The following is a 288,358-nucleotide window of genomic DNA, read 5'->3' on the forward strand; positions in this document are numbered from 1 at the left end:
ACACAGCTCCAGACTTTTATTAAGGTCTTCAGTGCTAATAATTTTGGAGCAAAGGAAAATGTAGAAGAAAACAATTCTCATAAATCTTATTCAAGCATTTCCATGTGCCATTACTACACATGACAGTAATCATATTAAAATAGCAAATGTAAACAGCATGCTTAAGAAAAGTACCAGGTGACTGCTGTCCTCACCTTGCTTATGGCTAATGCAGTTCTTCTAATATTTGATTTTTCTATCAATGTTTTTTAAAGACTAGATTCCCGCCCCCTCAGTTATTAAGTAATACATATCTTACTGAATTACAGTTTATATGACTTAGAATGTACAAGTCTTTGTAATTGCCTTTGGTGCAAAATAATCACTCTCAACAGTTTGGTGTTATGTATCTCTGTAGTTTTTTTGGGAGTATGTACAATCAAATAAACAAGGATGGAATCATACTATAATGCTACCCTCAACCTTTTTTTTAAACTCAATGATGTATATCCTAAGGCATCTTTACATGACAGAACAGATAAGAGCCCCTTATTGTTTTTAATGGCTGCATATTTCATTTTATAGGTGCATCATGACTACTTATGTATCCAATACTCTATTGAAAATGTCTGAATTATTTCCAGGTGTGTGTGTATGTGTTCCAATATTCAACAATACTTCAAGCTGAGGTGCTGAATCAAAAAGAATGAACACTTAACAATATAATACATTTTTAAAAAGACAAAACAACCTCAATAACTACTAAACTGCCTTCTCTAAAAAGTCGTACCTTGTAATCATCTTCTTTTAATGTCAACATTGCATTTTGATTAAAGCTCTATTTTTGAACCCATTATGTTATACTTCATGTATAATTTACTTCTAAATCCTTTGGAAAGTGTTCTCTCTGGTATGTTAAAAAACAAAACCCTTAACCATCATACAGCACTAAAGGGAAATGATTTAGAAGCCAGGGTTTTAACTGATTGTCTGTGCTCCCCCTGCTGGTACTGATGAAATAGGCACCACAGTGAATTGGTTTCTATCACAATGTTTCCACAATTAAAAAAAAAATAGAACATATTTGTTAGAAACAAACCTTTGATCTTGATATGAATCACTGTGGCTTGCTTTATTTTTGACACGTCTCTGAGTCTATAACAGAAGTTCCAACCCAAACACCTAGAATCTGATTTAAGAGTTTCAATTAAAAAACAAAACCCCAAAACACTCTTTTGACTTCAGGGCTATTCTTTTATCTATCTATGGAGTACGTTTTCTTGGGTATGTGAAATACGGTACTTAACTTTGTCCATAAGTTAGATTTCCAGTGAACAGATGCTCAAGAGTTATAATTTAACTCAAACATTTTAATTACCTTTTAACCCATAAAAGCCAAAATGAAAATTCTCTAGTCAATCAAGTTTCACTGCAAAGCTCCAGTTTTAATACCATTTGAAATTTAGTTCTGCTCCTATATGCATTCCCTTTGCCCTTGGCAGCACAATACAAACAATCTGGGTGGCAAGATACTCAGTTAAAACTTGCCTCTTGGGCTTCCCTGGTGGTCCAGTGGCTAAGAATCTGGCTGTCAATGCAGGGGACACCAGTTTGATCCCTGGTCCAGAAGATGCCACATACCACAGGGCAACTAAACCTGTGCTCTGTAACAAGAAAAGCCACTGCAATGAGAAGCCCATGCAGCGCGAGAGTAGCCCCCACTTGCTGCAACTAGGGAAAGCCCATGCAGCAATGAAGACCCAGTGCAGGCAAAAACAAATCAAAAAAACAAAACAATCTTTCCAGGCTTCCTTGTCGCTGGAGACCAAGACACAAGTGCAAGTCTGGGCAGGATTTCTGGGACGGTAAGTAAGGTGGCACTCAGCTGCTACGCTCCTTCAGCCCTCATGCTCTCCTCTCTTCCTTCAGCCAAGCTGAGATGCAGGAGCATCGAGAGACTATGAGGATGAGAGCCACGTGCAAAGAAGAGTGGAGCAGGACAGGAAGAGCCTGGGCCCTCCACAACATCTTTAAATGGCTACCCCATCTGGGACTACTTCCAGATTTTAAAAAACAGGGACTTCCCAGTGTTTTAGCAGCTAAGACTCCGAGCTCCCAATGCAGGGGCCCTGGGTTCAATCCCTGGTCAGGGAACTAGATCCTACATGCTACAACTAAGAGTTCGCATTCCACAACCAAGAGGTTCCACATGTTGCAACTATCCCACATGCAACTAAGACCCTGTGCTGCCAAACTATTGGCAATTGGCAATAACTAAGAACAAAACCAACAGAACCCCCAAGGCACTGTAAATTGGGTTTTCTGAGCTTGTGGCCAAATACAATTCCAACATAATACCAAAACAACTGCCTCTTAGAGTAAAAATCTAACACATAAAGGTACAACAAAGGTGAGTGAAAGTCACTCAGTCGTGTAAAACTCTGTGACCCCATGAACTATACAGTCCATGGAACTCTATAGGCCAGAATACTGGAATGGGCAGCCTTTCCCTTCTCCAGGGGATCTTCCCAACCTAGTGGCAGTGCAGTAACTTTATGGCCAAAAGTCTTGAGGCACTTTCTAAAATACCTAATTTATAACCTTAACATACCTGGAAAACACATGGTCCCGTAAGTTTTTGGAAGGACTCATGTTTACTGTCAGCCTAACAATGAAAACCTCTTAAATGCTAAAGACTGGCCAAATGTAAAAAATGAATGCCACGTAAGGACAGAAAATAGCATGTAAAAATAAATCTATACATTTATGTTCTGTTGATCTTTGATGAGGGAGCCAATACAATTCAAAGAAGAAAGGATAGTCTTTTCCAATAAATGGCACTGGAACCAATGGATAGTCATATGCAAAAGAAAAAAAGTTAGACCCCTACCTCACTTCATATACAAAAGTTAATTTAAAAAATGGATCAAAGACCTAAAATTTCTTGTTACTCTAAATTTGTTACAATGTGGGGAAAAAAAGTCCTAAATATAAGAACTAAAAGTACAAAATGCTTAGGAAACACAGGTGAAAACTGATACTGTGGGACAGGTAATGGTTTTTAAGTATGAACCAAAAACATAAGTGACCAAAGGAAAAATTGACAAATGAGCTTTAACTAAAATTAAATATATCTGTGCTTCAAAAGACACAACCAAGAAAGTAAAAAAAACAAGGACCTACTATTATAGCACAGTGAACTTAACTCTATATCTTATAATAACCTATAATGGAAAAGAATCTGAAAAAGAATATAACAGAATATTGTAAATTAACTATGAAAGTGAAAGTCACTCAGTTGTGTCCGACTGTGACCCCATGGACTATACAGTCCATGGAATTCTCCGGGCCAGGATACTGGAGTGGGTAGCCTTTCTTTACCTTCTCCAGGGGATCTTCCCAACCCAGGGATTGAACCCAGGCCTTCCACATTGCAGGCGGATTCTTTACCAGCTGAGCTACAAGGGAAGCCCAAGAACACTAGAGTGGGTAGCCTATCCCTTCTTCAGCCGATCTTCCTGACCCAGGAATTGAACCGGGGTCTTCTGCATTGCAGGGAGATTCTTTACCAACTGAGCTATTAACTATACTTCAATTAAAAAGGAACAGTTCTTCATAGAAAATAAACATTTCCTTCAAGGTAAAAAAAGAAAAAAAAACACTATAGAATGGGAGAAATTATCTGCAAATCATGTATCTGATAAGGGCCTAGTATTTAGTATATATATTAAAAAAAAAAACCCTACAACAAAAACATAAATCAAACAAAAAACGAGCAACGGATTTGAACAAACATTTTTCAAAAAAAGATAGACAAATGGTCAATATCCACATGAAAAGATGTTCAGTATCATTAGCATAAGGGAAATATAAATCAAAATCACCAAATGAGATACTTCACACCCACCAGGGTATCTATAAACAAATAACAACTGTTGGTGAGGATGTGGGGAAATCAGAACCTTCATGCTTTGCTGGTAGGAATGTAAGACAGTACAGCTGGTGCAGCCTCTGGGGAAAAAAGTCCCGAAGTTCTTCAGAAAGCTACATATAGCTATCATATGACTCAGTAATTCCACTTCTAGGTATGTAACTGAGAGAAATGGAAACCTATGTCCACACAAAAATTTGTACATGAATGTTCTCAGCAGCACTGCTTATTAACAGCCAAAGAAAAAAAATAGAAGCAACTCAGATGTCCATACGCTGATGAATGGACAAATAAAATGAGGTCTATCCACATAATCGAATATTACAGAGCCATTAAAGGGAATGAAGTACTGACACAGGCTACAACATACATGAACCTTAACAACTATGCTAAGAGAGGCCAGACACAAAAGGATACACATTATTTGATTTCGTATCTATGAGGTGCTAGGAAAAGGTAAATTCTGACACTGAAAGTAGATTAGAGGTGACCAGGAACTGGGAGTTACACGTACCTGGGGTTTAATGGTTAGTGTTTCTGTTTAGGGTAACAAAAAAGTTTTGGAAGCAGACAGTGGTGATGGTGGCACAACACTGTATGTACTTAATACCAGTGAATTATACACTTAAAAGTGGTTAAAACATAGTAAATATTATACATTCAGTTCAGTCACTCAATTATGTTCAACTCTTTGCAACCCCAGACTGCAGCACGCCAGGCTTCCCCCTCCATCACCAACTCCCGGAGCTTGCTCAAACTCATATCTGTTGAGTCAGTGATGCCATTAAACCATCTCATCCTCTGTCGTCCCCTTCTCCTCTCGCCTTCAATCTTTCCCAGCATCAGGGTCTTTTCCAACGAGTCAGTTCTTCACATCAGGTGGCCAAAGGATTGGAGTTTCAGCTTCAGCATCAGTCCTTCCAATGAATATTTAGGACTGATTTCCTTCAGGATTGACTGGTTTGATCTCCCTGCAGTCCAAGGGACTCTCAAGAGTCTTCTCCAACACCACAGTTCAAAAGCATCAATTCTTCAGCTTTCTTTATAGTCCAACTCTCACATCCATACATGACTACTGGAAAAACCATAGCTTTGACTAGACGGACCTTTGTTGGCAAAGCAATGTCTCTGGCTTTTTAATATGCTGTCTAGTTTGGTCGTAGCTTTTCTTCCTAGGAGCAAGCATCTTTTAATTTCATGGCTGCAGTCACCTTTCTGCAGTGTTTTACCATAATTTTTTTTTAAAAAAAGGAATGAGGTACTGATACACATTATAACATGGATGAACCTTGAAAACATTGTCCTAGGTCAAAGAAACAAGACAGGAAAGACCCCTGTTTTACAATTCCATTTATGTGAAATGTCCAGAAAAGGCAAATCCATAGAGACCGTGGGAGGAAGGGGTTGGAAAGTAATTTGGGGAGAATGATTGCTAAAGAGTACATCTTTTTAGGGTGGTGAAAATCTTCTGGAATTAGTGGTGATGAGAAAAACTCAGTGTATAAAAGGAAATCAACCATGAATATTCATTGGAAGGACTGATGCTGAAGCTCCAAAACTTTGGCCACCTGATTCAAAGAGCCGACTCATTGGAAAAGACCCTGAGGCTGGGAAAGATTGAGGGCAGGAGGAGAAGGGGGCGACAGAGGATGAGAAAGTTGGCTGGCATCACTGACTCAATGGATATGAATCTGAGCAAGCTTCGGGAGACAGTGAAGCCTGGCGTGCTGCAGTCCATGGGGTTGCAAAGAGATGGACATAACTTAGTGACTGAACAGCAACAACAATGTATTATCAACTGCTGAAGTGTACACTTGAAAAAGGTGAATACGGGCCCCCCAATTTTTATGTAAATGTAAAAGATAAACAATGGATTTCTTCTGACATGAAATGTTAGAAATTTCTTTATTATTATTTATTAAGCACCAGCTTAATACCGCAGACATTTCAAATCACCAGGCAACAACTCATTCTTCCCCACCCATCCCACCCCAAATTCTTGATAAAGAGCTCTTCAAGTACAGACACACGCTCTTCTCTCCTCTGTATAAAACTTTACGAAATAAAGGCAAAGAACTGTGTACATCTTGCTGCGAATGCTGCCCACGGCTGTGGAGCCAGGGTCCAGCCGAGGCTGCCTTTATTGTCCAGGTCCTGAAAGACTCTTGTTCATGAACTGTCTCTTCACAAAGCAAGTCCACCACTAACAAGGGGGGACAAAACAAGGAACAGTGGTGGTCAGATCACAGTGCAGGGTCAAGGTAAGGGTAGAATATGAATTTACTTAACAAGAAAACTAAATAGTGGTCTGGCAGCCCTTACATTATATAAGCTCTTTGAAGGTACATGTAAAATTTTCTTTTTTTCTTTCTTCCTTTCTTTCTCTTTCTTTTTTTTCCTGCAGTGACTCATAAGTCACTCAAAATTACAACAACAAAATAAATACATTAAAGCTGTCTCACACAACACCTGTTCTACGGGTTTATAACACCCCAATCTAAGAACATACAACCAAAATTTCTTATTACAGGTAATTCATTATTCTGTGTGACTCAGGGAACTCCTACCATGTATAAGGTACCAAAGTTAAGCAACACTGCAATGTGAAAACTAAATATCTTAGTGTGTTTAACAGTGGCTACAGGGTAAAAGGTGATTTATCAACTATATAGGCAATGAAAAGAGTTTTTACCTTGCTGGGTTTATCATTCTGAGGGTCAAAAACTTTTTCACAAAGTCTCAGTCCAGTCTCTTGCCTGAGTTGTTGTAAGTAGGCCCTCATCACCTCTAAAATCAAGAGCAGGTAAAATAAAAAATTATATTTGAGAAAGCATCCCAAATGTGCTAGCTGTTGATTTAGACACAGACCTTGGCAATATTCTTCAACATCTGAACAGGATAAGAAATAGAAACAGCAGTTCAAATGGTTTTAAGATTATACTCATTTTGGTCGAAAAGGTTCTCTACGTTTCATGCTTGTTGCCAAGGATCTTTTGTGACAGTGACTCTCACAAAGTAGGATAGTGCATGAGCTAACGATTCCACTCTCAATCTGTACAACAATCAAGTCAGAAAAGGAGGCAGGTAAACAGTCCAGTGGAGAAAACCACGTGCCACGCAGGAAGGGGGAGGAGACATTCTTACCATCTTCCTGTTTGTTCGCAGGTTTGGCGTAAATGGCATTAAGTGGAAAACCAGGCTCTCCAGGAATGGGAAAATTAGTGATTCCCAGTGTATACATTTCTTTCTCGCCTTGGCTTTTAGAATTGCACTTAAAAAAAAAAAAATTATATACACAAACGTAGGGGAAAGGGATATAACAGTTCAATTTGCAGTTTTTTAGTCTAAGTGGCTAGGTCTGGGGTTCTGTTTTTGTGCCCTTTTGTAATCTGGTGAAGCCTGTAGGCTTCTCCTCAAACTAACCTTTTAAATGAGTAAGATAAAACAGGACTACACAAGAACCCAATTATAATGAGATACAATAATTACAATATTTAAAAAAGCAAATGTATGATATAGCCACACATGTGCTCTTTAATGCACTAAATAACAAGACTCAGCAGTGGACCTAACACCTGAATTTTGAAGCAGTAATGAATGTAAATAAAATTTCAAAATATCTTCAATTATAAACGTAGTATGAAAATGCCGCAGAAAGTCACAGGTATTGCTAATGCTATTGTGGGCTGCTGCCTACGTTAATAATTAAAGTAAATGCTAGATTTCAGTTGGAGGTTAGTGAAAAGATGTAATCTTTTCTTCACTCAAGTTCATGCACCCCTGAATTCTATCCCCAGACCCTAGGTTAAGAACCCTTGAGCCGTGGGCTTAAAAAAGAATATTTTGGTCAAGATTTCTGTCTTGGAAAAATATATGGAAAGCATTAAAACACCATCATCCTTATCTTCTCATTAGTCAACTACTGTAAGTTTAGACATCTACATTGAGATTTTCTTCTCAGAGGAAATATTTTCTATTTCTCCTTAAAGTCTCAACAAGTCTAAACACCTATTGTGCTCCTGACAAATGATCATCCAGGCTTAGTTACCTTTTGGAGTTTCTTTAGACACTCAGAAATGTAGAGAGTTATATATATCAAGGTCCTATCGGCTTCATTCTATGGGAAGAAAACAAAACTTAAAAACAGTCCTGAGCAAAATGCAATAATTAATTATAATAAAAAATTCAATCTTTGTCTTTTGATTTATTAACTGAAAACTGAGAGCACAGTTATCACACCATCAAAAATTCCCATTCTCCAAATGCAATCTTCTCAAGCCCTCTGTCTGCTCCTGGGGAGGCAGCCACCAGCTTCCTCCCTGAGCTGTGCAGCTGCCCCTGTTTTCCTCAGCTCCCCTTGCCCTGGGTTCCTGAGAAGTTGTACCAGTAACTTCTCCTTCTAGGAAGGAGAGCTAACAAAGCCGCCTGGAAAACCTGAGGTGAACCATATGGCTGGTTAATCTTTAAAAGCCCTTTCACTTCAGGATCTGTGCCGAGGATAGAAATATTTATGACTCTAAAGGAGGAAGCAATTATTTCACAACTGACCTATTCCTGAAGAGCTCCAAAAGTCCAACTCTTGACCTGACCCAAAGGAAAATGTGGAGAAGACAAATGGATGCAAATCAAATGTGGCACGTACTTCAGGTCAAATTTTACATAGATTTATAATTTTAAGTAAACAAACTACACTTTTCCCTATTTTTAAGAGTCTATGATATTCGAGAGAGAATGAAATGTGGTGGAATTTTAATACTAACACCACACTTAAGACCATGCATTAGATTAGAAACATCCATAACATCACAGACTGTTTAGATCACAGTTTATTGTCCAAGAGTCTACAAATAAAGATTTCACACTCTGTTGGATTCCAAGAGAGGAGAAAAGGAAAGATATACCCATTTGAATGCAGAGTTCCAAAGAATAGCAAGGAGAGATAAGAAAGTTTTCCTCAGTGATCAGTGCAAAGAAATAGAGGAAAACAACAGAATGAGAAAGACTAGAGATCTCTTCAAGAAAATTAGAGATACTAAGGGGATATTTCCTACAAAGATGGGCTCAATAAAGGACAGAAATGGCATGGACCTAACAGAACCAGAAGATATTAAAAAGAGGTGTCAAGAATACACAGAAGAACTGTACAAAAAAGAACTTCACGACCCAGATAATCACAATGGTGTGATCACTCACCTAAAGCCAGACGTCCTGGAATGTGAAGTCAAGAGGGCCTTAGGAAGCATCACTATGAACAAAGCTAGTGGAGGTGATGGAATTCCAGTTGAGCTATTTCAAATCCTAAAAGATGATACTATGAAAGTGCTACACTCGATATGCCAGCAAATTTGGAAAAGTCAGCAGTGACCACAGGACTAGAAAAGGTCAGTTTTCATTCCAATCCCAAAGAAAGGCAATGCCAAAGAATGCTCAAACTACTGCACAATTGCACTCATCTCACACTAGTAAAGTAATGTTCAAAACTCCCCAAGCTAGGCTTCAGCAATATATGAACTGTGAACTTCCAGATGTTCAAGCTGGTTTTAGAAAAGGCAGAGGAACCAGAGACCAAATTGCCAACATCTGCTGGATCATCAAAAAAGCAAGAGAGTTCCAGAAAAACATCTATTTCTGCTTTATTGACTATGCCAAAGCCTTTGACTGTGTGGATCACAATAAACTGTGGAAAATTCTGAAAGAGATGGGCATACCAGACCACCTGACCTGCCTCTTGAGAAATCTGCATGCAGGTCAGGAAGCAACAGTTAGAACTGGATATGGAACAACAGGTTCCAAATAGGAAGAGGAGTACATCAAGGCTGTATACTGTCACCCTGCTTATTTAACTTATATGCAGAGGATATCATGAGAAACGCTGGGCCGGATGAAGCACAAGCTAGAATCAAGATTGCAGGGAGAAATATCAATAACCTCAGATATACAGATGACACCACCCTTACGGCAGAAAGTGAAGAACTAAAGACCCTCTTGATGAAAGTGAAAGAGGAGAGTGAAAAAGTTGGCTTAAAGCTCAACATTGAGAAAACTAACATCATGGCATCCGTTCCCATCATTTCATGGCAAACAGATGGGGAAACAGCGGAAACAGTGGCAGACTTTATTTTCTCCGGCTCCAAAATCACTGCAGATGGTGACTGCAGCCATGAAATTAAAAAACGCTTACTCCTTGGAAGAAAAGTTATGACCAACCTAGACAGCATATTAAAAAGCAGAGACATTACTTTACCAACAAAAGTCCGTCTAGTCAAGGCTATGGTTTTTCCAGTAATCATATATGGATGTGAGAGTTGGACTATAAAGAAAGCTGAGCACCAAAGAATTGATGCTTTCGAACTGTGGTGTTGGAGAAGACTCCTGAGAGTCCCTTGGACTGCAGGGATATCAAACCAGTCAATCCTAAAGGAAATCAGTCCTAAATATTCATTGGAAGGACTGATGATGAAGCTGAAACGCCAATCCTTTGGCCACCTGATGCGAAGAACTGACTCATTTGAAAAGACCTTGATGCTGGCAAAGATTGAAGGCTTAAGGAGAAGATGACGACAGAGGATGAGATGGTTGAGCTGGCACCACCGACTCAATGGACATGAGTTTGGGTAAACTCCGGGAGTTGGTGATGGAGGGGGAAGCCTGGTGTGCTGCAGTCCATGGGGTCACAAAGAGTCGGACACGACTGGGCGACTGAACTGAACTGAAATTCCATAATCTAGAACATTATTAAGAAGATTTATTGACATTCTTTGTAACTTGCTCACAGAAGCATCTCAGAGAACTTCTTTCCATTTCTCCCTTTCCTTTTCTACCCACTTCCACTTCTCCCTTCCTCCTGAGATCACAAGAACTATGAGGTTGAGGGAAGGGTCCAGGACACAGATGTATGTAAAAAACCACATGCAAATTTTGGTTTTGGACTCGTACAAAATAGGTGCTTAATACTGCTAAGTAAATAAATACAAAAAAGTGTCTATACAAGGGTAAATCTCCTCAGTACAGGACCAAAGAATATTTTAAACTCTGTGAGCCACAGCCTGTCACAACAACTCAACTCAGCTGTTGTGGCATGAAAGCACCCATAGGTGATGTGTAAACAAATGCAAATGGCTATGTTCCAGTAAAATTTACAAAAAGATGTGGTAGGCCAGGTTTGGCCCTCAGACAGTGTCTGCAAAACCATGGTGAACTAAGAGTAACACAGAATTAGGCACTGTTCTGGATTTCGAAAATCACACAATCTAATTTCATTGTACTTATTCCTCACATTAACTCTGACTGCCAAGTACATACTATCCCCATCAGAAAACTAAAGAGCAAAAGTTTTGTACTTTACCTTAATTTCATAGTTTTTGAAGAAGACATTGGCCTTAAAGTAATAGATAGCTTCATCCACAATATCTGTATCTTTTGCTAAGCAGGGCAGGATGGGAGAAAGGCAGAGGATGTTAGCCCAATGTAAAACATAACATTTAAAAAGCCATAAAGAAAAAAAAAAAATTAAAGCTCAACAGTCAATGGCTTTGGAATTGAATAACATAGAATCAGGCTACTGAAACAAAGTCTTAAAAAAAATTTCTAGAAAAATAAGCACATGGTTTATTCAGACAGCTTTATTGTCTTTATAAAAATTATACATGCTCATTAGAGAAACAAATGAATCAACACAGGAAAAAAAAAGTAATTGTCACCCTAATCTCACTACCCAGAAATAACCACTCTCAGCATTTGGTGAACATCACTCCAGACGTTTCTCAATGCATTTACAAAAACAGACTGAGACACAGACTAAATTTCATAAATTGCTTTCTTAAAAATATTTGGATGGCCAAAAAGTTCATTCGGGCTTTTCCAAAAGATGTTACAGAAAACCCCAACGAACTTTTTGGCCAACCCAATACAAAGAATTCCATACAATTTTATTTGAACTTACATACTATAGCTTTAGGGGAAAAAACTCTCAGCTGTTCATTTAGGAATGTACTGGGATTCACATATACATCTTTCTTTTTACAAAAACTGTGAGTTCAAATATGTACAATCTGTTCAAGGTGGCTAGAGACTGAGAAAAACCAGAAGTATTGCTGTAACAAAGACAGATCTCATTACAAAATTTCTTTGGCTTTTTTTGGGTTTTCCTTTTTTTATTTTAAAAAGGTCACAATCCCAGGGTCTCGATATCCGGCAGCTGGTTTTAGCAATGCAGAAACGGTTATTTTCATTCTGCAACCCTGACTGCTATCCCTCTCACACAGCAGAAATGCAGAAGCTTTCGTACTCTAATCCAGTTGTCTTTATCTTTGCCCATTCCCCTGCTGGAGAATTTTAACAGAACTCTTTTCTTTCCCCTCCTTTAAAAAAATTTTTTTGGACATGTGGGATCTTAGTTCCCCATCCAAGAGTCGAACTGACACCCCCTGTAGTAGAAGTGTGCAGTCTTAACCACTGGACCACCACAGAAGTCCCCAAAAGAATTCTAACTCTAGGCTTATGTTCCCTGTGATCTAGTCTCTTATTTGCAAAAAAGAAACTTCCTTCTATGATCCCACAGTGCTTACAAAAACCAGCTAGCTCTAGTGTCATGCTGCAGAGGAAGGGAAAGAGGCTAGCTGATAGGATTCAGGCCAGTTGATAGGATTCAGAACAGAGAAGAGCATTTGGTATATACAAGGTGTTCAAAAGATATCTGTTGAATGTAAATAACTAGATTAATGCTAACAGTTACTTAGTCCATAGCACAGGCTTATATTTCTCCATAATTCCAAGTCAGTCCTATTCCAGCCCTCTAGGGAAGAGTAACAGGTCACTTTTAACTATAGAAATCATGAAGTTCCAGTTTCCTGCAGTCCCATTCTTTCTCAAGGGCCCAAGAATTGCAAAGGTGGTAATTAAATTTACTTCATCCTTGGTCAATTATGTCTTCTGATATACTATATGGTATTTTGTCACAATCTGGGAAGTAATCTGGTCAAACACTGATCCTTATTCTTCCTCTGCAAAAGAATAATGTCATTCTTTTACATTATTTTTCCTGTTTTTGGTGGCTTTTTTTTTCCCATCTCAGAACAAGAGTGTGGTGACTCACCAAATTTATTAAGTTTACTGAGCGTTAAACTGGTATTGAAAACAAAACCAAATTAAGAGGAAGTCAAGTCAAATAAACTGGCCAGAAGAATGGAGACAGGGTCAGTACAAAATTAGTAATCTAAACTATGGTCTTGGAAACCACAAATGGAGCTCAGCGCAGACCCTTCCTGGCTGCAGGGAAACCATGTCTAATATAACACAAATTGCACTGTTGGCAGAACATCTCAGAATGTCGTCAGAAGAGTCTCAGATAGTATCTGAAAAGAATGAGGCGTTCTGAACAGAGGGAAAAAAAAAAAAAAGCTCCAAAAAAAAAAAGTGAGTGCCAAGAAAGAAAGCAAAAGATACAAAATTCAGAAAAGCAAGAGAAGAAATGAATAATGTTATACAGGACACTTAAGACTGAGATACTGGTAAAAACTGGGATCCTGAAGAATGGACAAAGGAAGTAGATTTAGATAAAGAAAGAGGTTAAAACATGCTTTGTTTTTTCCAGCTTGATGACACAGAAAGGATGGGGACACGATGTTCTATAGAAGCAGCAGCATTAGATTAGTAAGAACTGACTGATGATAGGAAGAGTGTTGAGAATTAAGCACATTTCCTCTTCCCTCTCAACAAAATATCCCAGAAAAACTGGCAGCAGTAATACAGTTTCCTATTAAATGCAACATCTACCCAAGATCTGAGAAGGTGGAAAGCACAATATCCATCAAGCAAATAGAAAATACAAGAGCAATCTGAGAAAGTATTTCCCTGATGTGCTAACATCAGAGGGTTTCATACCAAAATGTGAAAGTAATGGAAAGGGGTTTTGACTTACTCTCTCTAGGGGCAGGTCCTTTGAACTGACTTCTGATTGGCAATAGTGCCATGTTTCCAATGAGTTTGGTGTCAGGGTCCATGAGGGAAGAGTGGTAAGCCTGTAGGGACAAGCCAGGTAGAACACAGAAGCAGAAAGAGAGCAAATGTCACTGGGGCAAACAAGTACCTTTCCTTAAGGAAAAAAAAGAATAACTCATCCAAGATAAACTGGCTCATGAAAACTACCAAAGTTTGAGTAATTCTGAGAAAATTTGAGGCAAGCTGGTTGTTGAACACAACCATTATTAAAAATAAAATTATATAAATTTTCTATTAAATAAATTATATTAAAAACAAAGGTAATAAATATTTAACACTTTCATTATTTCCTATTTTAAAATTATTTTACCAATGTCTGTGATCTTAAGGTTATTATGTCTTTTGCACCTACGGTGGAAACACTTAATGATAAGGTGCTACTGTGCTTCCCTTCCAATTTCACATTTGGTGACAGAACATTGGTAACTGGTGGGGTACTCACACTATAGAAATAGGCAAACACTATATAAATCAAAGGTACCCAGCAACCTAGCTGTTGGTCCAAGCACTGGCTCTTCAGCTCTGCCACTTCCTGGCTTTATGCCTCTTGACTAAGACATCACTTTTCTTCTCTTAACCTATTTCCACATTTGTAAAATAAAAACATATATACTTGTTTTCAATGGGTGGATGTGAGTTAGAGGAGGGAGGAAAAAAATCACATTTATGAGAACAATTTATAGGCCAATTTCTAGTTCGGCATTTTACAAGATGTCTGGCTTTTTCTAAGACAACATGGGCCCCAGTCATTTATTCATTCATTCATCAAAAGATTACTAAGTACCTTCTGTGTGCAAGGCATGTGGAAATATTGGCATGCAAGACCAGCCCTGGCTCTGTCGGGTGAATAGAGGAGACAGATAATAAGTAAGTGATCACAGGGGAAGTCAAGGGTGCTCTTTGTGCACCTGGAATGATGAGTACAAGGCATCAGGGTTCTGGCTTAAAATCTGGCTTTATCAAGATTTACTAGTGTGAAAAAAAAAAAAAAGATTTACTAGTGTGCTTACGTATTTAAGGGCTTCCCTGGTGGCCCAAATGGTAAAGAATCTGCCTGCAATGCAGGAGACCTGGGTTCAATCCCTGGGTTGGGAAGATCCTCTGGAGGAGGAAATGGCAACCCACTTCAGTATTCTTGCCTAGAGGAGGAGCCCAGGATTCTTGCCTAGGACAGAGGAGCCTAGTAGGACCCATGGGATCCCAAAGAGTCAGACTCAACTGAGTGACTTTCACTTTATGTGAAAATGGATTTAAAATGGATAACCAACTACGACCTACTGTACAGCACATGGAAATCTGCCCATTGTAATGTGGCAGCCTGAATGGGAGGGGAGTGTGGGGAAGAATAGATAGTGCATAGGTATGGCTGAGTCCCTTTGCTGTTCACCTTAAACTATCACAACATTATTAATCTACTACACCCCAACACACACACAACACACACACACATACTGGTGTGTTGCACACACTAGTGTGCACCTTTAGGCAAGTTACTTAACTTCTCTGAGCCTCAACTTCCTCCTCTGCAACATGAAAAACCACTAACATATCTACTTCATAATCACTGAGGACTAATTAGGGAATAATTTATACAAACTCCTGACATGCATCAGGAGTCAAACGGTAGCTATGGGATTTACGAAACATATAACTATGATTTGCTCCTTTTTATTACAGATACGCTTCATCTAACGCAGCCCTATCCTCCCCTGCACTAGCTATACTGTCTTGTTACCCACTTATTACCTTCAAGGCATTTGTCACTATCTGAAACAATCCCCCTTATTTTATTTACATTTACAGATTTATTATGTCTCCTCATTAGAATGTAAACTTCTTAAGAATAGGGATTTGTTGGCCTTATTCACTGCTATAGTAGTGCTTTGGCATGCAGCAGATGCTAAACATCACGTTACTCAACATGCTTTTTCCTCATCTGCAAAATGGAGACCAAGATGGTGCTAAATCTACCCCTGCGGCTGTCAGAAATTAACAACAACCAAACCACCATCAATTTTAACTCCTACTCTGATGCACATGAAAACAAACATTTGGAAACTAGGCGCGGACCTTGCACCTGCTCGGAGAGCCCTAAACCCAGCGGCTCAGGGGTGGCAGCCACTGGCGGGGCGACAGAAGAGGAGGAGTCAGGGAAGTGGGGTCGGACAGGCGACAGGCAGCATAAGGGACCCGCCTCCAGAGGGGAAGGAGGAAGTGGGTCTACAGGGGAAAAAAAAAGAAGCCGGGCCCTAGCTGTGATATGAGAAATTAAAAGGGCACCCCTTGCCTTCGCGGCTCTAGTGAGGCTTTGGGAACCCCGCTGGAATCGGGGGGATGGGGAAAGGCACAAAAAGCGATAAAAAGGATCAAGCTTGGACAGGAGAGAGCAGACTTGCGGCGGTCTCCTGAGCACGCCCCGGGTCTCTGGCCCACTCTGCCATCCCCTGTTCCTCCACGGCCGGCCGACATCCCCGAGCCGCCCTAATTCCACAGAGGCCGGCCCCTCTCCTCTTGCCTTTCCCCTTCTCAGGCCCCTGCTTTCTCTCTGCCCTCCTCGGCCCACTTTTCTCAGCGCACGCAAGACTTCTCGCGACTCTCTCAAATCCCCGCCGTCTCCCGACACCCCCACTCTGGCCCATTTACCGGCATCTTGGAGGCGCCCGGGTCTCCACCCCAACGAAGAGAATCTGGTTAGAGCTCGGCGGTTCCGGTCTGGCAGCCGGGGCGGGGTAGGCGGAAGTGAGCCGGAAGGGGAGGGCGAGGGCAGGACGCCGCACTTCCGGCCTCGCAGTACGTAGCTAGCCGCTGCAGCTGCGCGGATCCGACAGGGCACCAGGGGGCGCTCGAGCCCTAGGCAGGGGCTCTGAGAATCGCGCCTGCGTGAAGTGTGCGCGGGAATGAGGTTGATTTCGGGGTTACAGAATCCTAGATATATCATCTCTTTTGTTTTTTCTCAAAGATCACCTTTTCAGTAGCATTCCCTGGGTCATCCTAAATTCAGTCCCACTTCATTCCCCTTTCCCTCAGTTCTTATGATTCTTTTATGTTTTACTTTTGGGTTTTGTCTCCGTCCCTTCGTATGAACCTCAAAAATGCAAGGATTGTCTGTTGTGTTCACTGCTTATATCCCTATACCTGTAATAGGACGGTACAAGATAAGCATCAATAATATGTGTTGAGTGAAAGAATGAACTCAATCCACTGATTTTAAAAAGGAAAAAACAATCACAGAAGGGATTTGTGTATTTGTGTATTACTCTTGTGTGATTACGTACTGCGATTCTTTGTGTAATGGTTGAGAAAAACTGGGTTTGAATTCAGCTCCAACATTTATTGGCTGTGTCACCTTGGTCAAGTTAACCTCCATGCCTCACTTTCCTCATCTGAAAATGGAGATAACAGTGATTACATCAGTTTTGTGAGGATGAAATGAATTGCATGGAATGTGCTTAGAACTTACATGCCTGGAACATACTAAAAGCTAAGGAATTCTTAACCTTTACTGGAAAGCACCTCAGGTTAAAAGCCAAGTTCTGGCCAAAGTGCACCTTTTAGGAGGAGACTTCCTTGGTGGTCCCAGATGGTAAAGATAGTCTTCTCTGGTGGCTCAGATGGTAAAGAATCTGCCTGCAATGCAGGAGACCGGGGTTCAAGGTTCTCCAGGAAGAACCCCTGGAGAAGGGCATGACAACCCACTCCAGTATTCTTGCCTGGAGAATTCCATGGACAGCGGAGCCAGGTGGGCTACAGTCCATGGAGTCGCAGAGAGTTGGACACGACTGAGTGACTAATACACAAGAGGAGGCTTCTTTGATGGGAGCAAAGTAGCCCCACAATCACGCTCCTTTTCATTATTTCTTTTCTTCACATTCCTTATTAGAGGTTTCCTTGTTAATAATTAGTCTTAAGGGCCCAGCAGATCAGACTAAGGTCCTTTTTGGCCTCAGCGTTCCTATTCTTTCCTGTACCTGGCACCTACTCATAAATTTGTCTAAAGAATCATGTCAGGCTCTCCTATAAGGCACTGAAATCTTTCAGGACTAGAATTGTCATATTCATCTTTTAAACCCCCGTGTCCAGAGGGGAAGGAAATGGAATCTGGCCCTTCACTTTTTCCCCACAGGCACACACCAAACTCCCCATAAGGCTAAATGAGGGAGGTATAGCTCAAGCAGGATGAGGAGGGCAAATGAAAAGGTGTCTTATCTTCCTTCCTCTCTCACGTGACAGTAACATTTCTAAAATCTAGCAACACTGAGATCAGGGTGTTTTTGCCCTTTGCATACTCGAGGGCCACAGAAAAAAGAAAAAGCAAGAGAGTTCCAAAAAAACATCTACTTCTGCTTTATTGACTATCCCAAAGCCTTTGACTGTTTGAATCACAACAAACTGTGGAAAATTCTTAAGGAGATGGGAACACCAGACCACCTGATCTGCCTCCTGAGAAATCTGTATGCAGATTACCATAACTGTAAGCAACAGTTAGAACTGGGAATGAAACAACAGACTGGTTCCAAATAGGGAAAGGAGTATGTCAAGGCTGCTTATTTATTGTCACTCTGCTTATTTAATGTATATGCAGAGTACACCATGAGAAACGCTGGGCTGGATGAAGCACAAGCTGGAATCAAGATTGCAGGGAGAAATATCAATAACCTCAGATATGCAGATGACACCACCCTTACAGCAGAAAGCAAAGAACTAAAGAACCTCTTGATGAAAGTGAAAGAGGAGAGTGAAAAAGTTGGCTTAAAGCTCAACATTCAGAAAACTAACATCATGGCATCTGGTCCTATCACTTCATGGCAAATGAAAACAGTGGAAACAGTGACAGACTTTATTTTTGGGGGGTTTCAAAATCACTGGAGGTGGTGATTGCAGCCATGAAATTAAAAGATGCTTGCTCCTTGGAAGAAAAGTTATGATCAACCTAGACAGCGTATTAAAAAGCAGAGACATTACTTTGCCAACAAAGGTCCATCTAGTCAAGGCTATGGTTTTTCCAGTAGTCACATATAGATGTGAGAGTTGGACTCTAAAGAAAGCTGAGCACCGAAGAATTGATGCTTTTGAACTGTGGTGTTGGAGAAGACTCTTGAGAGTCCCTTGGACTGCAGGGAGATCCAACCAGTCCATCCTAAAGGACATCAGTCCTGAGTGTTCACTGGAAGGACTGATGGCTGAAGTTGAAACTCCAATACTTTGGCCACCTGATGCGAAAAGCTGGAAAAGACCCTGATGGTGGGAAAGACTGAAGGCAGGAGGAGCAGGGAATGACAGAGGATGAGATGGTTGGATGGCATCACCGACTCAGGGGACATGAGTTTGAGTAAACTCCAGGAGGCCTGGTGTGCTGCAGTCCACGGGGTTGCAAAGAGTCGGAGACGACTGAGCGACTGAACTGAACTGGGCCACAGAAGAAGTCCCTAAGAAGCCCAGTCTGTCCTCACGTTGTCTACTACTCATGTTCTCCTAAGTGCCCCTGTGAGAGTTAGCTCACACCAGCAGATTATGGTGCAAATACCCAACTCTTGCCCCTAGCCTGGGCCCCCAGGCACATTGCTATCAGTTACCCCTGATAGCTATGGCCCCTCACACTTTACATCTTTAATGAAAATGGATCAAATTTGACACTGTAGGTGTACTTCTGCTATCTAGGCCCAAGAATGATTAAAAATTTAACCTGAGTTGCAGGTTTTCTACAGGGACTTGATCTGCATCAGTAGGAAGATCCAACACCAATGGAACTTGGACCTGCTGTGAGGATTAAATGAAAGAGATTCTGCTTTCTGTTAGCAGGGTCTGGGTTATTAGCGGGTGCTGGAGAAGTATCTGTTGACTGATTAGCCATTCCCCAGTACCTATCACAAATGAACTTAGAAATACTGAAAATAAACCACTCAATATGGCAAGAAGGTAAAAAGAAAAAATTATGTCTTTTGCATTTTTGTGTGCATTTGTTATTAAAGCAAAGTATCCATTTTTCAAGTGCTCAGAGACTATAAACCACATTTTAAAAAACAAAGTCACTGCCTACATTTTGACACTTGGGGAAATTTACTCATTCAAAAATTTGCCTTAGTTGAGTATTTCAAACTCTGATTGGAAAACAAAAGTGTGATGAAAAGTTAGTGCTATATTTCTTTTATTTATATATATCTTAAGACACAGTTACTTTTTTCATTTTTTAATTACACAAATAATAAATACATTTTCAGTGTAGGAAAACTAGAAGCTACTAATAAGCAATGGTCTTATCTCTATCCTTCCAGATTTTATTTCTCTGAACATATAATGTATATTTTGTTACAATAATTCCTGTCCCTCCAACAAAACTTCAAAAATAACAAAGATCAACAGTGAAACTAAAAGTAGACTGGTCTTAACTGTACCCCAGGTCCTAATTTATATTATATATACAAATCTATGTACATTCAACTTTAACTTTTAAAATCTAAATTGATGCTGTTAAAATAATACCAAACGATGCCACGTTTAACAGAAGCACTTTCAGAATACCTAAGAACTTGATTCAGGCATGTTGATGATTGCTGATAAAGAGTCAAGTATTATTTTTTTAATTAAATAAGTAGCTTTCTCTAGCATTCCATCTTCCTAAGAGAAGAAGGTTCTGCCAGTTCAGCCATAAGCTCCTCACACATATAGTTACTTTATAAATAAACTCTTCATTCATTCTGGTGTTCTTGAAAATATTCGTCAAACATAGAAGAAGACTCATCTTCATGTTCCTGACACCAAGGAAACACAAGATACAAAATACATTTAATTCAGAACTTCCCTGATGGTCCAGTGGCTAAGAATCTGCACTCCAAATGCAGGGGGCCCAGGTTCAACCCTTGGTCAAGGAACTAGATACCACATGCTGCAATTAAGAGTTCACATGCCACAACTAAAAACGATCCTGCATGCAGCACAGCCAAATAAATAAAATTTTAAAAAAAAGAAGAAAATACATTCATTTCTCCTCAGTTAGACCTAATATGTGCTTACTATTTTTAGGCAATGCTCTATAAAGAGCTAAGGCCCAGCACCAGCTCTGGGTGTTGTTCACAGTAATCAATAATAACAAAAGGAATGATGGATAGATGTTTCCAGATATGTGATAAATTAAAAGGCTTATGGGGAGTCCCTGGTGGCTCAGACGGTAAAGAATCCTCCTGGAATGCGCGAGACCTGGGTTCAATCCCTGGGATGGGAAGATTCCTTGGAGGAGGGCATGGCAACCCACTCTACTATTCTTGCCTGGAGACTCCCATGGACAGAGGAGCCTGGCAGGCTACAGTCCACAGGGTCGCAGAGAGTTGGACCTGACTGAGCAATTAAGCACAGCACAGCAAAAGGTTTATGTCCCATTAAAAGTAAACTCTTACTTGAGTTTACATTCATGTCAATTCTCAGCTAATGTGCTGGGAGAGGGCCCCACTGACATTTGTGAGGGCAGCCCAAGGCCAGTTGAACTTCACCTCCTCTTTGCGTATATGCCCATGCTCTGAGTACAAAGAATTCAACTCAGTAATATGTATTAACTCAATGAAAGGCAGAGTAAAACTGGTATTGCTTGTTTAGCACAGGTGTCAATTTCAAAGATTACCTAGAACAGCCTAGCCTACTGCCACCATGAAGACAAAATTTAGACTTGCTGGGATTATGCAGGAGGCCAGAGTGCTGGTAAACACTCTTAGATATAGGCAGTAACACCCCAAACCAGAAATTACCTTTGGTTCTTTAAATTCCAAGTCTTCTCCATACTGGATGGCAAAATCAATATGCTGTAATACAATGTTCATGCTTTCTTCATCTGACTGATCATAAGGCAAAAATCGAACCATGCTGTAGTCATCAATCTACAAATTGAGGATTTCAGAAAAGGTCATTCTGAGGTATACAATACTTAATTTTCAAATTATATTTGAGTTTTATAACCATTTACAACTTCTGATTAAAATCAGCTGTGTGTGTGCTGTGGGGAGGAGAGACAGAGACATAACAACAGCAAATCTATACTGATTTTTCTGACCTCTGACCAGCTACAACACTTAACTAGACATTGTTTCATTGGCATTTACCTGAATTCAAAAACCACTGGAAATTTCATAAGGGCAAAGACAGTTCTGAACTCCCAAAACAGCTTGGAATAATAGGTATGTCATTTTATTTATTGGCTATTGCCAGTGATTGCTTCTAAATTCACCTGCTGACCAGCCAGTCCACAGACTCCCACCCTCCCACCTTTGCAAGGGAATAGGGTTGGCCTGTGCTTTCCAAAACAGTGGCCACTGAATGGATGCTGATAAACACCTGACAAGGCCATTAAAAACAAAACTCAACAACTTCAAAAGCTTACCAGTCCACATATAGCGTTAGTCAATTTTTTGAATTTTTTGCTTCTTAAGTCACTTGTAGAGTCATCTAATAAAGAATACATGTCTGGATCTAGAAACCTTTAAAAGTGAGAAAGAAGACAGATAAATAAAATAAGAATAAATCAGGAAACTAGTTTTATAGCTTCACATTTAAATGAAGCTTAGAGGGTTCATCTCAGCAACAGAGATGTGATGATAACGGAAATGAACTCACTTCTCAATTTCCTTTTTAGCTTTCTTACTCAGCAGATCCATTTTCGTCATGATGTTAACTTGAGGAATTTCTAGAGAGATCATAGCACTCAGGGCTGCCAAAATGCCAGAAATAAACTGAAGGAGGAAACAGAAAAGGGAAGATGAATTAACTTTGTATGAAGAAAGTTCCCTGGTCTCTTTGCACAAAAGAGAGGTTTCTGCTCCTCTCTGAGCAAAACTGGCCTAAGTAAAAGAAGGGCTAATTCTAAAGACAGGACATTTCACTAATCAGATGGTTGACTCCTGGTTTCCCAGGGTGAGGAAGAGATGGGAAAAGGTAGACATAAACAACAGTGATCACAATTCTCAATTTAGATGATATCTTTAATCATTCCCATCAAATATTCCTTCAGTTCATTTCAGTCGCTCAGTTGTGTTCGACTCTTTGCGACCCCATGAATCACAGCATGCCAGGCCTCCCTGTCCATCACCAACTCCCAGAGTTCACCCAAACTCATGTGCATCGACTCGGTGACGCCATCCAGCCATCTCATCCTCTGTCGTCCCCTTCTCCCCAGCCCCCAATCCCTCCCAGCATCAGGGTCTTTTCCAATGTGTCAGCTCTTCGCATGAGGTGGCCAAAGTATTGGAGTTTCAGCCTCAGCATCAGTCCTTCCAATGAACACCCAGGACTGGTCTCCTTTAGGATGGACTGGTTGGATCTCCTTGCAGTCCAAGGGACTCTCAACAGTCTTCTCCAACACCACAGTTCAAAAGCATCAATTCCTTGACACTCAGCTTTCTTCACAGTCCAACTCTCACATCCATACATGACCACTGGAAAAACCATAGCCTTGACTAGATGGACCTTTGTTGGCAAAGTAATGTCTCTGCTTTTTAATATGCTATCTAGGTTGGTCATAACTTTCCTTCCAAGGAGTAAGTGTCTTTTAATTTCATGGCTGCAATCACCATCTGCAGTGATTTGGGAGCCCCCAAAAATACAGTCTGACACTGTTTCCACTGTTTCCCCATCTATTTCCCATTAAACGATGGGACCAGAAGCCATGATCTTAGTTTTCTGAATGTTGAGCTTTAAGCCAATTTTTTCACTCTCCTCTTTCAAAAGGCTTTTTAGTTCCTCTTCACTTTCTGCCATAAGGGTGGTATCATCTGCATATCTGAGGTTATTGATATTTCTCCCTTGTTTCCAGCCTGTGCTTCTTCCAGCCCAGCATTTCTCATGATGTACTCTGCATATATGTTAAATAAGCAGGGTGACAATATACAGCCTTGATGTACTCCTTTTCCTATTTGGAACCAGTCTGTTGTTCCATGTCCAGTTCTAACTGTTGCTTCCTGACCTGTATATAGGTTTCTCAAGAGGCAGGTCAGGTGGTCTGGGATTCCTTAGGGGCTACTAATGAGAAGTAAAGTTTGTTTTAGATAGTTCATAAACTAGACAAACCATTATCAGAAAAACAGACGTATATATGCACACATCTGCCTAATTTTTCTTCATAGTAGTACTCTCAAATCTGTATAGTATAATTTACCATATAAATTTTAAAAATACATTATTATAGCAACTTCCTTGGCGGTCCAGTGGTTAAGACTCAGTGCTTCCACTTCAGGAGGCACAGTTCAAAAGATCCTGCATGCCACAAAGCATGGCCAAAAAAAATTATTATAATAATTTAATAATAAGGGATATTAAATAACTCTGGAGTATAGTTTGGGAAATATTCAGAATCAAAAAACAATTAAAGGAGATTGTCATCTGCCTGTACCCATGACTAAAGAATTGACAACAGATATATTCTCAAACCTTGAATGACTCCACCATGAACTGAGAATCAACAAGAAAAACTCCACAGACTCGAAACTCCCACTGTTCCAGCTGCTGGACCAGCTGTTTCATCACAGGCAGGTGAGTGTACAACTCAATCTGACCTACAGGGAGAACATTACAAGACTGTTACAATCAGGACACAAGGTAAATTATCAAAGTACAGAAAAAAATTTTGCCATAAGACAGCTGAGAAAATGAAAAAAAAGGAAGTCAACCTCTGGTGGTAATTTGTTCAACTTTTAAGGGATCTTACAGGCTCTTAAAGCAATCACAATACCAAGAGAATCCCAAGGAAACTATTCAGTTTTATGTAGAAAGTGAGGTTCTTCACACTTCTGTTTTAGCTAATCAAAAGCAAGTACTATGAAGGTGTGTTAGGTTTGGGAATATTCATCAAGTTGTACACTTATGATATCTGCACTTTTCTGTGGATGTGTGTGTTCAATTAAAAACAAAGGGGAAACCAACACAATATTGTAAAGCAATTTCCCAATTAAAATAAAGAAAAAAAAGGGAAAAATATAAGAGTCACAAATGATCAAAACTAGGTTAGGCTCAAGTCTAAAATTCATGATTTGGCTTGAAAAGTCGGTGTGATCATTTGTCCCCTACCAGTCTCACCTCAGGACACTTCCCTTTGTTTACTGGGCACCTCAAACCCACCTGGCTCCTGCCTCAAGGTCTTCAGCCCATGCTTTCTGCCTGGAGAACAGTCTCCTTCGTCTCACCCTATGGCCTGGCTCACACACTACTTGGTCAGAAACCCCCCACCTCCCTGCTGCGTGCTGGTCTGTGCTGAAGCCTGTCACGAATATTAAATAATCATTAAATAATCATTTGGGTGATTTCTGATTTATACTGCCTAACATTCCCACTTTCCTATGAGCTCCATGAGGGCAGACACCATGGCTACTTTGATCTTTAGGTATTTCCAGTGAACAAGATAAGCACTCAGCAAACTCAGTGAATGAATAAGAGACGATGAATGAGCAAATGGCACCTTACTGCGGCAGGGTTTAGAGCTACAAATGCTAACTCCACTGTCTCCACTGAGGACTGAAAGAGCGTGATCTTAAGTAAAATGACACATTCAAATTGCTGACTTACCTGGACAATCAAAAAGGATGTAGTCATCCTCTACATGGCCAAGACAGTTCTCCAGCCAGTCAAAATTATTGGCAAAGTACTCCATGCAAAATACCAATCCTCCATTGGGACCAAACTGCAGAGTACTGTCTTCCATCACGTCATCCACCTCAATCAGTTCTCGGATGTCTGAAAACAACAGACAGGCCCAGAACACAAGAGCATCATCCTCACTGGTGATAATTAACAATTATATAGCAACTCACATGTATGAAATTATTTCTGTCCATGGCTATTCACTGTAGTAGTATCCATGGAAACAAATTAAATGCATTTTTGTATAGCCAGACAATGGAATCCTGTGCAGCCCCAAAAAAAGTTCTTTAAGTACTGATGTGATATGATCTCCCAGGTATACTGTTAAGTGAAAAGTGCAAAACTCTGTGTTAGAATGCCATCATTTGTGTTAAAAAAAAAAAAAAAAAAGACAAAAATTGACTATGTATACATATATACATATACATTTTCTTTTACATGCATAGACTATGGAAAGATACCCTAGAAATTAGCAACACTGGCTGCCTCGAAAGAGGGAAGCCACCTTCCAGGACCCAGAGATAGGAGGAAGACATTTTCCTGCATACTTACTCTTTGTGCCTTTTGCAGTTTGAACAATGTGAATATACATTCAGTTCAGTTCAGTAGCTCAGTCCTGTCTGACTCTTTGCAACCCCATGAATCACAGCACCAGACCTCCCTGTCCATCACCAACTCCCGGAGTTCACTCAGACTCACGTCCATCGAGTCAGTGATGCCATCCAGCCATCTCATCTTCTGTTGTCCCCTTCTCCTCGTGTCCCCAATCCCTCCCAGCATCAGAGTCTTTTCCAATGAGTCAACTCTTCGCATGAGGTGGCGAAAGTATTGGAGTTTCAGCTTTAGCATCATTCCTTCCAAAGAAATCCCAGGGCTGATCTCCTTCAGAAAGGACTGGTTGGATCTCCTTGCAGTCCAAGGGACTCTCAAGAGTCTTCTCCAACACCACAGTTCAAAAGCATCAATTCTTCAGCGCTCAGCTTTCTTCACAGTCCAACTCTCACATCCATACATGACCACTGGAAAAACCATAGCCTTGACTAGATGGACTTTTGTTGGCAAAGTAATGTCTCTGCTTTTAAATATGCTATCTAGGTTGGTCATAACTTTTCTTCCAAGGAGTAAGCGTCTTTTAATTTCATGGCTGCAGTCACCATCTGCAGTGATTTTGAAGCCCCCCAAAATAAAGTCTGACACTGTTCCCACTGTTTCCCCATCTATTTGCCATGAAGTGATGGGACCAGAAGCCATGATCTTAGTTTTCTGAATGTTGAGCTTTAAGCCAATTTTTTCACTCTCCTCTTTCAAAAGGCTTTTTAGTTCCTCTTCACTTTTTGCCATAAGGGTGGTGTCATCTGCATATCTGAGGTTAGATATTTCTCCTGGCAATCTTGATTCCAGCTTGTGCTTCTTCCAGCCCAGCATTTCTATTCTTAAACTTATGGACAGAGGTTTGTGACATTGTATAGGAGGCAGTAATCAAGACCATCCCCAAGAAAAAGAAATGCAAAAAGGCAAAATGGTAGTCTGAGGAGGCCTTACAAATAGTTGAGAAAAGAAGAGAAGCAAAAGGCAACGAAGAAAAGGAAAGATATAAGCATCTGAATGCAGAGTTCCAAAGAATAGCAAGGAGAAATAAGAAAGGATTCCTCAGTAAACAATGCAAAGAAATACAGGAAAAAAACAGAATAGGAAAGACTAGAGATCTCTGCAAGAAAATTAGAGACATCAAGGAAACATTTCATGCAAAGATGGGCACAATAAAGGACAGCAATGGTATGGACCTAACAGAAGCAGAAGATATTAAGAAGACGTGGCAAGAATACACAGAACTATACAGAAAAGATCTTAATGACCCAGATAACCACAATGGTGCAATCACTCACCTAGAGCCAGATATCCTGGAGTGCGAAATCAAGTGGGCCTTAGGAAGCATCACTACGAACAAAGCTAGTGGAGGTGATGGAATGTGAGTTGAGCTATTTCAAATCCTGAAAGATGACGCTGTGAAAGTGCTGCACTCAGTATGCCAGCAAATTTGGAAAACTCAGCAGTGGCCACAGGACTGGAAAAGGTCAGTTGTCATTCCAATCCCAAAGAAAGGCAATGCCAAAAAATGCTCAAACTACCACACAATTGCACTCATCTCACACGCTAGTAAAGTAATGCTCAAAATTCTCCAAGCCAGGCTTCAGCAATACATGATCCATGAACTTCCAGATGTTCAAGCTGGTTTTAGAAAAGGCAGAGGAACCAGAGATCGAATTGCCAACATCCTCTGGATCATCAAAAAAGCAAGAGAGTTCCAGAAAAACATCTATCTCTGCTTTATTGACTATGCCAAAGCCTTTGTGTGAATCACAACAAACTGTGGAAAAATTCTTAAAGAGATGGGAATACCAGACCACCTTACTCGCCTCCTGAGAAATCTGTATGCAGGTCAGGAAGCAACAGTTTTAACTGATTATGGAACAAGGGACTGGTTCCAAATCGGGGAAGAAGTACGCCAAGGCTGTATATTGTCACCCCGCTTATTTAACGTATATGCAGAGTACATCATGCAAAATGCCAGGCTGGATGAAGCAAAAGCTGGAATCAAGAGTGCCTGGAGAAATATTGATAACACCTCAGATATGCAGATGACACCATCCTTATGGCAGAAAGTGAAGAGGAACTAAAAACCCTCTTGATGAAAGTTAAAGAGGAGAGTGAAAAAGTTGGCTTAAAGCTCAACATTCAGAAAACTAAGATCATGGCATCTGGTCCCATCACTTCATGGCAAATAGATGGGGAAACAATGGAAACAGTGTCAGACTTTATTTTCTTGGGCTCCAAAATCACTGCAGATGGCGACTGCAGCCATGAAATTAAAAAACACTTGCTCCTTGGAAGAAAAGCTATGACAAACCTCAGTCAGTTCAGTTTGTCACTCAGTCGTGTCCAACTCTTTGCAACCCCATGAATCGCAGCATGCCAGGCCTCCCTGTCCATCACCAACTCCCAGAGTTTACTCAAACTCATGTCCATACAGTCAGTGATGTCATCCAGCTATCTCATCCTCTGTCGTCCCCTTCTCCTCCTGCCCTCAATCCCTCCCAGCATCAGGGTCTTTTCCAATAAGTCAACTCTTCGCGTGAGGTGGCCAAAGTGATTGGAGCTTCAGCATCAGTCCTTCCAATGAACACCCAGGACTGGTCTCCTTTAGGATGGACTGGCTGGATCTCCTTGCAGTCCAAGGGACTCTCAGGAGTCTTCTCCAACACCACAGTTCGAAAGTATCAATTCTTCAGCGCTCAGCTTTCTTTAAGTCCAACTCTCACATCCATACATGACCACAGGAAAAACCATAGCCTTGACTAGACAGACCTTTGTTGGCAAAGTTGTATCTCTGCTTTTCAATATGCTATCTGGGTTGGTCATAACTTTCCTTCTAAGGAGTAAACATCTTTTAATTTCATGGCTGCAATCACCATCTACTGTGATTTTGCAGCCCCAAAAAACAAAATCTGACACTGTTTCCACTCTTTCCCCATCTATTTCCCATGAAGTGATGGGACCGGATGCCATCATCTTAGTTTTCTGAATGTTGAGCTGTAAGCCAACTTTTTCACTCTCCTCTTTCACTTTCATCAAGAGGCTTCTTAGTTCCTCTTCACTTTCTGCCATAATGGTGGTGTCATCTGCATATCTGAGGTTATTGATATTTCTCCTGGCAATCTTGATTCCAGCTTATGCCTTTTCCAGCCCAGCGTTTCTCATGATGTACTCTGCATAGAAGTTAAAGAAGCAGAGTGACAATATATAGCCTTGACGTACTCCTTTTCCTATTTGGAACCAGTTTGTTGTTCCATGTCCAGTTCTAACTGTTGCTTCCTGACCTGCGTATAAGCTTCTCAAGAGGCAAGTCAGGTGGCCTGGTATGCCCCTCTCTTTCAGAATTTTCCACAGTTTATTGTGATCCACACAGTCAAAGGCTTTGGCATAGTCAATAAAGCAGAAGTAGATATTTTTCTGGAACTCTCTTGCTTTTTCGATGATCCAGCAGATGTTGGCAATTTGATTTCTGGTTCCTCTATCTTTTCTAAAACCAGCTTGAACACCTGGAAGTTCATGGTTCACATATTGCTGAAGTCTGGCTTGGAGAATGTTGAGCATCACTTCACTAGCATGTGAGATGAGTGCAATTGTGCGGTAGGGCTTCCGTGGTGGCTCAGAGGTTAAAGCGTCTGCCTGGAATGCAGGAGACCCAGGTTCGATCCCTGGGTCGGGAAGATCCCCTGGAGAAGGAAATGGCAACCCACTCCAGTACTCTTGCCTGGAGAATCCCATGGAGGGAAGAGCCTGGTAGGCTACAGTCCATGGGCTCGCAAAGAGTCGGACACGACTGAGCAACTTTCCTTCCTTTCCTTTGAGCATTTTTTGGCATGGCCTTTCTTTGGGATTGGAATGAAAACTGACCTTTTCCAGTCCTGTGGCCACTGCTGAGTTTTCCAAATTTGCTGGCATATTGAGTGCAGCACTTACACAGCATCATCTTTCAGGATTTCAAATAGCTCAACTCGAATTCCATCACCTCCACTAGCTTTGTTCGTAGTGATGCTTTCTAAGGCCCACTTGACTTCACATTCCAGGATGTCTGGCTCTAGGTGAGTGATCACACCATCGTGATTATCTGGGTCGTGAAGCTCTTTTTTGTACAGTTCTTCTGTGTATTCTTGCTACCTCTTCTTAATATCTTCTGCTTCTGTTAGGTCTATACCATCCCAAGTCCAAGGTAAGAGAAACCCAAGTAAGACTGTAGGTGTTACAAGAGAGCATCAGAGGGCAGACACACTGAAACCATAATCACAGAAAACTAGCCAATCTGATCACACGGACCACAGCCTTGTCTAACTCAATGAAACTAAGCCATGCCGTTTGGGGCCACGCAAGACGGACGGGTCATGGTGGAGAGGTCTGACAGAATGTGGTCCACTGGAGAAGGGAATGGCAAACCACTTCAGTATTCTTGCCTTGAGAACCCCATGAACAGTATGAAAAGGCAAAATGATAGGACACTGAAAGGGAAACTCCCCGGGTAGGTAGGTGCCCAATATGCTACTGGAGATCAGTGGAGAAGTAACTCCAGAAAGAATGAAGGGATGGAGCCAAAGCAAAAAAAATACCCAGTTGTGGATGTGACTGGTGATAGAAGCAAGGTGCGATGCTGTACAGAGCAATATTGCACAGGAACCTGGAATGTCAGGTCCATGAATCAAGGCAAATGGGAAGTGTCAAACAGGAGATGGCAAGAGTGAATGTCGACATTCTAGGGAATCAGCGAACTAAAATGGACTGGAATGGGTCAATTTAACTCAGATGACCATTATATCTACTACTGCAGGCAGGAATCCCTTAGAAGAAATGGAGTAGCCATCATGGTGAACAAGAGAGTCCGAAATACAGTACTTGGATGCAATCTCAAAAATGACAGAATGATCTCTGTTCATTTCCAAGGCAAACCATTCAATATCACAGTAATCCAAGCCTATGTATGCCCCAACCAGTAACATTGAAGAAGCTGAAGTTGAACGGTTCTATGAAGACCTACAAGACGTTTTAGAACTAACACCCAAAAAAGATGTCCTTTTCATTATAGGGGACTGGAATGCAAAAGTAGGAAGTCAAGAAACACCTGGGGTAACAGGCAAATTTGGCCTTGGAGCACAGAATAAAGCAGGGCAAAGGCTAATAGAGTTTTGCGAAGAGAACGCACTGGTCATAGCAAACACCCTCTTCCAATAACACAAGAGAAGACTCTACACGTGGACATCACCAGATGGTCAACACCGAAATCAGATTGATTATATTCTTTGCAGCCAAAGATGAAGAAGCTCTATACAGTCAGCAAAAACAAGACCGGGAGCTGACTGTGGCTCAGATCATGAACTCCTTATTGCTAAATTCAGACTTAAATTGAAGAAAGTGGGGAAAACCACTAGACCATTCAGGTATGACCTAAATTAAATCCCTTATTATACAATGGAAGTGAGAAATAGATTTAAGGGACTAGATCTGATAGACAGAGTGCCTGATGAACTATGGATGGAGGTTCATGACATTGTACAGGAGACAGGGATCAAGACCATCCCCATGGAAAAGAAATACAAAAAAGCAAAATGGCTGTCTGGGGAGGTCTTACAAATAGCTGTGAAAAGAAGAGAAGCGAAAAGCTAAGGAGAAAAGGAAAGATACAAGCATCCGAATGCAGAGTTCCAAAGAATGGCAAGGAGAGATAAGAAAGCCTTCCTCACGGATCAATGCAAAGAAATAGAGGAAAACAACAGAATGGGAAAGACTAGAGATCTCTTCAAGAAAATTAGAGATACCAAGGGTACATTTCATGCAAAGATGGGCTCGATGACAAACCTAGACAGCATATTAAAAAGCAGAGACATCACTTTGCCAACAAAGGTCCATCTAGTCAGAGCTATGGTTTTTCCAGTAGTCATGTATGGATGTGAGAGCTGGACTATAAAGTAAGCTGAGTGCCAAACAATTGATGCTTTTGAACTCTGGTGTTGGAGAAGATTCTTGAGAGAGTCCCTTGGGCTGCAAGGAGATCAAACCAGTCAATCCTAAAGGAAATCAGTCCTGAATATTCATTGAAAGAACTGATGCTGAAGCAGAAACTCCAATAGTTTGGCCACCTGATGGGAAGAACTGATTCATTGGAAAAGATCCTGATGCTGGGAAAGACTGAAGGCAGGAAGAGAAGGGGATGACAGAGGATGAGATGATTGGATGGCATCACCAACTCAATGGACATGAATTTGAGCAAGCTCCAGGAGCTGGTGATGGACAGGGAAACCTGGCGTGCTGCAGTCCATGAGGCTGCAAAGAGTCAGACATGACTGAGCAACAGAATTGAACTGAACTGATAAACAAGTAAAACAAAATCAAACAAAGAAAACCAATTCCATTTCTTAATTTGATGGCCCGGGGTTTCCCTGGTGAAGCAATAGCTAAGAATCCACCTGCCAATGTAGGGGACACGAGTTCGATCCCTGTTCCAAGATCCCACATGGAGCAACTACTGAGTCCAGACGGCCAAAGCCTGTGCTCCACAACAAAGAAATCACCACAATGAGAAGCCCAAGCACCACAATGAAGAGTAGCCCCTACTTGCTGCAACTAGAGAAAGCTCTCACAAAGCAACAAAGATCCAATGCAACCAAAATAAACATCTTTAAATATATATATATATATATATAAAATGATCCTACACTGACTTGTCTTCCTCCCCAGTAAACAGGATCATGCAGTCAACAGCTCAAGTCAGAAACCTAACAGTGACTCTTGATCCCTCCCTTTCTTCCAACCTTTTTAGTTCAATCTCCCACAAAATGTGCTAATTCTATTTGCAAAATATATACCTGTCTGCAGCCATGAAATTAAAAGATGCTTACTCCTTGGAAGGAAAGTTATGACCAACCTAGACAGCATATTCAAAAGAAGAGACATTACTTTGCCAACAAAGGTCCATCTAGCCAAGGCTATGGTTTTTCCAGTAGTCATGTATGGATGTGAGAGTTGGACTGTGAAGCTGAGCACCAAAGAATAGATGCTTTTGAACTGTGGTGTTGGAGAAGACTCTTGAGAGTCCCTTGGACTGCAAGGAGATCCAACCAGTCCATTCTAAAGGAGATCAGTCCTGGGTGTTCATTGGAAGGACTGATGCTGAGGCTGAAACTCCAATACTTTGGCCACCTCATGCGAAGAGTTGACTCATTGGAAAAGACCCTGATGCTGGGAGGGATTGGGGGCAGGAGAAGGGGACGACAGAGGATGAGATGGCTGGATGGCATCACTGACTGGATGGACATGAGTTTGAGTAAACTCTGGGAGTTGGTGATGGACAGGGAGGCCTGGCGTGCTGCGATTCATGGGATCGCAAAGAGTCGGAACGACTGAGCGACTGAATTGAACTGATACCTGTCTGCACCTTTGTATCTCCACCACGACCACCCCAGTCCCCCTTCTAGTCTTGACTCTCTCGAGTCCATTTTTCATCTGAGAGCCAGAGATATTTTTAAAAACATAAATCAGATGTCAGTTCTCTCCCCTGCTGGAAACCCTCAAATGGCATTTCACAGTTGAAAGGTGCTATGAATTGAGGGGTTTTTTTTGATTTGCTTTTTTTTTTTTTGCTCTGCTGCACGCAGCCTGCAGGGGGTCTAATCCATGGCCCTGCAATGGCAATATGGAGTCCTACTGGACTGCCATGGAATTCCTTTATGAGTATTTGTGTCCCTCTAAAACTCATGCTGAAAACCTAATGCCCAGCGTGATGATATTAATTAGTGGGACTTTGGGAAGATGAATGAGATCAGTGCTCTCATAAAAGAGGTCCCAAGAGATCCCTCGCCCACTTCCATCATATGAGGACACAGTGAGAAGTTGTCAGTCTAGAAGTGGAAAAGGGCCTTCACCAGAACCTGACCATGCTGGCAGCACCCTAATCTTGAGCTTCCAGCCCCCAAAACTGTGAGAAATCCATTTCTTTTGTTTAGAAGCCACCCAGTCTGTAGTGTTTTGTTACAGCATCCCAAACAGACTAACAGGGTGAAAAAAAACAGGATAAAAGCCATACTTCTCTTGTCCTACTAGCTGCTACCCATCTCCTTCCTTCACTTCTTATGCCCCAGCTCATCAACACCTTTGCTTTGTCTGGAACACACCAAACCCTTTCCCATCTTTCGGCTATATAGTGACCTTGATGTTTCTTCATCTTGGAAAGCCTTTTGCCAGCTTGGTGAGCATGTTACCATCTTCAGGTCTAGGCCCTAATAGCCCCTCCTCAGAGATGTCATCCCTGACTATGCTACCTAAAGCATTCTTCCCTAGTTATTTCTTCACATCAGCCTATAGCAGCACTTATCACAATCTGCAACCCATTTTATCATTTTGCTTATGTCCCTTGCTAAAAGGCCCACAAAGGCAGGGAGAATATCTGTGTTCTTCTCTGTTACGACTCTGGTGTCCAGCATAAAGCAAGTGCTCAGTAGACATCTGAATAAATTAAAAGATTAAAAAACATAACAAAATATTTAAAGGTTGCTCACTTATAGTATAGTACGATCAGCAGTAAAACAGATTTACCAAACAGGATCAAACACGAAAAAAACAGAAGGGAAGGGTGGTGAGGGAGCGTGTACTCACTTTTCATTCCTACATCAGAAACTAAGAAAGGATACTGTCACACACATCAACATGAGCTGATGTCACCACATGACATTCAGCCTCATGATGTTCACCATGAAAGCAGGGGACCAGGCTGCATTAATTTTCAGCTTTTGTGTGCAGCAGCCAGCACTCACTGCCTCCCCACTCTCCTATTTTTCCTGAAGGAGGGGGAAGGCTCTGCTCAGGACTTACCAGCCATCACGGAATAGTTGAAATGTTCTGCTGCAGGATCTAGGTTCACAACTTGGACAGATCGATTGAGGGCTTCACAGTGCTGCACCATGGTGGCACAGTAAGTGCTCTGTAATGTCACAAGCACGAGGGGTTAGAACAAAGCTCGGTATAGTGCTTACCCCTCCACCTCCAGAAGGACTCTCCACCCACCTTGGGCGAGTCTACTAAGGCCAAAGCTATTCCTTCATTGACCAAGAAGCTAAAAGGCATTAGGCTGGGGGTTAGGACACCTGACTGGGCTGTGGATCCAGACCTGGCTCAGACTCATGGGGAGGTGCTTTTGCATTCTCTCCCTAAATTTTCTTGTCTCTAAATGTGATGTCTTCCATGATCACTAAGGCTCCTTACTGCTCTCATCTGCAACAAGCAGAATTTAAAGGGAAAATTTCTGATTACACTGTGCAGCATCTAACACATGATGTATCCACTAGGATTGGTACAGTCCAAACAAAGCTTTAGGTAGGCTGGTTAGGGATGATGTATCTGAGAAGAGAGTATCTGAGCTGAGGGACAGCAATGAGCTTGCCAGGCCAGCAGAATAACAATCCAAGATGAGAGAACATTAGGCCAATAAAACAGCCTGGCAATACGCTTTCAGTTTACACCTTCTGGTTTACAGAATTCTTCATCCCTCATATACTACATTAAGGCTACTTGTCTGTCTCTCCCTCCCTCTATTTAAAGGCAGGGATGTGTTAGGAATTCCCTGGCAATCTAGTGGTTAGGACTTGGTGCTTTCACCGCTGGGGCAGGGTTTGATCCCTGGTCTGGGAACTAAGATCCTACAAGCTGCCTGACACAACCAATAAATAAAGAAAGGCAGGGATGTGTCTTATTCAGTTTTATAAGCCTAGGGGCCATAACATACTTCCCAGGTGGCTCTGTGGTAAAGAATCTGCCTGCCAGTGCAGGAGACGTGGGTTTGATCAATGGGTCTGGAAGATCCAATGGAAGAGGAAATGGCAACCCACTCCAGTATTCTTGCCTGAAAAATCCCAGGAAGAGAGGAGTCTGGTGGGCTACAATCCATGGAGTTTCAAAGAACTGGCCATGACTGAGCAACTGAGATGCACGCAGGAGCTATAACAGTACCTGGTACATAATAAGTACTTGATAATTATTTCTAATTGATTAGTATGTTTGAATAAACTCCATCAGGGCAGAGGATTTTTGTGTGTGTATTTTAGTCACAACACAATCCCCCAGAGTATTTCTGATAGTAGGCATCAAAAGTTTATAGAAAGATACTTATTTAACACAGTGTGAAAGTTAATCTAGAATATAAAAATAACCTCTATCATGCTTTTATCTTTCTCCTCAGTGACTTGACACACACTGTTCTCTCTGCCTAGGAGCCCTCTCTAAATATCACATTACATTTTAATCGACTAGTCACCTATAAGTGTGATAGCAGTCTACTATTCACTCCAGTATTCTTGCCTGGAGAATCCCATGGACAGAGGAGCCTGGTGGGCTACCATCCATGGGGTCGCAAAGAGTCGGACATGACTGAGCAACCAACACACACATACACATCCCAAATAGACTACTGGCTCCAGGAAAGCAAGGATCACACCATTGTCACGTGTGTATCTCCTGCATACAGAATAAGCCAAGAATCAGAGGAATGAGTTTGTCAACTGAAAAACTGAAGCCACAAAACACTTTCACAGACTCGTGTTTCCCACACTCCTGTTATTTGATCAATATACTCACAATTTCTACCATATTTAAGAGCCTCTAATAGGATTTCCTTAATAGTTGCTTACAAGAAAAAATTGTATCTCTAACCAGAAAAGCAGCTATGCTTATCATAACGTGAAGATAACCATAAAAGATAACACAACTTTAAAACTCTTTTAGTTCTAGGTAAATATAATTGCCCGTCAAAAGCTCTGAGTCTAAGATCTGCTCTTGAAAAAGAGGAGAATTAAAGACGTGTTGAAGACACAAAGAAAGGTAATCCCAAAGAATGCTCAAACTACCGCACGATTGCACTCATCTCACACGCTGCTGCTGCTGCTGCTAAATCGCTTTAGTTGTGTCTGACTCTGTACGACCCCATAGATGGGCAGCCCACCAGGCTCCCCCGTCCCTGGGATTCTCCAGCCAAGAACACTGGAGTGGGTTGCCATTTCCTTCTCCAATGCATGAAAGTGAAAAGTGAAAGTGAAATTGCTCAGTTGTGTCCGACTCCTAGCGACCCATGGACTGCAGCCCACCAGGCCCCTCCATCCATGGGATTTTCCAGGCAAGAGTACTGGAGTGGGTTGCCATTGCCTTCTCTGTCTCACACGCTAGTAATGCTCAAAATTCTCCAAGCCAGGCTTCAGCAATATGTGAACCGTGAACTTCCTGATGTTCAAGCTGGTTTTAGAAAAGGCAGAGGAACCAGAGATCAAATTGCCAACATCCGCTGGATCATTGAAAAAGCAAGAGAGTTCCAGAAAAACATCTACTTCTGCTTTATTGACTATGCCAAAGCCTTTAACTGTGTGGATCACAATAAACTGTGGAAAATTCTGAAAGAGATGAGAATACCAGACCACCTGACCTGCTTCTTGAGAAACCTGTATACAGGTCAGGAAGCAACAGTTAGAACTGGACATGGAACAACAGACTGGTTCCAAATAGGAAAAGGAGTATGTCAAGGCTGTATATTGTCACCCTGCTTATTTAACGTATATGCAGAGTACCTCATGCAAAATTCCGGGCTGGATGAAGCACAAGCTGGAATCAAGATTGCCGGGAGAAATATCAATAACCTCAGATATGCAGATGACACCACCCTTATGGCAGAAAGTGAGGAAGAACTAAAGAGTTTCTTGATGAAAGTGAAAGAGGAGAGTGAAAAAGTTGGCTTAAAGCTCAACATTCAGAAAACTAAGATCATGGCATCCAGTCCCATCACTTCATGGCAAATAGATGGGAAAACTGGAAACAGTGGCTGACTTTATTTTTCTGGGCTCCAAAATCACTGTGGATGGTGATTGCAGCCATGAAATTAAAAGATGCTTGCTCCTTGGAAGCAAAGTTATGACCAACCTAGACAGCATATTAAAAAGCAGAGACATTACTTTGCCAACAAAGGTCTGTCTAGTCAAGGCTATGGTTTTTCCAGTAGTCATGTATGGATGTGAAGAGTTGGACTTAAAGAAAGCTGAGCACAGAAGAATTGATGCTTTTGAACTGTGGTGTTGGAGAAGACTCTTGAGAGTCCCTTGGACTGCAAGGAGATCCAACCAGTCCATCCTAAAGGAGACCAGTCCTGGGTGTTCATTGGAGGGACTGATGTTGAAGCTGCTGCTGCTGCTGCTAAGTCGCTTCAGTCCTGTCCGACTCTGTGCGACCCCATAGACGGCAGCCCACCAGGCTCCCCCGTCCCTGGGATTCTCCAGCCAAGAACACTGGAGTGGGTTGCCATTTCCTTCTCCAATGCATGCAAGTGAAAAGTGAAAGTGAAGTCGCTCAGTCGTGTCCGACTCTTAGTGACCCCATGGACTGCAGCCCACCAGGCTCCTCCGTCCATGGGATTTTCCAGGCAAGAGTACTGGAGTGGGGTGCCATTGCCTTCTCCGGATGTTGCAGCTGAAACTCCAATAATTTGGCCACCTGATGAGGAGAGCTAACTCATTTGAAAAGACCCTGATGCTGGGAAAGATTGAGGGCCGGAGGAGAAAGGGACGACAGAGGATGAGATGGCTGGATGGCATCACCGACTCGACGGACATGGGTTTGGGCGGACTCCGGGAGTTGGTGATGGACAGGAAGGCCTGGCGTGCTGCGGTTCATGGGATCGCGAAGAGTCGGACATGACTGAGCAACTGAACTGAACTGAAGACACACTAGCACCAAACTGATGATTTCATCTCAATGCAAACTGAAAGAAAACTGAAAAGGGAGCGGCTTTCTCAATATACGATTCAATGTTCATTAATGTCAGGCCCATGTATTTCCTAAGTACACCGCAAGTCCACACCTCAAGTTCTGAGAAACAGTGATTAACGAGACCCCACCTTAAATTAACCTCCCGGGTTCAAGACACGGGCAGATTCTGGAGTTACACAAAACTGGATTCAAATTCCAGCCGTCACTTACTAGCTGTGCGATCTTGAGCAAAAACTTAAGTCTCATTTTCCTTACCGGCAAAGTAGGATAACAGGACTTAACTCACGGGGTTGTTGTGGAAATAAGTTTAAGCGCAGTATCTTGGGCTTAATTATGCAATAAAAACTAGCAACTATCACTAATTTCCTTTCAAAAGAACAACAAAAAGGACAGTGAAGCCCAGGCTGCAGAAGCGAGCTGCCCAGGTCTCAGGGTCCCCAATACAACCGCCAGCCCTTCCCTCAGGACCCGAACCTCCCTACCTCCCACAAACTCCGACATTTCCCTCCTTCGCCTGCCAAATCCTCACCTTCCCGCTGCCGGCGGGGCCCATAACCAGCTGAGCGTACCGAGGCATGGTAGCTCCCCCAGTTCCTGACGCCTCCAGTCGCACAGACTTAGAATCTGATCACCACTCTCCCTTCAGCCTTCGCGCTACGCCCACTAAGTTCCGGGAACACGAAGTAGAAACCAATCGCAACCCAACTTCCTTGGCGTCTTCTGTTCTGCCACGCCTCCGACTACGGAGCGTCCTGAAGGCCAAATCCCAAGAGAAACGCGTTTTGCCAAAAGGCCCGGGATATTTTGCGCGTGCGCAGAAGTAGTTGGCGGAAATCAACCGTTGGGATTCTGGCAAGGTCTGGTTGCCTTGGTAATAACGGACAACCGACAACGCTCCTCATCCCTCAGCGAGGTGCTTCCGTCCCTGGTTTGTGTACTGCTGTTTGACTTATATGGTGACCCTCAAGATTTGCAAATTTGCAGAGGGTCTGGATACTGAGGTGAAAGGCACCTTTCGTTTTAGAGGGAAAGTATACTTCCTTTCTGCGACGCATCCCTTTTACAAAAAGACGCAAATGAACAAACGCGCAATCAACTAATGAACTCCCACCCCTCCCCCAACTTAATTCCAGGATCTTGGGTCTGCCCTCCCCGCTTCTCCGAAGCTATTCGGGCAGTGTCCGGACTTCATCGGAGGGGGCTAGAATCCGGCGTCTGCCTCTTCACCCCCAATATCTCCCGGCCTGACGCACGCGTGCTGACAGGGGAGGGGAGAGGGGAAAGCGTCTCTCGCAGAGAGCTCGCGGTCAGGGCACCCGAGAGGAGATGCCCAACCAGGGTCCAGTGTCCGACTGGACGGAATGCAGTTCTTCCGCAGAGCCGCCTGCAGTGGCCAGGGCCGAGGGTGGCGGCGGCGGGTGAGGCTGCGGGGCCCTGAGGGTTTTGGGAGGATGGCCGTCAGCCCTTGGTCGTGATCCCGGGGTAGACGAGGGGGTGGGAGCTGGCTGCTCCTGTGGACTGGTCCCTAGTGTACTGAAGTGAGAGGAAGGGAGAACCTTTGTTGTGGCCGACTCAGTTTAGGGGACGGGCTTCTGAGGAAAGCTGAGGACAAGGGTTGGTGCAATGACTGACTAAACGCAGTGACTGCGACGGTCGTCTGGGTGCTTCTTGTGCCCCAGGGGGCGCTGCGAAATCTGCTTGAACGTTTGCCGTCTGGCCACTGTATTTCTACAAAAAGGGGTTGGCAGGCTGGGCGTGGGGGGTTAGGGAGGCACCAAGGGAATAGACGCTCAAAGGAGCGCTTCCAAGTCAACAAATCATTTCCCTGTGTGACATTAGTCATCTTTATGTCAAATTGAGATTCAAAATCTGTAATGAGACAAGTTTTAGAGGCACCTTGAATTTGGCATTTTCTTCACTCAATAGTTCCTTTTTCATAAACCCTTTTGAGCAGGTTTTTACTTTTTTTTTTTTTAACTGCTTAGTGGAAACTTTTGTATTTTAATTTTTAATTGAAGAACAATTACTTTACAATATTGTAATGGTTTCTGCCATTGGGTTTTTACTATTATTTCCTGGACGCTGAAGATAGTTGGTGAAATTGCTGTTGGAGGCAGTACCTCATCCCTTGCATCAGTTATTTCCTAAAAGTGAGAACTGCCGGATGTTCCTCTCAAGCCCATAGTCATGGCTCCTGCTGCACCCATGGCCATCTTTAAAAATATATTTATGTGTTTGGTGCATTGATGACTTCTAAAGATGGGATGGTGCTATGTTCCTCTTTTCTGCTCTTCAGAGTGTTTAGCAAAGTTCTGGATCCTAGTATATCAGAGCATCAGTGAATTCTTGGACATTGAAAAAATTGTAGGAAGAGGAAAAGGGGAGTGTTTTGTCTTAATTTGAGAACCGAAAAAATGAACTGTACAAACATTCTAGACCAACTTAGTTCCAGTTCACCTTAAATTACATATAATAATTTTATTAAGAATAAAGGAAGAAGATACCATGGATAGCACAGAAGCCCAATTACTTCATTGAGCTCAGTGTAGGAATTAGATTCTGAGGCTGTAAAATTAAGGCCAAATCTGGCTTAAAGTAAATACTTTATATATAGTATGGTAAAAATCTCTGATAATTCACTTTGAAAAAGCCTGGAGTCATTAGGATATAACCAGAATTATAGGAGAAGGCTTTGCAAGACATTATATCTGATGGAAATGGAGAGTAAAAAGCATATGTAATACTGTCCGTATTTTTCATTTAAAATACTTTATTTAATGTTTATACAACTGTCAATTGTTACATATTATATACATCCTTTTTTTCTTAGGTCAGCTGGACATTCTTATTACCAGAATTCCAAAGGTACTGGTGAGTAGAGTATATAAAGCAGATAATACGCATCAATAATATGGCTAAGAGAAATAAATTTTGCTATAAATACTAACACAATGGAATTTTTAAAAGTCTTTATTAGCATCTTTGGTAAACTCAGTTTTTAAGATTTTCAGAGAACAATCCAGCAGATTCTGTCTCCTGCTAAGATATCTCACATCAGGGACTTCCCTGGTGGTTCAGTGGCTAGGACTCTGTGCTCTCAGTTCAGGGGGCCCAAGTTTGATCTCTGGGCAAAGAACTAGATCACATATGCTGCAACTAAGACCCGGAGCACCCAAATAAAATACCGCACATCAAAAGAGTACTTCAAAATTGCAGTGAATCTGAAAAGAACTGTTTATAACTGATGTTGGTTGAAAGGACAGAACATAACCTGGGGTTTATATTAATATTAATACAAAGATTGAAGGAAAAAATTCTCAATTGTACAACTTCAAAGAACATAAAATATTTTTCAGTGCTGTTGTTTTCCTCTCACTTGACATTAAGGATATAGCTGCTGGAGGTAAGAGGTTAAGACAGGCCCCCAAAGACCTCTCACTAACTTTTTGTGGGTGAGCAATTTCAATTCAAATGATGTATAAAACTTGAATTCACTTTGCTTTTTATTGGAAAATTTATAGTCCTTACAGTTACCTAGGAAAAACACACATATTTGTGTGTGTATGCATATATCCACATAACTTTATTATATATACATGTGGTTGTTTTAAAATGGAATTGCTGAATCACATGGCAATTCTGTTTTATTTTTTGAGGAACTGCCATTACTGGTTCCTCAGCAGCTGCACCAGTTTGTATTCCCAGCAGCAACACACAGAGGTCCAGTTTCTCCACATCCTAGCTAACACTTGTTTTCATTTTTTGATGAGAAGGAAATGGCAACCCACTCCAGTATTCTTGCTGAGAATCCCATGGATGGAGGAGCCTGGCAGGCTACAGTCCATGGGGTCAAAAAGAGTTGGACACCACTGAGCGACTTCACTTTCACTTTCTCTCACTTCCATACTTATGGATATGAAGTGATATCCCATTGTGATTTTGATTGCGTTTCCCTAATGATTAGTGATAGTGAACATCTGTTCATGTGTTCATTAACCACGGGTATATCTTCTTTGAAGACATCTAAAGTCTAAGTCCATAGCCCATTTTCAGCTGGGTTGTTTGTTGTGTTTAACTATTGTTTTTAAAGATTTCATTTTCTGTAAATAAATGCTAAGCTTCTGAGGAATTAAATTTTAGTCCAGTTCTAATATGCACCTCAGAACTGTTAACAAGGACACACAAAATATATTCTTAGATAATTACTCCACACTTATGATATGAAAAGGCTTAAAAAATAAACTTTCAGTATGTTGAATTGGTGTTCATTTTATTATTACAGATTCCAAATTATGTTTTAAGGATCATAATAATGTAATTTCTGGATGATTTTATATTTGTTGGTAAATCAGCTAGTCCTTTAGTATGCAAATGTAGTTCTTAGTTATCTGCACTAACCATCCAATTTCCCAAAATCTTGAAGAAGTAATTAAATTTAAGGTTTAATATGTAAAATTACAGTGGCTTTGTTATCAATAATAACGGAAACAAAACTGTGCTTATTTAGTTTACCTCGTACAGATTTTTAACTTGGAATTTGTTCTGCCAGCTTTGTTTGTAATAGCCCCAAACTGGAAACAACCCAGATTTCCATCAAGAAGTGGATGGATAATCAAATTCTGGTATATACATGCAATGGAATAAAACCCAAGAATAAAAAGGCACTATCTATTGTTACACATTACATAAATAGATCTCAAAATAATTATGTTGAGCGAAAGAAGTCAGACAAAACCAGAATATATACTGTATATTTCCATTTATAACAAACTCAAGAAATTAAGCTATAGTGATAGAAAATGCATCAGTGGTTGCTTGGAGAGAGGAAGTGTATGGGGAGGATCGGAATGTAAAAAAGTTATTTTCTGATTAAACTTTGCCAGGCACTGTTTTTCCCCAAACTGCTAGTAATCCTGAGTTATCTTAACATATGTGAGGCTAAAAACTACTTTCCATTCTTCTGCAAAAACATCTCAACTTTTATTTTTATTAAAGGCAATTACTTTAATGTACCCACATCCATATTTGAAACAATGAAATAACTGAAATTATGTAAAAATAAGTTTTAATTAATTTCTGCAAAGCTCTTCATTTTAACACTGCCTTATTAAAGGGACAAAATGTGTGTTATTCTATGTTGCATCTAATATAAAATTTTGAAACTACATCCTGAAGTCAAATGAATGATAAAGTATTTTTGAAAATCTTTTAAAAGCACAAGTCCTGCATGTATATTCCTGTTTAGTGTGGTCTGACATACAATGAACTAAAGAAGTATACTGTCAACAGTTTGCATCTCAATTCAGTTCAGTCGCTCAGTCGTGTCCGACTCTGCGACCCCATGAATCGAAGCATGCCAGGCCTCCCTGTCCATCACCAACTCCCGGAGTTCACTCAGACTCACGTCCATCGAGTCAGTGATGCCATCCAGCCTTCTCATCCTCTGTTGTCCCCTTCTCCTCCTGCCCCCAATCCCTCCCAGCATCAGAGTCTTTTCCAATGAGTCAACTCTTCGCATGAGGTGGCCAAAGTACTGGAGTTTCAGCTTTAGCATCAGTCCTTTGCATCTCAGCTGAGTTCAAAATAATTTTGTCCAGATGTAATGATTATATATAGTAAATATTTATAAATGTCTTTGATTTTTTTGTGTGCTCTAAAACCACATGGCAAAAAATAAATAAATAAATAAAACCACATGGCAATCATAAAGTCTCTTCAAATTTAACAGTTTGACTAAAACTAGTACTCCAGAATAATCACTGACACATGTAAACAGATAGATCTTAGTAATTGTTAAACCAATCTTTGCTCATAAGAGTCACATTATAATGTCCTTGCCTACAGACAGAATCAAAGATGGACACAAAGTGAACTCGCCTAGAGCCAAGCTGCAAGAGTTGTGGAAAATGCCTCAAACAGTTCACACCCCTAAGTCAATGACAGAGCCTTCCTTTCTAAAGGTATGCTAACTAAGTACCAATATTTTATTTAAATGCTAATAGTCTTTGTATTCAGAGTTGAACTTTTTATTGAATCTAGTTCAGAGAGTAAAGCACTGTAGAACACAAGTATACCCAGCACACTGTCTTAGTGAAGTCGCTCAGTCGTGTCCGACTCTGCAACCCATGGACCGTAACCTACCAGGCTCTTCTGTCCATGGGATTTTCCAGGCAAGAGTACTGGAGTGGGTTGCTATTTCCTTCTCCAGGGGATCTTCCCAACCCAGCGATGGAACCCGGGTCTCCCGCATTGCAGGCAGACGCTTTACTGTCTGAGCCACCAGGGAGGAGTCCATAAATATCTGCTGGGTAAACTCAAGAATCAATGCAAGAATTTTATCATTATAGATTCCCTTTCATAGGAATATTTTCATGCTTTGTGATACTTTGGCTTTAATGTACATCTTCACTCTGGAAGCTTAGTGCCCCAAGCACAAAGATGTCTGAGGAAAGTTCCACTCTAGAGATAGAAACCCAACCTCGTAAAGATTTTGCTCAAGGACTCTGAAATTAAAAGCAAGCAAGAAAATGGCAACAAGTATTTCATGACTGTTGATCTGTATTACCTATTAAAGATCATAGCTGCCAGAACTAATCTCTCTATAGCAATGTAAATTAGGGTTATTAACGAGGTGTGCAAATTGGTAATTTTTGAGCCAGATTAATATAGTTGAATTTGCATAAGTAAAATGTACAGATGGTACGACACTCCTGAACATTTCATCCTTTCAGATATGGAATATTGCCAACCTCTGTTCTACAATGCAGCTATACATCTTTTGTCTTTTAGCATCCAGACCTCACCTTAGTCGAGAAGCGCTACCTGTGTAGCGTTGCTAAGATCTATAATGCAAACTATCTGAGGACTTTAATGAAGAGGCACTACATGCATGTGATCCAGCGCAGCTCCCAAAAACCAGGCAGGTGTACCTCCAGGTAGTTTCTCAATAGTTCTCACAAGAAACAAGAGAGCATTCTAACACAGGTGATTTGTGTACAGGTGTCCTCACTCATCACAGGGGCCACCTCAGTTCTCGTTACTCACAGAAGCAGCATTACCCCTGTACTACATGGCGACACCAGCTGGAGAGAGAGGACTTGGGGCCTCCTAACACTGCAGCTGCATCTGCACCTGAGATGATACAACATTCGCTTTGGCGACCAGTGAGAAACAAAGAAGGGTCTGTTTCCTTTTGTTTCAGAGACAAAATGTACCCCCAACTTTACTTGAAGGGTAGCTAAATGATGTTATATCTCATGCTCCTTGTAAGTTCGCTTTAAGTTCAGAATAGGTTGGACAAAGGCACAAAAAAGTGCTATCTTATGGCCTCTTTATTGAGCTAACTGGCATATGCTACTTTTTTTTATATATATATATGTAATTTTATTTATTTATTTTTGGCTGCACTGGGTCTTTGTTGCTTTGCATGGACTTTTCTCCAGCTGCAGCGAGCGGGGGCTACTCTTTGATGAAGTGCACTGGCTTCTCACTGAGGTGGTTTCTCTTGTTGAGCACAGACCCTTGGTGCACAGGCTTCAGCAGATGCAGCAGGCCGGCTCCCGTAGTTGTGGCTCAGGGGCTGAAGAGGGTGGGCTCAGTAGTTGTGGCTTGTGGAATCTTCCTGGACCAGGGATCGGATCCACGTCCCCTGCATTGGTAGGCAGATTCTTAGCCACTCTGCCACAAGTCCTGCTACTGCTTTTAGAATTTTGTGGAATTGTAAAAATTTCTATCAGCTAGAGCCCTTTTAAATGATTCCCACTTAAATTCAAAATAATACAAACTCTTCCAAAAGGAGTAGTATACGGTGGCTTCTGCACAGGGGAATACTATAAACCAAAAAGGAAAAAAGAGATTAAGATGCCTGATTATTCAACCTATGCTACAACTGATAGCTTTGCATCTCAGGGTTAATAAGTCATGTGAGAATTCAGGGGCTAAGAGAGTCTCTTTGGTGATGCCGGCAGCTTAATAAAAATGTGTATGGTCTTCCACATATACTAGACAACTGTGCACTTTGCTAGTTCCAATTAAGATGCTTCTCTTTCTTACAGTTTAAAAACTGGATATGCATCTAAAACAAGATGTAAATCACTGAAGATTTTTAGAAAACCAGGCAGACCGTTCATGCAATCAGGTAAATGTGGAATTTTTAATATATGTTTTTAAAAATGTCATGCTTTGAAAATATTAAACCCAATATAGCTCCATTTCTATTAGAAAAGACATTAAAAATTTTGAAGTGTGATTTGCTTACATTGCTCCAAACAAAACATGAAATCGATTTCTGTTTCCACATAAAAGAACATGTCAGGGAAGTTAACATTCAGTGTATTTCTAAGTAAAGATATTATAGTGAAGGCCAGAGACTTAACAATGAAATTTGTCAGAACTCAGAGCCATAAACATGACCTTTTCATGCCACAGCAGTTCTTTTATGAGATAGTGTAATTTTCTGACAGATAGCATTGAAAACTTTTGGCTACTTGTGCAGCATGAGATCTTAGTTCCCTGACCAGGGATCAAATCTGTGCCCCCTGCAGTGGAAGCAGTCTTAACCACTGAACCACCAGGGAAATACCCTAATAGCAAATTTTGTATGAGTCAAATAGTTAACAAAGGGCTATATCACCTATTCCATTTTGTTAAATATTCAACAAACCAGAGGAAGCAAACCAATTATTATTAGCAAAATTTTGCAGAGCTACTCAGATAAATCATTTAGGAAGGACTGGCTTAAAGGATCCTTCTACCCCAAGTATGACAAAATGAAAAAGGCAAAAGAGGAAGGAAGACTCAATGCTCAGAAGTATTTCTCAGAATTGATAAAGTGGAAACGATTAAGTGGAAAGGATTAAGTGGAAGTTAAACAGTTACCTAGTTACTACCACAGTAGGAGGGAAGTGGGTAGGAAGTAGGGAAGTTAGGCCTTCTGAACCCCTATCCCACTGCTGTGTGACAGCACTGCCCAGCTCTGCTGTAAATAACATAACTATGCCTACCCAAGAAATGAGGGAAAGGGCAGGGTAGAACCTAAGTATGGTTCCAAAAAGAACACCTGAAGGAAACCACAGACAGAGGAAAAGTCCCTGTGGTGCCAAGAGAAAAGAAACAAGAAGAAACTTAAGGAATGGAGAATACTAAAACTATAACTTCCCCCAGTGAAAAGATTTTTGCAAAGCAATGGGAAAACAGGACTTAGTAGCAAAGAATTTGCTATAATATAACCTGATTTGAATACAGTATTAGGCAACTTACTTTTAAAAAGTGAGATATTTAGGGGGAGGGGGAAGTCATGAAATTTTGAAAATTACAGGAAGTTTATGGCAAACGCTTATTAGTAAGGTAGGTCATTTTGAAGCTTGTTCTTAAATACAAATCTCAATTTTCAGGATGAAATACTTTATTTCCAAAACAGACATTATAGATTCTTATTTTCCCTTCAGTTTCTGCAAATGATTCTGAATCATACATGAATGAAGAAAAAAAGGAAGAAGATTTACTAAATAAGTGTATGCAATCAATGTCAATTGAAGAACAGGGAGAACATCTGATGTTAACTTGACAACCTGAGTATTGATGATGTGCCAAAGGTGGGGGAAGGGATTGTGAATTGTGTCCTCTCTCTACATTTAGGAGAGACAGTATTGTTATTCAAGTAATTTTAGTTTGTTCAGAAACTTTTACCACAATATAAAAAGTATGATGTACTTTCATGCACTACTGATATTTATGTAATAAAATTTATGTGTAATACATGCTTGTATTCCTAGATACAATTAAAATTTATTGTCACCTAAAATCTGAATTTTCTTTAAAGCTGACAAATGCATTGTATAATTCTGTTTACAAGTCCTAAAATAGCAACATTAGAATATCCTAGAAGTATTTCCTTCAGGCTGAGGAAAACTCTGAATATGCTGATATAGAACAGCCTTTGATAGAGATAATACCCTGCCTTGTAGAGAAGGTGCTCAATAAGTATTAACTTCTTGAACTTAGAAATATCAATCCTTGGAAGAAAAGTTATGACCAACCTAGATAGCATATTGAAAAGCAGAAACATTACTTTGCCAACAAAAATCTGTCTAGTCAAGGCTGTGGTTTTTCCAGTAGTCATGTATGGATGTGAGAGTTGGACTGTGAAGAAAGCTGAGCGCCAAAGAATTGGTGCTTTTGAACTGTGGTGTTGGAGAAGACTCTTGAGAGTCCCTTGGACTGCAAGGAGATCCAACCAGTCCATCCTAAAGGAGATAGGTCCTGGGTGTTTCACTCTATAGTGTTCTTGCCTTCTAAACATCAGTGTTTAAAAAAAATTTTTTTTTTTAATTTTTTGAGGTATAGTTGATATACAATATTATGTAAGTTTTAGGTATACAACATAGTGATGCACAATTTTTAAAGGTTATACTCCATTTATAGTTATAAAATATTGGCTATATTCCCTATGTTATACAATATATCCTTGTAGCTTATTTATTTATATTTTAAGTTTGTACCTCTTGATCCCCTTATTCCTATCTTGCCTCTCCCCCTGTAACCACTAGTTTGTTCTCTATATCCATGTTTCCTTTTTGTTATATTCACTAGTTTAGTTTTTAGACTCCACAACAAGTGATATCTACAGTAATCTGTCTTTCCCTGACTTTATTTAGCATAATACCCTCCAAGTCTATCCATGTTGCTGCAAATGGCAAAATTTCACTTTTTAATGGCGAGTAATATTCACCACATCTTCATCCATTCATCTGTTGATGAATCCTTAGGTTCTTTCCATATCTTAGCAATTGTAAATAATACTGCTATGAACACTGGGGTGCATGTATCTTCCTGAATTAAACATTAATGTTTGCAAAATTTTGTTTAAACTTAAAAGAACAGGGCATTTAACACAGTCTGAAAAATCACTGGATTTACTATGTCAAATACTATTTAGAAAATAAAACCTGAGTCCAACATTATGATCTAGAACAGTTGTTAAGGCATGAGCTCTGAAAAGTCATCTACCTTATCACTGTAACACTTGTCTGCAGTTTCATTTGGCCTCTTATTTTCATGATTTTTAAAAATTAAAACACAGTTTAACCAACAAAGTATAAATGAAAGGTAACTGTTTATTACTGGAGAAGAGAAAAATGTATACAAGAAAGTCTAGGTTCTTCCTCTTCATGCACTAGTTTGGTAATAAAGTTCCAAATATCAACTATGAAGATATTTACAAGGATAAATTTTTCTTAACGTGTGACCATTTACTGTGTGGTAAACATTTTTTCATAGAAATCATACACTTAAACTAAATATAATCTTACAGTTTACAAGAAGCTCCAACACTGTATTAACAGAAGATGATATATTTTACTGCAAAATATTATAAAAGTGATACAATTTTGTGGCTCTTAAATGTTTAATTACTTGAGTTGAACAGGGGAATGGAAAAAAAAAAAAAAGCCCAGCAGAAAAATCAACAGGACAGGCCTGGCTTTAAGATTTTTTGTATTCAATTCGTTCTACTTTCACATCATCTCCAATTAGCTGATACACATAAGTGACAACTGTAGAAGCCTGGATATCCATCAACACAAATGAAGGAATAATGTTTCTGGAAGAAAATATAAATAATGTCATTGTTTTGTATTAAAAAGCCATAGCATTATAAATTTCAACTTAGGATGACAATTGGGATTCAAGGAGAAATCTGGTTGTTAGACATATTAAAGATAATCACCAACAGAATACTGCCACAGAGGCTGTATTTAAATAATCACATTTATCTTTTACGAAATGTCACATGTTCAATTATTAACTTTATAAAACCCCAAAATTGCATACTACTCACGTTTCCAAGGCATTATATGCTCCAGTGGCAGAACCTGGATTAATGTAGAATTTATTTTCATGCTCAAATGCTTCAAATTTATGTGTATGTCCTGAAATAAGAATGTCCACATCAAACTGCCTCTGCAATAGGGCTAGGCTGGCCATATCTCCCCATGGAATAACTTGATGTCCATGGATCAAACCAATTTTGAACTGCCCAACAGTCACAACTTTCTGCTCTGGATAATTCAGATTCTAAAATACGAAATAGACATAAAAAATATTTTAGAGATACTGATGTTTATAAATAACTTTTAAATATTAAATCTCATATGGGTGTTTTGAAACAGTGCTCCACAACCAACAAATCTGTTCAATATCTGATTTCTTCGCAATCTAAGGCTGTAACTGCTCAAAACATAACTTCCTTCAGGAGAACTGGAATTTATCACACAATCTCTTTATTGAGTTTATTTTTATAGACTAAGAGTTCTTTACAGAGTAATTCCCCCAAATTTGTGTTTCCTCTAAGAATCCAAGGAATATGATCTGTAAGCTAGGATGTGTTGAAATTACATCCCAGGCTTTAATAGTTAATGGCTTAGAATAGTAATGATAGCTAACACTTACATAGCACTTAGTATGAACCAGGCACTCTTCTAAGAGGTTATAAATGTCAACCTATGTAATACTTACAAACAACCCTGAGAGGTAGGTTTCATTTTGACCTCCACTTTATGGATGAGGAAAATAAGGCACAGAGAGGTTAACATAGCTTGCCTAAGGTCACAGTTGATTAACTGTTTAAGCCAAGATCTAAACCCTGGAAATATGGCTCCAGGGTTGGTGAATTTATTATCAAATTAGAAGCAAAAAAAAAATTTAATTCTTGCTGCTGAAACTAGCATATCACAAACAGAACTCCTAATATATTTTTAATAATCCAAACCTATACTCTGTTGACAAGATGTCTGCCCTTTCCTATTTCATCACCCCCAACTCTCATCCTACCTTCATGCCAACTCTAGTTTATTCAAACTTAACTGCAAAAAAAGGAGCACCAGTGAAGTTAAATAATTTATGAAAAATCTTCTATTTCCAGAAATACAAAATAAAAATTTCACACTAGAGTCAAGTTTACTAAGCTTGATCATACAGTGTTAACACTGGCAGGGGTCTTAAAAATCATCTATTCCAATCTTATTTACATAGTAGGGAACTAAGAGGATATAGCTTGCCTAAAATCTCAGTATTAATTAATAGGCAAAGTTGGAACTTTAGAACTCCTTATTTTTTCTCTAAGGCAAGATTTATGGAGATATAACTTCCATACAGGAAAATTACTCTTTCTGGTATACAACTCAAGGAGTTTTGACAAATACATATAGTGGTGCTGCCACAATCAAGATACAAAACAGTCTACCCGCTCCTCACAACTCCTTCATGCCTCTTTATAGTTAACCCTTGAGACTGGGAACCATGGTAGGATTTTTAGCAGAGAAGTGATGTGATCTTACTTCACCTATAAAAGGTCACTCTGGCTGCTACTTGGAGAACAAACTATGGAGGAAGCAATCAAACTACGGAGGTAGAATCAGGAAGTTGGACACAGTAAAGTGATATGGTGGCCTAGAATGGGTAGCGGAGGTGGTGGCAGTTAAATTCCTAACAAAACCTTTGCATTCTAAATGATAACACTACAAAAAATAGTAACAAAACCGTTATCAATTCAGTTAGAACAAGTATGTAACGTTTAATAAGCAGTCTAAAATCAGCCATTTTCAAACTCTGCATACTTTTTCACTGGAACACTAGGGAAAAAAAAAAGACCTTAACAGTTGAGCAACTCTGGTCTAAAAAATAAAGCTTATGCATATATAAGAATCAAGAAAAGGAAATATTTCGTGAATATATAGTCAACGCAACAGAAAAAAAAAAAAAAGAAAAAGGAAGTATTTGGGAAGGCAAAGCGAAGTACATCACCTCATCGAAGTCTCCTCTCACAATATGGACATCGCCAGCCAGAGTCTTGAGATAGTCATAACTCTCTTTGGTGCAAAGGTTTCCAGTGCAGAGAATGTGCTGAATCTTCCCTGGCACCAGCAGCTTTTTGAACTTAGCTGGCAAACTGTTGCACCGATGTGGGATGTGCAGGTCTCCTAATACCAACACCAACTTTAAAGTGTCAAGGTGAGAAAAGGTGTAATGTTAAACATGATTTCAAAATAAGATATTCTCCTCCCATAACTCCTCTTTTAAATTAATCAGAGACTTCAGAACCCCAAAGAGCAGAACTTATTCACACAGTTCCTATCATGAACATTTTAACAATACATGTGATTCTAAATCAATCTTAGTTTATTTTGGTCATAGATAGGTGTGCACACAATACAAGTAACCATTCTACTTACTGAGAATAAAACCAAGCTTTCTAAAGTAATTCATTTAGAGACCTATAAAATTAAACTCCATAAAAAAACTGAAAAATGAAAAATACACTACTGAGCCCTATGGAATCTGATATGGTAATTCATATTTCTGCAGTTTTAAATGTAAAACATATTGATTCCAGGGACATTAATAAAAAGAATGGTTAAAATTATGATAGAGAAAAAAGTTAATTCTATAATTTACTATGTTGACAACTATTTGGAGGAAGAGTAGCCAAAATTTACAGTATTTGTTACTTAAAATATTAACTATACATTACAGAAAAATAAAAACAGCCTATGCCTCAAAGAGTTTCAGTAGGACAAACGTGCTTTTGAATTGTAATCTTTGCTATCCTCTCTTTCTTTCTTTGTTAGAAATCCTGTCATATTTTTGTCTGGATTAAACTGCCTATATATCCTCAGTTTAGTTCCCAAACTTAAAATGACAAATCACAATTTTCATGTACATTAGAGCATTAAAAAAAGAAAGGAAGATCAACCAAATAAATGATAATTCAGCAGGAGGTGGTTTCGAGTTGGAACACAATCTCAGATGATAAAAACAAATTCTGCACATAAATACAAAAGAATTAAAAAAACCTCAATTCTGTAAATTTTTAATTTTAAAATTTCAAGATTCGACATGTATACATCATTTAACAGAATATTGTCAAAAAGGTCATATAAAAATAGTTATCTGCCCTCCAAAGGGAGGGCAACAGAATCAATTTCTCCACGTGGATTAGTATAAGCACCTTCAGATGAGATCAGGGTGGTATGGCCATAGACAGTATAGGCACCTTCTTTCTACAACAGGATGTCTTCCCACACAGACGTCCCATCCATAAATGTAGAAGCCCTTTGACTGGTTTCAAAGAAGGTATGACTATTCCTTGATGTTACCAAAGAAAATATTAACTGTCTTAAACAAGATAAACAGAAAAGTTTGGCCACCACAGACTTTGTAAATTAAAATTAATCGAAAGGTGTAAAGTTAAAATTATTACCACAATAAGCTTGATTCATCTTGCAACAAGTATCAAAATGATCACAAACAAAAGAAAATGTCAACAGAACATACAGTAACCAAAGTAACACAAGGTAACAAAACCTGTGCACTTTAAAAGAAATTATTAAATAAGCTTCTTTACAAAGAGTAGTTTCAGCTGGTATTTGCTCAATGACTTATATTGTTTCAATCCAGATCTCAGTGGACAAAACATCTATAGAACTAAAAACCACCACATAGCTTCCACCCTCAGTGGTAATCAATACAAAAGTACCTGCAGATAGAACAATCTTCATCTTTAGAGGGGGATCCCTTCAGATATGGATTGAAGTGCATAGTTAATGTGGGAAGCTGGCATTTAAGAAAAAGGTAAAAAAACAAATTTCTATATTAAAAGGAAAAAAAAGAACCTCAAACTCATAAATTAAGGGTATATGACTGTAACAGGTTGAAAATGTTTGGGACTAATCATGAATGAGCTGTTCAACCTGAGTGTGGCTGAACGAACATTCATAAAATGTGATACTTTATAATGATCAATAACCTGAATCATATAATGTACTGTAGATTATGCCCAAGTGTACCTACACTATTAGCAGTTTAAAGATGTAACAATGAAAGGCCACAAAGAAATTATCTCAGATTAATAAGGATCCTTACTAGGACTCTGGTTTCCTGCAGCTAATGAAGTTATATGGGGAAAAGTATCACATAACAAATGTCATACTTTGAGCAGCGTCTTTGCCCAAATTCCACACTTTGACAGTGCAGGTTAGACATAGATTACATAGAGTCTTTTAAGATGGCAAAAGATTCTGGAAATGGCAGTCTTGTTAAATTCAAATAAAGAACCAATCTAATCAAAGCACAGAAAATTTGGTTACTTGCTATTTGATAGACTGTAAAAGGGTGAAATCCCAGTAATCAGCCACCCCACCACCACTGTTAGTAGGAGCTAAGAGAAGAAACTTACTCTGTGCCCAGCCTTAGTGGAATGAAGAAGTTGATTGCAGACAGGGGAATGAAAAAAAAAAGGGTGAAACATGACCAATGTTAAAAGAAAGCAACGAAAAGAAACAAACCAAAAAAGAACAAAAAACTCATCAAATGAATAAGCAAACAATTGTTAATGATTTCTGAGTGTTATGAAAGAAAATGTTAAAAATCAGCTTTGCTCAAAACAATACCAAAAGAACCATTTGCTGTACTATTAAATACCACACACACACACACATTTACAATCTTTTCTAATTTTCTTAATCTCACTCTCCACTTTGACGCCTATCCCTTTTGTTTTGTTGTTCTGTTTAGAATTTTACAAAACAATTTGGAAAATTCACCAACGATAAGCTTAAATGAAAGCTAACATTTTCTGGATTCTTTAGGCTTAATTATTCTTTAAATACATTGATTTTAATTCTCATGTTTAAAATTCTAGTAGTTGGAAAATTATGCTGCAGCTAGGTCATTATTTTGTACAGAAGATCTAACACAGCACTATGAATACATCATCAAGTCACCAGATACTGGATGATAGAAGCAAACACCCTCCTCCAGCTAAAACTGGACTTTTCCCCACACCTAAATTTGTCACCCACAGACTCTGGATACTGCTGAATATTAAACATTTTTAGTCTCTTTACCAAATAAAATGCTTTTAATTGTAAAAGAATCCATCAATGCTCTAAACCTTGCCCAGTTCTATTTCACATGAAAAGTGATACTTCAGTACAACTACCCTGAAAATCTACCTAAAAAAAACTCAGAAACATGAATACTTAAATCATGTCAGGAAATTTCATCTTCTCCCTGCGATAAGATGTCTCAAAATTAATGCTAACTGGACTACTCTAATCTGGAGTCTGTTTAGAAGCAAAAATCGTGAGATTAGAGTCTCTAACATATACAAAGAACTAAAGAACCACAGACCACGAATGTCACGTTTATAAGGCACCTTAAAGGTTGCTTGTTATAGAATCATGATTTATCTTAAAAATGCACTGGATGTTCATCACAGAGAGGAGTCCCTTTTTATCAACAAAAACCAAGATCATCAGAGCTCCTTTTCAAACCGTTCTTAACTTTTCAGAAAATCAAGGGCACTTTGAAAATCTGATTACAGCTATTAGGCCTCTCCAGCAGCAGCTCCCAAGTTTTCACGTAGGAAGGTCTTAGGGGTACCGACTTATTGGGGGTATGGGGGTGATGGGCCGGTCCGGGGCAATCCGATGGACAATGAGGTAAAGCTTCCCAAACTCCTCTTGACCGCCAATAATGGCCCTTTAACTAGAAGAACATACGTACTCACAAAATCAGTTCGAAAACCACTAAGGAATTCTACTCTAAAGGGTCGCAGTCTCCTGAAGAAGCAAGTAGTTCCAGCAATTCTAAAAGCCAAAAGAAAAAAAAAAAGCCAAATCCAGTCCTTTGAGGGTACACCGCCACATTTCAATGGCAGCTCACGTTATTTCAGGGGAGAAAGGAGACTTATTATCCCCTTTCCCCAGACAGCAAATTAAAATGGGTAGAGAATTCTACTCGCTTCTTCCCGTTTTGCATCCGAGAAGCCAGTTTTCGCCACATGGGGGTGGTAACCAGTGGGTTACCAAGCAGCGGGAGGTACTTTTTGCGGGAAAAGAGCTAGGAAACGTCTGGAAACGGAGGGGATCCCGTGGCTCCTTTCTCGGGGATTCTCAAGGTACAGGCCCAAAGCCTCCTTCCCCGGCTCGGGCGTGCGGGTCTCGTGACAGAAGCAGCAGCTGAGAGTGGCCCTTTCCGCCTTCGGACGTCCTCTGGCCCCTGGGGTTGGGATGCAAGGCCCGGGCTGGCCGCACCCAGAGGTGGCCGCTCTCTTTCCTCCTTTGCCTTTCCCCAGGCACCAGCCCAGGCCGCAGTCGCGCCCGTCACGGCCTCCAGGATCACCCAAGCCCTCGCCCAGTGACTCCCAGCGGCTCCCAACAACGCAGAACCTCAGCCGAAAGGCAGGCCTCGGTGGTCGCAACTGCGGTACTCACCATCCTGTCACTGGGCTCCGCTCAGTCACCACAATCGCCGCCGCCTTCTCTTCCTCACACTTCTCGGCGACCCGCCCACCTCGTTCAACACCAATGAAAAGAGAGGTCGGCAAGAGACTGTTCTACGGAGGCCCGCGCGGGCCCTTCTCCGCCGTAAAGCGAAGTTGTTCTTTGGCAAATGGGGTGGGGGCAAAATCGCGAAGTTTCGAAGCGCGGGCAACATCCGGGCAACATCTGGGGCCCTCGCTCTGAGGCGTGCCATGTGACGTTACTTTTTAGGAATTGCAGCCATGCTGAAATGCGTGATGAGCGGCAGTCAGGTGAAAGGTGCAGAGGCCTTTCTTGCCTTCCTGTGTAAAAAAGGGAAAGCTTAGGGTTTGTGGGCGTGGGGACGTTTCCACCGTCGTCTCATTTCTTGACCTTTGCCTTTATGCCTAAGGGACAGAAGGCCTGGCCATAGCCAGCATCCACTCACCCAGGGTCCTTTTAACTTCTGAGGTGCAAATGAAGGCTCATCTGCTTTTATTTATGCGTATTATTTATATTCATAGATGTCCATTAAATGAAGTTGCACCACCGGGACAGGTAGTGGAAGGGTAGGCCTTAAACTCGGGGTGAGAAAGACTGTGTGGGAAATTGGGAAAAATAACGCTTGGACAGTTAAAAGTATTTTAAAGCGATGAGAAAAGCATAAACCTCGTTTTTATTCCAAATTCTACCATTTTTAAAAGTATGACCTGGGACAAGCCATTGAATCCCTTCAGGGCTCAGTTTCCTCATCTGTGAAATGAGAATAATAACAGCATCTTCATTATAGTATTTGTTGTAGGAATGAAATGCGGGTAAAGAGCTCAGTAACAAATGGTAATGTAAAAGAACTAATCCTTATTATAAATGGTACTTTAAACATGTAAGTTACTCCAGAAAGTCTCTGTTTCGAAAAGTAATGGTTTTCTACAGATCATAATCTGAAAATGATCGTTGAAAGGCATCTTGTGTCGCAGCTGGCTCCCGCAGTGTTGAGGGCATCTATGGACCAGTATTAATGAACAGGAAAGGAAAGAAAAAGATCCCCATTGTTGCATGTTTTCAGAGTTCTAGAAAGTTCTTTCTTGCAGTGTGTACCTTAGTTCTCAGTAAGTGATAATTTGTATGATTGTTTAATTTTGTTTTTTCTCCAGAACCTAAGCACTGTGAGGGTGGGAACTGTAAACCTGCCTTGTTCATTGCTATACCCCCATTGCCTTGGCGTATACTCTTGGAACCTGCTAGGGGCTCAGTGAATATTAACTGAATGAACAAAAGGTCTTCATTAGCTAGCTCCAGGAAAAAGTGGTGAATGTGAAGTGTTAAAAAAGGGCCACTTTCTTTTTTTTCCCTAGTCGTCCTATGTTCTCAGCTTGAGGCCGGCACCTCCAGCTCTGATTCTTTTCTTCCCCCCTCTCTTTATTAGCATGCCATGTGGCTTGTGGGATCTTAGTGCAGAGTCCTAACCACTGGACCAATCATAGTATGATGCTCCCAACTCTGATTTTTAAGCATAATATGACTTTACATTCTAGAATTATTTTTCCTTTTTTTCTACTTTTCCATGGATTGATATAGCCATCCTTTTTTATTGAAGCATAGTATCCCATATCTGTTTGCTAAATATATATTTTTTACTTATTCGTAATTTTTAAGAACACTAACAGTGTCATACCAAATCAGACTAGTATTTCATCCAGGTCTAGCTATTCTTTATGACAGGGCATCTAACTGTGTTTTCTGGCAAGATCTGGCACGATCCATGCTCAAGCATCAGAGATATATCTTGAATGCCTCTAATTTCTCTCTTATAACTTGTTTTGACTTTGCCACCTGTGAAGTTATTAAAACCCTTTGAACCATTTTCTGTATGCTCTGTTTTCACACTTTTTTTTTTTGCAGTAAGGGGTATACATTTAAACCAAGTTTAAAAATGCTTTAGTATGGAAATTAGCTTACCACAGTAGTTCCATGCAACATTTTTAACATCTAGAAAGAAAGAATTTTGTTGCATTTTATTATTTCATACACCCAATCTGTGAATTTATTGAGCACTTATTATGTGTCTGGAATTTTGCCAAGGCCATTATACTGTATTTCTTAAAGCAGTTTGTAGCATTAGTCTATAAAACACTGTTCTTTGTGAATTTATCTCAAGTCCTGTGAATGCTGAAGTAGTTCTATGGTTTATTTTTATTGCTTGAAAGAATGTAAACAGCATCTTTCTTTTTCTCCATAGTATTTGGGAAAGCAATCCAAGCTCTCTCGAGAGTTAGTGATGAGCTGTGGCTAGACCCCTCTGAAAAAGGTGTAAGTAAGAAATTTAGTTCATAGACCATCAAGTAAGGACAAAAGATGATGTTTAAAGATCCCAGTCCAGATTGAATGTTAACTAGGAAATCCAGAAATTGTAATTATCCCTTTCACTGTTGATCTGTATTTTACATATCTAAATACATTTAGAGCATGGTAAACTTAAAAAAATCATACAAAACTGATTTAAGCCAGAATCACAAACTGGTGGTCAAGAGGCTAGATATGATTTGCAGAAATGTTTTGTGGGGCCTGCACTGTTTTTTTAAAAATTGAAATATAACATAGGGAGTGCGATTTGGTGCTCTCTGATGACCTAGAGGAATGAGATGGGGGAGTGGGAGGGAGGCCAAGAAGGAAGGGAATATGTATACTTACAGCTGATTCACATTGTTATACAGCAGAAACTAATACGATATTGTAATGCAGTTATCCTCCAATTTTAAAAAATTGAAATAATTTTCTAACAGTAGTTGAGAGAATCCACATAAAAATCTGAATTTCTTGCTTCTCTTGAAAACTCAGAAGATCTGCTAGTTTGGGGCCTGCATTCCCAAGTGGAAGTATTAATGGTTGACTGACTAACAATTTCTTACCTTAGACAAAGTTAAGACTGCCATTTTGTTGCAGTCTTTTTACTACCTTTCGTATTATTGCCTTTGATCACTTTGTACTTTGAAGTTAAGGTACCTGTGAGCATTTACATTTTTGCAATTAAAAATATGTTCTTGTTACCAAAACAAACAAAAAATACAAATTCAACATGCAGGATTTTAGACCTAAAACCTATAGGTATAGTATAGATATGGACACATATGCGTATACATATGCAAATTACAAACACATTCTAAAGGGGCTTCTCTGGCGGCTCAGTGGTAAACAAATCCACCTGCCAATGCAGGAGACACCAGTTTGATCCCTGACCCAGGAAGATCCCAAATGCGGTGGAGCAGCTAAGCCCCTGTGCTGTAACTATTGAGCCTGTGCACTGAGGCCCGGAGGCCACAACTGCTGAGTCCACATGCTACAACTGCTGAAGCCCATGTTCCCTACAGCCCATGCTCCGCAACAAGAGAAGCCACCACATTAAGAAGTCCACGCACTGCAACTAGAGAGTAGCCCCCACTTGACCCAGCTAGAGAGTAGCCCCCGCTTGCCGCAACTAGAGAAAAGCCCATGCAGCAATGAAGACCCAGCACAGCCAAAAAAATAAATAATTTTTTAAAAAACACTGTATAATGCAGTTCATATTATATCAATATTATAATTCATATGTATCAGTCAGTTCAGTTCAGTCGCTCAGTCGTGTCCAGCTCTTTGCGACCCCATGAATCGCAGCACACCAGGCCTCCCTGTCCACCACCGACTCCTGGAGTTCACTCAGACTCACGTCCATCGAGTCAGTGATGCCATCCAGCCATCTCATCCTCTGTCGTCCCCTTCTCCTCCTGCCCCCAATCCCTCCCAACATCAGGGTCTTTTCCAATGAGTCAGCTCTTCCCATGAGGTGGCCAAAGTACTGGAGTTTCAGCTTTAGCATCATTCCCTCCAAAGAAATCCCAGGGCTGATCTCCTTCAGAATGGACTGGTTGGATCTCCTTGCAGTGTAAGGGACTCTCAAGAGTCTTCTCCAACACCACAGTTCAAAAGTATCAATTCTTCGGCGCTCAGCCTTCTTCACAGTCCAACTCTCACATTCATACGTATAATGTGGTCCATATACTGCAGTTAACATCCCATAGTTTACTTGAATGCATTTCAATGATATGCTAAACATATTAGAATTTTTTTTTAATTAACCATTAAAGCTGATTTCTTTTCCTATATGGCTGTTATTTTATTTTTCTAGCTTGCTTTAAGATCTGTGAATTCTTGTCGGTCAGCATATGGATGTGTCCTCTTCTCTCCTGTGTTTTTTCAACATTATCAATGGTCAGCCTCAGTGAAAATGAATGATACTGACATAATATTGAATTTAAATTGCAGATTGGGAATGAAGGTAAGTGTAAGAGGGCCTGATTTCCTCTGGTGTTGTAGAAATGCTCAATATATAGGGTATAACACCTATCCTGTTCTTAATACTTGGTTTAAATTACGTGCAAGACAGGTCTGTTCATTTAAGAATATGAGGAAACCAGAATTGAAAGAGACACGTGTACCCCAATGTTCATCGCAGCACTGTTTATAATAGCCAGGACATGGAAGCAACCTACATGTCCATCAGCAGATGAATGGATAAGAAAGCTATGGTTCATATACACAATGGAGTATTACTCAGCCATTAAAAAGAATACATTTGAATCAGTTCTAATGAGGTGGATGAAACTGGAGCCTATTATACAGAGTGAAGTAAGCCAGAAAGAAAAACACCAATACAGTATACTAACGCATATATATGGAATTTAGAAAGACGGTAACAATAACCCTGTATACGAGACAGCAAAAGAGACACTGATGTATAGAACAGTCTTTTGGACTCTGTGGGAGAGGGAGAGGGTGTGATGATTTGGGAGAATGGCATTGAAATACGTATAATATCATATATGAAACGAGTCGCCAGTCCAGGTTCGATGCACGATACTGGATGCTTGGGGCTGGTGCACTGGGACGACCCAGAGGGATAGTATGGGGAGGGAGGAGGGTTCAGGATGGGGAACACATGTATACATGTGGCGGATTCATTTCGATATTTGGCAAAACCAATACAATATTGTAAAGTTTAAAAATAAAATTAAAAAAAAAAAATACAAATACTCTTGTTAGATTTTTAAAAAGTAATTAAGCAACCATGTTAAGTATGTGCTGTTATCTAATTTGTTTGCATTACAGTCAATTCTGCCCATCTTTAGATGTCTGAATTCCCTAGAGAAAAATGTGGAGAAGTGCAAAATATTTACCAGATCTGATAAGTGCAAAGTAGTTATTCAATTCTTCTGCAGACATGGTAGGTATAGTTAAATCTAGTTTAAAGTATGTGCATTTTTTGTTAATATTGTTCACGTTTAGAATATTCAGACTGCAATATTGCTTAGAATTTGTGTAGTCTATGGTAGGGAGGTTGTAAATATTCTTGTACTTTTCTTTGTAGAAGTATTGTGAGATGACTGGTATTAATTCTTTCTTTTTTTGGCTTATCAGTGGCACAGGCTATGCCTATGTACAGACCAGTTGGGCTTTTTTTTTTTGCCATATAGGATCTTATTTCCCCAACCAAGGATCAAACCCATGCCCCCTGCATTGGGAGCATGGAGTCTTAACCACTGGATTACCAGTGAAGTCCCCAGACCAATTTTTTAAATGTTCATCTGAACTCTAACAGTTGATTATTCTGAAATTAACTAACTGCTGGATGATATTCTGTAAGTGTGCCTTGGTAACAGTGTTCCTTGCCAAGAACAGAAAAAGAATAATGCCTACTTGTATTAGAAGTGCTCTGAGTCCAGTCCCTCAATTATAGGAGCCAAGACCTTCATTCATTCTCTCTGATACATCAAGTTGTAAAAGAGATTTCCTACCTCCCAGCCTTGCAAGATAGATACTCAAATGTTGTAGTCATATAGGATTTTCAGTTCAGTTCAGTTCAGTTCAGTCCCTCAGTCGTGTCCAACTCTTTGCGACCCCATGAATCGCAGCACTCCAGGCCTCCCTGTCCATCACCAACTCCCAGAGTTCACCCAAACTCGCGTGCACTGAGTTGGTGATGCCATCCAGCCGTCTCATCCTCTGTCATCCCCTTCTCCTCCTGCCCCCAATCCCTCCCAACATCAGGGTCTTTTCCAATGAGTCAACTCTTCACATGAGGTCCAAAGTATTGGAGTTTCAGCCTCAGCATCAGTCCTTCCAGTGAACACCCAGGACTGATCTCCTTTAGGATGGACTGGTTGGATCTTCTTGCAGTCCAAGAGACTCTCAAGAGTCTTCTCCAACATCACAGTTCAAAAGCATCAATTCTTCAGCTTTCTTTACAGTCCAACTCTCACATCCATACATGACCACTGGAAAAACCATAGCCTTGACTAGACGGACCTTTGTTGGCAAAGTAATATCTCTGCTTTTTAATATGCTATCTAGGTTGGTCATAACTTTCCTTCTAAGGAGTAAGCGTCTTTTAATTTCATGGCTGCAATCACCATCTACAGTGATTTTGGAGCCCCCCAAAATAAAGTCTGACACTGTTTCCCCATCTATTTGCCATGAAGTGATGGGACCAGATGCCATGATCTTAGTTTTCTGAATGTTGAGAAAAAAAGTTGGCTTTAAGCTTTAAGCCAACTTTTTCACTTTCCTCTCTCACTTTCATCAAGAGGGTTTTTAGTTCCTCTTCACTTTCTGCCATAAGGGTGGTGTAATCTGCATATAGGATTTTGCATGGTTAAACATATATAGCATGATAATAAAGAGCATGGACTCTGGAGGCCCCAAGGTCTGGGGTGGAAACCTGGACTGCTGCTTCCTTGCTGAGACACTGGACAAATTATTTTACTTTGTGCCTCAGTTTCCCTTATGTAAAATGGGGACAATAGTAATACAAGCCCCTAGGGTTTTTGTGAAGATTCAGTGAGTTATAGGAAGTTATAGCTCTGCAATGTTTAAATAAATACCTGGCATAGTTTCAAATAGGTATCACCAGTACTAAGTTTTCAGTTTCTTAAGTATGTCTCAAGTGACTTGATTAATGTCCAATACATATTTGTGATTGGTAGATTTTTAATAGCTTTTGTTGGGAAATTGTATGAGTTAGGATGCTCTAAGTTACAAGTAACAGAAAGAAAGGAAAAACACCCAGAAAATCCAACTCAAACTGATTTAAAACGGTAAAGAGGAATTTTGGCTCATATAAGCTAAAAGTTCAAAATTAGATCAGAGGGGTGGTTTGGTCCAGGCTGCAGCAGCTGCTTCTCCTTCTCCTTCCTTTTAAAATTCTCTCAGCTCTACATTCCTCCATGTGATTTATACTAAGTCCAGCTTCTCTTATAAACTTTTAATAATAAGGTGACTTCTAGCAGCAGCTGTTGGGGCCACATGCTTGCTCTTTCATATAAGAGGAGTGAGAGTTATACCTCATACACGCATTGAGCAAAAGTACTTGGCTTGGCTCTGGTTGGACCAACCTAAACTAATCCTGGGGGACCACAGGAATTCCATTCTCTAATTGCCTTGGCTTATTGCCATATCTGGACCAAATTCAATCACAAGGGAGATAAGATTACATCAATTGATTTATACCAGTGAGGGCCTACAAGAGATGCTTGAAGTGAAGTTGGTGCCTCCCAAACCTCATGGCGGCTACACAACAGGGACGGATGGCTCAGGAAGGAAGGGGAACAGAGGCGATAGATGCTAGTATAGTAATTGGGGTAAATATTAATACTTATATTTTCCCAAACTGTATGTACTCAGGAAATTATGCTTGCAATTTTATTTATGTAATCTGGCAGGAAAACAGTGTTCAAATTTAGTTGAGAAAAATCACCTGGGCAGAGATATCCAATAAATTGCTAGAAATACATATTTGGAATTTGGGAAAAGTGAAGGACAGTGAAGTGAATTTGGCTCTCTTCATTGATAGAAAACAGTTGTGAAAATATGAGCCACTAAAAAAGACCAATTTCTCTGACTCTAACCAGAAGTAGTTCCCAGAATGGTGATTTCTTAGAGTATTTAGCATCTATTAATGGAAAAAAGTTGATTTATATCATCAAGAACCAAGATTCATATGAAATATCCACCTGCCTAATAATAATTCTGTCAACTCTCTGTATTTTCATTTGTACAAGTCCCTGAGTAGCTAAAAATGAGTCAGTGAGTTGTCCCTGAAGAACATGCTCTGCTGATCTAAAGCGCCTGCTACTAAGTTCTGTTCTGATCAAGAAAACAGGTCTCCAACAGAGAGGGGATTCCCTAAGAGGGGGGCACTGGCTATTTGAGTGAAAATAAAACCCTGATTTGTACATGTATATTAATGACGTGGTGTCAAGAGGGCAGGATTCCCACTTCAGGGTTTTAAGATTTTTTGACAGGGCATTTACAGATCTACTCATGACTAAACTTTGGTAACAGTAAATATAAAGGAATTAGGAGCACTGGCCGACTTGTAAGATTTTTGAGCTACCACTAACCTCTGAAATTCCAAACTCCACAAGTGGAGCCTCAAAATAATGCTTATTCCTTAGCTGTGCCTCTTCAGGTCTGAGAGAGTTCTCTGGAGCCACTGAAGGAAGCTGCAGATTGAGTTATGAAATGGCAAGCAGGATTCTATCATAGCATCAGGTACTCCATTGCTGGGGGCAGATGGTACAGACCAGTGCCTTCAAGCGGTCCACGGACTGGTGGCTGGACCTCAGACTGTTTGTTGCTGGTCTGTGAGAAGATAAGGAACTTATGCCAGAATTTAAGTCAACACTGCTAAGCCTTCTATTTAGTTCAGCTGTTTTGTTTTCATTGTTGTTTCAATAATAAGACTTTCTTAAGGAAGGAAGAAATTCTGGTGAAAATTCCTTGTCTCATTATAGTCCAGTACTTTTTGCAGCACTAGAAAAAGTCAGTAAAGGACACAAAGTAAACAGGACTTTAAATTTTTATCCCATTTGCATTCTGTCACGGAAAATTATTAAACTAGAAGGCTAGAAAAAAATGCAATGAAGAAGTACATCAGGCCAAGTTACTTTATTTTTTTAAAGATTGATTTATTTGTTTTTGGGCACGCTGGGTCTTCATCGCTGCATGGGTTTTCTCTAACTGCAGTGAGCAGGGGCTACTCTCTGGTTGTGGTGCTTCTCATAGTGATGGCTTCTTTTGTTGCAGAGCATAGGCTCTAGGTGTGTGGGCTTCAGTAGTCGCAGCACGAGGGCTCAGTTGCAGCTCAAGGGCTCTAGATAGAGCACAGGCTCAGCAGTTGTGGAGCACTGGCTTAGCTATCCCACGGCATGTGGGATCTTCCTGACCAGGGATTGAACCCGTGTCCCCTGCATTGGCAGGCAGGTTCTTCGCCACTGGACCACCGGGGAAGCCCCCAACCAAGTTGGTTTTAAAAGGGTACAATGGATGTACTTGGGAGAGAAAAGGTGAAGAGGAAAGGAAGGTCTTGCAGGTGCTGGCCCCACATCTGGGTACATTTCCAATGGTCAGAAATGGGAGGGCATTCTACTATGAGGAAGCAGTATGATCAAAGGCCTAAACTGAAAGTGTCTTGTTTGTGTTAACGAAAAAGGGGAAGGAAGCAAGCAGCAAGAGAAAGAGCCTCAGGGATGACAAAGAAATAAGGCATTACTTGGACATCCTTGGTAATACCAATACAATATTCACCTGAGTCAGATATTTGTTACAGAGGTATGATTGTGCTTGTATATGCATGGACTGTTCCTGGAGAATACCTGAGAAACCGGTGACAGTAGTTACTCTGAAAAGGGTGCATCTATTGTATCCTATTATGTATCCATCTAAAAGTAACTTGAAAATATTTTTTTAAATAAGATATGCCAACTTGTGAGCTTCATATCTTTCCAAAATAGCAGCCACAATACTACCTTTAAAATAGGTCAGATTATGTCACTCCAGCTCAAAACTCTCAAAAAGCTCACCATTGTACCAAGGTAGAAGCTGAAGATTTTACAACAGCCTATGAGGTCCCACATGATCCAGGAGTCCCAGGCATGCTTTTTCCTCAAGGGCTGGGCTGCTGTCCCCTCTGCCTAGCAAGCTCCCTCTCCAGACAGCGCTTGGTTTGATCTTTTGAAGACCTCCTTCAGTCTTTGCTCAAATGGCATTTTTTCCATGAGGTCTTTCTTGAACTCCCTATTTAAAATTGCTACCCTCACCACTGGCACTCCCCAGCTCCCTTTCTGCCATTTTTTTTGTATTCCTGTGTACTTACTACTTTGTGACATGTGTGCATGAGTGCTAAATTGCTTCAGTCGTATCTGACTCTGTGCGACCCTATGGATTGTAGCCCGCCAGGCTCCTCTGTGCATGGAATTTTCCAGAGAAAAATATTGGAGTGGGTTGCCATGACCTCCTCCAAGGGATCTTCCCGACCCAGGGATTGAACCCATGTCTCTCTTCTGCATTGGCAGGCAGGTTCTTTACCGCCAGCACCACCTGGGAAGCCCACTATGTGATACACCAATTATTTCATTAATACTTGTTTTCTTAGTGTGTACCTCTCTTTACTAGAATCTAAGGTTTGTGAGGTCTAAGATTTTTGTCCAAGTTGTTCACTGGTCCATAGCTCCCAAATCTTTCTTGTGTGGTAGATTACAAAAAAAAAAAAAAACCTCATAAATTATCTGCAGGCCTTCCCTTCAAAAGCTGAAGTCTGTTTCCCCACTTCAAATCTCAGCTGGCCTTGGACTTGCTTTGATATCAGTAGAATGCACTAGAATTGATGTGTGAGTTCCAAGCCTAGGCCTCAAGAGGCCTGTCAGCTTCCACTGTTAAACTAAGAACATTTCCATCAACACGAGAATAAGCATAGCCTGTGTAGACACCTGGAAGATTGGAGACCATGTGGTGTGAGGCCCCAGCCATCCAAACTGTCCCAGTGTCCCAACTGTGAGGCCTCAGATACGAACGTGAGGCCATTCAAAACGATCCAGCCACAGTGAAGCCAGCCCAAACCAGAGGAGCCACTTAACTGAAATGTGAAAAATAACAAACACTTGTTATTTTGAGTCACTGTATTTTTGATGATCATTAAAAACTAATTGATCAGCCTGGCAGACAGTAAGTGCTCAGTAAATATTTATGAAAATAATAAATATTGCTGTTATTAATTCAGTTAAAAAAATAAGTTAAATGCTATTTATAGTGAATCATTTTGATTCTCATTGTAACATTATTATGCTGTAGAAAGTTGTAGCCTACCTGGATTTTATTATATGGGCTCTATGTTCAAACTTAGATTCAGAAAAAAAGAAAAAGATAAAGTCTGACTGTACTTGTTAAAACAGCTTAGCCTTGAAGTCATTTAACCAAGCTCAAGCTATAGCTTCCTCTTCTGAGATTAAGTGCCTACCCCATAGAGATATTGAGAGGATCAGAGATAATGTCTGTGCAATGAATACTGTAGTTGTGGGTACACTGGATGATAGCTATCACTGCTCCACACTCCTCTCATCCTCTCAGGGAAAGAACATACAGATTCAATGCTCAGGTTTTATGTTCAAAGGTCCCATCCAGAAATACCAGCCTTGGTTGAAAAATTCTGAAAGAGAATCATAGATATATGATTGGTAGTGGGCCATTACCATTTTACACACAATTTAAGAAGTTACCCATATTTCAAAAGAATGTGGGAACTCTGCTGCCTGTTTGGAGGGTGTGACGTGTTACATGGTGTCCACTAGGGAGCGATAAACACATTCATTTAGGATTAGTGTTTCTTGTAACCTATGTGCACCTGCTAGATAGTAAATATTACTTTAATTTTATCATTTTAATCTGAACTTAAAAGTGTAAAAGTCTTTAAAAATTTTGATTTTGCACTTAAAATTATTAATGGATTGCTTTATTATTTTTAAGGTATTAAAAAGATTCATAATGTGTGTTTTCAAGAAAGTCGGCCTTTGCAAGTTATTTTTCAAAAGAATATGTGTGCTAATACACTAGTGATTCAGCCAAGGTAATGAGTTCTCTGTTGTTTTTTTCCTGAATATAGTATGGTCACAGAGTAAAGAATTAATGCCCTAGAACTTTTAAATCAAGTACATTTTTTAAAGCTAACATTAGACTTGGAGAAATCACCTTATAGGATCAAGAGGAAACCTGAAGAAAGATAATAGTAGATAATAACTGCCTAATGGTAGAAATAATCATTTATTGGCCAAGAAAGTTCTAGAACTATCCCATCAGTGGCTTGCTACATCAAGTGGTATTAAGAGAAAAATATATTATTTGATAACACTTTGCATTCATATGATGCTTTCTATAAGACACTGTATGTCTCAAAACAGGCAGCATGAGGAAATTGTAACAGATTTTATGTGATTGATTTTATCCCTGTTTGTTGTTTTTTTCCTAGAAAATGAGTGAGATATATTTGTCAGTGAGGGGGAATTCAATTTTTCAATTAAACCGTAGCATTAAACATTAATTATTTTGTAAGCCAAAAGATATTTTACCCTTCAGTTCAGTTCAGTTCAGTTCAGTCACTCAGTCGTGTCCGACTCTTTGTGACCCCATGAACCGCAGAACGCCAGGCCTCCCTGTCCATCACCAACTCCAGGAGTTCACTCAAACTCACATCCATCGAGTCGGTGATGCCATCCATCCATCTCATCTTCTGTCGTCCCCTTCTCCTCCTGCTCCCCATCCCTCCCAGCATCAGAGTCTTTTCCAGTGAGTCAACTCTTCGCATGAGGTGGCCAAAGTACTGGAGTTTCAGCTTTAGCATCATTCCTTCCAAAGAACACCCAGGGCTGATCTCCTTTAGAATGGACTGGTTGGGTGTCCTTGCAGTCCAAGGGACTCTCAAGAGTCTTCTCCAACACCACAGTTCAAAAGCATCACCCTTACTGTTTTTTAAATTACAAAAGAAATACATACTCCTTGCAGTGCATCTAAAATTTATAGAAAAGTGCAAAGATGTAAAATGAAAGTCTTTCTCCTCTACTTACCCCATTTATTGCACTTGGCAGGCGTAACATCTGTTAACAATTTGGTGTATATCTTTTTACATCTTCTATTTATAGTCAGTTTGTCTATAACTTTCCCTCTCCCTGTATCTATGGATACCTTTCTCTCTTTCAAAATTGTATCGCATACTTTGTCATTTAGTTGCTAAGCTGTGTCCAGTTCTTTTGCAACCCCATAGACTGTAGCCCACCACGCTCCTCTGTCCATGGGATTTTCCAGGCAAGAATACTGCGATGGAGTGCCATTTCCTTCTCCAGTGGATCTTGCTGACCCAGGGATTGAACCCACATCTCTTGCACTAATAGGCAGATTCTTTACCACTGAGCCACTTGGGAAGCCGACAACACATATTGAGTCCTGGAAATGAAACTGCTGGGTCAAAGGCTTACACAAATTTTAAATTTGCATACATATGGACTAGCAAATTGCTATCTGAAAAGTTTGTGCCAATTTACATTCCTACCAAAAGTGTAGGAGAATCCTTTCAAGTAAAGGATTATGATTAATCTTCAAAAATTTTACCAACCTGTTTGGTAGAAAATGGCATTTTAGTTGTTCTTTACTATGTCTGTTTTATTACTAGGGAGCTTGAGCATCTTTTTACATTTATTAGAAGTTTGTATTTTTCTTTTTTGAATTGCACATTCATGTTGTCATTTTTTGTATTAGCTTGTTTGATATCTTGTACAAAACCTCTCCCTTAACACTGGAAAAGTTCCCAGATTAATTTGGTAGGTGTTCCTGACATTTTGGCATTGAGAAACACTACTAATCTAAGGTGTAGCATCAGGTTAACACCAACATTACAGAAATTCTAAGAATCTCATTTTTATCTAACCTCACTTCGATTTAAAAAATAAACCAGAACTTTTAACTTTAAAACTTTTTAACTTTAAAAAGATTTTAGATTTTAAAAACTTTTAGAACTTTTTAACTTTAAAAACTTTAAAAAGATAAATAAAACTTTAAAACTTTAAAAAGATTTTAGATTTTAAAAACTTTTAGAACTTTTTAACTTTAAAAAGATAAATAAAACTTTAAACTTTAAAAAGATTTTAGATTTTAAAAACTTTAAAACTTTAAAAAGATTTTAGATTTTAAAAACTTTTAGAACTTTTTAACTTTAAAAAGATAAATAACCTAACTAAAAAAAATGGGCAAAGGATTTGAATGGACATTTTTCCGAAGAATATACGCAAATGGCCAACAAGCACAGGAAAATATGATCAACATCATTAGACCATAGGGAAATGCAAACCATACAGCTTTAAATCTGTGAATTGTGTAGAATATGAATTGTATCTCATTGAAGGTGTTTTTAAAAAGGGAACCCAGGATGAAAGGGCATTTGGGATGTCAGGACAACCTGGACCAGGGATTGAACCCAGGCCCCAGCAGTGAAAGCATGAGTCCTAACCACTGGAACACCCTGGAATTTCCAATGGTGTAGTTTTAAGATATACGAAAAATATAGCACGTCACGTGGAAGAATAGAGATAAGTCTTTTGGGTAGATTTTTCTAAATTCAGGACAGTTCAACTATTTATTTCCAGATTAAAGATTTGAGTTCCATTTCATAAGATAATTTATTTCTGTTCTTCAAATAGTGTAATATTGTTCATTGCATTTTATAGGGTACTTGCTGAGGCAGTTGTTCTTTTTACATCGAGTCAAGAGGAAGTTACTCTTGCTGTTACTCCACTGAAGGTTTGCATTAAGAGTTCTAATGAGGAATCAATGGGTAAGGATTATATCTGTCACTGTGCTTTGATGGAATATTACTTCCTGGCTTTCCTGATTACTCTATGGTTATACAGTAAATATTACTGGCATAATATTTATTCTTTACTAAAAGGCAGTAAAAGTAAAACATAGAAAGATCATCAAAATTTTCAAGAGACCAAAGAATTTTGTCAACCAGTAATTAAAATACTTGGCTGTGAAATTCAAATTGTTTTAAAATTAGAATGGTTACTGAGAAAAATATTTTTTCAGTTAAAATTTTAAGGTCTATTTCTTATCCTTTGTATTTAGCATAAAGGAAGGGAAGAGGCCAGCCATCTAATTGAGATGATATTTGACCACATAAAAAGGAAAATTAAGTTAGAAATGTAAGATATTCCAGATGGCAAATATATAGGGCAGAAAATGTGAATATTTCTTTAGTTCACTCTTCCAAGAGTTATCCAGATGGAATGGAGACACTATGGCATGATTAAATCTGGAGTTTTGCTGTTAAGGAAATTTACTAGGGTATTTTTGGCATAAGCTGTTTGAGATTCTTTGACCTTGGATAATATTTGCGGGATGATAGCAGTAAAGAGTCTGACACGACTGGAGGACTTCACTTTCACTTTTCACTTTCATGCATTGGAGAAGGAAATGGCAACCCACTCCAGTGTTCTTGCCTGGAGAGTCCCAGGGACGGCCTGGTGGGCTCCCATCTATGGGGTTGCACAGAGTGGGACATGACTGAAGCGACTTAGCAGCAGCAGCAGCAGCAAAGAAAGAATATAAAGGTAGAAACATTATTTGAAAGGTGGCGGATTCATGTTGATGTATGGCAAAACCAATACAATGTTGTAAAGTAATTAACCTCCAATTAAAATAAATAAATTTATATTAAAAAAAGTAAAAAAAATAAACACTGAAAAAAAAAGAAAGTGAAAAACCAGTATAACTAGTGCTTAAGGTGGGTCAGGTAACTTTGTAGTGTTTAGTTTTTGCCAGATGCTGTTCTAAATGGTTTACATTTGTGAAGCCATTTGATCTTTGTAACAACTCTGTGATGTAGCTACTATTAGTATCCTCATTTTCCATATGAACAATATGAAGCACAGAGAAACTAAGTGACTTGCTGCTGTCTCACAGTTAATAAGTGGTGGATTATGATCTGAATAGAGGCTGTCAGGTTCCAGGGCTTAGGCTCATTACCACCGTGCTCTTGTTGCTTCTCTCAAGTCTCATCTAGTATTCTTTTTTGGCACTTAGAAGTGCATGATCTGGAAAGTATATGCGTGGCTAGTGAGAGGGTCTGTTTTATATTCATAATGTCATCTCTGAATAAAGATGGCCATTTAGTAACCAGGAGATGCTATCCCTTGTGAGCAGCTTTCTAATGAGTAGTTATAGTTATGCTTGACTGGGGACCCAGTTGTTTAATTTTATTATTGCACCTACTCTATTGTCAGCCCTCTGGGAGTGACATGAGCTTTCTTTTCTCAATTTATTTTTTAAAATATTCTTTTTTTGTATTCTTTTCCATCATGGTTTATTATAGGATATTGAATACAGTTACCTGTGCTATACAGTAAAACATGCTTATCCACTTTACATCTAATAGTTTGATTGGCTAATCCCAAACTCCCAATCCAACCCTCCCTTGCCCTCCCCCTCCCCCATGGCAACCACAAGTCGTGATGTGAGCCTTCTTGATTGAGATGAAGGTATTTGTAAGGTATTGTTTGGTCCTTTAAAAATATAAATACTATTTCTCCTTTGTTCTTATGCTTAAATAATTCATGTTCATTGAAGAAAATTAAGAACACACAAACAGCACATAAAGTTACCTGGAATCCTCCTACCTGGAGAAAAGCACTTAATATAGAAAAGCACTTTTCTATATCTTATATCTGAGAACAGGAGATTGGTTTAATTGGTGAAATACAATGAAGCTATTATTAAAAGTAGTCTTGGGAGTTCCCTGGTGGCCTAGCAGGATTCTAGGCCTTTACTGCCATGGGCCTGGGTTTAGTCCCTGGTTGGAGAACTAAGATCCTGCAAGCCATGCTGCACAGCCCCTCCCAAAAAATAGTAGTCTTGTTTGTGTGTATGTATACATTTCTTTCTCTCTGGGTATGTATATCAAAGATGTTATTGAAGTTAATATTGTAGTGGAAAACACAAAACACCAACACACACAAATAATTTGGAAAAGGTACTTATTGACATAAGGGACTGAGCTTCCCTCATAGCTCAGTTGGTAAAGAATCCGCCTGCAATGCAGGAGACTCCAGTTTGATTCCTGAGTTGGGAAGATCCCCTGAAGAAGGGAAAGGCTACCCACTCCAGTATTCTGGCCTGGAGAATTCCATGGACTGTACAGTCTATGGGGTCTCAAAAGAGTTGGACACAACTGAGCAACTTTCAGTTATTGACGTGGAAATATAGCCAGGATATATTATTGAATAGATTATAAAATGGTATGCATAGTATGATTGTATTTTCATTTTTAAAATGCACATGAAATTTTAATAAAAGAGAACAAAATTCACCTGTTATTGTCTGTCTTTTGGATTATAGCCATCCTAGTGACTTCACTTTCACTTTTCACTTTCATGCATTGGAGAAGGAAATGGCAACCCACTCCAGTGTTCTTGCCTGGAGAATCCCAGGGATGGGGGAGCCTGGTGGGCTGCCCTCTGTGGGGTCGCACAGAGTTGGACACGACTGAAGTGACTTAGCAGCAGCAGCAGCAGTGGGTATAAAGTGTTGTCTCATTGTGCTTTTGATTTTCATTCGTCTAGTAACTAATGATTTGAGTATCTTTTTGTGTGTACTTATTGTTTATTTGTATGTTTTCTTGGAGAAATGTCTGTTCATATCCCTTGTTTATTTTTCACTTGAGTTATTTGTCTTTATTGTTCTGAATACTAGCCCCTTATCATATGTGCCGTGCTGTGCTAAGTCACTTCAGTCAACTCTGTACGACCCAATGGACCATAGCCTGCCAGGCTCCTCTGTCCGTGGGATTCTCCCAGCAAGAATACTGGAGTGGATTGCTATGCCCTCCTCCAGGGGATCTTCCCAAGCTAGGGATTGAACCTGTGTCTCTTACGTCTCCTGCATTGGTGGGCGGGTTCTTTACCACTAGCACCACCTGGGAAGCCCCCCTTATCATACATGTATTATTTCAAATATTTTCTCCCATTCTGTGAAGTTGATTTTTACTTTCCATTTTTTTCTTTTTTGGCCACCCCTCCCAGCTTGTGGGATAGAGAAAGTGGAGGTGGCAGTCTCTTAATGCCTGGGCCCAGACCAGAAACTAGCACTAGATGACTCCATCATATACTATTAGTGAGAGTAGACAGAAAGCCCACTCACCCCAAGGGGAAGGGACACAGGTATAGACCCTACCACTCAATGAAGAAATGTCAAAGAACTTGTGGCTGTTTTTAACCTACAATTTATGGTTATATTTACTTTTCTTTTTAAAAAAATATTTATTTATTTGGCTGCACTGAGTCTTAATTGCAGGATCTTCCGTTTTTGTTGAGCTGTGTGGGATCTTTAGTTGCAGCAGGGAAACTCTCAGTTACGAAATGTGGGATCTAGTTCCCTGACCAGGTATTGAACCCCAGCCCCCTGCATTAGGAGTAAGGAGTCTTAGCCACTGGACCACCAGGGAAGTCCCTGACTATATTTTCTTATTAAAATTTCACAAATACCTACAGAATTGATGTTTATTCTTTATTTTCCTATAATATTGAACAGACCTGACCGATTCTGTATACAGTGAGATGTGTGTTGGTCCAGATGAGTTTGACTTCTTTCAAGTTGGAATTGACACTGAAATAACATTTTGCTTCAAAGAACTGAAGGTAAAACCAAAAGTAGTGTCCAGTTAGAATTATCGGTGGCAGTTTTTAATAAAGATTTCACATTTTCCCCCTTCTTTTCTTTTCAGGGAGTGCTGACATTTTCAGAAGCTATACATGCTCCTATAGCCATTCATTTTGACTTTCCTGGGAAGTAGGTCTTTGGGACATTTCTGAGTTTATTTCTTTTTCTTTTGTCGTATACTAATAAATAAAACCCTTTGGGTCACGTTGAAATTAATTCACACCTCAGGAATTCCTTAACTTTACTAGCAACACTTATCAAACTAAAATTTTGAAAGGTGTTGTAACCTAGTGTTCTTTTGATTGGTGACTTGATTTAGAAAAATACATTATTTTGCAGAGCAAAAACATTTATAAACTTGATATACTGAATAAATTGCCTAATTAGAAAATTATATATGCCTTAAACAAGTTAAATCTCTATGAAACTATGGTATGTTATATTTCAGAACTAAAATTTCAAAGAGATTGGGTTAGGATGTGGTAATTTTTAAGGGCTCTTTTAAGTCTAAGGACTATCTCAATTTGTGAAAAAACGATTAAGACTTCTACTTTTACTGTTTCTTTTTACTCCAAAATCAGCTATCATTTTCTAATGTTTTCCCAGTGTCCATCAGAAAATGAGTGTGGTTTTTGCTCTGGTTTTGCCTTTTTTAGACCCATGGCTTTAAGTATTGACGATATGTTATTGGAAGCCAACTTTATTTTGGCTACATTAGCTGATGAGCCAAGTAGAGCGTCTTCTCTACAAACACTGTATCTTTCACAAAAACAAAGAAGGTAAGCCTGTGTTTTTAATGTCTTTATTGGTTTGGATAAAGCTACTGCAATCTTATTCTGCAATAATTCAATGGCATTCATTTAGGAAACAACTGAGAAGGAAAACATTAAAAGATCTGAAATTTTAACTGAATCAGGAAGAGCTCCAGGAAGACCTAACTGTAACATAGAAATATCACCCATCTTTCACAGATACTTGCTTTTTTCTCTTATGATCACAGTTTAACAGAACTGTCTGGTTTATCTTTGTCATTACCTAAAACTCATTTGTGATTTCAGTGGCTGTTTTTTAGGAGTGATATAGTGTTAAGTTTCACAGGAAGGTTTGTATTCATTACCCAGAGCTCTCTTTCTTAGACATATGGACAGGCAGCCATTGTTTTTCTTTCTTTCTTTCTTTTTTTCCCTTTTGTCTCTCTCTCGTTTTTTTTTTTTTTTTTTTTAAATTTTGGCTGCATTGCATGGCTTGCAGGATCTCAGTTCCCTGTCCAGGGATTGAACCTAGGCCACAGCAGTGAAAGTGTAATGTCCTCACCACTGGACTGCCAGGGAACTCCCCCTTTTGCCTCTTAACTTTTTTTTTTTTTGGTGGAGGCTACTTCATAGTAAAAAATAACAAATTTCTATGGGAAATTAGGAAAATGCAGTAAAGTACAAAGAATAAAATGAAAAACACTCACAATTTTACCACCTAATGGTAGCCACTGTTAATATTTGACACACTGTGTTTTCTTTCAGACTTTTAATTTTGCATATATTTGCATTTTAAAACAAGATTGGCTCATATAGCATAGGTAGTTTTGTATCCTGTTTTTTCCCCACAAAATATTATATTGTGAACATTTTCTAATATTGCTGATAATGACTTAGAAACATGCTTTTTAATGATTCTATACAATTTTATCATACAGATGTATTGTAATTTGACTTTTTTTTTTCCTACCTATGCCCTTCTACTGTGTCATAAGATTGTCTCCTACACACTTGGGTTGCTTTACTGAAAAATTTGAATCTGCAAGAGAATTTCTAAATAATCGTATATGTGAATCTTAACTTTCAAACAATTAGTTTGATGTTTTTTCAATATATTCCCTAAACTGGTGTTATCATTGTCATTTCATGTTGCTCCTTTAGTTATATACAAATATATATTTCAAAGTAAACAGTTCATTCATTTAATCTCTATTATTAATACCTCAGGTCAGAGCCGATACATTCAAATTCAAAGGCTGGTAAAAATGTAACCAGCAAGGTCCCAGAGTATATCTCAAGAAAAGTAGAACCCAAAAGGCTATATTCTAATGAGACTCCCACGAACATTTCTACATTGGAAAATTGTGGCAGCCCTTTAATGAAAAGAGCGAACAAAGACATTACTGAAGTACCCGAAAGCGATGGAAACATGAGTGAAGTACCAGAAAGCAGTGTCAGCGACACGGAAGACGTGCCAGGGTCTCCATGTCTCAGGAAGGTAAAGGAACAACAACACTGAGACATAAGTAAGCCGAGGTCAAGCATCCTTGCTGTCCATCTCCCTTGTCAATCTCCCTGCCTCAGCCCACCCCCAATATCCTGCAAATTAATTTCATTAGTTTTTGATGGGGAGAGCTGAAGCCAGTCTGAGATGGAGAAAAGGCTGATTTATACAATGTCAATACAAAACAAATTGTTCATTGAGTAATTCTAACAAAGTATGTTTAGAGATTTGAGTCACTTGTTTTAAAGAACAAATTATGATTGTTTATAGCATATTATCTTTGCATACAAATATTGATAATATGCTAAAGTCATATACTTTGTTTTCTAAAATAAGTGTCCTAATTTTCTTTTTCAAGTTTGGTCAAGAAACCTCTTATTCATGGTAGCACAGATATAAATTTCATCACAAGAAACATCACAAATTTCTTCGTAGTAGAGTCCCAGTTAATAACATTATTGTAATACCAATATTTTGCTATTATAGATGGATGATAAATTCTACAAAATGCTATAATGTTAAACCTTATGTCATCTATTGAACTGAAGATAAACATAATTTATTAGAAGTATCTTAAATAATGATAGTACACATTTTACATGTTTACATTAATGTTTTATTCAAGCTTGTTTTGCTGTTGTTATTATTGGTTTGGAAATATGAGTTTCTTAGAAATTTGAAAGGAGAAATAATATTGCTAGAAGTTACTACTTACTTCTCACTAGTCCTTTTCAGAATTGATAGTAATTAGCAAAATGGACCAATTTAAGTTGCATTTCCAAAGTGTCATTAGGATGGCAGTCAGTTTTTTACTAAGAGAAAGAACAGGGAGCTGACACTTGCCATGTTACATACCCCTGTGAATTTTACATTTTGACTTTATTTCATTTTTAAGTCACAATATCCACTGCTACTGGGCTTTCCTGGTGGCTCAGTGGTAAAGAATCTGCCTGCCAGTGTAGGAGATGCAGGTTTGATTCTTGGGTCAGGAAGATCCCCTGGAAAAGGAAATGGCAACCTACTCCAATATTCTTGCCTCAGAAATCCCATGGACAGAGGAACCTGGCCAGCTACAATCCACGGGGTTGCAAAGAGTCAAATACGACTGAGCAACTAAACAATGACAATGCTGTAATAAAGACTTCTAGGGTCGTAAAATTGGACAGTAAACTCCACTTATTATTCAGTTTGATCCCATAAGTGTTTATTGAATACCTGTTATATGCCCAGTACTTATGGCAATTTTCTCTTCTTGTTAATTACTAACTTGGCCATAAAAGAAAACTAAAATGTGTCTTTTCATTATGCAAAAACATTTTCCCCGTCCTGTTTTTTGGTCACACATATTGTGCTTACTTTTATTTTTTTTACAGACAACAACAGGAACACATTTCCCTGCTGCTTCATCTCCCTGAAATTCACTAAGATTGCCAATTTCCTCACTAGGGAAAGTGACATTTAGAGCTGTAAGCTCCACGAGTTTCATTACAGCACTCTTTTCTTTTCTGTCATGTCACTTACATCCTAAATTCTAAAAAGAAAACTCTACTTTGGAAGGGAAGTTTTGCCTTAACTCCTGCAGAAATGAGATTACATTATGGGTAAATGATTTAGACCCTTATCATCTATCTGAACTATGGGGAGCCTTCTGATTGGCCTCCATACCTCCATTCTTCTCCATTCTTGTTTTCCTCCACACTGTACTAAAAGATTCTGTTTGGACCTTACAATGAGGTATAGGGCTCCTGGGTTGGAGCCTCTGCCTTGCCACTTGTGTGACTTGGGCAAGTTACGTATCTTTGCTTCAGTTTTCTTTCTGTTGGTAAAATTAGGATAATAATGATGAATTGTTGTGAAATTGAATTGTTGTGAATTAATTGAGCTAATAGCTGGAGCTGGCAGATGGTCAGTGCTCAGCATCACTCTCCTGCTTTTAAATCTCTTGGATTGTCCACTTTTCCCATGAAATTTCACTTAAACTCCTTGAAGTGGCATTAGGGGACTTTGCCTAGAGTATTTAATATAATCTCATTTCCTCCTCTGAGGTCCAGTTCTAGTCCTTCAGATTAGGTTTTAATGTCTGGTAGATTTAGTATCCCTTTGTAGATTCTGTCAGTTTTTTTCCTGGTTATTCCTGAGTATGTATTTTTTATTTGAACTTTAATATCAATGTATCCAACTCCATAAAAAAATCTATTGGTGTTTTTTTTTAATTAGGATTTCCTTAAATTTCTGTTAACTTGAGGCTGTTAAGTGACATCTTTATGATGTTGAGTCAATCTGTCTGTGAACACAGGCAATGTATTTCCCTTTATTCTGGTCCACTTTTGTGTCTTTCGGCAGTGTTTTAAAATGTTTCTCATACATTTACACATTTATTATTAAGCTTATTCCTAAATAATTAACCTGTTATATTGCTATTGTGGATGGATGTTATGTTTTCTGTTTTCTCACTGCCTTTTATGTATATGAAGGCTATTGTTTTTTGTGTTACTTTTATATCATACTACCCTGCTGACTTATGTTATTTCCATTCCTTTTATCACTGATTCTCTCAGGGTTTTTAGACATACTTACTATATGTCACTTTTTTATATACCAATAGTTTCATTTCTTCTTTAATGCCTCCAACTGACTTTTGTTCAGTTGCATTAGCACATAACCTCTAGTACCACATTTAGAGTGGAGAGAATGGGCCTGCTTGCTTAGTTCCTGATCTTAATGGAAACATTGTGCATATACTTTTGTGTTCTACTTTTGCTCATATTATTGCACCTACATTTCAGGGTAGTAGTATTCCTCTTTTCACTGTTCAAACTCCTACCCACCTTCAAAGCCCAACTCAAATGATACATCTCCTTCTGAAGTCTTCTCATTCTATTCATTATTACTGTCACATAATAACTTGGTAGATATGCTTGTTACTCCACTAGGTAGATTGTGAGTTCATCAAGGGCAGACCTGAGTCTTATTCATCTCTGTATTCTTAGTGCATAAGCCAGTAGTTGGCAGACCTCCAGACCTGGTTTGGGATAGCCTGAGAAAATTTTAAAAATCCCTCCAATAGTATCACAAAATTCCAAAATGAAACCAATTTTTAAATTCACCTTATTAAAACAATAAATATATGGTAGTATTCTACTTTGGGGAAGGGGGTTTTCAAAATTAAACTATTGTAGAGGAGTATTGGGCTTCTCTCATAGCTCAGCTGGTAAAGAATCTGGCTGCAATGCAGGAGACCCTGGTTTGATCCCTGGGTTGGGAAGATCCTCTGGAGGAGGGCATGGCAACCAATTCAAGTATTCTTGCCCGGAGAAGTCCATGGACAGCAGAGCCTGGCAGGCTACAGTCCATAGGGTTGCAAAGAGTCAAACATGACTGAGTGACTAAGCACAGCACAGAGAAATATTACTGTATTCTAAATAATGACCAATATTTTTTCCATTGTGGATTTTCAATAAGTTTAATCAAGAAGTTATACACACATACACACACACAAGAAGTTATACACAGCTCTCAGGGACACCAAAATGAGGAAAAATATCTAGAATTGTTACCTTTTTTTACTGATGATTGACCTACAACACTATGTAAATTCTATGTGCATAACATAATGATTCAGTATTTCCACACATTACAAAATGATCACAATAACAGAAATTTAGAGTGGTTTTCAAAGACCAAAGTCCCATAAAAGTTATGATAATATTGTTGACTATTTCTTCATGCTGTACGTTTCATCCACATTACTCATTTATGTTGTAACTGGAATTTGTACCTCTTAATCTCCCTCACCTGGTTCACTCATCCCCCTGACACCTCCCCGCTCTGGCAGCCACCTGTTTGTTCTCTGTATCTATGAGTCTGTTTCTGTTTCCTTATGTTTGTTCACTTGTTTTGCTTTTTAGATTCCATATATAAGTGAAATCTTATAGTGTTTGTCTTTCTGTGACTTATTTCCCTTAGTATAACACCTTGTAAGTTCATTGATTTTGTTATAAATGGCAAGACTTTTATTCTTTTTCGTGGCTGAGTAATATTCCTTTGTATATATGCACCGCATCTTCTTTATCCATTCATCTATTGATGGACACAGGTCACTTCTATATCTTGCTATTATAAATAATGCTGCAAAGAATATAGGGGCTCAGATACTTTTTGCGTTAGTGTTTTTATTTTTTTCAGAAAAACAGCAGGAGTGGAATTGCTGGATTGTATGGCAGTTCTATTTTTAAGAAAACATGTATACTGTTAAATTTTTCTATAACAATGCACCTTCTTACTCAATTCATACAGAACTTGGACTCATTCCAAGTTACATAGCTATTCACAGACTTTCTGCATTAGAAGACTATTAGATACTAGGGAAGGGCTTGATCATCCAGCCATGAACGATTTAGAGGCTGAAGAGTAGGGGGGGACAAGAAGGGGTAGCAAATGACATTTGACCTTAAGTCAATGGCAAATTCAGGGCAGCTCTCAAAGACCATAGTAAACTAAGATTTTTAGCTTACCAGTGTATTAGTTTCTTATTGCTGCTATAGCAAATTACCACATGCTCAGTGGCTTAAGACAACACAAATTATCTTTCAGTTCAGAAATCAAAAATGGGTCTCATTGAGCTAAAATCAAAGCATTGGCAATGCTGTGTTCCTTTGTGGAGACTAGGGAAGAATCTGCTTTCTTTCTTTTCCTTTCTTCTTGAGATCATCTGCATTCTTTAATCATGGTTACCCATCAGCTTTAAACCAGCAATGGTTGGTGGAGTCCATTTCACATTTCCTCACTCTGATGCTGATTTCCACATTTAAGGGTCATTGTGATTTCCCATTGGGCCTACCTGGATAGCAGCCTTATTCCACTTGCTCTTTTAATTCCCCTTTGCCTTGTGATATATTCATAGGGTCCTGGGATTAAGACGTGGACATCTTTGGGGGTGAGGGCAGACCTCATTCTGGCTACCACAGGCAATATCACAGCTAATTTGGGGTGTTTCATCTGAAGCCCAGGTTCAGCAACTGCTGTCTGAAGTGCCCCATGTGGAGGGCATCTTCAGTTTCTGATTTGTAAGGATGAGCCAAGAATAGGGATCGTTTGTTTATTCATGCTTGATACCTACCATATGACTCCCACCAGTGTTTGTTGAGGGCCTTGCACCATAGATGTGGGGTATACAATGGTGTGCAAAATAAACAAGAAAGGTTCCTACACTTGATTATAGACTGGGGATGGGGGGGGTGGGGAGGTAGACATTAAATAATCATATGACTAAACATATGATCATTTAAAAAAACTAACCTGTGATAAAGGGAAAGTTCAGGGTGCTTTGAGAGGATTTAAAGTGTGAGCTGACCTAATCCAGGAGGTCAGAAAGTCTTTGAAACTGGTGTTTGGAGCTGAGCTGGAAAGGATAAGATAGTAGGGGGAAGCTGAGTGGATGTGGCATGTGCAAAGGCCCCTGTCATGGAGGGAGTGTGGTAGTTTTAAGGACCTGGAGGAAGACCAGTGCGGCCAGAGGGCAGATAGACAGGGGAAACAATGGCACAGGGTGAATGAAACTGGAGCAGTGAGTGAGTTCCAACTCATGTTGAGTGTAAATGGCCTTATCAGGTACTGTGGCATTGAAAGTATTTGAAGGGTTTTAACAGGGAAAGCTGCCCACAGTGCAGTGAAGCAAGACTGGAAACTCAGTTGTGTCTGAAAGATGGTGATTCAGTAGCAAATGGAGAGAAGTAGCCAAAGTAAACAGCTAATTGAAGAAATAAAACAGCAGGACTTTGTGATGGATCGGTCATGGAGCTTAAGGGAAAGGGAGGTATCAAGGTTAGAGAAACAGGTTCAGTGCTAAGATCATGAATTCTATTTTGCATGTAAGTTGCAGAAATCAAGTAGGATATAGGAAGCTCAAATTCTAACTGTGAGACTCCCTGGCATATACACAGTAATTTCTGCCAGCAGTGTGAATGTGAGTTCTAGAGAGAGGGTATGGCAGAGAAGACTGCCACCACTTAGAGCAGTGGCTCTTAACCACAGCCAGGGGACACAGAGTCATCAATGTCTGCAGACACTTCCGGATGTCACAGTTCAGGAAAGCGGGCTGCCACTGGCATCTCGGGTAGAGGCCAGGGGTGCTGCTCCGTGTCCTCCCAGGAGCAGGACAGCCCGCACAGCAAAGAAACTTAAGTCCTCCAATGTCAGCACTGCTAAGGTTGAGAAACCCTGATTCAAAGTGTGGGTAGAAGAGGGTAAACATTCATCTTTGTTTCATTTAAAGATAAATTTAATAATAATAAAAGGCAAGCCAACTGAAAAGAGCAACCAGAAGAACATAGCATGGGGAAGGTATGAGAAGAAAGTGTCAGAGTGAGTATCTAGTGGGGTGGAGACTGAAATGGCCATTAGTTTAGGGAATCTGGCAATTTTTGGTGACCATTATAAGGACAATTTCTGTATGAGGGTCAGGAGCTTTTTTAGATAGGACCTAAGAGTAGAATGAGAAAATAGAGAAAGCACCTGTAGACAGTTCCACAGCAGAGATTAAGTTGGAGGGAGGACGTGGATGAGGCTATATATTTTAATGAGACATCTGATTATTTTAAAATGCTGATATTCCTATCCAGGAGAGGGGAGGCATGGGAGAGGCTGGGAGTCAGAGACAGGGAGGGAAGGACTGACTCTGGTCAGGAGTAGCTTCTGTCACAGCAAGAGGGAAAGGGGAGAGGATGGGTGAAGTGGAGGAAGATAGCCAGCAGTCTCCATCTGTCCCCCACAGCCCTGGTGTTGGTTTCAGTGGCTCGGGCAGGGTAGTCCAAAGCAGATCACTGATCCCAAACTGTGTGCCTCTGGAGTCCAGGGAAGGGTTTTACTTTAGGATGTTTTGGGCCACTCATGAAGGTTCTGGGTATCTCATGAACCATCAGCTAATGTGAGACCACAGTGGCTGAGTTTCTGAAAAGGGGCATTTGATAAGCACTAACTTGCTTTGAATAAACAACAGTTATTCTCCCCCCCACCCCCCACAGTTCTCCTGCATGTTCTTTGGAGCAGCTTCTTCTGACCAACAAGAACCTTTCAGCCTCCCTTTCCAGAGTCTGGCAACAGCAAGTGGCAGTGAAGACGACATGAATAATGGCAGTTTCTCCACATTCTAACAGTGATGGCTGAGCTCACCCGCCCCGTCAATTTACTGGTTCACTTGTACCACAAACACATTTTCACATTTAAATCTGTGAAGATACTGTCTTGGGCTTCCTGGAGAATGGGCTACTGGTTATCTACACATCATCTTGTACAACCACCATATCTAGAAATAACTGCTTGTCAATAAATGTAACTTGCTTTAAATCCATTATGCTATGTGGGAGGCAGAAAAGTTTTTTGTGTAGGGAAAAAGCTCATTAGAATTTTCTTCAGTTCAGGGAATTCCCTGGCAGTCCAGTGGTTAGGACTCTGAGTTTCCATTCAAGGGGCAAGCGTTTGATCTGATTAGATCACAGATTCCGTTTCTGGGACCTAAGATTCAACAAGCTGCATGGCGTGGCCAAAAAAAAAAAAAAAAAAGAATTCTTCAATGTATTGTTTATTTACAATAGTTTTTAGCATTTTCTTTGCAGTTTTATAGTTATTTAAACTTCCTGTAGCAGCCATTTCGAGTGCATCAGAATGGCTTGTAAAGTTCAGGTATCTTTTGTATTTGATTGCAAGTATTTGAGTTTTGATGCTTTCTGACAGATGAAAACGTCCTGCAGTCTTTTCTCATGTAAGATCATAACTTTGACACAGCAGGGGAAGAAGAGTGAGGTGAATGGAGAAAGCAGCATCAACATGTAGCACCATCAGGTGTAAGATGGATCGCTGATGAGACGTTGCTGTACAGTAAGCACAGGAGCCCAGTCTTGCACTCTGTGATGGCCTGGAGGGACTGGATGAGGGAGCCCCAGAGGGAGGGGATGTATGATTATGGCTGATTCACATTGTTTTATGGCAGAAACCAACCCAACATTACAAAAATTAAAATAAATAAAAGGCAAAAAACCCAACTTTTTCTCCATTGCTTATATTAAGAATTTAAGTTAAATAATGTGACTTAAAAATTTTGCAGTGTGATGCAGAAAAGAATGGAAGGGATGCCAAAAAATTATTTCTGTATTAGCTGACATAGAACAGCACATAGAACTCTCCACTGCCAAGAGAGCCTGGGTCTGGAGTGGAATGAGGGGGAAGATTAATGTCTCTGTTCTTTGCCTCTTTAAGAATTAGCTTCTTACCTGCACAAGCTAAACAATCTGACACAATAACATTGTTATGTAACATCTTATGATGCATGCCTCTCCCTCCCCTAAACCTGTTTCTAGTCAGTTATAACCTGACAAACGACTTCTGTAACACCTTATTGTTAAGTCTGTGAAACCATCAAATCACAAGGAAATATTAACTGGCAAGCAATTGTGCTTTAGATTTTGTGAGGATTAACTAAACAAAGGTGGCTGAGTGGATTAGTAAACTTTAGAACTGTGAACAGAGTTCTGACTAAAACCAGAATGGGTCTAGCTTGGTGATGAGTCAGAACTACCCACAATAACCTAATAAAAACTCAAGTTCATCCCGAAATGTTCCTCAGTGAATGAAAATGGGCTTTCACCAAGCTTTTTGTGGAAATCAGCAATGCCCACATAATTCCACACTGTAGGCTAAAGATTTATGTATCTTTTGTTTACACTGATGATTAGCAATGAATTACACATATTCCTAACAAATGCATATGACTACCCAGAGGATATTATATCCAAGAATAAGTGTATGTCTCCTCACTGAGGATGAAGTTTCTGATTCACTCACTGAAATGGGCCAGGGTGGTTTAGCCTGTGAAGGCACCATCATCAGTGATCACCTAGATTCAGCACTGGTCTGTAAGATAGTTACACTGTCAAGTTGTATATAGTTTGGATTTTAGAATTTGGATACAGAATGCTAAATTTAAATGACACCAGATTTGTGTGTGACCTCACATATCATTTAAAAGATGCTAAAATTTCCCCAGCTGGGAGAACAGCTACAGCCATGAAATTAAAAGACGCTTACTCCTTGGAAGGAAAGTTATGACCAACCTAGATAGCACATTCAAAAGCAGAGACATTACTTTGCCAACAAAGGTCCGTCTAGTCAAGGCTATGGTTTTTCCAGTGGTCATGTATGGATGTGAGACTTGGACTGTGAAGAAAGCTGAGCGCCAAAGAATTGATGCTTTTGAACTGTGGTGTTGGAGAAGACTCTTGAGAGTCCCTTGGACTACAAGGAGATCCAACCAGTCCATTCAGAAGGAGATCAGCCCTGGGATTTCTTTGGAAGGAATGATGCTGAAGCTGAAACTCCAGTACTTCGGCCACCTCATGCGAAGAGTTGACTCACTGGAAAAGACTCTGATGCTGGGAGGGATTGGGGGCAGGAGAAGAAGGGGGCGACAGAGGATGAGATGGCTGGATGGCATCACTGACTCGATGGACATGAGTCGGAGTGAACTCCGAGAGTTGGTGACGGACAGGGAGGCCTGGCGTGCTGCAGTTCATGGGGTCACAAAGAGTCGGACATGATTGAGTGACTGAACTGAAACTGATGTAGTAAATCAGCTGGAGAAAAAGAGCTTTAGCGATAAACTAGTGAAAGACAGAAATGATAGCCACAAAGTATGGAGTCACTGCTAGACTGAGACGCTTAGAAATGAGGACTTGATAGAGACCAACAAACTCAATGTCAAGGACAGTGTCTTGTTACTACTCAAATTAAATGGAGTACACAGATTAGTATAAATACTATATTTATTAAATATTTTTACAGTTTATTTAAATGTATTTACAGAACTATTCCTGCATAAGTTATACTTCAGACATCCAATTCAGGTCATTGCCTCTTGGGTAATAAGACAAATAATGATAGTCTCAACAGAAAAAAGCAGCTTATTAGCATACACAAATTCAAACTTGCTTCATTGTTTAGCCATCTTTGCCATAAACTACCTGCTTACAGTTAAAATTTTGACATGGACAACTGCTGATTTTTAACTAAGAAGACCAATTTTGCAAATAATTTTTTTTTTTAACAAGTGGAATCCAAATGTTTTCTGTTCCAAATGTTGTTTTATAAGCAGATTTTGGGTTTTTTGCTATTGCAAAATTTGTTAAATGCACAAATGTGATAGTTTCCAGGAAAACTGGATGCTGTAGCTTCTACCAAAGATAGCTGGTATAAGGTGACAAGGAACCATGAACTTAATCAAAAGTACAAACATTTACAGTTCTAGCCAATCTTGTTTACAACCTCCAAAATGCTCAAAACTGACTCAGTGAATTCCCACAATTCCTGCCTTGTTACTTGATGTGGTACGTTGGTGGTACTGAAGGTGGTACTGAAGGCCACTGTTCTACCCAGAACAAATGCAACTGATGGGGTAAGATACCTGCCCACCATGCAAAGCTTGAAGTCTATTTTCTAAATCTAGTCACAGCCCAACCCTCAGACATGCACAACTGGAATGGATTCTTTTGTGATTTAGTACCCATCAACCATGTCAAGCCAGTACAGTAATTCAGGACAAAGAACTTGTTCTCCCAACCTCATTTCTTCTTTCAGTTTTAAGAGTCTATGGACTCTACTGCATATCCATTTGGTAATTTTTTTTTTTTTTTGTGCGCAGGCAGCCTAAGTTCACAGGAAGAAATAAGGTTCTGATATGTTTAGAGTGCACACTTTAAAACAGAACAAAATAAAAATTTCAAGCATGTGATAAAAATATTGACTTTTATAATACAGTATTGCTTTATAAATATAGATGGAAAAGCTATAAACTTTACTGGTCTTTGGTGCATCCAGAGAGGGATAAATAATTTGCCATTTGTAAATTAGAAATCCAAATTCTCTTTTGTTATAAAAGTCCACTACACGAGGCAAATGTGTGTGTTTATACTGCTTGATTTAAAGTACAATTAACACATCAAGTTTAGAATTAGACCCACCAAGTGGTACATGTCAGGCACACCCCACAGACTTGGGTCCTGTGGCCTGGAAAATTCCAGTATGGGTACCTACACAGCCTCTGACCATTGAGAGTAGGAGAGTTGTTAAACAGCACTCCAATAGACCCCCAAAGTCATAAAATTAAGTGCATAACACAAAAAGGGCAGGGGGGAAAAACAGAAAATATTTTGTGTCCCTAATCTACAGGCCAGGTCCAAAGTCAATTCCCCTGTGAAACTCAATTCTTGTCCCACTGTTTTCAACATCACTGAAACACGTCGTCAATTTCTAACGATCATTTCTCAAAAAATACTAAGTTGATTAAATGAGTTGTGTAAAATACCATCAATCTACCTTTATGAAGACAGTGTTTGATGAGTTTAGATGAGTGCAGAGAAAAGCCAGTGACTTGACCAGCACTGCTCTTACCAGGAATTAAATGTATGCAATGGAAAATTAATACAAAATATACCTGGATCATAAGGCTCCATGCCTCTGACCAGAAATAATTAAAAACCCAACAAAAGAAGTTGTCAACTTCTGAACAACAACTGAAGTTGTCAGTCCAAGTGTAAATGTATTCCTTCCAACAAAACCTTTCTGGATGCAACTTTCCTCACTTTTTAAATACAGAAAGACTGCAAATAGTTTGTGCAAAATAAATACCCTGCCACTTGCCACTCACTCGTCTGTGTATTATCACAGCACGATGGGTTCTCATTATTTGAACAGTCTCTCTCCACTCCCTACCCCACCCCCCCGATCTCCTTTACCAAATTGTGTTTTGTCAAGTTAGGGTAGTTAAGGCATTCTGACAAGTAATTAAAGGTGATTCAAAATAGGTATCTAAACATTATGCCAATTTAGGAATAGTAGATAAATTACTGAACGGCTTACAAATGAATAACTCATTCTTATTATAAATGAAATGCCTGTTACAAGCATGATGCATTGAAATATAGTAATGACATGTACATGGTACATGTTAAACAATTTTAAATAAAACAAGCTTGACAGTTACTCAAATATACAGTACAAATTCACAAAACAAAATCTTTTTAAAACAAGTTGAGGTAACCTCAAACATAAGTTTTAATGCAATAAACCAGGGAGTAAGTATCTCCTTTAGAGAAAGACACTTTCTATGTTCTCCTCAAGTAGATTCTCATCAGGTTTAATTGCATTCTTATCTATACACCAATGTTACCTGACTTATATATAAAACATGGCTTTAATTTAAGGATTTCTAAGTATATATATTTTTCTACCACCAAGTTAATGAAGGAAAAAACTGACCCCAAAATATATATCTTTACAGCAGTCGACTTGTACACAAACCTTAAAAATAACTTTGAGCTTGCAGATAATGGAAAAACTGAACATGGGGTAATTTTATAGGAAAACTATACACTGCAAGATGGCTATTTGGAAACTGTAAACATTAAGCTTGATTTGGAAACCCCTAAATTTCTGTGGAGGGCAAATGCAAATGTCAGGTCATCACTAGACATCTTCCTCGTGGACTCTTGTGCCACTCCCATGGTGCTCTTTCACATGGACTCCCTGGATTTGGTACACGCTCTACAGAAAGCAAGGCTACTAACAACAGGTCTAAGACACGAGGGGTAGCATGACCTGATAGGCCAACAAAATTCAAAGTTAGAGCTGTCCATTCTCAACCCTTCAGGCCTGTGGGCCTAGAGCTCTCACATGGGGGAATCATACCAGACAGCTGGGAGGAATTTCAGCTGCAACATTAAATACCTAGGCCTTGAGGAATTTTATAACCTTGAATAATATTCCATTAAAAAATTCTGGTAAGGAGTCTCCCCAACCCCTCCTGCAGATAAGCCACCAGCCTGTGATATGCACTAAAATGTTGAAACTTTCATCACAGGAGCACAATTAAGCATCTTTTAAAAACCATGAAACATTTGCATCCATAGAACTAAACTGAATTTCTTTCCAACCTGCAAAAAAAAAAAAAAAAAAAAGCTCCCAGGATCAAGATTTTATAATCCAGAGCAATGTTTTAGAGCAAAATTATAAGCCCCTGAAAAATAGGAGTTTATAATGAAAACGTAAAGCCACACTCGATCATAACACAGACTGTATAGTACACGTGTAACGCATCGTTTGATGAGTATGTTTCTAGTAGATGTATCATAACATACAATTTGTGTCAGACTTTTAAAATCCCTTTTACACACTGTAATTCTGAATTCACTTTACCAATATTACTCATTTTCAATACTTCAACCGTTTTCAAAAAGTAATAGTCATTTTGGCTTTGAAAACATCCATCCCATCATGGAAAGGACAATGTGAAGGCCAATCTTCAGATCTTGATTTTCTTCAAATGTTGCTGGCAGATATGAGCAGTAGAATGACAGTAGTGGTTCTCAACAAGGATCTCAAAGAGACAGGCAAAAAAGGTTTACATCACTGGCCATTGAGATCAGTGGCAAAGAGACGTGGTCCTGCCAGCAGGATCAGCACACACGGCAGGGCAGAATCTGGGATGATGAAGGGGAGGCGGGAGCCGACACCTAGGCGAGTCAGTCTGTATACTCAGCCACTATCGAGAGAAGGACGGTGATGTCATCTGGCTTTCCACCTACAATGAAAATGAAAATGTATTCATACATTCTAAAAGGAAAAATCAAGAAAAAATATAAGCCTAAATAAGTAAGTACTAGGAAAAAAATAGGTTTGTCAATATACTCTAGTAGAAAAAAAGGGGAAAAAATCGATAAAATAGTTAAAACACACCAAGAAATTACATCTAATTTAATTGAACCTTTAAAAAAAAATCCTCTCTGCTCCTTTACAATAGGAGCTTTGTTAAAATGGCCACCACCACATGCTCTGTATAGCAATCACAATAAAGACAAAATGTTACTAAGATTTATTCTGCCTGACAGGAAAGTTCTATGTTCCACCCCCTGTAATCCTAATTTGGACAAACATATCCAATGTTTTGAAACTAGTTGATAGTCTTGTAGTCTAATCTGGCAAACAGCTATGGCATGTGCTTTTTTCCTATTTAATATTTCCCAGACAGCTAAGAAATGCTTTACGTGTCCTAATATTATACCTGCAAGAAACTGACCAACTCTACAAGTGCTAATATGATTGCACCAACATGTTATCCAAGCTCAAAGCTGAGCTATTGGCCTGCTCCCAAAGTTACACATTGCTCAGTAGGTAGGAAGACTCTAGGCAAGGAGAGTCTTCCCTTTTCAAAACATCCTATAGAGGCAGGTGGGATGAATTGGGAGACTAGGACTGACATATACACACTGCTATGCATAAAACAGATAACTAATGAGAACCTACTGCACAGCACAGGGGAACTCTACTCAGCGCTCTGTGGTGACCTAAATAGGAAGGAAATCCAAAAAAGGGGACATATGGCTGATTCACTTTGCTGTACGACAGAAACTAACACAACACTGTAAAGCAATTAATTACAATTAATAAAAATTAACAAAAAACAAAAAACTCGCTATAGCAATTTGGTAGGCAAATACTGTGAATGAGTCCCACAAAGCCAGAGGAAGGGAGAAGTGAAATGTCAGACTTGTGAAGGGCAGAATGTTTAAACCATTAGCAATGTCCAGGCCCTCCAGGCAGAACTCGGAGGTTTTCTGGGCTCGGGTCCAAGCAGAGCATTGGCGGCGATAAAGGGCTTCAGGTTCCACCTGCCCCTGCAGCCAATGAAGTGCAGTTCTGAAGGGCACCTCTGTAGGGAACACATGCACTTGCTGTCCTCCAGTGATCGGGCCTGCTGACCTTGTTCAGAGTCACCGGCTCACAGCTGGGGGAGGACCCCTGAGCAGTCTCACCCCAGTGCAGCAGCCGGCCTCACACACAGCCCAGAATGCTCCCATCCCCTAAGTCCCCAATTAGTCCTTACGAAGGTCCCAAAGAATGCTTACCTCTCACATTCAATCCGTTGTCACATGCAAACTGTGCAAAAGGTGACATATAATTTGGGTCATAGGCCAGCTCATGAGCTTGCTCAGCAATGCTTCTTGCTGTCTGTTGTATACTCTCATAATTTGAATTCTAATACAAAAATATGAGGGAGATATTTTTACCAAAATGCCTCACATGATTTCTACACGTAAGTAAACATCACTTGCAAACATCACTTTTTAAGACAGTAATATTTATCTAATCATAGTTTCCATCATTTAAGTTTTATTTCAGTTAGAGAAGACAGTGGAACATAATACCTCGACTAAAATGAACGAGATCACCAGTGCTGCCTGCATAGGACGTCAATGAGAAAGTTCTTTGTGAGGATGGCCTTGGGTCCTGAAGTTTGAATTTTCGTATCTCCCCCGCCCCCCTTGAAATTCTTAAGGCATTCTTGCTAAAATGGGATGGGATTGAAGGGGCGGATTTTGATAGCATTTTAGGATGACCTCGAAATTCTCCCTGCTTGGGAACGCACGCCTGGCCAAGCTTAGTGTGCTTGCTCTCCAAGTAAATGCTGCCAGATGCCCCACTGAAAAGCCCTCTCTATTCTCTGTTTCTTCTCCATGCTTTATTTTTCTTTTTATTTAGCAACAACACTATTTCTATTCTTTCTTTCTCTGTATTCTCTGTCTTCCTCCACTAGAATGTAAGCCCCATAAGGTCAGGGAATGTGTCATTTCTGCCTCTCCTTCTGTTACATACGTGGCAGAGTGCCAGCAAGTGTCAGCACCTGGCCTTTCCTAAGCTCCACAGACAAAGCATGGTGTTAAGGATTTCTAGTGCATGGTCTTGGTTCATCCTCACCACGGCCCTACAAAACAGGGTCTTTGAACCATCCCACCCCTATTTTACAGGTGAGAAAAACACTGCTAAGAAAGTTTAGAAAACTCAAGGTCATACTGGTTAGTAGTAAAAACATGAGAAAAGATCAATCCCCCCAAGTCAGTACTTCACAAAGCCAGCAGAATATGCAGACTGGCTTTCACTTCCTTCCACTCACTGTATGGGCCAAGTCTGACCTGTTTCGTTACTGGTGACAGCTCAGATCATCAAGGCCCCTGGCTGCTTGCTACCCTTGGCTGGCTCTGGTATGATGGTTTCCTATCTTTCCCAGCCTCAACACCTGCTGGGTTTGTTACGGGACTGAAAAATGAAAAAGATAACCAGCAACCAACACCATTAAATACCATTAAAATGCAATTAAAAACACAAACAAGAAATCTCTCATTGGAGTTTTTCCTACCTTTATCACCCTACTAAAGAGAGGCTTGGATGAGAAGCCTCTTTTTTCCTCAGGTTTTCCAACTGTGAATATTTCTGTCTACAATTGTTTAGAACAAGATCAGAACCATTTTCATTTTCCTAAATTCACAAAGTAGTCCTTTCCAAAACTACAAAAAGAGCTTATGCAACTGAATTAATAAAAAAACCTCGGCTGCCCAGGGACGGTCACTGTTTCTAAAGGCCCACCTTTGAGTTAATTACCTTTAACTTTTTTAGCTCCTGAAGGATCATATAGTCAGGCATGTTGTCAAAGAGTCCATCTGTCGCTGTCAGGATAATGTCCCCTAACTGGACATCAAAAGATGTGCTATCAGCAGCGTCTGGGCTGTAACAAGGACAGGGTGGGGGCAAAGTTAGCAGAGCCCTTTAGAGATACTGTTAGAAGTTTCCAATGGGGACGATGCTAGAATATAACAAGGCTTTAAGGAAAACTAATTTATAGTAGCAGTCAATAATAAAAACCACTATTCTGAAATCCCTAACCTTGAAAAAAATTAACTGAAAACTGATATAAATCTTTCAAAAGCTTAACAAAAACTATCAAGTAAAACTGAGTTTGATGATTAGTCACATGTGCTTTAAAAGGCAGAAGGGTTCTTTTCTGAGTCAGACACTAAAATGCCTCTAGAATCCTAGTGGAAATGAGTCTTTGTTTCCTGATTCTTTAGTGCCAAATTCCATCCTCTCTTACTCACTTTCCACTCATCAGTTTCCCTGCAGGCTTAAATTTGGAGGCTGTGTTCTAGTGGAATAAATGAGCACTGTGGAGGAGCCCATGCAAGTCCTGTAAGAATTAATTCATGTGAAATATCTACAATGGTATTTCTTACTATAATACTAGTAATTACTGGTGTATTATTTGTAACACCAAATCAATATTAATAAATCACCCTTACTCTGGCAGAGTAAAGACTGTCTCTCTCAGGGCTTACAAAGTTCCCATCAAGCACAGGTTACTTATTTATAAGGGCTCCTGGCACACAATACATCTTCAAGAAATAGTTAATGAATGAAGAATCACAGTAACTAACCCTCCAATTTGGGTAAAGACTCAATATTGTTAATGAAAAGAACAAGGTAGTGTGTGTGTGAGAAAGAAAGATCTATATTATACAGGCACTTCTATATGGAGAGAATAAATCCGGTAGGATTCAAAGAAACGTAACGGGCTGCCTCTGAGGACAGGTGGTAGATTTTTCATTACATCTGTGTAAAACTTTTTTAAAAAGATAGAGGGGAGACTTACATGAAGAAAACAGAAGCCCAGGTGGGGAGAAAAAGAGAAGATAATATATTCAAAGAGTTCATGGCCCCCTTGGAGACTGGTTCTCAGCCATTTTGAAAGGCCAGCTCTGCCACTTCCAGGCCTCCAAGGTGAGGGAAAGGTGAGGTATCTGATAATCTGCCTTAATGTGTAATTAGGGAACAAGAGCCAGGAAAAAATTCATACACTGACCCAGAAGGCAGGGGCCAGAACAAAAGCACCTTAAGCCTCACCAAAAAAAAAAAAAAAAAAACTAAATTGTTTAAATGATGTATTATAAAATTTGTAAAGGGAAAACATAAAAACAAACAGCCTACCCATGGCTGCTGGGGATTTACACTAAGAAAATTTCTAGTTTGTCTTCTGTTGACTGAGAAAAGCAGCACCACACCTGAAAGTTCTGTAATGGGCTTCTGACAAGGAACAAACTAGCTTTCACTTATACATTTATACAATAACATAGCTGCTTTAACAACAATAGCTGTTGTCAAAACAGCTATTAAAGGAAATTTGTAAGTTAAGGTTAAAATAATATTTTATAGATAAGAGAGACTGATAACAAAGGATAACAAGCAGCCAAGAGAAAAAAAAAAAGACACTAAAACAGACTGTAAATTGGTAGAAACCAGGTTGATTTCTTCCATGGAATAGAGAGAAACAATACAAGACATTTCACATTTGCTCAGTCTTTGGAAGTGAATCAGACTCTAGAAGTTTAGATTAATGACCAGGTTGGCACTGAAGCTCTATTTTATGCTGAGGTTTTTCTTTCCCCAGGAGTGTCTTTTGCTATGCTGCCTGTGAGAGACTCGCTGCCATTGGACAGTTCGTCCTCTTCTCCCAACACTCCCACCCATGAGCTTGGTGTTCTGCCAGCTGCAGTTTTGCCCATTTTGATTGAACATACTGTGCTGCTGGAAACTTTTGACTGCACTGAAACACGAGCTGCAATCACATGCTAGCAAACTGTCTCTGGGCTCCAGGGGAAGCAACCTCCACCTCACTGGCAGGACAGGCCAAGTGCTGCCCTGACCAAACTGTCCCAAAGATAGTGTGTGAGGTACCGCAGGGCCGCTCTAGCACTGGGAAGCCAAAACAACAAGGATCAAATAAAGGAAAATTGAAAACACTGTTTCTCCAAAAACTGTTAGCTTAACTTGACATTTACCAAGGTCTTGGGGTTCTGAGTTTGCCTCACTCCAATGTGACTAATATCGATGTGCTACTACAGCCAACTGAAGAAGGGCCTATAATCAAATTTTCTTCCTATTATGGTAATCTGCCTTACTCTGAAAGTAAAAAAAAAAATGCTTCCCTCTCTGTAGGAGTCAGCAATAGACTTTCGATGGGTAATATGGAGCACTTATATAATATGCTCATTCTAGTTAAAGATGGCAGTAATCATCATTTTACCTTCGTCTGGACCTAAGGTTTGGCCTAATAAGAACTATTAAGTAGAGACAATCTGCGTTTGCTAGGATGCTTCTACTTTTACAACAGGTTCATTACCCAGTTTACCACATTTATGAATTGCCAACAATGTTTGTGTCAAACCCTATAAGGTTGTTAAAGGCAGTGAAATCTGAGACTGTCTTAGTATTACTCTGTACTCTGATCTGAGAAAAGGTAAACTATAAAAGTTGATTGAAAAAAGTACTGATTGTCCTGGAAAGGTCTTGACAGTTTAAAATGAACTGAGAAGGTGTTGGAAGAAAAAAAAAGCACACATCTAAGAGAACCATCAGAGAACATTCCCAAGACCACCTTTAAGTCCATTTCCTGCAAGTTAACTTTGCCTGACAAGTTCTGCAAGGACTGAAAGTTCCATTTGATGCACATTATAGGCAGCTCTGAGAATCAGGAAGTTATTCTGATAAATAAAGCAGATGTCCATTTGAATTCTTCCCTAATAACATATGCAAAACCTTGTATATGGCACGGCACACATGAACAATGACTCATTTATCCAGCACTACTTAAAAAATACAACTGTATGTATCATGTGGTCTTGGTATGAAAAACTGATATTCTATAAGCTTGAAATAGTATTTTCACGGTCAGGTCAAATTACTAGGTGTTTATCAGAATTCAACTTGGCTGGAAATCAAGTTCAAGCAGAATATCTTTCGATGTCAGACTAAAAGGTCTTCAATGTGTCTTCTCTTCTCACGTGAGAATGGAAAATGCCCATCTCTAACAGCCTAGTTAAGGGGAATGGAAGGGAACCTGTTGGTGAGAGAGGGGAGATTACCTGTCACTCAAGACAACTCCCTCGGCTTCGGGGGGCGCGATTGAGAGCTGGAATGGAGTGTTGAAGTAATGCTGCTGCTCATCTGATCGGTGCACAACTTCCCCACCCCTGACAACCAGAAAGCCTGAATCACCCAGGTTTGCTGTGTGTAAGCGGTGGCTAGTTCTGTCCAGCACCACGATGCACGCAGTACTGCTACCTAGAAACAAAAACAATGTCCATTTATTTTCTCTTCCCAGACTGTCTCTGCATACACATTTTTATCATATCATCCTGAGGAGCAACATACCATAACGTGAACCTCCTTTGCCTAAATAGGTCCTTTCTTAGTTACAGCTCCATACCCATGTCAGTAGTAACCTGATCATGATCAACACAATGGGGAGAGAAAAAGGGATTTATACTACACATACAAAGTGGGCCACTGATGAAGAAATAATAAAAATGGCTGGTATTTAACCACATTATTTCATTTCAATAGTGCTATAATCTATGCCAAATTTTCAAAAGGATGTTATTGAGATATTAAGTTTTAATACTTAAATGCCAAAATGAGAATGTCACGTTTCCATGACACTTTTCATTAGTCACTGGCAGAAAGCCTTCCCTGTGAAATTCACTAACATTTAAGACAGGGCACATAACTTCAATTTTTAACGGGATTTCCATCTGGTGAGGTCATGAAAAAATTTTATTGCAGACTCACTATGGAGTAACAAGATCAAGTTTCATGGGTGGGGAATCAACCTGTTCACTTTACAGAGACTACTAACATTTAGAGGGAACATTCCAAGCAGAAGCTTCTGTGTGCCTTTGTAGCACACAGCTCACAGGACCTTTCTCAGCCTGAAGTTGGTAATACAGTTAGTGAGATTGCTTTCAAATACTAAAATTTCAACCTATACCTACAGAAAATGGCAAAATTGAAAAAATAAGCAGTTCAACAACCATGTAAATGGTCTGTAAATACATATATTTTTTTAATGATCACTGCACTAGTATAGGGAACGTGGTCACTCTCATTCCATGGTGATAAGAGTAAAACTTAAATAAATCTTTCTAAAGGACAATATTGCCCTGAAAAATGTACATATCCTTTGACCTAGCAATTCCATTTGTGAGGATTTATTATAAGAAAATAGAAATGCAAACAAGACTTAAGTACAAAACACTGTATAAGATCACAAAGAACTGGAAACAACCTCAACATCTAAAATTAAGGGGTTGGTTATATAAATTACAGCTCATCCATACAATGGAAGGCTATGCACTATCACATAATACTTAGGAATACAGACTCTAGAGACAGCCTGCCTGCATCTTAACACTAGCTCTGCCACTTACTAGCTGTGCGACCTGGGACAAATTATGTAACCTGTCTGTGCCTTAGTTTCCCCATCTATAAAAACAGGGATAACAGTAACTACCTCAGAGAGCTGTTTGTAAGATAAAATTAGTTAAATCATGTCAAAGACTTACAATAAATAATGTGTTCGCTGGCTATTTGACAGCAACTAAAACTGTGTGAGAGAAATATATTTGAAAACAAAAGATAAGTGAAACAAGTAGATTATAAGCTCGTATTAAAGTTACCTTTAAAAAGTGATACCAAAAAAAAAAAAAAAAGTGATACCAAATATAACGAACTGTACATCAGAAACATCGATATTGTAATCTTTTTTTAAAAAGCACAATATGTAGGCAAAAGCTAACCTGCTAAAATGACAGTTAAAGGGCAAAAAGAAGAAAATAAACAGGCTGTGGAACCAGCTGTGTTAAATCCCAGTGCTCTATCACCTTCTAGCCATGTGATATGGCCGTGGGCAAACCACTTATTCTCTCTAGGCCTCAGTTTCTTCCTAACAAAATGGGGAATAAAAGCACCTACAAATCTACGTCATTGGGGCTACTGTGAGCACACAGTAAATTCAATTCCTGTTACTATTATGCTATGCCCAAAGAAAAAAGGTCAGGAGGCATAATCACTAAAAAATTAATAGTTTTCTTAATAGATTATAAGTAATTTAAATTTTTGTTACTGTTTCCTTAATGAAAATGTGTAACTTAATTAAAAAACACTTAAATATAAGCATTTGTGTCACTGTAATGTTCAGAAATTGTTTCCTTGTTATCTACAGTATATGCACGGGTACAAATCTGACAGGTTAATACTAAATTATCTAGTCCCTACCCATTAAATGTCAAAGAAAAGAAAAACAGTATTTTTTGTATTGTATTGTATTTTGTATTGTAACTAACTGGTCATGCTGTCTGAGAACCTATTCTATAGCTTACATTAGAGCTAAAGTCACCAATTACCCTTCCTTCCTAACCCAATGCACAAAAAATCTAATCATTTACATCATTAACAGAACCACCACACAAAAGATCTTTTGAAAGCTGATGGGATTAATTCAACTGAGAACAAAAAAATGACAGATGAGAAGCACAGTCCTGAAGATGCTGCTGCAGGAAGGACTCATGTTGACTCATTATTACTCACTGACAAACCTAGGCTATCATTTTGCTACCCCTGTGGCAGTCACCCGCTGTGTTAGAATCAAAATGGTCCTCGTGAGTGATAGACAGAGCTTTAACATGCAAAGCAGTGCCAAACAGGGGAAGCTCACCCTTACACAATCATCTGGGCCTCTTCAAATTACTGATGAGTACAGCGGCTCAGGCCCTGACAGTCTAACATGGGGAGAAGAGTTCACCCTTAAATATTTGATGAAGAACAAACAAGCAAAGAAGAAAGAAAAGAGTGCTAAGAACCATGTTGAATACTCAGATGAGCAATCCAGACAGGTCCCCAAGCATATCCCTCATGATAAAATGGCCCTTACTCTGTAAACTACAGTTAAGCATTTTCAGCAGCAAAGGAAGAAAGGGATAACCTTACAAGGATTAATTCCTCAAATTCTTAAGATATGTTGGTTTCATAAGACCTAAATCCATTTAAGGGTTTCTGAAGAAATAATATATGTAAACAATTAGCCTGTGATGCCAATTCAGATCTAAAAGCAGCTAGAAATTCTCAAGAAATAAGTGGTTACAGCTATCAGCTCACCCTTTATACTTGAATTATGCTTTTTCAAAGTTGTAAGATTTTTAAAAAAAAGATTACCTAATCTTATAAAGTTATTATTTATAATTACAGCTGAGGTTCAATAAAACTTAGCAGCCTGCCTTTGCCAAAATATACTTGGGTTTTTGTTACAAACAGCTTAGAGATATGTAGATAAGGTAAGAGAGAAGTATGTATGTTGTCAAACATATTTCCAAGTGTCTTTTAGGAGAAAGCGGTTAGTTATAACATTCAATGTAAAAGAACCTCTTTTATGTCCTTAAACTTATTCTACTAAGTCTCCAGTTACATGAAGGTGAATAGGGGAAAAAGCAGTTATAAGGAAGAAACTCAGCAAAAAAACAAAGCTTTCAAAGCACAAAATGAGGATAGTTGTTATAGGCTGTAATGGTTTATTCCAAGTCATAATAATTTAGTCACATAATTTAGTAACAGGGTTGGGGTTGGAGTGGTATTGGCAGAAGACTCACAGGAATGCATAGGAGTCAGGCCCCTTGTATTGTGTCTACAGACTCTCTGTCAGATGGTACCCTGCAATGTGTCTTCTTTTCCCTTAAGATGTTTCTGAGTACTATAAGAAGCTTTAAGTCACTGCTTTTCACAAAAATGGATTTATCTAGTTAACATGAAATAAGGGGGTCAGAGGTTAGGTGGTTTGCCTAAAGTCATATGGCAAGTTGACAGAGAGGTGCTAGAAATAGAGTCTAGGATATTTCAAGATACCAGGGAAGTTCAAGATTGCAAGCCTAAAATAGCAGATTAAGACAAAGTAGTATATTGAAACCTCAAGACAAGATTTCTCTTCAGTTAGAAGGAGAACAAGCAGGTTAATCACAGCACAGAGAAGACAGAAGCATGATGGAAACAACCCCTTCTCACAAAGGTTTCAAATTGAAGGTAAAATTCTACAAAAATGGAAATCTCCATTTACACTGAAAAGAGGCGGCTGATTTTAAATGTGCCTGCTGACTGGGAGGGGGCCTTCTAGTAACCAGAAAGATGCTGGCAATTAGCAGAAACTTAATAACACCCTTTCTGAGAGCCTGCTTAGAAGGCTGGGTAAGTGCCCAAGAAACCATTTAACAAACAAATGGAGCAGCTTGGCCAAAGAACGCTTCACTGGCATGCCATATAAACAAACACTACATATTTGTATATTTTCTAATACAAGATTAACAGGGATCTATACAGACTAATGTAACTGCTAACTGCAAGCAACTGGGCAGTCTATCTGCAACCTGAACTCCCCGCAAGTAATCAACTGAGCATTACACGTGGGACCTCAATCCCCTTTCTTCCTCCCTGGGAGAGAATCACTAACCCAATTATACAACCACTTGCTTTTCTTCTTTTATATTTTAGGACCCCTAAATGATACAGCTTTATGTTTCTGAAACGGAAATTTATGGACTCAGACTGGTGGGTGGTATTCTGCAAAGTCATCTTTCTCCTCAACAACATGCTCCTGAGTACTGCATGCAACCTTAACGCATTCTATTTAAAAATGCATTTTCCTCCTATAAATGACTTTAAGGTTGTTCCCAGTTTTCTGCTATTATAAATGAGGTTACTATGAACATTCCTGTACCATCTCTTGATGTGCAAGAGCTTCTCTAGTTCAAGGTAAAGGACCCAGAAGCTGAACTTTTGGGGCATATTATCTATTCATGTTTAACTTTATTCTTTAATTCTAAACTGTTTTCCAAAGTGGCTGTATTTATCTCACGCAGTATTAAGTATTCTGGTGTAGCCTATGGCTTCTCCATCAAACTGTTTAACAGGAAGAGCCTCGGATAAACAGCTGGGCCGGTGATTTTCTTGGTTTTGTTGTTAACCACCTCCTGGGCTTCTTTAAATGTTAGTCGCTCAGTTGTGTCTGACTCTTTGCAAGCCCACCAAGCTTCTGTGTCCATGGGATTCTCCGGCAAGAATACTGGAGTGGACAGCCATTGCCTTCTCCAGGGGATCTTCCAAACCCAGGGATCAAATCTGGGTCTCCAGCATTGCAGGCAGATTCTTTACTGTCTGAACCACCGGAGGGTGGGGAGAGTCGGGGGTGGGTGGGGGGGTGTTTAGAGAGGAAAACACATGGGATATGTACTTACCAAGCAAAGGTACTTTATTTTGCAGCAACTCACAGTAGCTTGTGGTGAGGATACCAATAGGATTACTCGGGACAAACCGTCCTTCTTTTACTAACCGTTCACATGTTCGCATTAAAGTCCCTGAGAACTGAGAAGGATCAACACCATAGTCTCTCCATCCTCCTACACCATCTGCAACTCCTAAAAAATAAAAATAAAAATTTTACATTCAAAAGATAGTCCTAATCAGTGTCTCAGGAATTCTTACCCCGTCTTCCTATTACTAATTTTACTACACACTAGTACATAAATTTACTGTGAAATTCAGAATAAAAAGCAGTCAGGTTTAATGTATTATACACTAATACTACTAAGCCACATTCTCTACTTAGAATCTGATCTGTCATATATTGATGAATAAACACGTGAGCTACCACAGGGTGGCATTGCCTCCCAACCAAAAGGTTGTTTTCAGCAGGATTTTCATCTTTGCACATAACTATTTGTGTTATTAATCTTTGTTGTATTTTATAAGAATGAAAACTGATTTTCTTAAAAAGTGCTGATGCTCCATTTACCATTGCAATGAAAAGAATAAAATACTTAGGAATATATCTACCTAAAGAAACTAAAGACCTATATATAGAAAACTATAAAACACTGGTGAAAGAAATCAGAGAGGACACTGATAGATGGAGAAATATACCATGTTCATGGATTGGAAGAATCAATATAGTGAAAATGAGTATACTACCCAAAGCAATTTATAGATTCAATGCGATCCTTATCAAGCTACCAACGGTATTCTTCACAGAGCAGAATAAATAATTTCACAATTTGTACGGAAATACAAAAAACCTCGAACAGCCAAAGCTATCTTGAGAAAGAAGAATGGAACTGGAGGAAATCAACCTGCCTGACTTCAGGCTCTACTACAAAGCCACAGTCATCAAGACAGTATGGTACTGGCACAAAGACAGAAATATAGATCAAGAGAACAAAATAGAAAGCCCAGAGATGAATCCACGCACATATGGACACCTTATCTTTGACAAAGGAGGCAAGAATATACAATGGATTAAAGACAATCTCTTTAACAAGTGGTGCTGGGAAAACTGGTCAACCACTTGTAAATGAATGAAACTAGAGCACTTTCTAACACCATACACAAAAATAAATTCAAAATGGATTAAAGATCTAAACGTAAGACCAGAAACTATAAAACTCCTAGAGGAGAACATAGGCAAAACACTCTCCGACATATATCACAGCAGGATCCTATATGACCCACCTCCCAGAATACTGGAAATAAAAGCAAAAATAAACAAATGGGACCTAATTAAACTTAAAAGTTCTGCACAACAAAGGAAACTATAAGCAAGGTGAAAAGACAGCCTTCAGAATGGGAGAAAATAATAGCAAATGAAGCAACTGACAAACTATTAATCTCAAAAATATACAAGCAACTCCTACAGCTCAATTCCAGAAAAATAAATGACCCAATCAAAAAATGGGCCAAAGAACTAAATAGACATTTATGTATAAATAAATAAATAAATAAAAAGTGCTGATGCTAGTGAGAATACAACTGAGCCAGTTGGCCATCATGAAGAATACCAAAGGCAGCAAACTTTTAACTTCAAATATTGGTCAATAATTGTGAAAGAGAAAACAAAATTAAGAATATATCTTACCCTCTTTGCTCCTCCCTCAGAGACAACCACCATCCTGTACACGGCCACACTGCCCAGCAATAAGTGCCACCACCGTGTGTGGCTAGGAAGCACTAGATATGGGCCTGACTGATGCAAACTGAGAAATGCTCTAAGTATAAAACACACACTGGACTTTTTGAAAACTTATTAGTAAGAAAAAAGGGGTAAAATATCTCATTAATTGACACCAGCAAGGACCCATGAATGATTTCTCTCCTGCTGCTGCTGCTGCTAAGTCACTTCAGTCGTGTCCGACTCTGTGTGACCCCATAGACGGCAGCCTCTGTCCCTGGCATTCTCTAGGCAAGAACACTGGAGTGGGTTGCCATTTCCTTCTCCAATGCATGAAAATTCTTAGGATTTGCTCTTTTATCTTTTAACACCTTTCATATATAACATATAGAAGTGTTAATTATATTTATCATATAATTTAAATTGTATACTACATTCCTGCTGCTGCTAAGTCGCTTCAGTTGTGTCTGACCCTGTGCGACCCCACAGATGACAGCCCACCAGGCTCCCCCATCCCTGGGATTCTCCAGGCAAGAACATTGGAGTGGGTTGCTATTTCCTTCTCCAATGCATGAAAGTGCAAAGTGAAAGGGAAGTTGCTCAGTCGTGTCTGACTCTTAGCGACCCCATGGATTGCAGCCTACCAGGCTCCTCCTATTTAATGTAACTGGAAGTTTGTACCTTCTGATTGCCTTCATTCAATTACCCCTCACCCATTCCTGCCTCTGGTATCCACAAACCTGATTTCTTTTTCTATGAGCTTGTTTCTGAAGTGTAAATTGTATACTACATTCCTGCTGCTGCTAAGTCATTTCAGTCATGTCCGACTCTGTGCAACTCCATAGACGGCAGCCCACCAGGCTTCCCTGTCCCTGGGATTCTCTAGGCAAGAACACTGGAGTGGCTTGTCATTTCCTTCTCCAATGCATGAAAGTGCAAAGTGAAAGTGAAGTCACTCAGTCGTGTCCGACTCTTAGCGACCCCATGGACTACAGCCTACGAGGCTCCTCCTATTTAATATAACTGGAAGTTTGTACCTTCTGATTGCCTTCATTCAATTACCCCTCACCCATTCCTGCCTCTGGTATCCACAAACCTGATTTCTTTTTCTATGAGCTTGTTTCTGAAGTGTAAATGGGCTATATGTATATTTTTTGTACATTCAACTTACACACTTCAAAGAATATATCTGGTACAAAAGTAGCAAGGTGCTTATATATGCATCTCTGAAAAACTGACAACGTAAAATGAACACATTACATGTTTCTCTGGTAATGGCACTTAATAAACAGAAGTGGAACACATCTTGAAAAAATAAGAGGAAACAGAGCTGGAAGACAGTAAAGAGGTTGACAAATAACGTATCACTTTGTGGCAGAAACCTTCCCATCTCTTATGACCAACCAACAGGCAAATTTCATGTTTTTTCCCTCCCGCTTTGGCCATGCTTTGTGGTAAGCTTCCCAACCAGGGATTGAACTCATGCCCCCTGCAGTGGAAGCATGAAGCCTTAACCACTAGCTGACAGGGAAGTCACAAGGCAAAATTTCACTTTAGGGCAAAATACAAATTAGTTGATTAGATATATCTGTGATTTGTTTCAAATTATTAGTGGGGTGTGTGTGTGTGTGTGACAGAAGAGTAGATGAAATAAGGCTGGCCATGAATGGATAACTGAAGTTGAATGAGAGATACATTCATCCTTCTATTTTGATATATACTTGAAATTTTCCATTATATAAAATTTAAACAGTAATAACGATAAGAAAAAAGATCCTTCTGCCTGCCACGTGGACAGCAAAAGCAGTGAAGGCATGAGTCTGGAGACAGTCTCAGTGGCTCCGTTAGGAAACAGTGGCAGTGCAGTAAGAGTGCAGGATTTGGGATCCAGTGCAACAAAAGGACTCACAGGTAGACTGATGGGGTGCAGAGAGGCAGGCAGAAAGAGAAGCTTCAGGGATGGCTGAAGTCTACCCTCCCAGTGAGAAGTATCGCTGTTTTTCAGGCAGTTGGAAGGCTATCCAGAAATTCTTATGAAAGTTTAGTGGGAGCTTCTTTTGAGGAATTTTTACTTCACCAGCGGTAAGATTTTTACCACGATTTAAATGCAATAATTTGTGTTAAAACACAGAATGCAATTATAGTCCTTACAACTGCATCTGATGAATCATTCGTTCTTTTCAAACTACTGTTTGCTCAAGGAAAGAATTTCTTTTTAACCAGTCTCTGATCTGAGAGCCACAATTAACTTTAAATACAAACTGGTTTCATCTACAAATGTCCTTCAGAAGAAAACCATTAAAACCTGAGATAATGTTGAGAGTTGATCCTGGCACTCACTAAACAATCTGTCAACGGGTTACAGAGTCTGACCTGGCATAGCCCCTCAACATTAATCAGATATCTCCCAGAATAGAGCATAACCTTTCAGGCACCTGTTTGCTTTTATATGGGAAAAAGAACCCAGGCAAAACTCCATTTGCAAATCTTGTTAGGGAAAAAGGGGATTCAAGAAGCATGTAAACTTTTCAATAAATCTTTGGGGGGAAAAGTCTTAGTACACATACAAAGTTTACTTACACAGAACAAGTTATATAACAGAAAGAGTTGCATTTGGGATTAGAACCAGGCTAAAACCAGAGTAACCTACATTTGAAACCTAGTTTATTCATATTAGGCAGTTATTTCTACAAGAAAACGAGTATTTCCTCTCTTGCATAAGCAAAAGCTTCAATCCACAATGAGAGAACACTTCCAATTAAATAGTGGAACTGATCCATATATAAAAGGAAATTTCATTGCAGTAAACAACTGTTAAAAGAGAAATAGCATTAGATCTCGAAGACATCAAGCAACAAAGGATAAGAATATCCCTAGGAGCAAACGCTACAATGAACGGTAGGAAACAGAGGTTGAGGCAGGTGCACCCTGCCTCTGGGAAGCTCACCTTCTAGTGGGTAGCTAGACCACTCACTCACAGAACTAGACAAACGGCTCCCACAAACGCTGCTACTGAAGAGTCAAAAGCAAGTGGTTAATGCTCACGGAGCACTGTGAGAGTGGAGCAAGCTTTTACTAGGAAGTGGCATTCAGATCTGGCCCTGGAAGGTAAGTCAGATTCCCACAGGCAGGGAAGGGTAATTAAAGGAAAAGAACAGCAAATTAGGTGCTGCTGGGGCCTGGGTGAGTGGCAGAGAAGTTGAAGTATGCAGTGCAGGAACTAAAGTTGTGGTGGGCCCAAAACTGCAGTCCAAGAACTTTAAGCTTTATGGTATAGACCTGTGCTGTCCAATATGGGTGCCACCATCCATATGTGGTCATTTAGTTTGAAATGTAGCTAGTTTGGTTTGAGATGAGCTGTTAAACATAAAATACACTCTGGAGTCCAAAAACCTAGTACCCCTCAAACTGTAAAATGTCTTAATTTCATGCTGAACATATATTTCAGATATATTGGGTTAAATAAAACATAGTAATTGAAATTAACATCATCCATTTCATTTTTTTTTAATGTGGCTACTAGAAAATTTAAGATTACATATATAGTTTACAGTGTATTTCTACTGAAGAAGACTGCTCTTGACAATAGAAAATATCTAAAGTTTTTGGGTAGAAGTGTAAAATCCAATCTATATTTTAGAAAATGAATCTTGAGAGCAGTGGACAGAACAGATTAAGAGAGGTAAGAAGTCAGGCATCAGCTGTGAGATTTTAGGTTAAAGGTAATGGAAAAGTAGAATACACAATCACCGGAAATACAAAGAACACAAAGACAACAGGGCTCTACAGCAATACGTTTTGTATCAATTAGTATGAGTGTTGATTTCTGGATTTCAGGAATGAGTATTGATTAGATGATACCCCAATTAGGAGGGGGTAAAAATGCCTTTAGAAGATACTGACTTCTGTCTCAAGAATGCTGATTCTCAGGCACCAGTGGGGTATTTTTGTGGACATGCTCTATATGAAGTTGGGACCTTAGATTCTGCAGCTAGGAAGGCAATCAGGGCCAGATCTTTGACAAAGGTCTAGTACTGACCCCATGGATGCTCAGGGTGAAGAGAGCAAAAAGGTTAAGGAGTTAAGGGGAATTTTATCTTAGGAATAAGAAATGAAATGAAATGTTAGTCACTCAGTCACGTCAGATTCTTTGCCCACTGTCATGGAATTCTCCAGGCAAGAATACTGGAGTGGGTAGCCATTCCCTTCTCCAGGGATCGAATCCAGGTCTCCTGCATTGCAAGCAATTTTTTTTTTTTTACCATCTGAGCCCCCAGGGAAGCCCTAGGAATAAGAATTCTTGGCCAAATAGTTCATTTGTGAATTGCATTCTTATTCTAGGCATCAAATTACAAAATCAGATACAACTGATTAAGTTTAAGGAACAGCTAAGAAACCCAATTTGTCAGAATGATATACCAATAATTTCTTTAGAGATGAAGAGAAGTGAAGCTGAAAAGGTGGACAGAAAGGCTTTGAATGCCAAGATAAAGAATGTGCACTGAATACAGAAGCTATTTCCTTTAACTCACTGTAATCATCTTATGTCTCCATTAATAACATTCTGTCAGCCCATGTCTAGTTGAAGTGTTTGCTTTAACCTAAGATCCAATTAAAACCATTATTAGATTAAGATAATGGTTCCATATCTGAAAGAGCTGAGCAAAAGGCTGAGAGCAAACAGCTACAGGACACAGAACATTCCTTTAGTTGTACCAGTTACAATGGGAAATGTCAAGTTTTATGAAGTGGGAAATACGGAACTAGAGAATATTTATATTTATGATTTTTATAAAATATTTTGCTAAGTTTTCCATAGACTGCTTTTCTACAGTAGGCTTAAAAGAAAGGAGATATACCTCCCATTATTTAAATGTATCTTTTTACAGGAAGAAAATTCTTAAAGTAACACAATTTTCACTTTTTTAACTGAACACATTTTTGTCTTTGCCTATGGTTATAACCACATAAAAACAAAACTTTGCTGTACTTGAAAAATAAATCACTTAGCTTTTTATTAACTCAAAATTTTACCTTTATTCTAAGCCAAAAGTACAAGGGAAAAAAAGATCTGGTAAGTAAGCTAAAACTGTGGAAGCTTAAAAATCCTCTTTCCAACTGCATATGGCCACCTAACTGTGTAGTTGTAAAAGGCTCACCTTGAACAAGATTTTGAACTAAGTGACCACCACCAGCCTGAGTTTCTCCACCATTCTCCATTATCAGCAAGCAGCACGAGGCTGCCATTCTTCTTAAACTCTTCCTACTATACTCATCTTCAGATCGACATGCGATCAGTTATAAGACATTTTCTAGAACAAAGTGATGCCCCAAAAATAAATACTAAGTTTCAATTTTAATATAAAAATCAGTGAAGAAAAAATGGTCATTTGTTTTTATCCAACAATAGCTCTGACAGAATTTCAAATACTAAGTAGTACCCAAAGGTAATAAGAGTTTTATTCCTTGCATCTTTGATGATCTCAAGGCCTTTTACATTGAACCTCATACTCTCTAATGAAGCAAGACGGTTCTACAGGGATTGTTTCCTTCTACAGGGATTGTTTCTCCACCAGTGAAACACACCTCCTATCTACTAGAATGGGTACTTGATAGTGAACTGAAACTCTAGAGGAGAAACTAAGTATCTGGCTGGATCACAAGAGTTGAATAATAAAAGCAGCAGGAGACCCTCTGTACCCAACAGATAAGGATATCTGGTTTTACCCTTTCTGCAGTGAGTGCTCATTTAATGAGGAACTGGTTAGGCAGTATCTATTGCAGTGCTACAGCTGGCTTCTTTTCAGATGTTGAGGGTCTTCTTCAAATACGAGATCTAGTGCTCTCAGAGCCAACACTATTTGTGGAGAGACATCACAACCTGAAGCATTATAACTAGAGAAAAATGAGAACAGAGTACAAACTCACTTTCTAGCAAATGTAACAGATCACACTTGTATCAACAATCCTGAAGCCTCAACTATTTGGGCATTAAGAACACTCCCCTGTGATTCAGGACTGTGAAATGTATCTGCAAATAATTATCCCAAAGGGAACAAAAAGAAGAATTACTGGAAAAATGTATTTAAGAGTTGATTTATTCAAAGAAGTACAATTTGCTTTGACTAAAACTCCTTTCAGTTCTCTAGAGGTGAAATTACATAGATTATGACATCCTTCCTGCTTTAACAAGCAAGTGATATATTCCCTTTGCAAGGTTTCTCCAAAGTAACCACTATGAATCAGTCACGATGAAACATGCATCTTCGAATTCTCCAGATACCAAGTCTACGTCAAGAACTCAAGATCTCTAAGTAAAACAGCTAACTCAAAGCTGAGGTAATAAAGCTGAAAGGATGGAAGAATGGTTCAAACCCTATGATAAAATGTGTGAAAAGGGAACCTGTCAGCAAAACTCAAATTTTGCTAAACAAATAGTACTGTCTAGAACAGTTAACAAAGCTCAAAAATGGACTCAAAGGAGGAATAAATGATCTATTTTATGTTTTAGAATTCTAAAGAAAATAGCTATTCCTTTCTAGCTCAGCAAACATGAAATTACTCAATAATTAATCAAATTAAAATGCACACACATACATATATACATTTACACCTGCTGTCCAGAATAATTCATTAGTTAGAGATTGTAATCTCCAGATGATTAGGAAATGACAGCATGAAGGCAAAGAAACTCAAACTCAACTTTTTTAAAAGAAAAAATGTTCTTTTCTCTAACTTCCTTTACCTCTTCTGTTTAAATACCAAATATTTAATGTGGAATCATGTGTTTGGACTTAACTATGGCTGAGGACCTTGGGTATCTTAAAAGTTGAGGGTGAAGTCACAGATAAAGGTCACTTCACTCTTTTCTGAGCTGCAATAGTATCTTAATCAAATGCTAAATGCTGTTGGCAATGCTTTTTGGACAGGAAGAAGCAACAGACAAATCATCTGGGTGTGGGGGGTCACACTGATTTTAAGTTATGAACAGTAGACACAGGGCCCTTAGTGTGTTACAAAATTAATGGCTTCTATTAAAGCAAAAAGGCAAAATGGCTGTCTGGGGAGGCCTTACAAATAGCTGTGAAACGAAGAGAAGCGAAAAGCAAAGGAGAAAAGGAAAGATATAAACATCTGAATGCAGAGTTCCAAAGAATAGCAAGAAGAGATAAGAAAGCCTTCCTCAGCAATCAATGCAAAGAAATAGAGGAAAACAACAGAATGGGAAAGACTAGGGATCTCTTCAAGAAAATCAGAGATACCAAAGGAACATTTCATGCAAAGATGAGCTCAATAAAGGACAGAAATGGTATGGACCTAACAGAAGCAGAAGATATTAAGAAGAGATGGCAAGAATACACAGAAGAACTGTACAAAAAAGATCTTCACGACACAGATAATCACGATAGTGTGATCACTGACCTGGAGCCAGACATCCTGGAATGTGAAGTCAAGTGGGCCTTAGAAAGCAGCACTACAAACAAAGCTAGTGGAGGTGATGGAATTCCAGTTGAGCTATTCCAAATCCTGAAAGATGATGCTGTGAAAGTGCTGCACTCAATATCTCAGCAAATTTGGAAAACTCAGCAGTGGCCATAGGACTGGAAAAGGTCAGTTTTCATTCCAATCCCAAAGAAAGGCAATGCCAAAGAATGCTCAAACTACCGCACAATTGCACTCATCTCACACGCTAGTAAAGTAATGCTCAAAATTCTCCAAGCCAGGCTTCAGCAATATGTGAACCGCGAACTTCCTGATGTTCAAGCTAGTTTTAGAAAAGGCAGAGGAACCAGAGATCAAATTGCCAACATCCGCTGGATCATAGAAAAAGCAAGAGAGTTCCAGAAAAACATCTATTTCTGCTTTATTGACTATGCCAAAGCCTTTGACTGTGTGGATCACAATAAACTGTGGAAAATTCTTCAAGAGATGGGAATACCAGACCACCTGATCTGCCTCTTGAGAAATCTGTATGCAGGTCAGGAAGCAACAGTTAGAACTGGACATGGAACAACAGACTGGTTCCAAATAGGAAAAGGAGTTCGTCAAGGCTGTATATTGTCACCCTGTTTATTTAACTTATACGCAGAGTACATCCTGAGAAACGCTGGACTGGAAGAAACACAAGCTGGAATCAAGATTGCCGGGAGAAATATCAATAACCTCAGATATGCAGATGACACCACCCTTATGGCAGAAAGTGAAGAGGAACTCAAAAGCCTCTTGATGAAAGTGAAAGTGGAGAGTGAAAAAGTTGGCTTAAAGCTCAACATTCAGAAAACGAAGATCATGGCATCCGGTCCCATCACTTCATGGGAAATAGATGGGGAAACAGTGGCTGACTTTATTTTTCTGGGCTCCAAAATCACTAGAGATGGTGACTGCAGCCATGAAATTAAAAGACGCTTACTCCTTGGAAGGAAAGTTATGACCAACCTAGATAGCATATTCAAAAGCAGAGACATTACTTTGCCAACAAAGGTCCGTCTAGTCAAGGCTATGGTTTTTCCAGTGGTCATGTATGGATGTAAGAGTTGGACTGTGAAGAAGGCTGAGCGCCGAAGAATTGATGCTTTTGAACTGTGGTGTTGGAAAAGACTCTTGAGAGTCCCTTGGACTGCAAGGAGATCCAACCAGTCCATTCTGAAGGAGATCAGCCCTGGGATTTCTTTGGAAGGAATGATGCTGAAGCTGAAACTCCAGTACTTCGGCCACCTCATGCAAAGAGTTGACTCATTGGAAAAGACTCTGATGCTGGGAGAGATTGGGGGCAGGAGGAGAAGGGGACGACAGAGGATGAGATGGCTGGATGGCATCACTGACTCAATGTACGTGAGTCTCAGTGAACTCCGGGAGTCGGTGATGGACAGGGAGGCCTGGCGTGCTGCGATTCATGGGGTCGCAAAGAGTCGGACATGACTGAGCGACTGATCTGATCTGATTAAAGCTGAGGATTTTCCATTTCTAGATATTAGGAAATGTTACACAATGCCTAATAAATTAACGTTTAAGTAAAAAAATAACAGCAATGAAAGTCCAGCCATCTGATGTGTGCCTTGTACTGGCCCTTTAAGTTAACAGAAAAATTTTCCTTCTATTTATAAGATTAGATCTAGAATTTTGGTCTTAAAGGTTAACCTAATATTCATAACAATTAAGCCATAGACTTCTCTGGTGGCTCAGTGATAAAGAATGTGTCTGCCAATGCAGGAGACGGGCGGGAGCAGGGGAGTGTTCAATCCCTGGGTTAGGAAGATTCCCTGGAGAAAGAAGTGGCAACCCACTCCACTGTTTTTGCCTGGGAAATCCCACGGACAGAGAAGCCTGCGGGCTACAGTCCAAGGGGTTGCAAAGATTCAGACATGACTTAGGAACTAAACGACACCCAAAGAGGATACTATTTTACCCCCTACTTTCTTCACCCCTCTATAAAAATAACAGCTGTTTTTTACTAAAATACCACCCTCTGGGAGAGGTCAAGTCACATGCAACCCTGGCAATAAATGCCTTTTTTTTTTTAATTAACAAGTGAAAACAATTCTTTTGATTAAGGCTGCCAAATGAGGAACTGACCCTTAATTTCTGAATGCTAATTATGTTTTCAATATATTGTTGAAAACAATATATTGTTCAATTAAGTAATGACCTTCAGGTGGCAAAACAAGTAATTTTTTTCTTCTTTTTATTTTCCATACTTTCTCATTTTTTCAGTAATGAGTACATGTTACCTTTAAGGGAGAAATGATAAACTATACAAATTCAGTGAGAACTGCATTTTACACTTACATTAAATAGTAAAGCTATTCAACATTTTATTGAGTATTTCCTATATGTAAAACATTGTGGTGAAAGGGAGCCAAAGGGATTTACATATACTAAAAGATTTCCTGCCCAGAGGAACTTAAAATCAAGTGCTGTGATGGGGGGAGTAGGGTTGAGAGGCTTAAGATAACCGGCTATAAAAAAAAAAATAAATAAAAAATAAATATGCACCACTAAAACCAAAACTAAAAAAGATCAGATTACATCCGGCTGAAGAAATCAGCAAAGTATTCACGGAGAGGTGTCTGATTTGAGCCTGCAAAGATGAAAATACAAGTTGTGCAAGAGGAGGCTGAGGAGAGAGGCATTTCAGACAGCTCCCTGTGATTTTTACTAATAAGAATAAAGTACAAGTAATAAAGGTGAGAGAGCAGAGAAATCTCGCCTTCGGGTAAACACCTATCATCCCCCTACCAGGAACTTCTAACCTGCAATTAGCCAAACAATGCACTGTGGGAGTTAAGGCATCTGGGAGGTCCCTCAGAAGCAAAGGGCTGGCCTGAGGCCACCAAAGTTCCAGAGGCCCACTGACAGTTCAGCAAGGCTCACTGAGGTCTTTCTCTGTTTTAATCAGGGGGCTTTTCTCAATTATTAGCCTAGAAATAGTTATAACTAACTGATGCTTTCGAACTGTGGCGCTGGAGAAGACTTTTGAAAGTCCCTAAGACAGCAAGAAGATCAAACAAGTCAATCTTAAAGGAAATCAACCTTGAATATTCACTGGAGACTGATGCTGAAGCTCCAATACTTTGGCCACCTGATGCAAAGAGCCAACTCATTGGAAAAGACTCAGATGCTGGGAAAGACTGAGAGCAGGAAAAGGGGGCGACAGGGGATGAGTCGGATGGATGGTATCATCCACTCAGTGGATCTGAGTTTGAGCAAACTCCCAGAGATGGTGAAAGTCAGGGAAGCCTGGCATGCTGCAGTCCATGGGGTCACAGAGAGTTGGACATGACTGAGCAACTTAACAATAAAGGGCTTCCCTTCTGGCTCAGCTGGTAAAGAATCTGCCGGCAATGTGGGAGACCTGAGTTTGATCCCTGGGTTGGGAAGAGCCCCTGCAGAAGGCAAAGGCTACCCACTCCAGTATTCTGGCCTGGAGAATTCCACGGAGTGTATAGTTCATGGGATCGCTAAGAGTCAGAAACGACCGGGTGACTTTCAAAAAAAAATAGTACTTAGACCCAACAAAGATTATCTCAGTAAAACATGTGTCTGACTCTTTGCAACCCCACGGACTGTAGCCTACCAGGCTCCTCTGTCCATGGAATTTTCCAGGCAAGAGCTGGAGTGGGTTGCCATCTCCCTCTCCAGGGGATCTTCCTGACCCAGGGATCGAACCTGGGTCTCCGGCATTGCAGGCAGACGCTTTACCATCTGAGCCACCAGGGAATCCCTTAAAGTTTTAAGTGATCATTTCTGGCTTCAAAGTCATTATAAACACACTGGGCAAGGGCACAGGCTTCAGAGTCAGATCTGGGTTCAAATTCTAGATGAGGTGTACTAAGGGCACCCTGGGTAGCACTTTGAGCCTCATTATCTTCACCTATAAATGGGAATCAACTCATGAACATCAAGTCCTGGTGTGAGGGAACAGGGATAATGGTGTAAAGATTGCCTCATTACAGTGCTCAGCTCATGGCCAATACGCAGTAAATGAGTGTTATGCCTCTCTTTAAAAAGGCCAAGTTATAGACTCTGTATATAGACTCTGCAGCCATCAGAAGAAAAAAGAGTTCTTTGGTCAGTGTCGGCTGCAAGTTTGACAAACACTGGACTATGATTTCAATCAAAAGACAATTCCCACTCATGAATAACATCTAAAAGATGAGTGGTCCATTCAGCTTTCCCAGCCACACATCCACCACCATTCAGTATTCCATTAAACATTTAACAGCAACATTTTCAAGCACCAAGGAACAAATCTGTATTTGTCTCCAAAAAATACACAAAGAAAAAGATTCACCTGCATCTTGAGGAAATAAACTAGCTTTCTTTTTCCAGAAATGACTCTTAAGTTTTAACAAATATCTCTTAAGCACCTGCTGCCTAAATGTTTCAAGGTTCACACCTCGAAATTTATCATTTTAAATGGGGAATCTTATAACAACTACTAACACATAGATGTTAGTGGACCTAACGATCTCCTGAGCCTATCATGGTAACAGCAACGCCTCTATCGTAACTTTCCTCTCCTTATTGTGACCCCCTTCAGGGCTGAGACTTTCTCATACTGGTAACATCTTTCATTCCCGAGTGCTAGCGGGGTTCCCGGCACAACAGTTCTGAATTCCTGCTGCACACTGAGATGACCTGTGGAACCCAAGCCCCACCTACGGAATCAGTAGGCCCAGGGTAAGCCTGGGCCTTGTAACAAAGTATAAAAATCCAAACCCGCAAGAGATTCTAACAAGACTCAGCTTCTTCCTCACACTAAGGACTCCATAAAGACCAGATGGACACATGCATGCCCAAGCCAAATGACTGTGCCTCTGAAATGCCTCTTCTACCAATCAATTCCGTTTTCAATTTCCAAAGTCAACTCTTTTCTTGCATTTCCTAACCCAATTACAGGCAGCCAAACCCAGCCACACTTCCAGGCTTGAAACCTTAAAGAAACTTCTAGAAGGTAACACCTCAAAATCAACTCCAATTTCTCTTTCTCCTTCACCCTCTTTGTCCAATTATCATTAAGTCCTGTTGATTCTATGTCTGCATTGTGCCTGAAGCCCAGCTACTTCCCAGTGTCCCTAGTTAAACCCCATTCTAGTTCAGACCATTTCAGGAGCTTCCTAATTGGGCTTTTGCCTTCTGAGCTCTCATTATATCCTCTATACCTTTTTTTTAAACAAGACTGCTATGTCCATATTATATTTCTTGTCAAATACCTTCCATGTATATATACTTATTTACTTGTTTTTCTAAGAACATTCTCTAGAAGAATATATAAGAAACTGATATCACTGGTTTCTTCTGGGAGAGGAACTTCTGCAGCTAGGAGACAAGGAAGGGTGAGAGGGAAACTTTACTGTATGCATACTTTTGAATTTTTAATATCTTCTGCATTTTGTACCATCCAAATGTGTTGTTTCTTCAAAAACAATCAAACTAAACCCCAAACAACAAAAGCAAAAACATCTTCTACAGCTTTCTACCAACACCGAAAAACAAGACGACACCCAACATGGCAACTGTGACCTTTGACAACTTGGTCTTAATCTGCTTTTTAACATCAATTCTCAGTCATCTCCACCTTGCCAGCACAAACTACTCTCTAGGCTCAAAACAGCTGTGTTTGGGAAGTCTTCTGTGCCTCTGCTGATCACTCAATCTGGAGAGCCTTACCAATCCCCTCACTTTGCTCAATTTATTGAAAAACCGATCTCTGGAACCCCGACTCCATGCTTCCACATCTCCTAACGTGTATGCATTCTTTCATATGTGCATATGTGAACTTCTCCAAGGGGCTATGAAACTTCAGAGCCGAAACCTGTTTTGTTCTTGGGTCTTTTCCACAGCATCTGTCAGGGACTAACAGCAAACAACCAGTAAACAATGAATTCAGTTGACTGTACTGGTAAGTTAGAACATTGAAATTCTTGTATACCAACTTTCACCTGAGCACTTCAAAGAGAGAATTAATCCACTGGGGGTGGGGGAGAGGGATAAACTGGGAGACTGGGATTGACATATACACACTACTAAAATAGATAACTAATAAGAACTTAATAAGAACTTACTGTATAGCACAGGGAGCTCTACTCAATACTTTGTAACGGCCTGGGTGAGAAAAGAATCTGAAGAAAGAGTGCGTATATATATAAAAGTGATACACTTTGCTGTACACCTAGAACTACATTGTAAATCAACTTTATTCCAAGGAAAATTTTAAAGAGAGAGAGGAAATGAGCGCATTACCTCATCCTACAGCTGCACAAGGTGTCGTGCCCTCCTCTCACAGAACCTTAAACTGAGCCTGAATGGAAAGACACGTGAAAAGGAGTCTTGCAGATGACACAGCTCCCAGCATTCTTTGCCACTAATTGGCTGTAGGACACTGACCAAATAACTTCTCTAAACTTTAGTTTTCTCAACTGTGAAATAAAGGGCAGGAGGACAAATTCTCCGCAGAGTTCCTTTTTCTAAGATTCTAAGTCACAATGTGCGGATCACAATACACTGTGGAAAATTGTGAGAGAGATGGGAATACCAGACCACCTGACCTGCCTCTTGAGAAATCTGTATGCAGGTCAGGAAGCAACAGTTAGAACTGGACATGGAACAACAGACTGGTTCCAAATAGGAAAAGGAGTACATCAAGGCTGTATATTGTCACCCTGCTTATTTAACTTCTATGCAGAGTACATGATGAGAAACGCTGGGCTGGAGGAAGCACAAGCTGGAATCAAGATTGCCGGGAGAAATATCAATAACCTCAGATATGCAGATGACACCACCCTTATGGCAGAAAGTGAAGAGGAACTCAAAAGCCTCTTGATGAAAGTGAAAGTGGAGAGTGAAAAAGTTGGCTTAAAGCTCAACATTCAGAAAACGAAGATCATGGCATCCGGTCCCATCACTTCATGGGAAATAGATGGGGAAACAGTGGCTGACTTTATTTTTCTGGGCTCCAAAATCACTGCAGATAGTGACTGCAGCCATGAAATAAAAAGATGCTTACTTCTTGAAAGAAAACTTATGACCAACCTAGATAGCATATTGAAAAGCAGAGACATTACTTTGCTAACAAAGGTCCGTCTAGTCAAGGCTATGGTTTTTCCAGTGGTCATGTATGGATGTGAGAGTTGGACTGTGAAGAAAGCTGAGCACCAAAGAATTGATGGTTCTGAACTGTGGTGTTGGAGAAGACTCTTGAGAGTCCCTTGGACTGCAAGGAGATCCAACCAGTCCATCCTAAAGGAGACCAGTCCTGGGTGTTCATTGGAAGGACTGACGTTGAAGAGGAAACTTCAATACTTTGGACACATGATGCGAAGAGCTGACTCATTTGAAAAGACCCTAATGTTGGGAAAGACTGAGGGCAGGAGGAGAAGGGGACGACAGAGGATGAGATGGTTGGATGGCATCACTGACTCGATGGACATGGGTTTGGGTGGACTCCAGGAGTTGGTGATGGACAGGGAGGCCTGGTGTGCTGCAGTTCATGGGGTCGCAAAGAGTCAGACATGACTGAGCAACTGAACTGAACTGAAGTCACAATGCAAGACAAGGGAGCCTGTTTTAGAAACTCTATAAAATAAAAGTTAACAGGCACATACTAAGTCACTTTAGCCAAGTCCAATTCTTTGCAACCCTATAGATGGTAGCCCGCCAGACTCCTCTGTCCACAGGATTCTCCAGGCAAGAATACCAGAGTGGGCTGCCATGTCCTTCTCCAGGGTATCTTCCTGACCCAGGGATAGAACTCATATCTCTTATGTCTCCTGAAATGGCAGGTGGGTTCTTTATCACTAGCGCCACCTGGAAAGAATATTACATTTACTGTATGAACTAGTTTTGAAGCAAACATTCCATTGCAGGCTTCTCAATTTATCCTTTCCCATTAGTATACCACCTCATGTATGTTTTCAGAGAATTCCAATAATGATTTAGAAAAACAATGTCCCATGTCCTTTTACTTCAGTTTTAACCACCTGACTAGAATGTTGAGGAAGTTTTTTTCTCCTTTAAGCCACTGACAAAAATGAAGGCCAACTATTTTTCAATTTGAAATTCTGATAAAATAAAAGATAGCTATAGATTAACTAGCTTCACTGAATTCAGACAATCTGTAAATTATTTAATATATATGTGTAGAATTTATTCATAAAACACACCAAAGACCATTAATTGTTCAGTGAATTCAGTGTACATGAACAAGAAAACTAAAATGAATGTGGCTTCTCAAGAATTAAGAAGTGGATTTTTAAAAACAATACATGCAAAAGACATCTGTTTATACTTTCTCATTTCATAGCAACACTGATGACCATACTGCCAATTAGCATTCAACCTAGAGGCCATGAACCGTTTTCTTGTGTAAATAGTTTAAATCTATTTTCTAATCCAAAACTGCTACCCAAACACTGATGTCAAAACAGAAGCACTCCTTGTTTGCTTCATTCAGCAGAGCTAACCTTTTGCATCTACCTCAAATGACAGCACAGACTACTGTGATAAGTCAGAAACCTACTGGAGACAGCATCCTTGAAAGATCAAAATGTACAGTCACAGTAGTACAAAACGAAAGAAGTTCCCTCACCATGAAGGAACAAGCAAAAAGAAATGAGTAAAAGAAAAATCAGTGCAAAAATGTGTTGGAACTGGCTTGAGTCAAAATAGTACTCAGTCGCTAAACAGAAAGCACTCTTTGTATTAAATCACTTTTGTAGTCTCTGGCAAAGTTTTTGCAGTCATTTTGTAGTCCGTGGGATTCATACCAACAATTCAATCAATTCTAGAACTATTCACCAGCTACAAACTTATTCACCTCAAAAATAACTGTTTAAGAACCTAGCAAATTCATAAATTTTTAAATGTGACAGACTCAAGGTCAACAATAAGCTTATATACATTTTAATTTTTATTTATTTATTTTTGTTGCTCTGGGTCTTCTTTGCTTTGCACCGGTTTTCTCTAGTCGCTGTGAGCGGGGGCTACTCTAGTTGCAGTGCACAGGCTTCTCGTGTTGCAGAGCACGGGCTCTAGGCACTCGGGCTTCAGCAGTTTTGACCCAAGGGCTTGGTAATTGTAGTTTGAGGGCTCTAGAGCTCAAGCTCAGTGGCTGTGGCGCAGGGGCTTAGTGCTCCACAGCACATGGTATCTTCCTAGACCAGGGATCGAACCTGTGTTCCTTGTACTGGCAGACAAATTCCCATCCACTGCACCACCAGGGAGGTTCCAACAATAAGCTTACTAATAAGAGTAATTTCATAACCACTGGAAAGGTATGAATTTGTATAACTTTTTTGGAGGGACCTACACTACTATTTAAATCAGAAGCCTTTCAAAAGTTCACAGCCTTAGATTCAGGAACTCCTCTTCAAGGCATTTATCCTAAGGAAATATTCAAATGTAGAGATATTTACTCTAGTGTTACTTGTAACAGAAAATTGGAAATAATCTAAATAACTAAAAATAGAGGACTTCATGGGCTATATATGCAGTAAAATATACCTACGATTATTAGTATGGAAATATGTTCATGTTACATTACTTATTAATAACACTACAGAGCAGAATATATAGTAACCTGATTTTATTTGTTAATTTGTATACATACAAGTGTATATACACAAAAGTTAGAGGAAACCACACTGACTGTAACTGAGTTATAAGTTACAAGTACTTCATACTGTGTTTTTGAGAACATGTGTTGCTTTTTATAAGCACAAAACAAAATCATTTATTTAAAAGCACTAGATTCAAAAGAGAAAACTTAGGTTCAAGTCCCAGCTCTGATACTAGCTGTACTAACCTTACGGATGAGTCAACTTTATAGATGAGTAAACAGACACAGATTAAGCAGAGATAAGAGCAACTATCTCATAGTTTAAAAGATTAAATAAGATAAAACATAAAAAATTTTATTGGAAAGAGAAGTGACACATTTGGAGAAGTTGAAGTAGGTCTTTAAAATATGATCCAAGTGAAAATTATATTGAGAATACTTTTTCTTTTTTCTCTCATTTTCTTTTATTCTGTTAAAAATTCTAGTTTGATAGTGAAAAAGAATCGGACTATGAGCTATTTTAAAGAATTAAGGAAGAATTGGTATTGATTATATAGTATTTAAGGACAAATTATATATTTTGCTGTTTATGGTAGTAACTCACTGAATAAAATAAGTAATTGGCCAACATTAAGTATATTTCCAACACAGAAGTGTTCAAAACATTGCATTATAAACTCTTTTGGGAAATGTATCTAAAGGGTTTTTTTTTTTTAAGTTCTGTTCTTATTCTACTTTTTGTTTGGCTGTATTTTTATTTTCAGATAGATTAATAAATCTGGCAGCTGATTTCTGCAAAAAAAAAAAAAATACACTGTAAAATCTAAAGCACTGAATAAAGCACTGGTAAGTTGAATCATACTTTGTGTCAGATATTGAACAATTAGGAGAAAACAGAATGAAGTATCTTCACTCTTTAAAGAAAAGTTTCTGCTCCTTCACTGCCCCACCCCCACCACCACAGCATTCCCCTAAAATCCAGTTTGGGATCCCATTCAAAAGTGTTTAGCATCTTTAAAATTTTAAACTGGAAGATCGGTGCCACTTGTCAACTCAAGTTTAAATGCGTAAGTGTGTGTTATCAGCCCAATGCCTTCTGCAGTGTGTCAGTTTCTGCAAAAAATGCGTTGATTTATGATGAACTGTGTGAACGGTTTAATAACAGGAAACAAATGCTTTTAGATCTCAGAGAGATAGAAAACAGATTTTAAAAATATTTGACAACTCTCAAACAAGACAGATAACTGAATTTAATACAAATGACAAAAATTAGGATATGGGTAACCAGTTCTTAAAATGAGACCAAAAGTTAACACTAGCTTTGAAAGGCAAACTTAGAAAGCACACCATTTTTCAACTGACAGAAAAGTAAAACTTCTTTAGACAGAACAAACTGGCAACTTACTTTTCCAAAGCATTTTCCTGAAAATTCTGACTTAAAAGTCCCAGTTAAGGCCTCTCTAAAAGGCACAGAGACCTTTATAAAATGAATTTGACATTTGGTTTGAACTTGACATAAGCGTTTATTCAAAGGACATGGTTGTAGGTCAAATACTCTGACCTGGTGTAGTGGTTCTTGAGTCACAGGAGTACAAACTCCGTTTGGACACTGTTGCAACCATTCAGGTCATGTATTGGCCAGTTTCAGAAAGCAGGGCTAAAGTTCAGGAACAGCCTCCTCTAATCCAGGTTCCCTCAACTCCTCTCCCCCCAAAACACCCACAGCACAGCCAGCTAATATCTACCTCTTACCTTCTGCTACAATTTAAAACCTTTTAACAAAAGTATATTTTCTAAAAAGTATTAAGTCATGCATTTAAAATGCAACTACTTGCTCTATTAAAAAAAAAAAAAAATTCATCCAGATTCCTTTAAGGAGATTATTAACAAATTGAGAGAGAAGCTGGAAGTTAGGAAAATTTAAAACCTAAGCTTGAGAATTCCTAGATTAGAGACTGACTAAAAGAAAAGTAGCTCTCTCAGACAGTGTAACAAATGAGAAAATGACTTTAAAAATACGCCTTATACCTTATGAAAAGTACAATATACCTATGTAGCAAAATGAGAAAAATATCAGTGAACAGGATTTAAGAAACAAACAGCAAAATTCCTCTATCCGTTAACCCTGTAATCTATTACAGAATGAGAGAATACCATGAAGAGTCGAAGACCAACTAATCAGTGGCTATTTTTTCGTCTGCAGCTTCTTAAACCCTGCTGTTTTTACGAGTCTTGGAAGGCTCTTTTACTGAGCCAACAATTCTCATACTTCCTTAACATTCCACAATTTTCTCTCGAAAGCAAATAGATTATTATGAAATCTAGCATATTTAAAGTACTGATTGATCTCAGAACATATATATCTGATTGCTGACATTTAAAAAATATTCCCCCTCTAGTAATAATTATATTAGAACTATATAAAATAGATATATAAAGACAACTATATTGCTCACAGTTACAGAGTTGTAATATGACTAGCAATTTCATTTCTTGGTATATACCCAAGAGAACAGAAAATATGTTTACAAAAAAACTTATACATAAATGTGTCATAGCAGCTGTATTCACAACAGCCCAAAAGTGGAAACAACACAGGGTCCATTAACAGATTTTTTTAAATGTGGCATACCCATATCAGAATATTCGGCCATAAAAAGGAATATACACTACAGTGTACGTAAATCTTATAGTACTGCTTCTGTTTTACATTTTGGGGTTTTTTTGGCCATGAAGCATGGGGATCTTGGCTCCCTGACCAGGGCCTGAACTGGCATCTTCTGCATTGGAAGGCAAAGTCCTAACCACTGGACTGCCAGGAAATCCCAATATGGGTAAATTTTAAAAATTTTATGCTGAGTGAAAAACGTAAGACACCAAAGACCACGTACTACATGATTTCATTCACCTGAAATGCCCAAAATAGACCCTTCTGTAAGAGTGTCAGAATCTACTTTCTGTTGCCAGGGGCCGAGGGAGGGGAGCTGGGAAGTGACTAATCGTTAGGGGTTTTCTTGTAGAGTGATGAATATGTTCTGGAACTAGTTAGTGGCAGTGGTTGCACAACCTTATGAATGTTGTGTTACTGAACTTTTCACTTTAAACAGTGCATGTCATGGCAGGTGAACTGTATATTAAAAAAAAAATTCAGTCAGGGTCATGTTGGCTGAATGTTGACAGTTAGGTCAGGTTGAATTCTGACTGTCAGAAAATTATGACTATATAAATGATGAGACTGGTTTCCTGACACAGCTTGAAATCTAGATAAGGGAAATTCAAAAGAGGGCTTCTTGAAAGGCTGAAATTAGCACTCCTCCAAGGTGACTAGTACTTTGTTAAAAAGGCAACTCACTTTCAGATATAGAACTTTTTGATCAAGTATATCAAAATTACTATGACTGTTGGAAAATATCATTCTACCTAAATAAAACTTTTATCTTTATATTGTTCAAGTAATCCTCATTCTTTAAGACAACTACTTTTTATTTAAAAAAAATAATTTTTTTTTTGGTCATCCTGAGTGATTCACAGGATCCTAGTTCCCTGACCAGGTATCAGATTTTGTGCCCTGTGCCATGGAAGAGTGGAGGCCTAACCACTGGACTGCCAAGAAGTCCCAAGACAAACTACTTTTAGGACTGGCACAACTCACAGAAACATTTCAAATTCCTGGTCACAATCAAAATTTTATCTAGAGGCTAGATTTTATTTCTGTTTAAGGTTTCAAGTTCAGTTCAGTCAGTCACTCAGTCGTGTCTGACTCTTTGCAACCCCATGAATCGCAGCATGCCAGGCCTCCCTGTCCATCACCAACTCCCGGAGTTCAGCCAAACTCATGTGCATCGAGTCGGTAATGCCATCCAGCCATCTCATCCTCTGTCATCCCCTTCTCCTGCTCCCAATCTCTCCCAGCTTCAGGGTCTTTTCCAATGAGTCAACTCTTCGCATGAGGTGGCCAAAGTACTGGAGTTTCAGCCTCAGCATCAGTCCTTCCAATGAACACCCAGGGCTGATCTCCTTCAGAATGGACTGGCTGGATCTCCTTGCAGTCCAAGGGACTCTCAAGAGTCTTCTCCAGCACTACAGTTCAAAAGCATCAATTCTTCGGCGCTCAGCTTTCTTTACAGTCCAACTCTCATATACATACGTGACCACTGGAAAAACCATAGCCTTGACTAGACGGACCTTTGTTGGCAAAGTAATATCTTTTTAATATTGAATAAAAGATTTAAAATATCTTTTAACAATATATTTTAATATTAAAATAGCTTTTTAATATGCTATCTAGGTTGGTCATAACTTTCCTTCCAAGGAGCAAGCGTCTTTTAATTTCATGGCTGCAATCACTATCTGCAGTGATTTTGGAGCCCCCAAAAAATAAAGTCAGCCACCGTTTCCACTGTTTCCCCATCTATTTCCCATGAAGTGATGCGACCAGATGCCATGATCTTAGCCTTTTCTGAATGTTGAGCTTTAAGCCAACTTTTTCACTCTCCACTTTCACTTTCATCAAGAGGCTTTTGAGTTCCTCTTCACTTTCTGCCATAAGGGTGGTGTCATCTGCATATCTGAGGTTATTGATATTTCTCCCTGCAATCTTGATTCCAGCTTGTGCTTCCTCCAGCCCAGCGTTTCTCATCATGTACTCTGCATAGAAGTTAAATAAGCAGGGTGACAAAAACAGCCTTGACGAACTCCTTTTCCTATTTGGAACCAGTCTGTTGTTCCATGTCCAGTTCTAACTGTTGCTTCCTGACCTGCATATAGGTTTCTCAAGAGGCAGGTCAGGTGGTCTGGTATTCCCATCTCTTTCAGAATATTCCACAGTTTGTTGTGATCCACACAGTCAAGGCTTTGGCATAGTCAATAAAGCAGAAATAGATGTTTTTCTGGAACTCTCTTGCTTTTTCTATGATCCAGCGGATGTTGGCAATTTGATCTCTGGTTCCTCTGCCTTTCCTAAAACCAGCTTGAACATCTGGAAGTTCACGGTTCACATATTGCTGAAGCCTGGCTTGGAGAATTTTGAGCATTACTTTACTAGCGTGTGAGATGAGCGCAATTGTGCAGTAGTTTGAGCATTCTTTGGCATTGCCTTTCTTTGGGATTGGAATGACAACTGACCTTTTCCAGTCCTGTGGCCGCTGCTGAGTTTTCCAAATTTGCTGGCATATTGAGTGCAGCACTTTCACAGCATCATCTTTCAGGATTTGAAATAGCTCAACTGGAATTCCATCACCTCCACTAGCTTTGTTTGTAGTGCTGCTTTCTAAGGCCCACTTGACTTCACATTCCAGGATGTCTGGCTCTAGGTGAGTGATCAAACCATCGTGATAATATCTGAGTCGTGAAGACCTTTTTTGTACAGTTCTTCTGTGTATTCTTGCCACCTCTTCTTAATATCTTCTGCTTCTGCTAGGTCCATACCATTTCTGTCCTTTATCTAGCCCATCTTTGCATGAAATGTTCCCTTGGTATTTCTAATATTCTTGAAGAGATCTCTAGTCTTTCCCATTCTGTTGTTTTCCTCTATTTCTTTGCACTGATTGCTGAGGAAGGCTTTCTTATCTCTCCTTGCTATTCTTTGGAACTCTGCATTCAAATGTTTATATCTTTCCTTTTCTCCTTTGTTTTTTGCTTCTCTTCTTTTCACAGCTATTTGTAAGGCCTCCTCAGACAGCCGTTTTCGTTTTTTGCATTTCTTTTCCATGGGGATGGTCCTGATCCCTGTCTCCTGTACAATGTCACGAACCTCCATCCATAGTTCATCAGGTACTCTGTCTATCAGATCTAGTCCCTTAAATCTATTTCTCACTTCCACTGTATAATCATAAGGGATTTGATTTAGGTCATACCTGAATGGTCTAGTGATTTTCCCTACTTTCTTAAATTTAAGTCTCTTAAAGTTTCAAGTTAATCAAGCTTAAATAAACATCGTCCAGTTTTACAAGAATTACTTTTCTGAAGGAGATCAGCCCTGGGATTTCTTTGGAAGGAATGATGCTAAAGCTGAAACTCCAGTACTTTGGCCACCTCATGCGAAGAGTTGACTCATTGGAAAAGACTCTGATACTGGAAGGGATTGGGGGCAGGAGAAGGGGATGACAGAGAATGAGATGGCTGGATGACATCACTGACTCGATGGACGTGAGTCTGAGTGAACTCCGGGAATTGGTGATGGACGGGGAGGCCTGGTGTGCTGCGATTCATGGGGTCGCAAAGAGTCAGACACAACTGAGCAACTGAACTTAACTGAACTTTACAACTCAATACAACTCAAAGCCAGAACTTAGATGGCCTACACCATGCTATCTTTTTTTCAATAAACTGTGGTTTAGTATACAGAGGAGTTTTTGCTACATTTTAATTATGAGTCACACAATGAATAAAGGAGTACATACACACCCTTAAGTGAGAAAAGCATTACCAGAATGATTTAACGGTACCAGAAGACAGACCAGTTCTGAACTCACCTATCTTGTCAAGAACACTTAACCAGTGGTGTAACAGAAAGAGGACTGGAACAGGGAATCTTGGTGCTAGTCTAATTCTGCCATTAACCTTGGCAAAGTAACCTTGTGGGGTTACTCCTAATGGAGTAACCTTGGTAAAGTCATTTGACCCTCTGCAGACTTCTGTCTTCTCTTCAGTAAAATGAAAGAATTGGATTCCAAGGTTTCTAAATCTCACAACCCTCAACAGTCTTTGATTCTATTGTTAAGTAGCTTAGGGCTGTGAGAGGCCCAGCAATTACACACTAGGCAGCTCCCATATTTTTATGTACTTAGGCAACCACACCGCATAGAGTAACAAGAGAACCCACTATTAGTCACAGGGAAGAAGGAAAAAGAAAAGTGCACACAGCTCCTGCCGGTACTGGTTTACTCCTGTTGGACCTAATCAAGAGAAAGCACCTCTGCCAACTTTCCAGGGGATAGGAGTGGTTCCTATGTCTCACCACACCCACCATAGTTGGTTTTTCCTAAAAGAAATCCAGTGGGACTCTACAAAAATGTTGTAAAGCAGCAAGTACTTTTAGTCACTGCATGACCAACAGGACAGATCAATTCTAAATTACAGAAATAAAACTGCTTTGTCTTTCTAATACAAAAAGAAATAAACAGCTTTCATTCCAAACAGTCCTAGATGACCACAGTGAGTTGCACAGATAACTTAGCAATAAATAGTGTCAACCCAAAGAAAACTAATTATCTATAGAACTAGAAGGTTCAAAGCACTGGGGTTCAACGTAACATTATTCAACACAGCCTCTTTTTTTTTGGCTGCTCCATGTAGCTTGTGGGATCTCAGTTCCCTTGTGGTGTGTGTGTTAGTCGCTCAGTCATGTCTGACTCTTTGGGACCCCATGGACTGTAGCCCTCCAGGCTCCTCTGTCCATGGAATTCTCCAGGCAAGAATACTGAAGTGGGTTGCCATTTTCTTCTCCAGGGGATCTTCCCAACCCAGGGATCAAACCCATGTCTCCCACACTGCAGGCAGATTCTTTACTGACTCAGCCGCCATCAAACCTGGGCCTCAGCAGTGAAAGCACCGAGTCCTAACCACTAGGCCACCAGGGAACGCCCTCAACATAGTCTTTGATGCAATTCAGCTTACAACTCCAACTTCCAGAGTAAAAAGCAGTATTAAAAACTCACTGAGACTCATTACGTCTTCCACAGCAAGAGCTAACCAGATCTGCCTATAATGGGATGGTGTCACTAAAATAGAGAAGTCACCATCATATGAATTGGTTTGTGGAAACCAAAGATCAAATGAGGCCAACTCAGAAGCTGTATCAGGTGGCTCTCAAGATGGCTTTCTGGAAGAACTCGTCCAACACAGGGCAGTCCTAGAGAACCTGTATTCCCTGATTTGCATACAATTCTCTCTCAAAACAGCTCTTTGTCAAATACGGCCAAAGACCATCCCTAGTTCACATAAGCCATCATTTGTCTGGTTAAGTCTAGGAACATTCCTTTCAAGAGGGGCTACAGAGCTGTAGTTCTTAATCTGGCACCACCCAAGGACCTCTAGATGGACCTCTAGGTGACCCATAGGTGGATTCTATGTACTTCATGGGGTCTCTGAAGTCCCCAAAGGCCTATGCAAAATTCTGTCTCTATGCACATTTCTGGAGGGAGAAAGCCTTTGCAGTGAACCAAGCAAAGTTAAGAACCACTGGTTTCAGCGCCAGATATAAAACAACGTATCTACTGAAGGTGACCATGTGAATAGAATGGGAAGTAATGTCCACTATTTGAGATGAAAAATAACAAAGAGTGCTATCTTTTCAAAACAAAAAGAAAATATATGATAGAAGTTTTTGAGGATCAGGTATGAGCTGAGTGGCTCTTGCCCAAAACCACAGATCACAGAGTGGTAAAGCTGAGGACCAAACCAGGCTGGGTTTCTGCCAGGATGGTATGTTTATACATTTTTCAAAATGGGTTTGACCAAAGTTTCACATATCCTTATGAATACCCCACTCCATTAAGATGGTAGCCTTCAAAAAACTTCAAGTCAAATTTCAGCATAGGCATCTGACACATTAAACTATCCCCTGAATCATTAATCAAATCACAGATCTTTCACATAAGCCAGCACATGCAGATTTTTAAGGGGGAACCTTAGTGGCTCAATATCCTCTATCCTATTGCACTACACCAGCAACTTGAACACCCCACTCCAGTACTCTTGCCTGGAAAATCCCATGGGCGGAGGAGCCCGGTAGGCTGCAGTCCATGGGGTCGCCAAGAGTCAGACACTACTGAGAGACTTCCCTTTCACTTTTCACTTTCATGCATTGGGGAAGGAAATGGCAACCCACTCCAGTGTTTTTACCTGGAGAATCCCAGGGACAGGGGAGCCTGGTGGGCTGCCGTCTATGGGGTCACACAGAGTCGGACACGACTGAAGTGACTTAGCAGCAGCAGCTGCAACTTGAAAAAGCAGAACAGGTCACAAGCTTTTAACTGTGAAGTGCCTCGATTGTAATGAAAACACACGGTGGTCCAGTGGTTAAGAATCTGCCTGCCAATGCAGAAGACATGGGCTCAGTCCTTCGTTCAGGAAGATCCCACATGCCACAGAGCAACTAAGCCTCTGCATCACAACTACCAAGCCCATGTGCCTCAACTACTGAAGCCAGTATGCCCAGAGTACATGCTCAACAAGAGAAGCCCCTGCCTGCGGCAACTAGAGAAAGCCTGAGTGAAGCAAGGAAAACCCAGTACAGTCAAAAATAAATTAAATAAAGAAATAAACCTTTAGTCAGGGTGACTTTAGAGTGGATTTGTATGACTTCAATTTTCAAGTTCCCCCAGGGAACTCTACTCAGTACTCTGTAATGACCTATATGGGAAAAGAATCTAAAAACCAGTGGATATATGTATTTGTGTATCTGATTCACTTTTGTACAGCAGAAACTAACAGAACATTGTACATCGACTATAATCTAATAATAATTTTTTTTAAACTTGCAAGTTCCCTTCTAAGGAGTCTTTGCCTAAACACTAAATGATTTTTTCAACCTACCTAATGGAGTCTTTCATAAATTAAACTGAAAACAACTTTTCTAGTGCTATCTTCATACACAGTACATGAGTAAAAGCAAAGATAATAGACTTATTCTGAGACCAAGTTAAAAAGTAATTATCATCATAAAATTACAGGACCTTGTGTTCCAATGTCAAGCTTTGGCTCAGTATATGCAATTTAAAGTAGTCAAAATGCTCAATCTCACCTGAGAAGTGAAAACAAAGCGACATTTGAACTTGAGTTCAATGACAACGTGTCCTTCAATTTCACAGGAAGTGCTCTATTTATTAAGAGAGATCTAAATGGCATAGGAGTCTATGGCATACACACTGCCTCCAAAGACATGCATGATGATAAAGTTTCTGATCGCTTCTGAATTCTATTTAGCCATTTCTGCAAGTTCTAACTCTAGACTCCCAAACCCTAAGATATAACTGGACTAGGCCCTCCGAAGCACCTGTGGCCTGAAATGGCTTTAACCAATTCTCAAGGCTTTCTTGGCCGCAGTGGAGAAGAGGGTTTGACCATTCTATTTTGGGTCAAGGAGACTCTCTTCCACCCTAAGTGACCTCAAGTGGCCAAGATCAGTTGGAAGAATGCACTGCGAGTGATTTTTTACCAGGCCAGCGGCCTCTATTGCGAGACTCCGACAAGGATAGAGATCTGGTCTTGGATCGAGGCGACGAAAGAATGCGGCTGAGCTGTGTGGGGCTTACGACAGCCAGTCTGCTCGGGAGCCCGCAACCCATAGCCGGGCCGAGGCGTCAGGAGCTCGAAGAAGCAGGGATCCCCAGGGGACGCAGAGGGAGGAGGAAGGGAGCGAGGGAATGAGCGAGGTTCGGAGCCTGCAGGTGTCGCCGGGGAAGGGGACGAGGTCGTCTGGGGCTGGCACTGACAAGTGACTAACAGTGCGGTTCCGGACTCGGACAAACTGGTCACATTCTCAGGGTGTGTGACCTTGAGCATGTGGCTCCACCGCTCAGCACCTCAGTTTCCTCATCTCTAAAATGGGGTTGATCAAGTGGAAAACGCACCTTCAAGCGCTTGGCACGGCGCCTGGCACCTAGTAAGCGCTCCGTACAAATGAACTACTACTGGCTCACTGGCTCCTCTTACCGCCTGGAGGAGCTAGAAAAGCCCCGAGCAGGGGAGTCCCCAGGAGGCGGATCCGGGGCTGGGGAGAGGGGACCCGGCCGAGCACTCACCGAGCACGTCTGCTGAGCGGTGCCGGGCTACGAAGCACGCGTCGTCCCCATAGCAAGCGCCCTTCTTGAGGAGGCCCTTACGGAAGTCCTTGCCGAAGCCGCAGCCGGCCGTCACTAGCCCGTAGTCACCGCCACCGCCGCCGCCACCGCCTCCGGCCCTGGGGTCAGTCTGCGAGAGGCCGCCGAGCACGGCGCGGGCCACCAGTCGCCCGTACGAGAGGACCGAGAACATCGCCGCCGCCGCCCCCCCGAGGAGGCGGGGGGCCCGGGGAACAGGAGGACGCGGAGGCCCGGAGCCGGCTCTCTCCTCAGCCGCAGCCGAGCCGCCGCCGGGACGCTCCTCAAGGCGGCGCGCAGTTACCGCCGCCGCCCTTGCCTGACGCGCGGGGCCTTGCACACGCTCCGCCGCGCGCACTGGAGCCAGAGCGAGGTCAGAACCGGCGGCTCCTCCGCCTCAGCCCGACTAGGGTCCCGGCTGCAGCCACCGCTGCCGCCGCCATCTTCCGCTCCACTAGCGTGTTCCGGGCCGCGCCGGCAGCACCGCCCCCCTTATGACCACGCCTATAGCCCCGCCCACGGCCCACGGCTTAGGACCAAGCCTCCTCCTCCTCGGCTCGGTGCCCTATGCAGTCACAGAGGTCGAGCTTGCGCAGAGGATGTGGTCACAATATCTCCTGGGAGTTGTAGTCCGGAGGCTGTAGTCGCTTCTTTTACTTCACTGCCTAGCTTCAAGGACCTAGGAGGAGTTCCCAGACGCGAGACAGAAGTTAAAAAGCGGAGAATTACAAGTGGGTTGTTTGAAAGTTTTCTCCCCTGCTTTCATTGAAGAGAAAACGCCACTATTCCTTTAAAAAAAAAACCTGGAAAAAATTAATCGGGTCACGTATGATTTTTCTGTAACACATATATTAAACTGAAGTACACAAATCTAGTGACACCTCTAGCGTTTGTATATTGGAAGGGTTTAGGGACGGGTTTAGTCCACTAACTGGACTGTAGCCATGTTCACAGGTGCCTCAAGGCCTTTGCTTTTGCTCTGCCTTCCACCCACTATATTTATTTTTATTATATATATATTTTGGGGGGGGGGGGCTGCACTAAACAGTGAATAGGACCTTAGCTCCTCCACCAGGGATTGAACCCACACCCCCTGCAGTGGAAGCATGGAGTCCTAACCACTGGACCACCATGGGAAGTCCCCTTCCATCCACTTGAATCTAATTCCATTTCTTGAGTGACCTGTGCTCTTTCTTAAGTGTATCCCCAGAACATATGGGCACATGATAAACACTTTAATAAATGAATGAATGCCTATTTCACTAGATCCTAAGCACCCTAAAGGCAAGGATCATTTGCCACTATATGATTACAACTGATACAATTTCTATAAATATTGAACAAAAGAAGGGATAACTGAATAGGAACCATAAATATTAATAATAAAATATAGCATTTGTCAAATAAAGGAATGATTAAATGAATGGATTCAGAAATGAAAACAGATTTGAGGCAAATGATCTAATCTGAAATAGTTTTTGCTATCACCCAGAAGCATTGGGGTTTTCCAGCTTTTTGACAGAATTATAGTTCCTCTGGAGATTCCTGTGTCAATCTACAAATAAATCTCTTTTACACCTTTTTAAGTATATCTAAAGACATGCCAACCATCCACTCAAAGCACATTCCATTATCCCAATTACTGTCATCATTAAATACTTTTGTGGTTCATGGTGTTCTAAGTACTCTATATGTTTCTGTCCTTAAGGGTTTTCATCAAAATTGGACTGAAAAAACCACTTCACACAATGAGTGGTCTTTTGTCAAATGTGTAGACAAAAAAAGATTCATTTACCGAATAAAAGATAGAGGGATTCTAGGCATGCAGTCACACCTTGCTATTTTTTTATGGCCCACAAGAATTAGAGAGTGCCCAGAAGAAGGGGGTGGAACCTTGTGGATCCTCAGCTTGGCATTTATGTCTGTGCCAGCCGTGCTAAAGGTTGTTCTTTTAAGCACATACCACTACCAAATCCCAGCCAGGATGTCAGGATGTCTACCCCAAGGACAAACTTTTTAAAATAGCATGTCAACCCTTATTCCTTGCCTCGTCAGACTCCCACAGACTGCTACTACCTTTTCATTTTCAGGACATATATTTCCTCATTTCCATGTCACAGGAACCAGTTGGATGAGATAAGCAGGAACATAAGATGTGACTCTGATGCTGGGTAACCTCTGCTCTGTTGGGGCTACTGTTTTCACAGTTAAATGATACCAGTGCCTTGAGTTTCCTGCAAATGAGTTTTCTGCAAATGAGTTGCTTTTTGGAGCACAATGTGAACAGAATCCTTTCTCAAAGCTCCTTTGCTCTTTTTGGAAAGAAGAGACAATGCCTCAGGTTTCCTTGAATCATTTATTCCAGAGCCAGTTCTGAAAAGTCTCACTATAGTGGGGAAGCCAGGAGAGGGTACTTGGAAAAAAAAAATACACCTTCTCCTGCCCTCCCCCGGAGCACAGTTCACTTGTGACATTTTGCTAGACTTTAAAAGCCCTAAGAGTTTTCTTCCTTAACAGAGTTACATTCCTAGCACTTCAAGGATTCCTGGGAGGTCAGTTGTCACTCTCAGAAGCGAGCAAGTGGTGAAAATACCATCTGTGTTCCCAGGGCACCTCTATGGCATTAGGAAAGAGCTTTGCACTGGAGTCACCCCCAGCTCCTAAAAAAAGAAAGAAAGAAAAAAAAGACATGAATTCCCTAATGAGATTTTCTGCCAGACTGGTACACTGATCTCTGATTTCTTTTTACTAACCTGTTCAAAAAGAGAATTAATTAGTTTATGGCAAGATTTCTCAGCCTTGGTACTATTGACATTTGGGAACCACATAATTCTTTGTGGGAGGGGGCGGTCCTACACATTGAAGGGTGTTTAGCAGCATCCCTGATCTGAACCTACTAGATGCTAATAGCACACTCACCCCCTAGTTGGGGCAACCAAAAATGTCTCCAGACGTTGGCAAATGCCCCTAGGGGGCAAAATTGCCTTTAGTTCAGAACCACTGAGTTATATCAATGCCTTGCAAGTGAACAAATATTTGGGAAGCACTTGTTAAGTCTGAGGCTCTGTGTTAAGGATTAAAAAACACTGATGCCTTCATAGCAGTTATAGTATTGACAAAGAGGGTTAAAATTAAGTAAATGTATAGAGAAAATAAGCACCATCAGTTGAAATAAAGGCATGTAAGGAGGAGAAAGAGGACCCACTGGGATGGAAGAATAGTCAGGGCACGTGAGAGGCCAGCATGGACAGGGACTTCCCAGGTGGCTCAGTGGTAAAGAATCTGCCTGCAATGCAGGAGACACAGGTTCAATTCCTGGGTCAGGAAGATCCCCTGGAGGAGGAAATAGCAATCCACTCCAGTATTCTTGCTTGGAAAATCCCATAGACAGAGAAGCCTGGTGGGTTACAGTCCATGGGGTGGGTTACAGTCCATGGGGTGCAAAGAGTCAGACACGACTTAGCAACTGAGCACAAGCCAGAGCAAGAGCATGGACAGAGGTCTGAGGAGATATAATCATTCCAAGAAAAAGAAATGGGAAATCAGCAAACGCAGAGTGTGATTGAAGAAGAGGAAGTAGTCCAGTGCAGCTCAACCTTAGGGTTTGCATGAGGAATAATGAGAAATGGAACTAGGAAAATAGTTTAGAAACTACTTTGCATAAAAAGGAATGAAGTACTGATACATGCTTCAACATAGAGGAACCTTGAAAACATTATACTAAGTTAAAGAAACCAGTCCCCAAAGACCACACATTGTATCATGCTATTTATATGAAATGTCCAGAACAGAAAAACCCACAGAGACAGAACCCAGATTAGTAGTTGCCAGAGACTGGGAGGAAGGGGAAAGGGAAATGATTGCTAATGGGTTTAGGGTTCCTTTTTGGGGGTAATGAAAATGTTCTGGAATTACTAGTAATGGTTGCGTAACCTTTTATAGGTACTAAAAAACAATGAACTGGACACTTTAAAAGAGTGAATGTTATGGTATATGAGTATCTCTACTAAAAAAAAAATGTAGTTTAGGACTTACAGCAGAGGGTCTTGTATGCTAAGGTGAGGGTGCTTAATGCTGGTGACAACAAGGGGGGGTCACTAAATGCTCTAAATATGCCAATAATAATAAAATAACAATAAATAATAATAAGATAATGAAGCAAGAATAGTGATGAGAATGAGAGCAATAGATAACATGGATTAAGAACTTTCCATGTGCATTACCTGCATGACCTGCACTGACGACCTATTTAAGCATGAAAACACCCAACAGTCCTGTCTATGTTTCACGTGGGACTCATTTATTCTGTTTATTGTCTGTCTCCTCCCTGACTAAAATGTAAGTTCCATAAGAGTAGGGGATTTTTGTGTATTTTATCCTTGATCTCAAGTGTCTGGAACACTGCCTAGCATATAATAGGTAATAAATAAACACCTAAGAAGTGAATGCTGTTGATTAAGAGAATCTTAGAGGTCATACGCAGAGTCGGACAGGACTGAAGTGACTTAGCAGCAGTAGCAGTAGAGGTCATATAGAGCAAGCAACTCGTTTCACAACTGAGAAAGGAGAAGGGTAAGTAACAGGTTACTCCCATAGGAATTTTATCGGTGGAGCTAGGTTAACTGGAGAGCCCTCCGGGAAAGTCTTGGTCCCTGCCCTGCAAAGCCTTTTTGAAGGTTCTAGCCACAAGCTACTCTTTCCACTGAGCTTTCCATTGTGTGTGATGGTCATGTTTTCTCTCATCTAGAATCCATTGCCTTCCAGTCTCTGATAACAGTATTTTGACTCCTCGGGAAATAATCTGCGTCGGTTTACGTGGTTTGGAAGGAACTAGATTTCAGGAGAGCACATGATCCAGGTCTGACCAATCAGTGCATTGCATTCTCTTGGCCACAGTGATTGGTCCAATAGGAAGGCACATGACCCAAGCTAGACCAATGAAACTCCACTATGGGATTTTGCTGAAAGCATTAAGGAGAAATTCTCACTAGCGTTTTCTAAACCCATCAGATGCAAACTTAGAACTGCTGATGGCCATTTTTGCCACTGCTTGGGAAAAGCCAGCCGAAGAAAGAAGGGAATTTAGAGAGAAGCAGAGCCTAGAGATGGTGAACAACAAGAGAATTTGTGATATCGATTAAACCCCTGAATCCAGCTTTGCCTGAAGTCATCAGTCATCAGTCCCTGAAGTCATATTAATTCCCTCAAGCAACTTTGAATTTGACTTGCAATGAAGTGAATCCTGACAGATCCTGATACCATGACTACAATTATTGAATCAGGAATAAGTTACCAAACCAAAGGCAGTTTTTAGAAGGGAACTTCTCTGTCAGTTTACATAGAGGAGAGGGAACTGCTACGCCTCAGTAGAAAAATTACTGAAATAAAACATCTGATTTCTTTCTTTACTACTTCCATGAGAGGAGAATTGGCCCTGACTAGTGGGTTCAGAAAAAGATGCTGATGTCACTGAACTCAACTCATTGCCTGATGCTCAGTAAAGTCAGTCTACTGAAACCAGGTTGTGGTAAAGAAAAGTACAGGGCACCAAGCAAGGAGAACAGACAGCTAGTACTCAAAAGAATAAAAAAATTTCCTGATGGCTTTCAGGCCAGGGTTTTTAAAGGCGACATTGAGAGTGAGAGTTGCAGGGTGCATGATCAGGTCGTGAACATTTTTCTGATTGGTTAGGGGTGAGGTAACAGGGTGATGTTTCGTAAATCTTCATTAGCCTTCTGGTTCCAGCCAGTCTGGGGTCTATGTGTTTGTGGTCAGAATGTTGTCACCGTTCTCCACCTGGGTGCAAGGCAGGGTGGTGGGTGGTGGTGGGGCAGTGGGGAGTCTTAATTTCTGCAGAACACTCAGATATATGTCAGATTATTGTCTATATCCCTTCAGGAAGAACTCAGAATCCTGAGACCCTGCTGTTATAATCATTAACTGCCAGAGTCTGCTCTTTGGAACTTGGGAAAGATCAAACAGGAAGTGGGGAACACTGAGGGGCTTGTACCCAGAAAGGCCCCCCAGGGTCCTGCTCAGTTTCATTCCGCTTTTTCTTTGGTGTTCCTCAGTCCTGAGGGGAACAGGAGTGGGACAAGAAAGGAATAAAGTTTTGGATAGAGAGGTTAATTATAAAAGAGGCAGGGACCACTGTTTGAGGGTAACTTGGTCTCAATGAGCATGTCTCCAGTCCTTTCTCTTTTTTCTTTTTTGCTGTGGTCTGTCCTTCAGATACTCGTGTTTCCTCCTCTGCCATGGGGAGCCTGTTCTTCTGAAGGAGGCCTGCAGTCTGTGACCAAGTAAATCAGTGTAATTTAGATGGGAATTGTGGGCACAATGAAACGGTGTACTCCAATCAGCCTCCTCAATAAAGCTGATACCTTGTTCCTCTGGCTGCCTGATTCATGCATTGACGTCTCAGTGGGTTTAGAATTTGGAAGGGCCAAGAAGGGGGCAATTAATTATCACCCCATAAACTCCCAACATGTTATTTTCTCATCAGAAAACTTCGGAGGCGGGCAGGAAAGCTGACATGTGGGGGCTAAAATAACACATGGAGATCAGGTTTCTGGTGTAGTCAGGACTTTAGGCTGAAAGGTAATTGTAGGTCAAGTGGATTCTTGACCTGGGCAGTTAGGGTTGTAGTGGGGACCTGAGTACGAGAGCCTCTGGGACAGGCAGGCCTTGACCTAACCCCTGTGAGTATAGCTTTGACCTCAGTGGGTGGCTGGGACAGGGATTACGTTACTGGGAAAAAACCCTGTCTGTTCCAGGGAAGGCTTACTTTAAAGAGGGCAGAGCTTTAGCTTTGCTCTGTTGGGTAGACGATTTTTGCTTCTTGTATTATGTCTTTCGGCAAAACTTCGGGCTGGATTTTAAATAGCAAAGGCTATGAAATTCTACAGAGTCAAGGGAGCTGTTGTTGGTGGGATTGTAGCCTTTTTACAGCGTGAACCCAGGGAGTAGGTGGAATCTGCGAAGCTGTTCTTCTGTAGGTCACTTTGAACTTCATTCAGGGTCATGAGCAGAACCTGTGAAGGAGTGAAGGGACTCATCTCTTGACTCCATTTGGTACATGCTGGTAAGGTTCACCCCACTCCTGGGAGCCCACGTTTGTTCTGATTTGTCTACTGCATAAGCCTTGATCATGGCTTTGGATTGGGGATCCCAGGCTGAGTTGCCCTGCAGAATGGGGGTGCACTTTATTAGAGAAAACAAATGAATAGAACAGCACCCTTATACAGGAGATATGCTTCTTTGTGGGTTGAGGTAGAGAAAACTAATGAAAATCCAAAAGCTAAGAAGGCAGCTCAAGGAGCTTATGCCCAGAGACTTTGTCTCTGGGAAACAGGTTTGCTCAGGGAATCAAGGAAGAATGAGGTTGTTTTCAAAAATATGATTCCATCATACATATTTGACAGTTGCTGAGAGTGGACCTTAAAACCCCTCATCACAAGAAACTTTTTTTTGGTAAGCGTGTGTGATGCTGGGTGTTAACTAGACTTATTGTAGTGATCATTTTGCAATATATACAAATAGCAAGTTATTTTGAAATTAATATGTGAAATATACCTCCAATATACCAATTTTAAAAAATTTATTTATTTATTTGGCTGCACCAGGTCTTAGCTGCAATACTCAGGATCCAGTTCCCTGACCAGGGTGTGAACCCAGGCTCCTTGCTTTGGGAGCATGGAGTCCTAGCCACTGGACCACCAGGGAAGTCCCCAATATATCACTTTAAAAAAAAAAGCTTCTGTCGTGCTACCAGAACAGAACTAGTAGAAGAGTAGAAGACAAGTAAAGGAAGACTGGCTGACCAAATTGAGGAAGGCGGGGATTTAAAAAAAAAAAAACACAGGATTTTTAATCACACTAAAGAGAAACAGACTCATAGATGTGGAAGTGAGACAGGCAGAAGTAACGGCAGATTTCTGTCTTCTCCCATCTGTTGCCCACTCTGGGCCATGAAATCCTTGGTCCCAGAAGAAGAATTGGCAGGAGTGGGGGGGATGTTTGCACTCGTTAAACTGCTTGTTTTTGTTGGGAATTTTCTTTCAATGCTGGTATAATTGACTTCACCCAGGTTTCCTGTGCCCCGTGAGATCTTTTCTCTGTGGGCTCAGCTGTCTTCTCTTCTACCTTGCTCCCCTCTTCACCCTGATTACTCTCCCCAAAGAGCAGAGATTTATAAAAGCTAACAGTATGATTTTAGTAGACAGACCAGACAGATATGAAAGGGAAATGAGTTTTAAAAGAATTTTAACTCTCCCGCCTCTACTTTGGCTGTGCCTTGCGGCTTTCAGGATCTTATTTCCCCAACTCCCTGACCAGGGACTGAACTTGGGTCCCCAGTAGTGGAACCGTGGAGTCCTAACCATTGGATCACCAGAGTATTCATAGGAAATGATATTTTGAAGGCTCATCTAATTAGAAATTGAGAGGGTGAATAGACTCATGCCTATGTGCCATCTTGAGAGGGAATGGAGGTAATATTACAGATTTGTGGGAAGAAATTATTTTTAAATGGCGGAAGGACATTGATAATCCCTCTGGGAAAAAAAATTAAATTGGATCCCTCTCACACCGTATACAAGAGTAAATTCTAGAAGCCAAAAGCAAGGGCACGTATTTAAAACTTTTAGAAGAAAATATAGAATATTTTGATAAGAAATGATGGCACAAGCTATTAGGGAAAATTTTAACGGATTTGACTACATTAAAAGTTGAAACTCTCTCACAATGGATCAAAGACCTAAACATGAGAGTTAGAACTTTAAGACTCCTAGAAGAAAACATAGGTGAAACTTCATTTTATTGGATTTGACTTCCTATATAGACTTCTAAAAGGACAGGCAACAAAAGAAAAACATAGATATACTAGACTACATCAACATTTAAAACTTCTGTTCATCAAAGAATATCAACAACAGGCTGAAAAGGCAGCCCATGGAATGGGAGGAAATATACACAAATGATGTATCTGATAAGGGGCATACATCCAGAATATATAGGCTTTCCTGTTGGCGCTAGTGGTAAAAGAATCTGCCTGCCAATGCAAGAGAGGCAGGAGACAAGAGTTTGATCCCTGGGTCAGGAAGATCCCCTGAAGGAGGAAATGGCAACCTGCTCCAATATTCTTGACTGGTAAATTCTATGGGGTCACAAATAGTTGGCTATGACTCAGCACACATGCATCCAGAATATATAAAGAATTCCTATAACTCAGTTCAGCTCAATTCAGTTGCTCAGTGTTGTCTGACTGTTTGAGACCCCATGGACTGCAGCACGCCAGGCCTCCCTGTCCATCACCAACTCCCAGAGTTTACTCAAACTCATGTCCATTGAGCCAGTGATGCCATCCAACCGTCTCATCTGTCATCCCCTTCTCCTCCCACCTTCAATCTTTCCCAGCATCAGGGTCTTTTCAAAAGAGTCAGCTCTCTGAATCAGGTGGCCAAAATATTGGAGTTTCAGCTTCAGCATCAGTCCTTCCAATGAATACTCAGAAGTGATTTCCTTTAGGATGGACTGGTTGGATCTCCTTGCAGTCCAAGGGACTCTCAAGAGTCTTCTCCAACACCACAGTTCAAAAGCATCAATTCTTCAGTGTCAACTTTCTTTATAGTCCAACTCTCTCATCCATACATGACTACTGGAAAAACCATAGCTTTGACTAGATGGACCTTTGTTGGCAAAGTAATGTCTCTGCTTTTGAATATGCTGTCTAGGTTGGTCGTAACTTTTCTTCCAAGGAGTGAGCGTCTTTTAATTTCATGGCCGCAGTCACCATCTGCAGTGATTTTGGAGCCCCCCAAAATAAAATCTCTCACTGTTTCCACTGTTTCCCCATCTATTTGCCATGAAGTGTTGGGGCCACATGCCATGATTCTTAGTTTTCTGAATGTTGAGTTTTAAGCCAACTTTTTCACTTTCCTCTTTCACTTTCATCAAGAGGCTCTTTAGTTCTTCTTTGCTTTCTGCCATAAGGGTGGTGTCATCTGCATATCTGAGGTTATTGATATTTCTCCCAGCAATCTTGATTCCAGCTTGTGCTTCATCCAGCCCAGCGTTTCTCATGATGTTCTCTGCATATAAGTTAAATAAGCAGAGTGACAATATACAGCCTTGACATACTCCTTTTCCTATTTGGAACCAGTCTGTTGTTCCATGTCCAGTTCTAACTGTTGCTTCCTGACCTGCATACAGATTTCTCAGGAGGCAAGTCAGGTGGTCTGGTATTCCCATCTCTTTAAGAATTTTCCAGAGTTTGTTGTGGTCCACACAGTCAAAAGCTTTGGCATAGTCAATAAAGCAGAAGTAGATGTTTTTCTGGAACTCTCTTGCTTTTTGGATAACTCAAGAACAATAGAAAAGATTTAAAAACAGAGAAAGGACTTGAATAGACATTTCTCCAAAGAATATATACAAATGGCCAACAAACATAGGAAAAAGATGCTTGGCATCACTAAGTGTCAGGGAAATGCAAATCAAAACCACAAAGAGATATCACCTCTCACCATTAAGATGGATTGTTGTTCAGTTGCTCAGTGGTGTCCGATTCCTTTCAACCCCATGGACTGCAGCACACCAGACTTCCCTGTCCTTCACCATCTCCCTTCATGTCCATCGAGTCGGTGATGCCATCCAACCATCTCACCCTCTGTTGTCCTCTTCTCCTCCTGCCCTCAATCTTTCCCAACATCAGGGTCTTTTCTTTTTTTTTTTTTTGTAGAGTCAGAGGAAAGTTAAAGTTCAAAGTCAAGGCTTTTGCTCAAGATCACAAAGCTAGTAAGAGGCAAAACTGTGATTGAACCGGCTGTGTTTAGAAAACAAGCAAAAAATCACCCCCCAACTCAAACCAAACCAAACTAGAAAAAACCCTTGACAAAACAAAATGGCTGAAGACATCTCAGCACTGAAGTTAGAAGTATAGAAACACACGGCAATACAGAGCTAAGGACGCTGTTTATGACATTAACTCTGAAAAGTCATCTATTTTTATTCCCAGAAACACTCTTTGATTTTTGTCCTGAGTTGATTTTTTTGGCTTATTTTATAGAACTTGTTCTGTCTAGTCTTTGTTCTTGAAGTCTGATAGCAGCCTTTGATGGCGAGCAGTTTAATTCTGATATGCAAATATTCCTGTAAGGATACATTATGCTTGATGCCTTCTTGGGCACCGATCAGGGTCTTTTCTAATGAGTTAACTCTTCGCATCAGGTGGCCAAAGTATTGGAGCTTCAGCTTCAGCATGAGTCCTTCCAATGAATATTCAGGATTGATTTCCTATAGGATTGACTGGTTTGATAAGCTTGTGGTCCAAGGGACCCTCAAGAGTCTTCTCCATTATCATGGTTACTATTTTAAAAAACAAATAAACAAACAAAAAAACCCCAGAAAATAACAAATGTTATCAAGGCTGTGGGAAAACTGGAACTCTTGTGCACTGTTGGTCGGAATGTAAAATGGTTCAGACTCTGTGGAAATCAGTATGCTAGTTCCTCAACTGAAGCAGAATTACCATGTGATACGGCAACTCCACTTTTGTGTGTATATATATATATATATATACCTGAAAGAATTGAAAGCTGGGATTCAAGCAGATATTTATATACCTATGTTCATAACAACATAATTCACAATAGCCAAAAGCTGGAAGCAACCCAAGCTTCCCCTGATGGGTGAACTGATAAACAAAATTTGATAATACATATGGTGGAATATTATTCTTTTTTAAGAAGGAAAGAAATCCTGACCCATGTTATAACCTGGATGAATTTTGAGGGCATTATGGTAAGCGAAATAAGCCAGAACCAAAAAAAGACAAATGCTATGTGATTGTGCTTTTATGAGGCAGCTACCTAGAGGAGTCAGATTTATAGAGACAGAAAGTAGAATGGTGATTTCCTGGAGCTGGAGGGCAGAGGGAATAGAAAGTTCTTGTTTAATGTGGACAGAGTTTCAGTTTTGCAAGATGAAAACAGTTCTGGTGATGGATGATTGTAATGGTTGCACAACAGTGTGAATGTACTTAATGGCACTGAACCGTACACTTTTTAAAATGCTGTCTTAAATTTTATGTCATGCATATTTTACCACAATTAACATTTTACAGCAATGATTAGAGCTTCTGCACAGTAAAAGACACTATTAAAAAAAAATACTTAAAGAGACTTCGCTAGTGATCCAGTGGTTAAGACTTTGCTTTCCAATGCAGGAAAGAGACCTAAGTGAAAATTGGAGAAGAACAGCCAGCCATGTAAAGTTCTGGAGGAAGGGCATTCAGGCAGGTGTGTGTGTTAGTCGCTCAGTCGTGTCCGACTCTTTGTGACCCTATGGACTGTAGCCAGCTGGGCTCCTCTGTCCACGGGATTCTCCAGGCAAGAATACTGGAGCGGGTTGCTGTTGCCTTCTCCAGGGGATCTTCCCGACCCAGGGATCGAACCTGGGTCTCCTGTATGGCAGGCAGATTTTTTACCACCTGAGCCACCAGGGAAGCCCATTCCAGGCAGAGGGCAAAGCAAATGCAAACGTCCTGATCTGGAATAAGTTTGGAGATGTCTTAGCCCAGGCTGCCATTAACAAAATACCATAGACTGGGTGGCTTAAACAACAAATTATTTTCTCAGTTCTGGAAGAAAAATGCCTGAGAACGGGGTGCCAGTATGCTTGGGTTCTGATGAGAGCTCTCTTACTGGCTTGCAGACAGCTGGCTACCTTCTCACTCGCTGTGTCTTCACCTGGCACACAACACTCTTCTTATAAGGAACACAGCCCTATCAGATTAGAGCTCATCATTATGACCTCATTTAATTTCAATGACATTCCCAAAGCCTTACCACTGATTACAATCACACTGGGGGTGAGGGCTTAAATATATGAATTTCTTTTATTTTATTGGTGTTTAGTTGCTTTACAATGTTGTGTTAGGATCTGCTGTACAGCAAAGTGAATCAGCTATATGTATACATATATCCCCTCTTTGTCACCACAGAGCATTTAGTAGAGTTCCCTGTGCTATATGGTAGGTTCTCATTAGTTATCTATTTTATAAAATCTGCCTGCAAATGAAGGAGATGTGGGTTTGATTGCCGAGTCGGGAAGATCCCCTGGAGAAGGAAACGGCGACTCACTCCAGTACTCTTGCCTGGGAAATCCCATAGACAGAGGAGCCCGGCAGGCTACAGTCCATGGTATTGCAAAGAGTCAGACACGATTTAGTGACTAAAACAACAATCAATCCCAATCTCGACAGCAATCCCAAGCTCACAATTCATCCTATCCCTCTTTTCCCACCTTGGTGTCCATACATTTGTCCTCTATATCTGTGTGTCTGTTTCTGCTTTGCAAGTAGGTTCATCTGCAACATACAAATTTGGAGGGACAGCAGCATTCAGTCCGTAACACCTCAGTGTGGGGCTGTTTTAGAAAGTCAATTTGAGGGAACTCCCTGGCAGTCCAACAGGCAGGACTGTGTGCTTCTTTTTGGGGGGACATAGGACTGATCACTGGTCAGGGAATTAAGATTCCCTCAAGGTTCAGGGACAAAAACAGAAAATAAAAATGTCGATTTGAGGAGGCCAGAACTTCAGTACTGATATGTGGAAGTGAAATCCCAGAGATCAACTCTGATACTGGATAAGATAGAAGGATTCCTCCCATAGTCCATTTTTGGAAGTATGAGGAATTAAGCCTTATTTGGGCTGAGGGGAGAGGAATTTGGGAGGAAGTTATCTTGGCTCTTTATTCTTTGCCAGAGGCTCAAAAGGGCTTCCCTGGTAGACCCTCAGGTAAAGAATTCGCCTGCAATGCAAGAAACTCCTAGGAGGCACGGGTTCCATCCCTGGGTTGGGAAGATTTCCCCAGAGGAGGAAAATGGCAACCCACTCCAGTGTTCTTGCCTGAAATAATCCCATGGACAGAGGAGCCTGGCGGGTTACAGTCCATAAGGTCGCAAAGAGTCGGACCTGGCTAAGCGACTGAGCACACAAGCACTAAAGGCTCAAAAACTCTGTTCCCATTTGTAGGGGGTTTCCCTCCTCTGTCTTCTGAGTTTGGCAACAAGATGAGATGCAGTTCCTAAATTCTTTCTTTCTTTGCTACTCTCCATGGTAACACAGCGCTCTTAGGTAATAGGTTTTATTGCTAATTACTAGGGAACAACAAAAGTACAACAAACAGCGTTGAAACATGACTCATTCAAATAGAGGGCAATCACATGTCAAAAATTTATTCAACTTGTTAAAGAGGAAACAGGAAGATGGTAAAGCTGGTTCAGAGAGCATTTTGAGGAAGTAGATATTTGAGGAAGGAGGAGTCTTAAATATAAACTGATTAATCTCTGCAGGGTAACATTTGGTCCTTTTTCATACTGGAAAGAAATACTTTGGAATTTAAAACAGACACAAATCTGAGCCTTTAATAAAAAGGAAATAGCTAAGAAAACAAAGCTACGTTCCTTGGTTTGCATATATGGCCAGTGGGCCAAATCTGACTCTGTTGCTTGCATTTATAGTAAGTTTTGTTGGACCACAACCACGTTCATTTGCTTACCTATTGTGTAAGGCTTGCTCCTTGGAAGAAAAGCTATGACCAACCTAGAAAGCATATTCAAAAGCAGAGACATTACTTTGCCAACAAAGGTCCATCTAGTCAAGGCTATGGTTTTTCCTGTGGTCATGTATGGATGTGAGAGTTGGACCGTGAAGAAGGCTGAGCGCCGAAGAATTGATGCTTTTGAACTGTGGTGTTGGAGAAGACTGTTGAGAGTCCCTTGGACTGCAAGGAGATCCAACCAGTCCATTCTGAAGGAGATCGGCCCTGGGATTTCTTTAGAAAGAATGATGCTGAAGCTGAAACTCCAGTACTTTGGCCACCTCATGCGAAGAGTTGACTCATTGGAAAAGACTCTGATGCTGGGAGGGATTGGGGGCAGGAGGAGAAGGGGACGACAGAGGATGAGATGGCTGGATGGCATCACTGACTCGATGGACGTGAGTTTGGGTGAACTCCGGGAGTTGGTGATGGACAGGGAGGCCTGGCGTGCTGCGATTCATGGGGTCGCAAGGAGTCGGACATGACTGAGCGACTGATCTGATCTGATCTGATCTGATGGATGTAAGAGTTGGACCATAAAGAAAATTGAGCACTGAAAAACTGATGCTTTTGAACTATGATGTTGGAGAAGACTCTTGAAGGTCCCTTGTACTGCAAGGAGATCCAAACAGTCCATCCTAAAGGAAATCAGTCCTGAGTATTCATTGGAAGGACTGATGCTGAAGCTGAAACTCCAATATTTTGGCCACCTGATGAGAAGAACTGACTCATTTGAAAAGACCCTGATGCTGGGAAAGATTGAAGGCAGGACAAGAAGGGGACGACAGAGGATGAGATGGTTGGATGGCATCACCAACTCAATGGACATGAGTTTGAGTAAGCTCTGGGAGTAGATGAGGGACAGGGAAGCCTGGCGTGCTGCAGTCCATGGGGTCACAAAGAGTCGGACACGACTGAGTGACTGAACCAAAATGACTGTGTAAGGCTGCTTTTGCAGTACTATGATGACAGAGCTGAGTCGTTGATAGAGAGTATATAGCCCAAAGCCTAAAATATTTACTAACTTAGACCTTTACAGAAAAAGTTTGCCAGCTCCTGCTAGAGAATTAATCCTGGGGTGAGCTTGTTAAACAATGTCCTCCATGACATGGCAAGAACTACACTGCCCTACCTTGGTCTTATTTGCAAATTATGGCTAATTTTTCTTCAAAAAAAGATGTTTGGCTTAAAAATTGGGGACATTAGGAGAGTTGTCATCTCTGGCCTGTAATTCCTAAGTTCTTCCATCCACCCACTTGAACACCCCAATACCCTCTTTGTGCACTGATGACTGATCTCAATGCCCTTTAGCCTCCCAACCCATTTCTTTGATAGTGGAGTTTATGAAAACCTCCTTTACAGAGTCATTTTGTTCAACAGAGCACTCTGTCTCAGAGTTAAGGTTGTACCCATAGTAGTAGTACATTTATATGGAAAGTTTTCATGGTATGTCCACTCAGCTTCTTTGAAATTAAGTTCTACAGCTGTTGCAAACAGCAAGTTTTGAAAAGGCAACAATAGTGTGTACCTGATCACTGCTTTTCCCCTGGTTCCTGGCACATGGTAGGTGCTCAATAAAATATTTGTTGATTGAATGATAGATCCAATGAACCACTAAAGGTAGAGGGTTTGTTTTCCCTCAGGGTCAGCTCTATGTGAGGAACAAAGTTTTGGTGATGAAGGCTGCCACCTGCAGGGAAAAACTGAAACTGCAAGATTCAGAACTGCTAAATCCTGAGGAAAATACTGTCAACTTCCAGGGAGAGAGAATAAATTTTTTCTCCTGTGGTTTAAGGCAGAATTAATCAATATCATTTTGCCCTTTCTGCTTATGGAACCCTGTACCCTTTCTTTAATAACATTTAAAGCCTTTGGAGTGCTTAATAAGTTCCCAGCGCCATCCCTCACACACAGTTTTGCAGTAGGTACCACTATCTCTGGGCTTCCCTGGTAACTCATTTGGTAAAGACTCTGCCTGCTTGCAAGAGACCCCAATTCGATTCCTGAGTTGGGAAGATCCACTGGAGAAGGGATGGGCTACCCACTTCAGTATTCTTGGGCTTCCCTTGTGGCTCAGCTGGTAAAGAATCTGCCCGCAATGTAGGATACCTGGGTTCAATCCCTGGGTTGGCAAGATCCCCTGGAGAAGGGAAAGGCTACCCGCTCCAGTATTCTGGCCTGGAGAATTCCATGGATCGTATAGTCCAAGGGGTTGCAAAGAGTCAGACACGACTGAGCAACTTTCACTTCACCACTATCTCCATTTTATAAATGAGGAATCTAAGCACAGAAAGTATGACTAAGTTAGACAGAAGCTGGCAAACCTAGGGATTTGAACCTAAAGATCGTGGCTTCAGAATGCGTGCATCTAATCATTTCACTGCACTACCTCTCTATGCCTGATGTGGAAAATGTTTATAGAAAACATGTAGAAGCGTGGCAAATGAAACCCATGCAAATATCTCTGCTGTCTCCTGAAACACTACTAAAATGATAGAGAAGGAATCCAGAGTGTGAGCCTACAGACAACAGGAGAGAAGATGATTGCTCATGAGAGATGTCAAATCCTTTCTGGAAGATAGAAAGTAGATGGATGATTTAGCTGAGTGGAGAAACCCTAGATCTTATGGAGGAAAAAGTCAGTGAGGAGTAAGATGAGGCCATTGGTAGAGAAAGCGCAGAGTCCTAACCACTGGACAACCAGGCAATTCCCCTGAAAGCAGGTCATTAATTGTATGTATGTAATAGGAGCTGTTAACCCCAGATTCCCTCTTGTGACTCCTTGTTCCCTCTTGTGACTCCTTGTTCCTATCCCAGCAAAGATTATTCTTTGGAAAATTTGAAACATGATAGCTCTAGCTTCAGAGATCACAGTCAGAGAAAAGGATGGAGGTGAGGTAACCACTAAAAACAGAGGTATTAGATGAAAGTGTGCAGCTAAAAAAATCGGAATAAAAAAATAATGATGTATTTGATGGTAGTATTGGTATTGTTATTCTTAGACTTAGCACTATGCTAAATGTATTTTGGAACAAAGCAAATAATAAATTATGTTGGAATTTTTGAGAACTAACTTCTACGGTATGGGAGAAACAAAATACATGTGTGTAGTGGATATAGTTAAATAAAAGCCCTCTAGTCTTGATTTCAATTGGAAACATCAGTATGATGGATTTTGTCATAGAGGTTATTTAGCTTGCTCAAGGTCACCCAGCTCATAAAGGATGGAACAAGAATAACAGCCTGGTCTTGCTACTAAATTTGTGAAGGTCTGTCTCCTCGGTGGGTCAGGTAGGAGGGCCTCTTGGAGGAGGTGAAATTTGAAGATTAAGTAAGAGCAGTAAATGGACTTCTCTTGATCATTGGACAATCTGCTTGCTATTTTCCAAGAATCCTGGGCTGACCTGGAAAGAATTTCTTCCTGAAATGTCAAAACCCGAGGTCAGTCTCCAATTCATTATGATCAGTTGACCAACAGACGTCACCGAGGCAGACCAACTGGTTTCCCTGTGCCATCCCTTTAAAAAATTTCAAGGAAAGTGAAATGTATTTTCACTGATGCCTCAAAGTAATCAGCTCTTACAGTAAAGCAATGGAAAGCGAAGTTGCTCCAGTCGTGTCCAACTCTTTGCAACCCCACAGACTGAAGACTACACAATTCGTTTGAGTCTGATTTTATTTTAGACTTGAAAAATGTTCACAAGATTTAAAATGTGCTTTCAAGTCTAGTCTGAGCAGTAGGTGCTGGGCAAGGCTGGCAGGAGGAAAGGATTTGTGCCTTATTTCCAAATGCTTACCCTAATGGAATATAGGGATGATGTGATTAAGAGGGAGAACATGTTTTTAAATTTGTTTTATTGTTGTGGTCATTTAATTTGAAAATGAGTTATTGGGAATTCCTTGGTGGTCCAGTGGTTAGGAGTCATTGCTGTCACTGGTGGGGCCTGGGGTTCAGTCCCCGGTTGGGAAACAAAGATCCTGCAAGCCTTGAAGCATGGCCCCCCAAATTTTAGTTATTAAGTGAAAAGCAATACATGCAAAATAGATCGAAGATTAACTCTCTTTTCCTCCTCTTCCCCAGAAAGTGTTATAATTACCAGCTTCTTAGGTCTTGCAGAGAACATTTTAAGAGGAAAATTTTAGGTTGATTCATGTTAGAAGGAGACAGAAATTAAAATATGACTGATGTTTCATTATCTCACTAGGGTAAGCAGTTGCCCTCTGAGGGAGAACCTGCAGCTGGATTTACATTGGATGGACTTTCATTATTTGTTCTAAGGAATTCACAAATGATCTCTACTAAAGATGTTTGTTGCTCAGTCATGTCCAAATCTTTGCGAACCCATGGACTGTAGCCCACCAGGCTCCTCTGTCCATGGAATTCTCCAGGCAAGAATACTGGAGTGGGTTGCCGTTTCCTTCTCTAGGGGAATCTTCCTGACCCAGGGATTGAACCCAAGTCTTTTGCAATGCAGGCAAATTCTTTACTGTCTGAGCCACCAGGGAAGCCCTCTATACTAAAAGAGGTATCAATTTGAGTCTTTGTCCAAACTGACCTAGTTAAACTTCATCTTTTCTCATCCAGCTATCTTTCCTTCCCCTCTAAATAAACTGCCTATAATGTAGAGATGGGTATTCTGGGAGTTTGAATTTAGGGTTAAATTTCATACAGATTTTTCATAACTATGACTACTATAGTTGGGCTTCCCTGGTAACTCAGATGGTAAAGAATTCACCTGCAATGCAGGAGACCCCGGTTTGATTCCTGGGTCAGGAAATTCCCCTGGAGAAGGGGTAGGCTACCCACTCCAGTATTCTGGGGATTCCCTGGTGGCTCAGACAGTAAAGAATTCTCCTGCAATTCGGCAGACCTGGGTTCGATCCCTGGGTTGGAAAGATCCCCTGCAGGAGGGCATGGCAACCTACTCCAGTATTCTTGCCTGGAGAATCCCCATGGACAGAGGAGCCTGGCGGGCTACAGCACATGGTATCGAAAAGACTCAGACACAACTGACTTAGCACAGCCCATAACTACAATAATTCTGACATTTCTAGGACATTCCAATTTTTAAATTGTCTTCCTAACTATGTGCACGCTTGTCAGGCCATGGGTTCTGATTTGGGGCATGGAAAACATACTCTAACAGTATGAGGTTGGTGATTTTGACACACACTTACCCAATCTTGTATTTGCTTTTCTTTGGTCTCCATGTTCTTGCCAACAAATTCGGGTTAATATGAGGTAAAAGCTTTAAACAAGCTGTAGCAGAAAATGCCTGACCCCATGATGCAGCAAAATGAAGCAGGTTCAGGGCTCAAGAAGAATTTACTTACAGGCTGCCAAAAAGGGGTGGATGAAAAGGGAACTACCTACAGATCCTGGGGAGGACAATGAAAACATGTTTACAACATGGAAACAGAAATAGAAGTGGGGGAGGAGAGAGGAGTGCCCCTAAGTGGTACCAAGAGGTCAGTTCACTTCCAGTTTTTGAGGCTCTTTGTTTACAGAAGAATGAAGAATTCAGTTCTTCATTTAATATTTAACAATTTCTTTTTACACCCCATGGTTAAAATACCATGTAAATGTGTCATTACAAGATGATTGTATTTATTAAAAGTCAACTAATAAAACTTCAATGAGATACCACCACATAATTCTTAGAACAACTAAAAATGGAATTGAAAACAAAACTGATCATACCAAGTTGTCAGGAGCCTGGGGAGTAAATGGAAATCTCAAACTTTGCTCGTGGGCATGCAGAATGCAGTCACTCTAGGAAAAAGTTGGGCAGTTTCTTATAAAATTAAATATCTACTCACCAGACAACCCAGGAATCTCACTCTTTCCATGAAATTCTCTAGGCAAGAATACTAGAGTGGGTTGCCATGCCTTCCTCCAAGGAATCCTCCCAACCCAGAGATCGAACCCAGGTCTTCCGCACTGCAGGCAGATTTGTTATCATTACCATCTGAGCCACCGGGAAGCCCCCATTATGAAATACTTGTTAGCAACAGAAAGGAATGAATTGAAAGAAACCCTGGCCAAATTATTTTTTAACAATGGTACCAGGACTATATAATGGGGAAAAGATCGTCTCTTCAATAAATGGTGTTGGGAAAACTGGATATCTACATGCAAAATAATGAAATTAGACCCTTACCTTATGTCATATACAAATATTTTCTCAAGTGTGGTTGTTGTTACATGACTGTATGTGTTAGTTAAAAATCAGAAAACTGTAAACCAAAACTGTATATTGATGCATGAGAAAACCTGTATATAAAAAAAAAAAACCTGTATATAAAAAACTGCATATAAATCATCGCTCAATAAAACTGTCTAAAGGACTTTGTGGGAGAAGGTGAGGGTGGGATGATTTGAGAGAATAGCATTGAAACATGTATATTACCATATGTAAAATAGATGACCAGTGCAAGTTTTATGCTGAAGCAGGGCACTCAAAACCGGTGCTCTGGGACAATCCAGAGGGATGGTGTGTGGAGGGAGGTGGGAGAGTTCAGGATGGGGGAACACATGTGCACCTGTGGCTGATTCATGTCGATGTATGGCAAAAACCACCACAATATTGTAATGTAATTATCCCCCAATTAAAATTAATTAGTTTAAAAAAAACTTACTAAAAAGAAATGTGGAGTAAATGTGGGAAAATGTCAAATCTGATCTTGGTGCAGTGTATAGTGGTCTTTTTTGTGATTAAAATGTTTTATTGTGATTGAAATGTTTTTATTGTGATTGAAATGTTTCAATCTGAAAATTTTTAAAGATATTCTTAAAAAGCCGATTAGTTTATTCAAACTGCAGTATGGTCCAATAATAGGATGCAAGTTTACAGTTCTCTGGTAAACAAAGAATTATTTCATTTTTGTCAGTGTATGTCTGTGACCGTATTTATTATTTCATTTTCAGAAAAGGTCAAACTCATACATTTGAGACCTTTCAAGAATGTGGAGCCTGCTCAAACAGCCCTTCTGCCCCCATAATATTTCAGAAAACATTTGAAGAATAAGAATAGTATCTGGTGCTTGACAAGGCACGTGGGAAACAGGAGGAGGAGAGAAGCGGGATTTCTTTTCTTCTGGATGTTGACTTAGAAATGAATTACTTGAGCTGTTCACTTCAGTCAAAAACGATAGAATAAGTCCTTTGCCCTCACACAGCCTTGATCTTGTGTTGTTCTAAGAAATCCTTTTATAAAGATTAATGATTCTGCACCCCTACATGTAAAATATTTGGCTCAGGTGAATAAAGATGGGTGGATATACTTAATATAGGCAAAAATGGATACTTAATTTTAGACAGATTAGAAGCCATGACTTTAGCAAAAATAGTGAGTAAATTCACCCCAAACCACACCAAAGACCAAGACAGAGAGGTTATCACTGCTATATGAAGTTAGCCTCAGCTATTTTTCCATTGAGCTACTCCTGTCTTTGTTTTTTCAGGCTTCTCATATGTGGCAGCTTCCAAGTGCAGAATTCCAAAAAGCTGAAATTGTCTTCAATCCTCCCAACATTGGCACAGACTATAAGGAATTGAGAATGCCAGTAATTCTAGGGAAACAGATGGACATTTTAAATCACAAACATTTACGCACAACCCAAATGCTACAGTTTGGGACAAAATATGGAAACAGATCTTGGCCCTTCTTTGTGTCCTTCTATCTTAATGAGGGAACCTGCCAAGACCATGGGAGAAGGGAGAGAGGGAGAAAGGATCCTTTAGGTTGAAAGATGAAAAAAAAAAAAAAAAAAAAAACTGGCAGAATTGGGTCACCTGTGAAATGAAAAGTTTCAGTGTTTCCAAGGTTTGCAAAATGGATCTGAGTTGACACAACCCTCATTTTGACTGTGTAAGATGTCATAAAATTACTTCTGGACCACCTATAGTGTGTTTTCGTTTGAAAGGGGGTGGTGAGATCATTTCCCAAACCATACACACAAAAATGTTAGAACTGAAGGGCACTTTATCAAAATTTAATCCAACAGCCCAAAAATTCAAAGCAGAAAATAGGACAATGTGATTGACAGATATTAAGGAACAGAAAAGAAAGTGGAGACCTGGAAGTCAAGAGAAGATTTAAAAACAAGTTATCCTGAATTCAGAAGTTGTAAGATGAAGATTTGGAAAATAACTTTTTGTTTGTTTTTTAAAGGCAAGTGTTGGGACTTCCCTGTGGTCCAGTAGTTAAGACTCTGCTTCCAAATGCAGAGGGCACGGGTTTCATTCCTGGCAAAGGAGTTCTCACATGCCGAGTGGCATGGCCGAAAAAACAAAGAAGCATCACATCAGTTTACATCAGCTATTAAAAGTGGTTCAGAATTTCAGTTCAGTTCAGCTCAGTCGCTTAGTCATGTCCGACTCTTTGCAACCCCATGGACTGCAGCATGCCAGGCTTCTTGTCCTTCACCAACTCCCAGAGCTTACTCAAACTCATGTCCATTGAATCAGTGATGCCATCCAACCGTCTCATCCTCTGCTGTCCCCTTCTTGTCCTGCCTTCAATCTTACCCAGCCTCTGGGTCTCTTCAAATGATTCAGTTCTTTGCATCAGGTGGCCAAAGTATTGGAGTTTCATTTTCAGCATCAGTCCTTCCGATGAATATTCAGGACTGATTTCCTTTAGGATGGACTGTTTGGATCTCCTTGCAGTCCAAGGGACTCTCAAGAGTCTTCTCCAACATCACAGTTCAAAGGCATCAATTCAGAATTTCAAGTAGTTGTTAAAGCAATACTCTGTAGGAAAGAATTGGAAATATCTGTATTACACATTTGATCCAGTTATATTTTAGATACTTTCTCTGGAATGTCATAGGAAGGTACTAAAGATGTCATTTTGATGATTTAGCTTTGCTATTAATATATAAATTTAATAATCTAGGTATTTATATGTTTTTAGCGTTCTTCTGAATTGGAAAATGTGTTTCTTGAGTAATTACCATGATATGTTTAAGTATTTTCACATTCACTTCTGAATTGTAAGGAGATGAAGTATCAAAGGTGTAATAACCAACATCTCTGGTCTGGAATACTTCTATAAATACAGCAGTTTAGAACTGAGGGAGTTCCCTGAGTCTTGTGGTCTTCAAGTCCTTTTGTACAGATAAAGTAGATTTCCTTTGTTTTTTTCCTTTAAGGCCTATAAATCATTCTATTTAATTTTTGTCATTTTTTTGTCTGTAAAAAAGTTATTAAGTGTTCATCTGTTTCCGTTATCACAATCAGAACACAGCGACCAGAAGTTATCTGGCGACCTCCTGGTATACAACCCTTAGAGGTAGACATCATTCCTGACATAAAACTGTAGCTCAGAGATCCTAAGGGAACTAAAACCATATCGGTAAAGCAAGTGTGGACACATATGAGATAGAGAAAAATTCAAGGATAGTGATATGATCTCTGTGCTTCAAAAAACCCTATTTAGTAGCTTTAGGAGAGTGGGTCCCAAGATTTCTGTCCCTCCACTGATTGTGTTAGTTGTCCCAAATGCACTGGTTGTGTTAGTTGTGTGTGTTATCCCAAATGCACTGGTTGTGCATTTGTTAAAAATATTGGTCCCTGAACCCTGCCCTTGGACTGAATCAGAATCCCCTGAGATGGAACCTGGAAATCTACATTTTTAAAACAAGCACTGCAGTCCTCTTCGAAACCACGTGGGGAATTCACAAGGAGGACAGGTCCCCGCCCCTCGTTCCCTCCTCTTTTGGCCCGCCTCGCTCAGGCCCTGCCCTCCGCCCCCGCCCGCTTCGCCCAAGGCCCCGCCCGCTTCGCCCAGGCCCCGCCCGCCCCGCCCAGGCCCCGCCCCCTGTCCCTACGTCTCTCCAGGCCTCGGGCGACCCTTCCCGTGATGCCCCGCGCCCAGCCGCCGCGGTTGCTAGGTAACGCGCGGTCTCCCAGCCACCCAGCCACTGGCCGCTCGGCTAGCGGCTGAGCAATGGGGCCGCGGGCCCTTCCGCGGCTCCTGCTCGTTCTCCTAGACTGCTGGGCCTCCGTGAGCGCCCAGGCCGGGACCCCCCCGGTGATAACGACGGAGGGCCTCAACTCCACCAAACCGGTCCCGACGACTCTCCGATCTGTAATATCTTCTAAGCCTCCTGAGATCCCCAGGGCTTCCAGGCCCTTCTCCGGCCCCAGACCCGCCCCGGTCACAGATGGTGGGTAACCAAGTACCAATTCCTGGGGATCTACAGTGGTTCAACCTGCGGGGGTTGGTAGCCCGGGTGAGGTAATAATAGCGATAGTTAACGTTTACTGGCCACTTAAAGTGTGCAGTCATTGTTAAGTGTTTCATAGGTATTAATTCTCTCGACAACCCTTAGAGGTAGCTGTTATTATCACTGTCATACAGATGAGAAAACCGAAGCTCAGAGAGCCAAGTGTGACTATAAAAATCTTTAGAAGTACTTGCAGTGGTCCTGGACGACACTAATGCCAAAGGTGTTAATGAATAAATACTTGCTTGCAGCTTTTCAGTTGAAATTGAAAGTTTCTAGGCAACTGTGGGAATTAAGTGCATAGGATACGTTGAGCTTTTCAATTATGATGCAAAAAATCTAGTTTACAGAAAATGACTAGGTCAAGTCCTCCTGTGTTGAGTTGAAGGTAGGGAGTTATGGGGTGAGGGGTTATGTCCACTTCTTAATATTCATCTTTAAGGATAATTAGCATATTTAGCATATTTCTTAGAAAATGATCTAATCCTTGAGTTACACAGCTAGTGACTTTTGTAATCTGATTTAACATGGATGACTTCAGGGGATATCTGACTCCAAAATCGAGTGCTAACTTTTGTGAATATGCGTTTTTCTGGGGTGAAGGTTCATAGCAGTAAGTAGTTTGTCAAATGGGTTTGTGATCTCAAAAAAATCCCTTTTAAGTCCTCTGTAACCCCAATAGATATGCAGTGGTTTTTTTTTTTTTAATCCCTTCTTAAGAAAAATCTTTATTAAATTGAGTCAGGCTCAGTATTAGTAAATAAAAAAGTCATCATTGGCTGACCTTCTGAACTCTAGAACTTAAGTTACTGAACCATTATTTCTCGTTTATAAATTGTGTAGTCTGTCAGAAAAAATACAGAGAAACATATTTGCTATTTTAATACAAAAACTTTGTTTTATATTGAAATTGTTGATTTGATTTAGCAGGGAAGTTAAGTGATAATTTGGGACAAAATATAGCAGAGTATTCAATATCTGAAAATCTCTGAAGATTTTTTTGGCTGAGTTGCCTATTATCCATGTAAGTATTTCATTTGTTAATGCACTTTATCCCCCAAATTGAAGCTATTCTTGAACCATCATTAATAGGTCATATGTTCAGAACTGTTTTTCCAGTATGAGAGGATAAATTTGCACTTTTCCTTTGTCTTTTTAAAGGGCCTCTGGTTAGATCTGTGCAAGTAATGGTAATAAATGACAGCTGACATTAACTACTTCCTATGTAGCAAGCTCTGTGCGAAGGATTTCTTCTGCGTTGTGTCTCATCTAATCCTAACAATTTTATGATGTTAGGTTATGACGATTTTCTTTAACTTTTTCTTTTTTAACTTTTTAATGTTTAACTTTAACTTAAAAAAAAAATTTTTTTTTTTAAATTTTCTTTAACTTTTTTTTTTTTTGGCTGCACTGCACAGCATGTAGGAGCTTAGAACCCATGCCTCCTGCATTGGAAGGTAGAGTCTTAACTGCTGGACTACCAGGGAAGTCCCTGGGTTATTGCCATTTTTTAGGTTTATGAATTACTTGCCTCATTTTAGGTCACAACCTAGGTACAGGTTGTAGCAGGAGACTGACTCTGAGTGGAGAACTGGACCACCCTTTGCAGAATGGGTTACAGGTACAAGAAAAGGATAACTTTCATCTCAAATCTGAGCTCTGTTCATTAGTACCCTATAGCTGTGAAAAGGCTTGGAAGAGCAGCTGAGTGCTACTCAGACCCTGCGAGTACTCAGCAGATAACTTGTTGGCTGATTAAGTACACTCACATCTTGGATAGAGACCCTTTTTTCTTTCCTAAGTAGAGTTATTAAACACTATTGCTTTGTCCCTAGTAGTCTTACAGCTACTAGGGACCTATAAGGGTTTTAGGTTTTGTAAAATCAAGATTCGTTTCAAACACATAAGGCAGGGTATCTCAACACTTTATTTTTTACTCAACACTTTATTATTTAGTGTACATGAGAGGTGTTATAATTTTCTAAGGACACAAGGGAGTTCTTGGCTAGAGAGAAACATGTAAACTCTAGAGGAGAAACTTTTGTGTCTTTAAGAATGGATTGTGTATTCACTGACAAAAATTTCCTCTTCTCCTGACATTCATCTTCCCAGAATTTATTATTGTACCTTTTTTGAGGTATATATTTTCTAAAGTTTTTTTTTTTTTTGCCACACCACGCAGACTGGAGTCTGGAGTTCCCTGACCCAGGATTGAACTGCCTTGGTAGTGAGCACCGAGTCCAAATCACTGGACTGCCAGGGAATTCCTTCTAAAGCTCATTTTTATTATAAAATAATTCATAAATGCTAATAAGAATGTTGTATGGATTGTCTACCAGCATTTGCTTGAGATCCCTTTTTAAAAATTTTTTTTGCATGAAATCCTTTTTCAAAAAAAAGAAACAACGTTACAGGTAAGGTTGAAGAACTGATCTCCCTCCTTCCAGCAATTATTAAACTACCATGAGTTCAGTGTTTATCATTCTCATGCTCTGCTATTTAACTTTCCCCTCACCCCCACACCTCCCCGTTTGACAGCCTGAAACAGGGAATTAAAAATCCAGATGGTCATCATTATTAAAAATTAAAACTTGCTAAGTGGGGCTTCTACCTCTTCCCATGTTTTTACTGTCTGAATTACCAAAGATATTTCTAGAACCCCAAGTACAAGGAACTTGAGTCAGCTTGATTCTTGGCCAATAGCCTGTGAACATGGACTCAGCTTCAAAGCTGCAGGTTACATCTGAGGAGAGGAACAAAATTGAGAATTTTGATTCTTAGTAGCCTTAAGTGGGCCCTTCCTCTGAATTGGAATCTCCAGAGGAGCTTAGAAATCTGCAATATTAAACCGATGGTTCTTATGGTCAGGCAAGTGATTTACCGTGTTGATTCTTAAACCTATTTTAATTATCAGCATCACCTGAAAAGTGTTTGAAAAGCCCAGGTGTCTGGGTTTCACAATTAGCTTACCAAATCAGAGTCTTTGTAGGGAGAGTGCAAACAGAACTTTTCAAGTGAGTCAGATGATTGGCCACTTTGGGAAAATCTCAGATGGAGGCATGCTCAAACTGACTCATTTCACTTCACAGATTTCCCCCAAAGTGCAATAGGGAATAAAACGGACCTTTGTATGAGATGGATTTTTGGTACTTTGCAGTGGCAGGGGGCAGTCACTGCCTGCAGATTGTGACGCTCTGCGCCCCACCTCTCTCGTTTCTGTAGTTGCTGCTCTGTGTGTCTGTGACTTGTCTCCAGCACAGTGTGACGTCAACTGCTGTTGTGATCCTGATTGCAGCTCCGTGGATTTCAGTGTCTTTTCTGCCTGCTCAATTCCAGTTGTCACGTAAGTTTGTAACATGAAGTTTTGATAAAATTGGACCAAGATTATGAAATTTGGGGACAGAAAGTGAAAACTCCCCCAGGCTGAAAAAACCCAAATCAACTCAGGCTGATTTCCTGAATTCTGCATCATTCAGAAGCTGTGCTGTTGAAATCAATATATTGAAGAGTTTTTGCTGTTTAGTCGCTAAGTTGTGTCCAGCTCTTTACTGACTGAGCCACCAGGGAAGCCCTCGTGTCCAGCTCTTTTGTGACCCCATGGACTGTATAGCCCGCCAGGCTCCTCTCTATGGGATTTCCCAGGCAAGAACACTGGAGTGCGTTGCCATTTACTTCTCCAGGGCATCTTCCTGACACAGGGATCAAACTCCTGCATCGGCGGATGGGTTCTTTACCACTGAGCCACCTGGGAAGCCTGTGTAGAACAGTATCTATCCCTTATTTGCATCCAGCCAGATGATGGTGCAGGCAAAAAAGAAGTGAGAGTGTACTTTTCACAAAGGTTATAATGAAATCTGTGTTCAGAGATTGAATTACGTTTCATTTTGATTTGTAAACAAATAAGGTGTCACATTTTTGTATCTGTGAATTAGTCTCATGCCTAACTGTACTGTGAAAAGTACAGTTTAATTTTACAGCTTTTGTTGTGGACATAATTTTCTAACGAAAATTAGAAGGGAAAGCTTTGTTTATACCTTTCTAGTAGATGAATCTACCAGGAATTCTCACAGTTCACATTGTGTAGGAGAATAATGGGAAATGACATTCCCAGTCGATTGCAAGATAAACAGTTTCTTCTCAGTTACCTGGTTCTTGTAATTCTGATTTCAAAGCTTTTTGATAAAATAACAGCACTTATAAGAAGTTAATTTATTCAGGATGGGACCAGTTTATTATTCAGAGATAGCCAATTTAAATTCAGTCTTGTACGAAGTTTTAGCAGTTGAAATTTGATAGGTTGAATGCTTTTTGGAAGCACAGTGTGTTTTTCCCATGAGAAACTATTTTATTGACCAATGGGAAATCCTATCTACTTCCGATGTTGTTAAAATGCCTAGAGCACAGGGTGTTGTAGTCAGATTATTTTTCTGGCTACCTGAACTACACTGTGGTTCAGTCTTTGTTGAAAATCATTCTATTTTCCTGCATTAGTAAGTTCCGGGAGCTTGAGAGTGAGGTATCTGTTCTGATTTGCGATCATTATTTAGAATGTAGTTCTTAAAAAATAGCCAATACTGTAATTTTAGATATAGACTATTTAGAATGGGGGTCAGCCAACTTTTTCTGTAAAAGGCCATGTAATAAACACTTGAAGCTCTGCAGGCTGTGTGGGCTCTGTTTCAGCTTTTCCACTCTGCCATTGTTGAGCAAAAGCAGGCATGTAATGAATGGGTGTGACTACATTTCAGTAAAACTTATTTACAAGATTTGGTGTAGTTTGTGGCACCATGGTTTAGAAATTAGAACTGAATTCGTAGTGCTCTCAGGAAAGAACTTCAGGGTTTTTCTGAGTTAGTTTTGCTTGTGGCCTTCTCCTAAATATGAAGTATAGAAATAATGAAAACTAATAGTCCTAATTAATTGGGTGTTCTTGTTATGTAGATTCCAGTTCATAGAAGGTTTATTTACATATACTGAACTGTCATAAACTAGTCTTACCATTCAAAAAATTATAAATTTATCATTAAGATTAGTGGATTAGTGTCTTTTTCCCCTCATTAGATGTAAGCTTCTTGAGAGTAAGAATTATCTCTTTTATATGTCATTTATCCCTAGTGCCTAGGATAGCTCCTACCATGTAGTCGGCCTTCATTAAAAGTGAGTTGAATGGATGAATGAATTTCTCTGCTCTACCCTTAACTGACCCTCGAGTAGCCCTTTGACTTTCTCTACCATTGTTCTTTCAGGCAGAAACCCATGTCAGAAACCTAGAGGCTCCCCTGACTTGTGCCTTTTCCTTGCCTTCTCACGGCTAAGCTGTCTCTTACAGTTCACCATACCTTTCTTGAGCACCTCTCGTGTGCCAGTGCCAGGGATTTAAAGACAAGTGAGACATGGTCCTGTCTTCAAAGAGCTCATTGAGTAAGGGAGACAAACGAGTGGATGGCAGTTTCTGCACCAAACTCTAGGAGAACTGAGAGAGTGGCCTGTAACCCAGACAGCTGGACTAGGGAGGTCTTTCTAGAAAAGTAGCTGAGCTGAGTCCTGAAGGACAAGTGAAGTTGGTCAGCATGGAATTAGGGAGGGCATTCCTGGCCGAGGGAGCCACATGGCAGATTCCTGGGGCTGAAGGAGTATAGCCTGCTGCCTTAACTGCAGGTAGCTCAGCATGGCTGAGGAAGGCTGGAGCCAGAGGAGTGTGGGGAAGGGCAGGGGTCAAGTCCTGAGGGGCCTTGTGTGTATGCTGAGGGGTTTGGATTTTTCCTGGCTTCTTCAGGAGGCTGGGGAGTGAGGGGATCAGATCTCCAATTTAATAAATTCTGCAGCAGCATGGACAGTGGCTCCCAGGGGCCAGGCCTGGTGGCAGGGAACCAAGAAGGCTCTCACCCAGAAGGCTGTGCCGGTGGGACTAGAGAGAAATGTACGGATGCGATGCTGATTCACTGCACAGGATTAGAGCGCTGCTGACTGGAAGGGGAGGGTCAAGAGTCCCATTCTGCTGAATCTTCCTCCATGATTGCCCTCACGTCTGTCCGTTCCTGCTCCCTTCCTCCTCATAAGCTCACGCCTCCTCTTGTCACTCCCTTTCTAAGGAACTTTCGAGAACTCTCATTACCTATGGAATCCATAACCTGAATTCATATCCATCCCAGCTTCTCTCACATCTTATTTCCTAGCAACCCCATCTGGAATCCTTCGTCCAACGCAGCTTTGGTGCTCTGTTTCTAAACACCATCAGTACAGTACCCATCCTTGGCCAATGCCATTCTTGCAGTTGGATTAGCTTCCCATTCCCTCTCTGTCTGACTCCTCCTCGTCGTTTAAGGCCCAGTATGACTCGTAGATTTTCAGTGCTGGATCTTTTCTTATTTATACTACTCATGGTTTTTCCAAAATACTCTTTATGCCCATGATAGCAACTCATTTACCATTAGAACTATACAGAGCATTTGGAAAAGAGGCCAGTTACAAAATAATTCAATCCCCCAGCAATACCCATTCCAGAAATACAGTGGAAATGGATTCTAACCATAACACCAAAAGAAATACAACATCATAGAATTAAACTTAACTATTCAGAATTTATGTGAAGAAAACTTCAAGATATAATGAGACATAAAACATTTGAATAAATGGAGAGATATAATCTGTGTAGTGGGATGGGTAGAATCATTACTTACATATACATTTCAATTTGTTATAATGTAATTCCAGTCAGATGGGAGAGGGATAATGTGTCAAAATGATTCTAAAATTCATCTGGAAGAATAAACAGATGAGAACAGCCAAGACGTTATTGAATAAGAAGAGCAAACTACTAGGTTTAAAGCATTTGTAACACTATAATATTGAATATAATGTGTATTAATTCATTATGGATAAGTAGGTCATTGAAAGAGAATAGAAAGGCCAAAAATCAGTTGTGTGTACTGATTTTACACCAGCCAGTTTTCTTAAAGTATTTTTTTCTACTTAAGTATTTAATGTAAACATGGTATTTATTGTAAACATGGTATTTCACATCTGTGGAGTAAAGGTTGGATCATTCAGTAAATGATGCAGGATGATTATTGAAAAACTAACATTAGATTCCTGCTTCATAATGTTACACTGAAGTAAATTACCAACAGGTAGAAGAGTGAAATGTTAAAAAAATTAATGAATAAAAAATATATGTGAATATTTATTAATCTTGGGTTAGGGAAATGTCTTTTTTTCTTTTTGGCCACACTATACAGCGTGTAGGATCTTAGTTTCCCGACCAGGGATTGAATGCATCCCTCCTGCAATGGAAGTGGGGAGTCTTAACTGCTAGACTGCCAGGAAAGTCCTGGGTAATGTCTTTTAAGATAAACCCAAAGGCAATCTATAAAAGAAAAGGTTGACAACTTCATTATTTTAAAAAATCAGTTAATCATACCTCAATTAAAAGAGGAATGATGATCGTAAAAAAAAACTTCTGTGTGACAAAAAAAACACTATAAAACTGAACGATTAACAAACTAGGAAGAAGTATTTCTAACACTCAGAAGGGATTCTTGATATGGGTTCTTAGAAGTCAAGAAGACAAACTTTCTCATAAAAATTAATCAACTCATGAAGAAATACCAGTGAGCAATAACGCTATGGAAAAATATTTAACCTCACTAGTAAAAGAGAAAATTCAAATTAAAGCAATGAGATAATAGGCTTTTGCCCATGAAATTAGCAAACGGTAAAAACTGATAACATGCGGTCTTGGCAAGAGTACAGCAAAATAGGTGCTCTTGTTACTACAATGTTGGTAAGGTTGCATCTTGCCTTTCTGGAAGGCACTCTGGTAGTAAGTCTCAGAAGCCTCAAATTTTGTACCTACCTTTTGACCCAGCAATTCTATTTCAGGAAATATTGCCTAAGGAAATAACTGGAGACGTTAATACAAATGTATGAACAAGGGTGTCACTAAAGCATTATATATAATCAGGAGAAATTATAAACAGCCTAGGTCAACGGTAGAGGATTGGTTAAAAAAAATTGGGAATAGCTTAATAAATTGGTATACAGCGAAACCATATAATAATATGAAAACATTTGATGATATGGGAACTACTGGGCACTCTATATTAAGTGGGAAAAGGCCTTAAAGTGGTATGTAATATGATCTCATTTTTGTTGTATCTCCCTAAACCATGTCTGTATCTATATCAAATTGATTAGGGTTTGTTAAGTCTGGGATTGGTTGAAGACTTGACTATACCGCAGTTTCTAAGCCCCAGACTTACAGATGATGTTACTTTTTCTCATTTTCACATTCATTTATGAAGACAGCTTTATTCTAAAGACAGGAATTTTGGATCCATTCTGGGTACTTATAAACAGTCTGAAGTTCTGCAAAATTTTATATAATTTAATATTCCATCAGAGTATGCAAGGTTCATTTACATCAAAATCATTTCTCATCTGTATTCCATACTTGACAAGATTTTCTTAAAGGTTATTCTAGTTGTCTTAATATTTTCACTGTTAGAGGAAAAAGTTTAAAATGCTGAACATTTTAACACTGAATAAACTAAATAAAAGTGGATTCAATTCTCACATCACACTTTCATAAATATCCTCCATGTAGTTAACTTAGTACAGTGCAAGCATCTGACAGTTCTAAAATAATCTTGCTAAGATTGTGTGCTTGTGCCTTAAAACTTTGTCTTATTATTATTTTTTTAATTTTCAGGGGTGATAGTCACTTTTGTAGTCAAAAAGCAGCTGTCTATTCATTGAATTTTACAGCAGACCCACCTCAGAGAGTATTTAAACTTGTCGACCAGATCAACCCATCTATTTTCTGTGTTCATATTACAAACTGTAAGTATTTGATATTGATATACTGTGTGAAACTCTGGAAAATTTTTTCTTTTAAAAGTTATTTTATGGAAAAATGTCACATCAAGTTAGATTTAAAGCAGTTATTCTATGGTTTGGCTAGAGGTTATCCTGAGACCATTCCACAGATAACTGCAAGTAACTTTATAAACCTGTGGCTATGCACGTTTTCTTTAATTGTGCTTTTGTAGTTGTCTTTTGAAATCTCGTGCTTTATTTCTCTTATTTTATTTCAAAGGTGTTTATAAAATGTAGACATACCTAAGAATCTAGATTTATTTGTGTGTGTGTGTGCGTGCATTTCCTCCTGATTTAATGGTTGAGAGTCAGGTTCAGCTTTGGTTTCAATTTCCTTTTTTCTCTTTTATTTTTACTAAGGGTATTTGCATGAAAACAGGATCTTTATTTTTATCTGAGCATTTAGCTCAATTAGATGTCTAGTTCCAATGTATAAAACATTATCAAGATCAGAGACACATTCATGGTTTTATCAATTAAACTTTATCATCTTTTCCGAATGTCTTTATATTTTGGTTTTGTCCCCTTGCACTTAAAAATTTAGGTGGATGCTCTGTGGTTTGTAATCTGCAGTAATGGCCGGTCAGTCACTGTAGCAGGCCCAGTGAACATAACCAGCCTGTTCCCTCCTCCTCCCACCTCTCACGCACAGAGCGCATCATCTCCTGGGCTTCGGAGGTGGCTGTGTGAGGGTAGAAACAGGATCTTTCATTCCCCTAGCCATCTGGAGAGAGTTGCCCCTGAGAGGTTTATGCAGTTTATGAGTCCGTGGACTGGAGAGAGAGATTGATTAGTATTGGCTTCTGTTGTGCTGTTTACCTGCAGGCCTTAGAAACTCTTGCTTCCATAGTAGAGAAAGAGGCCATGCCTGGGGAGTCTGTTTAATAAGATTCCAGAAATCTTGAGGGAAGTGAATATGTAGAGACATTTAAATGTTTCCACAGCAGCCTTACTGCTACTAAAGATTGTTTCCTAAATACTATGTATACTGTATATGCTATACATATCATATTTTATACTGATTTAAAATACTTTTTCTAAAAACAGATAAACCTGCACTATCCTTTATTAATCCAGAAGTGACTGATGAAAGTAGTTTTGATAAATTGATGAAAGCACCTGATGGTTTTTCACTGAATGCAGAATCAGATGTTTCAACCAGACTGGATGCTCCCCAAACTGCAAAATATGAGGTGAGCCAGGAACTTAAATCCACTCATCCTGTCATAAATATCTTGTTTTTATAAGTATGTTCCCAGTAAGCTAGCTTCCCTGGGACACAGAATTGATATTATAAACCAAGAAACAATGTTTGTGCCTGTAGATCAAAAATCATGAAAATTAAAATTGAGCAGTTGAATTCTAACATAGAGTTTTGAGGCATATATTCTCTGGTAAGCTTTCATTTGTCTCTGCAGAATGTTTTCTTCTCTACCTCAAAAGATGCATCAAAGTGCTTGAGAGATGCTGCTGGAAACAGAGTGGATAGGCTGGAGGCCGGCTCCTCTTCTCAGAGTTGTGTGTAGTTTTACAGACTTTGGGAAGATGTGTGGTATTTGTTATCCATCCCTTCATAAGCCTTTAAATATGTGTTAACTTTGACTAAATGTCATAATTTTTGGAAGCATCTTTTTAAAAGAGAAGTATAAAACAACCTGTGCTAGTTCTAAAAGGTGAAGGCATAGAAGCACGGAAGTAAAAATGGAAAGGCCCCCATGTCCAGTTAAAACCAAAGCACACTGCAAGGAAGTTCCCTGGGGGGCCAGTGGTTGGGTCTCCACGTTTCCACTGCAGATGGCCCAAGTTCAGTCCCTTGTTGGGCAAAGAAGAGCCTGTAAGCCATGTGGCTTGGCCAAAAACAAATAAACAGTGCACACTGAAAATCACTTAACAGATGGGTGTATGTTCCTGGTTTTTTAATGCATCTACTAAAATATATGTATAATATTGTGCAGAAATGAAATTTCTAGTTATCCACATTGTGCTATAAATTTCCTTTTTTATTCATGATCAATTTTATGCATCTTCCCACATCACTATAAAAGTGGCCATTTCTGGAGCATTTCCCAGCTGCCAGGCACTGGGCAGAGCTCTTCAGACGTCACTGTACACAACCCTGGGAAGGATGCTTCACTTTAAGTGATGTCCCCATTGAAGTGTTGAGGGAAACATGGGTATAGGAAGGAGCCAGAGTTGGAGCTGCATTTTACTGATACAGAGTATTCCTTCCAGGGATGTGTCATTATTTATTACGGAGCCATTCCACTATCTAATAGACATTCGTTTCAAGTTTTTGCTGTTATAAATAATCCACAGTAAGCATTCTTATAGATATTTTTTTGTCCGATTAAATCCATAAGGTATGTTCCTATAAATGGGTTAACTTGGTCAGAATGAATGGAAATTTAAAATACCAATACCAGCTTGCCCTCCAGAAAGATTGCAGGAGTTTATTCTCCCAGCTCTAGTGAAAGAGAGGGCTTGTTCCCCGCTTGCTGCACCTGTGTCAGCCTCTTAGCTAACCTTCCAGTGGGATGGAAGTAGAATAGCCTAGAATAAACAGGCCTGCAAATTCTGTAACATGCATACACAGAAACACACAGCCTTAAAAGGAAAAGGGTGGGGCAGCTAGATGTTTGCTCCCTGCGGGCAGGGACCGCATCTATTCTTTAACCATCCCTGCAGTGCTGCTGGTCACGTAGTAGCTGTGTAGTGAGTGTTGAACGGATGCCTGAGTAGCACCCTGACAGCTGTTGGTTGTTCTGTTTGCAGTATGGGGTTCCTCTGCGGACTTCAGATTCATTTTTGAGATTTCCTTCTCCCCTTACATCATCTCTGTGCACTGATAATAACCCTGCAGGTAAGAGAGTGAGCATTTTTCTTTTTCTCTGCAAACAGAGTTCGCTCTTAGTTTAAATTTATAGCAATCATAATAAACAAACTTTGTAACTAGAAACAGAGTCTTAGAGTTGAACGACACTTCAAAGATTGTATAGTTCAGTCCCTCCGCCTCACCCCTGCCCGGTGCCAGAATCTTTTCTGCCACCGGTGGTCACTGCTTGAGCATTCGTCGTGATGGGGAACTCACTACCTGCAACCAGCCCACTCAGTTGTTTAACTCTTGAGGTTGTTGGAAAGTTCTTTTGTCACTGGAGCGAAAGTTTGTCAGTAGCTAACACTGATTAACTGTGTGCTGGGTGTGGTGTTAAGCGCTTGCATGTGTTTTTCCCATTGATTCTCACGATGGTCCTCTCAGGGAGGGTTATCTTCATTTTTGAGATGAGGAACTGAGAAAATGAGTTTAGTTTCTTACTCAGGCAGTGGTGAAGCAGGGATGCAACCCATGCAGCTGCCTCCCATGGGTCCTGCTTCTCCTTCAGGAGCATCATAGACTCTGTGGAGTAACCACTCTTGGCAGCAGAAGGCAATAGGCCTGGCTCCCCCGTCCTTAGCCAGCCTCACTATGCAGAAGCCCGCTAAGCTGTGGATGATAGCGTGTGGCCTAAGGAAGCAACACTTGCTACATGAAGGGAAGTGTGTTCTGTTGAAGAGGCTTAACCTTGCTCACACAGTAGGAGCAGTGTAATTTAGACCCAAACTGAGATACCGTTTCCACCTAATGGATTGCAAAGCGTAAAGAAATTTAATGCTGTGGAGAAGTAGGCGCTTGTCTATATCACTGGTGGGACTGAAAATTGGTACAGCCTTGGTGAAGGGCACTTGGGCAACATACATCAAAATTGCAGACAAATATACCTTTTAACTTAGCTGCTCTACTTCTAGAAGTTGGTCCTACAGAAACTCTGGCCCACATGCAAAATGATAGATTGCAGCATTGTTAGAGCAAGACTGGAGACAACTTCCGTTAGTGGGGAACTGGTTGGACAGATTACGGTGTGTCTGTAATAGAATGCGAGTTATCCCTAAAAAGAGGAGGAGGAAGCTCTTCATACTAAGACAGACTGAACTCCGAGATACATTGCTCAGTGAAAAAGACAAAGGGCAGAATATATGTTGTGAGTTTGTTTCCAAAAGGGGAAAGAAATACTTTTAAAAAGAGTATGTGTGTATACACACACAGACACAGACACACACACTTTCTGAAAATATAGGATATTTCCAGAAGTATACACAAGAAACTTCATGCAGACTGTCTTTGGGGAAGGGGACTGGTGGTTGCTGGCAGTTAGGGGTTAGAGGGAGACAACTCCTCAAATCTTTTTCTGAATTTTGAATCATGTGACTGTATTACATATTTGAAAAATAATTTTTTATACTCTGCTGCTGCTGCTGCTAAGTCGCTTCAGTCATGTCTGACTCTGTGCGACCCCATAGACAGCAGCCCACCAGGCTCCCCCGTCCCTGGGATTCTCCAGGCAAGAACACTGGAGTGGGTTGCCATTTCCTTCTCCAATGCATGAAAGTGAAAAGTGAAAGTGAAGTCGCTTAGTCGTGCCCGACTCTTCGAGACCCCATGGACTGCAGCCTACCAGGCTCCTCCATCCATGGGATTTTCCAGGCAAGAGTACTGGAGTGGGGTGCCATTGCCTTCTCCGTTTTATACTCTATCTGAAGCATATTGTATACATGTCATAACTTTGCAGTTTTACTTAGATTACAATTTCTTAGACATTTTTCTTCTTTTTAATTTTTTTTTCCTTTTTCCTTGGGAATGTTATGATTTCCAGCATTTCTGGTTAACCAAGCTGTTAAGTGCACCAGGAGGATAAATTTGGAACATTGTGAAGAAATGGAAACCCTGAGCATGGCTTATTACAGCAGCCCTAAAATTTTGAGGGTAAGAATTATTTTGAGGTAAAACTCGATTCATTGGGTTTATTTTCTGTTCTTTGTACCCTTTTAAAATATGACAAGTAGAGAATCATTTCAGTACATGATTGACACTCAGAATTTTTCTTCTCCAGTTCTTTGGTGTACTGATACCAAAGATATTGAAATAATCACTTAAAATAATTTTTATTTTTATATAGTCAGCTCATAATTTGCTTTCATTTTTTTCTTTTTTGCATTCATTCATTTTGATGGTAACCACTGATATCTGTCTCCTGAATTAAAAAAGCCTTTATTAATAACCAAAACTTTCAGAATTATAAAAACATCTAATGTCTGTCACAGAAATGATCATACTAGCACCAAAAAGTTATATTTCTGATTGGCAGATAAAATAAATACCCAGGAAAGGACAGGAAATAGGTTTGTTGGAGAAAGAGAAGCGGCCCTTTATTCCTGGTTGTGGTGACTGAAGCCTGAACTGAATAGATGGGAGAGGCCACTGGCCCACTTGGTGGGTGACATGGAGGGTCGCAAGGGGAGAAGACATTTTTCAGTGATTAAAAATCATGTGATTATTGTGAAAGCCCCCATCCCCTTCTGATTTCCTTCTACTGAGAGGGGAGTGTGGTGATGGTGGCAGGGGATGGGGGGGGTTCCATGGCATCTGAACTTCACTTTTCAGAATCAAGTTTTAGCTTTTCCTCTTCCCACCTTTTCCCTCTTTCTTTCCTCGAAGTCAGCCATCTACGCCTGTGAATTCTTCCAGTGCACGTGGCCCCTCACAGTTGTCCTGTAAACAGTCCCCCAGGCATGCAGGCACAATTCTCTTTTCATCCCAGAGCCCCCACCCCCAGACATGTCTACTCAACCCCCTCCCCAAAAGCTCCCATTGGCCTAATAGGGCCTCTTGTAGTTGGAGAAGTGGGACTGGGGGTGTAGGGACAGGAATGGAGTGCGGCAGAGCCCTTCAGGAAGAGAGCTCCAGCCATGCTGGCGAGTCAGGAGCTTGGCCTCCAGGGGGCTTGGGCTAGAGACAGGAAGACCAGGAGACTGTGGAGCCACCTGGGCAGGCGATGGTATCCTTCCCATGAGGACAGGCACAGCACAAGTGACCAGAAGGAGGGGAGCTGTGTCTTCTCTACAGTGTTATGTCACTGATGACCATGTGAAAAATACTGGATAATTACACTGAAGCATGGAGGCTTCCCGAGACACGCTCTGTTGGGCTGTGTTATTGAGCTCCCAGTCTGAAGGAAGTGAATATAGAAGGAAAATGTAAAGTTACCTCTTTTATGATGACACAGATACAAAAATATGTGGGTGGCAAGCCTTGATTAAGGAAATTCTGTTTTTCTCTTTAAGAAGTCTTTAATAAGAGGAATATGCCCTTTAATGCATCATCTGAAAAAGCAATAACAGTGCTTCTTTTTGTTGCACATAACAAGATTTGTTGTTCTTTTTCATCTAGGTGCCTGGTTCAGGAATAGAGGTAAGAATACTTAATGGACTCATCATCTTACCTTAGAGCCCTTTGAAATGAATACACTTATAGCTGGAAGGGTACTTTACTGCCAGTAACAAAAACATTTGCCAGAAAGCAAGCAGAAATGAAATAGGGAAACTCCTTAGTAGATCATTCTTTTATTATCACAAAAGGGTCAGACTTTCCAATTCCTTTAGTTTTTGTAGTCCACACTTGTTCATGTTTAAATGGCCTAGGTGTCTTGACTGACAAAGGGCGTGATTGGCCTCTGTGCTTTCAGGGCATCCTTGATATCTGCTTGGCCTCTTGTCAGGAGGGCTGGCTAGCTCCCAGGATGCTGTCTGTTCAGTGTAGAAGATAGAAAGAAATCTTGTGCCCAGTGAACGTACACACCTGTGTAGGAGATGAGAACAGTCAGTATAGTTTCCAGGGTTGAGTTGCAGGTAGGTTCTAGTCAAAGCCATGGCCCCAGCCCATGGCCCTGGAGAGCCGTGGTCAGGAGGTTATAGTCTCTTTGCAGCTATGTCAGAGAGAAAGATGGTGGGGTTGTTCTTGTTCTTGGGGTTGTACCCTGTTCCTCCCTGTGAATACCACAGTCCCCAAGGAGGCCAAGGCATTGACCTTGTCATCAGCTCCCAGAGCCTTGGTTGGCCTTGGTTCAAAAGTCAGCTTTGCTGTTATTTTCTCATATGACACCTGCCTCAGTCTCCCCAGTCGCAAGTGGGTGGATGGTAGTGTCTGCCCCAGAGGCTTGACGTAAGGCTGGAGGGAGAGAATGCACATAATGTGAGGCCCGGCTCTGGGTAAGGCGTCTGTTGCGCAGGAAGCACTGCAGACCACGGAACCTGCTGTGACTGAGTTCATTCCGTCTCTGGACACAAACTTGTGAGGTAGACGTTTGGAAAGGGATAGTCGTCTGACCTTGGACTCCACACTACTGTGTGTAGCCCTGGATTTCCTCATCTGTGAAGGTGCTTTCAAACTTACTTTAGTTACAGTGCTTCTTCAAGTGAAATCTGAAGCAGAGCCTACCTAGTATGTAATACGATTGAATCCAAAGCCCCTGGTAGGAGCAGAGGTGGGTCAGAAACCCTTTACCTGTCCAACTTGCCCACTTTTCTCCTTTCTGGCCCCTTGTGAGGAACACTACAGCTCCCAGGGACCCAGTTTGAGAGTCATATAATAGACTAGCTCTCAAATACCTCTGATCACTAAGAAAGTACTTAAAAAAAGTTATTTGTGTTTTAAAATTTTTGGCTGTGCCGAGTCCTCATTGCCTTACCTGGGCTTTCTCTAGTTGCAGCAAGCAGGAGCTGCTCTCCAGTTGCGGTGCGGAGGGCTTCTCATTGCAGTGGCTTCTTGTTGCGGCTCCTGGGCTCTACAGCATAGGCCCAAGGGTTGCGGTACCTGGGCTTAGTTGCCCCATGGCATGTGGGATCTTCCAGGACCACGGATCGAACCCGTGTCCCCTGTATTGGCAGGTGGATTCTGCCAGGGAAGTCCTAAAAAGTGCATTTATTGTGCCATTCAAAGTTGAACTGTCTATGGGGACAGCTGCCCTGTCCGCCATGTAGCATTGGTACTAAGGCGTGCGTGGAAGGTATTGGGCCCTTCATGGGTTGGGTGTTAATTGAATGACTAAGGATTGGTTCAGTCAAGTAGGGAAGACCTATTGTGAAGAATAATGGGACTTTACTCAAAGGCACATACTGTGTGCCAAGTGCTGTTTCAGGTGCTCTGCGTGTCTGCAGTCCTTTGGTTGTCCCAGTGATCCTGGGAGGCAGGTCCTGTTGTTGGCACTCTCTGGCACGTGGGTCACAGAGAGATGAATTGGTTTGCCCGAGGCCACACAGCGCGGGAGTACAGAGCTGGGATAAGAAGCCACGCTATCTGGCTCCAGAGACGTTATTCTTAGCGATGACTGGACCAGCTCTACTGTGTGCCAAGCCCCAGGTTAGAAGTTGCGCACACATTCTTTCTTTATATCCTATGGCCACGCAGTCAAGCCACGGCAGTCTGGGACTTTCAGCTCAGATCTGTGTGGCATCAAAGCTCCGAAGGACGTCACCTAATATCAGGGATGTGTCTAAATTTTTTTTTTTAAATGCAGCTTCCAAAGTCTGTTAGAAGATCAGGAATATAAAAGTTGGATCCAGTCTTCCCACTAATCGAAGCTCATTGTGATTGCTTGGAATTGTCAATATTTGTTGAACCATCAACAAAAGATTGTCACGGCCCTGTAGTTTCGTTGCTAAGTGGGCTTTAGTTCTTTGCCAGTGGTTAGTTTGGGAATGGGATATGATTGAATAGGACATTCAGGAAACCAGAGCAGCCCTCCCATTTTTGTTCTCGAGACTGAATGCACAGTGACAGCCTCGCGCAGTTCTTGCGCTTACACTGCTCTCTCAGTCTTTACAAAGCTAATTTAAACTGAGCCCTTCGCTTTCTGCCAGTCACACCCACACGCCACGGGGATGGCTTCTTCAGAGGCTGGTATGGAAAGGTGTGTGCTTGCTTGGAACACAGTATATCATTGCTGAATCAGGGCATTTCAGATATAGGAATCCAGGGTTATCTTTTGATGACTTCCTTAAGAGCTAATTACCCTATAGCTAATTAACCGGTAGCGTGGAACTCCTGTTATGCAGAGGACTTTCTTTGTAGTGAGTGGAGTTGCCAACCTGCAGCTCTGTCGCATGACAGCTCACCTTTGCTTTTGAACAATATCATGTTCTTGGATTAGAGCTTTGACTATCAAGGGAGAGTTGCGGGTCTTCTTGGTCATGGGAACAGACACATAAGAACTACTTGTTTACCTATAAAATGACAGCTTAAATACTTAGTAATTTTGAATTATAATCAGCATAGTACATGGTTGAGGGCAAAGTTCAAAGCACTATAAACAAAGAGATGCAAGTTCCCTCCTAAACAGTGGTTTCTAAGAGCAGAGATTTAGAGCAAACGTCAGACTTGTCTCATGATACAAAGAGGCCAAAATATCTAGAGGTTCAAGCCATTGAAAGGATTGCTTGGTGCTCCATCACTCCACTGGCGATGGCCATAAGTAAAAAATGTCCTTTAGTAGCGTTGATCTAACCAGGGTTTCTTGATTCTGCTTAAAAAAATTTGTTTGTGTTTTTCTTCCTCATGATCCCACCACGAGTACGTGTGTGTATAAGGGTGTGTGTAGAAGTTGTGTATAAACTGGGTCAAGCACATATTCAGAGACGTGGTGGGGGTTTAGGAGGATGGATTCCAGGACTCTGTGAGGAATGTGCATGTGCGTGTAGAGAGCAAGTGTATCTATCAGTAGGAGCTGTGGTTGGAGGTGAGAGTGTATGTGTGTCTTTGATGGCATCATGGGAGGTGTGTGTGTGTGTGTTTGGGATATAATTCACTTACCATAAAACTTACAATTTAAAGTGTACAATTTAATGGGTTTTGGTATATTCGCAAGGTTATGCAGTCATCACCATTATCTAATTCCAGAACATTCTCACCACCCCAAAAAGAAACCCTGTGCTCATTAGCTATCACGCTTCATTCTACCCCAGCCTTCTCCCCCAGCCCCTGGCAACCACTGTATATACTTTCTGTCTCTCTGGACTTGCCTACTCTGGACATTTCATGCAAATGGGATCATATAGTACGTGGTCCTTTGTATCTGGCTTCTTTCACTTAGCACCGTGTTCTCAGGATTCATCTCCCTTGTTGCATGTGTCAGTGCTTCGTTCCTTTTTATGGATGATTCTTTTTATGGACAATATCCTTTTGTAGGGCTAGACCACCTTTTATTTATTCATTCATCAGTTGATGGACATTTGGGTTATTTTCATTTTGGAGCTATTATGAATGCTGCTGTGAACATTTGTGTGCATGTTTTTGTGTGAACATTTTCAGGGGTAATCACTTAACATTTTGGTTATATCCATCTCAGATATTTTCTATGTGAATGTGTGCCTGTATTTACATATAAATAAATATTTGTGTTTTTGCAAGTGTGGAATTCTAGTATGCGTATTGTTCTATAGCTTGCTTTTCCCTCCTTGGCAGTGTATCTGTGGAGGTGTGTTTCAAGTTTTACACTATTTTTACCCATTCACTTCCTCTGTTCAGGTGTGTGTTTGGTAACCCAGGACTTTACTTTGCAGGTCCCTATCATGGTTCAGTCCGTTGTCATTCGGTCTCTAAATAAAACACTAACCCGACTGGAAGACACGGAAATACTGCGGGTATCAAAGCAGGGTGTTGTTGAGGCGGGGCATATTAAAATCTGCACTAACGTCGTTCTTGAGGTAGGCACCCAGTTTGGCTTTGAAAGTTCACTGTCTGTGGCCTGCTCAAGCCAGGTGTGGTCCTGAGGGGTAACTGGCCACCCTCTGGCCCATCCGATGGTATTGCTTTTCTTGTCTTGGCCTCCTGCTTGCCTTTATTCTGTCTCATCAGAGGTCACTTCTTTGTCCCTGAAGTAATCACATGTGGTTTTCTCCACAAACCTTGTAACTTATAAGCATACATCATAATTTGTTGCTACTGCTGTTGTTTTAACACATTTATCTGCAGAGATAGGCTGCTTATATTCTGCTCAGGCCAGCTGACTTGTACCTTCTGTGATTGGGCACAGAAAGGCTCAGATGCCCCTGTCAGTGGGGGCTTATGCTGAGCTAATACCTCCCATAATCCGGTTGGACAGGAGACACACGCTTCTCTCTCTGCATGAGAAGTGGGAGGGGATAGCCTCCTAGATGTATATTTTCTTAATGTGAGTTATTAATACAGCTACAGAAACATATTGGGAACAGATGTATCTGAAGTATCCTTTTGTTTTTAGGTGACGTACAGCCTCACATATACAGATGCAGGTGAGGTAATAAAAGCTGATCTCTTTCTTCTTCTGGGAGCAGTGAGCAGTGCAATGGTTCCACTCCAGCAAAAGTTTGAAATTTATTTTATTCAGGTAAGCTTGATAAATTTTCATATAAGTATCAATAATTGCCAAGTATAAAGAAATCATGAATTAGTGGGAAAAAAATCTCAAATTAGAAGTATTACTACAACCATTTGTTCGGAACAAAGGGCTCACATGTAGCCTGTGGAAGCTTGTCACAAAATCCAGCCAGAGTCCTTGTGTCTTTTCCACTTGGGAATAAGCTTCTCCTCCCTGTGAGCTTGTTCTTATACAGCATGATGTACTCCTACACTCCGCAGATATATTTATAGTTCTGAGTAGGGGGAGAAATTCTTTCATTGGTTGGTAATCCCAGATTTCATTATGAAAACCATTTCATTTTCCCTCTGCCATTTCCTTATTAAAATGAGAATTGCTTGGGGGCATTTCTGCACTGTCTTTCAGCAAAACGCAAAGCCAGTTCCTCTCAGTGGAAACCCTGGTTATGTGGTGGGGCTCCCGTTAGTTGCTGGATTTCAGCCGCAGAAGGGATATCCTTTTTGGCTCTGTAGAAAAGCTTCATTTCCCTGTCCATGTGTGTGGGCTGCACTTCTCCTGATTGCTGAGGGTCCTGAGGGCTGGAGAGGCTGGTCTCGGCCAGAGCTGCCTTTGGGGGGCTTGGCCTGCACAGCAGGCAGGGCTGTGTGGAGCCTGATGGGGTGGGACAGCGTGGCCCAGGGGACTGGCAGTGTCTTACAGTTAAAGCCTTCAGACAGAAGGGTTGACAGACGTTTAGAGGTATTTGATTTTACACTTAAACCGAGACTGTTAAATTAGTGGTTTTGAAAATGTGGAATTAATTTTGAAGGGCCAGTTTTTGAGAATTTTTCTTCTGAGGCTCTCCTAATCAAGGAAAACAGTTACAACTATTTTTCCTTCTCCTGGGAAATAATTATCAAAATCCCCACGGCCTAGAGAAGGGATATTTGGGTCTCACTCAAATCTCATGTCACACACGTGACACCATCTCCTAAGAATCTGCTGCTTCAGTACCGGGCAACTCCCTTAACCTTCTGTGAATGTCTGGGATCATTCAGACCACAAATAGATATGGACAACTTACTCTTCTTCGTAGTACAACTGAGCAAGACTGCTTAGCAGCAGAGGGGATCCGGGCCCCAGTATTATTTGGTTACAACATGCAGTCTGGCTGTAAACTCAGGTAAGAGAGTAACTTGCTTCTGTTGGAGCCTATTTTCATTGATCAAAAAAAACAAAAACACTCTTACTCTTCCCATTGTTTTCCCTGTGTTCTCCCACTGTACTCCCACTTTATGTATATATAATTTTTATTGGAGTATAGTTAATTTACAATGTTGTGTTAGTTTCAGGTATACAGCAAAGTGAGTCATTATACATATATCCCCTCTTTTTAATTTTCCCATATAGGTCATTACAGAGTATTGATTAGAATTCCCTGTGCTATACAGTAGGTCCTTGTTAGTTACCTAGCACTTCCCATTTTAATCAAACCTCTGCATCAGCTGATAAGCTCATTAGCATATTATTAGTGGTCATGATTCAAGGGGAAATTGTTAAAACCCTTTTTGCTTATCAGATATGGCAGAGTAAAAATATCAAGGCTTTGTATGTTTTATTTATCTTTTTATTGTCAAACATGTTGAACAGCTCTGTGTGGCTTGTTCTAAAGACAGCACTTTTTTTTTTTTTTAAGACAGCACTTCTTACCTTCATTTTCCCTATCCCAGAGTCCCAGAGGCAATCACTTTCAACTCTTATGGTTGAGTTTTTGAAAATTGGTCCCCAGATCTTTAAATAACCCATATATAGTGCTGCTTCTTGATTTTTTTTGTTTTATGACTTTTGTTTTTTATTTTTTTTATTAGGTATAAAGTTGATTTATAATGTTTCAGGTGTATAGCAAAGTTATTCAGTTATATTCTTTTCAGATTCTTTTCCATTATAGGTTATTACAGCACACTGAATGTAGTTCCCTTTGCTGTACAGCAGATCCTTGTTTATTTTCTTACGACTTTGTTTATTTGAGTTCCCACTATGGGAGGTGAGGATTTGGCTCTTTCTCTCTTGGTCCCTACCCGACAGGCCACTTGCTTCCCATCCTTAGATCTCCCCAGGGTATCTACATCATCATTTTGGTTAGACCAAAATTCACCATTTACATTATTCTGATCGTGTTAGACTAGCATTTCTGAAAGGAGGTTCTGTGGGATACATTCCCATAATGTCAGCAAGGGTAAGTCTGTGGTTTAATATTTTGGGAAACACCAAATTAAAGTTCAAAACATGATTCCTTACTAAGTAAGCACTTCTCAGAGTCTTTAGTAATGTCAGTGTACTTCAGTGGGGACATGGGTAAGTAATATTTCTCAAATGTTTGGCCATGGAACCCTTCTTGTACAGAGCTTCTCCATGGAATATAGTTTGGGAGACTTTGTTTTGGATTCATCTCCCTGGCTAACCAAAATTTCACAAAGTGAGAGACACTTTAATTTCAAATAATCCCCTTTTTGGAGAGTGAGAAAATAGAATATGTGTATTGTTGAGGAATGTAAAAATAAAAAACACTGCAGGTACAATATTCTATAATCAGAGATATTATGGGTACTAACACTGTATTACGGAGAAGGCAATAGCACCTCACTCCAGTACTCTTGCCTGGAAAATCCCATGGACGGAGGAGCCTGGTGGGCTGCAGTCCATGGGGTCGATAAGAGTCGGACACGACTGAGCGACTTCACTTTCACTTTTCACTTTCATGCATTGGAGAAGGAAATGGCAGCCCACTCCAGTGTTCCTGCCTGGAGAATCCCAGGGACGGGGGAGCCTGGTGGGCTGCCATCTATGGGGTCGCACAGAGTCAGACACGACTGAAGCGACTTAGCAGTAGCAGCAGCAACTGTATTAAAGTGAGGTATTTGGCAGATGTAACATAAAGATGGCTAATACCTTGAGACAGATGTCCTTGTTTCTTATTTTTAGTACTTTGTGTGTTCTAGAGAAATGTCATAATTAAACATGACCTTGACATTTATTAAGAAAAGAAAAAACTGTAGGTTTGAACAATCACCTCATTTGACCTCATTCTCCTTGCCAAAAGACTGACCAAAGCTCTCACATGTCGGCTGGTGGCGCAGAAGATGAAGAGCCTGCTAAAGGGTCAGGGCTTCCCAGACTACGTGGCCCCTTTTGGAAATTCCCAGGCCCAGGATGTGCTGGACTGGGTGCCCATCTATTTCATCACCCAGACGTCCCATGTGAAGGTAACGCGGGAGAAGCTGAAGGCCACTTGCTAGTGGTCTCCGGCGTGCACCTGCCCCTCTCACTGTGGGGAGGCAGAGGCAGTGGCGAGGCAGGGGGCACCCGTTGAGGGGGTGGGTGGCTGTGGGTGGGAGTTCGGACTTTGTTGTCAGATGGGCCTGGATCTTGAATACTGATTTTGCCCCTAGTTAGCAGTGATTCAGCCAGCAATTTTACGGGTTTGAGCCTCTTTTTCCTCATAGCTGTATTACTGCCCTCAGGGCTTGTTGAGAGTTAAAATCGGGTAATATTAATCGTGCCTAGTGGTCACTCTATAAATGGGGACCACTACCAGTCACCATCCTGTTCCTTGTTGGTGTTGTGCAAGGTCTTCTCTAGGTATCATGATATGATAGATGAAGTGTTCTGTTTCAGTAAGACTTCCTCCCATCTGCAGAGCTGTCCCATCCATTGTTCCCTGGTCTATAAAAGCACTCCACCCATGAGAGCTTTCAATTCTAAAGTTCCCAGAAGAGTTTAATGGAAATTGACATCCTACAAATAGGTTCCAGATCACATGTGGTTCTTCTGCCCACCTTTTTCTTTTGTCTCAGCAGTCAGAGTGTGGGCCGGCCCCGTCAGCGGAGGCGTGCTCTCCATCTTTATCCTTTAATTGCCCAGCTTTTTCTTGTCACTGTTTCTTCAGGTCTCTCATTATCTGCTTAGCACATTTATAGCATGGGGACAGTGAGGTGAGGACTAGTTCACTAGCTCCGATCCCACCCTCCCCACTGAGTCCCCAGTAGAGATCCGTGATTACTCAGTTCCTGCGGTTCAGCTAAGTCTTGGCTCAGCTCTGCCGCCTCTGTGAACCAGGCAGATTGCTCCTAGCTTCTTGCAGATGGGTTAAGATGTCCAGTTGTTACTTCTCCCTTAGAAGGGAAGACATAAGTTGTGGCGGGATAGGCAGCAGCATGGACACAAGCACTGCCGGGGTCTGTGCCAGTCAGGAGCTTAGAGGGCCTGGAGCGGGTTTCATCCCAGCCTTCTAGGCAGAGCCGACACGAGGGCATCTGCTGGGCTCAGTTGACACCAGCTTCGTGTTGCATCTTCTCCTAATGACAGGATATTCGCAAGGATTTTTGAGCCTGCAAATTTCTTGAGAGACAGTGCTAAGCCAAGGAATTCCACCCTTGCCTTTTCAGCCGGCACCAAATTTAGCAGGTATGCTAGCTTTGCATGCCCCAAAGAAATGTATTTTTAAAAACTTTTCATTGTGGAAAAATTTCACACATACATACACAAAAATTAGAATACTCCAGTGGAATTCCATCTCCCCATCGGGCAGCTTTAACATGATCACATTTGCCAACTGAAGAAACTGTAAAGACAGGAAAGAGGTCTGGAAGGCCCCCTTCACCCATGTTCCCCTTAGGGCTGAGCAAACAAAGCTCCTGGGGCAGAGGTCTCAGGCCCAGCTTCCAGTGTCCAGGCCTGAACTGGGCAGCTCCACTGTGGCACCAGTGCCCTCGACTGAGAGAGTTAACTTCTTTGAAAACTTAAGACAGCACCTGTATACCCCAAGGTAACATCTTAATTGCCAACCAATGAAATCAGATAAGCGAAAAGAAAGGACGAGAATTTCCTCTAAGTACATTTTAACATGATATGCAGTGAGGTTTAATTCCTGACTATTAAAAATACTGTATTCCCTTTCCTCCTCCCCCCATGCCAACTGCTTTCCTAAAGAATCTCTGAGGTAGATGTAAATGGGTGGGTGCAGTTAGACCTGTCAGGGCCCTGGAGGCTCCATAGTTGGGGGTACAACTCCCAGGTAAGGCTGGTCTCTTTAGAAACAGGAAGGGCTGGAAAAATTATGCTTTAGGTGTTAAAATTTTTTTGGAGCATTGAGTACTTTTAAAATACATGCTGCTTCTAAGCTGTTTTTATCTGAACTTCTAGAGTCTATTCATTCTCTTGTTCAGAACATTTTGTAATATGGGAAACATTTTATAATTAAAACTCTGAACTGCAGATTAAGTTTGACTTAAGGTTGTATAATACTCAAATTGACTAATGGCATATTATTGTACAGGATTCCTGCCAGCTCCCAGTGGCTTTGACGGTAGAAGTGAAGTGGACTAAATACGGATCCTTATTGAACCCACAGGCCAAAATAGTCAATGTAACTGCAAGGCTAATTTCATCTTCCTTTCCTGAGGTAGGCCTAATTTTAAAGATACAAGACACAAGGCCAGACAAAACTCAACTGTGATAGGTGAAATTTATTATTTTGTAAAAAATAATAATTAAACAATCTGAATTCTTAAAACAATTTAGCAGTCACCATTTACTTAGAGGAAAAACCTCCACTGAACAAAATGGTTTTGTTCACATTTGCATTCTTGTTTAGATTTGATCTTTAAAATTCTTGTCAGAATTGAGTTATGAATGACATCAGTGTGTGAGGGACAACCTGAGTGAAAACTGTCCCTCTCCTCTGACGTAGTGACTGATGAGCCCTCCATGTACCTATCAGATTCATGAATGACAGCTACTGGGTGAGGAAGGGCATGGAAGCCGTCCCATCTTTGTTATCCTGATAACACACTGGAGGGCAGGGCTTGCATTATTCTGATTTTGTATTACAGACCAACTCAGGAAATGAAAGGACGATTCTTATTTCCACTGCGGTTACTTTTGTGGATGTGTCTGCACCTGCAGAGGCAGGCTTCAGAGCTCGGCCAACCATCAACGCCAGGCTGCCCTTTAATTTCTTCTTCCCATTTGTTTGATGTAAGTTGTTAAATAAGGAAACTATACCGTATCTGCAAAATTCAGCACGTGTGGGGCCCACAGTCCCTCGGAGACATTCCACTTTATTATAACCCTTGAGATTGCCCCCAGACCAGCACACTTCCTCTCCTCTCACTTCCCTCCTCTTGTCTCCCTTCTGGAATGTCATTCTACTTGGTCTGACATTAGAAGGGGGCATCGTCTGGTCTTAGCCAGTTCCAGTACCCTCAACACATAGGTCATATGTGGAAACTAAGTTGCACTTTTGAGAAGACACGAGGACAGGCCTTCAGGTAGTGCAGGCATTGAGGGTTTATCCAGTTTATTCATCCCCTGCTTTAAAAGTGAGTTATTTAAAAAAAAAAAATGAATTATTATAAAAATATTATTTTTAGTTCGGATTTTCTTCTTTTTCAGGTCCTGCTGAAATGAGTATAAAAATAGCAAATTGTTTAAAATCATGCAAGTAGAGGACAAGGCCTCACAAGGGGATCTTCCCCCAAATGTCATGTTAATTACAGTGGAGTCTTGGCTCTAATTGCCACTTCTGCGCCAGGCACCGGAGCTAGCTTGCTCTCCAGTTAGTGGGCTGGTCTGGGATGCCACCAAGTGATTCCAAGCAGTTGAAGCGGGAAAGGATCTAGTAGGAGGGCCCTAGGGAAGGAGAGAGTTTATTTTATACATTAATTGTACAGTAACTGAGGAAAATGTTGTCAGGTGGCAGAACTAGGTGGAGCCAGCTAAAAGCTGGAGGATGCAGAGGAGGGGGCTGGGTACTTGAGAATGGCCTCCTTGGGGGAAATTGTGGTTAGCTATTTAGAACAGCTTGGACATGTAAAAGACTTCTAGAATGTGTTGATAGCTAAAATAGCTTTCTTTTTTGTTTTTCAGAGTGCTCATATGAAAGGATGTACTAATCCCTCAATATACATGTGAAAAGTGAAAACTGCTAGTAATTGTCCAGCTTGTTCATTTTCAAGCAAGAGTAAAGTGTTCAACATGAGGAAAATATAGTTTATGATACATTTGTTACACAGTGTGGGGTGGGACATTCTCAGTCACACCAAGGAAGAAATAGAGCCTTTAAAAGGCTGTGTCCCCCAGAATCCGAGCCGGCAGCAGTGAGGCAAAGCCATCAAACCAAATCTCTCCCCGACATGGCCCCAGAGGGGCGGCTGTCTTCCTTGTCACAAGCCCATGAGGCAGGTCTTCCCTTTGAGCTGGAGAAGGCGTGCATCTAGTTCACTTCCCCGAGAAGTCCATGCTGTCTCAATAGCTTGTTAAGTCTCTCAATTTCTTGTTCCTGTTATTACAAAAGCAGACAAATAACCGAATTTACCTTCTGAGCCTCCCCAGGCACTTGGCAGTCATGCAGTGAGCCCCAGGCACATACTGGGCCCCAGAGCTGAATGAAAACCACGCTTCTAATGGAAATCACTCAGTCGGGGCCCAGCAGTGACAGCGGAGAGGAGACACTGGAAGAGGGGGTTCCTGGCGGAGCTGCAGGGCGGAGCAGTGCCTGGGCTGAATCTGGAAGGACAAGGAAGGCCTTTCCCAGGGGAGTGGGGCTCTGGGCTAACGGCCCCACGAGAGCAGAGGCCTGGCTGGGAGGGAACAATCTGTAAACGGGGTGTTTTCCCAAGCGCCTTCTTACCTTCTCAGAGCAGCTGAATTCAAGGTGCTGGATCTTGGTGGCCAGTTGTATGTTTATCTGTTTTAACCTTAACAGTTGCCGTTCTGAACGTGTCTTAACTGAGATAATTATCCCTGAAAAATAATGGTGAGGGTCTCCATGATACCAGTTTCTGATTTAACCACTTGGGAAAAAACCCTGCATTCCTTATACATGTATACAGTTGGGAAGAGCAGTGACAAGTAAAACAATCATAGCTTAAAGGCATCATAACTAGGAGGGTCAGGTTTTTCATTTCTGAGCTACTCAGTACCTAGCTGAGACATACTTCTGCGGCTTGCCTGGTGTGAGAAATCCTTAAAAATAATCACTGACCAGATGAGGGTTAAGCTCCTTAAGGGACCTTGTTCATAACATTTCTGCTACTTAGCAGCACTTGCTCAGGAGGCACTAAGTACAAGTCTGGAAATGCTCAAGCTTGGGGCTGTCACTCTCCCCACTTTCTGCCTCCAGGGCTGTGGCCAGTTTAATTGTCAGGCACTAACCTGAACCCTGTTTGGGGCAGGGCTCCCCGATGCCCACACCACAGCGGGGACAGAGCTCCCCAATGCCCACACCACAGTGGGGATGAGGCCTCAAAGCCTGTGCTGCAGTGGGGCTATTCTGCCCCCTTCCAAGTGTGAGTGACCGAGTCTGGACCGTCACCCATGTGTGTGGTGCCCACTAGGTCTGGAAGCAGCCATTCCTGGTTCACAGTGTTCCTGGCTGTCCCACCGAGTCTGGTTTAGCCTATGTTCTGTCACGCTGAAATCTGACAGCAGTGTAATAATGGGCAGTAGCAAGTGCTCCTACGCCTTGCAGCCATTTTTTTTTTAGACAAAATGAATACTTCTCACAATAGTGTGATGTGAAGAGTACTGGGTAGTAGCTGGTTCATGAGTCATTTATAGTCTGTCACAGTCTAGGTACCTCACATAACCTTTGTACACAGTATGTTTCTGTCCGAAAAAAATCAGTTGGCATTAACATCTTCCACATTATCTGAAAAGCTTATTTCCTTTGACAGAACCCAAATAAATGTTCTTAATAGGCTTTACTCTAAATCACTAGGTCTGAACCAGCAGGTTCCAAAGCCCACGTGCCCGACAGAGCCGCTGCACAGGCCCTTACCCTGCCGGGTGGCACCCAACACAGAAGGAGCCTTGGGACTCACTGCGCCTGGCAGGGGACGGGCCCGCCTCTAGCAGGCCTCACTGTTGCTCACTTGGTCTCCTGACAACCACCCATAGCCCATCAGCTTGGGCCCTAGGCCACAGATTCCCAACCTGCTGGACACCGATCACCTGGGAGTGCTTCTCGAACAGACACCCCGCCTGGGCTCCTCTGCACCAGACTCGCCACTTAGAGCGCTGAGGGTGATTCTGACACGGCAGGTCCACGGACAGGTGTTCACTGACGGCTGAACCACTGACTGGTCACTGAGTCCACATAAAATCACAATACAAACAGCTGCTCTGAAACAGAGGCTCCCCACACCAGCAGGGAGTGTGTGAGGAACAGGACCTGTGCCTAAAATCCGGGAAAGCGGTGTTTCCCCCAGCGTGTTCTCCAGAGCCAGAGTCTACAGCAGGCTGATGGGTGTTACTTCCTCCCAAAGTGTCAACTTGGAAAACAGCTACGGTTCTCAGAGCCTTCATCGTGCTCACTCGTGTTGTGATTTTCTCCAAGCTGGCAGAATCTAATGTACTGTGTTTCTCAGCTTCCTTGCTCCCCTCCCTGATGGTTCCCCTCCCAGGGTGGGATGGGGTTTGATAAAACACTCTTCAGGAAACACCTCGCGAGAAGCAAAAGTACTTCGGCAACAGATCAGGGACTGGTCTATCACCCTTTTTATTAACATCTTTAATCATGAAAATAGAGCCGAAAGGAGAAGGGCCCTTCCTCTCAGAGCACATGTGCTGGTGTCAGTCTGTAACCACAGAGGCAGCAGTGGGACACCAAAGCAGACCATTTCATGTTTCTCTTGGCTGCCAGGAGAAGGACTGGGGGCTCTGCGCCCCTTCCAGGCTCTACCCACTGTCCTACCCCCCACCTCCCACCCCCAGCTTCCCGGCTCAGGAGTGCAGGGGACATACCATTGATGATCCGGGCCACCCGCCACAGCCGGAGCAGGATCAGCAGTCCTAGAGCCTCGAATTGATGCTCCCGGAACAGGAGGACGAGGTCGAGGATGAAGGAAATGACCACCACGATGGTGTCCAGGATTTCAAACTTGTGGTGAAAGAACTCCAAGCGGAAGACAAATATTTTAAAGAAAATCTCCATCATAAAAAAGGTTAGGATGGCAAGGCTCATGTAGTGGAACACCTGAAGGGGACAAGGAGACACATGAGAGTAGACGCAGGCTGATCACGGGCTGAGCTGGTTCACACAGATGAGCCAGCTTTGAATGAACCTGCCCAGTCACCAGAGGGAATCCATTCCCTTCACCAATCCCGCATTCCTGCCAGCACCAGGCACTGGTTTTGGGCTCCGACTGTAGCTGGGAACAGCACAGACACTGCTCCCTGAAGGGCAATGGGGCAATGGCACAACTGAAAACATCCACCATCCCCTTTGGCCCAGCAGCTCCACTGCTAGGCATTTATCATACAGCTAAGTTCACATGTGCACAAAGACAGTAAGGATATTTACTGCAGCACCATTTGCAGAACAGACGATTTTCTTCATTATTTGTAGAACAACAGAAATGTTCATTAGACCAGGGTCCTTTTAAAAGCATTACAGTACCTCCCCGTGGAGTACTTCATAGTTGTTCAAAAGACCAAGGCTGACCCATAAGTATTTACTAGAAATGATCACCAAGGTGGGTGATAAATGAAGAGAGTTCCCAGATCTAGATTCATAAATACTAGTCTTCACTAAAGTAACCATTTCCATTCTGGGGCAGGGAAAGTATGAAGAGAGCTGAGACATCATCCTGGCCCAAAGAGGCTCACAGTGACCAAATCTGGGACCATTTGAAACTGAACACTGAAAAGAATGACTGTGTTTTTGTGATACACACTAAGAAAGGCAATGCCAAAGAATGCTCAAACTACTGCATAATTGCACTCATCTCACACGCTAGTAAAGTAATGCTCAAATTCTCCAAGCCAGGCTTCAACAGTACACGGACCGTGAATTTCCAGATGTTCAAGCTGGATTTAGAAAAGACAGAGGAACCAGAGATCAAATTGCCAACATCCACTGGATCATCAAAAAAGCATGAGAGTTCCAGAAAAACATCTGCTTTATTGACTATGCTAAAGCCTTTGACTGTGTGGATCACAACAAACTGTGGAAAATTCTTGAAGAGGTGGGAATACAAGACCACCTGACCTGCCTCCTGAGAAATCTGTATTCAGGTCAAGAAGCAACAGTTAGAACCTGACATGGAACAACAGACTGGTTCCAAATCGGGAAAGGAGTACGTCAAGGCTGTGTTTTGTCACCCTGCTTATTCAACTTATATGCAGAGTACATCATGAGAAATGCCAGGCTGGATGAAGCACAAGCTGGAATCAAGATTGCTAGGAGAAATATCAATAACCTCAGATATGCAGATGACACCACCCTTATGGCAGAAAGCGAAGAACTAAAGAGCCTCTTGATGAAAGTGAAAGAGGAGAGTGAAAAAGTTGGCTTAAAGCTCAACATTCAGAAAACTAAGATCATGGCATCTGATCCCATCACTGCATGGCAAATAGATGGGGAAACAATGGAAACAGTGGCAGACCTTATTTTGGGGGGCTCCAAAATCACTGCAGATGGTGACTGCGGCCATGAAATTAAAAGATGCTTACTCCTTGGAAGAAAAGCTATGACCAACATAGACAATATATTAAAAAGCAGAGACATTACTTTGCCAACAAAGGTCTATCTAGTCAAAGCTATGGTTTTTCCAGTAGTCATGTATGGATGTGAGAGTTGGACTATAAAGAAAGCTGAGCGCCAAAGAATTGATGCTTTTGAACTGTGGTGTTGGAGAAGACTCTTGAGAGTCTCTTGGACTGCAAGGAGATCCAACCAGTCCACCCTAAAGGAGATCAGTCCTGAGTGTTCACTGGAAGGACTGATGCTGAAGCTGAACTCATTTGAAAAGGCCCTGATGCTGGGAAAGGTTGAAGGCAGGAGGAGAAGGGGACACAGAGGATGAGATGGTTGGATGGCATCACTGACTCAATGGACAGAGTTTGAGTAAACTCTGGGAGTTGGTGATGGACAGGGAAGCCTGGCGTGCTGCAGTCCATGGGGTTGCAGAGTCAGACAACACTGAGCAACTGAACTGAACTGATAAAAGGATACTGACTAGTCGATGTAGAAGGAAAGGTATGATTAGAAATCACTGGTTTGCAAGCCAGTGTGTTCACAGACTCACGCAATGATCATCAGTGGATGCTAACTGGGGAAGAAGTTTGTATGATGTTGAAGTGTCACCATGTGGATTATATACAACTGCAAAGGGAAAAGTGCCCCTGGACAGTGCAACAGCTCAGCATTTACAACCTGAATCAAGTGATCCAGCAGACTAATAGTGGGTCCCTGGCCCAAGGTGCCATGAGATTTAAAAATAAAAATAGCCCACCCTTGAGGAACTCTTGCTTTTTAAGCCTCTTGACCTAACCTGTGTTGTACGGGAAACAGAATAAAGGAACAGGGTGGTTCAGATGGTAAAGAATCCACCTGCAATGCAGGGGACCTGGGTTTGATCCCTGGGTTGGGAAGATCCCCTGGAGAAGGGAAAGGCTACCCACTCCAGTATTCTGGCCTGGAGAATTCCATGGACTGTATTGTCCTTGGGGCACAAAAAGTTGGACACAACTGAGCGACTTTAACTTTAAAAGAGCTCAAATATAATGTCAGAAATCTAGTTTGCAAAAAAAAGCACTATGAACGAGGAAATTTGAATGAAAACTGGTTATTAGATATTATGGAATTATAACTTTTTTAGGTGTAATAATGCTATTATGGTTCTATAGGAGAAAAACCTCATTCTTAGGCATTGTTGAAGTACTCAGGGATGAAGTGTCACGATGTCTGACTTTAAAATGGTCAAAAATATATGGGCATGTTTGTGGGTATGTATATAAAGAAAGCAAATACAGAAAAATGTATGTTTGCCATTTTTCATAATAAAAAGTAAAGAAAAAAGGCACAAGACATTGAGCATAGGTGGTAAGTTACTGATGCTATTAAACAGTAGAGGGAGAGAAAAGATTATCCATCTATGGGAGGACTCAAGTGTCACAGAAGAGAACATTAACGACTGCCTTGGTCAAAGGGGCCACGAGTAGGAAGGCGGTTTAATGTTTTCTTCCTGTCCTTTTGCTGGTTGAAAAGACACTTATGCACAGTCCACTGAATTTTTTTTCAAAGGGTGTGGGGAGATGTTTTTTAGCCCCTGGCCTCCTCCCAGTTACCGGTGATAGGGTCACAGAATGCACCCACTGCCCTCTGGATGACTGTCTGGGATGGGCCAGGCGGTAACTGTGAATCAGGGAATGAATGGTGGGCGTGTCCCCCCAGTGGCTCCAGCACAGGGACCACGTCAGCATGTTGACAGGAGGACAAACAGCCCGCCCTCTGGGGAACGGGAAGGAACCCTTCTCTTGGTTTGAGAATCAGTGACAGACTCCAGCTCAGTGTCTTGGACAGCTCAAGATGCAAGCCTGCAAGCCATCAAATGACCTGAGGTATCCTGCTTGTAGGGAACTCATATCTACAACCAAAAAAGGAAGACATGTGCTCTACTCTTTGACTGAAAGCACCCCATCAAACTACTCTCAGAGAAGCCCTGGTTGATTCTCTGCGGGTGCTGCCCGCCTCTGCCCACCCTCAGTGCAGGTAACAAGAGTGAACCATGTTAAAGGGCTGTGGACACACTACCTTGGGGGCATAGTTATTCTTGTCGGGCTCGATGATCTTCAGGTCCAAAACGAGCTCTGCGAGCACCAGGAGGGCATCCAGGACGACCAGGCAGATGATGATAACCTGTGGACCGACGGAAGAAGCAAGAAACCATGAGACCTGAACAGGGACCTTCCTTCCATCTCTAAGGGCTGTTAACACCTGGGTGTCAAGGATGGGAGGCCAGTTGCCCACAGCAGCTCCAGCGCCCTCTCAGGAGGCCTGCTGGGGGCCGGCTCCTCTCACTGGAGCCCCTCCTTCCAGTCCAGGGCTGTGCCTGTCCTCCTAAAGCCTCCGTGCAGCTCACTGACTGACCCTTGGTCACCACTGGTCTTTCTCTTAACTTGGAAGTTCACTGCTTCTCAGCATCTCTTGAACCAAACTGCTAATGCCTAGATGGCAAAAAATAAGTAGTAATGTTTTTTAAAGCTTTTGTGTTTCTAGTTCTGGGAATTGCTCTTGCCAGGGTACACCCAGAACAGAGGCTCAATAAATAAAACATCCAGCCTCTGACAGCCAAGTTGCAGGAGGATCTCTAGGGACGCCTCCTCCAGGCAGCTGGGTTAGGGTGACATCCACTGTGCCCATCAAACAGCTTCAGACTGGAGACCTGAGGTGCCCACCCCAACCCCATGTGCTCACTGCGGGGGGAGGGGGCAGGGAGTTCTGGGTGTCCTGGGAAACAGAGGAGCTGCTGAGGGAAAGACAATCTCGTGGGATTTGTGACCTGCTGGAGCGGGGAGCTGGGGGGGGACCAGGGTGAAGTGAGTGGGTGGTCTCACCGATGGCAGTGGGGGTGGTCATGGTGACGGAGGCAGTGATGGTGAATCGGACAGTGAAGGTGGAGTGGAGGTGATGGCATCTGGGGTGACCACAGGGATGAGGTGGGAGTGATGGAAATGGCAGCAACAGGAGGAACCCCAAGGGGGGGTTCCTCTTTTTTCCCTTGACCCTTGCGTGACCTCTTTCTTCCCTTGAACATACTGGACTGTCAACTTACTTCCCCGGAGGCCTTGCCTCTTACACTGTCAGGCAGACAGACCTTGACCTCTGAGAATTAGTCTGCCGTTATTTTGGCAGTTTCTGCAGTTTCAGGTCGCAATTGAACCAGTTCAGGCCTATAAAGAATGGACTATTAAACTTTGTGACCATTTCGACCTGTAACAATTATGTCACTAAAGTATTTGATAACGTGGTTTATTATTGAAAATTGTATGGCAAAGTGCTCTGTAATGAAATATTCACACAAATCCGAATTCAGTAGCTTAATGAAGACTCAAGCCTCAGACGGCATCTTTCCTTCTTTCCTCGCTCCCTCCCTCCTTGGTTTCATGTTGGAGCTAAAGGGATGTAAGAGCTCATCTAGTCTAGAAGCAAGGGATGGAGATATTAAAAACACACTGGATATTCAGCTGTAAAAAGGAATGGAGTGCTGACGTACGCTACAGTGTGGATGGACCCAGAAAACATTATGCTAAGTGAGAGAAGCCGAACACAAAAGATCACATACGTTGTAGGATTTCATTTACATGACATGTCCGGTAGAGGCGAAAAGTAGATTAAGGTTTGTCGGGGTCTGGGGGTTACGTTTAATGGGTACTGGGTCTCTTTGGGGGTGATGGAAGTGTTCTGGAACTAGACAGTGGTGATGGCTGCACAACATCGTGAATGTACTAGATAAATGCCACTGAATTATCCACTTTACAATGATTCATTTGATCATAAAATGATTTAATTAATTAATTTCACCTCAGTTTTAAAAAGTGATCAAGAGACAGACCCAAGGTCACGAAACCCCAGTGCCTGGGTCCCAACCCTGGCCTCTATGAACGGACCCCTAAGGCTCCAAATCCACCAGTTCACAAGGCAGGACGAGTTCTGAGGGGAGCCACGTCACAAGGGAAAACGCTGAGAATTCAGGGAACTGGGTTAATTGCACATCCTCACTGGAAGTCAGCCACCCCTAGCAGCAGCACCCAGGGGTGCAGGGTGTAGCGGGCTGTGGGGCGGCCAGTCCTGAGCCAGCTCCCGTTAGCCTGGACCTTGGGCACAGGTCTCAGCTCTGCCGTGCCTTGGCGTTAACTCTAACAAGCTTCAGCATCCTTCCGGGGGAGATGGGACTTCGCTGCATTTTCCACCCTGACTGACAATGGCAGCATCGAGGGAGATAAAGTGTGAGGTCTGCTCAGCAGACGGCCGGGCCACGGTCAGCAGGTGATAAAAGTGAGGCTCCTCCCAGCCTTCCTGGCCATGCTCCCCTGCCTGTCTGTGGCTACCACGGAGGCCTGACTCACCCCAAGTTCTCTCCTTTGGTTGGTTGTGCCATCCTGTGAGAAGTGACAACAGTCAACTATATATCATGTCACCTTGGTCACCTCAAACCATGGGAACAGGTGGAGAGAGAGGGCATTCCAGAATCTCTTTTATGTGGATTCTATCTGCACAGATCAAACCCTTGAATCCTTACTCCCTACCCCGAGGTAGCCTCTCTGCTTCCACTTGGGCCCCTCTCCAAACTGCTCATGTCGCTGCCTCCCCACCACACACTTGGACTCTGATGGCTGCCCACTGCCGGTGGGTGGACTTCCAGGGCCTCCGTTCCCAGTACTGGATACATACAAGCCCGATGGACCCTTCTCAATTCCTGCAAAGCTGAAGCCTCTTTCCTCCCTCAGGCCCTTTGCAAACAGGGCCCCTCTGCCTGGGAAGCTCCTCCCTTTCCATCCACAGACCTCACTCCTGCCCAGCCTCGTGGTGTCAGGTGAAGTATCACCTGCTCTGCCTCACATCCTCAATCGGGTCTCCCCCACCCTGAGGATCTCTCAGAGCCACCCTGCTCTGCTTCCCTGCAGAGGGCTTCTCTCCACTTGTATCCAGCATCTGTCTGATTTCTGGAATGCCCACCTCTCTACAGAGCACCCATCCTCTGCAAGTGAGGGCAGGGATGTGTCTACCACGCTCACTGCCGTGATCCTGGTGCATAGCAGAAGCTAAGAACTGACTGTTGAGTGAATGAATAAACACCTCTCCTATGCTTTTCCCCAGAGCCACGTGGCCTGGGGGGCCCAGTCAGGAGAGGGGGGACCTCCCCTTGCAGCTGGGAGGAAGCTGGCTCCTTCCTTCTGCTCTTGAAATTGAGGGTTTGGGATTTCAACCCCAACATAATACCACATTTCCTCTTCTGTCAGATCTACAGAGGAAAGTGCTGAGCTGCCAGGAGTGCTGGGTTGCCTGCTTTGTTTCTGTAAGTCACACGAGAGTAGGAAAAAAAAAAGACCAAAATAATTCCTTCTCTTTTACTCTGGAACAAAGTCAGTGATGGGAGAGGCAAGGGCTGCTCTACTCTACTTTCAGAAGGGACATCAGCTCCAGGGAGGAGCTGGGTTATCATGGTTGAAGGGGGGTAACCTGCAGCAGGGGCCCCCAAAGAGTTCCATTCTGGGAATTGACAGACTGGGCTGGCAAGAAGCCTCCCGCTTTGTGCTGGGTCTCAGAACATGCTTCCAGATACCTGCTCACCCACGCTGGGGTGGCAGGATGGGGTTCAGACAGGGCTGGCCAGACTCCACTCACGTTGGGACTGACACTGAGCCCTGTAGGAAGTCCTATTCCTTCTGCTACTCTCTGAAGCCTGCGTCTCCCTCTCAGGGTCTCCCCATAACCATACCTAGAGATTGGTGGCGGGTTGGTTATGCCAGGCAGATATTTTCAGCATCACTTCAGAAAAGAAGAGACTCCCCCCACCCCTCAATTTATCCTTTCATTTCCTTTGTGTGTGTAGGGGGTAAATTTTGCATAACTTAACATTTAACATTGCAAAACTTAACATTTTCACTCCTTTACAGTTGGCATAAAGTTCACAGGCCTTAAGTACATTCACAAGGTTGTTCAACCATCACTGGTATCTAGTTCTAGAACATTTTCGTTACCTCAACCGGAAACTACATCCATTGAGCGGTCATTCCCCCTTCCATTCCCTCTACTCTGTTGTCTCTGTGGATGTATGCATTCGAGACATTTCACATGAATGGAATTGCGAGACATGTGGCCTTCTGTGTCTGGCTTCTTCCATTTAGGATCGTGTTGTCAAGGGGCATCCACACTACAGCACGCATCAGTGCTCCATTCCTTTCTGCAGCGGAGTAGGGACGGAGCACATTTTGTTTAATGGATTCATCAGGTGATAATTGACTTTTGAATTAGGACTTACTCTGCCCCTGACAACAGGGGACCTGCCCTGCACACGATCCGTGCTGGGTAGGTATCTGCGGAGTGAAGGAACTGGTGACAGAGATGGGCCCCCTCCCACCTGACCTTGTGACTCTGGGCTGATGGCTCTGCCCCACCCAAGGCATTTTGGGCCTCTGCCCACCTACCTGAAACCTGTGGGCGCTGAAGAGCTTCCTCAAAGTGGTCCTGAAGTCTAGGCGGGGCCTGGGCACAGGGGCCGGGGCCGGGGTGGGGTCAGTGGCTCTGCCCTCCTCGGCCGAGGCTGAGGCCTCAGTGGGCGGCGGCTGCTCTTCTTCCTCCTCCTCCTCCTCATTTTCCCACTTCTTGTAGTTGATGTTCCAGGCGTGGTAGTCGTCCCCGACGACGGTGAAGTGTTTCAAGAACTTGCTCATCCTCTCGGCGGGAGCCACCCTGGCCCTGCGGGTGACTGCCTGAAGAAAGGGGGACAGAGAGCAAGCGCTCAGGCAGCCTGTCCGTCAGTCTCCGGGAGAGCAGAGCCCCCGCTAGGCCGGGCCCCAGGGTGAAGACGGTCCGGCTTGAGAACCCTGCGAGCGCAGACCGTGAGGTCACAGTGGTTTTTCGTGCATTTATTTTTGGAATCCAGGGTCTCAGCGCCAGTGAGGCAACAGGAAACCCCAGACTCCGTCGGGCCTGCCACTGTGGTCTGGTTGGCAGTAACCAACAGAAGAGGTACTGCCTCCCAGTTGCAAAACACCCACCGCAGGCCCACATGTAAATACCGGAAGACCCAATAGCAAGGTGCAGAGACATCACAACCTAAAAACCCAGAGGTGAGAGTTGGCAGGCCAGGGAGAGGGCAAAGGCAGAAGTAAAAGTGCCCAGAGTTTCACACAAAAGCGAAGCCACCCTCGCCACTGATTGGTCCTAGAAAGGTCTGGGCAGCAAGTGGATTTTTCCTGAGTTCAGCCAGTGCTGTTTTAAATAATTATAGACAGTTGTTTAAAAGACCGATGACTTCAAAGTGAAAAAGCAAATAAGCTTCCCACTCCTTTACCCAACTTACCCTCCCAGACATCAAACTTTTTCTAAAGTTCAATAATGAAAACTTCCAGGTATGGCTAAGAGAAAAGGCAATATGATCAGAATAACAGGAAAAGAGAGCCCCAAACAGACCCAGCTCACTGTGAGAACCTGGATGTGATGGCAATGGCAGTCCAGATCAGTGAGAAAACACTGGTGAGGTTAGGACATTTGGCTTTTCCAACAAGGGGGGGAAAAAATCCTACCTCACGCCACACAGAGAACAAATTTCATTTGTATTAATCTATATAAATGCATTTAAAAGTCTAAAAACAAAATACAGACAAGTATCTTTATGACCTCAGTACTGTGAAGGACTGCTTAAATAAGACAAAAAACACAAAATAAATCAATAGACCTGACTCATCAAACCTAAAAATGTTTGTCTCTCACACATACACACACCTGTACAAAGTAAGACACGTCACAGACTGGGAGTAAATATTTGCAATGCATTTAATAGACAAAGATTTTAGTATCCAGAATATAGAAAGAAATCTTACCCACAAAAGACAACTCCATGGAAAACTAGTTAATGGATATTACCAGTCAGGTCACATGAGAGGAAACCCAGATAGCCCAGACACTCAACTTTACTAATATTTAGGAAAAGGTGAATTGAAGTAACAATCACACACCTTTTCATTCCTCAGATTGGCAAGAATTTTAAAATCCACAATAGCAAGCAGTGAATGTGTGAGGCAGTGGGGGTCTCTTGAACCCTGAAGGTAGGAACGACACTGGCACCACTATTTTTCCAAGCAATCTGGTACTGTTTTGTCAAATTGAAATTATACTAGTTAATGATCTCGTAATCCCACCCCTAGATAGGTTTCAAAGAGAAACTCGCCCACATGTACTCAAATCAGTGACATGTTCAAGAACGTGCACTGCAAATGTTCACCTAAATGGTAGGAGATAGAGAAGTGAATTTTCTCTATTCACGTGATGGAATTTTATACAGCAGTTAAAATGAATGAACCACATCTCTGTGTATCACTGATGACATCCATGTGTACCCCCTCAGCAGTACTGAACACAGAAAGATCACTCCCTTTCTTCAAAAACATCCTTCACTGGCTTCTCAAATCCCACTTTCTGAGTTTCCTGCTACCTCAATGGCTACCAAATACTACCAGGTATTATTTTTGGAATGTGTGAAAATGTGAGCATAAACATACGAAAGAAAGAAATTTCTGCTTCTGACCAATGACACAGTAATTGGTATAAACAACCATACCAGTTAGAGCAACTGCCGTAAGAGTAACTATACCAGTTGGAGTACCTGCCATAAGACTAGATAAAATATAACTCTACAACTGGGTAAAACGTATGACATTTACTGTGATCCTTGAAAGAAGAGAAACAAGTAAGATGAGCCCCACAATCACTCTAGCCTTCTGCCTGGAGGTACGTTTTGGACTGTGGAGACAAAGATTATAGTTCAGGATTATTGAACTTTACTTCCTCAGGAATTTGCATGGCAAGGTACCAGAGAAAAGGAAGCAGTACAGAGAGAAAACACTCCAAATATTGGACTTAGGCTGAGTCCTAAACTTCACATGTGCAGAGCAAGACTCCATGAAACAGGGCAAAATATAACTTTCAGGAAAAAACAAAGCATAAAGAAACTCTCAGGGAACTGTGAGCTGAACAAGTACCAGAGAGTTACACAGGTCTGGGTTGGGAGATCTGTGAGTTCCAAACAACGAGAGCAGAGAGATCTTGTTGAATACTCTTGAGTGTTTAGTAGAAATTCTAGAAAAGTCACGCCTTATATATAGACCTAATCTAGCCCTCCAGTCAGGGCTACCTTAGACCTGTCCCAACCAAGCTTAAAAATAAGGCTTTTAAAAAGATCATGCTTCTCTCTAAGTAAATTAACTGCCTCTTGGAACAAAACTCAGTACTCTGTTGAAGAAGACAGCAAAATACTCTCAACAACATAACATTCATAATGTCCAACATATAATAAAAAATTACCAGACAGATAAATAAGCAGGAAAATGTGGTCATAAACCAATAAAACATCAGCTTATTAGTTCAAAAGGGATGGAGATGATGAAATTGGCCAATAAAGGTTTGAAAATAGTTAATTATAAATATGTTCAAGGATTTCAAGGAAAACATGAACTTAATGAGGGAACAAATGGAGAATCTCAAAAGAAAAATGGAAACTATAAAAAATCCAAATGGATACTCTAGAATTGAAAAACACATAAATGAAAAATCACTGGATGGGCTTAACAGCTGATTAGATGCTGCAGAAGAAAAGATCAGGGAACTTAAAGATAAAAAAATGAAACTATCCAGTGGAAGCAAGAAGAGAAAAAAAGCTAGGGCTAAAAAAAAAGAACAGAGCTTCAGGGACATTAAGTTCCTAATATACATGTACCTGGAGTACCAAAAAGAGAAGAGAGGGAAAATATTTGGAGAAATAACACCTGGAAAAAATCTCCAAATTCAATGGAAAAATACAAACATACAGGTCCAAGATTCTGAGTCCCCAGAATACCACGTGACCTAGAGCAGAAGCCCATCAAGTGCCTCTTGGTGGAGGGCCCTGGGGCCTCCAATTGCTGGGTTCTCAAGGTTGCCCAAGGACCAGGCCCACAGCCAACCTGAATCTTTCTGGGTGGTTAGTGGCCATGATGCCCTCCACCAAAACACTTCATCTGGCAGATAGAAACCTCTTGCACTAATTCTCAGCATGGTGGGAACCTCAGGGTGTGCTACAAAAACCACATTCATATTTTATACAGAAAACTTTTTTTGAAACTTTGCATCCAGTAAAGAAGCAACTTTTCAGTAATTTGGAATGAAAATATGGCACCCAGCAGAGCAGAAAACAACTCTAGTTTTAAGTCAAAAATCCATCATGCCAGAAACAGCAAAGTTCCAGAAAAGACAAAGAGCATGAAAACATTGTGAGCCTCGGCAACTTCACCACCCACCCTGGACTCTCAGCTCTCGGCACCCGCCCACCCCCAACCTTGCCCAGACAGGTGGAAGGACTGACTCAGCGAGTTGTGGGGACCACCAGCCTTAGTCCTGGCCAGGAGCAGACCCTCTGTAAGCACCCGCTGGTATTATTAGTCCTCAATAACAAACACTCTCCACCTCCACTCCTCCGACTTCTTCATCACCTGTGGATATCTCGGTTCACTGGTTACTGGGCCCAAACTGTCTGCCTCTGCAGCCCCATGTGTTTAGTCACATGGACTGAAAGATTCCTTTTCTGGCTGAAGCTAGATTTAGTTGCTTCTATCATGTGCAATATGGAGAATCTAGACCAGTGGAGTCCCTGGCCCTTAACTGTCCCCACTGCTCCTGCATTAACCCTTGCTGTCCCAGTGTATTCTGGCCCTGCTCTCTCTGGGGTCACTTTTCAGTATCAAAGCCCACAACTGTGGTTCCCACCTGGACTGGGCTGTCTCCTCTCACAGTGTGGACTTTCTGTTTAACAGTCTTGCCTCCTCTTGATTTTCCTCCCATCTCTGGCTGCTCTTCCTGTACCGTGTCCCTGCCTCCACGCCACCGCCAGTCCTCGAGTCCCTGACCCTGAGCTCGCCCTGGCACAGGGCGACTCCCCTCTTTGGTGGTCTCTGCACATCTGCGTTCTCAAGGCTGCTCAGGTGCCAATCAGTCTCCAGTCTGCCGTCTGATTTCCTGTCAGGTCATTAGTCTGCTGTGATCCAAACTGAGCTAATTTTTTTTCTTCCCTCCCAAATCTGCTTCTGCTTCCACACTGGCCTAGGTCACAGAGTCACATCGGCCCTGCCACTCAAGTCCAGAACGAAAGATCACTCTTGGCTTCTCTCTCTCCATCAGGCCTGTCAATCTAACCTCCTGAACACCATTCCTCCTGCACCTTCTCTTTGTCTCTCTCCTACCACTCTCAACCTCTTTTTGGGACACTTGCACCAACCTCCTGACTTGGCCTCTTACCTCTGACCCTTTCTCCACCCAGTGGTGGCCAGGTCACCTTGCTCCGGTGCTGGGCTGGCTGCGTCCCTGCCCTTGCCTATCTCCCTCCCCTCCTTCCCATTGCTTTCAGTCCCTCCACCCTCACCCCCTGCCAACTGCTGCCTTCAGGACAAGGTCAAAGCTCTCTTGGTTCCTTCCCCAGCCTCCACCACACTCCAGTTACACTAAACACACTGTGGTTCTGGAATAAACCACTCTCTCTTGCTTCCAGAACGTCACACGACCCGCGCCCCCCCCGCAACCTGGGATACCCACCATCTGCCTCACCCCAGTTCTTCTTCAGGTTTTACAGAGTCAATTTTACCTCCCTTGGGAGGACTTCCTTAACTGCCACATGTTGGGTGAGGGTCCTTCCTCTACTTGCCCATCAAGCCACTAACGAACACTGACATCTCAAGGTTGTCTGACTCCAGCACTAGTCTGTGAACCCCGGGAGGGCAGATGTTGTTCCTCCCTCAGTCACAGGGAGGGGCTCAGTATTTAATAAACGATTTAACAACAAAACCGCAGGAGCTACCCATCAAAGGTAATTGCCTACTTCTCGTTTAGACATGACAGGTATTATACCAGAAAAATTACTACCTGGGAGAGAGGGGGAAAAACAAACAAACAAACAAACAAACAGATCTACAATTGATGCAGAAGAAAGTTTTCTTGTGAATGTCTATTTTTCAGACTCTGAAGCTGTCATCTGCAGGAGGGGGAAAGTCCCTATTTCATGGTCATCCAGCAATCACTGAAATAGGTACTTTTTAAGAAATTCATCTGACTGCTGATTCCCAGGGCCGAATGTCTGCTAAGTCCCCATTTCCCCATTCCCTCTCAGAGCCTACTTTTGGGGACTTAATTTGCTTATTAATAAACACGTGTGTGCATGCATGCTAAGTCATTTCAGCTGTCGTCTGACTCTTTGTGATCCTATGGACTGTAGCCTGCCAGCTTCCTCTGTCCATGGGATTCTCCAGGCAAGAATACTGGAGTGGGTTGCCATGACCACCTCCAGGGGATGCTCCTGATCCAGGAATCCAACCCATGTCTCTTATGTCTCCTGCACTGGCAAATGAGTTTTTTTACCAATAACGCCACCTGGGAAGCCCCATTAATCAACACTCCCACCCCCAAACAAGACACAATAGCAGCAACATCTATTATTGCTGATTGTTTATAATTTGTTATAATGGCACGCTGGTAAGTTCCTTAAATGCACTATTTCATTTTAATTCCTAACAACTCTCTGAGGTCAAAGTCATCATTTTGGGTCTGGGTGAAAAAGGTGGTATGTCCAAAGTCACACACTCAGAAAACGGCAGAGCCACGACCTGCCCTTGGGCTGGGCTGTACGACCTGGAGGCCCCCATGTTACAAGACATGGCTGAGAAAAGGCCAGGCAGGCTGTGACCAGAAATCTGCCGGCTAGGAGGGTGCAGTGGGTTGAAACGTGGCTGTCCCAAATCCATGTCTACCTGAAACCTCAGAATGTCACCTTGCTTGGAATGCAAGCCTTGGCAGATGTCAAGATCTTGCTGGGAATTCCCTGGAGGTCCCAGTGGTTAGGACTCCCGGCTCTCATGGCCAAGTGCCTGGGCTTCAATCCCTGGTCAGGGAACTAAGATCCCACAAAGAACACGGTGCAGTAAAAAAAAAAGAAAAAAAAATCTTGACATAAAACCATGCTGGATTTAGGATGGACCTTAAATCCAGTGACTGGTGTCCTTATAAGAAGAGGGGGGACTTCCTTGGTGGTCCAGTGGCTAAGACTCTGCACTCCCAGTGTAGCGGGCCCACGTCTGATCCCTGGTTGGCGAACTGGACCCCATATGCTGCAACTAAAGAGCTGACATGCTGCAACTAAGACTCGGCACAGCCAAATAAATAAATATTAAAAAAAAGAAAAGAAAAGGAGGGGACACTCAGAGGAGAAGGCCATGGGAGGATGGAGGCAGAGACTGGAGTGATGCATCTACAAACCAAGGAATGCCAGAAACCACCAGAATCTAGGCTTCCCAGGTGGCGCTAGTGGTAAAGAGCCCACCTGCCAATGCAGGAGACTAAGAGACTCGGGTTCAATCCCTGGGTCAGGAAGATCCCCTGGAGGAGGGCACGGCAACCCACTCCAGTATTCTTGCCTGGAGAATCCCACGGACAGAGGCGGCTGAAGGGCTACAGTCCATAGGGTTGCAGAGTCGGACACAACTGAAGCAACTTAGCACACACACACCAGAAGCTAGGAGAAATGGAGCCGACCCTCTCTCTGTAGGGCCTTTCCCTGGTGGCTCAGAGGGTAAAGCGTCTGCCTGCAATGCAGGAGACCTGGGTTCAATCCCTGGGTCAGGAAGATCCCCTGGAGAAGGAAATGGCAACCCACTCCAGTACTCTTGCCTGGAAAATCCCATGGACAGAGAAGCTTGGTAGACTAGTGCATGGGATCGCAAAGAGTCGGACACAACTGAGCTACTTCACTCACTCACTCACCCCCTCTGAGCCTCCAGAGGAACTGAGCTGGCCAACCCCCTGATTTTAGAACTCTGACCTTGACGACTGAGAGAATAAATGTGTTGTTTTAAGCCATCTGGTTTGTGGTCATTTGTTATGGCAACCCCAGGAAGCTAAGACAGAGCGGGTGTGCTTGAGTCAGCTCAAGGGTGCCACAGATCAGGCGCTCTCTCTTCCCCTTTATATTCATGGGCCACACACCGGTCCCACACTCCTGGGATGAAGCAGGCTCCTTTGGAGGTCAACAAAACCACTTGGAAGAAATTTATTTCTTTTTGTTTGCAGCATATCAGCCACCTCCACCTCCTCTTGCTCTCACTGGATGCTAACAATAATCCTGAGAAATTGGCTGGGCAGGGAGAGGCAGTCTCTCCATTCTAAAGAAGGGGAAACTGAGGTTCAGGGAGGAGAGATCTACTGCCCAGAGTCGCCTGGTGTAGCAGGGTGACAGAGGTGGAGGAAGGAAGGCATGTCTCTGCACCACCTGGTGGGCATGGAAATGGGTACGTCCTTCTTAGGAGGGCGATGAGGCAGTTTCTTTCATCTTTTCAAAGGATATTTGAGTCTCCCTAATGTGCCAGGTGTGGGAGCAAAGGAAGGATCAGCCTTAAACTAGTTTCTACAAAACTTTAAATGTCTGTATTGTTTGACCTGACACAAGGGACTCATGCACAAGCACAAAGACACTCACACATGTACTCACTGCTGTCCTGTTACAACCTTAAGGTCCACGGTTAAATACGCTGTGGGAGACCCACACTATGGAACACCACTCCGCTGTTAAGAATGCCCTACATCAGTGTGGCTGCAGGGACTGACACAGAAATGTCTCTCTCCACTACGGTCAAGTGAAAATCAGCATAGTACTAACTCTAACCCTAACCAGACCACAGTGTATAATTTCATGTTTGTTAAAAACAAAATCAACAACCCAAAGCAAATCGTTACTTCTGTGAAGCAAAAGGGGTTGGTACTGGGTTGGAAGGTGAAGAGAAACTTTTTTTTTTCCCTGTTAGATTTAACAATAAGAAATAGCCATTTTTGGAGTCAGATCTAACCTACAGAGAATGAAGTATTTGGGTGAAGGGAGAAGGGAGGAAGAATTTTTTAAAAATATATGTACACACACACACACACAAATCCAATATATACATAACTGGAATCCCTAAATAAGAGAACCAAAACGATGGAACAGAATGGCTTAAGATATAATTCAAGAAAACTACTGAAACAAGACTTTTTTAAAAATTACCATTTTTGCAGATCAAAATTGGTAGAAACGGACAATTATGTGGGTCAACCTAATATCTACCTGTTTGTTGTTTTAATTTCTTATACTGAGAACTTGTTTGTGTACAGTTTTTGAAAACAAACATAAGTAGTAAAGTTGACATATGAACTCAATTCTACTAGCTTTGTTCTTTCTGAGACGCTCTGTCAATGAGAGGAAAACATGCCAGAAGAGCTGATTTTAAAGCAACAAGAATGATAATATTGAAAGAAGTGGAATCAAGGTTCTGAGATGCAATCATTCCTCCCTCAGGAGGGGAAAATGGGGACTTGCCGCATGGCAATCACCACCACCAGTGGACAGCCGATGGACTTGCATCTCTTACCTTCTGGGTCCAGGGGTCTTAACACCCACCCAGGCAGGGTCAGAGACATTGTCCCGATCCCTGCCTTCCCTCTTCTCCTACAAAGCTGACCTAATCACTAAGCCCTGTGCATTTTAGCATCTAAATAACCCTTGAATCCCGGAGAAGGCAATGGCACCCCACTCCAGTACCCTTGCCTGGAAAATCCCATGGGCGGAGGAGCCTGGTAGGCTGCAGTCCATGGGGTCGCTAAGATTCAGACACAACTGAGCAACTTCACTTTCACTTTTCACTTTCATGCATTGGAGAAGGAAATGGCAACCCACTCCAGTGTTCTTGCCTGGAGAATCCCAAAGACAGGAGAGCCTGGTGGGCTTCCATCTATGGGGTCGCACAGAGTCGGACACAACTGAAGCGGCTTAACAGCAGCAGCAGCAGCAACCCTTGAATCCACCACCTACTTCTCTCATCTTCTGCCTCAGCCTCCTTGCTGGGGCACCTCCCTGTCCCAGCCTGCACATTTTACTTGAAGATGTACATCCCCTCACTGTTCTCCCCATCGCTTTTACACTCTTGTCAACAGCCTGAGAGCACTCCTTGAAACACAATCTTGTCACTCCCTGTGCAGAAAAGGCCTGGGGCTGTGGCCTTAGAAAAGTCTGCCTAGCCCCTGGCTGGAATCTGGAAACTTGTATTTCAGGAGGGTTCTCATCTGGTGAGAACAGCTCGCTGTGCCTGCACTGTTTTTGTAAAAGACATTGCGGTTTATGTTGAATACCTGCTTTCCTCAGGGTAGTCTGGAACTTCCGGAGTTTGGAAGGCACCCATGTGACCATCTCTTAAATAAAAACCTCGAGTGCTGAGTCTCTTAACAAGCTCTCCCAGCAGATAACATTTCACATGTGTTGTCACAACTTCCTGCTGGAGGAATTAAGCAAGTCCTATAAAGAGTCAGTTGGACATGACTGAGCGACTAAACTGATGTGACTCTGACGGGAGAGGAATCTGAAAGCTTGTGTCCGATCTCCCCTGGACTTCACCTCATATACCTTTTTCCTTTTCCTCTGTAAAAATCTTAGCCATGAGTGGAACTGTGTACTGAGTCCTATGAGCCCTCCCAGTGAATCAGTGAACCTAGAGTGATCTTGGGGCCCAAATATACTCCCTCATATCAAACTCTCCTTGGGATTCCCACTGATCTTAAAGACACAGGGAATTCCCTGATACTCCAATGGTCAGGACTCTCTGCTTTCCCTGCTAAGGGCCCAGGGTTCGATCCCTGGTCAGGGAACTAAGATCCCACAAGTTATGTGGCATGGTAAGGAGCAAAAAAAAAAAAAAAAAAAGACCAAAGTGCCTTCCAGAGACATACAGCCATTGCACAGGCTATGACCTCTGGCTGCTTATCTGATCTCACCTGTTACCAGTCTCTGGTCTGGCCACATGGTCTCCATTAGCCCTCCATACTCAACAGGTTCCTTCAACCACAGGCCCTTTGCACGTGTGATTTTCTGTCAGGAATGCCATCTTATCATTTTTCTTTGCGTCCTGCAGGAGGCCTCTCTCAAGCACCCCAGCTCCAGGAAGCTGACCATGTACCTCCCCTGCTGCACTCATGCATGGCCCACACCTCCCACAATAGAGACGGATGCACCCATTTGTATAATGGAGTCGCTTCCTCCCCCAGCTCCTCATTAGGGAGCTGGTTGGGTGGGCTCCTGCTCATGCTACATTCTCCACAGCCCTCATGCCTGGAAGACTGCAGGTTCCCACTAAACATACCTGGAGGGTGGAACGAATCCCTCGAGCAAATCTCTCCTCCTGGGGGACTCCTGCACCCCAGCAGCTCACGTTCTCTTATCACCACCTCCCCACCCCCTAGTCCCCAGGGATTTGTGTTCTGAGGAATGCCTATTTTTAAAATCAGGGAAGTCTTTAAATAAGCGTAGCAGCTTTTCCTTCTCTAGGGTGGGGAGGAAGTTTGAGGTTCATGAAAATAACCACCACGACGGCTGACTAGATTGTGGGGGGTGGGTGCTGCTTGCAGACTGAGAAGCCTGACCAGCAGCCCAGGTGCCCCCAGAGATGCATTCTCCAACTTTCCTCTCCATCCCCTGTGGGTCAGAATCACTCCTGCCTTGATGGAAGAGTCTGTTGACCTGGCAAGACAATCATGAGGCTGCGGAGGCAATGTGGGAGTTAATATTTAAGGTAGTGCAAACTGCAGAGATTGGAACTATCGCCAAAGCACCTGCCATTTTCTGAGCTCGGTGCAGAAGCCCGTGGCAACACACAGCAACAACTCTATGAGGCGGAGACGGAATCCTCTTCATTTACAGGTGCGGAGACTGAGAACAGAGAGGCCAAGCAACCTGCCCCAGGTTACACAGCCAGTGAGATGCAGAGCTCAGATTCCAAGCCAGGCTGCCTGGCCCAGAATCCCCTCCCTCCTCCACGACCTCTATGAACGCTGCTCTGGACTCAGCTGGTGAAGAAGGCCAACACTGAGTCAGGAGTTCAGCCTGGTGTTACTCAATAAGAAACACATTTTATACCCTGCCACTTAGGACATGCTAACATATATACATTCTATAACCAACATTAAAGTTACTATGTGAGAGACTTAAGTTCTCCACTTTGTTCTATTTCTTAGGAGGCTGATTGAAGCCCATTAATGGATTTCAGGAATCACCAATGGGTTGAGTCTGAAACACATGGCTACAGTAGGACATGTTTTGTCTGTTTCCCTGGAGGAGGGAGAGGATAGCTGTTGGAAAGCTGGCAGTCCTGCCCCAAGTCTGTGATTTGGCCATGTTAACTGGGAAGCATAAGTCAGGCTGCTATTTGTGTTTTGAAAGCATAGAAAGAAATGAAAGCATAGAAGTAAAAATATATAGTTACCCAGCTAGAAATTAGGACCTGTCACCAGTATGACTGAATCATCTGGGCCACCCCATCCCCCAACATCTTAGTGATGCTTCAGCTGCGGAAAAGACGAGATAAACAAGAGTTCAGGGCGCCCCTCTTTCTTGCCCCTCTGTGGCTCAGTCCTTGGAAGGAGGCCAGTGCAGCTGCAGTTTAACCAATGACTCTCAGATCTGCTGCACATTGGAACCACTTGGATGCTTTAAAAACAAACAAACAAACCCCAGTGCCTGGCTCCCAGGCCCCAAGACTGTGATTCAGTTGGCTGGGGAGTGGCCTGGGTGGTTGGGATCTCCATTGTGCAGTCAAGGTCAAGAACCAGCATCATGAATGAACCTGGTGCCTCCAAACACCTTATGAGAAAGGTGCCAAAGGGCCACAAGGATTTCTAAGCACACCCGGAAACCAGGTTGCCCAGATGTGGCTGGTGACAGGTGACTGAGCTGAGGACTAGGGCAGGTGATGGGCTGAAAACCCACTTGATCCTCATGATGGCGTCAGCAGCTCCTGTGTATTAGGACGGCACACTGCTACGTGCTCTCCAGGCGCTATCTTGTTTGATCCTCACTGTTCCCATTTTACAAAAAAGGAAAAGAGAAGCTCAGAGAGGTGGGCAGGGGCAGGGAGGGCCTCTCAGGAGGGCAGGTGTCCAGAGCCTGCTGAGGGCCCCTCTGATTACAGCCGGCTACAGCAGATCAGGAGTGAACCATGGCTAAAAACCCCACCAGTTTCTCCTACAACAGAGCTATTTTGCTCCCTAAAGCTAGAGGGGGCTGGATGATTAAATAGCTCCTAAATGCAATCCTATTAAAACAATTTTTTAAAAAACATAATTAACTTCATTGGGGTAAATTATTAAAAGGAATGTGTTTTAGAACCAGTAAGAGGCTTATTTGCTAGAAGTGGCCCTGGTCCAATCTCCCCTAGCTGCTCACAATGCGGCCGGGACCACCCCTTGTTTCGGCCTCTGTGCGATGAAAGACAGGCTCCCACCCCCAGGGCCCCCCTGAGGTGTGTCCCTAGTTCTGCATTCCAACACTGCTTGCCCCGATGTTTCTGTGTCTTTACCCACACTCCTGAGACCTGTCCCTGCAGCCAGACCTCCTGACCCATCCGGACCCCTAAGTTTTACCTGCTGTCATTCACCCCAGTGAGTAGACCGTCACTCCACATCTATTTCTTTTAGTATTACTATTGTGAAAACATGAGGAAAAACAAATTCATAATTCCAACACACCAAATTTATCATCTACTTATCTATCCATCTCATTCTCTAATCTTTTACAATTATAATCAAAGGCTACCCACAACTTTGTATCTTTTTCCCCCCACTACTTATATGCATCAGACTTATGCCTTTTTAATGGCCGAGGTTTTTTAACCACAGAAGTCAGTGCTCTCATTATTGTGTTTTCTGATTGATCATTTTCAGCATCTTTATCACCAATTCAAAGGCCACATTTTTACACATGTTAACATTTCTGAAATCTGGCCTGCAACTGCCCAGGGTCAGTGCTGTGTCACAGTAGATCACAGGAAACAGGCGGCCCTTTTCTTCCTCACAGCACATGAAATAATGGTGCATTTACAGTCAAGGGCATCTTATGGACTAAGAAACACACGCATTTCTAAATTGTGCTGTAAATGATACTTTTGCCTTTCTGTGGGTTGCTTCCTTTCCCGTAAGTGAGACGACCAGGTTTGATTATGACCATTTTCATGACTCCTGATACACCCAGTCAAGTTTTTTCCAGCAGTTGTGTGGGTTGATCCAGCCCCTCGTGAGATGCAGCAGTGAGCCGGTTTCACCACAGCATAACCATCATCGAGAATTTCCGCTTGCTTTTTTGTTTTGCTTAGTAGGGAGCGATAAATGAAGGAAACTGTTCCATTTGCCTTTCTGTGAATAGTAATCATACCTGGAACTCAAGGAGCACCTGTTACTGGGTGGCAGGCACTAAGCTTACGGTATCTTATCAGGAATTGTCACAACAATACGGAGGGTGATTGTCATCCTCTACTGGAAATGCCACCAAATTTCATTAATGCAAAGATGGACATTTTCCCCTTATTTCAACATTTCTGAAATCAGAATTGGTAGCATGTTGTAAGGGCCATTGGTCACTTCCCCCTCCCACACTGTAAACAGCTTTAAACCAGAAATACTCTTACAATTAAAGGGGCCACCAATTTGACAAAATGCAAGATCATCACCATTGTCTCATGGTCCTCTGCCCCATTACTCTGCTGCTACCCTGAGCCTCTGGCGCTGCCCTGACAACTCCACCTGGCCAGGCCTCTAGAAACTCCAAGAGAACAGCTGAAACGGAATTCACCGTTCAGCCGTCCTTCCCACCTTGCCCTACCCTTCACAACCAACGTCTCTTCAAATCCAACAAGCCTGCGCCTCAGATATCAAGGACAGAAGTTATTAGTCCTACTCTGGACAGCCACACAATACAGGAGGCAGAGCATTCGCTTTGCCATCAGGCTAGGTTGGAAGCCCATTTCTGCCACTTCCTGTGTGATCTGGAGCAAGTAGCTTTCCTTCTCTGTTCCCAAGTGTCTCTACTTGTAAAATAAGTGGTCAGGAGGAGTCCTGATGAGCTCAGTATTGGCCTAGCAATGGTCTCCTCAACTTCTCTGGACGTGCCTTCAGGAACAAGGGTGGTAACTTGGTCTCATTTTCCAGATAAGGAAACTGAGGCTCAGGGAAGTGAAGGGCATGACCAAAGGATAGAGGGTTATTAAAATGCAGAGCTGGGCTTTGAATAGTTTGTTTCTGATTTTGAGGCTATCTTGAGGTTCCTCCCGTAGCTTTCACCTCTGACTTTAAACACTTTGGTATGGTGCAAGCACCCCGAACACGTGTTTTCCCTCCATCCTGTTAGAAACATCAAACAATTATCTTCTCAAGGCTGGGAGCTCCATTAACTCTGCTAGTCCACCCGAATTAATTTACCTTTTCATTCCACGTGGCCATTTTCCTGTCTTCTCAGGATCTGGAAAATAAGAAAACATTTGTCCAGATCTGTCATCCTGCCAGCATTGCCTTAGTATGCGTTTTCCAACACTTTCTTACAAATTATTTTTAACTTGCTTAAGTTAATAGTGTCTGAAAACAGTAAATAGTAAAGTTCAAGCCATATGTGGAAGGATGACCTCCTGAGTATATACTCAAAGAACTGAAAACAGGCACTCAAATACATGCACATAAATATTCACAGCCAAAAGATGGAAACAATCCATGCCCGTTATCATATGTATGGATAAGTAAAAGATGTTATATCTATACAATGGAATGTTATCCAGCCATAAGAAGAAATGAAATACTTTTGCAATACATACAAATTATCGAATCATTATGTTGTACACCTGAAACTAATGTTGTATGTCAATTATATCTTAATCAAAAAGAAAGAAGATTCGAAGTACTGACACATGCTACAACATGAATGCACCTCTAAAACATTATATTAAGAAGCCAGACACAAAAGTCACACATTACATGGTTCCACTGATGTGTAATATCCAGAATATGCAAATCTATACAGACAGAAGGCAGGCTGGTGCTGGCCCGGAACTGGGGGAGAGGGGAACGGGACAGTGACTGCCTAGTGGGGACACAGATTCCCTTTGAGGTGATGAGAATATTCTGGAACTAGATGGAGGTGGTAGGTGTACTACATCAGGAATGCATTAAATGATACTGAACTGCTCATTTAATTTTAAAACTTAATTTTTAAAAAATTTAGTTTGATGTGCATTTAACTCCAATTAGGAACCAGGCAGACATGTTAGTGTTGAGACTGCTCTGGAAAGCAGGAAGGAATCTAACTAAATGTTCACCACTGAGGCACTGGTCAAGTCAGTCACGGTACATCTATGGTACATCCAGTACTGTTAAATGTCCATAGGCGGATGAGGAAAGATGTGAGGAATGTAACAAGTCTCCCATCACTTTATAGCGTAATATGATCCCATCCATGTGAAAAGATGATATATGCGTTAAAAAAAAATCTGTTAAGGATAGAGCTGAATTCTGCACAGTGGTTACTGATGAAGATTTGAGGGTGTGGTGGGTATTTTCTCTCTCTTGGCTTCTTTCTGAAAGGTCTGAACTTTTACAATGACTATATGTGACTTCTTAAAGTTTATTTTTAATGCAGGTAACATATACAGTAAAAAATTGGACACAAAAAGATATACTATGATAAGTCTTTCTATTCCTGGTCTTTCCAGAAACATCCTCTCCTATCAGTTTCCCATGTAGCCTTTGGAGGTATTCTATGTCTTCCCAAGCACAGTCTTATTTATTCTTTTTTTTTTCCCTTTAAATGTGAGTTCTCACACTGCTCTGAATCTTGCTTATTTCCCTTTAGGGTGTGGGAGGCTGAAAGATGCCCTGCCCAAAGATGCATGGTCCAAATTCCCAGAACCTGTGAATGTGCCCATTTACATGGCAAAAGGAACTCTGCAAGTGTGATGAGACATCAAGATGGGGCATTATCCAGGTGGACCCAGTGTGATCAGAAGGGTCTTCACAAGTAGAGTGAGGGAACCAGAAGAGATGTGATGACAGAAGCAGGGACTAGAGTCAGATTTGATGTTGTGCTGTGTTGAAGATTGAGGGAATGGGGTTATGAGTAAAAAAAAAAAAAAAATAGATATAATTGATAGCTTGTGGGAAGGTACTGTGTAGCACAGGGAGCTCAGTTCGGGGCTCTGTGATGACCTAGAAGAATGAAATTGGCAGGTTTGTGTATACATAGAGCTGATTTGTGTTGTTGTACAGCAGACACGAACACTGCAAACAGTGCAAAGCTTTTCAATTCAAAATTTAAAAAATAAGTGAGGGTAGCCTCTAGAAGTTGGTAAAGGTAAGGAAACAGACTCCCCTCTAGGAGCCTCCAGAAGCAACAGAGCTCTGCGAAGACCTTGATCTCGCCATACCGTGACTGATTTTGGGCGAGAGACCCCTAGAACTGTAAGATAATAAATTTCTGTTCTTTTAAGCCATCAGATTTTTGACCCTTTGTTACAGTGGCCACAGGAGACTAACACAGTGAGCCAGAGACTGTCTTTCGCAGGATGTTCTAGAGCAAATGCAGCCTTTGGGTGACTGCGTGGGATTCCCCTGAGGGAGTGTGTAGTTCCCACTAGCAACCAACATTTAGAGTGTTTCCCAATCTTTTGCTGCCCGTGTTTCAATGAATAACCTTATACGTTGTGTCACGCAGTCGTGTCCGACTCTCTGCAACCCCAAGGACTGTAGCCCACCAGGCTCCTCTGTCCGTGGGTTTCTCCAGGCAAGAACACTGGAGTGGGGTGCCACTTTCTTCTCCGAGGGATGTTCCCAACCCAGGGATCAAACCCTGGTCTCCAGCATTGGAAGGCCGAATCTTTACCATCTGAGCCACTAGGGAAGCACCTATATGGCATGTACTACTTTTATAACTTAAAAAATATTAAAATTTTGAAAAAAATCACGAAGACTTAAAAAAATAAAATAAAAAAAGAGTTCTTTCTCTCCCCACGGTAGCATGCTCAGGGCACAAGGGACTCTCAGTTTCTTGCTGGTTGACTGGCAGAGCAGCCTCTGCAACCAGCACAGCTCACCTGGGTGTGTTCCTGTTCCAGCCCCTGGGGGCCCTCACCCTGCCCTCAAGAGATGGGGCTCAAGTGGAACCACTACCACAAGTGAAGGTGAAGGGAAAAATTCAGGTACCCTGGAGATTTCCTTCCTCCACAGGACAGGAAACAGAACTAGCGCATGCATAGAAAAACACCCAGATTCACTCATTCAAGCAACGGAAAATTTAAACGTGCCATGACCTCCCCATTATACTAGACAAAATAAAAATGAGAAAAAAAAAAGCCCCATGCTCATGGGACTGTAGGGAAACTTGCACACAATACTGGGGATAATTTTTCTAAAGAGCCACCTGGTAATAAGTGGTGTACATCTTTAGGATGGCCCTTGACTGGAACACACCAGTTTGGTGACTGTGACTCAAAAATCATTTGAACCTGAAATTATCACAACATTGTTAGTAGCTATACTCCAATATAAAATAAAGTTAAAAAGGAATTTGAAAGCAAGAAAAAAAAAAGTGCAATTTGGATCACACTGTTTTAAGCAAAGTTGGATAATGGCTAGAACCTGGAAATAGCGGCTAGGTCCTATAGTAGGGAAAAGCTGAAGAAGGCAGTGATGACAATTCTGAGATTTGTGTAGAAATGTAGAAAGAAGGTTGTTAAGCAATGAGAAGCAGAACTGTAATGGTTGAGCACACTGCCTGCAATTGTACAAAGTCATCAGAACTTTTACTCAGTGCAAGGGCCTTTCCAGGGGGCTCATTGGTAAAGAATCTGCCTGCCAATGCAGGAGACACAGGTTTGATCCCTGGGTCAGGGATCCCCTGCAGAAAGGAATGGCAACCCACTCCAGTATTCTTGCCTGGAGAAATCCATGGACAGAGGACCCTGGCGGGCTACAGTCCATGGGGTCACAAAGAGTCAAACACGACTTAGCAACTAAACAAAGACAACTCAGTGCAAGGCACGGCCCCGGCTTCTGGGGAATCCAAAGTGAAGAGACAAGAAAAAGGTCTGGGCCCTGGTAGACTGACATTTTAGCCAAGAAACACATAAGCAAGATAACATCACTTGGAAGGAAGAACAGTAATGCAACAAAGGGCAGGCAAAGAGTGGCTCCTGCAGGTGGGGGTGGGCAGGGAAGGTTTCCAAGTAGGTGACTTTCATGGTGGTCTCTGAATTGCAAGGAAGTACATCACAAGAAGATGGAAGGGATGAGTGTTACCGGGAGAAGGAAGGGCCTGTGCACAGACCCTGAGAGAGGTTTTCATATGTCCCAGGAAGGCAGAGGACATCAGTATGGTTGCAGTGAGCAGAGGAATGAGCATGGGAGAAGAGTCAGGAATCAATCAAGGCCTGGCTGTGCAGAGATTTCAGAAGACAGTGCTGAGAGTCTGTGAGTCAAGGTGGGGATGCAAAAGAGTGACCAGATTCACAATATGCTGAGGCGTAGGACCTGCGGCTGGCCAAGATGGAGGGGATTAAGAAAAGAGCAGGTTTTGGAGTAAGAATACCCTAGGCCTTCCTCCTCCTTGCTAAACTGGGGCTGAGGGTGGGATCAGGAGCTACAGAGCAGTTCTGGAATTGTGCAAGCCTCAGCGTGAAGATTTTCAAAACCCTGTCCCTGCTGGCCTTTCCTTCCAAGTCAGAGAGGAAGGTGTCACGGGCCCCAGCCTTGGTCTTACTCAAGAAGCTTTCAGCTGCTGGTGGGGCTGCCGAAAATACTGCAGATCTCAGATAGCTCTGAGCGACCTGAGGTTGAAGGACAGAGAAGTGCTCTCAGATGGCCAGAGATGGGTGGAGACAGGGCCTGGCCTGAGTCAGGCACTGGGCTAGGCCTTCACACCAACCATCTCATATAGTCTCCTCAGCAAGGCTCCAAGGCAGGTACCAAGCTTAATCCCAAGGTTAAGGATAAGCAAAGGAAAAAGACAAGGAAACTGAGGCATGGAAAATCAAAGTCCCATCGCTAAACCTGCCAAGAGCCCTGTGCCCAGTGCGGGTGCTGGTACAGGCCTGGGAGTTTCTGGACCAGGGGGCTGCACCATGCCTCCTCTCTGAGTTTAACCTGGCCCCAAAGCACTGTTCTTATTCTTTGGCACCCCCTACCCAGGTGAAGGATTTGCTGTCCACAAAGTTCTTTTTGCAGTGATGAGCAGGTAGGCTCACCCTGGCCTCTTCCCGTATTCCCAGCACTGGTCTCTCCCTGCCGTCTCCCAAGGGTGTAGGACCCAGGCAGGGCAGGCCTGATGAGTAAGAGAACTTAGGTATTCACACCGACCTGGGTGAGTTCCGGCTCTGCCTCTGCGGGCGGTGTGACCCCCTGGCGAGTGGCTTGGCCTCCTTGAGTCTTGGTATCTTCACCTGTAAGAGGGAGACAAGGATGGTACCCAGCTCACCTGTTGCTGCTGCTTCATGGCATGTGAGGAAGTGAAGGCACCTGGCCCAGGGAATCACTCCATACAAAAGGGTAGCTTTCATCCACACCCTCGTTTTCAAGGTGAGGTGCACGCGTTGTCTCCTGTCCTTCCCCTCTACAGGGGGGCCCTGGGTTATCACTGCCCGCCCGCGTTGCCCTGAGCTGGGAAACGCTAGAACCGCGGGCAACCGGGGACCCTTGGGATCCCGCGGGGGGTCCCCGGCAGGCTCGGCTCGGGCTGGGAGGGCTCGAAAAAGGGCCGCGCGCCCCGGGCCAGCCCCGGAGCACTTACTCTGCGCCCGGCCTGCCCGCAGCCACCGCAGCAACTGCGAGCTCGGCGTCTGCAGGGCCGCCCCGCCCGCTTCTTCCTCCCGCCCCCTCCTGCCGTCCGCCCTCTAACTCAGTCCGCGGCAGGCGGGGAGCTCCGGCCCGGCTCTCGGCCCCCTTGCCCTCGTTCTTGCCTGTCAGTTTCCCCGCTCGTCTCTGGTCTCCCCCGACCTGGCCCCCTCCCGCTCCTCAGGCCCGAGCCTGGCCTGGGCCTCCTGCAGTCCCGCAGACGGACAAAGGTCTCGCCCGTGGGAGCCAATCGCGAATCACGAGAATCCTGGCCCCGGAGACCCTAAGGGGAGGGGCAGGAGGAGGGAGACACTTCCTTCCTCCGACAGGGATGTATTGCCCGCGGGTCCACCTTCTCCCCACCACACACTCGGTGAAGCCCGGCTGGCTCCGGTTCGCTCCCTCCAATCCCCCCTCCCCAATTCCTGATTACTTAAGCGTGAGCTGAGTGTCCCCTGCACAGTATCTGTAGGCAGGGGGTGGAAGGTGGGCAGAATGCCCTAAGCCGGTGGCCAACTTCGAAGCTGTCAGAAGCCCCTGGACCGGGAGTGGATGAGGCTGGAGGTGAAGAGGGGGTGCCGGTACTGACAAGAGGGAGGAGCCTTCCGGCCTGGAGGCTGAGCGCACCCTTGCTCTGTGACTAGTGCTCACCCCCTGGCTCAGCTGCACCATTCCTCCTCTGCAGGCCCTCCCTCGCCCAGGCTTCCCCAGGACTCTGTCCAGACCTTCTTTCTGGGATGGTTCACACTGGTCTCAGTTACTCCGTTAGCCTCCCTCTTCCCCCAAAGTATCACTGGTCCCAAACATCCAAGACCTGAAGGCATCTGTCTTCTACACACCTCCCTGGAGTTGTATTGTTACTAGGTTTCTGTGGCCACTGTAACAAGTTACCACAAACCTAGTGGCTTCACTTCACTTCAGTCGCACACCATGTCCGACTCTTTGCGACCCCGTGAACCAGAGCACGCCAGGCCTCCCTGTCCATCACCAACTCCTGGAGTTCACCCAAACCCATGTCCATTGAGTCGGTGATGCCATCCAGTCGTCTCATCCTCTGTCATCCCCTTCTCCTCTTGCCCCCAATTCCTCCCAGCATCAGGATCTTTTCCAATGAGTCAACTCTTCGCATGAGGTGGCCAAAGTATTGGAGTTTCAGCTTCAGCATCAGTCCTTCCAATGAACACCCAGGACTAATCTCCTTTAGGATGGACTGGTTGGATCTCCCTGCAGTCCAAAGGACTCTCAAGAGTCTTCTCCAACACCACAGTTAAAAAGCTAGTGGCTTAACATAACACAAAAATAACACTTAAAACAGCAAAGCACTAGAGGTCAGAGGTCCAGGCCGGTCAAGGTGTTGGCAGGGCTGTGTTGTATTTCTTTTGAAAACTTGAGCCGGGTTTGGGGCGGGATCCATTCCTTGCCTTTTCCAGCTTCTTTGCATTCCTCGACTGCTGGCTAATCACCCTGACCTCTGCTTTCACCATCACGTCTCTTCTCTACATCTGACCCTTTCCCTCCCTCTTAAAAGGACCTTTGTGATTATACTGGGCCCACCTGAACAATCGATATTCTCAAGATCTTTGACTTAATCACGTCCTTTTGCCATGTAAGGTAGCATCTGTACAGGTTCTGAGGATTCAGTGTGCTGCCTAGCACAGAGATACTCTTTCCATTAGCCTCTGTTGAGTCTGCTCTTCCCAATCCTGTCTCCTGTGGGGAGCAGGCTTTCTCAAAACAGCTCAGTCTGATCTGACTTCTCAGTTACATTTTGTTACTACAGGAGAGCCATCCTGGTCCCTGGGGTGTAGTCTGGCCCATTCTAAACTTCCACTTTATATTAGAAACTCCCTTCCCACCCCCAAGGCCAGCTAGACCAAGTGGAGAGGGTGTGGGGACTGTACCTCCCAGCCCCTTCCCCGTGTTCATTCCCTGAGGGTCGGGGAAGGGAAGAGGGTGAGGGAACAGGTTAAGGTGCCTCCCACCTCAAAGCTGCAATCCTCTTTTTGTTGGCTTTAACAACTAGTCCTGACTACCGTTTTAAGCCAGAGCAGACAGCTGGTGGTCTCTACAGACCCCACCAAGACCAGGCTCAAATGCTGCCCCTGGCTTGACCCTCTGGCTGACCCCTGCTGGAGGCTCCACTTATTACTGTTCTCACGTGTTGCCTTGTTGACCCACCTGGAAAAGCCTGCAGCTGCTAACCTGACCTATGTCCTGGAGGCTGGGGCCACCAGCAGGGACCTATTCCCATACTTTTTTTAGGAATCAGGATCCTGAGGGAGCTGGTCAGCAAGTATGGAGGATTTAGTAATGTTCCCAATACTGCTATCTTCACTGGAATCCCTCGACTACTTGGTCATCTTGCTGGACAGGAGAAGATCTCAGTTGTGTTAACATCTTTAGCAGAGAGTCTGGCACGTAGCAGGTGTTTTACATTCCATTATGTGAACCAGGTCTTCCAAATTGCAGGCAGAGTCTTCACCGTCTGAGTCACCGGGGAAGTCCAATTACGCCAGAGCATAAATTAACACATGAGTACTGAGCATAATACAGTACGGCTGTCCATCGCTGCTTCTGATCAGCATTGTACTGAAGATTCCAGCTAATGCGATAGGACAGGGAACATGAGGTACAAAGACTGAAAAGAGAAAACCGAAAAAAAAAAAAAAAGAAAACCGAGTATTTGCAATCAATGTGACTGTTTATCAGGAAAATCCATGAGACTCAACAGATTGGCACTGGATACCGATTGTGTGGCAGGCCTTTTCTAGATAATATTAGATGAAGGAGCAGCCCTGTTCTCTTTGAGTTCCTATCTAAGTAGTTGAGGAGGCGAGGCCAATAGTTTTTAGTACAGTCACCTACAGTCCACAGAAAGAATCTAAGAAGTCCATAAACTCAGATAAGCAAAAGATTCAGTTCAGTTTAGTTGCTCGTGTCTGACTCTTTGTGACCCCATGAACCACAGCACGCCAGGCCTCCCTGTCCACCAACTCCCAGAGTCCATCCAAACCCATGTCTATTGAGTCAGTGATGCCATCCAACCATCTCATCTGTCGTCCCCTTCTCCTCCTGCCTTCAATCTTTCCCAGCATCAGGGTCTTTTCAAATGAGTCAGCTCTTCGCATTAGGTGGTCAAAGTATTGGAGTTTCATCTTCAACATCAGTCCTTCCAACGAACATCCAGAACTGATCTCCTTTAGGATGGACTGGTTGGATCTCCTTGCAGTCCAAGGGACTCTCAAGAGTCTTCTCCCAACATCACAGTTCAAAAGCATCAATTCTTCAGCGCTCAGCTTTCTTTATAGTCCAACTCTCACATCCATACATGACCACTGGAAAAATCATAGCCTTGACTAGACGGACCTTTGTTGACAAAGTGATGTCTCTGCTTTTTAACATGCTGTCTAGGTTGGTCATAACTTTCCTTCCAAGAAGTAACCGTCTTTTAATTTCATGGCTGCAATCACCATCTGCAGTGATCCTGCAAACGATTACATCTTCATTTTCATTAACCTCTAACTTAGTTTTAGCACTTCCTTCAGTTATGAATGTAGGTAACAAACCAAAGTTATAGTAGCAGCACCCATGATTTTGCGGTCAATTCACACGTGTCTACATTACAATAGAGTATTTGTAGATATCTCAAAAAAAAGTTATACTCACCACTACTTCAAAATTACAGTAGTTTTTAAACTACTTCTTAGTTCTCACAGTTTAATGTGCTAACAAAGAATTTCATATATTATCACCATTAGAAAAAATACATGCATTTCAAGGTAACTGGGTTCTTTGTAATATGATGTGTTCTATTTTACTCATTTAAAAACTCCCCTGAGAGAAGGACTCAGGTTACAAAAGAGATCAGAAACTCCTGCCTTAAAGGAAGGAGGTGTTCTCTGGTTTGGGCGATGCTGACATGGTTCTCTTTCACAAGGGAGCCCCCCGCCCCCATCCTTCACATTTATTATCAAGCAGTAAGCCCAGCTTGCTCAAGTATGTGTTGGTCATTGCCCCAGGAGCTTTCTGGGTATCATGCCTTTTGATCTTCATGGAGCATTTTGAGGAAGCTCTAAGCTTTGGGTCTAGCCTGCTTGTGCAGGAGAGCTTGTCCCAGGAGAGCTGGGACAGTGCCAGTTCTGGTTCTTCCCAGTAGGGAGAGAGAAGGCTATCTCTTGGTTTTGGTTCCTCCAGGCAGTGTTTCAGCTGCTGCAGCTGACCACTTCCCTTCCTAGGGGAAAAGCCAAGCTCAAGGAGAAGGTACAAAAATGGAAAGGAGGAGAGAGAATCTGCCAGGGCCGGGTAGGGGCTGTTTGGATTTCCCAGAGTTATACCTGCTGCCTGGGTCAAGAGTCTCCTTTTCCAGCAGATATGACTCATCCACAGTGGTGACAGCCACACAGGATACCGACCTATGTATGACAGGTGCAGGTACCATGTAAGATGATGTAGCTGCATTAGAAGGTCACGGCTGGACTTCCCTGGCGGTCCAGATGTTAAGAATCTACCTGCCAACGCAGGGGACACTGGTTCAATCCCTAATCCGGGAAAATTCCACATGCTGGGGAGCAACCAAGCCTGTGTGCAACTACTGCGGCCTGCACGTTCTAGAGCCGGTGCTCCACGACAGAGAAGCCACTGCCAATAATAAGCCTGTGGACTGCAGCTAGAGAGTAGCCCCTGTGTGCCACAACTGGAGAAAGCCCGTGCAGCGACAAAGACCCAGGCGCAGCCCCAAAGAATTTTTTTATAAAAAGGTCATGGCTATCTCTGACCCCCTTCTGTGGTACTTGGCTCAAACTTTCATGGTTCAGAATCACGTGAAAGGTTAGAAGAACATAGGAGTTGGCGTCAAAGAGACTTGGGTTTAAATCCTGCCTCCACCCTTTCCCTTGTTAGCTGGGTGACCTTTCATTAGTTTAGCAAATGATCTCTGTGTGTCAGCTATGTGCTAGATACAGAATACAGAGGCGAATGAGACAGGTTCCACCTCCTCTCACTGAACTTACTCTAGATGGAGACACACAGAGACTAAAACTACGGGATTATTAAAGACATGACCAGGAGATTATGGTAGAGAGTAGTGGTGGGAATAGAGATGAGGCCAGCAAGGTTGGATAGTTGGGGAAGGCCTCTCTGTGATGTTTAGGTTAATATTGAAAGCTGACTGTAAAGAGAGGGGACAAGTTTCTAAGTGGAGGTACGTGCAAAGGGCCTGACTTGGGAAAGAGCCTGACTCGATGAAAAACCGAAGGGCGGTCAGAATTACTGAAACGTGGCAGGAGGGAAAGAAAGTGGTGAGAAGGAAGGTCAGAGAGGACAGACGCCAATGGGAAGGCTGGAGTTCGAAGTATAAGAAGCTATGGGAAGGACCTCCCTGGTGGTCCAGTGGTTAAGAATCCGCCTTGCAGGTCTGATCCCTGGTCGGGGAACTAAGCCTCTTGGGCACAAGCACTGAGCCCAAGAACCACAACTAGAGAGCCCATGCGCCACAATGAAAGATTCCGCATGCTGCAACTAAGACCTGACACAGCCAAAGAAATAAATAAATAAAACTAAAAAAAAAAAAAAAGCTGTTGCGTAGCTTACTCATGAATTAATGAAATATAAAATCATTAGTAGAGAAAAAGAAGCTATGAGAGTTCTAAGCAGTGGAAGAGTCACAGCTTTTTTTTTTACCTTTATTGTAGTTAAATATACGTAACTTTGGGCTTCCCAGGTGGCACTAGTGGTAAAGAACCCACCTGCCAATGCAGGAGACGCAAGAGACAAGGGTTCAATCCCTGGGTCAGGAAGATCCCCTGGAGAAGGGCATGGCAACCCATTCTAATGTTCTTGCCTGGAGAATCCCATGGACAGAGGAGCCTTGCAGGCTACAGTCCATGGAGTCACAAAGAGCTGGACACGACTGAAACAACTTAGCACACACGCATATGAATTTTACCATTTTAGCCATTTGGAAGTGTACAATCAGTACCATTTAGTATATTCATAATGCTGTACAACCTTCACCACTGTTCAAGAACTGTTTCATCATCTCAAAAAGAAATCATGCATCCACTAAGCAGTTACTGCCTACCACCCGCCCAGAAACACCCGCTGATCTGCTTTCTGTTTCTATGGATTTGCCTATTCTAGACATTTCATATAAATGGAATCAACACGTGGCCTTCTGTGTCTGGCTTACTTCTCTCAGGGTGTTTTTGAGGTTCATCCACGTTGTAGCATATGCCACCACTTCATTCCTTTTATGCCTAAATAGTCCACTGCATGGACAGACCACATCTCTTTTCTTTTTAAAGATAAACTTAAAAAAATTTTATTTACTTGGCCGTGCCAGGTCTTAGTTGCAGCATGCAGATCTTTTAAGTTAGAGCATGAGGAATCTTTAGTTGCAGCGTGCCAACTCTTAGTTGTGGCATGTAGGATCTAATTCCTCAACTAGGGATCAAACTCTGGCCGCCTGCATTAGGAGCTCAGAGTCTGAGCCACTGGACCATCAGGGAAGTGTCTGTTTATCTTTTCATCCACTGATACAGTTTGATTTTACAAAGGTAACTCTGCTTGCTGGGTGAAGATGATTACAGGGAAGGCAAAAAGTACAGGTGAGAGATGCTGGCTTGGACTAGTATATTGGGAAGAGGGATGGAAAAAAGGGCAGGGGCTCAGGACCCATCTGGGAGATAGAACAGATGAGGAACTGAGGGACTGGATGTGGAGGGTGAGGAAAAGGCTGGAGCCCCTGAGCACAGCGGTGCCACCCCTGAGACAGAGAAGGAACTAGGACATCCTAGTTGTTTTTGATGTTTGAACTGTCAAACTGGCCATGTCGCGAGGGCAGTAGATCTGGGTCTGAGACCTGGCAGAGATCTGAGAGGTGATTTTGTGATGGAAGAACTACGTATTTTGGATTTTGTCTCTGGGCTCCGGGCCAGGGCACCTAAAACTCTTCTAACAGGTGCATCTTTTCTTACATTTGGTTTTGTCTCCAGCTCCTGAAATGCTCCAGCAATTAAGGTTAAAGGATCATCTCTTGCTGTTTAAAATGAGCCCCTTCAAACCACACCTGAGTTTGTTAACGAAGTGACTCTGGAAAGCCCCTAAGGATGTGGGGCTTGTTGCCAACAGGAGCCGACTAAGGGGTTAAGAGGGTTGGAACTTTTAGTCCATCTCCCCTGGGAAGGGGAGACAGGCTAGAGACCATTAATCATCAGTGACCAATGATTTAGCCAATTTAGGCTACCTGATGAAGCTTCCATTGAAAATCCTAACTGAGGGGGTTTGGAGTTTCCAGCTTGGTGAACCTGTGGAGGTCCTGGGAGGATGGAGTGCCTGGAGAGGGTGTGGAAGCCGTGTGTTCCATCCTCCAATGCCTTGGTTAAGCATCTCTCCCATCTGCCTGCTCCTGACTTGTATCCATTTGTGGTAAACCCTAATATAGACTAAACCATTTTCCTGAGTCCTATGTCATTCTAGCAAATTATCAAATGAGGAGGGGCTCACAGGAACCTCTGATTTATAGCTGGTCAGTCAGAAATACAGGGGACAGCCTGGACTTGTGATGGTTGTCTTGAAGGGTGGAGGGAGAGAGGGTAAGGCCTGTGGGGCTGGGCCCTTAACCTGTGGGGTCTGTGCTAACTCCAGGCTGTTAGTGTCAGAACTGCTTGGTGTGCAAACCCCACACATCTGTTCAAAGTATTGAGAGAAAAACGTGGAGTTTTTCTTTTAGGGGGTCATCAACATACAGCTGGTGTTCAAAACCATGGACAAGGCTGAGATCTCCCCGTCCTGAGTCTAGACAGAGAGGTCCAGGACTGAGCTAGAGATGGATCAGGTGAGGAAGAAGCCACAAGGCAGATAGAGTAACTGGGAGGTAAACGAAAAACCCAGGGCGTGTGGGGTCCTGGGAACCAAGAGGACAGTGTGTGAAGGAAGACGGAGGAGTAAATGGTGTCGATGCTGATAGGAGTGGGCTGAAGAGAGTAGAGGAAGGGAAGCGGAGGAGAGGCACAGAACCCCTCAAGGAAGAATGGGTGCTTACGAAAGGAAGCAGAGAAAGCGAGGGGCTGGCATCCCTGGCTGAGCATGGAACCTGGAATGTAGGAAGTTCCACATTCATGGGATCACAAAGAGTCGGACATAATTCAGCGACTGAACTGAATTGTATGCAGGCGAAGATGTGCTAAACACCTTGTCCCCGTTCCTCAGGGAAGACTGTGAGTTACAGGGCCACCCAGCTGGGAAAAGGCAGAGCTGCAGCACAAATCGTGCTGTAAACACAGGATTCTCAGTGGCCTCCTTCTCCACCTGTGCCAGGAGCAGTGAGGGCCAACGTTCGGGGGTCAGGTTCTCCAGTTCTGTAGAATCTTCCCTGTCTGTTGAAGTGGGAGAGACTTTTAACACTAGGAAGAAGAGGACGGAAGACCCTGGAAATATTTTCTGACTCTCACTTTGGTGAGCAGGACCTGAAACTAAAAGATCTACACGGCATCGTCTTGTCCCACACGCTGGTTACTCCTGGAAACTACTCTGGACCACGTGGTTCAGCCCTCCTGGCCAGCTGGAGGAGGTTTAACCAGATGGATGGGTCCCACGTTTGTCCAGAGGCAGACTGACTTCCTAACTTCCCTCCACCCAGGAGATTCATCTAGACCGATCTGGGTGATGCTGTCCTTCCTGGCCAGTATGTTTCAGGAAAGGGCATTTGATGCAATGCTCTCACCAGCGAGCCCTGAGGGGGAAGCCTGCTCCTTCCAGGAGCATCGCCGGAGGAACCTGCTGCCTCTCTCCTCCCTCTGGTCCAGATCTAGACCTAAGGTCTGTAGGGCACTCTGAGAGCAGAGCGAGGGGGTGGAATGCACCAGGCCCCTGATGCTGCTGCTGAGTCGCCCGATCTACTCAGCCCACAGCCACGTGCATCATTCCACTTTTGACAGATGACACATTTCACTACTCTTTGGGTGAAGAGTTCTGTTACTTATTGCCAAGAACATCCAGCCCTTGTCCATACCTGGATACTTGCTGGGTTTTGGATGCTGCTCAGCGTTCATTACTGTTGAGGGAACTAACTCACCTGTTGGGTCCAGACTGATGGAACTGCTCCAAGTGTCCCTCTCATCTAGCCAAGAGGGGAGCACATGACCCCCGTGGCGCCAATGGGGGAGAGAGAGATGGCTCACAGAGAGGGCGGGGTCTGCGGTGGAGAAGCTCTGGGTTGTGGGTGCCTGTGTACTCCAGTCTTCCCTTCCTTCCAGTGGGTGCTTCACTGTCTCCCAATAAGCTCCCCGCCTGCTTTAGTCTGCCTGAGCTGCTTTCTCTCATTTGCATCCAAGGAACCCAGGCCAGGAGCTGAGGGAGAGAGGGAAGGTCTCTACTTCGGTGTGCACCCTCTGTGCAGGAGGCAACTGTAAACACCTCACTGGAATGTGTCAGACTCTGTGTGGGCACAACTCCTCCTTTAACCCCTACAGCAACCCCATGAGGCAGGAGCTCTGATGTCTCAGGATTAGCTTCTGCTGTCAGAGAAAGTCCGAAGTAACAGTGCCGTAAACAAGCCAGAAGTTATTTCTTGCACCAAAGGCTGGAGGTGCCTCCTTTCCACAAAGCACCTCGCGGCTCGCTGCTCCACCTTCCTCATGTCAAAGACGGCAGCAGGATGGAGGATAAACAGGAAAGGGACACTAGATGGCTGTGTGCCAGCCATCTCGTCAGAGCGGCTTCATGGCACTGCTCGCAACTCATGGGGAGACCTTTGTCCCAGGACACCCAGCTGCAAGGGAACTTGGGAACTGTAGTCCTTACTCAGGGCACTTTGTGCCCAGCTGGAAAGTCTATGGTTGCTGAAGAGAGGACCTGGGAAACTGCCAGTAATCCGTGAGAAAAAACAAGGCTCTGACAGGTGAAGTCACTTGTCCTAGGTCACCTAGCCATACAAGACGCAAACCCACTCTGTCTCAGGGAGCTGTGGCTACAGTCACACAGAGGAAAGCAGGGCCACAGGGTGATGGCGGACAGGCCTCTTGGGGGAAGTGGTTTAAGCTGGGTCGGTTGAGAAAAAGGGAAAGGTGGAGATTGTAAAAGCTGAGATCTAGAGGAAAGAAATCTTGGGGCAGCATTTCACAAAGTGCTTACTCTCTGGTTACAGCTGGACTATCTCAGTCAATGGGGAGCTCCCTACCTGTGAGATATCTCGTGCTGGGGTGTATTTCTGGTCAGAGTAGGGTGGTGGCCATCTAGTGAGTCCCTGCTCAGCACTGTCCCCCTCCTTCAGGTCATGTCTGCCACCTCAATTTCAATCCAGGTGGCTTGAGAAACTGAACTATCCAGGTCACTGGGCCTCCATAGCGGGCTCTGGCTGGCACTTGTCACTGAGAAGTCCCCTGCGGAGATGGTTATTTGCAAGAGTGGGTATGCCTGGACCGGCATGTAGAGAAGGCCTGCCTGGGACTAGGCCAACACAGAGAAGGACGTCAGAGGGATCTGATGGAAAAATGGAGGCCACATCCTGATCTCACGTGAGGCCCTACATCCAGGTGTGCTCACAGCCACCCTGGTCACGTCAGTTGCACAAGCCAAAACATTCCTTTTTTGCTACAGCCAGTCTGCCTGGTATTCCTGTCAGTGTTAACTAATAGAGGAAGAAAATGTCAGATCCCTTTGGATCACCAGCTCGGAGAAGCTGGGGAGTATCTGTGTGCTTTATGAAAGCAGTAGGGCTCACAGCAGAATTCCTGCAGGTGTGGTCCAGGAACCGCCAGTACCTGCATCGCTCTGACACTGAACTTACTGAAGATGCACTTTCCTGGGCTCCAACTTCCAAATCAGAATCTCTGGAGGCAAGGCCCAGGATTCTGCCTTTTGTCAAGTACTCCAGGGGGTTCTCGTGACACCCCCATCTGAGAACCAATGGCTGAAGCAGGTGACCTAGGATCCAGCAAAGATCCTGCCACCAACCTGGATGTTAAATTTCTTTAGGACTTCCCTGGCAGTCTAGTGGTTAGGACTCTGCTCCTACTGCAAGGGGCAGGGGTTTAATTTCTTCTTGGGGAACTAAGATCCCAGATGCTGCACAGCGCAGCTAAAAAAAAAAAAGTCTGGATTTCCAGGAACAGCCAAACAGAGCCCTTCCCCTGACTGGTTGTTGATCATGGGTGCCCAGCACAGTGCCGTGGGAACGCTTTGTGTGTGCACCCCCATGTAACCCTCACAACTACTGACAACCTTTAAGGAAAGGAATGGAGGCTCAGGGCGGCTGACTGACCTGCCTTAAGTCACTCTGGTGAATTTAAAACCAGCTCCTCTGTCCCAAAGACCCCATTAGTAAGCACCTTTCCATCCTACCTGCTGTCTTTGGAATGAAAATAGAACTTTTTACATGCTGGGCACGTGACTTTTTTTTTTTTTTTTTCTAATTTTATTTTATTTTTAAACTTTACATAATTGTATTAGTTTTGCCAAATATCAAAATGAATCTGCCACAGGCATACATGTGTTCCCCATCCCGAACCCTCCTCCCTCCTCCCTCCCCATACCATCCCTCTGGGCCGTCCCAGTGCACCAGCCCCAAGCATCCAGCATCGTGCATCGAACCTGGACTGGCAACTCGTTTCCTACATGATATTTTACATGTTTCAATGCCACTCTCCCAAATCTTCCCACCCTCTCCCTCTCCCACAGAGTCCATAAGACTGTTCTATACATCAGTGTCTCTTTTGCTGTCTTGTACACCGGGTTATTGTTACCATCTTTCTAAATTCCATATATATGCGTTAGTATACTGTATTGATGTTTTTCCTTCTGGCTTACTTCACTCTGTATAATAGGCTCCAGTTTCATCCACCTCATTAGAACTGATTCAAATGTATTCATTTTAATGGCTGAGTAATACTCCATTGTGTATAGGTACCACAGCTTTCTTATCCATTCATCTGCTGATGGGCATCTAGGTTGCTTCCATGTCCTGGCTATTATAAACAGTGCTGCGATGAACATTGGGGTACACGTGTCTCTTTCCCTTCTGGTTTCCTCAGTGTGTATGCCCAGCAGTGGGATTGCTGGATCATAAGGCAGTTCTATTTCCAGTTTTTAAAGGAATCTCCACACTGTTCTCCATAGTGGCTGTACTAGTTTGCATTCCCACCAACAGTGTAAGAGGTTTCCCTTTTCTCCACACCCTCTCCAGCATTTATTATTTGTAGACTTTTGGATCGCAGCCATTCTGACTGGTGTGAAATGGTACCTCATAGTGGTTTTGATGTGCATTTCTCTGATAATGAGTGATGTTGAGCATCTTTTCATGTGTTTGTTAGCCATCTGTATGTCTTCTTTGGAGAAATGTCTATTTAGTTCTTTGGCCCATTTTTTGATTGGGTCGTTTATTTTTCTGGAGTTGAGCTGTAGGAGTTGCTTGTATATTTTTGAGATTAGTTGTTTGTCGGTTGCTTCATTTGCTATTATTTTCTCCCATTCTGAAGGCTGTCTTTTCACCTTGCTAATAGTTTCCTTTGATGTGCAGAAGCTTTTAAGGTTAATTAGGTCCCATTTGTTTATTTTTGCTTTTATTTCCAATATTCTGGGAGGTGGGTCATAGAGGATCCTGCTGTGATGTATGTCGGAGAGTGTTTTGCCTATGTTCTCCTCTAGGAGTTTTATAGTTTCTGGTCTTACGTTGAGATCTTTAATCCATTTTGAGTTTATTTTTGTGTATGGCATTAGAAAGTGGTCTAGTTTCATTCTTTTACAAGTGGTTGACCAGATTTCCCAGCACCACTTGTTAAAGAGATTGTCTTTAATCCATTGTATATTCTTGCCTCCTTTGTCAAAGATAAGGTGTCCATATGTGCGTGGATTTATCTCTGGGCTTTCTATTTTATTCCATTGATCAATATTTCTGTCTTTGGGGCACGTGACTTTTTTACTCATGCTACACAAGGAGTCTTGATTCCTCTTTGCCGCCCTTGCCTGCCCCAACCTGGTAACCTCCCGGAAGTTCTCTCCCCGCTTATTCTCCTCCCTGGCATCTGTCCTCTTTCTCGTCCTCACTGTAGCTATCCTGGGCCATGTCACCACCACCTGTTGCTTCCAGCAGTCTTCCCAATTCCACTCTTGTTGTTCTCAGACCTGCTCTCCCCACCCAGTACTGAGAGTGATTTTCACAAAATTATACCTCGTTAAAAAAAACATCGCAGACATTAAAAAATTAAACAGGATACTATGAAAACAGCCATGTCCTCATCACCAGGTTAAGGAATAAAGTATTTTTCTTGAGTCACAAAGCTCAGAAACCCTCACTGGTTTTCCTTTGCTCTTGGGATTAAAATCCTGTGGCCAAGGAGTCCTTCCCTGCCCAGCCTGGGCCCTGCTCCTCTGAGCCTCATCTGCATCCCTCTGGCTCTGCTCCTGCTGCCCTGCCTGGATTTCTCTCCTGCGCCAGGCTCTCCCTCCTGTGGAAACACCGGCCTGCCATCTGGGTGTAGCCGGTGCCTGCTTGTGCTCAAGTCTGTTGCAATGACACTTCCTCAGCAAAGTCCCTGAGCCCCTAGAGCAGGCAAAGGCCTGGTAGCCCCACCACACACCGATCCACACTGGCCAGTGCTTGGCTTAACGCCTGTCTCCCTAACAGACTGTGAGTTCCCTGAGGCCAGGACTCCTGCCTTCCCAGGGTCCAGTGCAAAGTAACTGCTATAGTCCCTGAATGAAGAAAGGTACTAATGAAGTGACAGCTTTTTGCAACCCTGATAAAATTATGTAACATGTATTCACTTGACAAATGTTGCCTACTCTGTATCTGGCTGATCTTTATTAAAAAACACACACACACATACACACACAAAAACCCACATCCTTTGCCTTACTAACAATCTGTATGTCAGTTTCCTCATTCATCAATAAAATGGGGATCTGAGTACCTACCTTGGGCGTGGGAAGACTGACCTCTGTGGTGCCTGGCACACACAGTATGGGGCACTATGAGGGCTGACATGAGGACAGGCACTGGGTTTTATACCAAACAAACCACGGGCATCACCCAAACACTTGCCGGATCTTATCTTAGTACTCATATTGTTAATAATATTCATATTATTATTCTGAAACTACTATATGTAATATAGGTTGAAGTGAATAATCATGTTACCATTGCTGGGAACTAATATTTTTGTTATAAGAGGAAACAGACAAAATGTTATCACAGAAGTAAAATCTATGTAATCCTAAACTTGGATTGGAAATATCAGCATGAATGAATGACTTAGTTTTTCTTAAAAATAAGAATTTCCTAGCCTTGTTCACTGACGAAATCTACAAACAAACTCAGTGGCAATGCACACCAGCCCTAACTTTGAAAATAAAGGCGATTTCCCACTGAAGAAAAGTCGTGGCTCTGGAGAAATAAAAAAGTTCAAAATGCACATAGAACCTCGTCAGAGCAGAAGGCAAGGAAATCCACAGTACTCATGTCAAAAGGTGGAGAAGGCAATGGCACCCCACTCCAGTACTCTTGCCTGGAAAATCCCAGGGACGGAGGAGCCTGGTGGGCTGCAGTCCATGGGGTCGCTAAGAGTCGGACACGACTCAGCGACTTCACTTTCACTTTTCACTTTCATGCATTGGAGGAGGAAATGGCAACCCACTCCAGTGTTCTTGCCTGGAGAATCCCAGGGACGGGGGAGCCTGGTGGGCTGCCGTCCATGGGGTTGCACAGAGTCGGACACGACTGAAGCGACTTAGCAGCAGCAGCAGCAGCATGTCAAAAGGACACAGGAAAAACAAAAGGACGCAGGGAAACTCAAAGAGGCTCTGACTGGCTGAGGATGGTGAAATGTAAATTTTGAGAATATGAATTGCAAAAATATGGATTGAAGCCCACAAGTTCATAATGATACTAACACAGAGCAAGAGAAGACAAATCCTGACTCTGGTCACCTTTTAGAGGATGCTAGGGAACACATTTATTCTGAAAACGGGTAAATACTTTCCTGGCAGTCCAGCAGTTAAGATTTCTCTCTTCCACTGCAGGCGACACTAGTTCAATCCTTGGTTGGGGAACAAGGTCTGGCATGCCATGAGGTGCAGCCAAAAATTTAAAAACGAAAAAACAAAAGGTAAATAAAGGTAAAGAGCCAAGCATTTACCCTGACTTTCCTGCACACAATTATAACTCAGGGTAATCAAATAGCTGCTGCTGCTGCTAAGTCGCTTCAGTCATGTCCAACTCTGTGCGACCCCATAGACGGCAGCCCACCAGGCTCCCCCGTCCCTGGGATTCTCCAGGCAAGAACACTGGAGTGGGTTGCCATTTCCTCCTCCAATGCATGAAAGTGAAAAGTGAAAGTGAAGTCGCTCAGTTGTGTCCGACTCTTCTCGACCCCATGGACTGCAGCCTACCAGGCTCCTCCGTCCATGGGATTTTCTAGGCAAGAGTACTGGAGTGGGGTGCCATTGCCTTCTCCGAATCAAATAGCAGAGGAAGGCAAGTTGCTCTAAGAGACATACTCTAACGAAGAAGAAATGATAGTGTCAGAGTACAGATGGTTTATAATTCCTGATGTTTTAGTATCATTATGGATTTCAGTGTATTTGAATGCTGACTGGGTATTAAGTATAACAATATTATAGTAACATTTATAAAAAGCCAGCTTTTAGAGGTACAAATTGAAATGTTTATAATGGTACCTAGGACTTACTTCAAAATGATGTTAGGGGGGTAAAGTTGAAATGACACAGCGTGGCTCCAAGTTGACTGTGGAGGCTGAGTGACAGCTACATGGGGGTTCAGTACTCTTCGAATTGTTTATGTATTTGAAATTTTTTTCAGAACAAAAAATTGAAAAAACTGACCTCCCCTTCTGATGAACACTTTGACTTCACGGAATCTATTCAACAGATAGCACTTGAGCTGAACACGTGTACACCTCAGTATGGACAAGGATGTTTATTTAGCATTAGTACAGCAGCAAACAAGGGCAAACAACCTAAAAGCCCATCCACTGCTGCTGCTAAGTCACTTCAGTCATGTCCGACTCTTAGAGACCCATGGACTGTAGCATGCCAGGCTCCTCCGTCCATGGGATTTTTCAGGCAACTATACTGGAGTAGGGTGCCATTGCCTTCTCCAAGCCCATCCACTAGGGGTGGGTTAAAATAAACATAGTAAAAAACATATATATACAAACAGCTCTAAAAAGAATAAGGGAGCAATATGAACACATACTATAAGATGATCTTGAAGATTCATTCCAGTTGAGCTATTTAAAATCCTGAAAGATGCTGTGGAAGTGCTGCACTCAATATGCCAGCAAATTTGGAAAACTCAGCAGTGGCCACAGGACTGGAAAAGGTCAGTTTTCATTCCAATCCCAAAGAAAGGCAATGCCAAAGAATGCTCAAACTACCACACAACTGCACTCATCTCACATGCTAGTAAAGTAATGCTCAAAATTCTCCAAGCCAGGCTTCAGCAATACATGAACTGTGAACTTCCAGATGTTCAAGCTGGTTTTAGAAAAGGCAGAGGAACCAGAGACCAAATTGCCAACATCCACTGGATCGTCGAAAAAGCAAGAGAGTTCCAGAAAAACATCTATTTCTGCTTTATTGACTATGCCAAAGCCTTTGACTGTGTGGGTCACAATAAACTGTGGAAAATTCTGAAAGAGATGGGAATACCAGACCACCTGACTTGCCTCTTGAGAAATTTGTATGCAGGTCAGGAGGCAACAGTTAGAACTGGACATGGAACAACAGACTGGTTCCAAATAGGAAAAGGAGTACGTCAAGGCTGTATATTGTCACCCTGCTTATTTAACTTATATGCAGAGTTAACTTATATGCAACATCATGAGAAATGCTGGGCTGGAAGAAGTACAAGCTGGAATCAAGATTGCCAGGAGAGATATCAATAACCTCAGATATGGAGATGACACCACCCTTATGGCAGAAAGTGACAAGGAACTAAAAAGCCTCTTGATGAAGGTGAAAGAGGAGAGTGAAAAAGTTGGCTTAAAGCTCAACATTCAGAAAAAGAAGATCATGGCATCTGGTCACATCACTTCATGGGAAATAGATGGGGAAACAGTGGAAACAGTGTCAGACTTTAGTTTTGGGGGCTCCAAAATCACTGCAGATGGTGACTGCAGCCATGAAATTAAAAGACGCTTACTCCTTGGAAGGAAAGTTATGACCAATCTAGATAGCATATTGAAAAGCAGAGACATTACTTTGCCAGCAAAGGTCTGTCTAGTCAAGGCTATGGTTTTTCCAGTGGTCATGTATGGATGTGAGAGTTGGACTGTGAATGAAGAAAGCTGAGCGCCGAAGAATTGATGCTTTTGAACTGTGGTGTTGGAGAAGACTCTTGAGAGTCCCTTGGACTGCAAGGAGATCCAACCAGTCCTTTCTGAAGGAGATCAGCCCTGGGATTTCTTTGGAAGAAATGATGCTAAAGCTGAAACTCCAGTACTTTGGCCACCTCATGCAAAGAGTTGACTCATTGGAAAAGACTCTCATGCTGGGAGGGATTGGGAGCAGGAGGAGAAGGGGATGACAGAGGATGAGATGGCTGGATGGCATCGCTGACTCGATGGACTTGAGTCTGAGTGAACTCCGGGAGTTGGTGATGGACAGGGAGGCCTGGTGTGCTGTGATTCACAGGGTGGCAAAGAGTCGGACACGACTGAGTGACTAAACTGAAGTAAACAGGTTAATATGGCCTTCCCTCGTAGCTCAGTCAGTAAAGAATCTGTCTGCAATGCAGGAGACCTGGGTTCAATTCCTAGATTGAGAAGATTCTTTGGAGCAGGAAATAGCAACCCACTCTAGTATTCTTGCCTAGAGAATCCCATGGACAGAGAAGCCTGGCATGCTACAGTCCATGGGGTCGCAAGAGTTGGACACGACTTATCAACTAAACCACCACCATAGGTTAATATACTTACATCAATCAAGACATAGAAGTGTGTTAAAAATTAGTGTAAGGAAATGATGATCAACTTACAAATATACAGGATTGGACATTTGTTGTTTGTGAGAAGGAAAACTGAGGCTTAGGAGACCTTTCCCTGTCTATTCTTTTTTTTTTTTTTTTTTTTTAAGAGTAAAACATCATTATAAGAGATTATTGAGTGAAAAATCCTGTAGACTGGTGCTTAGGCTTATTCTGTCTAGTAATATGGAAGATAGCATGCAATGAGGATGGTTGGCAGCAGGAGGGGATGGAAACAATACAAAATACTAATGGTTTTATAGCTGAATTTTTGAAATACAAATACATTTAAATGTGTATGATTAATTTATTGCTTTTAAAGAAGCATAGGTTGCTTTTTCATTTTGTAGACTGCCTCTTCTGATGCGCGGAGCTTTTTTAGTCTGATGTAGCCTGTGTAATATTGTCTTTAAAGTGCGAGAAGAATAAATGACGTAAGCACTGTACCTACATTTGGAAATTTTTCACTTAAGGCCCGTCTTTGAAAATGTTTTAGGTGTGACAATTTTGTATTCTTTCTTGCAGTAACTACTCACATAAGATATTGGTTATTGTTTTTCAGTTTTTATTTTTATTTATTTATTTATTTTTCTTGGTACATATATGATTTGACTTAATCATTCAATAACTGGGTTTTTTTTTTTTTTGACAGCTTTAATTTTTCAGCACTTTATTTTTTTTTTTATTTGATAAATTTAACGCCTTTTATTGCCATACCTCATTTTACTGTGCTTTGCTTTAGTGAGCTTTATAGATACATGTGTTTTTTTTTTTTTTTTCCCTTGTTAATTTTCTGTTTAGTTGATCTATCCATAAGTGTGAGTGGGGTATTAAAGTCTCCCACTATTATTGTGTTATTGTTAATTTCTCCTTTCATACTTGTTAGGATTTGTCTTACATACTGCGGTGCTCCCATGTTGGGTGGATATATATTTATAATTGTTATATCGTCTTCTTGGATTGATCCTTTGATCATTATGTAGTGACCTTCTTTGTCTCTTTTCACAGCCTTTGTTTTAAAGTCTAATTTATCTGATACGAGTATTGTGACTCCTGCTTTCTTTTGGTCCCAATTTGCATGGAAAATCTTTTTCCAGCCCTTCACTTTCAGTCTGTATGTGTCCCCTGTTTTGAGGTGGGTCTCTTGTAGACAACATATGTAGGGGTCTTGTTTTTGTATCCATTCAGCCAGTCTTTGTCTTTTGGTTGGGGCATTCAACCCATTTACGTTTAAGGTAATTACTAATAAGTATGATCCCGCTGCCATTTACTTTATTGTTTTGGGTTCGAGTTTATACACCATTTTTGTGTTTCCTGTCTAGAGAATATCCTTTAGTATTTGTTGGAGAGCTGGTTTGGTGGTGCAGAATTCTCTCAGCTTTTGCTTGTCTGAAAAGCTTTTGATTTCTCCTTCATACTTGAATGAGATCCTTGCTGGGTACAATAATCTGGGCTGTAGGTTATTTTCTTTCATCATTTTAAGTATGTCTTGCCATTCCCTCCTGGCTTGAAGAGTTTCTATTGAAAGATCAGCTGTTATCCTTATGGGAATTCCCTTGTGTGTTATTTGTTGTTTTTCCCTTGCTGCTTTTAATATTTGTTCTTTGTGTTTGATCTTTGTTAATTTGATTAATATGTGTCTTGGGGTGTTTCTCCTTGGGTTTATCCTGTTTGGGACTCTCTGGGTTTCTTGGACTTGGGTGATTATTTCCTTCCCCATTTTAGGGAAGTTTTCAACTATTATCTCCTCAAGTATTTTCTCGTGGTCTTTCTTTTTGTCTTCTTCTTCTGGAACCCCTAAGATTCGAATGTTGTAGCGTTAAAGAGTCAATATATAATGAATAATGCAATAAATGAAATTAAAACACTCTGGAGCCAACAAATAGTAGAATAACAGAGGCAGAAGATAGGATTAGTGAATTAGAAGATAGAATGGTAGAAATAAATGAATCAGAGAGGATAAAAGAAAAACGAATTAAAAGAAATGAGGACAATCTCAGAGACCTCCCTGTCTATTCTTTTTTACCTTCAGAAAAGAAAACACAAAAACCTTTTAAACCACAGGCAGGGCCATTATCCACTACATAAAACCAACGAGAAAATCTGAATAAGACGCTCTAGGGTTCATGGGCACAAGGGTACGAGCTAATGACCTATCATTAGAGGTGAGCTGCCACATCTGGAGGCGCCCAGCCCTCACCTGCTTTTTGGGGTGCAGCCCCTACTGCTTCCATCTGGCACAATCCCAGAGCCATACTGGGGCTCCCCGAGCTCGTTTCAGTCTTCCGGCACTGACTCAGAAGGCACTCAACCTGCTCCTGAGGAACCTGAGAGGGTAACAGGCAGGAAGGCCAGGGGTCTCCAAACTGAGGAAATAGGCTGTAAGTATCAGTCGTTTTTTTCTCTCTCTTAAGTGGCAGTTCAGTTTGGTTCAGTCACTCAGTCGTGTCCGACTCCATGGACTGCAGCACACCAGGCTTCCCTGTCCATCACCAACTCCCGGAACTTGCTCAAACTCATGTCCATCACGTCAGTGATGCCATCCAACCATCTCATCCTCTGTCATCCCCTTCTCCTGCCTTCAATCTTTCCCAGCATCAGAGTCTTTTTCAATGAGTTGGTTCTTCTCATCAAGTAGATGTTTTTCTGGAACTCTTGCTTTTTCGATGATCCAGTGGATGTTGGCAATTTGATCTCTGGTGTTGTAGCCATGCGTTCCGGGAAACAAACTCACTCAGAAGGACAGTGCAGATAGTGGAGTGCAGTTTATTACACAGGCGGGCCCAAGGCAGAGTCTCCTCTTAGCCAAGGACCCCGACCAGTTTTTGTGAAAACCTTGTACAATCTAAGTGTACATGCCCAAACACACCTCCCCAAATTCCCTGAAACTAGTCTGAACAAAGGAAAAGAAAGATACAATCAAAGTTAATCCATGATTCATATGCCTTAAGCCTAGGTAGTTAACAGTGGACAATTATCAATAGGCCTGTGGTCATAGCCCAACAAGCATAATAGAATTTATGATTCTATTCGGCTACACAGATAATTAGGCTATTCTTTTAGGTGATGGAGAGTCTAGGTACGAGCCTTTGGGCTCTTTCATCCAGGGGGTCTGGTTTTCCAGTTGGTGTGTCGTTTCCATAGATACTGGGCATATAGCTCCAAGTATACAGTCCGGCCCAAGACAGAGTCTGCTTTTAAGATGGAGCCTGTTCTGCTTCCTCCTTCACCGGTTCCTCTGCCTTTTCTAAATCCAGCTTCAACATCTGGAAGTTCACGGTTCAGGTACTACTGAAGTGCCAGGAGGAAACAAACATCAAATATCAGATTTCTTTCCCTTGTCTATACAAAATTAAAAGGAGGCTTCTTTTAAAATTCTGTGCTGCCAACACCTGGTTCCACCTGAACTTAACTTTTCTCAAACCTTCAGCTAACCAATGCATTTTTCTTATGGAAATATTTGTCTTAAGCTATGTTAATGAACTGTGTATTTACCCTAGACTCTGACTTTCTTCAAAGTCAGTTTGCCTAAGACTCAGAACAGGCCTTGACAAACCAGTATGTTTTACTCATGCAAATTTTCTCTTAAGCTATGCTAATGAGACTATGTATTTGCTTGGAAATCTGCCTTTCTTCAAGGTTCATGTCATTCACTTTATGGCCCGGGATGACTCACCTTGTGCCAATGTTATCTCAAAATACATGTTGTGGGTGAGGGACCTGGTGCCACTCTTGAGTTTTGAGACATTTCCTTTCTCTAATTAGCAGCTATGTAGCAGGGGGGCACTCTTTCTGCCCCCTTCTGATGTCTATGTCAGAAGCTTTCTCTATCTTTTTTATACTTTAATAAAATTTTTATCACACAAAAGCTCTGAGTCACCAAGCCCCATCACTGGCCCTGGATTGAATTGAATTCCTCTTCTCCAGAGGGCAAGAATCCCGGCGTCTTCCACAGCTCAGCAACAACCTTTCAAACCAGAGCTGGGAACGTGGCTTGTTAAAAACAATAAATGTTTCCAGGTAAATATTGTCAGTTCTCTTGGCATAAAACAGGGTCTCTGTGTCTGACTGTGATAGGGTTTTCCTCCCCACAATTTACTATTGTATTTCTGACTTCACACGTCTCTATTTTCAACAAAGGGAGGAAGAATATTCTCTTAATAAGCTTTTTGAAAAATTAGAATCAGGGGCTGAGTTCAAAGAATGTGGTAGCTGTGCTGTTCAGTCGCTAAGTTGCGTCTGACTTTATGCAACCCCACGGACTGCAGAACGTCAGGCTTCTCTGTCACCCACTGTCTCCTGGAGTTTGCTCAAATTCATGTCCACTGAGTCTGTGATGCTGTCTAACCATCTCATTCTCTGCTGCCCTCTTTTCCTATTCCTGTCAATCCTTCCCAGAATCAGGGTCTTTTTCAACGAGTCGGCTGTTCGCATCAGGTGGCCAAAGTACTGGAGCTTCAGCTTTAGCATCAGCCCTTCCAATGAATATTCAGGGTTGATTTCCCTTAGGATTGACTGGTTTGATCTCCCTGCAGTCCAAGGGACTCTCAAAAAGAGTCTTCTCCAGCACCACGATTCGAAAGCATTAATTCTTTGGCACTTAGCCTTCTTTATGTTTCAACTCTCAAATCTATATATGACTACTGGAAAAACCATAGCTTTGACTAGATGAACCTTTGCTGGCAAAGTGATGTGGTGGCTGTATAATATACTAATATGAAAAAGTCTACCATAATGAAAACAATGTTCCAATAACATTCACATAAAAAAAAAAGATGGCATAAGATACATACCCATACATGCTGGCATATGCAAGCATATTCCTGAAAAGTGCACAAAAACCAGGAATAGGTTCACCTGGGGAGGGTGGCCGAGGGGTCGGGGAGAATGTGAGGTCTAACTTTAACATTTCAGAGTATTTTGGAAAATGTCTTACATGCATTCCATATATTAAAAAAATAATTAACTAGTATTTGCTTTGCTGAGACTGTGAAACTGGTTGGTTCCATGTGATGTACAGACAGCTTGTGGATCTTCAATAGCACAGAATTTCACAACAGTGCATTTTGCAAAGTAATTCCATTTTTGGTTATGATGGTAGGGGGTGTGGACTGAATTTTTTGTTTTAATTGTTTTATACCTTTCATTTAATGCTACTTGGTTTGGTGGCAGTGAACAGTCCAGTGATAATACTGAAAGTTAAAGTGTTAGTCGCTCAGTCATTCCGATTCTTTGCGACCCCATGGACTGTAGCCAGCTAGGCTCCTCTGTCCATGGGATTCCCCAGGCCAGAATACCGGAGTGAGTAGCCTTTCCCTTCTCCAACCCAGGGATCAAACACAGGTCTCCTACATTGCAGGCAGATTCTTTATCATCTGAGCCATCAAGGAAGCCCAGTAATAACAGTGACACCTCATAGTTACTATACAGCTATATGGCTCTGGGTCTCAATTCTTCCCAAGTATCACTGCTTAAAATCTTCATAGCAACCATTGATGTAAGTTATCATCCCCATTTTCAGCAAGGGAAAGGTTGAGGCACTAAGGTTAAATGACCTGATCAAGACCACACAATTGGCAGTGACAGCCAGGATTCCCATCTTGGCCCTCAGCTGCAGAGTCCATTCTTTAACCACTGCCGCTCCAGCCCTCAGGAAGGGGAAGAGCTGCAAGCTGCTTCGTATGTGGGCTTCTGCAAACTTGGGAGCTAGTTTAACTGGCTCAAGGCCACACATATCCACACATTCATTATAGAAATGGGTACCTCTATTTACGTAAGAACTAGCTGGAGCAGCAGTTTACAGAGAACCTTGTAATTTTGAGTTAGTTTTTCTACTTCTTTGCAACAAATGACTCCTGAAGGAATAGACAGCCTAAATTGAATCTCACCCATCTATATTGTAAAGAAATTATTAACAACTCAGAAAGTTCCCTTATGGCTGGAAGATGTATGATTCTGCTGTTTTTTCATCAAAATGAACACAAATGTGTTCAACATAAATACCAAAGTTACTACCAGTGGGATTTCTGTTAGTCTTGGCAAAGAAACCATGAGCGAGATAATTACTAACAAGAGTGCATAAATACCGTTTCAAAACATGAAGTTAAAAAAAAAAGAGGGAGAATTAAATTCTAGGCCTGAGAATTATCTTTGTATTTATAATTACTAACAAGAGTGCATAAATACCATTTCAAAACATGAAGTTAAAAAAAAAAAAAGAGGGAGAATTAAATTCTAGGCCTGAGAATTATCTTTGTATTTTAAAAACACTCTAGAATTCAACTAGTCATTATGAGAATGGCCACCTTCAAGCCAAATGAAGTCTGAGGTAGAACCCAGGTCTACTCACCCCCCCTCTAAATTATGCAAACTTGATGATGCTATAAATCCTTCCCTTAGAAAAATTCACATACACACTCACAGTAACTTACTGCATAGACTTTCAGGGCACTCACAGACCCGGGTCAATAACCCCCCTAGGCTGAATTAGGGAATCATGGAGTGAGACCAACCTCTGCTGCCTGGTCTTGCTGCTCAATTTCTTTGGCCTAAGTCCTTATTGTCTTTCCACCACAGTCGTTTCACTTTCTGGTGTGGAATCCAAGTGTATAATGAATTCTGATAGAAGGAAAACGGCATAGCAAATCAACAAGGGTCTTTAAGACAGCAGTGATATACCCAACCCAGGAAATTATTTCCTACATCAAACTCTGATCTTAAAAGGATCTGCAGGAGGTAACTTCAAACAATTTAAAGTAAAAAACCCCACTTGAAGTGGCATCCAGGATCAAAGAGATATCTGACAGGCACCCAACTACTTATGTCTCTGGGTTTACATATTTATGTTCGAATTCATAAAACAAGGCCAGGGATTCAACTTAATTAGATTAACTACTGAAACAGAAATGAGTTAAGGGACTTGGAGAGAACAAAGGATGGAGAAAGAACCTGAAAGACCTTCTTAATTAAAATAACTAAAATGCTAAATGGAATGTAAAAATGATGTTAAAACAATAAATTATAGGGCCGGCAGGAAAAAGATTAGCAGACTGATACCTAAACAGAGTGCAAATAGGAACCTTGAACTTTGGGAGGAAGGTGGGCACCAACATGGCTTTGTCTTCAGCAGTGCGTGTGTGCTCAGTTGTGTCCCGTGGACTGTAGCCTGCCACACTCCTTTGTCCATGGAACTTTCCAGGAAAGAACATTGGAGCAGGTTGCCATTTCCTACTCCACGGAATCTTCCCAACCCAGGTATCAAACTCATGTCTCCTGTGCTGGTAGGCAGATTCTTTACCACTGAGCCACCTGGGAAGCCTGTCTTAAAGGCTTCTTCAACACCCCAAAACCCTTCCACTTCAGTTTTTATGACTCTGGGGGTGCTGGGGAAGGGGGTAAAGCCCAGAATCTACTTAAGGAAGGGAATCTGTTCTATTAGAAGGCTGCCCCCCGCCCATTTTTTTAAAGGCATCTAATTGAAGAAAGTGGGGAAAACCACTATACCATTCAGGTATGACCTAAATCAAATCCCTTATGATTATACAGTGGAAGTGAGAAATAGATTTAAGGGACTAGATCTGATAGACAGAGTGCCTGATGAACTATGGACGGAGGTTCATGACATTGTACAGGAGACAGGGATCAAGACCATCCCCAAAAATAGAAATGCAAAAAGGCAAAATGGCTGTCTGAGGAGACCTTACAAACAGCTGTGAAAAGAAGAGAAGTGAAAAGCAAAGGAGAAAAGGAAAGATATAAGCATCTGAATACAGAGTTCCAAAGAATAGCAAGGAGAGATAAGAAGGCCTTCCTCAGTGATCAATGCAAAGAAATAGAGGAAAACAACAGAATGGGAAAGACTAGAGATCTCTTCAAGAAAATTAAGAGATACCAAGGGAAAATTTCATGCAAAGATGGGCTCAATAAGGGACAGAAATGGTATGGACCTAACAGCAGCAGAAAATATTAAGAAGAGGTGGCAAGAATACATAGAAGAACTGTACAAAAAAGATTTTCACAACTCAGATAATCACGATGGTATGATCACTCACCTCAAGCCAGACATCCTGGAATGTGAAGTCAGGTGGGCCTTAGGAAGCATCACTACAAACAAAACTAGTGGAGGTGATGGAATTCCAGTTGAGCTATTTCAAATCCTAAAAGATGATGCCGTGAAAGTGCTGCACTCAATATCTCAGCAAATTTGGAAAACTCAGCAGTGGCCACAGGACTGGAAAAGGTCAGTTTTCATTCTAATCCTAAAGAAAGACGATGCCAAAGAATGCTCAAACTATCGCACAGTTGCACTCATCTCACATGTTAGTAAAATAATGCTCAAAATTCTCCAAGCCAGGCTTCAGCAATATGTGAATTGTGAACTTCCAGATGTCTAAGCTGGTTTTAGAAAAGGCAGAGGAACCAGAGATCAAATTGCCAACATCTGCTGGATCATCGAAAAAGCAAGAGTGTTCCAGAAAAAATCTATTTCTGCTTTGACTATGCCAAAGCCTTGACTGTGTGGATCACAATAAACTGTGGAAAATTCTGAAAGAGATGGGGATACCAGACCACCTGACCTGTCTCTTGAGAAACCTGTATGCAGGTCAGGAAGCAACAGTTAGAATTGGACATGGAACAACAGACTGGTTCCAAATAGGAAAAGGAGTACGTCAAGGCTGTATATTGTCACCCTGCTTATTTAACTTCTATGCAGAGTACATCATGAGAAACGCTGGGCTGGATGAAGCACAAGCTAGAATCAAGATTGCCGGGAGAAATATCAATAACCTCAGATATGCAGATGATACCACCCTTATTGCAGAAAGTGAAGAGGAACTAAAAAGCCTCCTGATGAAAGTGAAAGAGGAGAGTGAAAAAGTTGGCTTAAAGCTCAACATTCAAAAAACTAAGATCATGGCATCTGGTCCCATCACTTCATGGCAAATAGATAGGGAAATAGTGGAAACAGTGGCTGACTTTATTTTTGGGGGCTCCAAAATCACTGCAGATAGTGACTGCAGCCATGAAATTAAAAGACACTTACTCCTTGGAAGGAAAGTTATGACCAACCTAGACAGCATATTAAAAAGCAGAGACACTGCTTTGTCAACCAAAATCTATCTAGTCAAAGCTATGGTTTTTCCAGTAATCACATATGGATGTGAGAGTTGGACCATAAAGAAAGCTGAGCGCTGAAGAATTGATGCTTTTGAACTGTGGTGTTGGAGAAGACTCTTGAGAGTCCCTTGGACTGCAAGGAGATCCAACCAGTCACCCAGGAGACCAGTCCTGGGTGTTCATTGGAAGGACTGATGTTGAAGCTGAAACTCCAATACTTTGGCCACCTAATGTGAAGAGCTGACTCATCTGAAAAGATCCTATGCTGGGAAAGATTGAGGGCATGAGAAGGGGATGACAGAGGATGAGTTGGTTGGATGGCATCACCGACTCAATGGACATGGGTTTGGGTGAACTCCAGGAGTTGGTGATGGACAGGGAGGCCTGGCATGCTGCAGTTCACGGGGTCGCAAAGAGTCGGACATGACTGAGCGACTGAACTGAACTTTCTAACACTGATTAATTATGGAGGCATCCCCACTTGATTCAACCTAATTATAGTAGACCCCAATTACAGCTGGGTATATGGCATTAAAAACAAAGAGGAAATACCCTTCTAGGCAGAAAATGGTGAAGAAGCTTGCCTATCAGCTTTGGGTAGAGGAGAGTAAAAAGCTCTTTCCTACAAATTCATAATTAGCTTAATTTCATAATACCTGTATAATGTGAAAAACATCAAATGAGGAATTTAAAGATTCTATGTTGTTACTGCCCCAGTCTACCCAGGGAGGCAAACTCTTTTATCTTTTCTAGGGGAACTCCAACAACTCAGCCTGCAGAGACTCCCCACAGATAAAGATAAATGGGTAAGTAAAATGGGCAATTCCAAGTAAAAGATCACAAAATACACAGAAATAGGACCAGTAGGAACAACAGAGAAACTCCCAAAGATTTCAGATACTGGAATAATCAGACAAAATGTAAAATAACCATGTTTACCACATTTAGATAAATAACACTTAAGTTCAAAAGATTGGGAGGGAGTAAATGACAACAAAGAACCAAGCAGATTTTTGAAATCAAAGCAAAAACAAAACTTGAAATAAAAGTACAGTAATTAAAAAATTCAGTGGATGTTTTAGATAGATTAGGCATGGCTGAGGAGAAAATGAGTAAACTACAAGACAGAGCTGAAGCCATCTTTGAGAATGCAAAGCAAAGGGTCAGAGATGGAAAAAGGTGAGAGGTTAAACGGAAAAATGAGGTCTAAGACACATCTTGCCTTAAATCCCAAAGGAGAATGGGAAGAAAGCAAAGATAACTACCAACACTAGTAATTTAAATTTGTTAGAATCACCACTAAAAGAACAGTAACAGTAAATTATAAAGGATAAAACTTCAAACAGAAAAAAATGGAGGGCAGAAAAAAAGCAAGGAGGGAAACCCTCCCCTGCATCTCTCCAAAAACAGGAATCAAGCATGTCAACATGGATAAATCCCTAAAACAAAATATGCTGAAAAGAAACCATTTATAGAAGAACAGTGTTCAAAAACTGGCAAAAATTTAACACACAGTTCAGGGACATGCATAATAAAGAAAAGCAAGGAAACAATCATATACACACATTGGGACACACACACACTCTCAAGATACAAAAAGGGGGGACTGGCACATCCTCTATTAAATACGCTGGTCTCCTAAACAATGATTCGTTAGAATCTGCAGAATTCTTTCCTGATCTACCATGTCCCATGATGCAACACTAAGAAATGAAAGGCAGCTAAATCACTCTGAAAGCGGTAACTTGTTTCTGACTCTCTACCCAAAGCCTACTTAGCTAATTAGACCTTAGACACAGCATCACAAAGTTGGAAAGCCTCTAACAGTAGAAGGTTATACTGACACCCTACTGATGCTTACAGGCCTGTAAGCAAAATGATAAGCCTCTGCTTCCAACAGGGCCTTTCTGATTTTTATTCATTTTACATATGCCGCCTTTGATGTTTTTGTTTGAAGGGCTCCACCTGGCAAAAAAAAGTTTGAACAGCAGTGTCAGGAATCTTAGCTTCCTGGAGTTGGAAGAGAATGCAGATCACATTTCTTAACTCTCTATATAAACGAAATTGTGTTAACCTGAGCAAGATTATGGATTTAAAAAAAATCTTATCAAAATAAATCATGGTGACCAAAATGTGCACCCAATAAGCAATCTGCACTGCAGGAAAGCTTAGGATCACTGGTTTTCTTTCCTCTCCTTAGTCCACCATCGTTAGAAATACCCAGTGGTCCTGCAACAGCAAGAGGAACGTGAAACAGACCTCAAATCAACCTAAGCAAAGCTGGTGAGCAAAAAACCCAGTCAACCCCTGACACACCACACTGGACCTGTGCATCTTATTTACACTGTACAGCCTCCCGACTGGGGACTCAGTCTAGGATCTGTTGCAATCAACTCTGCTCAGAAAGATTAAACCTAAACATAAGAAGGAAGATGGGTGTTTGTTGGTGGGACATAAAAACCTGGAAAGTGGCTTATTTTGGTAAATAAAAGGTATAGAATTTGACTCCACTAAATGCTCATGGCGGGGGTGAATGAGCACGTCTCCAGCAGATGGCATGTGAACTTCTGCCAACCTCAGCAAGAGCATCCCTAATCCCGCCTGCTCTCCTGCAGCACCTACCTAACTCAACAGGGTTTTGCTGGAAAGGTCAGGCAGCCAGTCTGTCCCAGAACACAATGACTGGTTACTGTTCTCTTGTTCATCAGCTCTGAACAACTGGTGTGTGGGCTGGTCATCCCTGGGAAACACGGTCTTTGATAATGTGCTAATTGGGTGGCTAGAAGAAAAAAAGGAACGCATATTTTTAAAGTGGCTGCTTAGTAATTTTTCTACAAGTACATCAAATATACATCTTGGCTGAATGATTATTAAAATTCAGTAGTTGGTCACAGCCAAATACCACCAGTAGAGAAGTGGTTGTTAGGGACATAAGGATGAATTTGAAATTTATGCCCCAAAAATCTAAGTTTTAAATTATTAGAATTGTCGGAATTTCCAAAGCAGATACTGGGCAGGAATGATACTCAGCATCATCATCTGCTTTACTGCTCCTATGGTCAGTATCTGTACATCTGTTTAATACTAAGCAGATGCTCACTTCTACCTGAAGCTGGTGGAAGTCGTTTGGCTGGTGCTACAACCAAATTGAGTGCTGTGCCCTAAAACAGTAAGATTTTAAAAGCACTTAAAAGATTGCTACACTGATTAATTTCTAATATTTTGCATGCCTTATAAATCTGTTAGGTCAAATATAAAGTTCGTCCTTACCTAGGTAACAATCTATTTCCCTATATAATTATTGCTAAGTTTCTTAGTTATAACTTTTTAGTTACAGAAGTGCTTGTAATTAACTGACTTGTTTTATTCTGTAACATATAATTCAAATAACTGGCAACACACATAATTCCCACAACTAAAATGCTTACCTGTACTTGAAATGGCTCAAGTGTCTGCAATAAATCCAAATGCCATGCCTGGGTTTCGGTGATGGGAGCTAACTGCTGATCAAATGGGTAGCAGTCATCTTTCTGTTCACACAATCGTTAATCATGTACTAATTCATGGATGCAGAAACTTTAAGTAAATCAATTTCTTGGGTTGAGGCTGAAGGCACTGATAGTACATCTTCATTTTCACTCATCAGAAGTTCACATACTTAATCCAGCGAAGATGAACAAAAATTGGCTTTTGCCTGTACCTGTTCATATTTTCCTAACGTAACTTTAAAAAAAGAAATGAAGAACCACCCTTGTGGATTCAAACTAGCTGATGTACAAAGCTGGCATATGGAACTTGAAAACTCTTTGATTTTTTAAATGAGTTTTATTTTTTTTTAATGGTATTTATTTCTGGCTGTACTGGGTTTTCATTGCTGTGAGCATTTTTCTCTAGTGGTGGTGCGAGGGCTTCTCTTGTGGCAGAGCATGGGCTCAAGGTTAGGGTTAGGGTTAGCTTCAGTAGTTATAGCATGAGCTCAGTAGCTGTAGTTTCCAGGCTTAGTTGCTCTAGGGAATGTGGGATCTTCCCGGACCAGGGATGGAACCCACGTCCCCTGCACTGGCAGCTAGATTCTTTACCACTGAGCCCTAGGGGCCCCTTCTCTATTTTTGAAGGAGCATTTTTTAATATCTTCTATTGTAACCAGACATGAACAAAACATTCTTTGCCCTCCACCAGTTTTATCTTCTCTTCTACTACATTCATGATATGATGATGAGATCTCTTACCTGGAGGGTGTTTCTGCCAAAATAAACCTAACATTTTCCATGCAGCACCTTCCTACAATGGCTCTTTTGTCTTACTTGGGAATCAAGATGCCTACCTTGCTGTAGTTGTACTGGTTGATCTACATCTTCACTTTCACAGTTTTCTTTCAACTTTTCATCATGGCTCCACGTTAGGAACTGTAGGTTCTCTCCTTTCCCATCAGTCTAAATCCTGTGCCTTCATGAAGTAGCATTCATTTGTCCCCAGCTCCCCTGTCTCATACTCCACGTGTGTATGTTACTTTTAAAGCCTCTAGTCTTTAATCAAGGGGCTTGAAAAACATGATGATATGTTTGATGTGGGCAAGTAGAGTACAGAAGATACCTAACAGTAATTTCTGTGATGAGTTCCAATAGTATCATGTTAACTATTTGGATATATATCATATCATGTATAACACGTGTATCATGTTAAATAAGGATGGCAATACCTTTGTATCTGAATGTTTCTGTAATGGTGTCATCTTGAGAGCTAAAATACTTTGTAATCACTTGAAACTAGAATGGAAAAATTACACTAATAATTGCAACAACTTCATTTCCTAGTTAATTCTTTCATATCTGCTGAAAATATCTATCCTATGCAATCACTGCTCAGAAATGCTTAGCTAGCCATGGCTCAGTATCAGGTCTTAACAGGGGCTACACATAAAAGGCAGATGCTTCTTAGAACTCAGCCAATTGAGATATTCAAAGAGAAACAACTGAGATTAATTATAAGGTAACAAATAGTAAGTATTTACTGAATACTGAGTCAGGCATTCTTCTGAGCAGGTCTCATTACTTCATTCAGTGATTCGCTATGAGAGAGAGATATTAGATATTGTCCCTGTTTTTATAGCTAGGGACACTGCATTTAAGTCACTCAGTCAAATCACACAGCTAGGAGGAGCCAGGACCTTGACTATGTATAAAGGCAGATGTTCCCTGAGCTGCACATGGTGATAAGGACAAATAAGAGAGTAAGGCTGGTGCAGACTGGGATCTACAAGGCAAAATATGAAGCTGAGTCTTCACGTATTAAGTTCAAGTTATTTGAGTCTCTTCTAAGATCTCATGTCCTAAAACCAAAGGTTGATTTTGTTCTCTACTTAACTAGTGCTGTGCTTCTTTTCAGAAGAATTTTGAGCTAGGAACTATACTCCACACTTTATAACCCAAGCCCAATGGGTTACAAATGGCTCAATTCTACAATCTTATAGAATTCTGAGATCCTGGAAGTGATACAATTGATAATGTCCAAGGCACAGATTAAAGATTTATGAAACTGATACAACTTGTTCATCGTCTTCCATTAGAGACCTGGGAGAATATCCTAAGTAGAATAAGCAAACTCTGAATTTGTCACAAATGTAGAGCAGGAAGGAGCTAGAAGTCACAAGGTCATCCAGGAGCACACTCGGGGCACGGGCACGGCCGATGCCTCAGGGCCAGGGCTTGCAGTACAAACTATGCTCTTTTCTCCCACAAGCAAATGTTGGTTCAAACAATCCCCACTAGGTGGTCCTCTTCCAACTCCCTAAGAGACAACCAGTTTTTGATAGAATGAGCTTTTCAAATGACACACTCTCCATCCACTTTTAATGTACCAGAGAAATGAATGTGCCTTCAACACATGTGTGAAAAATGTAGGACACAACGTTGTGTTTCATATGAGTTAGGGAAGAGAGAAAAGAGCAAAGGTTTGTGTATAAAAACACTGGTGGTTGACTTAGACTAATTTAAAAAGTAGCTCTTGAATTTTATTGCCAAGTTCAAATAAACCCAGACAAAAAATATGGATACAGATGATGTCACACAACTCACCAAGTCCCACACATCCCTAAATAGTTCAATCTCATCTCTCTACTTCAGAAACTCAGTTATATCCAATAAGAATTTGAAGAATGAGCATCCATATTACAATCCATCTTTGGAAAACAGACTATTTGAAGGAAGACAAATCCAAATTGAAACTGTGTGGTTTCCAGAGCAATTTATTCATTAAAATCTATTCAATATGCCATCAACAGTTCTCCTGTGTGTATTGTGCTGATAAATTGACACTGAGAGGATTTAACAAGTCATCATTTAATAAGTCTGAATTAATTTTCACCACATGGTATTGTACACGGTCATCTGTTGAAACAGATTTATTTTTAACAGATCTTAGTTTAAAAAAGTCATAGATACTGTGAGTTCTGTATAAACTGGTGGATAGTAAGTTAGTTCCTTTGTTTTGACTTATAAGCCTCAACTTCATCGCAGAATAAAGAATGTAGGCCAAAGAATGCATAATCGGTCACTCGTATAGAACAGTATTGTTTCTATAATTTGAAGCTTTCTGAATGGACGGGTTCAGGCCTGATGTAACTGTAAAAAGATTACTTAATGAATAGACTATATGGAAATCGTACAAAATGTAATTAACTTTAATCATTAATAGCTTAAACAGCACTATGTTACTAACTGCTATTCAAACTCAAAAACCTGTTTTTGAATCCCCACAAAGGTGACAGGTGTACACAACCATGCCACCTTGTACTTACTTAGGGGAGTGTCAATATATATTTCAACAGAAACTTTGGCTTCAGGAAAAAAGTCACAAACATTTAAAATAATGGCTTTAATTGTCATTTTAAGTATACCGTAGGGGAAAGTGTGCTTTAATTAAATATACATACCAGTGATGCTGGCAAAGTTGAAAGTTACTCCTAATGTTGATAGCTATAAAAACTAGTTTGTACATTAAGACAATGAAAGAAAAAAAAAAGCAATCCCTTTGAAACAAAAAAGTTCACAGTGGTTTGTATCCAACAGTATGCATTTTATGACAATAACATGTACAGATTGAGCACCCTAGGGCTCTCTTTATAGCCTAAAGAAAATGACCATTTACATTAGCTGTACTGAATTAAAAAAAGATCAGCTGTACACTCACCCCTTAGACAGGGGACACTGTCCTGAGTGTACAGCTTTAACACCATCATTAATGTTGTTTGTAAAAGGAACAGGGAACTAAACAAAACATTTCGTTGGGAGTGGAGAATCTTTCATTTGCTGTTACAACCAGCAAATACCATTCATGAAGTCAAAAATGGAAGGGGGAGCCCCACAAACACTATTTGAGCAAGCTGACCAGTACACATTACAGTTTTAAAAATGAAGGTTATGTACTATATGTTACAAGTCCCAACTAGGCAGTATCAAAATGACATCTATTTCTTTGCTTGCTTTGTGATCATACCCCTTGGAGGTGTGACGGGTCTCGTGGCATTAGGCTTCTTTTTCTCTGCAGGCTTTAATATCTGCAAAGATTCAAAAAACGATGCATTTTAGGAAATACACTTAACCTCAAGTCTTACATTTCACTCAAATCTTTTGTTCAGAAAGTCTGTTTAAAATTGCCCCAACAACTTTGAAGGCTCCACTGACATATTAATACAAACCAAGCTGACAAACATTTTGGTAATAAATACTCTTATAAACCACTATGATATACGATCTGGACAAACTGTTTCGCCTCTGGATAAAATGACAGTTTTTTGAAGTCACACCTTTAGGTATTCCCTCTGACACAGGGGGTAAAGTTCTTTGGAACAGTGTTTCTCAAACCCCTAGGGGATCATGTCATAATCTCTAGGGGTTGCAAGACATCCCTGATAATTAAAAGAAAAAAATCAAGAACACTTCTTTTAATTCAGTTAACTGATGACTTGACTTTAGTGGCTGTGTTTTTGTTTATGATTGGGTAAGCCTGAAGTCGTATAAGTTTAATCATAGTAACTGAGAAAAAAATTGCAGTAGACTTTGCGTGTAAATGATTCTTTTGTGCCAAGTGAAGGCCAAATGATGTCATGATCAACCAACAGAGGTTTTTTAGAAAGAGGCATGGTGGGAGAGCTGGGTAATCACACGGCACATCTGGCACGTGGAGTAAGTACTACCTTCATGCGCAAGTGGTGATTTAATTTTAGCTGAACACGGTACTAACACTGTAGCTTTAGACTTAATGTATCATGATTTTAATGTATTCAAATAATATGAAAACAGTTAAATTCAATAATTGGGGCAAAAGTTCTATGATCATTTCATTCTTTTAAAAGGAATTCACTCATTACTAAACTAGGACAAACACCAATTAAGGGAAAATAAAATTTTTCAGTCTACTCCAAATAAATGAATATAGAGAGAAACTAGCACTTTTTAAAAATCAATAAAATACAGAAATAAAAGGAAACAATGCTGAAAACATCCTCTACCTGAAAAGAACACATTAGTGTTTCGTCCACACTCATCATGGCACCTGCATTGTCAAACTCTCCACAATAATTGGGCGCAGAAAACAGAGTGACCAACTGCCTCTTTGCAAAAAATTCGTATCCATCTTCAACCACCTTGGAGAGAAAACGTTTTCAATGTGAACAGGTGCAAACTTTAGGTGAGTAAAACCACTCTTCAGTTTCCCATTGAGCCTGACATCCTATAGGTCACTTCCAGAGACATTTTGTATAAATAAGCAATACCTACCCACCAAAATCAACAAGGAGAATCTGTGCTCACACACATGCTCTTAAGTGTACATGTAAAATTCAAAATCAATACCTGATGGGCTCTACATATAAGATCCAAATCATGCTTATGGAGAAATTTTGCAACCACTTCTGCACCAAATGTGAAGGACACTCCTCTGTCATTTTCACCCCAGCCTAAGACATCTTTATCGGGGTCAGACCACAAAAGATCACAAAGAAGACCTTGATCTGGTACATCAGTTGGTCGCATAATTCGCCGAATCTGCTCCATAGATTGAAGATCTGGTGATAAACCTATTAAATGAGGGGGGAAAAAAAAACAAAATGGAAGAAAACACAATTTTAAAAGGGAAGTTAGCACTTTACTATTTCCCTTTCTCTACAGAGAGACTCAATGACTTACAAAAACTTCCATGAAATCTTTGGTTATCTTTTCTTACTTATTAGCTTTTGTTAAAAAGGGGAGGGGGGCGGGAAGCCCACTGGAACTTGTTACATGTACTAATTTGTGGGGCATTGTGTGCCTGAACAGGACAAGGAAAGTTACTTTAACATTCAGAGCACCCTAATGACCACTTGTAGTGACTGGGAGTAGAAGATGCAGACACTTAGGTGAAGCTTTCTAGGAAACCTGCACTGGCCAAGGAGTGTAATGTCAAATCAGCTCAGATGTAACTGGCTCTCAATCTGACTTTAAAAATCACATGTCCAACTCTACCAAAACCAGTATATAAGTACATAAGGAGGGCAAGGATAATAGTTTTATTAAAATATAGTTGAGTTGGCTTTTTGATGGTTGTCTAACTTCTGACACAGATGAAAAGATATCCTCTTTGCCGATACTATTTTAATTATATCATATGAAGTAAAACCACCAAGCAAAGTAAACTTTTAACATCTATGTCAGAGAAATTTCTGAAAGGAAAGGATCAAAAACAGTCCAAGGGAAAGTATATTCACATTTTCAGTATCCTAGAGGATCTATGGTATAGCTCATTGTTTATTTTATATTCGAAAATACTTTGTACTCTATTTTCAAGGCTAACTGTTACAGAGCCTAGAATTCTCTGTAACAAATCAACTGCATACTTTGGACTTGTATCCGGATGATCCTGGATGTGCCAGAGCGGACTCCTGGTGTAACACAGCAGTACAGGAGAGTCACCTCACAGAGGAAGTCATCCGAATGTTAATTCATCAATGTCAAAGTGTACACTCTTTAGAAGAATCCAAATCTATGTGGAATTAAAATCAGCCCACATACCTCCATGACAGCAGAATATTTTCTCATCCACGATGGCTGCTATCGGTAAACAGTTAAAGCAGTCTGTGAAAGTTTTCCATAGTTTAATGTTATATCTTCTTTTACCTGGAAAAATTTGGGGATGGTTAAAAAAGAGACTGGTGTTCGGCAGGTACATACTCTCAGGATAAGTCCTCCAAGGCAATATTCAAAAACTATGCTTTTATTAAAAACGAGAGAATTAGATATATGTAATATTTAAGGGATGTGTGATTTATAAGCAACAACTTATAGTTTCATATGCACTATTTTAAAATTCCATGCAAGGTCTGAAAACAGAATTCCAAATATACTGATTAAGGATTATCATTAAGCCTCAACAATTATTTGATAGCACCAACTCTGTTTGCAACATAGTCTTTTCTGTCCACTCTCAAACCACAGGTGGGTTCCTATTTCCAAAGGCAACCTAGAACAACTCACAACTCACTCTGTCGGCTTCTTCATCAAAAATTAAGATTCTTCCTCCTGTTGCCTGAGCATCTTATTAACTTAGTCCCGGGCTGCTGCTTTCTTTCCTCTGTACATTTCCCCCCTAAGGCTACCTCAGACCGCCAGGAGCATCTGGCTCTAGAAAGATTCCTGGATAACTGCCAAGGTCTCTTCAAGCTTCCAAATCCTCAAGATTCTGAGCCAGAACCCCTAGTGCAGTTTCCTATTACTACAGACCAGACAGCTCTGGCATCAGAAAAGTGTAACACATATTCACATTTTATCCAACAACAGATACCTCAGCTTTTCCAGGACTACAGTCATAACACGGGCAGGGGGAATGGAGGAAATGGTAGCTCAGAGTGCTTGCTACACTTAGGAAATAAGTCTATCACGTTCAGCAGTGGTTTTAAAATTCCTTCATAATCCATTGTATATTCTTGCCTCCTTTGTCAAAGATAAGGTGTCCATATGTGCGTGGATTTATCTCTGGGCTTTCTATTTTATTCCATTGAAACTCCAGAAAAATAAACGACCCAATCAAGAAATGGGCCAAAGAACTAAATAGACATTTCTCCAAAGAAGACATACAGATGGCTAACAAACACATGAAAAGATGCTCAACATCACTCATTATCAGAGAAATGCACATCAAAACCACTATGAGGTACCATTTCACACCAGTCAGAATGGCTGCGATCCAAAAGTCTACAAATAATAAATGCTGGAGAGGGTGTGGAGAAAAGGGAAACCTCTTACACTGTTGGTGGGGATGCAAACTAGTACAGCCACTATGGAGAACAGTGTGGAGATTCCTTAAAAAACTGGAAATAGAACTGCCTTATGATCCAGCAATCCCACTGCTGGGCATACACACTGAAGAAACCAGAAGGGAAAGAGACACGTGTACCCCAATGTTCATCACAGCACTGTTTATAATAGCCAGGACATGGAAGCAACCTAGATGTCCATCAGCAGATGAATGGATAAGAAAGCTATGGTACATATACACAATGGAGTATTACTCAGCCATTAAAAAGAATACATTTGAATCAGTTCTAATGAGGTGGATGAAACTGGAGCCTATTATACAGAGTGAAGTAAGCCAGAAGGAAAAACATAAATACAGCATACTGACGCATATATATGGAATTTAGAAAGATGGTAACAATAACCCAGTGTACGAGACAGCAAAAGAGACACTGATGTATAGAACAGTCTTATGGACTCTGTGGGAGAGGGAGAGGGTGGGAAGATTTGGGAGAATGACATTGAAACATGTAAAATATCATGTAAGAAACAAGTTGCCAGTCCAGGTTCGATGCACGATACTGGATGCTTGGGGCTAGTGCACTGGGATGACCCAGAGGGATGGTATGGGGAGGGAGGAGGGTTCAGGATGGGGAACACATGTATACCTGTGGCAGATTCATTTTGATATTTGGCAAAACTAATACAATTATGTAAAGTTTAAAAATAAAATAAAATTTAAAAAAAATAAAATTCCTTCATAGAAATCTACATTTGAAAAAAAAATTTCAATACAGTACAATTTTAACAAAATTATCAATGTTTTCTTAAGTTGGAAAACCATCCACTGAAAGCCACCTATGTCAGGATACTTTCAGGCCCACAGACGGGGTGGCAAACTATACCTCCCTGATGGGAGAGGGGAAAGTTGGAGTACAAGGTCATTCATTACAGGAGTCTTGAAGACAAAGAGTCAAAATTGATACTATTCAATGCCAACCTTCTAAATCATTAAGGCTTCTAATAAAAAAGAAACCAAAAATGATGTAGCCAACACACTAGGAAGTATATCACAACAAAGAGATTGTGTGAATTTGAACTTTATCAAATAAAACATCAAAATATTGGCTAACCACTATATAAAAAGGAAAATGCTCTAAATAGTAGTACCTGTAACAAATTCCTAAAACACAATGTTACAAAACTCTCTGCCTCTCATTTCATTACCTAAACAGTGACTGCCTTGCTAGTCCCTCTCTGGTAAGACTCACTGTCAATATCAAATATCCTTTGCACCCACCTCATTCTTTTTTTAATTTTACTGAAGTATAGTCCATTTTCTCCCACCTTATCTTATGTAGTCCAAGCTGGGTCTTGGACTACATACATACATACAGTCAAGGGAGAGGCTGTGAGTACGAGGACTAAGTTTATGAAGGGAACCTTTCTAGCAATGTACTTCTAACAAATAAACTAGATGAACACATCTAAGTGAAACCGAGATGGAGTAACACACCTTGAGAGACTATAGGTTATGATTATAGTCTAGGGTACGACCACAGAGACAAAACCAGACTTGTTATAATTACACTGGCAAGTGCTAGTAATTCAAACTCCTTAACCACTCCCACTCACAGAAATGATAAATACAAAAGGAAGATGGAGATAAGGATTTAAAAAAAATTTTTTTTAATTTATAGTTACTTAAACAGCAGCATCAATAAAAACTCCACTGAAACTGATTATTTTCAAGGCTTTAGGAATCTTGTTCCTGTCAATTATCAATTCAAAGTGTACCTTCAAAATGGGTCAAACAATGTACAAATTATTCAAATACTTTTAATTAGCGTCCCCTTGCTGCCCTGTTTTCTCCTTTCAGCACACAATTTCAGATAGTGAGTACTGTTTTTCTTGGGTTTGGATGTGCCAAAGGAAAAAGAACTACATTACAAATTACAAAAGTTATTTGTATATTCCAAGTTTCCATTTATATGCAACGTCTAGAAAAGGCAAACCTATAGAGACAGAAAGTAGCGTAGTGCTTACACAGGACTGTGTGATGGTTGTGTAATTCTATGAATTTAATTCACTGAACTGTACACTTAAAATGGATGAAATTTTATCTCAATAAAGTTATCAAAAACAAAGCTATCTATTTGGACAGGTTCTCAGAGTTGTACTAAAAATTAAAGTATCTGCAACTATTCACAACAATTACCTTAAAAGAAATCACCACTGTTATCACTATTTCCTAATCTAATCATCACATCATACAAAAATCCAGGGCATTATCATACTGTAACAAATGTTAAGTTTTTTACCCCAAGAAAGCAGCCAGGACAAAAACTAGTTAACAAAATAGTAAGCATGAAGAATGACAACACTACATCTAAACTCTCACAAATCCTAACAGAAACATGTTCAGTTTATGACCATATATCTCAATATAAGTAAATCTTACTGTAGAAAGTACTTACATTCATCATAAAATCCATAAATTCTATTGATGCTGGCACATTCGTGGTTTCCTCTGAGAAGAAAAAAATTCTCGGGATATTTGATTTTGTAAGCCAACAAGAGGCAGATAGTCTCCAGTGATTGTTTTCCCCTGTCCACATAGTCCCCAAGAAACAGGTAATTGCTTTCTGGTGGGAAACCACCGTACTCAAAAAGTCGAAGCAAATCATAGTATTGCCCATGGATATCACCTAGAAGCAAGAATTTTATTACATAGTGTCTTCATTCGTATAGTTCAAACCACCCACATAACTAATTTACACTGTTGTGTAGTATTTATTTAGTCCAACAGAGCTTAGTGAAAATTTTAAGTGTATATCAGAATCACACACAAAACTCAAGTAACTAATAATTTATTTTGCAGAACGGATTATTAATGGTTAGGCAGGCCTTCCTGCCAAGGAAGACCGTTTCCCTTTCAGGCTGGCTGATCAATATCAAATGTCCAACAGCTCAGTCTCTAGGGACCGTGCCAGCAGAAGCGATGCACTCTTAACAAGCCCTGACCCCATGTGACAAAGGCACACACACACACACACTACACCCACCAATACATCTGGCTTTCAATCTCCCTGCTAGATACTGCCAAAGAGTATTTTCCTTTGCTTTAAGCTTATATATAGGTTCAGGCCTTTTCTTAGCTCTCCACTCTGTTTCCGTTCCTTTCTTCTGCAATGTTTGTATTTCTTTAGCAAAATAATTTTAAGAAAATCTGAAGCACATCTAAGTAAACTCGGTCCATTAGAGGTATTTATTCTAAAGCTACAATACATAATGTAATTCTAGGTTATTCATAAATAGTACATGATTCTACTGGCTAACATAATATCGTCTATATACCATCTATATATACCCTTGACTCAGTCAATTAATCACATAACCAAAGGAAACAGTGCACCAAAACTTACCACATATCTTGAGTGGTGCTTCAAGTTCTAGCAGGATAGGCTGACTGAGAAAGATCTCTCGGGACTTTAAGCACAGTCCTCTGATTTCATTCTCCTGTAGCTGGACATTCTTACCAGGCTTGGACCCTCTCACTGTAGGGGGAGAAAAACCCCAATTTAGTCAAGTGAAGTCAAAGTAAGATTTCATATAAAAATTAAACATATATGAAAAGGCACAAGCTTTAAATAAAGAGGAGACAAGAACATGGTTTAACTACTTTCTGACTAGGCTTTATTTTCAGGACACATAAAAATAACAATTGGCCTTGTTCACCTACAGCCCACTCACCAGATCAGCTCTTTTTGCCTCCCGTTATCTTCTCTTCTCCAGCCTTATAAATGAATTAGTATTTGTAGAGCAGGAGGTCTTAGAGACTGTCATGTTACTGAGTCAGTTCTAACAATTCCTTGTTTTAAAATATGAGATTGGAAATGCTCAGGATCTCTCCCTCCCAATCAGTGTTTTTCAGAGGACCAAAGGTCTCTCTCCATGGTCCAAGATCTTATGAAAAAAATTTACTGTGCTGTTTTTCATTAAAACACCATGTATGCGTGTTGTGGGTATTTTGCTATGCAACTTTCTAGGCCTGAATTTGTGAATACACTCATGTCTATACATGGCAAAGGATGTCAGCGTATGCTGTGAGAAAGGTTTCCTAGTAACTGGAACAGGTAAAACTTGAGAAAAAGGAGGAAGAGATCATGGCACAGCATGCATCACATCAGAAGACTCGAGTTCTACTCACTATCAAAGTGAAGCATAAGATATCCTCTGGCCTTATAATAATTCATTTATCAGCAGGTAGGTAGCAGTAAGAAATGAAATTGTTTTGACTCTAGTTGCAACAGATTAGACAGTTATTAAATATATAACAAACAGCACTGCACTGCCTGTAGTTTAGTCGTCAAGTTGTGCCCAACCCTTTTGCGAGCCCAGGGACTGCAGCCTGCCAGGCTCCTTCCTCTGTCCATGGATTTTCCAAGCAAGAATACTTGAGTGGGTTGCCGTTTCCTTTTCCAGGGTAATAAATAACAAGTAGCACTGCATTACTAAACTTACCTTAATCTTACAGTTATGAAGTGGCTGCTGTTGCTGTTCGGTCTCTAAGTCGTGTCTGACTCTTAGCAACCCCGTGGACTGCAGCAGCCCACAAGACTCCTCTATCCATGGGATTCTCCAGGCAAGAATACTGGAGTGGGTTGCCATGCCCTTCTCCAGGGGATCTTCCCAACCCAGGCATCAAACCTGTGTCTCCTGTATCGCAGGTAGATTCTTTACCATCTGAGTCACCAGGGAGGCACCAGGGAAGCCCCTTATGAAGTGCCAGGGTCTGGTTAAATATGGGGACTGATTACCATCAGATTGCAATCAAAATCTTAACACTTGTTTTGTACAAGGAATTCATGAAAGGAGGCATTCTCTGAACTAGAACTGAAGCAAAAACACAGAACCAGACTAAGTACAGAGCTAAGCCTACATCTTTCTACCATTAAACCCAATATAAAGTCATAAGCAGATTAAATCAATGTTAATTTAAACTTTATCAGTTTTGAAGGCTTTATATTCAAATTCAAAATCATCTAGCCTAATGCTAAACAAGAGCAATATGTTTAATTGGTTTTTATCTAGCTTTGTTCTGTAAATATCTAAGTAACATTACAGAGTAATAAAAATTTCAAGTTAAAAAAACCCTGGTATCTGCGGAGAATTTTTTTTTTTTCTATTAAAGAGGGCTGTGCCTAAATTTGAAAAATACTCTTAGGGGAAGCCCTCCTTCAGCCTGAATAGCCACTGAAATGAAATTCTCTGAGGAAACAAGCTGAGCAGAAATGGAAGGGTGTTATTTTTTTCAATGGAAGAGAATACGTAAGAAAGGATGACAAGGGAAAAGAGTCAAACTCTTAGGGGGTACAGCAAAAAGAAAACGTTGAGTGCATTGGACTGGCAACTAGAAGCCAGGTTTCTGTATTGGTTTTATAGTCTTGAGCAAATCACCTCTTTGGACTCCAAAACATGTAACTGAACTAAGAGACCACCAGTCTCATGCTGATCAAATATTAAGAAACAAGAATCAACTCAAGGGAAAGCACAGTAAGAATAATTTTTGAGGGACTACACTAACGGACACATACACAATACCACAGCAACTGAGTTGTTTGTGAAACAAAACCAACTTTTTTCCTGAACCAAAGTCATTTTTTCTTTCTAGACACACACATAAGGAGAGAACTCAAGAAACCCTCCCAGTGAAAAGACAGTGGGATCATTGCTTTACTGGCCAGAAAACCCCAGTCATCAGTGATTTTACCACAAGTCAGCCAGAAGGTTGGGCATACTGCCCAACAGGAAACTTTATTTTTGGCTAGGGGACTCCTAAACGCTTCTGGTTTCAAAGGGAATCTTTTTCAGCAGAGGCCCACAGTTGTAAGGGGACAGCCCACTCTAAGTCTTTTAGAAGACTTATACCTATAGGGAACACAAGCCATACTTTTAATATGAATGCTATCAGATTAAATCAATGCTGCTAATACACATTTTACTGGTTTGGAGACTTCCCACTACATCCTTTAGACACAGTTCATGATAATTGTAGTTTTCTTAATATGACTGTCCCCGAAGGATCAGAGCACAGAGATTAGTAAAGAACAATACTAACAATTTTTTAAAATTTACTTTTAATTGGCTAACTGCCTTACAATGTTGTGCTAGTTTCTGCTGTATAATACCTTGACTCAGCAATAGGTATACACTTATCTCCTTCCACCCTCCCATCTTCATCCTACCCCTCTAGGTCATCATACAGTACCTGGCAGAGCTCCATGCAACACTAACAATTTAAAAAGTGTTCCTGATGTGGACTGAGGATTAAATACAGTTTTTCCAGAACAAATCAAGATTCAGTTTATGTCTGAACAGTGCTCATTAAAAACACAGTCACAAAGCTTCTTAAATTCCCAACAATTAGCTCAATAAATAAAACTATATAAACAGAAACTCCATCAAAACCATCTACCAACTGGCAAATACCTGCTCATCTTTCGAGACTGCTTAGATATCACCTCACGCTGGAAAACCCCTTAGCCATCTTCTCCCCCCTTAACAAGCCGGCTTTATGCTTTCTGAAATGCTCTCCCAACACGGCCCAGCACACACTCTGTATTATAATTGCCAGTTCACTTCCATCTATTCATCCTGGTAGAATGTAACCTCAGGACCACACCACTAGCCCTGCAGTGTACATGCCCATAGCCAGTATGTGGTAGGTACTCAAAATCTGTTGCATGAATGAAGTCTGAATACAATCTGTTCATTTGTGGCATTACAATTAGCATGCACCCCAGACTATACACAGATTAGCCAAAAACAAGAACAAAAACCGTGTCTGTGTTTTCAAATGACAAAGCAATAGCATCATTCTTATAGGCTTTACTAGAGCATTTTTCTAGTTTTGAAAATTTAGGATTACTCTTAAAGTTTTATCTAACAGAAAATGAAGATTTCAAAATGGGTTTTGGCAGTCTGAGTGAACACAGCAGGCATTTCTTAGAGATGGCCTATTAGCTGACAGCATAAGAAGTCTACTTCACTATTTTCAGTGTCCATCATGGAGAATCATGTACTAGCTGTAGCTAACACCTAGGGAGCACTTCCCACGTGCTGGGTACTGCTGCACTAAGAGGCTTTATTCACAGAGCCATTCAGTACAGCAATCCCACAAGTCAGGCGCTGTCACTTCTCTGTGTTACAGGCTGAAGAGGCTCAGTGACTTGGTCCAAGGTCATAGAGCCTGTAAGGAGGACACCCTGACTCTAGCTCTGAAGTGGTGCTTCCATCAGATCACTCTCCCATTTAAGAATTTGTTCTTCATCTTGAAAATATGTTTAAAATATATGGCATTAACTTAGAAACTTAGTAAGAAAACAAATGAAAGCAAGTGAACAGCACACAACTGTTTTTGCCATTTTATAAGTTCATAAGCAATAACAAAGAAGAAAAACTTAAAAAAAAAAAAAAAAAAGGAAAGAATTTGTTTTCATTCTACTTCTAAACCAAAAGACATTTTATAGGACAAACTACTAAACCTCTATACAGTCATTGGTGCTTAAGAAAAATTTGATGAGTATAAAAAATCATAGGCATCCTTACAAACAGGAAGCATTAAAAATTAAACAATGCAATCTACTTGTTAAGACTATCAATATTCATTTTTACCATGCTTTACGCAAATATTCAACAAAATAGCTGCTGGGCACTTAACTACCTGCCAGAACCAGTGATAGATGCTGGGCATCCTCTTCTGGCAACAGGAGAGACAAGAACTGTGTCCCTTTTCTTGGGAGGTTTACATTCTAGTACAGGATTTAGAAGATAAGACAAACTAGGTAACTGCAGATTATTATACATTCTGTACCGACAACTCCCCCTCTATAAAAATTGTAAAACTAAAAGTTTATCTTAGAGACATCTTCAACACCATTAAAAAGACAAAGGCTTGCATATCTATTTTATCACTATTAGCTACAAAGAAAAAATGCGAACAGTACAGTGCTGCTCAATAAACATCAGTCACTATGTACTTCAGGGCTGCCCAGGTGGCTCAGTGGTAAAGAATACACCTGCCAAGCAGGAGACACAGGAGACTTGGGTTCGTTCGATCCCTGGACTGGGAAGATCCCCTGGAGAAGGAAATGGCAACCCATTCCAGTATCCTTGCCTGGTAAATCCCATGGACTGAGGAGCCTGGCAGGCCAGTCCATGGGGTCACAACAGTCAGCTAGGACTCAGTGACCAAGCAGCAGCAGCACTGCCTACTTGAACCTCACTGTGCTGTGCATGACAAGAGAGATGTAAACAAGAGCGACCCAAGCTGGAAGTTCATGGGTTGTCTCCTAATGGTATCTTCCTAAATAGTAGTTCAAACTGCATGTATGAAGTTATTTCAACAATTGCCAATGAGAATTTCATTTTCCAGGCAGAATGTTTCTACCAAGTCCAGGTGCTAGGTACTGTATAGAAATAAAATCAGCAGGCAGAGCGGACATATACAGATTAGTGACTGATCCATTACAATGGTCAACTTAGGTCTTAGGCACGTGACTTCTTTTTTTTTTTTTTTGCAGCACTTTGAGGCCTGCAGGATCTTAGTTCCCTGACCAGAGATTGCCCTCGACAGAGACAGCTTGGAGTCCTAACCAGCGGATGGCCAGGGCATTTCCAAATGTGCAACTTTTGAGTAAAAGCTTTTATCTGGCTAAAATGGCAGATTCAGAAAACTGCATTTGGGCTGTTACGAGCAAAGACTGTTCTGTTCTAACTTATATCATCATTTATTTATCTGGCAAATCACTCACATGAGCACATGATAAAAACTCCCATGCAATTTTATAGTAAACAAACTGATAAAAACTTGTAATAACTTAAGACTACTTTCGGATTACTTATGAAGTAAGACTACTTTGGGGTTACCACGAGGGATAAGCATGTATTCTTCTTGCCTCTTAATTGTTGAAAGAAGGTCATAGAAAAGGAATAGCATACCCACTAAAAAGCCTTAGCTCAATTATAATCAAGTTTTAAAACCTAAAATTGGCACAACCAGTATAAAAATGTCAACAGAGACTTTGCTAATAAGATAATCCTATTAAAAAGGTGGTAATCTTAACAATATGCCACATCATATTTATTTTAGTGACAATAACCTCACAACATTTGACAAATTTAGGAAAATAAAACCTCAAACCAAAACAAACAAAAAACACTGAGTTTCTATAACATCAAAACTCTTTCACAAACAACTGAGGTCTTTTCTACAAAAACTGTAAGCCACAAAAAAGTTAATCAAGAACCATTCAGTTTCAGTGCAAAGTCACCAGCAGGAAGATATCCACTTTTCAGCCATTTTAATTTCTAAGCCGCCCTTTCCCCACCTCGACTTTGCTAACTGCTGGTGTGATACTTTGGGCATTTAAAGGTGACATCAATTTTCTCAAGGCATATATAGAATCAGGATGTAGCTGCAAAACACTGTCTATTGCTCTCAATGAAGAACCTTGAGTTTTCTACACCTAGAGTGAAGACAATTCATTGAAAAATCTTTAACTCTCTATAGTCTTATCACCTACGCTTGATTAGACTTGACATCTGACCCTACATTTGTGCTGAGTGGCATTTTTGTAAGCCTTAATATTGGTAACAATCTTCTCTAGATAAGGGATGCCAGTAAGCTGCAGGGGGGGCGGTGAAATTGGAGATTTCAGGTAAAACATCAAGACCATTAAGTAAATCATCTATTCTTACATGCTTTGCATACAGTGGTCTGATCCTAAAACAAAAAATTTGCCCCAGAATTCTGTACATTGTTCTTGAATTAAACAACAAACAAAAATGTACAGAATTCTGTACATTGTTCTTTCCAGTTTCCTCATTTACACAGCGATTCGTATCAGGATATTATCTCCTTCACATTCCAGTTTTCAAGGTCCACTAACACCCTTCAGAGTAAATTGAGTGAAATGACCAAGTCTGTATATCCTCTCCCTGCTTCAAGATCAGTAACCCTCACCTACTCAGGCAGACTGAATGGCAATGGCACATGACTGCAGCTTCACAGATACAGAACAATCTCACCAACCTCTACAGCGGATGTGCTATTAACGCATGGTGCAGCCTGGCATCCATTCCCCCAGCTTGGAGGAGGAAAGCCTGCCTGCTCCCGCAGCTTACATTCCCTCAACCACCACAGAATGACACACCCCATCCTGTTAGATTTCACTGCTTCCTCCTGCTACTGCCAGGCGAGGGGGCACTGTGGGCACAGAGTAACCCTTCCCCAGCTGCAATTTAGGATTGGTGCAAGCTGCAGATCACAGCTCTAAGACCTTTCTCTTCTTACTTGTAGGAGAGAATGCAGCATACAATTGACATGTGGGAGGGGAGGGGAGGTCCTCATAATACAGGCTTCTTGGAAGTTAAGGGTACTAGTAACATACAACTTTACGATTACTGTCTTAATCAACAAAATGCCCTATGATCATTAATCCCAAGAAAAGCGTCTAATTGTTAAAATGATCTGATGTGTAAACTCATTAAGAAAGATTATTTTTGTTTTCCTTGGTCAGTATATTAAGAATTTTTTTCTTGTGCCATTATGTTTGTCCTTTATTATCTTCAGGACCAGGGACCACTGTCTTTTTTAAACATTACAATACGAACATGTTTCATTTCACATCAAAAAACTAAACACACGGACTATTTTTACAAATTAGAGGATTAAATTCATAGGGTCAGGACAGAAGTCACATTTAAATCACTAATGCAAATCAAGCAATTGTGCAGAGCCTGACACAGTCCTGCAGTTCGACAACCACCATCTTCAGAGGTGAGATGCTTCTCTCAAAGCAGGATGCGAAATTACAACTGTCTGCTTTGCAAGAAAATTACTAGCCATCAATCATTCTCTGTAGGAGATCACTTACAAAACTAACCTCACTCTAATCTCACTTTTCTCCAACACAGTAGGACTATCAGACAAATCAGCAGCTGATTTATTCTCTAAATCCAAAGTTTTACCGTGCATTTAAGCAAGTGAACATGAATAACACACAAGAGTGACAATCCCAAGGTTTTATCACCTGCAAGGCAGACCTTCCCAGGTGGGTGGCAGAATGTTGCCTCCTTAAAGAAAATCTAAAAGTTTAGAGTAGAAAATAACTGCAAAGCTGTAGTGACTACAACTTAAAGCAAGGTGTTTTGTTAGCTAAGACTTCACCTTTGAATGGTTTTTTTAGTACTATCACTGAGCTACTTCTCAACTAGCTGTATAGCTCCACTTTAAAAGAGACAATTCTGAACATGTAAAAAATTCTAAAAAGGTCATAAAACTCACATTCCCTCCATCTTCAGATATACTTAAATCTTAATGAAAATTTTTAGAGGAAAAACTTTGTGAGGCATTAAAAAAAAAAAATCACAACTTATCAACATCTTCTACCCTGGAAAGATATACATATATATCTTCAATAGATCATTTTCAATAGTTTCTCTGCCAATCTAACATTGATGAGAAAAAAAAACAACAACATTAAGAATGTTGAGCAGCTAGTTTATTCCCGAGGAATGAAAACGCACTGCTTTACTAATTTCAATGAAAAAAATGAAATGTTAAAAAAACCTGGTTTTCCAGCGCAACATAACATGTATAGAAACTATTAAGAAATGACTGATCTCACTGTAAATGATCCAGGTTAATCAACGCAAATTTCTTAGCACAATTTAAAAAATAAGATTAAAATTAATAAGATGTTATATGAATATAAAAGTTATGGGCAACCCCACAATTAAGACCTAACTAATCTTAAAATTCTGTTTCTAATCCACAGCTTCCATTTTTTCCAGCTTTCTCAAAGAAATAAAGCCACACATGTCCCTGCATAGACATGCAGAATTCACAATTTTTGAATGAGAAAAATTTAAGTTCTTTTCTTATAGCAAATTGTTTTAATCCGTTTCTGACCCACTGCTGTCTCACATAAACCAAAGAACTATATTAACAAATATTAAAAGTCTGATTCTTCTAATAAATGCCAGATACTGAATGAAAAACAAGGTTTTCACCCACAAATGGCAGTGACATTTCAGGGGCTCATTTAATGAGTTTTTCTTTTGAGACACTATAAAAGGAAAAAATCTGCACACAGATTAAGATGAAGTTTCATTCTCATGACTTAAAAGATCTGCGAATTCTAACACCAGAGCTATCCAACTGTTTACGCTAGACTCCATCTCTGAGCATTTACAGTTCAACAATATTTTAGAATATAAAAGCAAAAATGCAGTTAAAACTCAGCCAAATCTACATTATCCAACACTCAAGAAAAGGATCTGAATTATTTCAAAGTTCGGAATTAGATGTTATTATTAATAGATGTGCTCTAGAATTCGGGGGTAGTGGGTGATTTTATTTCAGCGTCTCTCCTTAAAATCCGAACTTCATCCCTCTCCCACATCAACTGAAATCAATCGCCGGACACCTCAGGAGTTTTAGGTCAGTCAAAATTAAAGATTTATTTTAACCTTTGCTCAACCACTGGACACCTCCTTCCTTCACACACAGGGTGACTTGAATGACGTAGAGTTCCTGGCTGCCTGGGTTTGAAACTTGACTATCACTAACTGGTTAAGTGACTACACTTTTCTGGGTCTTAGTCAGGAAAAAAAGGGCATCTACCTCGTGTATTACATGAAATCTATCTAAAGAGCTCCAAAAAATGCCTTACACACAGTAAGCGCTTTAGAAGCGATGGCTAATATGATTTATGCGATGCATGCAAAGTATTGGAGACAATTCATTAGAAAAGACCCTGATGCTGGGAAAGATTGAAAGCAGGAGAAGCGGACGACAGAGGACAAGACGGTTGGATGGCATTACCGACTCAATGGACATGAGTTTAAGCAAGCTCCGGGAGATGGGGAAGGACAGGGAAGCCTGGCACGCTCAAGTCCATAGGATCGGAAAGTCGGATGCGACTAAAAGACAGCAAAATGCAGTGAACGCAAAGCGCTTAACAGAGCTTGGCACACTGGAAAGATCCTAACGAAACTGTCATCACTGCCGTTTCACGATTCAGAGGCACGTTCAGAAAAGAGCGCGGAGACTTCCCCGGGATAAAGACAACTTAAAAAGAATATCTGGGAGGGCAGGAGAATATGGGTTCCAACATCTCCCTGAGAATGAACGTTCGTTACCAAGTAACAAGTAACGGGGCCCTCGACCCCAAGCCTCACAAAAAAATAAAAATAAGCAGGCTAGGAAAGAAGCCCTCAAGCTTGGTGAAATCCATATCCGCATCATATTGCTTTCCAAAATATTGAGAACCACGAAGTTCGGAACGAGCAGTCCAGTAGGTTGGACTGGGGCCCCCAATATTCTCCAAAGATTGGTCCGGAGTGCCGGGCGCCGGGGGTACGTACCGGAAACGTGGGGGTGGGGAGCGGAGTTTTCAAATTTTACAGCCAGGAGAAAGGCTGCACCCTCAAGCAATGAATGAGCGGAGGCAAGAGGGTCCGCAGGTTGGGCCAAGTGCGGAACCCCGGGCAACCTCCATCCCGCGGCAGTCCCCGGCCCGCGGGCGAACTCGCGGGGCTCACTCGTCTCGGCAAAGCAAGCCCAACAGGCCTCCCAAATCCCCCTCCCCCGCGAGTCTCCGCCCGCCGCCCCCTTCACCTTCCAGCAGCCGTTGGATGATGCTGTCGATGTTGAGTTTATCTATATCCGCCATCGCCTTCCCACCGCCGACCTTCCCGCAGCGGCGCCGCCGCCGGCTCGCGCCCGGGATTCACACCTCCTGCCCCACGCCACGAGCACAGAGATGGTGGTGGCGGCGGTGGCAGAAGCCGCGGTGGGTTCCCCCCAACCGCCCCGCTCCCTGCTTCCTCCTTCTCTCCCCACTGGAACCACGAGAAGAACAAAATGGCCGCCGACTCCTTAGCCAGCCTCGGGCGGCGCACGAATGCGCGCGGGGGAGTGCAGCGGCCCGGCCGGGACTTCTTTGTGGGCCATAGGGCACCCGGGAGGGGGCGGGGCCAGGGAGAGGGAAGGAGGCGGGGCCAGAACGCGGGAATGGGGAGGAGACCGTTGAGGGTAAATGCGATCGCGCGCGGAATCCTTCCGCCAAACGGGCCGAGCAAATAGGCCCCCTGGCGGGAGCGTGAGTTGCGAAGTTGAACGCGGGAGTTGGGGATGGGGGAGAAGATGCAGCTGTGCACTCGAGGGTTGCGGGCTTCGCAGGACACTGTTCACTGCGGCTAAGTGTTTTGCAGACCTGGCCATGTGAAAAGCCCACGGAGGGAATTTGGGTGTCCTGGAATTTCCCCTTAAGAGAAATCTGTGGCAGAGGTGAACAGTGAAATAGGTTCTCTCTTTGGCTTCAAATTTGCTAGAATTTAGCGGGGGAGGGAAAGATATATTTGATGGCTAATTTAAAAAGTCCTCTCCCAGATAAAAATGTTAGGTTATTCTTTCTTAGTGGTGGAAATATGGGTATTTGTATGCATATTTTTGTGCACTCTGTAACTTACATTTGGGGAAAAAATTCTTTTTAATCCACCCTCAAAAAAATTTCATCATCTCTCTCTGGATTATCTTTCTTGAACTCGCGAAGTTATATAATCATCGGAACGGTTTACCCTGATTCCGGCCAGAACGAAGATGAGCGAGCGTGTGCAGCAGATAAAGGAGAATTTGCAGATTTCGCGCGTCGGAGCTCGAGGCCGGAAGAGAAGAGCGAGTTTGCACCCGCTGGCTTTGCGGTCGGGTCCCCAGTTCTGCAGATACCCCTGAAAACTTTGGTCAATTTCCCTTGGCTTCTCAGCCTCCCCAAATAATCTCTCTCCAGGAGATTCCTCCAAAATGTGCCACCTCCGGGGGCTGCGTGTCGTCTTAGCTGGGTTTGAAAGTGCAGTTACATTCAGCAAACGCATCTGCTCTTTTGGATCCTGACCTTTTCATTTAACTGCTTTTTTCCTGCAGCGCTTTACAGTTTGCAAAGCCGTTTCCCTCCCGCCAGAGAAATTAATTTTGTCTCTCAAGACACACAAAATGCACGAATTCCCAGCCCGAAATATCGAGATCATTGTGCCACCCGGGCATCCAATCTCAAAACCGGTGGTCCCCCGGGGGCCCAAAAGTGGTGGGGCCCAGGCTCCTTCCACATAGACCCGAGGCCTCCCTGCTGCTGGCTTGGAGGCTTTAAGGTTCAGAGTTACCCCTGCTTGGCGCAGCTGCTCACTCAGCTTTCCTCAGTCACCAACTTACCCTCCCGTGCTGTAACTCTGTTCACCAGAAGACAAACAAGTGTCGTTTGTCAGCCCAGGGCACAGAGCCCAGTTGGCGATATTCGAAGTTGATGCACAGCACCGTTGTGAACAGCTGGCTGTCAAGGTCATGGTGGCTCTCCCCGGAGTCCACGAGACTCTGGGCTCCTCCAAGGAACATCATCGGAATGGCAATTAAAGCAGGAATAAGAAAGACAGCGATTCATTCAGCAGACAAACATTTATGGAGCACCTCCTCTGTGCCAGGCATTGTTCCCCCAGGGAGAATAAGGGGTGAACAAGAAAGACAAGGCTTTTCTCTCATGGAGAGTCATCTAGTAAGCCAGACAGACAAAAACAAAAACACAAATAAAAAATATCATCTTCTGATGCATGCTAGAGGAGAAAAACAAAGCACTGCACTCCTTTTCTTTGTATGTGTCAAAAATTATCTCTTTGAATCACCAAGGCAATCCTAGGAATTATGTACTATTCCTATCACACTCATTTTACAGATGAAGTGAGACACAGAGAGGTTGTTTGCTTAAAGTCACACAGCTAGTAAGTTTCAGAGCTAGAGCTGGAACTCGGCACAGTCAGAAACCAAAGCCCTTGTTCATATCTAATAAATTCCCACTGCGAATCCCCAGGACCTAGTGCAACACTGGCACACACTAGGTACATAAATGTGGGACTCAATGGAATGATCTAAAAGAGTCTCTATGGACGATGAGTGCCGTAAAATTTCCATAGACAAAGTAGCAGGTGTGTTCACATCTGCTGACATCATCAGGGCTGGAGGAAAACTTGTGACTGGACTGCGACATGGGGAGGGCCTCTGTCTCCACACCATTCTCTGCCAGGCAACTCCCCTCTAGAGTCCACATTTGCTGAAACATGTCTAAGAGAATTAGCTAGTTCTGAGCCTGAGAGTGTCATGAGCTCACAGAGCGGGCCTGAAGGGCTCCCAAAAAACAGCAAATAACTCTGGAAGGAAAGAACAGATCCCCTTATTGGCTTTCTTCCTGCCACTATCAACACTCGGGACTAGCAAACAACGGCCAGAAAGGCTACTGTTCCAATTGGTGGAGTGTCTCTTCCCTCCTGTGGTTTGCCTATAGTGAGGAGCATGGATTAAAATATACTTTTGAAGGGATTTCCCTGGTGGTCCAGTGGTTAAGACTCTTGAGGATCCACTGCAGGAGACACAGATTCTATCCGTGATGGGAGAACTAAGCTCCCGCATGCCATGCAGAAAGGCCAAAAAAAAAAAAAAAAGTTCTTTTTGAACTGTCCTCCTTGGATCCACAGAGGTTTCCTAAGGGCCTGCTGAAAATGATGGAGAGCTGATAGAATTCGGGTCCTCAAGCCCTTGAGTCAACCAAAGCAGAACCGCAGCACACAGTAAGCACTCGATCAAAGTGAACTATAATCACTATTATCTATTTTAGATATTAAACTTCCATGTAAGACTTGAAGAGAGGGGCTATAGTGAAAATATTCGAAACTAACAGTATTCCTAAGGATACTTTAGACTTTGAGGGGAATCTTAGTACCCAAAGGGATTAGGCTGATAACATGAAGGAAATAAGCTGGGTGGATGTGGATGTGTGTGTGTTCAGTCACTCAGTCGTGTCTGACTTGAGGACACAACTTTGCAGCCCCATGACGGTAGCCTGCCAGGCTCTTCTGTCCATGGAATTTTCCAGGCAAGAATACTGGAGTGGGTTGCCATTTCCTGATCCATCTTCCCGACCCAGGAATCAAATCCGCATCTCTTGCATCTCCTGCATTAGTAAGTGGATTCTTTACCACGAGCACCACCTAGGTAGCCCAAGCCGGGTGGATAGGGACTGTGATAAACTGAGGACCACACACCGCAGCTCTAGTCCATGGGGACCCTGGGGACCCAGTGGGAAACTTGGGCCCATCGAGGCCAGGTCCTCTGAGATTTCAGGAGAACTTGGGCATCTGGAGTTTGATGTGAAATGTTCCAATTTTTAAAAGTTGGCCCTGAACTCAAATTCCTCTAAAACACTATGTAAGATTTTCAAGGCATATCCATGAGCTACATTTGACACTAGGTCAACAATTCAGGATTCTGTTTTAGAACGTTGGGGGTGAATTCTTCCTCATTCTTTCCCCCAATTTATTAAGCATTGGAATTATTGTTAAGTGATACAAAGAAATGTTGATGCAGTTTGCCAGCAGATCTGGACCTGCCTGGATATCCTGGAAATTTTGAACAAATTAGGAAACCATAGGAAAAAATATGCATGAAAGCCGTTTGACAAAATTCATAGTTTTATTTTGATGGTATTACCAGCAGACACGGTTTATTTTGCACGCATGCATGCATGTTCAATCACTTCAGTCGTGTCTGACTATGGACTGTAGCCCTCCAGGCTCCTCTGTCCATGGGATTCTCCAGGCAGGAATACTGGAGTGGTTCCCATGCCCTCCTCCAAGGGATCTTCCCAACCCAGGGCTCAAACCCACATCTCTTATGTCTCCTGCACTGGCAGGCAGTTCTTCACCACTTTTGGGGAGGGGGAAAATGTTTACTGAGGCCTTACTCTGTGAGAGAAGCTGGAGAGGCAGCAGTGAGCCAAGCAGCATAGTCTCTGTCCCCATGGAAGTCCCAGTTTAGTGGAGGAGACAGAGAGGAGCAGAGAAACCAGTGTAGAAGATAATTTCAGAGAATCCAGTTTTATGAGAGAATTAGAAATGGTCCTGTGATCACATGGGAGAGGGACTCAGGATTAGAGATTTGAGTCAAAATTTAAAGGATAAGAAAGAGAAAGTTATGGGAAGAACTACATATGGGGGAAGAGTATTCTCAGCAGCAAGTGCAAAGGCCCTGAGGCAGGAACAATCTTCCAGTGTTGAAAGAATGGAAAGAAGACCAGAGTGGCTGGAGTGCAGAGTGACAGGGAGAGTGTTAGGAGGGGTCTCTAGGTTTTGGGTCAAGGAGTAACATGATCTGATTAGTTTTTTTAAATTTTGAAATAATTCTAAATTTACCAAGAAGTTGTAAAGATAGTACAAAGATTTTCCATATTCCTTTCCACTTGGTTTGCCTTTAATGCTAACATCTTACAAAACCATGGCTTTTTTTTTTTTTAAAGGTAAGGAATGGATTTATTTAGAGAGGTACACATTTCATAGACAGAATTTGGTCCATCTCAAATGGCAAGAACAGACTTGGGAGAAATATGCTTCACGTACAGGGTGTGGGCCATCTCAGAGAGCAAAAGGCCCCCAAATATGGTGTGGTTAGTTTTTATGGGCTGGGCAATTTCATGGACTAATGAGTGGGAGGATTATTCCAACTATTTTGGGGAAGGGGCGGAGATTTCCAGGAATTGGGCCACTGCCCATTTTTTTTCAAATTAAATTTTTTTGGAGTATAGTTACTTTACAATGTTGTGTTGGTTTCTGATATCATGGCTTTGCTCTTAATTTTTCAAGATATTTAAATCATGAAGAAATGTTAGAGCATAATATATCATGTAACATTATTACCCAGAGAGCATCTTCTCCTAAATAAGGTCTAATTTCATTTTTAAGAGATCCCTTTGGTGTCTGTGAGAACAGACCATACGAGTAGAAGCTCTGAGATCAAGGAAAAGGCTGATGAAAAATGTGGCATCACTCACTGCTCTGAGCCTCAGTTTCCCCATCTACAAAATGGGAATGATATCACCCATCTCAGAAGGTTGTTGTAAGGGACTTCCCTTGTGTTTCATTGGCTAAGATTCTGTGCCCCCCAATGCAGGGGCCTGGGTTCAATCCCTGTTCAGGGAACTAGTTCCCACATACGGTAACTGAGAATTCTCATGCCGCAACTAAAAATCCGGCCTGCGTGCTGCAACTAAGTCCTGGTGCAGCCAAATAAATATATATATATTTTTTTTTTTTTAAAGAAGGCTGTTATGGGAATGTACCTTCCCCTGTACCTGGGGAAATAATAGTTATAATGAGGACAATGATGATAATGATAATAATAACTAACATTTATTTAGGGCTTACTGTGTGCCAATTTCTGTTTTTCAGGCCCTTCATGCAGAATCAGGAGAGCAGATTCTTTGGGATGCTCTCAGAGCCTTAAAGAAAGGGAAACTAAGATGGATCTTTCAAACCATCCTTGGCCCTCATAGAGTCCATGTTGATGTTGGATGTTTCTGTGTTTGAGAAGGCTCCAAGTATATTTCCATCTGGACTTACCCAACACAGAAATTAGGGTGATTATCGCCTTGCTAAATGTTCCTTAGCTTCACAAAATGACTCACTCTGGATTGGGAAAGAAGCAAGTTATCCCAGTATTTGGAGGGTGGCTGACACTGTTGATTGGAACTATGTCTGGTAAGAGGAAGGTCACTTTGGAGTAGAGCCTCTCAGCCTGGACATAGCTGACCTTCCGGGTCAAATCATTCTTTATTGTGGGGTTGTCCTGTGCATTTCGGATGTTTAGTGACATACCTGACCTCTATCTACCAGATGCCAGAAGCACACCCCCTCTCCCCAACAGTAACATTCAAAAATGTTTCCAGGCGCTGCCAAACATCACCCTCCCACACCTAGGTGAGAACCGCCGCTTTGCAGCATCTGGGGCCTGTGGCAAAGTGACTTTGAAGTTGTTTTGCTCTTCTGTCAGTTTTAAATATATATATATTTATTTAGTTACTTGGCTTTGTTGGGTCTTAGTTGCGGCATGTGGGGTTCTTTGTTATTTCTTTCCAGGTCTTTCACTGTGGCACACGAACTCCCTAGTTGTAGCTTGTGGGCTTAATTGCTCCTCGGCATGTGGGATCTTAGTTCCCCAGTGAGGAATCAAACCTGTGTTCCCTGTATTGCAAGGCAGATTCTTAACCATGGGACCACCAGGGAAGTCCCCTTCTATCAGTTTTAATCCTATGTGTTAAATGCTTTTCCAGAGTAGCCCCTCAGCTGCTAATACTAATAGAGTTTGGGGCTTCCTAGGTGTTTCAACGGTAAAGGATCCGTCTGCTAATGCAGGAGACACAATTTCAATCCCTGGGTCTGGAAGATCCCCTGGTGAAGGAATTGACAACCCATTCTAGTATTTTTTCCTGGGAAATTCCATGGACAAAAGAGCCTGGTGGGCTACAGTCCATGGGGCCCCTTAGCAATTAAACAATTCAGAGTTTACTATGTGCTAGGCATTGACATAACTCTTGCTTTAACCATGTATCTTCCAGTTTTATTGCCACTTAATGCAGAGCGTAGGTCAGTGTTCTTCATAAATAGACGGGGAAAACAAGGTTCAGAGAGGTGACTGCCCAAAGACACACAGCTAAGAATGGACAGAACCTGGTTTTGAACCCAGATTTGCCCAGCTCAGGGGCCATACCCTTTAAGCACTCTGCCACACTAAACCTCTGAAGCCAGGGGTTTTAGAAAACCACATGGGGAAAAATATTTTCTAAACAGTAAAGTGCCATTTTTGTATAAAGTAGGAGAAGCAGCATGGAGACAACTTGCTCAGTACTCACAGGTTGAAAAAGTCAAGTTCTAGTGCAGAGTCCACACATGACTCATTGTGTGGCCTTGAGCAAGCCACTAACTTGACTGAGTAGGTGATACAAGCTTAATCAGCCCAGCCTCACCTGACCCACCACGGGAGAGATGGCTCTGAACAATGATGGAGGCGCAGTGCTAGGAGCTTTGCACATGTGTCCTTTTAAATTTCATCTTCAATAATTCTTGGAGGAACAAGCTTTCTTGAATTGAAATGAAACTCATATAACATAAAACTAACCATTTTTCAGTGTACAATTCCATGGTGTGTTCAGTACAATCACAGTGTTACCTAGGACTGTGTTACCTATCACAGTCCTATCTAGGGCCAAAACATTTTCATCACTGCAAAAAGAAACGCTGTACCTATTAGCAGTCACTCCCTGTTCCTCCTTCCTCCAAGCTCCTGGCACCACCCAGCTGTTCTCTATCTTTCTGTCTTTGCCTATCCTGGACATTTCATGTAAATAGAATTATACACGAGACCTTCTTTGTCTGCCTTCTTTCACTCAGCATCATGTTTTTGATGTTCATCAACACTGTAGTACGTGTCAGTACTTCATTTCTTTTTATGGCTGAATCATACTCGACTTAGCAGCAGCAGCAGCAGCACTATGCTCCATTGTATGGAGAGACCACATTTCGTTTATCCATTTATTCGTTGATGGACATTTGGGTTGACCAAGGCCCCCCCTTTATTTTTTCAGATGAGAGCCACAAGACTCAGTAAAGTTAAATGACTTCACCAACATCACAGAGGGATTGACAAGCTGGCAGCTCTGGATTTTATGTGATGAAGACCAAACTGTGTTTTAGCTGTCTTAACTCTGCTGGAAATTTCCTGATATTTGTTGATAATGGAAACATTTTAAATAACTATTGAAAGCTTAGACCAAAGCTTAGATTATCTGGTTCACACTCCAGAGTTAACAAACGCTAACATTTGGCCGTATTTAACTTAGACTTTTTTTTTTAATGGCCTTGTTTATCTCACAAGGCCTCAAAAAATTGAAGCAACACACTTGCCTATCCCTCCCCAGGCGAGTCCCAGTGTTATAGTAATAAAAGCAAAAGATTCGTTTCAAAAGAGAAACAAGAGTAGGAATGACTTGGACTTTTTTTTAGGTAACAAAAGAAATAAAGCATTAGAGTTGAGACTCTGAACCCTTTCTCCATTCTACTTGCTTCCTCCCCCTCTCCCCAGCAGCGCTTGTATAGGTGATTGGGTTTTTATCAATTTCCTGAACAAATTAACAATCAACAAGGAAATAACAATAAACGCACCCCCCCAGGGGGCAAATCGAATGCTTTTTTTTTGGCTGTGTGTGGCTTGTGGTCCTCAGTAGTGAAACTCCACATCCTGACCAGTGCATCACTAGGGAAGTCCCTCGAGCACGTTTTTATAAAGCCAGATTTATTCTATTAAAAAGACCATCTTTGACTCTGAGAGTAGGACTTTCCAATTTTATTTATATTACAATGTCCTTCTTAAAGTGAAATGGTGGTGATAGTGACAGCATTTTTTGGTAATGCTCCATTTGGCAAAAGAAAAAAATTCAGTAATTGGAGAACGGAAAAATAACCTGTGGCATGTTTATGCAGTGATGGAAATGAAGGAAACTAAGCTACATGTATCAATACGAACACATCTGGAAGCCAATGTCAAGCAAACAAATGCCAGTTGGGGAAGAATTAGAACTCTACCATACTATTTACATAAAAGTTAAAATGACAAAAAATATAATATTATGTTATATATTAGGACAATGTTTTTCAAACTTTTGGAGGTCACAGTGTGCTGTAAGCTGCTGCTGCTGCTAAGTCACTTAAGTCGTGTCTGACTCTATGCGACCCCATAGACGGCAGCCCACCAGGCTCCGCCGTCCCTGGGATTCTCCAGGCAAGAACACTGCAGTGGGTTGCCATTTCCTTCTCCAATGCATGAAAGTGAAAAGTGAAAGTGAAGTTGCTCAGTCATGTCCGACTTGTACCGACCGCATGGACTGCAGCCTACCAAGCTCCTCCATCCATGGGATTTTCCAGGCAAGAGTACTGGAGTGGGTTGCCAAGAGTACTGGAGTGGGTTGCCATTGTCTTCTCTGTGTGCTGTAGGAAAGATACATTATGTCTCAACCCAGTACACATATATACAGATGTAAAACTTTTACAAAAATTTCACAAGACATACTTATCTTACTAAGTGTCATATGCTCTGATTATTTTTTAATCTTATCCTATAACAACAGAATGGGAAAGACTAGAGGTCCCTTCAAGAAAATTAGAGATACCAAGGGAACATTTCATGCGAAGATGGGCTCAATTAAGGACAGAAATGGTATGGACCTAACAGAAGCAGAAGATATTAAGAAGAGGTGGCAAGAATATGCAGAAGAACTGTACAAAAAAGATCTTCACGACCAAGATAATCATGATGGTGTGATCACTCACCTAGAGCCAGACATCCTGGAATGTGAAGTCAAGTGGGCCTTAGGAAGCATCACTATGAACAAATCTAGTGGAGGTGATAGAATTCCAGTTGAGCTATTTCAAATCCCAAAAGATGATGCTGTGAAAGTGCTGCACTCAATAGGTCAGCAAATTTGGAAAACTCAGCAGTGGCCACAGGACTGGAAAAGGTCAGTTGTCATTCCAATCCCAAAGAAAGGCAATGCCAAAAAATGCTCAAACTACCACACAATTGCACCCATCTCACACGCAAGTAAAGTAATGCTCAAAATTCTCCAAGCCAGGCTTTAGCAGTACGTGAACCGTGAACTTCCAGATGTCTAAGCTGGTTTTAGAAAAGGCAGAGGAACCAGAGATCAAATTGCCAGCATCTGCTGGATCATCGAAAAAGCAAGAGAGTTCCAGAAAAATATCTATTTCTGCTTTATTGACTATGCCAAAGCCTTTGACTGTGTGGATCACAATAAACTGTGGAAAATTCTGAAAGAGATGGGAATACCAGACCACCTGACCTGTCTCTTGAGAAACCTATATGCAGGTCAGGAAGCAACAGTTAGAACTGGACATGGAACAACAGACTGGTTCCAAATAGGATAAGGAGTACGTCAAGGCTGTATATTGTCACCCTGCTTATTTAACTTATATGCAGAGTACATCATGAGAAACGCTGGGCTGGAGGAAGCACAAGCTGGAATCAAGATTGCTGGGAGAAATATCAATAACCTCAGATATGCAGATGACACCACCCTTACGGCAGAAAGTGAAGAGGAACTAAAAAGCCTCTAGATGAAAGTGAAAGAGGAGAGTGAAAAAGTTGGCTTAAAGCTCAACATTCAGAAAACTAAGATCATGGCATCTGGTCCCATCACTTCATGGCAAGTAGATGGGGAATCAGTGGAAAGAGTGTCAGACTTTATTTTTGGGGGCTCCAAAATCACTGCAAATGGTGATTAGAGCCATGAAATTAAAAGACACTTACTCTTTGGAAGGAAAGTTTTGACCAACCTAGATAGCATATTGAAAAGCAGAGACATTACTTTGCCAACAAAGGTCCATCTAGTCAAGGCTATGGTTTTTCCAGTGGTCATGTATGGATGTGAGGGTTGGACTGTGAAGAAAGCTGAGCGCCAAAGAATTGATGCTTTTGAACTGTGGTGTTGGAGAAAACTCTTGAGAGTCCCTTGGACTGCAAGGAGATCCAACCAGTTCATTCTAAAGGAGATCAGTCCTGGGATTTCTTTGGAAGGACTGATGCTGAAGCTGAAACTCCAATACTTTGGCCACCTCATGCGAAGAGTTGACTCATTGGAAAATACCCTGATGCTGGGAGGGATTTGGGGCAGGAGGAGAAGGGGACAACAGAGGATAAGATGGCTGGATGGCATCACCGACTCGATGGACATGAGTTTGAGTGAACTCTGGGAGTTGGTGATGGACAGGGAGGCCTGGTGTGCTGTGATTCATGGGGTCGCAGAGTCGGACACGACTGAGCGACTGAACTGAACTGAACTGATCCTTACAATTGAAATGCTGCTGCTGCTGCTGCTAAGTCGTGTCAGTCATGTCCAACTCTGTGCGACCCCATAGACAGCAGCCCACCAGGCTCCCCCGTCCCTGGGATTCTCCAGGCAAGAACACTGCAGTGGGTTGCCATTTCCTTCTCCAATGCATGAAAGTGAAAAGTGAAAGTGAAGTCGCTCAGTCATGTCCAACTCTTAGCGACCCCATGGACTGCAGCCTACCAGGCTCCTCCATCCATGGGATTGAAATGCTAGCTGTGACCCTTTAAATTGATTTTGAAATATACCAGTTTAGGAGTATACCCCAGGCAGTAAAAGTATAAAGTCACATGAGAAAGAAACATACAACATTCAGAAACATGTTTCCACGTAGTAAAAATATAAAGACCTTCACGAAACACATCATATTGAGGAGGAAGAAAGAAAAGAGGAGATTGGGGAGGGGTACACAGGGGGTGCAATTTTTTTTCCGATGTTTTGTTTCCTGTACTGGAAGGTGGTTATATGGGAGTTTGTTATATTAGTCTTTAAAGTCAGCTTCATTGAGGTACGCCTTGTATATGATAAAACACAACCATTTTAAGTTTACAGTTTAATGAATTTTGATCAATATATATACTCATGTAGCCTTTTCCCCAGTAAGATATAGAACATTTCCACCACCCCCAAAAGTTCCTCCAAGACGTCCCCTTTTTTTTCTTTTTTTCAAAAAATTTTGATGGTACACTGTGGCATGTGGGACCTTGGTTTCCAGATCAGGGATGGATCTTGAGCCCCTTGCATTGGAAGGTGGAGTCTCAACCATTGGACCACCAGAAAAGTCCCTCCTCCTTTTGGAGTTAATCTCCCTCCACACCTAAACCCCAGTTGCAGGCAATGACTGATTTCCTGTTTGCAATTATAGGTTACAGTGATCGTTTCTAGAGTTTTAGATAAATAGGATCATACAGAGTAGGTTCTTTATGTGTCTTGTTTTGTTCACTCAACATCATGTTTTTAAGACTGGTACATATTGTGTGTGTTGATAATCCATTCCTTTTTATTTCTGGGCAATATCGACAGTATGAATAGATAACAATATGTTTATCCATTCACCTATTAGCAGGCACTTGGGTGGTTTCAAGATTTTGGAAAATTTTTGATATTTATGTCTGAGATGGTTTAATAAACAATAAATATACAGAGACTCCCTGGAGTTCCAGTGGTTAAGATTTCATACTTCCAATGCAGGGAGCACGAGTTCAATCCCTAGTCAAGGAACTAAGATCCCACATGCTGTGCAGCATGGCCAAAAAAAAAAAAAGAGAGATTTATCTCTTTTAATTAAAAAAAAAGGGAATCACAAAACAAACAAACAAAAAATAGTAAATGCAGTGCACACACACACGCATTCCCCTCCCCCTGACCCTGACTGTGTTATTCTGGCAGTTTTTCTGGTATCACATCCCCAAGTCCCTGCTTCCTCAGCAGCATTCTGGAAAACCACTGAAGGCTGCCTGCAGTGGAAGGTGACGATGGGCTACTGGGCAGAGAAACCAGAGGTCCCAAGGGCCCATCTTGGTTTCTGCCCTGAGCTGGCCTTTTCTCCTCAGAAATATTGATTATGGTAAAGAGGCTGCTGGCTTGGCTTGGAAGCCTTCTGGGATCTCAGATTTGTGTGGCCTGGAACGCCCAGCCCTCCAGCTCCCTTGCTGAGGCTCTGAAACACACACTGACGGTTTCTGAAAGAGCCTTCCACCAGTCCTTCCATCTGCCCACGCACTGGCCCCTACCCAGCCCAGCAGGGAAGCTCCATCCAGATTTAGAGGCCTTCCTGAACCAAACCAGATCAGGCTCCCAGGGCCCGATTCACAACAAATTGTCTTATTTGCCCATGAGTGTTCAAATCTCATCTTCTCTTCACAGCCCTGACATTACAGTAGAGCTGTGGCCTTAGAGCCAGTTGGGAAGCAAGGTTAACCCTGGGAAGGACAGAAGGGCTGTGAGTGGGCTCAGAGTGGCCAGCTCTGCCCTGCTGGTTGCCCGCTCTCTGGGTTCAGCTCCAAAGGCTATTCTCTGCCACTTCTAAGTCTGTTCCATCAAGTGCTTCCCTGTTACCTGGAATCAGACTCCAGCTCTTTCTCCTTAGTGGTGAGTAGCCTGGTGCAAGTGACATTGGTAAGCCTCAGTTTTGTGAAGTGAGGATGGTGCAGTATTGAATGAAATGATGTACGTGGGCTGCTTAGCATGGTACCCGAAACATAAGGTAGTGAGTTGTATTCTCTGAAGTTGGCCATGACAATATTTCTGGTCCAACTCACTTTTCTAGAACCCTACCCCTCCCCTATTAAAAGATGAAATCTAGGTTCCCTCCCCTTTGGGTTTGGGGGGACTCTCTATAGCAGAAGTGATGCTATGTGGCTTCCCAGGCTGGGTCTCAAAAGGTAATATATACCATCCTACTCTCTCCTGGCCTGAAGTCAGACAAAGAAAGACAAACCCTGTATATTCTCACTTTTATGCTAAATCTACAAAAGTCTAACTGATAGAGAGCAGAATGGTTGCTAGGGACTGGAGGGAGGTGGGAGAGATGGAGAGATATTGGTCAAGGATTATAAACTCCCAGCTATAAGAAAAATGATATCTGGAGATCTAAGGCGTAGCATGGTGACTAATTCACAAGACTGTATCACACATGAGTTATTAGGAGAGTAGATCTTAAAAAATTTTTTTCCCCATTTTTATTTATTTATTTGACTATTCCAGGTCTTAGTTGCAGCATGGAAGATCTTCAGTTGTGGCATGTGGGATCCAGTTCCCCGACCAGGGATCGAACCTGGGGCTCTCCACCCCACTCCACTTTGGGAGCGTGGCGTCCCAGCCACTGGACCACCAGGGAAGTCCCAAAATAGTAGATCTTAAATGCCATCACTATACACATACAAAATAGTAATTACATGAGGAGATAGAGGTGTTCACCTAATGGTGGTAATCATTTTACGATATATACATGCATCTCATCTTCACATTGTGCACCTTAAACTTGCCTATGGTGCAGGTCAGTACTATCTGGATAAAGCTGGGGGGAAAGGTAGAATGGCACTCCTGGCTCTCTCTTTCTCTTGGGACCCTGCCACTGTGCCTGAGGAGGCTAAGGCCACGTGCTGAGGGTCCAGGTAGGTGCTCTGGCTGCTGCCCCAGGTGAGATCCTAGTTAACAGCCAGTATCCACCATCAGTCAGCATCAAGCAGTCCTTCCAGCCCCCTTCTCTTCCAGCAGCCCCTTCTCTCCACTCCCGAGCAGAGATGAGCTGTTCCCATGGAGCTCTGCCCAAATCACAGATTTGTGAGCTAAGTAAAGGATCGTTATTGTTTTTCTGCTTGTTTTTAACTTTTTATTGGAGTCACTGTTGTTTTAAGTCACCAAGTTTCAGGGTGTTTTGTTAAGCTGCTGTGGATAACCAGAGCACAGAAAGGCCACGATACAAGTTGGTGCATCATTGTTTCTGTCCCTCTTTCGCTCACACTCCATGTTCCTCATTTACAGCAAATCCAAATGCATCCCAAATACAACCCTTTCAAGTTCAAGCCACCATCATCCCTGGCCTGAAAGACTTAAAACTATTTCTGCTCTTGTCTCTTCTCCACCCAGCAGGTGAACCAGCTCTTAGAAACGGAAGTATGAGCATGCCTCTCTGTTCTGAAGCCTCTAATGGCTTCCTGTTAAACCTGGAATAAAATCGAAACCCTGACTGTTGCCTACAAACAGTAGGGCGCTGGAAAGTGGTGTGTCTGCTCTGAAACAAGCAAAAACAAAAAGCCCTGATAAACAGGGTTTGCCAGCTCTTGGAATTCATATGAACAAGCCTGAGACATACCACGGCTGCCAGGCCCTGCGTCACACCTCTAGTCTCACCTTCCCCCTTGCCACTGGCAACCACTCTGGCCTCCTTGCTATGTCTCAAACATCCCAAGCATGTTCCCATCCTGAAACTGTTCCTTGGCTAGAATGCTTTACCCCAGGTATTTGCTCCCTCACTCCTTTCAAGTCTCTGTTCAGCTATCACCTTGTCAGAGGTCTTTCCTGACCAACCTACCTAAAACAGCCTCAAACTCTTTCATCACCCTTTCTCCCCTTAACCCTGTTCTATTTTTCTCCACGCCACTCTCAGTTGTCTGCCATCATATTATGTTTTTGTCTATGTTCTGTCTCCGCGTAGTCAGAGATTTTTGTCTGCTTGGTTCGCCACTATATACCCAGTGCCTGGCATGTCCAAGATGCGCAGTAAAAATTTGTCAAATAGACATAAATTAAAGCTACTGTAACAGAGAACAAACCTGACTCCATATTGAATCTATTCCTTTAGCTCTAAACTTTGTGCTCTGTGGTTTGTGCTTAGTCATGCTGACTCTGCACCTTTTGTAAAAGAATGTTTCCTACAGGCTGAAGTATGTAGCCCATTCTCAAGGTTCTGACCTTTAAAGCTATATAAGTTTCCCATTCAAGTAGAGATAAAAAGTTGCAGAACAGAGAATAACATTTGTCTGGTTGGAGGTTTATAGGAATTTTGTGATCAGATCTAGTGTACAGCTGTAAGAACAAAAGATTCCAGCATCAATTTGCAACTAGTCATGCCCCCTCCCATTTTAGTATAAAAGAAGCCTGAATTCTAACTCTTAGCAAGAGGTTCTCTGGACCACTAGTCCGCCATCTCTGTGGTCTGCTAGCTTTCTGAATAAAATTGTTATTCTTTGCCCCAACAACTCATCTGGATATATTTGCCTGTCCTGGGGAGAGCAGTGTAAGCTTGGACTTGGTAACACTATTAATAATATATATGCAAAATAGGGATGATAATAGTTGAGGGCAGGATTCAATGAAATGATGCAGGTACGTGCTTAACACAACACTCTACTCTGAGGAGGAGTGTGTTGTAAAGTTGCTATTTACGTCACATCACAAGATAAGCTGAGGTCCAGCGGACAGCACCTGGGGACAGTGAGGAACAGTGGTTGTCTCTGTGCAACTCACATGACAGAGCAGGCCTCTTCCTGGCCCTAGAGTGTCTATCACTGCAGGGTAAGAAAGCAGTCCCTAGGTCAGAACACTCTGGCCTCATCGCTTTATAGACCAAGGAAGGAAGAGCACCAGAGTAATTCTCAGGGCTTGAAAAATCTTGCTTGTCTTGATGGTAGGAATGTAGCCAAGGAACAAGTGGCTCTTTACTGATTCTGTTTTCCAGAGTTTAAAATTTGCGTTACAATATCATCAGGAGAAATAAAAATTAAAAGAATAATTAACTTCCTTCCCCTAACCTCCAGCTTTGTTCTTACTCTGATTTTTATTTGTTTGTGGTTGTGTTTAAAAGTAAAAACAAAGTCCTGATCTTTGGTAGTAGTTACTGAAATATTTATGGGTGAAATGACATGCTGTCTGAGATTTGCTTCCAAGTAACTTGTTTGCAAGTTGAGTTCTTTGGAAGCAGGCATTGAGATGGAGGTTGGGAGTGCAAGGCATATGCACTGCTTTGAAAAAAGACAATGGTTTATTTATCGTTCAGTGTGAAAATGCAAGTTGCAGAGCAGTACATAAAACATAATCCTGTTTGTGCCAAATAAGAAGCATGAAGATAGAAGACGTATCTGGAAGGATATACAAGAGACTGTCAACAGCAGGGAGTGAGATTGAGTGGGAGTAGGTATCTACATCCCCTTGCCGCCGTCTATGGGGTCACACAGAGTCGGACACGACTGAAGCGACTTAATAGCAGCAGCAGAAGCCATACTTTGCACTGTTTGTATTTTTAAAATATTCGGTTCAGTTCAGTTGTTCAGTTGTGTCTGACTCTTTGCGACCCCACTGACTGCAGCACGCCAGGCTTCCCTATCCATCACCAACTCCTGGAGCTTGGACATACATTATTTATATACTAAAAGTCCCGGGCTAAACTGTTGGCCATGATTGTTAGTCTACCTGTTAAAAAATTTATCAATTTATTACTCATTTTTAAATAACACAACAAATATATGTGCTATGGGTTGAATCATGTTTCCCAAAATCCACGTGCTGAAGTCCTAGCCCATAGTACCTCAGTGTGGCTGTATTTGGAAATAGGGTCCTTAAAGAGGTAATTAAGGTAAAATGAGGTCATTGGGATAGGCCTTAATCTATTATGACCAGGGTCCTTATAAGAAAAGGCAATTTAAAAAATTTACTTATTTATTTATTTGGCTGTGCCGAGTCTTAGTTGCAGCATGCAGGAATCTTCAGTTGTGGCATGTGGAATCTAGTTCCCTGCCCAGGGATTGAACCTGGGCACCCTGCAATTGGGAGCTCAGAGTCATAGCCACTGAACCATGAGGCAAGTCCTCAGAAAAAGAAAATTGGACACAGACGCACACAGAGAGAAGACTAGGAGAATACACAGGGAGAAGACTGCCAATAATGGCTAAGAAGCAAGATCTTAGAAGAAACCAACCCTACTGACATCTTATCTTGGACTTCTGGCCTCCAGAACCGTGAGAAAATAAATTTCTGTTGTCTCACTCACCATACTTTGTTATGGAAGCCCAAGCAAACTAATACAGCTTCAAATATTTAGAAAATACAGACATGTGGAAAGGATAAAGTCATACATAATTCCACCACTCAGCAAAACCCGTAGGAAGATGCCACTTCTGGCTCAGAGTGAGAAGCATGGGGCTCTGACCACAGCTCTTCTCTCAATAGCGAAGGTGTTTCTGGCTGTTGCCTTTAGAAAGCTGGGAGGATTTTGTACCTAAAGAGCCTGCTTCAACACAAACTGGACGGCATTTGGCCCTTTCAGACTGTTGTGGGCTTTTTATTCCAAAGAGTTGCTTCCCTTAAAAGGTGATAAAAATCCACACCAAAGAATTTGAGTGTGATGTGATTTAGAGCAGGGGTCAGCAAACTTTTTCCATAAAGGGCTAGACAGTAAATATTTTTGACTCTATAGGCCAAATGATCTCTGTTGCAATTACTCAATTCTGCCACAGTAACATGAAAGCATCCTGCTGCTGCTGCTGCTAAGTCGCTTCAGTCGTGTCCGACTCTGTGAGACCCCATAGATGGCAGCCCACCAGGCTCCGCCATCCCTGGGATTCTCCAGGCAAGAACACTGGAGTGGGTTGCCATTTCCTTCTCCAATGCATGAAAGTGAAAAGTGAAAGGAAGTCGCTCAGTCGTGTCCGACTCTTAGCAACCCCATGGACCGCAGCCTACCAGGCTCCTCCATCCATGGGATTTTCCAGGCAAGAGTACTGGAGTGATACATAAATGAATGGTTGTGGCCATGTGCCAATAAAACTTTATTTACAAAAATATGTGACAGGCCATGGATCAGTCTGAAAACGCTTGGTTTAGAGCAGTTATTTACATTTTAATATTATTTACTATTTTATTTAGAAGCAATGATTATCTTAAGGAGAAAGTCTCAGATATCTCTAATAAGTCCTAACCCTGTCATCTCTTTTTAATAAAGAGAAATTAGACCTCAGTCCAGCCTTTAAGTGTGAAAAGATCCCATTAGAATTTAAGTATATATATTTATCGTTATCTTCTATTTATGGCAAATGATACTGGTTTTCCATTTATGAACATTTTCTTTTTAAAATAGACTTTAAATACTAAAACTGCAAGTTGATTAAACATGTTAAATGTGTAATAGTACAGAGGATATAAAGATACAGTATGGGACTTCCCTGGTGGCACAGTGGATAAGAATTCACCTGCCAATGCAGGGGACATGAGTTCAATCCCCGGTCTAGAAAGATTCCACATGCCGCGGGACGGCTAAGCTCATGCATCACAACTATTGAGCCCTCACATTACACCTACTGAGCCTGCACACCGCAACCACTGAAGCACCTGGAGACCACGCTCCACAGTAAGAGAAGCTACCACAATAAGAAGCCCAGGGCCCCACAGTGAAGAGTAGCCCCTGCCGTTTGCAACTAGGGAAAGCCCACTCGCAGCAACGAAGACCCAGTGCAATCAAAATAAATAAATAAATATTTTTAAAAAGATATGGCAAGCATTGTGAAGACATTTGAAAAATCTTTGGAACACCTGGCACTTTTAATTTTATTTTTTACTTTTAAATTCTGTCTTTGAATATTCTGATGGGTAGTGACACATATGTCTCAGTCTGTTTGGGATGCTATGACAAACATGCCATAGACTGGATGGCTTATAAACCACAAACATGTAGTTCTCACAGTTTTGGAGGCTGGAAAGGCCAGGGTTAAGGTGCTACAGATTGAGTGTCTGCTGAGAGACTGTTTCCTCCTTCATAGACAGCTGTCTCCTCACTGTGTCCTCACAAGGCAGGAGGGGTGAGGGAGCTCTGTTGGGTCTCTTTTATAAGCACACTAATCCCATTCTTTAACCTCAATTTTTTTCTCTGTAAACTGGGTTAATGATGGCACCTACTTTGGTGGAGATGTTCATGTAGAGGGCTGAAAATTTCTCTGACAGAAGCAAGAGTTCAGTAAATGGTAATGTCATGGTGACTATACAGTCTGAAGAATGATAAAGGAACTTTGGTGCAATATAATGTAAGAGCAGTGGACCTTGAGCCAGGATCATTTGATGTAAATGTTAATTTGTCCATTAATTAGACCAATCACTCTGGATACATTCAGCTTCTTAGCTTCAGTTTTCATTATCTGCAAAATGGGGGCAAGGTCCAAATGATATTATATATATATATATACACATATTCAGGCCTCTTTATTTTTCTATTAAAAAGATGTATTGAGCCTCTACTATGTACCATGATCTCTTCTGGCCTCTAGGGCTATGGCAGTAAGCAAAGCAGACCCCTGGCCACCTCCCCCCGCCCCCTCAAAAAGAAGCACTGGGGAGTGGCAGGGGAATTCAATAGGCAAGAAAAATAAGTAAACTGCAGAGAATGTTTTATGTATGTATGTACGTACATGTATGTGCTCAGAATTATCCAACTCTTTACGGCCCCATGGACTATAGCCCACCAGACTCCTCTGTCCATGAAATTTCCCAGACAAGAAGACAAAAGAGGGTTGCCATTTGCTACCCCAGGGGATCTTCCCAAACCTGGGATCAACCCCATGTCTCTTGTGTCTCCTGCAATGGCAGGCCAGTTCTTTACCATTAGCACCACCTGGGGACCACCTGAGAATGTTGTATGGTTATATAATGAAGGAAAGGGGATAGAACATTGGTACTTCCATTTGCAAGAACCAGAAAGCCAAAATCCAAGGGCTTAATCAGAAAATTTAGTTGCATATGTAAATGAAAAAAATGCATGAACAATTAAAAAAAAAATTAGGTGTGGCTTGATCCAGGAGCTCAAATGATGCTATCAGGGATGGTCTCTCTCCTGCCATCACTCAGTTCAGCTCCTCTTTGTTCTAACTCCAATCTCTCAATTAAGCACTGCCCTGTGGTGGAAAGACAGCTGCCAGGAGCTCCCATTCTCATAACACCAAGACCAGCAGAGTAGGGAGCCAGCTTC

At 41.7% G+C, this 288,358-nt stretch overlaps 9 protein-coding genes and 1 long non-coding RNA gene across 52 annotated transcripts; 3 read left to right on the forward strand and 7 right to left on the reverse strand.

Moving 5' to 3' along the window:
• Positions 1-5,784: 5,784 nt before the first annotated feature.
• ARPC3 (actin related protein 2/3 complex subunit 3) lies at positions 5,785-16,690 on the reverse strand. Its single transcript, XM_086347714.1, has 7 exons — positions 16,553-16,690; positions 13,830-13,929; positions 11,256-11,332; positions 7,959-8,027; positions 7,055-7,181; positions 6,603-6,697; positions 5,785-6,113 (listed from the first exon to the last, which is right to left on the reverse strand). The coding sequence occupies exons 1-7, from the start codon at positions 16,556-16,558 to the stop codon at positions 6,051-6,053; spliced, it is 537 nt and encodes a 178-aa protein (XP_086203840.1). The 5' UTR covers positions 16,559-16,690; the 3' UTR covers positions 5,785-6,050.
• A 456-nt stretch (positions 16,691-17,146) lies between these two features.
• On the reverse strand, positions 17,147-39,531 carry GPN3 (GPN-loop GTPase 3). Of its 7 annotated transcripts, none has more exons than XM_086347702.1 (9): positions 39,399-39,531; positions 38,702-38,872; positions 34,940-35,048; positions 25,448-25,615; positions 24,317-24,441; positions 22,508-22,623; positions 22,275-22,371; positions 21,646-21,774; positions 17,147-17,292 (listed from the first exon to the last, which is right to left on the reverse strand). In XM_086347702.1, the coding sequence occupies exons 2-9, from the start codon at positions 38,771-38,773 to the stop codon at positions 17,266-17,268; spliced, it is 843 nt and encodes a 280-aa protein (XP_086203828.1). In that variant the 5' UTR covers positions 38,774-38,872; positions 39,399-39,531; the 3' UTR covers positions 17,147-17,265. The 7 variants fall into 7 exon arrangements, with proteins under 7 accessions (XP_086203828.1, XP_086203831.1, XP_086203829.1 ...); XM_086347700.1 differs by lacking the exon at positions 17,147-17,292 and adding an exon at positions 20,038-20,658 and having other exon boundaries at positions 38,711-38,872; XM_086347699.1 differs by lacking the exon at positions 17,147-17,292 and adding an exon at positions 20,038-20,658.
• Positions 39,532-39,734: 203 nt separating this feature from the next.
• Positions 39,735-48,671, forward strand: FAM216A (family with sequence similarity 216 member A). Of its 6 annotated transcripts, none has more exons than XM_086347706.1 (7): positions 39,735-40,287; positions 41,700-41,740; positions 44,714-44,829; positions 45,659-45,788; positions 45,869-46,049; positions 46,924-47,006; positions 48,316-48,671. In XM_086347706.1, the coding sequence occupies exons 1-7, from the start codon at positions 40,196-40,198 to the stop codon at positions 48,432-48,434; spliced, it is 762 nt and encodes a 253-aa protein (XP_086203832.1). In that variant the 5' UTR covers positions 39,735-40,195; the 3' UTR covers positions 48,435-48,671. The 6 variants fall into 6 exon arrangements, with proteins under 6 accessions (XP_086203832.1, XP_086203833.1, XP_086203835.1 ...); XM_086347707.1 differs by having other exon boundaries at positions 41,700-41,734; XM_086347709.1 differs by having other exon boundaries at positions 39,735-39,870.
• Positions 48,672-49,963: 1,292 nt separating this feature from the next.
• Positions 49,964-57,212, reverse strand: VPS29 (VPS29 retromer complex component). 2 transcript variants are annotated; one of them, XM_086347712.1, is made up of 5 exons: positions 57,142-57,212; positions 55,101-55,112; positions 52,670-52,861; positions 50,706-50,941; positions 49,964-50,468 (listed from the first exon to the last, which is right to left on the reverse strand). In XM_086347712.1, exons 1-5 carry the CDS (start codon positions 57,142-57,144, stop codon positions 50,351-50,353), a joined length of 561 nt encoding a protein of 186 aa, XP_086203838.1. In that variant the 5' UTR covers positions 57,145-57,212; the 3' UTR covers positions 49,964-50,350. The 2 variants fall into 2 exon arrangements, with proteins under 2 accessions (XP_086203838.1, XP_086203839.1); XM_086347713.1 differs by lacking the exon at positions 55,101-55,112.
• Positions 57,213-57,256: 44 nt separating this feature from the next.
• On the forward strand, positions 57,257-86,030 carry RAD9B (RAD9 checkpoint clamp component B). Of its 5 annotated transcripts, none has more exons than XM_086347691.1 (11): positions 57,261-57,468; positions 59,408-59,478; positions 61,331-61,480; positions 62,311-62,425; positions 69,001-69,100; positions 71,748-71,854; positions 75,607-75,713; positions 75,800-75,864; positions 76,392-76,514; positions 77,715-77,985; positions 85,014-86,030. In XM_086347691.1, exons 1-11 carry the CDS (start codon positions 57,432-57,434, stop codon positions 85,140-85,142), a joined length of 1,275 nt encoding a protein of 424 aa, XP_086203817.1. In that variant the 5' UTR covers positions 57,261-57,431; the 3' UTR covers positions 85,143-86,030. The 5 variants fall into 5 exon arrangements, 4 of the variants coding, with proteins under 4 accessions (XP_086203818.1, XP_086203817.1, XP_086203820.1 ...); XM_086347694.1 differs by lacking the exon at positions 57,261-57,468 and adding an exon at positions 57,542-57,734 and having other exon boundaries at positions 59,406-59,478; XM_086347692.1 differs by lacking the exon at positions 77,715-77,985 and having other exon boundaries at positions 57,257-57,468; positions 85,014-85,339.
• Positions 86,031-87,788: 1,758 nt separating this feature from the next.
• Positions 87,789-133,058, reverse strand: PPTC7 (protein phosphatase targeting COQ7). 2 transcript variants are annotated; one of them, XM_086347697.1, is made up of 6 exons: positions 132,488-133,058; positions 102,981-103,160; positions 97,788-97,986; positions 94,474-94,597; positions 92,943-93,072; positions 87,789-91,618 (listed from the first exon to the last, which is right to left on the reverse strand). In XM_086347697.1, the coding sequence occupies exons 1-6, from the start codon at positions 132,717-132,719 to the stop codon at positions 91,560-91,562; spliced, it is 924 nt and encodes a 307-aa protein (XP_086203823.1). In that variant the 5' UTR covers positions 132,720-133,058; the 3' UTR covers positions 87,789-91,559. The 2 variants fall into 2 exon arrangements, with proteins under 2 accessions (XP_086203823.1, XP_086203824.1); XM_086347698.1 differs by lacking the exon at positions 132,488-133,058 and adding an exon at positions 107,634-107,749.
• Positions 133,059-157,068: 24,010 nt separating this feature from the next.
• TCTN1 (tectonic family member 1) lies at positions 157,069-189,762 on the forward strand. 18 transcript variants are annotated; one of them, XR_015144492.1, is made up of 16 exons: positions 157,069-157,315; positions 160,598-160,718; positions 166,086-166,216; positions 167,300-167,445; positions 169,025-169,112; positions 170,941-171,050; positions 172,515-172,535; positions 176,681-176,824; positions 177,361-177,486; positions 177,883-177,968; positions 178,499-178,639; positions 180,557-180,719; positions 181,822-181,920; positions 182,792-182,917; positions 183,348-183,492; positions 184,384-184,501. XR_015144492.1 is itself a non-coding variant. In XM_086347722.1 (16 exons), the coding sequence occupies exons 5-15, from the start codon at positions 167,362-167,364 to the stop codon at positions 183,489-183,491; spliced, it is 1,233 nt and encodes a 410-aa protein (XP_086203848.1). In that variant the 5' UTR covers positions 157,069-157,315; positions 158,303-158,399; positions 160,598-160,718; positions 166,086-166,216; positions 167,300-167,361; the 3' UTR covers position 183,492; positions 184,384-184,501. The 18 variants fall into 18 exon arrangements, 12 of the variants coding, with proteins under 12 accessions (XP_086203848.1, XP_086203849.1, XP_086203845.1 ...); XM_086347722.1 differs by lacking the exon at positions 181,822-181,920 and adding an exon at positions 158,303-158,399; XM_086347723.1 differs by lacking the exon at positions 181,822-181,920 and adding an exon at positions 158,306-158,399.
• HVCN1 (hydrogen voltage gated channel 1) lies at positions 182,962-217,815 on the reverse strand. Of its 9 annotated transcripts, none has more exons than XM_086347736.1 (8): positions 216,132-216,270; positions 215,225-215,307; positions 210,308-210,347; positions 195,451-195,735; positions 191,054-191,158; positions 187,261-187,492; positions 185,147-185,259; positions 182,962-184,795 (listed from the first exon to the last, which is right to left on the reverse strand). In XM_086347736.1, exons 3-8 carry the CDS (start codon positions 210,326-210,328, stop codon positions 184,730-184,732), a joined length of 822 nt encoding a protein of 273 aa, XP_086203862.1. In that variant the 5' UTR covers positions 210,329-210,347; positions 215,225-215,307; positions 216,132-216,270; the 3' UTR covers positions 182,962-184,729. The 9 variants fall into 9 exon arrangements, with proteins under 9 accessions (XP_086203862.1, XP_086203861.1, XP_086203860.1 ...); XM_086347735.1 differs by lacking the exon at positions 216,132-216,270 and adding an exon at positions 215,824-216,090; XM_086347734.1 differs by lacking the exon at positions 216,132-216,270 and adding an exon at positions 215,655-215,792.
• An 18,613-nt stretch (positions 217,816-236,428) lies between these two features.
• Positions 236,429-245,947, reverse strand: LOC147355435 (uncharacterized). The gene is made up of 4 exons (XR_015144498.1): positions 245,418-245,947; positions 241,730-241,936; positions 240,191-240,296; positions 236,429-236,969 (listed from the first exon to the last, which is right to left on the reverse strand). It is a non-coding gene; the product is annotated as an uncharacterized LOC147355435 (long non-coding RNA).
• Positions 245,948-249,023: 3,076 nt separating this feature from the next.
• Positions 249,024-267,983, reverse strand: PPP1CC (protein phosphatase 1 catalytic subunit gamma). Its single transcript, XM_086347738.1, has 8 exons — positions 267,750-267,983; positions 257,488-257,619; positions 256,540-256,770; positions 252,842-252,946; positions 251,648-251,871; positions 251,305-251,439; positions 250,290-250,350; positions 249,024-249,415 (listed from the first exon to the last, which is right to left on the reverse strand). Exons 1-8 carry the CDS (start codon positions 267,802-267,804, stop codon positions 249,345-249,347), a joined length of 1,014 nt encoding a protein of 337 aa, XP_086203864.1. The 5' UTR covers positions 267,805-267,983; the 3' UTR covers positions 249,024-249,344.
• Between the last annotated feature and the right edge of the window lie 20,375 nt (positions 267,984-288,358).

Source organism: Bos grunniens, chromosome 17 (genome assembly GCF_055505025.1).
Source record: "Bos grunniens cultivar Pamir isolate PY7600 chromosome 17, Bosgru_T2T1.0, whole genome shotgun sequence".
NCBI classification, from domain to species: Eukaryota; Metazoa; Chordata; class Mammalia; order Artiodactyla; family Bovidae; genus Bos; species Bos grunniens.

Excerpts from the sequence above, each read along its gene's own strand:
- ARPC3 (XM_086347714.1), bottom strand. Across the intron at positions 7,182-7,958 it reads GTCTAAAGAAACTCCAAAAG|TGCAATTCTAAAAGCCAAGG; the intron begins GTAACTAAGCCT and ends TTTTTTTTTAAG. Across the intron at positions 6,698-7,054 it reads TGCGAACAAACAGGAAGATG|AGGTGATGAGGGCCTACTTA; the intron begins GTAAGAATGTCT and ends TCTTGATTTTAG.
- GPN3 (XM_086347699.1), bottom strand. The coding sequence starts at position 38,773 with ATGAACCGCAGCACGCCAGGCCTTCCTGTCCATCACCAACTCCCGGAG. Across the intron at positions 25,616-34,939 it reads CAACTATTCCGTGATGGCTG|ACATCCGAGAACTGATTGAG; the intron begins GTAAGTCCTGAG and ends TGTTGTTTTCAG. Across the intron at positions 21,775-22,274 it reads CTAACGCTATATGTGGACTG|ATTGATGACTACAGCATGGT; the intron begins GTAAGCTTTTGA and ends CTCAATTTGTAG.
- FAM216A (XM_086347706.1), top strand. The coding sequence starts at position 40,196 with ATGCCCAACCAGGGTCCAGTGTCCGACTGGACGGAATGCAGTTCTTCC. Across the intron at positions 44,830-45,658 it reads CAGAGCCTTCCTTTCTAAAG|CATCCAGACCTCACCTTAGT; the intron begins GTATGCTAACTA and ends TTTGTCTTTTAG. Across the intron at positions 46,050-46,923 it reads CCAGTGAGAAACAAAGAAGG|TTTAAAAACTGGATATGCAT; the intron begins GTCTGTTTCCTT and ends TCTTTCTTACAG.
- VPS29 (XM_086347712.1), bottom strand. Across the intron at positions 50,942-52,669 it reads TGAGAGGAGACTTCGATGAG|AATCTGAATTATCCAGAGCA; the intron begins GTGATGTACTTC and ends TTCGTATTTTAG. Across the intron at positions 50,469-50,705 it reads GCATATAATGCCTTGGAAAC|AAACATTATTCCTTCATTTG; the intron begins GTGAGTAGTATG and ends ATTTTCTTCCAG.
- RAD9B (XM_086347694.1), top strand. The coding sequence starts at position 57,646 with ATGAAGGCTCATCTGCTTTTATTTATGCGTATTATTTATATTCATAGA. Across the intron at positions 75,714-75,799 it reads TTTGCTTCAAAGAACTGAAG|GGAGTGCTGACATTTTCAGA; the intron begins GTAAAACCAAAA and ends TTTTCTTTTCAG. Across the intron at positions 76,515-77,714 it reads CTTTCACAAAAACAAAGAAG|GTCAGAGCCGATACATTCAA; the intron begins GTAAGCCTGTGT and ends TTAATACCTCAG.
- PPTC7 (XM_086347697.1), bottom strand. The coding sequence starts at position 132,719 with ATGTTCTCGGTCCTCTCGTACGGGCGACTGGTGGCCCGCGCCGTGCTC. Across the intron at positions 103,161-132,487 it reads CCGCTCAGCAGACGTGCTCG|GAGTTGCAGATGGTGTAGGA; the intron begins GTGAGTGCTCGG and ends TTTATTTTTTAG. Across the intron at positions 91,619-92,942 it reads CAACGGATTGAATGTGAGAG|GTGGAAAGCCAGATGACATC; the intron begins GTAAGCATTCTT and ends TTTTCATTGTAG.
- TCTN1 (XM_086347719.1), top strand. The coding sequence starts at position 157,096 with ATGGGGCCGCGGGCCCTTCCGCGGCTCCTGCTCGTTCTCCTAGACTGC. Across the intron at positions 176,825-177,360 it reads GCACTAACGTCGTTCTTGAG|GTGACGTACAGCCTCACATA; the intron begins GTAGGCACCCAG and ends TTTTGTTTTTAG. Across the intron at positions 182,918-183,347 it reads TTTCATCTTCCTTTCCTGAG|ACCAACTCAGGAAATGAAAG; the intron begins GTAGGCCTAATT and ends TTTGTATTACAG.
- HVCN1 (XM_086347731.1), bottom strand. The coding sequence starts at position 210,328 with ATGGCCACGTGGAATGAAAAG. Across the intron at positions 195,736-210,307 it reads TGGCCACGTGGAATGAAAAG|GCAGTCACCCGCAGGGCCAG; the intron begins GTAAATTAATTC and ends CCCTTTCTTCAG. Across the intron at positions 187,493-191,053 it reads AGAATAACTATGCCCCCAAG|GTGTTCCACTACATGAGCCT; the intron begins GTAGTGTGTCCA and ends TGTCCCCTTCAG.
- PPP1CC (XM_086347738.1), bottom strand. The coding sequence starts at position 267,804 with ATGGCGGATATAGATAAACTCAACATCGACAGCATCATCCAACGGCTG. Across the intron at positions 257,620-267,749 it reads CATCCAACGGCTGCTGGAAG|TGAGAGGGTCCAAGCCTGGT; the intron begins GTGAAGGGGGCG and ends CTCCCCCTACAG. Across the intron at positions 250,351-251,304 it reads CACTAATGTGTTCTTTTCAG|ATATTAAAGCCTGCAGAGAA; the intron begins GTAGAGGATGTT and ends GAATCTTTGCAG.